At 47.6% G+C, this 227,979-nt stretch overlaps 1 protein-coding gene across 45 annotated transcripts; it reads left to right on the top strand.

Moving 5' to 3' along the window:
* Positions 1-49,339: 49,339 nt before the first annotated feature.
* Positions 49,340-227,301, top strand: LOC105466295 (argininosuccinate lyase-like). 45 transcript variants are annotated; one of them, XR_011622496.1, is made up of 24 exons: positions 49,341-49,866; positions 54,867-55,008; positions 59,079-59,240; positions 70,047-70,222; positions 74,007-74,060; positions 76,799-76,895; positions 90,385-104,304; positions 106,187-106,372; positions 108,532-108,782; positions 108,908-108,992; positions 109,576-109,695; positions 109,829-109,922; positions 110,292-110,468; positions 111,855-111,935; positions 140,046-141,803; positions 142,365-142,474; positions 142,797-142,916; positions 143,102-143,282; positions 194,208-194,348; positions 207,272-207,328; positions 215,865-215,933; positions 216,680-216,784; positions 219,675-221,223; positions 226,105-227,301. XR_011622496.1 is itself a non-coding variant. In XM_071095261.1 (13 exons), the coding sequence occupies exons 10-13, from the start codon at positions 109,893-109,895 to the stop codon at positions 207,631-207,633; spliced, it is 279 nt and encodes a 92-aa protein (XP_070951362.1). In that variant the 5' UTR covers positions 49,353-49,866; positions 54,867-55,008; positions 59,079-59,240; positions 76,799-76,895; positions 90,385-104,304; positions 106,187-106,372; positions 108,532-108,782; positions 108,908-108,992; positions 109,576-109,695; positions 109,823-109,892; the 3' UTR covers positions 207,634-208,851. The 45 variants fall into 45 exon arrangements, 3 of the variants coding, with proteins under 3 accessions (XP_070951362.1, XP_070951361.1, XP_070951363.1); XR_011622498.1 differs by lacking the exons at positions 70,047-70,222; positions 74,007-74,060 and having other exon boundaries at positions 90,385-90,485; positions 92,141-104,304; XR_011622499.1 differs by lacking the exons at positions 70,047-70,222; positions 74,007-74,060 and adding an exon at positions 74,270-74,316.
* The last annotated feature ends 678 nt before the right edge of the window (positions 227,302-227,979 follow it).

Here is a 227,979-nt window from a genome sequence, read left to right as displayed (position 1 = left end):
CTGCGGCCTCCCCAGGCCAGAGCTCCTCCTGCCTTTTGGCTGCTCTGTTGGGTCCCGCTCCTGCCTCCCAGTGGACTCACTAGCCCCGCGCATTCGACACGCTGAACGGCCTTTCAAGGCCCAGCCTTTGCCTTTTGGCGGCCTCTCCAGGCCCCGAACTTCCTCAGGGCGGCCTCTCCAGGCCCCGTTGCAGCCTCCCGGATTCCGTCCAGGCCCAGCTCCTCCTGGTACCGGCTGCGGCCGTGGGCCCAGCCCTGGCCTCACAACAACCTCTTTGGACTCGGCTGCGACCGAGCTCCCGCTCCGCGGCCTTTGTAGGCCCCAAACGGCCTGAAGCCCGGCCCCACTGTGGCCTCTCTGGGCCCGGCTCCTGCCCTCCGATGGCCTCTCCTCGCCCCCGAACTTACTCCCGCCAGCTTCTGCAGGCCCATCTCCTCCTGCCGGCGGCCTCTGCAGGCCTACGCTGGCCTCGCATCAGCCTCTCCAGGGCTCGCTCCTGATCCCGGCGGCCCCTGCGGGCCCAACTCGTCGCACAGTCGACCTCCGCCTGCCCAGCTCCTGCCTCTCCGCGGCCTCTCCAGCTGCCAGACTTCCTCAGGTCAGCCTCTCCAGGCCCAGCTCCTCCTGCCTGCCACTGGCCTCAGGAGGCCTACCCGCTCACGCCTCTGGGCAGCCTCCTCAGGCCCAGGACTTGACCTGCAGTGGACCTCGCCAGGCCCAGCCTCCTGCCTCCCAAAGGCCTGCACAGGCCCAGCCTCTGCCTCCCAGCGGACTCTCCACGCCCAGCTCTCGCCTGCCTTCTGCCTCCCCAGACCAGAGCTCCTCCTGCCTTTCGGCAGCTCCGCCGGGCCCCCCTCCTGCCTCCCAGTGGCCTCCTTAGGCCCGGCTCATTTGTCACGGGGAACGGCCTTTCCCGGCCCAGACTTAGCCTTTTGCCGGCCTCCCCAGGGCCCGACCTTCCTCAGGCCGCCCTCTGCAGACACAGTTGCGGCCTCCCGGCCTCCCGTCCAGGCCCAGTTCCTCCTGCTCCCGGCTGCGGCCGTCGGCCCAGCCCCGGCCTCACAACCTCTTTGCACTCAGCTCCGGACCAGCTCCCGCTCTGCGGCCTTTGTAGGCCCCAAACGGCCTGAAGCCCGGCCCCACGGTGGCCTCTCCGGGCCCGGCTCCTGCCTTCCGACGGCGTCTCCCCGCCCCCGAACTTGCTCCAGCCAGCCTCTGCAGGCCCACCTCCTCCTGCCTGCGGCCTCTGCAGGTCTACGCTGGCCTCGATTCGGCCTCTCCAGGGCTCGCTCCTGCTCCCGGCGTCCCCTGCGGGCCCAACTCGTCGCCCAGTCGGCCTCCGCCGTCCCAGCTCCTGCCTCTCCATGGCCTCTCCAGGCCCCGAACTTCCTCAGGCCGGCCTCTCCAGGCCCCATTGCGGCCTCCCGACCTCCCGTCCAGACCCAGCTCCTCCTGCTCCCGGCTGCGGCCGCGGGCTCAGCTCCGGCCTCATGACAACCTCTTTGGACTCGGCTCCGGACCAGTTGCCGCTCCGCGGCCTTTGTAGGCCCCAAACGTCCTGAAGCCGGGCCCTACGGTGGCCTCTACGAGCCCGGCTCCTGCCTTCCGCCGGCGTCTCCACGCCCCAGACTTCCTCCAGCCAGTCTCTCCAGGCCCAGCGCCTCCTCCCGGCGGCATCTGCAGGCCCACGCTGGTCATGAGTCGGCCTCTCCAGGCTGGCTTCTGCTCCCGGCGGCAACTACGGTCCCAACTCGTCGCCCAGTCGGCCTCCGCCGCCCCGGCTCCTACCTCTCTGTGGACTCTCCAGCTGCCAGACTTCCTCAGGTCAGCCTCTGCAGGCCCAGTTCCTCCTGCCTGCCACTGCCTTCTTGAGTCCCAGCCCCGCACTTGCCTCTGGGTGGCCTCCTCAGGCCCAGCACTTGATCTCCAGTGGGCCACGCCAGGCCCAGACTCCTGCCTCCCGAAGGCCTGCACAGGCCCAGCCTCTCCCTCCCAGCGGACCCTCCACGCCCGGCTCTCACCTGACTGTGGCCTCCCCAGGCCAGAGCTCCTCCTGCCTTTCGGCAGCTCCGCCGGGCCCCGCTCCTGCCTCCCAGTGGCCTCACTAGGCCCCGCGCATTCGACACGGTGAACGGCTTTTCCAGGCCCAGCCTTTGCCTTTTGGCAGCCTCTCCAGGCCCCGAACTTACTCAGGGCGGCCTTTCCAGGCCCCGTTGCGGCCTCCCGGCCTCCCGTCCAGGCCCATCTCCTCCTGCTCCCGGCTGCAGCCGCGGGCCCGGCCCCGGCCTCACGAAAACCACTTTGGACTCGGCTCCGGCCCAGCCTCCGCTCCGCGGTCTTTGTAGGCCCCAAACGTCCTGAAGCCGGGCCCCACAGTGGCCTCTCCGGGTCCGGCTCCTGCCCTCCGACGGCGTTTCCATGCCCCAGACTTCCTCCAGCCAGCCTCTCCAGGCCCAGCTCCTCCTCCCGGCGGCCTCTGCAGGCCCACGCTGGCCTCGATTAGGCCTCTCCGGGGCTCGCTCCTGCTCCCGGCGGCCCCTGCGAACCCAACTCGTCGCCCAGTCGGCCTCCGCCGCCCCAGCTCCTGCCTCTCCGCGGCCTCTCCAGCGGCCAGACTTCCTCAGGTCAGCCTCTCCAAGCCCAGCTCCTCCAGCTTGCCACTGGCCTCTTGAGGCCCAGCCTCGCTCACGCCTTGGGCGGTCTCCTCAGGCCCAACACTTGATCTCCAGTGGGCCTCACCAGGCCCAGCCTCCAGCCTCCCAAAGGCCTGCACGGGCCCAGTCTCTGCCTCCCAGCGGACTCTCCACGCCCAGCTCTCGCCTGACTGCGGCCTCCCCAGGCCAGAGCTCCTCCTGCCTTTCGGCAGCTCTGCCGGATCCCGCTCCTACCTCCCAGTGGACTCAGTAGCCCCGCGCATTCGTCACGCTGAACGGCCTTTCCAGGCCCAGGCTTTGCCTTTTGGCGGCCTCTCCAGGCCCCGAACTTCCTCAGGCCGGCCTCTCCAGGCCCCGTTGCGGCCTCCCGGCCTGCCGTCCAGGCCCAGCTCCTCCTGCTCCCGGCTGCGGCCGCGGGCCCGGCCCCGGCCTCACGAAAACCACTTTGGACTCGGCTCCGGCCCAGCTCCCGCTCCGCGGCCTTTGTAGGCCCCAAACGTCCTGAAGCCGGGCCCCACGGTTGCCTCTCCGGGCCCGGCTCCTGCCCTCCTTCGTCGTCTCCACGCACCAGACTTCCTGCAGCCAGCCTCTCCAGTCCCAGCTCCTCCTCCCGGCGACCTCTGCCGGCCCACGCTGGCCTCGAGTCAGCCTCTCCAGGGCTCGCTCCTGCTCCCGGCGGCCCCTACTGGACCAACTCGTCGACCAGTCAGACTCCGCCAGCCCAGTTCCTGCCTCCCCGCGGCCTCTCCAGCTGCCAGACTTCCTCAGGTCAGCCTCTCCAGGCCCAGCTCCTCCAGCTTGCCACTGGCCTCTTGAGGCCCAGCCTCGCTCACGCCTCTGGGCGGTCTCCTCAGGCCCAACACTTGATCTCCAGTGGGCCTCGCCAGGCCCAGCCTCCTGCCCCCGAAGAACTGCTGGGGCCCAGCCTCTGCCTCCCAGCGGACTCTCCACGCCCACCTCTCGCCTGATTTCGGCCTCCCCAGGCCAGAGCTCCTCCTGCCTTTCGGTAGCTCCGCCGGGCCCCGCTCCTGCCTCCCAGTGGCCTCACTAGGCCCCGCGCATTCGTTCTGGGAACGGCCTTTCCAGGCCCAGTCTTTGCCTTTTGGCGGCCTCTCCAGGTCCCGAACTTCCTCAGGCCGGCCTGTCCAGGCCCCGTTGCGGCCTCCCGGCCTCCCGTCCAGGCCAAGCTCCTCCTGCTCCCGGCTGCGGCCGCGGGCCCGGCCCCGGCCTCACGAAAACCTCTTTGGAGTCGGCTCCGGCCCAGCCTCCACTCCGCGGCCTTTGTAGGCCCTAAACGTCCTGAAGCCAGGACCCACGGTTGCCTCTCCGGGCCCGGCTCCTGCCCACCGACGGCGTCACCACGTCCCAGACTTCCTCCAGCCAGCCCCTCCAGGCCCAGCTCCTCCTCCCGGCGGCCTCTGCAGGCCCACGCTGGCATCGAGTCGGCCTCTCCAGGGCTCGCTCCTGCTGCCGGCGGCCTCTGCGGGCCCGACTCGTCGCCCAGTCGGCCTCCGCCGGCCCAGCTCCTGCCTCTCCGCGGCCTCTCCAGCTGCCAGGCCTCCTCAGGTCAGCCTCTCCAGGCCCAGCTCCTCCTGCCTGCCACTGGCCTCTTGAGGCCCAGCCCCGCTCACGCGTCTGGGCGGTCTCCTGAGGCCCAGCAGTTGATCTCCAGTGGGCCTCGCCAGGCCCAGCCTCCTGCCTCCCGAAGGCCTACTCAGGCCCAGCCTCTGCCTCCCAGCGGACTCTTCACGCCCAGCTCTCGCCTGACTTCGGCCTCCCCAGGCCAGAGCTCCTCCTGCCCTTCGGTAGCTCCGCCGGGCCCCGCTCCAGCCTCCCAGTGGCGTCACTAGGCCCCGCGCACTCGTCACGGGTAACGGCCTTTCTAGGCCCAGCCTTTGCCTTTTGGCGGCCTCTCCAGGCCCCGAACTTCCTCAGGCCGACCTCTCCAGGCCCCGTTGCGGCCTCCCGCCCTCCCGACCAGACCCAGCTCCTCCTGATCCCGGCTGCGGCCGTGGGCCCAGCCCCGGCCTCACGACAACCTCTTTGGACTCAGCTCCGGCCCAGCTCCCGCTCCACGGCCTTTGTAGGCCAGAAACGTCCTTAACCCGGGCACCACGGTGGCCTCTCCGGGCCCGGCTCCTGCCCTCCGACGGCGTCTCCACGTCCCAGAGTTCCTCCAGGCAGCCTCTCCAGGCCCAGCTCCTCCTCCCTGCGGTCTCTGCATGACCACGCTGGCCTCCATTCGGCCTCTCCAGGGCTCACTCCTGCTCCCGGCAGCCCCTGCGGGCCCAACTCGTCGCCCAGTCGGCCTCCGCCGTCCCAGCTTCTGCCTCTCCGCGACCTCTCCAGCTGCCAGACTTTCTCAGGTCAGCCTCTCCAGGCCCAGCTCCTCCTGCCTGCCACTGGCCTCTTGAGGCCCATCCCCGCTCACGCCTCTGTAAAGCCTCCTCAGGCCCAGGACTTGACCTCCAGTGGGCCTCGCCAGGCCTAGCCTCCTGCCTCCCGAAGGCCTGCACGGGTCCAGCCTCTGCCTCCCAGCGGACTCTCCAGGCCCAGCTCTCGCCTGACTGCGGCCTCCCCAGGCCAGAGCTCCTCCTGCGTTTCGGCAGCTCCGCCGGGCCCCGCTCCTGCCTCCCAGTGGCCTCACTAGGCCCCGCGCATTCGTCACGGTGAACGGCCTTTCCAGGCCCAGCCTTTGCCTTTTGGCGGCCTATCAGGGCCCCGAACTTCCTCAGACCGGCCTCTCCAGGCCCCGTTGTGGCATCCCGGTCTCCCGTCCAGGCCCAGCTTCACCTGTACCCAGTTGCGGCCGCTGGCCCGACCCCGGCCTCGGCCTCACGACAACCTCTTTGGACTGGGCTGCCGCCCAGCTCCCGCTCCGCGGCCTTTGTAGGCCCCAAACGTCCTGAAGCCGGGTCCCACGGTGGCCTCTCCGGGCCCGGCTCCTGCCCTCCGACGGCGTCTCCACGCCCCAGACTTCCTCCAGCCAGCCTCTCCAGGCCAGGCTCCTCCTCCCTGCGGCCTCTGCAGGCCCACGCTGGCCTCGAGTCGGAATCTCCAGGGCTCGCTCCTGCTCCCGGCGGCCCCTGCGGGCCCAACTCGTCGCCCAGTCGGCCTCCGCCGCCCCAGCTCCTGCCTCTCCGCGGCCTCTCCAGCGGCCAGACTTCCTCTGGTCAGCCTCTCCAGGCCCAGCTCCTCCTGCCTACCACTGGACTCTTCAAGCCCATCCCCGCTCACGCCTCTGGGCGCCCTCCTGAGGCCCGGGACTAGACCTCCAGTGGGCCTCGCCAGGCCCAGCCTCCTGCCTCCTGAAGGCCGGCACAGGCCCGGCCTCTGCCTCCCAGCAGACTCTCCACGACCAGCTCTCGCCTGACTGCGGCCTCCCCAGCCAGAGCTCCTCCTGCTTTTCGGGAGCTCCGCCGGGCCCCGCTCCTGCCTCCCAGTGGCCTCACTAGGCCCTGCACATTCGCCACGGGGAACGGCATTTCCAGGCCCAGCCTTTGCCTTTTGGCGGCCTCCCCCGGCCCCGACCTTTCTCAGGCCGCCCTCTCCAGACCCAGTTGCGGCCTCCCGGCCTCCCGTCCAGGCCCAGTTCCTCCTGTTCCCGGCTGCGGCCGCGGGCCCTACACCGGTCTCACGACAACCTCTTTGGACTCGGCTCCAGCCCAGCTCCCACTCCGCGGCCTTTTTAGGCCCCAAACGGCCTGAAGCCGGGCCCCAGGGTGGCCTCTCCGGGCCAGGCTCCTGCCCTCCGACGGTGTCTCCTCGCCCCCGAACGTGCTCCAGCCAGTCTCTCCAGGCCCAGCTCCTCCTCCCGGCGGCCTCTGCAGGCCCACGCTGGCCTCCAGTCGGCCTCTCCAGGGCTCGCTCCTGCTCCCGGCGGCCCATTGGGACCCAACTCGTCGCCCAATCGGCCTCCGTCAGCCCAGCTCCTGCCTCTCCACGGCCTCTCCAGCTGCCAGACTTCCTCAGGTCAGCCTCTCCAGGCCCAGCTCCTCCTGCCTGCCACTGGACTCTTGAGGCCCATCCCCGCTGACCCCTCTGGGCGGCCTCCTCAGGCCCAGGACTTGACCTCCAGTGGGCCTCGCAAGGCCCAGCCTGCTGCCTCCCGAAGGCCTGCACAGGCCCAGCCTCTGCCTCCCAGCGGATTCTCCACGCCCAGCTCTCGCCTGACTGCGGCCTCCCCAGGCCAGAGCTCCTCCTGCCTTTCAGCAGCTCCGCCGGGCCCAGCTCCTGTCTGCCAGTGGCCTCACAAGGCTCCGCGCATTCGTCACGGGGAACGGCCTTTCCAGGCCCATCCTTTACCTTGTGGCGGCCTCTCCAGGCCCCGAACTTCCTCAGGCCGGCCTCTCCAGGCCCCGTTGCGGCCTCCCGGCTTCCCGTCCAGGCCCAGATCCTCCTGCTCCCAGCTGCGGCCACGGGCCCGGCCCTGGCCTCACGAAAACCTCTTTGGACTCGGCTCCGGCCCAGCTCCCGCTCCGCGGCCTTTGTAGGCCCCAAACGTCCTGAAGCCGGGCCCCACGGTGGCCTCTCCGGGTCCGGCTCCTGCCCTCCGACGGCGTTTCCCTGCCCCAGACTTCCTGCAGCCAGCCTCTCCAGGCCCAGCTCCTCCTCCCGGCGGCCTCTGCAGGCCCACGCTGGCCTCGATTAGGCCTCTCCGGGGCTCGCTCCTGCTCCCGGCGGCCCCTGCGAACCCAACTCGTCGCCCAGTCGGCCTCCGCCGGCCCAGCTCCTGCCTCTCCGCGGCCTCTCCAACTGCCAGACTTCCTCAGGTCAGCCTCTCCAGGCCCAGCTCCTCCTGCCTACCACTGGACTCTTCAAGCCCATCCCCGCTCACGCCTCTGGGCGCCCTCCTGAGGCCCGGGACTAGACCTCCAGTGGGCCTCGCCAGGCCCAGCCTCCTGCCTCCTGAAGGCCGGCACAGGCCCGGCCTCTGCCTCCCAGCAGACTCTCCACGACCAGCTCTCGCCTGACTGCGGCCTCCCCAGCCAGAGCTCCTCCTGCCTTTCGGCATCTCCGCCGGGCCCCGCTCCTGCCTCCCAGTGGCCTCACTAGGCCCTGCACATTCGCCACGGGGAACGGCATTTCCAGGCCCAGCCTTTGTCTTTTGGCGGTCTCCCCCGGCCCCGACCTTTCTCAGGCCGCCCTCTCCAGACCCAGTTGAGGCCTCCCGGCCTCCCGTCCAGGCCCAGTTCCTCCTGTTCCCGGCTGCGGCCACGGGCCCTACACCGGTCTCACGACAACCTCTTTGGACTCAGCTCCAGCCCAGCTCCCACTCCGCGGCCTTTTTAGGCCCCAAACGGCCTGAAGCCGGGCCCCAGGGTTGCCTCTCCGTGCCCGGGTCCTGCCCACCGACGGCGTCACCACGTCCCAGACTTCCTCCAGCCAGCCCCTCCAGGCCCAGCTCCTCCTCCCGGCGGCCTCTGCAGGCCCACGCTGGCATCGAGTCGGCCTCTCCAGGGCTCGCTCCTGCTGCCGGCGGCCTCTGTGGGCCCGACTTGTCGCCCAGTCGGCCTCCGCCGGCCCAGCTCCTGCCTCTCCGCGGCCTCTCCAGCTGCCAGGCCTCCTCAGGTCAGCCTCTCCAGGCCCAGCTCCTCCTGCCTGCCACTGGCCTCTTGAGGCCCTGCCCCGCTCACGCGTCTGGGCGGTCTCCTGAGGCCCAGCAGTTGATCTCCAGTGGGCCTCGCCAGGCCCAGCCTCCTGCCTCGCGAAGGCCTGCACAGGCGCAACCTCTCCCTCCCAGCGGAGTCTCCATGCCCAGCTCTCGCCTGACTGCGGCCTCCACAGGCCAGAGCTCCTCCTGCCTTTCGGCAGTTCCACCGGGCCCCACTCCTGCCTCCCAGTGGCCTCACTAGGCCCCGCGCATTCTTCACGGGGATCGGCCTTTCCAGGCCTAGCCTTTGCCTTTTGGCGGCCTCTCCAGGCCCCGAACTTACTCAGGGCGGCCTTTCCAGGCCCCGTTGCGGCCTCCCGGCCTCCCGTCCAGGCCCAGCTCCTCCTGCTCCCGGCCGCGGCCGCTGGACCGGCCCCGGCCTCACGAAAACCACTTTGGACTCGGCTCCGGCCCAGCCTCCGCTCCGCGGCCTTTGTAGGCCCCAAACGTCCTGAAGCCGGGCCCCACGGTGGCCTCTCCGGGTCCGGCTCCTGCCCTCCGACGGAGTTTCCATACCCCAGACTTCCTGCAGCCAGCCTCTCCAGGCCCAGCTCCTCCTCCCAGCGGCCTCTGCAGGCCCACGCTGGCCTCGATTAGGCCTCTCCGGGGCTCGCTCCTGCTCCCGGCGGCCCCTGCGAACCCAACTCGTCACCCAGTCGGCCTCCGCCGGCCCAGCTCCTGCCTCTCCACGGCCTCTCCAGCTGCCAGACTTCCTCAGGTCAGCCTCTCCAGGCCCAGCTCCTCCTGCCTGCCACTGGCCTCTTGAGGCCCAGCCCCGCTCACGCCTCTGTACGGCCTCCTCAGGCCGAGGACTTGACCTCCAGTGGGCCTCGCCAGGCCCAGCCTCCTGCCTCCTGAAGGCCGGCACAGGCCCGGCCTCTGCCTCCCAGCGGACTCTCCACGCCCAGCTCTCGCCTGACTGCGGCCTCCCCAGCCAGCGCTCCTCCTGCCTTTCGGCATCTCCGCTGGGCCGCACTCCTGCCTTCCAGTGGCTTCATTAGGCCCCGTGCATTTGTCACAGGGAACGGCCTTTCCAGGCCCAGCCTCTTCCTTTTGGCGGCCTCTCCAGGCCCCGAACTTCCTCAGGTACGCCTCTCCAGGCCCCGTGGCGGCCTCCCGGCCTCGCGTTCAGATCCAGCTCCTCCTGCTCCCGGCTGCGGCCGCGGGCCCAGCCCTGGCCTCACGACAACCTCTTTGGACTCGGCTCCGGCACAGCTCCCGCTGCGCAGCCTATATAGGCCCAAATGTCCTGAAGCCGAGCCCCACGGTGGCCTGTCTGGGCCCGGCTCCTGCCCTCCGACGGCGTCTCCACGCCCCAGACTTCCTCCAGCCAGCCTCTCCAGGCCCAGCTCCTCCTCCCGGCGGCCTCTGCAGGCCTATGCTGGCCTCCAGTCGGCCTCTCCAGGGCTCGCTCCTGCTCCCGGCGTCCCCTGCGGGCCCTACTTGTCGCCCAGTTGGCCTCCGCCAGCCCAGCTCCTGCCTCTCCGCGGCCTCTCCAACTGCCAGACTTCCTCAGGTCAGCCTCTCCAGGCCCAGCTCCTCCTGCCTGCCACTGGCCTCTTGAGACCTAGCCCGCTTACGCCTCTGTGCGACCTCCTCAGGCCCAGGACTTGACCTCCAGTCGGCCTCGCCAGGCCCAGCCTCCAGGCTCCCAAAGGCCTGCACGGGCCCAGTCTCTGCCTCCCAGCGGACTCTCCACGCCCAGCTCTCGCCTGACTGCGGCCTCCCCAGGCCAGAGCTCCTCCTGCCTTTCGGCAGCTCTGCCGGAATCCGCTCCTACCTCCCAGTGGACTCAGTAGCCCCGCGCATTCGTCACGCTGAACGGCCTTTCCAGGCCCAGCCTTTGCCTTTTGGCGGCTTCTCCAGGCCCTGAACTTCCTCAGGCCGGACTCTGCAGGCCCCGTTGCGGCCTCCCGGCCTCCCGTCCAGGCCCAGCTTCTCCTGCTCTCGGCTTAGGACGCGAGCTCGGCCCCGGCCTCACGACAACCTCTTTGGACTCGACTCTGGCCCAGCTCCCGCTGTGCAGCCTTTGTAGGCCTCAAATGTCCTGAAGCCGGGCCCCACGGTGGCCTGTCCGGGTCCGGCTCCTGCCCTCGGACAGCGTCTCCATGCCCCAGACTTCCTCCAGCCAGCCTCCCCAGGCCCAGCTCCTCCTCCCGGCGGCCTCTGCAGGCCCACGCTGGCCTCCAGTCGGCCTCTCCAGGGCTCACTCCTGCTCCCGGCGGGCCCTGCGGGCCCAACTCTTCGCCCAGTCGACCTCCGCCGGCCCAGCTCCTGCCTCTCCGTGGCCTCTCCAGCTGTCAGACTTCCTCAGGTCAGCCTCTCCAGGCCCAGCTCCTCCTGCCTGCCACTGGCCTCTTGAGGCCCAGCCCCGCTCACGCCTCTGGGCAATCTCCTCAAGCCCAGCACTTGATCTAGAGTGGGCCTCGTGAGGCCCAGCCTCCTGCCTCCCGAAGGCCTGCACTGGCCCAGCCTCTGCCTCCCAGCGGACTCTCCACGCCCAGCTCTCGCCTGACTGCGGCCTCCCCAGGCCAGAGCTCCTCTTGCGTTTTGGCAGCTCCGCCGTGCCCCGCTCCTGCCTTCCAGTGGCCTCACTAGGCCCTGCGCATTCGTCACAGTGAATGGCCTTTCCAGGCCCAGCCTTTCCTTTTGGCGGACTCTGCACGTCCCGAACTTCCTCAGACCGGCCTCTCCAGGCCCTATTGTGACATCCCGGTCTCCCGTCCAGGCCCAGCTTCTCCTGTACCCGGCTGCGGCTGCGGGCCCAGCCCCGGCCTCGACCTCACGACAACCTCTTTTGACTCGGCTCCAGCCCAGCTCCCGCTCCGCGGCCTTTGTAGGCCCCAAATTTCCTGAAGCCGGGCCCCACGGTGGCCTCTCCGGGCCCGGTTCCTGCCTTCAAACGGCATCTCCATGCCCCAGACTTCCTCCAGCCAGCCTCTCCAAGCCCAGCTCCTCCTCCCGGTGGCCTCTGCAGGCCCGCGCTAGCCTCGAGTCAGCCTCTCCAGGGCTCGCTCCTGCTCCCGGCGGCCCCTGCGGGACCAACTCGTCGCCCAGTCGGCCTTTGCCGACCCAGCTCCTGCCTCTCCGCGGCCTCTCCAGCTGCCAGACTTCCTCCGGTCAGCCTCTCCAGGCACAGCTCCTGCTGCCTGCCACTGGCCTCTTGAGGCCCAGTCACGTTCACGCCTCTGGGCAGCCTCCTCAGGCCCAGGACTTGACCTCCAGTTGGCCTCGCCAGGCCCAGCCTCCTGCCTCCCGAAAGCCTGCACGGGCCCAGCCTCTGCCTCCCAGCAGACTCTCCACGCCCAGCTCTCGCCTGACTGCGGCCTCCCCATGGCAGAACTCCTCCTGCCTTTCGGCAGCTCCGCCAGGCCCCGCTCCTGCCGCCCAGTGACCTCCTTAGGCCCGGCTAATTCGTCTCGGGGAACGGCCTTCCCAGGCCCAGCCTTTCCCTTTTAGGTGCCTCCCCAGGCCCCGACCTTCCTCAGGCCGGACTCTGCAGGCCCCGTTGCGGCCTCCCGGGCTCCCGTCCAGGCCCAGCTCCTCCTGCTCCCGGCTGCGACCGCCGGCCCAGCCCCGGCGTCACGACTACCTCTTTGGACTCGACTCCGGCCCAGCTCCCGCTCCGCGGCCTTTGTAGGCCCCAAATGTCCTTAAGCCGGGCCCCACGGTGGCCTCTCCGGGCCCGTCTCCTGCCCTCCGACGGCGTCTCCACGCCCCAGCCTTCCTCCAGCCAGCCTCTCCAGGCCCAGCTCCTCCTCATGGCGGCCTCTGCAGGCCCATGCTGGCCTCGAGTCGGCCTCTCCAGGGCTCGCTCCTGCACCCGGCGGCCCCAGCGGGCCCAACCCGTCACCCAGTCAGCCTCCGCCGTCCCTGCTCCTGCCTCTCCCCGGCCTCTCCAGCTGCCAGATATCCTCAGGTCAGCCTCTCCAGGCCCAGCTCCTCCTACCTGCCTCTGGCCTCTGGAGGCCCAGTCCCGCTCACGCCTCTGGGCAGTCTCCTCAGGCCCAGCACTTGATCTCCAGTGGGCCTCGCCAGGCCCAGCCTCCTGTCTCCCGAAGGCCTGCACAGGCCCAGCCTCTGCCTCCCAGCGGACTCTCCACGCCCAGCTCTCGCCTGACTGCGCCCTCCCCAGGCCAGAGCTCCTCCTGCCTTTCGGCAGCTCCGCCAGGCCCCGCTCCTGCCTCCCAGTGGCCTCACTAGGACCCGCGCATTCGTCACGGTGAACGGCCTTTCCAGGCCCAGCCTATGCCTTTTGGCGCCTCTCCAGGCCCCGAACTTCCTCAAGCCGGCCTCTCCAGGCCCCGTTGTGGCCTCCCGGCCTTCCGTCCAGGCCCAGCTTCTCCTGCTCCTGGCTGCAGCCGCGGGCCCTACCCGGCCTCACGACAACCTCCTTAGACTCGGCTCCAGCCCAGCTCGCGCTCCGCGGCCTTACTAGGCCCCAAACGTCCTGAATCGGGGCCCCACGGTGGCCTCTCCGGGCCCGGCTCCTGCTCGCCGACGGCGTCTCCACGGCCCAGACTTCTTCTAGCCAGCCTATCCAGGCCCAGCTCCTCCTCCCGGCAGCCTCTGCAGGCCCACGCTCGCCTCGAGTCGGCCTCTCCAGGGCTCGCTCATGCTCCCGGCAGCACCTGTGGGCCCAACTCGTCGCCTAGTCGGAACCCGCCGGCCCAGCTCCTGTCTCTCCGCGGCCTCTCCAGCTGCCAGACTTCTTCAGGTCAGCCTCTCCAGGCCCAGCTCCGCCTGCCTGCCACTGGCCTTTTGAAGCCCATCCCCACTCACGCCTCTGTACGGCCTCCTCGGTCTCAGGACTTGACCTCCAGTGGACCTCGCCAAGCCTCGCCTCCTGCCTCCCGAAGGCCTGCACGGGCCCAGCCTCTGCCTCCCAGCGGACTCTCCATGCCCAGCTCTCGCCAGACTGCGGCTTCCCCAGCCCAGAGCTCCTCCTGCGTTTCGGCAGCTCCGCCAGGCCCCGCTCCTGCCTCCCAGTGGCCTCAATAGGTCCCGCGCATTCGTCATGGTGAACGGCCTTTCCAGGCCAAGCCTTTGCCTTTTGGCGGCCACTGCAGGCCCCGAACTTCCTCAGACCGGCCTCTCCAGGCCCCGTTGTGGCATCCCGGTCTCCCGTCCAGGACCAGGTTCTCCTGTACCCGGCTGCGGCCACGGGCCCGGCCCCGGCCTCGGCCTCATGACAACCTCTTTCGACTCGGCTCCGGCCCAGCTCCCACTCCGCGGCCTTTGTAGGCCCCAAACGTCCTGAAGCCGGGCCCCACGGTGGCCTCTCCGGGCCCGGCTCCTGCCGTCCTTCGTTGTCTCCATGCCCCACACTTCCTCCAGCCAGCCGCTCCAGGCCCAGCTCCTCATCCCGGCGGCCTCTGCAGGCCCACGCTGGCCTCGAGTCGGCCTCTCCAGGGTTCGCTCCTGCTCCCGGCGGCCCCTACTGGCCCAACTCATAGCCCAGTCGGCCTCCGGCAGCCCATCTCCTGCCTCTCCGCGGCCTCTCCAGCTGCCAGACTTCCTCAGATCAGCCTCTCCAGGACCAGCTCCTCCTGCCTGCCACTGGCCTCTTGAAGCCCGGACCCGCTCACGCCTCTGGGCGGTCTCCTCAGGCCAAGCACTTGATCTCCAGTGGGCCTCGCCAGGCCCAGCCTCCTGCCTCCCGAAGGCCTGCACAGGCCCAGTCTCTGCCTCCCAGCGGACTCTCCACGCCCAGCTCTCGCCTGACTGTGGCCTCCAGAGGCCAGAGTTCCTCCTGCCTTTCAGCAGCTCCGCCGGGCCCCGCTCCTGCCTCCCAGTGGCCACACTATGCCCCGCGCATTCGTCATGGTGAACAGCCTTTCCAGGCCCAGCCTTTGCATTTTGACGGCCTCTCCAGGCTCCGAACTTCCTCAGGTCGGACTCTCCAGGCCTCGTTGTGGCCTCCCGGCCTCCCGTCCAGACCCAGCTCCTTCTGCTGCCGGCTGCGGCCGCAGGTCCAGCCGTGGCCTCACGACAACCTCTTTGGATTCGGCTCCGCCCCAGCTCCTGCTCCGTGGCCTTTGTAGGCCCCAACCGTCCTGAAGCCGCACCCGACGGTGGCCTCTCCGGGCCTGGCTCCTGCCCTCCGACGGCGTCTCCACGCCCCAGACTTCGTCCAGCCAGCCTCTCCAGGCCCAGCTCCTCCTCCCGGCGGCATCTGCAGGCCCACGCTGGCCACGAGTCGGCCTCTCCAGGGCTCGCTCCTGCTCCCGGCGGCCCCTACTGGCCCAACTCGTCGCCCAGTCGGCCTCCGCCAGCCGAGCTCCTGCCTCTCCGCGGGCTCTACATTTGCCAGACTTCCTCAGATCAGCCTCTCCAGGCCCAACTCTTCCTGCCTGCCACTGGCCTCTTGAGGCCCAGCCCGGCTCACGCCTCTGGGCGACCTCCTCAGGCCCAGGACTTGACCTCCAGTCGGCCTCGCCAGGCCCAGCCTCCTGCCTTCCGAAGGCCTGCACAGGCCCAGTCTCTGCCTCCCAGCGGACTCTCCACGCCCAGCTCTCGCCTGACTTCGGCCTCCCCAGGCCAGAGTTCCTCCTGCATTTCATCAGCTTTGCCGGATCCCGCTCCTGCCTCCCAGTGGACTCACTAGCCCCGCGCATTCGTCACGCTGAACGGCCTTTCCAGGCCCAGCCTTTGCCTTTTGGCGGCCTCTCCAGGCCCCGAACTTACTCAGGGCGGCCTCTCCAGGCCCCATTGCAGCCTCCCGGATTCCCGTAAAGGCCCAGCTCCTCCTGCTACCGGCTGCAGCCGCGGGCCCGGCCCCGGCCTCACAACAACCTCTTTGGAGTCGGCTCCGGCCCAGCTCCCGCTCCGCGGCCTTTGTAGGCCCCAAACGGCCTGAAGCCCGGCCCCAGAGTGGCCTCTCCGGGCCCGGCTCCTGCCTTCCGACGGCGTCTCCTCGCCCCCGAACTTGCTCCAGCCAGCCTCTGCAGGCCCAGCTCCTCCTGCCTGCGGCCTCTGCAGGTCTACGCTGGCCTCGATTCGGCCTCTCCAGGGCTCGCTCCTGCTCCCGGCGGCGCCTGCGGGCCCAACTCGTCGCCCAGTTGGCCTCCGCCGTTCCAGCTCATGCCTCTCCGCGGCCTCTCCAGCTGCCAGACTTCCTCAGGTCAGCCTCTCCAGGCCCAGCTCCTCCTGCCTGCCACTGGCCTCTTGAGGCCTACCCGCTCACGCCTCAGGGCAACCTCCTTAGTCCCAGGACTTGACCTCCAGTGGGCCTCGCCAGGCCCAGCCTCCTGCCTTCCGAATGCCTGCACAGGCCCAGCCTCCTCCTCCCAGCGGACCCTCTGCACGCAGCTCTCGCCTGACTGCGACCTCCCCAGACCAGAGCTTCTCCTGCCTTTCGGCAGCTCCGCCGGGCCACCCTCCTGCCTCCTAGTGGCCTCACTAGGCCCCGCGCATTCGTCACGGGGAACGGCCTTTCCAGGCCCAGCCTCTGCCTTTTGGCGGCCTCTCCAGGCCCCGAACTTCCTCAGGCCGGCCTCTCCAGGCCCCATTGTGGCCTCCCGGCCTCCCGTCCAGACCCAGCTCCTACTGCTCCCGGTTGAGGCCGCGGGCCCAGCTCCGGCCTCATGACAACCTCTTTGGACTCGGCTCCGAGCCAGTTGCCGCTCCGCAGCCTTTGTAGGCCCCAAACGTCCTGAAGCCGGGCCCCACGTTGGCCCGGCTCCTGCCCTCCGACGGCGTCTCCACGCCCCAGACTTCCTCCAGCCAGCCTTTCCAGGCCCAGCTCCTCCTTCCGGCAGCCTCTGCAGGCCCACGCTGGCCTCGAGTCGGCCACTCCAGGGCTCGCTCCTGCCCCCCGCGCGCCCTGCCGGCCCAACTCTTCGCCCAGTCGGCCTCCGCCGGCCCAGCTCCTGCCTCTCCGCGGCCTCTCCAGCTGCCAGACTTCCTCAAGTCAGCCTCACCAGGCCCAGTTCCTCCTGCCTGCCACTTGCCTCTTGAGGCCCAGCCCCGCTCACGCCTCTGGGCGATCTCCTCAAGCCCAGCACTTGATCTAGAGTGGGCCTCGCCAGGCCCAGCCTCCTGCCTCCCGAAGGCCTGCACAGGCCCAGCCTCTGCCTCCCAGCGGACTCTCCACGCCCAGCTCTCGCCAGACTGCGGCCTCCCCAGGCCTGAGCTCCTCCTGCGTTTCGGCAGCTCCACCGGGCCCCGCTCCTGCCTCCCAGTGGCCTCACTAGGCCCCGCGCATTCGTCACGGTGAACGGCCTTTCCAGGCCCAGCCTTTCCTTTTGGCGGACTCTGCAGGCCCCGAACTTCCTCAGACCGGATTCTCCAGGCCCCGTTGTGGCATCCCGGTCTCCCGTCCAGGCCCAGCTTCTCCTGTACCCGGCTGCGGCCGAGGTCCCGGCCCCGGCCTCGGCCTCACGACAATCTATTTGGACTCGGCTCCGGCCCAGCTCCCGCTCTGCGGCCTTTGTAGGCCCAAAACGTCCTGAAGCCGGGCCCCACGGTGGCCTCTCCGGGCCCGGCTCCTATCCTCCAACGGCATCTCCACGCCACAGACTTCCTCCTGCCAGCCTCTCCAGGCCCAGCTCCTCCTCTGGGCGGCCTCCTCAGGCCCAGGACTTGACCTCCAGTGAGCCTCGCCACGCCAAGCCTCCTGCCTCCCGAAGGCCTGCACAGGCACGGCTTCTGCCTCCCAGCGGACTCTCTACGCCCAGCTATCGCCTGACTTCGGCCTCCCCAGGCCAGAGCTCCTACTGCCTTTTGGTAGCTCCGCCGGGCACCGCTACTGCCTCCCAGTGGCCTCACTAGGCCCCGCGCATTCGTCACCGGTAACGCCCTTTCTAGGCCCAGCCTTTGCCTTTTGGCGGCCTCTACAGGCCCCGAACTTCCTCAGGCCGGCCTCTCCAGGCTCCGTTGCGGCCTCCCAGCCTCCCGTTCTCCCGTCCAGGCAAAGCTTCTCCTGCTCTTGGCTGCGGCCGCGAGCCCAGCCCCGGCCTCACGACAACCCCTTTGGACTCGACTCCGGCCCAGCTCCGCTGCGCGGCCTTTGTAGGCCCCAAATGTCCTGAAGCTGGGTCCCACGGTGGCCTGTCCGAGCCCGGCTCCTGCCCTCCGACGGCGTCTCCACGCCCCAGACTTCCTCCAGCCAGCCTCTCCAGGCCCAGCTCCTCCTCCCGGCAGCCTCTGAAGGCCCACGCTGGCCTCGAATCGGCCTCTCCAGGGCTCGATCCTGCTCGCGGTAGCCCCTCGGGCCCAACTCGACGCCCAGTCGGCCTCCGTCAGCCCAGCTCCTGCCTCTCCGTGGCCTCTAAAGCTGCCAGACTTCCTCAGTTCAGTCTCTCCAGGCCCAGCTCCTCCTGCCTGCCACTGGCCTCTTGAGGCCCAGACCCGCTCACGCCTCTGGGCGGCCTCCAGAGGCCGAGGACTAGACCTCCAGTGGGCCTCGCCAGGCACAGCCTCCTGCCTCCCGATGGCCTTTACGGGCCCGGCCTCTGCCTCCCAGCGGACTCTCCACGCCCAGCTCTCGCCTGACTGCGGCCTCCCCAGCCAGAGCTCCTCCTGCCTTTCGAGAGCTCCGCCGGGCCCCGCTCCTGCCTCCCAGTGGCCTCACTAGGCCCCGCGCATTCGCCATGGGGAACGGCCTTTCCAGGCCCAGCCTTTGCCTTTTGGCGGCCACTCCAGGCCCCGAACTTCCTCAGGTCGGGCTCTCCAGGTCCTGTTGTGGCCTCCCGGCCTCCCGTCCGGGCCCAGCTCCTCCTGCTCTCGGCTGTGGACGTGGGCTCTACACCGGCCTCATGACAACCTCTTTGGACTCTGCTCCGGCCCAGCTCCCGCTCCGCGGCTTTTGTAGGCCCCAAACGTCCTGAAGCCGGGCCCCACGGTGGCCTCTCCGGGCCCGGCTCCTGCCTTCCGCCGGCGTCTCCAGGCCCCAGACTTTCTCCAGCCAGTCTCTCCAGGCCCAGCGCCTCCTCCCTGCGGCCTCTGCAGGCCCACGCTGGTCATGAGTCGGCCTCTCCAGGATGGCTCCTGCTCCCGGCGGCAACTACGGTCCCAACTCGTCGCCCAGTCGGCCTCCGCCGCCCCAGCTCCTACCTCTCTGCGGCCTCTCCAGCTGCCAGACTTCCTCAGGTCAGCCTCTCCAGGCCAAGCTCCTCCTGCCTGCCACTGGCCTCTTGAGGCCCAGCCCCGCACTCGCCTCTGGGTGGCCTCCTCAGGCCCAGCACTTGATCTCCAGTGGGCCTCGCCAGGCCCAGACTCCTGCCTCCCGAAGGCCTGCACAGGCCCAGCCTCTCCCTCCCAGTGGACTCTCCACGCCCAGTTCTCGCCTGACTGCGGCCTCCCCAGGCCAGAGCTCCTCCTGCCTTTCGGCAGCTCTGCCGGGCCCCACTCCTGCCTCCCAGTGGCCTCACTAGGTCCCGCGCATTCATCACGGTGAATGGCCTTTCCAGGCCCAGCCTTTGCATTTTGGCGGCCTTTCCAGGCCCCGAACTTCCTCAGGCCGGCCTCTCCAGGCGCCGTTGCTGCCTCCGGGCATCCCGTCCAATCCCTGTTCCTCCTGCGGCCGGCTGCAGCCGCAGGCTCAGCCGTGGCCTCACGACAACCTCTTTGGACTAGGCTCCGTCCCAGCTCCCGCTCCGCGGCCTTTGTAGGCCCCAAACGTCCTGAAGCCGGGCCCCACCATGGCCTCTCCAGGCCCGGCTCCTCCCCTCCGACGGCGTCTCCACGCCGTAGACTTCCTGCAGCCAGCCTCTCCAGGTCCAACTCCTCCTCCCAGCGGCCTCTGCAGGCCCACGCTGACCTCCAGTCGGCCTCTCCAGGGCTCGCTCCTGCTCCCGGCGACCCCTGCGGACCCAACTCGTCGCCCACTTGGCCTCCGCCGGCCCAGCTCCTGTCTCTCCGCGGCCTCTCTAGCTGCCAGACTTCCTCAGGTCAGCCTCCTCAGGCCCAGCTCCTCCTGCCTGCCACTGGCCTCTTGAGGCCTAGCCCCGCTTACGCCTCTGAGAGGCCTCCTCACGCCCAGGACTTGACCTCCAGTGGGCCTCGCCAGACCCAGCCTCCTGCCTCCCGAAGGCCTGCAGAGGCCCGGTCTCTGCCTCCCAGCGGACTCTCCATGCCCAGCTCTTAACTGACTGCGGCCTACCGAGGCCAGAGCTCCTCTTGACTTTCGGCAGCTCCTCCGGACCCACCTCCTGTCTCCCAGGGGCCTCACTAGGCCCCGCAAATTCGTCACGGGGAACGGCCTTTCCAGGTCCAGCCTTTGCCTTTTGGCGGCCTCTCCAGGCCCCGAACTTCCTCAGGCCGGCCTCTCCAGGCCCTGTTGCGGCCTCCCGGCCTCCCGTCCCGGCCCAGCTCCTCCTGCTCCCAGCTGCGGCCGCGGGCCCGGCCCCGGCCTCACGAAAATCTCTTTGGACTCGGCTCCGGCCCAGCCTCCGCTCCGCGGCCTTTGTAGGCCCCAAACGTCCTGAAGCCGGGCCCCACGGTGGCCTCTCCGGGTCCGGCTCCTGCCCTCCGACGGCGTCTCCACGCCCCAGACTTCCTCCAGCCAGCCTCTCCAGGCCCAGCTCCTCCTCCCGGCGGCCTCTGCAGGCCCACGCTGGCCTCGATTCGGCCTCTCCAGGGCTCGCTCCTGCTCCCGGCGGCCCCTGCGGGCCCAACTCGTCGCCCAGTTGGCCTCTGCCGGCCCAGCTCCTTCCTCTCCGTGGCTTCTCCACTTGCCAGACTTCCTCAGGTCAGCCTCTCCAGGCCCAGCTCCTCCTGCCTGCCACTGGCCTCTTGAGGCCCAGCCCCGCTCACGACTCTGGGCGGTTTCCTGAGGCCCAGCACTTGATCTCCAGTGGGCCTCGCCAGGCCCAGCCTCCTGCCTCCCGAAGGCCTGCACAGGCCCAGCCTCTGCCTCCCAGCGGACTCTCCACGCCCAGCTCTCGCCTGACTGCGGCCTCCCCAGGCCAGAGCTCCTCCTGCCTTTCGGCAGCTGCGCCGAGCCCTGCTACTGCCTCCCAGTGGCCTCCTTAGGCCAGGCTCATTCGTCACGGGGAACGGCCTTTCCAGGCCCAGCCTTTGCCTTTTGGCGGCCTCCCCAAGCCCCAACCTTCCGCAGGCCGGTCCCCACTCCTCCTTCCCTGTGACCTCCTAAGGCCCAGCTTATTCGTCATGGGGAACGGTCTTTCAGGGCCAGCCTTTGCCTTTTGGCAGCCTCCCAAGGCCCCGACCTTCCTCAGGCCGGCCTCTCCAGGCCCAGATGTGGCCTCCTGGCCTCCTGTCCGGGCCCAGCTCCTCCTGCTCCCGGCTGCGGCCGCCGGCCCAGCCCCGGTCTCACGACAACCTCTTTGGACGGCTCCGGCACAGCTCCCACTCCGCGGCCTTTGTAGGCCTCAAACGTCCCGAAGCCGGGTCCCACGGTGGCCTCTCCGGGACCGGCTCCTGCCGTCCGACGGCGTCTCCATGCCCCAAACTTCCTATAGCAAGCCTCTCCAGGCCAGGTTCTTCCTCCCTGCGGACTCTGCAGGCCCACGCTGTCCTCAAGTCGGCCTCTCCAGGGCTTGCTCCTGCTCCAGACGGTCCCTGCGGGCCCACCTCGACGCCCAGTCGGCCTCCGCCAGCCCAGCTCCTGCCTCTCCACAGCCTCTCCAACTGCCAGACTTCCTCAGGTCAGCCTCTCCAGGCCCAGCTCCTCCTGCCTGGCACTGGCCTCTTGAGACCCAGCCCCGCTCACGCCTCTGGGCGGCCTCCTCAGGCCCAGGACTTGACCTCCAGTCGGCCTCGCCAGGCCCAGCCTCCTGCCTCCCGAAAGCCTGCACAGGCGCAGCCTCTGCCTCCCAGTGGACTCTCCACGCCCAGCTCTCGCCTGACTGCAGCCTCCCCAGGCCAGAGCTCCTCCTGTCTTTCGGTAGCTCCGCTGGTTCCCGCTCCTGCCTCCCAGTGGGCTCACTAGGACCCGCGCATTCGTCACGGGTAACGGCCTTTCCAGGCCCCGCCTTTGCCTTTTGGGGGCCTCTCCAGGCCCCGAACTTCCTCAGGCCGTCCTCTGCAGGCCCCGTTGCGGCCTCCCGACCTCCCGTCCAGGCCCAGCTCCTCCTGCTGCCGGCTGTGGCCGCAGGCCCAGCCGTGGCCTCACGACAACCTCTTTGGACTCGGCTCCGGCCCAGGTGCCGCTCCGCGACCTTGTAGGCCCCAAACGTCCTGATGTCGGGCACCACGGAGGCCCGGCTCCTGCCCTCCGATGGCGTCTCCACACCCCAGAGTTCCTCCACCCAGCCTCTGCAGGCCCACCTTCTCCTCCCGGCGGCCTCTACAGGCCCACGCTGACCTCCAGTCGGACTCTCCAGGGCTCGCTGCTGCTCCCGGCGGCCCCTTCAGGCCCAACTCGTCGCCCAGTCGGCCTCCGCCGGCCTAGCTTCTGCCTCTCCGCGGCCTCTCCAGCTGTCACACATCCTCAGGTCACCCTCTCCAGGCCCAGCTCCTCCTGCCTGCCACTGGCCTCTTGAAGCCCGGACCCGCTCACGTCTCTGGGCGGTCTCCTCAGGCCGAGGACTTGACCTCCAGTGGGCCTCGCCAGGCCCAGCCTCCTGCCTCCCGAAGGCCGGCACAGGCCCAGTCTCTGCCTCCCAGCGGACTCTCCACGCCCAGCTCTCGCCTGACTGTGGCCTCCCCAGGCCAGAGCTCCTCCTGCCTTTCAGCAGCTCCGCGGGGCCCCGGTCCTGCCTCCCAGTGGCCTCACTAGGCCCCGCGCATTCGTCACGGTGAACGGCCTTTCCAGGCCAAGCCTCTGCCTTTTGGCGGCCTCTCCAGACCCCGAACTTCCTCAGGTCGGGCTCTCCAGGTCCCGTTGCGGCCTCCCGGTATCCCGTCCAGGCCCAGCTCCTCCTGGTTCTGTCTGCGACCGCAGACCCAGCCGTGGCCTCACGACAACCTCTTTGGACTCGGCTCCGGCCCAGCTCCCGCTCCGCGGCCTTTGTAGGCCCCAAACGTCCTGAAGCCGGGCCCCACCGTGGCCTCTCCGGGCCCGGCTCCTGCCCTCCGACGGCGTCTCCACGCCGTAGACTTCCTCCAGCCAGCCTCTCCAGGTCCAACTCCTCCTCCCAACGGCCTCTGCAGGCCCACGCTGGCCTCCAGTCGGCCTCTCCAGGGCTCGCTCCTGCTCCCGGTGACCCCTGCGAACCCCACTGGTCGCCCAGTCGGCCTCCGCCGGCCCATATCCTGCCTCTCCGCGGCCTCTCATGCTGCCAGACGTCCTCAGGTCAGCCTCTCCAGGCCCAGCTCCTCCTGTCTTCCACTGGCCTCTTGAGGCCCAGCCCCGCTTACGCCTCTGGGCGGCCTCCTCAGGCCCAGGACTTGACCTCCAGTAGGCCTCGCCAGGCCCAGTCTCCTGCCTCCCGAAGGCCTGCAAAGGCCCGGCCTCTGCCTCCCAGCGGACTCTCCAAGCCCAGCTCTTGACTGACTGCGGCCTCCCGAGGGCAGAGCTCCTGCAGCCTTTCGGCAGCTCCGCCGGGTCCAGCTCCTGTCTCCCAGTGGCCTCACTAGGCCCCGCGCATTCGTCACGAGGAACAGCCTTTCCAGTCCCAACCTTTGCCTTTTGGCGGCCTCTCCAGGCCCCGAACTTCCTCAGGCCGGCCTCTCAAGGTCCCGTTGCGGCCTCCCGGCCTCCCGTCCAGGCCCAGCTCCTCCTGCTCACGGCTGCGGCCGCGGGCCCTGCCCCGGCCTCACGAAAATCTCTTTGGACTCGGCTCCAGGCCAGCTACCGCTCCGCGTCCTTTGTAGGCCCCAAACGTTCTGAAGCCGGGCCCCACGGTGGCCTCTCCGGGTCCAGCTCCTGCCCTCCGACGGCGTCTTCACGCCCCAGACTTCCTCCAGCCAGCCACTCCAGGCCCAGCTTCTCCTCCCGGCGGCCTCTGCAGGCCCACGCTGGCCTCGAGTCGGCCTCTCCAGGGCTCGCTCCTGCTCCCGGCGGCCCCTGCGGGCCCAACTCGTCGCCCAGTCGGCCTCCGCCGGCCCAGCTCCTGCCTCTCCGCGGCCTCTCCAGCTGCCAGACTTCCTCAGGTCAGCCTCTCCAGGCCCAGCTCCTAATGCCTGCCACTGGCCTCTTGAGGCCTAGCCCGCTCACGCCTCTGGGCGGCCTCCTCAGGCCCAGGACTTGACCTCCAGTCGGCCTCGCCAGGCCCAGCCTCCTGCCTCCCGAAGTCCTGCACAAGCGCAGCCTCTGCCCCCCAGCAGACTCTCCACGCCCAGCTCTCGCCTGACTGTGGCCTCCCCAGGCCAGATCTCCTCCTGCCTTTCTGTAGCTCTGCCGGTTCCCGCTCCTGCCTCCCTGTGGCCTCACTAGGACCCGCGCATTCGTCACGGGGAACGGCCTTTCCAGGCCCCGCCTTTGCCTTATGGCGGCCTCTCCAGGCCCCGAACTTCCTCAGGCCGGCCTCTCCAGCCCCCATTGCGGCCTCCCGGCCTCCTGTCCAGGCCCAGCTCCTCCTGCTCCCGGCTGCAGCCGCGAGGCCAGCACCGGTCTCACGACAACCTCTTTGGACTCGGCTCCGGCCCAGGTTCTGTTCCGCCTCCTTTGTAGGCCGCAAAAGTCCTGAAGCGGGCCCACGGTGGGCTCTCCAGGCCCGGCTCCTGCCCTCAGACGGCGTCTCCACGCCCCTGACTTTTTCCAACCAGCCTCTCCAGGCCCAGCTCCTCCTCGCGGCGGACTCCGCAGGCCCACACTGGCCTCGAGTCAGCCTCTCCAGGGCTCGCTCCTGCACCCGGCGGCCCCAGAGGTCCCAACCCGTCGCCCAGTCTGCCTCCGCTGTCCCTGCTCCTGCCTCTCCATGGTCTCTCCAGCTGCCAGATTTCCTCATGTCAGCCTCTCCAGGCCCAGCTCCTCCTACCTGCCACTGGCCTCTTGAGGCCCAGGCCCGCTCACGCCTCTGGGCGGCCTCCTCAAGCCCAGGACTTGACCTCCACTGGGCCTCGCCAGGCCCAGCCTCCTGCCTCCCAAAGGCCTGCACAGGCCCAGCCTGTGCCTCCCAACGTACTCTCCATGCCCAGCTCTCGCCTGACTGCGCCCTCCCCAGGCCAGAGATCCTTCTGCCTTTCGGCAGCTCCGCCGAGCCGCGCTCCTGCCTCCCAGTGGACTCCTTAGGCCCGGCTCATTCGTCTCGGGGAACGGCCTTCCCAGGCCCAGTCTTTGCCTTTTGGCGGCCTCCCCAGGCCCCGACCTTCCTCAGGCCGGCCTCTCCAGGCCCAGTTGCGGCCTTCCGGCCTCCCGTCCTGGCCCAGCTCCTCCTGCTCCCGGCTGTGGCCGTGGGCCCTACCCCGGCCTCACGACAACCTCTTTGGACTCGGCTCCGGGCCAGCTCCCACTCCGCGGCCTTTGTAGGCCCCAAACGTCCTGAAGCCGGGCCCCACGGTGGCCTCTCCGGGCCCGGCTCCTGCCCTCTGACGGCGTCTCCACGCCCCAGACTTCCTCCAGCCAGCCTCTCCAGGCCCAGCTCCTCCTCCCGACGGCCTCTGCAGGCCCACGCTGACCTCGAGTCGGCCTCTCCAGGGCTCGCTCCTGCTCCCGGCGGCCCCTACTGGCCCACCTCGTCGCCCAGTCGGACTCCGCCAGCCCAGCTCCTGCCTCTCCGTGGCCTCTCCAGCTGCCAGACTTCCTCAGGTCAGCCTCTCCAGGCCCAGCTCCTCCTATCTGCCACTGGCGTCTTGAGGCCCAGCCCCGCTCACGCCTCTGGGCGGTCTCCTCAGGCCCAGCACTTCATCTCCAGTGGGCCTCGCCAGGCCCAGCCTCCTGCCCCCGAAGACCTGCTCAGGCCCAGCCTCTCCCTCCCAGCGGACTTTCCACGCCCAGCTCTCGCCTGAGTGCGGCCTCCCCAGGCCAGAGCTCTTGTTGCCTTTCAGTAGCTCCACCGAGCCCCTCTCCTGCCTCCCAGTGGCCTCACTAGGCCCCACGCATTAGTCACGGGTAACAGCCTTTCTAGGCCCAGCCTTTGCCTTTTGGCGGCCTCTCCAGGCCCCAAACTTCCTCAGGCCGGCCTCTCCAGGCCCCGTTGTGGCATCCCGGCCTCCCGTCCAGGCCCAGCTTCTCCTGCTCACCCCTGCGGCCGCGAGCCCAGCGCCAGCCTCACGACTACCTCTTTGGACTCGGCTCCGGCCCAGCTCCCGCTCCGCGGCCTTTGTAGGCCCCAAATGTCCTGAAGCCGGGTCCCACGGTGGACTCTCCGGGCTCGGCTCCTGCCCTCCGACGGCACTCCCAGCCTCTCCAGGCCCAGCTCCTCCTCCCGGCGGCCTCTGCAGGCCCACGCTCACCATGAGTCTGCCTCTCCAGGCAGGCTCCTGCTCCTGGTGGCCACTACGGGCCCAACTCGTCGCCCAGTCGGCCTCCGCCGGCCCAGCTCCTGCCTCTCTGTGGCCTCTCCAGCTACCAGACTTCCTCAGGTCAGCCTCTCCAGGCCCTGCTCCTCCTGTCTGCCACTGCCCTCTTGAGACCCAGCCCCGCTCACGCTTCTGGGTGGCCTCCTCAGGCCCAGCACTTGATCTCCAGTAGGCCTCGCCAGGCGCAGCCTCCTTCCTCCCGAAGGCCTCCACAGGCCCAGCCTCTCCCTCCAAGCGGACTCCACGCCCAGCTCTCGCCTGACTGCGGCCTCCCCAGGCCAGAGCTCCTCCTGCCTTACGGCAGCTCCGCCGGTCCCCACTCCTGCCTCCCAGTGGCCTCACTAGGCGCCGCGCATTCGTCACGGGGAACGGCCTTTCCAGGCCTAGCCTTTGCCTTTTGGCGGTCTCTCCAGGCCCCGAACTTCCTCAGGCTGGCCTCTCCAGGTCCCGTTGCGGCCTTCCGGACTCCCGTCCACGCTCAGCTCCTCCTGCTCCCGGCTGCAGCCGCGGGCCCTACCCCGGACTCACGACAACCTCTTTGAACTCGGCTCCGGCCCAGCTCCCGCTCCGCGGCCTTTGTAGGCCCCAAACGTCCTGAAGCCGCGCCCCACGGTGGCCTTTCCGGGACCGACTCCTGCCCTCCGACTGCGTCTCCACGCCCCAGACTTCCTCCAGCCAGCCTCTCCAGGCCCAGCTCCTCCTCCCGGAGGCCTCTGCAGTCCCACGCTGGCCTCGAGTCGGCCTCTCCAGGGCTCGCTCCTGCTCCCAGCGGCCCCTGGGGGCCCAACTCGTCGCCCAGACGGACTCCGCCGGCCCAGCTCCTGCCTCTTTGCGGCCTCTCCAGCGGCCAGAATTCTTCCGGTCAGCCTCTCCAGGCCCATCTACTTCTGCCTGCCACTGGCCTCTTGAGACCCAGCCCCGCTCACACCTCTGGGCGGCCTCCTCAGGCCCAGGACTTGACCTTCAGTCGGCCTCGCCACGCCCAGCCTCCTGCCTCCCGAGGCCTGCACGGGCCCAGCCTCTTCCTCACAGCGAACTCTTCACGCCCAGCTCTCACCTGACTGCGGCCTCCCCAGGCCAGAGCTCCTCCTGCCTTTAGGCAGCTCCGCCGGGCCCCGCTCCTGCCTCCCAGTGGCCTCACTAGGCCCGGCTCATTCGTCACGGGGAACGGCCTTTCCAGGCGCAGCCATTGCCTTTTGGCGGCCTCTCCAGGCCCCGAACTTCCTCAGGCCGGCCTCTCCAGGCCTCGTTGCGGCCTCCCAGCCTCCCGCCCAGGCATAGCTTCTCCTGCTCTCGGCTTCGGCCGCGAGCCCAGCCCCGGCCTCACAACAATCTCTTTGGACTCGGCTCTGGCCCAGCTCCTGCTGCACGGCCTTTGTAGACCCCAAATGTCCTGACGCCGGGCCCCACGGTGGCCTGTCCGGGCCCGGCTCCTGCCCTCCGACGGCGTCTCCACGCCCCAGACATCCTCCAGCCAGCCTCTCCAGGCCCAGCTCCTCCTCCCGGCAGCCTCTGCAGGCCCACGCTGTCCTCCAGTCGGCCTCTCCAGGGCTCGCTCCTGCTCCCGGCGGCCCCTGCGTCCCAACTCGTCGCCCAGTCGGCCTCCGCCGGCTCAGCTCCTGCCTCTCCGCGGCCTGTCCAGCTGCCAGACTTCCTCAGGTCAGCCTCTCCAGGCCCAGCTCCTCCTGCCTGCCACTGGCCTCTTGAGGCCCAGCCCCGCTCACGCCTCTGGGCGATCTCCTCAGGACCAGCACTTGATCTCCAGTGGGCCTCGCCAGGCCCAGCCTCTTGCCTCCCGAAGACCTGCTCAGGCCCAGCCTCTGCCTCCCAGCGGACTCTCCACGCCCAGCTCTCGCCTGACTGCGGCCTCCCAAGGCCAGAGCTCCTCCTGCCTTTCGGCAGCTCCGCTAGGCCCAGCTCTTGTCTCCCAGTGGCCTCACTAGGCCCCGCGCATTCGTCACGGGGAACGGCCTTTCCAGGCACCCCCTTTGCCTTTTGGCGGCCTCTCCAGGCCCCAAAGTTCCTCAGGCCAGCCTCTCCAGGCCCCGTTGTGGCCTCCCGGCCTCCCGTCCAGGCACAGCTCCTCCTGCTATCGGCTGCGGCCGCTGGCCCAGCCTCGGCCTCACGACAACCTCTTTGGACTCGGCTCCGGCACAGCTCCCACTCGCGGCATTTGTAGGCCCCAAACGTCCTGAAGCCGGGCCCCACGGTGGCCTCTCCGGGCTCGGCTCCTGCCCTCCGACGGCGTCTTCACGCCCCAGACTTCCTCCAGCAAGCCTCTCCAGGCCAGGCTCATCCTCCCTGCTGCCTCTGCAGGCCCACGCTGGCCTCGAGTCGGCCTCTCCAGGGCTCGCTCCTGCTCCCGGCGGCCCCTGCGGGCCCAACTCGTCGCCCAGTCGGCCTCCGCCGCCCCAGCTCCTGCCTCTCCGCGGCCTCTCCAGTGGCCAGACTTCCTCCGGTCAGCCTCTCCAGGCCCAGCCCCTCCTGCCTGCCACTGGCCTCTTCAGGCAAATCCCCGCTCACGCCTCTGGGCGCCCTCCTCAGGCCCAGGACTTGACCTCCAGTCGGCCTCGCCAGGCCCAGCCTCCTGCCTCCCGAAGGCCTGCACGGGCCCAGCCTCTGCCCCCCAGCGGACTCTCCACGCCCAGCTCTCGCCTGACTGCGGCCTCCCGAGGCCAGAGCTCCTCCTGACCTTCGGCAGCTCTGCCGGGTCCCGCTCCTGCCTCCCAGTGGCCTCACTAGGCGCCGCGCATTCGTCACGGGGAACGGCCTTTCCAGGCCCAGCCTTTGCCTTTTGGCGGCCTCCCCAGGACCCGACCTTCCGCAGGCCGGGCCCCGCTCCTGCCTACCAGTGGCCTCCTTAGGCCCGGCTTATTCGTCACAGGGAACGGCCTTCCAGGGCCAGCCTTTGTCTTTTGGCGGCCTCCCCAGGCCCCGACCTTCCTCAGTCCGGCCTCTCCAGGCCCAGTTGCGGCCTCCCGGCCTCCTGTCCAGGCCCAGCTCCTCCTGCTCCCGGCTGCGGCCGCAGGCCCAGTCCCAGCCTCACGACAACCTCTTTGGACTCGGCTCCGGCACAGCTCCCACTCGCGGCATTTGTAGGCCCCAAACGTCCTGAAGCCGGGCCCCACGGTGGCCTCTCCGGGCTCGGCTCCTGCCCTCCGACGGCGTCTTCACGCCCCAGACTTCCTCCAGCAAGCCTCTCCAGGCCAGGCTCCTCCTCCCTGCTGCCTCTGCAGGCCCACGCTGGCCTCGAGTCGGCCTCTCCAGGGCTCGCTCCTGCTCCCGGCGGCCCCTGCGGGCCCAACTCGTCGCCCAGTCGGCCTCCGCCGCCCCAGGTCCTGCCTCTCCGCGGCCTCTCCAGTGGCCAGACTTCCTCCGGTCAGCCTCTCCAGGCCCAGCCCCTCCTGCCTGCCACTGGCCTCTTCAGGCAAATCCCCGCTCACGCCTCTGGGCGCCCTCCTCAGGCCCAGGACTTGACCTCCAGTCGGCCTCGCCAGGCCCAGCCTCCTGCCTCCCGAAGGCCTGCACGGGACCAGCCTCTGCCTCCCAACGGACTCTCCACGCCCAGCTCTCGCCTGACTGCGGTCTCCCCAGGCCAGATCTCCTCCTGCATTTCGGCAGCTCTGCCGGGTCCCGCTCCTGCCTCCCAGTGGCCTCCTTAGGCCCGGCTCACTCGTCAGGGGGCACGGACTTCCCAGGCGAAGCCTTTCCATTTGGCAGCCTCAGCAGGCCCCGACCTTCCTCAGGCTGTCCTCTCCAGTCCCAGTTGCGGCTCCCGGACTCCCGTCCAGGCCCAGCTCCTCCTGCTCCCGGCTGCGGCCGTCGGCCCTACCCCAGCCTCACGACAACCTCTTTGGACTCGGCTCCGGCCCAGCTCCCGCTCCGCGGCCTTTGTAGGCCCCCAACGTCCTGAAGCCGGGCCCCATGGTGGCCTCTCCGGGCCCGGCTCCTGCCCTCCGACGGCGTCTCCACGGCCCAGACTTCCTCCAGCCAGCCTCTCCAGGCCCAGCTCCTCCTCCCGGCGGCCTCTGCAGGCCCACGCTGACCCTGAGTCGGCCTCTCCAGGGCTCGCTCTTGCCCCCGGCGGCCCCTGCGGGCCCAACTCTTCGCCCAGTCGGCCCCCGCCAGCCCAGCTCCTGCCTCTCCGTGGCGTCTCCAGCTGCCGGACTTCCTCAGGTCAGCCACTCCAGGCCCAGCTCCTCCTGCCTGCCACTGGCCTCTTGAGGCCCAGCCTCGCTCACGCCTCTGAGCGGTCTCCTCAGGCCCAGCACTTGATCTCCAGTGCGCTTCGCCAGGCCCAGCCTCCTGCCTCCCGAAGGCCTGCACAGGCGCAGCTTCTGCCTCCCATGGACTCTCCACGCCCAGCTCTCGCCTGACTGCGTCCTCCCCAGGCCACAGCTCCTCCTGCCTTTCGGCAGCTCCGCCGGGCCCTGCTCCTGCCTCCCAGTGGCCTCCTTAGGTCCGGCTCATTTGTCATGGGGATCGGACTTCCCAGGACCAGCCTTTGCCTTTTGGCGGCCTCCCCCGGCCCCGACCTCCCTCAGGCCGGCCTCTCCAGGCCCAGTTGCGGCCTCCAGGCCTCCCGTCCAGGCCCATCTCTTCCTGGTCCCAGTTGCGGCCGCCGGCCAGGCCCCGGCCTCACGACAACCTCTTTGGACTCGGCTCCGGGCCATCTCCCGCTGCGCGGCCTTTTTAGGCCCCAATCGTCCTGAAGCCGGGCCCCACGGTGGCCTCTCCGAGTCCGGCTCCTGCCCTCCGACGGTGTCTCCACGCCCCAGACTTCCTCCAGGAGCATCTCCAGGCCCAGCTCCTGCTCCCCGCGGCCTCTGGAGGCCCACGCTGGCCTCGAGTAGGCCTCTCCAGGGCTCGCTCCTGCTCCCGGCGGCCCTTGCGGGCCCAACTCGTCGCCCAGATGGCCTCCGCCAGCCCAGCTCCTGCCTCTTCGCGGCATCTCCAGCGGCCAGACTTCCTCCGGTCACCCTCTCCAGGCCCATCTCCTCCTGCCTGCCACTGGCCTCTTGAGGCCCAGCCCCGCTCACGCCTCTGGGCCGCCTCCTCAGGCCCAGGACTTGACCTCCAGTCGGCCTCGCCAGGCCCAGCCTCCTGCCTCCAGAAGGCCTTCACGGGACCAGCCACTTCCTCCCAGCGGATTCTCCATGCCCAGCTCTCACCTGACTGCGGCCTCCCCAGGCCAGAGCTCCTCCTGCCTTTCGGCAGCTCGGCCGAGCCCCGCTCCTGCCTCCCAGTGGCCTCCTTAGGTCCGGCTCATTCGTCACGGGGAACGGCCTTTCCAGGCCCAGCCTTTGCCTTTTGGCGGTCTCCCCAGGCCCCGATCTTCCGCAGGACGGGTCCCGCTCCTGCCTCCCAGGGGCCTCCTTAGGCCTGGCTTATTCGTGACGGGGAACGGCCTTCCAGGGCCAGCCTTTGCCTTTTGGCGGCCTCCCCAGACCCTGACCTTCCTTAGACCGGCCTCTCCAGGCCCAGATGCGGCCTCCCGGCCTCCCGTCCAGGCCCAGCTTCTCCTGTACCAGGCTGGGGCCACGGGCCCGGCCCCGGCCTCGGCCTCACGACAACCTGTTTGGGCTCGGCTCAGGTCCAGTTCCCGCTCCGCGGCCTTTGTAGGCCCCAAATGTCCTGAAGCCGGGTCCCACGGTGGCCTCTCCGGGCCCGGCTCCTGCCCTCCTTCGTCGTCTCCACTCACCAGACTTCCTCCAGCCAGCCTCTCCAGGCCCAGCTCCTCCTTCCAGCGGCCTCTGCAGGCCCACGCTGGCCTCCAGTCGGCCTCTCCAGGGCTCGCTCCTGCTCCCGGCGGCCCCTACTGGCCCAACTCGTCGCCCAGTCGGCCTCCGCCAGCCCAGCTCCAGCCTCTCCGCGGCCTCTCCAGCTGCCAGACTTCCTCAGTTCAGCCTCTCCAGGCCCAGCTCCTCCTGCCTGCCACTGGCCTCTTGAGGCCCAGCCCCGCTCACGCCTCTGGGCGGCCTCCTCAGGCCCAGGACTTGACCTCCAGTCGGCCTCGCCAGGCCCAGCCTCCTGTATCCCGAAAGCCTGCACAGGCCCAGCCTCTGCGTCCCTGCGGACTCTCCACGCCCAGCTCTCGCCTAAGTTCGGCCTCCCCAGGCCAGAGCTCCTCCTGCCTTTCGGCAGCTCCGCCGGGCCCCACTCGTGCCTCCCAGTGGCCTCACTAGGCCCCGCGCATTCGTCACGGTGAACGGCCTTTCCAGGCCCAGCCTTTGCCTTTTGGCGGCCTCTCCAGGCCCCGAATTTCCTCAGGCCGGCCTGTCCAGGCCCCGTTGCGGCATCCCGCCTTCCCGTCGAGGCCCAGCTTCTCCTGCTCACGGCTGCGGCCGCGGGCCCAGCCCCGGCCTCACGACAACCTCTTTGGACTCGGCTCCGGCCCAGCTCCCGCTCCACGGCCTTTGTAGGCCCCAAATGTCCTGAAGCCGGGCCCCACGGTGGCCTCTCCCGGCCCGGCTCCTGCCCTCTGACGGCGTGTCCATGCCCCAGACTTCCTCCACCCAGCCTCCCCAGGCCCAGCTCCTCCTCCCGGCGGCCTCTGGAGGCCCACGCTGGCCATGAGTCGGCCTCTCCAGGCTGGCTCCTGCTCCTGGCGTCCCCTGCGGGCCCAACACGTCGCCCAGTCGGCCCCCGCCAGCCCAGCTCCTGCCTCTCCGCGGCCTCTCCAACTGCCAGACTTCCTCAGGTCAGCCTCTCCAGGCCCACCTCCTAATGCCTGCCACTGGCCTCTTGAGACCCAGCCCCGCTCACGACTCTGGGTGGCCTCCTCAGACCCAGGACTTGACCTCCAGTCGGCCTCGCCAGACCCAACCTCCTGCCTCCCGAAGGCCTGCACAGGCGCAGCCTCTGCCTCTCAGCAGACTCTCCACGCCCAGCTCACTACAGACTGTGGCCTCCCCAGGCCAGAGCTCCTCCTGCCTTTCGGTTGCTCCGCCGGTTCCCGCTCCTGCCTCCCAGTGGCCTCACTAGGACTCGTGCATTCGTCACGTGGAACGGACTTTCCAGGCCCCGCCTTTGCCTTTTGGCGGCCTTTCCAGGCCCCGAACTTCCTCAGGCCGGCCTCTCCAGCCCCCGTTGCGGCCTCCCGGCCTCCTGTCCAGGCCCAGCTCCTCCTGCTCCCGGCTGCGGCCGCGAGCCCAGCACCGGCCTCACGACAACCTCTTTGGACTTGGCTCCAGCCCAGGTCCCGTTTCGCCTCCTTTGTAGGCCGCAAAAGTCCTGAAACGGGCCCCACGGTGGCCTCTCCCGGCCCGGTTCCTTCCCACCGACGGGGTCTCCACGCCCCAGAGTTCCTCCAACCAGCCTCCCCAGGCCCAGCTCCTCCTCGCGGCGGACTCCGCAGGCCCACACTGGCCTCGAGTCGGCCTCTCCAGGGCTTGCTCCTGCACCCGGAGGCCCCAGCGGGCCCAAGCCTTCGCCCAGTCGGCCTCCGCCGGCCCTGCTCCTGCCTCTCCACGGCCTCTGCGGCTGCCAGGCTTCCTCAGGTGAGGCTATCCAGGCCCAGCTCCTCCTGCCTGCCACTGGCCTCTTGAGGCCCAGCCCCGCTCACGCCTCTGCGCGGCCTCCTCAGGCCCAGGACTGGACCTCCAGTGGGCCTCGCCAGGTCCAGCCTCCTGCTTCCCGAAGGCCTGCACGGGACCAGCCTCTGCCTCCCAGCGGACTCTCGACGCCCAGCTCTCGCCTGACTTCGACCTCCCCAGGCCAGAGCTCCTCCTGCCTTTCGGCAGCTACGCCGGGCCCCGCTCCTTCCTCACAGTGGCCTCCTTACGCCCGGCTCATTCGTCATGGGGAATGGCCTTCCCAGGCCCAGCCTTTCCTTTTGGCGGCCTCCCCAGGCCACGACCTTCCTCAGGCCGGCCTCTCCAGGCCCCGTTGCGGCTTCCTGGCCTCCCGCCCAGGCCCAGCTCCTCCTGCTCCCGGCTGCGGCCGCCGGCCCAGCCCCGGCCTCAGGACAACCTCTTTGGACTCGGCTCCGGCCCAGCTCCCGCTCCGTGGCCTTTGTAGGCCCCAAACGTCCTGAAGCCAGGCCCCACGGTGGCCTCTCAGGGCCCGGCACCTGCCCTCCGACGGCGTATCCACGCCCCAGACTTCCTCTAGCCAGCCTCTCTGGGCCCAGCTCCTCCTCCCGGCGGCCTCTGCAGGCCCACGCTGTCCTCGAGTCGGCCTCTCTAGGGCTCGCTCCTGCTCCCGGCGGCCCCTACTGTCCCAACGACTCGCGCAGTCAGACTCCGCCAGCCCAGCTCCTGCCTCTCCACGGCCTCTCCAGCTGCCAGACTTCCTCAGGTCAGCCTCTCCAGGCCCAGCTCCTCCTGCCTGCCACTGGCCTCTTGAGGCCTAGCCCCGCTCACGCCTCTGGGCGGCCTCCTGAGGCCGAGGACTTGACCTCCAGTGGGCCTCGCCAGGCCCAGCCTCCTGCCTCCCAAAGGCCTGCACAGGCCCGGCCTCTGCCTCCCAGCGGACTCTCCACGCCCAGCTCTCGCCTGACTGCGGCCTCCCCAGCCAGAGCTCCTCCTGCCTTTGGCATCTCCACTGGGCCCCACTCCTGCCTCCTAGTGGCTTCACGAGGCCCCGCGCATTTGTCACGGGGAAGGGCCTTTCCAGGCCCAGCCTCTTCCTTTTGGCGGCCTCTCCAGGCCCCGAACTTCCTCAGGTAGGCCGCTCCAGGCCCGTTGCGGCCTCCCGGCCTCCCGTCCAGACCCAGCTCCTCCTGCTCCCGGCTGAGGCCGCGGGCCCAGCCCCGGCCTCACGATAACCTCTTTGGACTCGGCTCCGGCACAGCTCCCGCTGCGCGGCCTTTATAGGCCCCAAATGTCCTGAAGCCCGACCCCACGGTGGCCTGTCTGGGCCCGGCTCCTGCCCTCCGACGGCGTCTCCATGCCCCAGACTTCCTCCAGCCAGCCTCTCCAGGCCCAGCTCCTCCTCCCGGCGGCCTCTGTAGGCCCACGGTGGCCTCCAGTCGGCCTCTCTAGGGCTCGCTCCTGCTCCCGGAGTCCCCTGCGGGCCCAACTTGTTGCCCAGTCGGCCTCCGCCAGCTGAACTCCTGCCTCTCCGCGGCCTCTCCAGCTGCCAGACTTCCTCAGTTCAGCCTCTCCAGGCCCAGCTCCTCCTGCCTGCCACTGGCCTCTTGAGGCCCAGCCCGGCTCACGCTTCTGGGCAGCCTCCTCAGGCCCAGGACATGACCTCCAGTGGGCCTCTCCAGGCCCAGCCTCCTGCCTCCCAAAGGCCTGCACTGGCCCAGCCTCTGCCTCCCAGCGGACTCTCCACGCCCAGCTCTCGCCTGACTGCGGCCTCCCCAGGCCAGAGCTCCTCCTGCGTTTTGGCTGCTCTGCCGGGTCCCGCTCCTGCCTCCCAGTGGACTCACTAGCCCCGCGCATTTGTCACGCTGAACGGCCTTTCCAGGCCCAGCCTTTGCCTTTTGGCGGCCTCTCCAGGCCCCGAACTTCCCCAAGCCGGCCTCTCCAGTCCCCGTTGCGGCCTCCCGGCCTCCCGTCCAGGCCCAGTTCCTCCTTCTCTCGGCTGTGGCCACGGGCCCAGCCCCGGCCTCACGACAACCTCTTAGGACTCGGCTCCAGACCAGCTCCTACTCCACGGCCTTCGTAGGCCCAAACGTCCTTAAGCCGGGCCCCATGGTGGCCTCTCCGGGCCAGGCTCCTGCCCTCTGACGGCGTCTGCATGCCTCAGACTTCTTCCAGCCAGCCCCTCCAGGCCAATCTCCTCCTCGCGGCAGCGTCTGCAGAGACACGCTGGCCTCGAGTCGGCCTCTCCAGGGCTTGCTCCTGCTCCCGGCGTCCCCTGCGGGCCCAACTCGTCGCCCAGTCGGCCCCCGCCAGCCCAGCTCCTGCCTCTCCACGGCCTCTCCAGCTGCCAGACTTCCTCAGTTCAGCCTCTCCAGGCCCAGCTCCTCCTGCCTGCCACTGGCCTCTTGAGGCCCAGTCCGTCTCACGCCTCTGGGCGGCCTCCTCAAGCCCAGGACATGACCTCCAGTGGGCCTCTCCAGGCCCAGCCTCCTGCCTCCCGAAGGCCTGCACGGGCCCAGCCTCTGCCTCCCAGCGGACTCTCCACGCCCAGCTCTCGCCTGACTGCGGCCTCCCCAGGCCAGAGCTCCTCCTGCGTTTTGGCTGCTCTGCCGGGTCCCGCTCCTGCCTCCCAGTGGACTCACTAGCCCCGCGCATTTGTCACGCTGAACGGCCTTTCCAGGCCCAGTCTTTGCCTTTTGGCGGCCTCTCCAGGCCCCGAGCGTCCTCATGGCGGCCCCTCCAGGCCCCGTTGCAGGCTCCCGGATTCCGTCCAGACCCAGCTCCTCCTGCTAACGGCTGCGGACGCGGGCCCAGCCCTGGCCTCACAACAACCTCTTTGGACTAGGCTCCGGCCCAGCTCCCGCTGCGCGGCCTTTGTAGGCCCCAAACGTCCTGAAGCCGGGCCCCACAGTGGCCTCTCCGGGCCCGGCTCCTGCCCTCCGACAGCGTCTCCACGTCCCAGAGTTCCTCCAGGCAGCCTCTCCAGGCCCAGCTCCTCTACCCGGCGGCCTCTGCATGACCACGCTGGCCTCCAGTCGGCCTCTCCAGGGCTCGCTACTGCTCCCGCGGCCCCTGCGGGCCGAACTCGTTGCCCAGTCGGCCTCTGCCGGCCCAGCTCCTGCCTCTCCGCAGCCTCTCCAGCTGCCAGACTTCCTCAGGTCAGCCTCTCCAGGTCCAGCTCCTCCTGCCTGCCACTGGCCTCTTGAGACCTACCCGCTCACGCCTCTGGGCAGCCTCCTCAGGCCCAGGACTTGACCTCCAGTGGGCCTCGGCAGGCCCAGCCTCCTGCCTCCCGAAGGCCTGCGCAGGCCCAGCCTCCTGCCTCCCGAAGGCCTGCGCAGGCCCAGCCTCTGCCTCCCAGCGGACTCTCCACGCCCAGCTGTCGCCTGACTTCGGCCTCCCCAGACCAGTCCTCCTCCTGCCTTTCGGCAGCTCCGCCAGGCCCCGCTCCTGCCTCCCAGTGGCCTCACTAGGCCCCGCACATTCGTCACGGGGAACACCTTTCCAGGCCCAGCCTCTACCTCTTGGCGGCCTCTCCAGGCCCCGAACTTCCTCAGGCCAGCCTCTCCAGGACCCGTTGCGGCCTCCCGGCCTCCCGGCCTCCCGTCCAGACCCAGCTCCTCCTGCTCCCGGCTGCGGCTGCGGGCCCAGCCCCGGCCTCACGACAACATCTGTGGACTCGGCTCCGGCCCAGCTGCCGCTCCACGGCCTTTGTATGCCCAAACGTCCTGAAGTCGGGCCCCACGGTGGCCCGGCTCCTGCCCTCCGACGGCGTCTCCACGCCCCAGACTTCCTCCAGCCAGCGTCTCCAGGCCCAGCTCCTCCTCCCGGCGGCCTCTGCAGGCCCACGCTAGCCTCGATTTGGCCTCTCCAGGGCTCGCTCCTGCTCCTGGCGGCCCCTGCGGGCCCAACTGGTCGCCCACTCGGCCTCCGTCGGCCCAGCTGCTGCCTGTCCTCCACCTCTCCAGCTGCCAGACTTCCTCAGGTCAGCCTCTCCAGGCCCAGCTCCTCCTGCCTGCCACTGGCCTCTTGAGGCCCAGCCCCGCTCACGCCTCTGGGCGGACACCTCAGGCCCAGGACTTGACTTCCAGTGGGCCTCGCCAGGCCCAGCCTCCTGTCTCCAGAAGGCCTGCACAGACCCGGCCTCTACCTCCCAGTGGACTTTCCACGCCCAGCTCTCGCCTGACTGCGGCCTCCCCAGGCCAGAGCTCCTCCTGCATTTCGGCAGTTCCGCCGGGCCCCGCTCCTGCCTCTCAGTGGCCTCACTATGCCCCGCGTATTCGTCACGGGGAACATCCTTTCCAGGCCCAGCCTTTGCCTTTTCGGCATCTCCAGGCCCCGAACTTCCTCAGGGAGGCCTCTCCAGGCCCCATTGCGGCCTCCCGTCCTACCGTCCAGGCCCAGCTCCTCCTGCTCCTGGCTGCGGCCGCAGGCACAGCCCCGGCAACACGACAACCTCTTTGGACTCGGCTTCCGTCCAGCTCCCGCTCCGCGGCCTTTGTAGGCCCCAAACGTCCTGAAGCTGGGCCCCACCGTGGCCTCTCCGGGCCCGGCTCCTGCCCTCCGACGTCGTCTCCACGCCCCAGAGTTCTTCCAGCAAGTCTCTCCAGACCCAGCTCCTCCTCCTGGCGGCCTCTGCAGGCCCACGCTGGCCTCAAGTCGGCCTCTCCAGGGCTCGCTCCTGTTCCCGGCGGCCCCTGCGGATGCAACTCATCGCCCAGTCGGCCTCCGCCGGCCCAGCTCGTGCCTCTCCGCGACCTCTCCAGCTGCCAGACTTCCTCAGGTCAGCCTCTCCAGGCCCAGCTCCTCCTGCCTGCCACTGGCCTCTTGAGGCCCAGCCCCGCTCACGCCTCTGTAAAGCCTCCTCAGGCCCAGGACTTGACCTCCAGTGGGCCTCGCCAGGCCCAGCCTCCTGCCTCCCGAAGGCCTGCACAGGGAGAGCCTCTGCCTCCCAGCAGACTCTCCACGCCCAGCTCTCGCCTGACTGCGGCCTCCCCAGGCCAGAGCTCCTCCTGCCTTTTGGCAGCTCCGCCCGTCCCTGCTCCTGCCTCCCAGTGGCCTCACTAGGCCCCGCGCATTCGTCACGGTGAACGGCCTTTCCAGGCCCAGCCTTTGCCTTTTGGCGGCCTCTCCAGGCCCCGAACTTCCTCAGGTCGGCCTCTCCAGGTCCCGTTGTGGCCTCCCGGCCTCCCGTCCAGGCCCAGCTCCTCCTCGTCCCGGCTTCGGCCGCAGGCCTAGCCCCAGCCTCACTACAACCTCTTTGGCCTCGGCTCCGGCCCAGATCCCACTCCGCGGCGTTTGTAGGACCCAAATGTCCTGAAGCCGGGCCCCATGGTGGCCTTTCCGGGCCCGGCTCCTGCTCTCTGACGGCATCTCCACGTCCCAGAGTTCCTCCAGCCAACCCCTCCAGGCCCAGCTCCTCCTCCCGGCGGCCTCTGTAGGCCTACGCTGGCCTCGAGTCGGCCTCTCCAGGGCTCGCTCCTGCTCCCGGCGGCCCCTGCGCGCCCAACTCGTCGCCCAGCTCCTGCCTGTCCGTGGCCTCTCCAGCTGCCAGACTTCCTCAGGTCAGCCTCTCTAGGACCAGCTCTTCCTGCCTGTCACTGGCCTCTTGAGGCCCAGCCCCGCTCATGCCTCTGGGTGGCCTCCTCAGGCCCAGGACTTCACTTCCAGTCCGCCTCACCAGGCCCAGCCTCCTGCCTCCCGAAGGCCTGCACAGACCCGGCCTCTGCCTCCCAGCAGGCTCTCCATGCCCAGCTCCCGCCTGACTGCGGCCTGCCCAGGCCAGAGCTCCTCCAGCCTTTTGGCATCTCCGCTAGGCCCCGCTCCTGCCTCCCAGTGGCCTCATTAGGCCCAGCTCATTCTTCACGGGGAACCGCCTTTCCAGGCCCAGCCTTTGCCTTTTGTGGCCTCTCCAGGCCCAGAACTTTCTCAGGCCGGCCTCTCCAGGCCCAGTTACGGCCTCCCAGCCTCCTGTCCAGGCCCAGCTCCTCATGCTCCCGGCTGCGGCCGCAGGCCCTGCTCCGGACTCCCAACAACTTCTTTGGACTCGGCTGCAGCCCAGCTCATGCTCAGCGGCCTTTTAGGCCCCAAACATCCTGAAGCCGGGCCCCATGGTGGCCTCTCCGGGCCCGGCTCCTGCCCTCCGATGACGTTTCCATGCCCCAGACTTCCTCCAGCCAGCCTCTCCAGGCCCATCTCTTCCTCCTGTCGGCCTGTGCTGGCCCGTACTGTCCTCGAGTGGGCCTCTCCGGGGCTCGCTCCTACCCCTGGCGGCCCCTGCAGGCCCAACTCGTCCTCCAGTCGGCCTCCGACGGCCCAGCTCCTGCCTCTCCATGGCCTCTCCAGCTGCCAGACTTCCTCAAGTCAGCCTCTCCAGGCCCAGCTCCTCCTGCCTGCCACTGGCCTCTTGAGGCCCAGCCCCGCTCATGCCTCTCGGCGGCCTCCTCCGTCCCTGGACTTGACCTCCAGTCGGCCTCTCCAAGACCAGCCTCCTGCCTCCCGAAGGGCTGCACAGGCCCAGCCTCTGTCTCCCAGCGGACTCTCCACCCCTAGCTCTCTCCTCACTGCGGCCACCACAGGCCAGAGCGCCTCCTGCTTCTCCGCTGCTCCGACCGGCCCTGCTCCTGCCTCCCAGTGGCCTCTTTTTACCGAGCTCATTTTTCACGGGGAATAGCCTCTCCAGCCCCCGTCTTTGCCTTTTGGTGGCCTCTCCAGGGCCAGACGTTTTTTAAGCCGGCCTCTCCAGACCCAGTTGCTGCGTCTCATCATCCCCTTCTTGCCCAGGTCTTCCTCCCAGTTTTGGCTGGTGCTTAAATTTTTCCTCACCACAATCTGTTTGGACTCAACTCCTGTCCAGCTCCTCATGGCCATTTAGACCAAGAAGTTTCTCAAGTCCAGCCCTCCAATTTCACTACCTTACTTGTGGCAGCATGAGCTGTCACAGCTTTTGCCTGACTATTTCTTCTCCAAGCTACCTTAGCATTCTCACATTGGTGTTTCTAGGCCCGGATGCTGCATTTTGCTTTTTTCACGTTGCCCGTCTCTTTCCTTGTGCCTGCCTCCCAAGTCCCAGCTTCTGTCTTATTGTGTTGTGTGTTATACTAGCTCCTGTCTCACGATGGCCTCTTCTGGCCCACCTTCGGCGTTATAGTGGATAGTCAAGCCCATCCTCTGCCTCTTCGTGGCCTTTTCTCCCTTTCCTCTTGCCCCACAGTCACCTCTTCTGGATCCATCTTTTTAATCTTTGGTGGTCCAGAGTATCAAGGAACCTAAAGCTTCTCTGGACTCTTATTTATTGGTAACTTTAAAGCAGAGTGCTTTAGCAAAACACCTGCCTCTTCTTTTAACCTTGAAAATGGATTTGTGACAAATTTATAATAAATTCTACCTGCGTGGTTTCATACTGAGTTTTGTTTTATTTAGTGTCTCATCATTTTTCTTTTCTTTTTTTGGTGGGAATGGGAATGAGCCTCTGCTCGGGCCCTTTTTCTTCACTCTGGACATGGTAGCTTCTCACTTCATGTCTTCTGTATTTATGTTGTTTACAGTTACGTTTTTTTTAGGGTCTTGCTCTGTCACCCAGGCTGGAGTGGAGTCGTGTGATCATGGCTCACTGCAGCCTTGGCCTTTTGGCCTGAAGTAATTCTCCCAACTCAGCATCTTGAGTAGCTGATACTACAGGCACATGCCACCATGCCTGGCTAATTTCTGATTTTTTCTGAGAGATTGGTTCTCACTATGTTGCTCAGGCTGTTCCCAGACTTTTGGACACAAGCAATCCTTTTGCCTGAGCCTCCCAAAGTGCTGAGATTACAAGCATAAACTACCATACCTGGCTTGCTATTTGCTTGTCATGAACTATTAAGAGTTTGCTTTTTGATTAATATACTATTTCTGTATAGATTTATGTAGATATAGACAGTTTAAATTTTTCATGGATACCAATTTTTTCCCTTTCTTTGAGGCAAAGTACCACTTTTCCTTTAGGATTTAGTGCAGTGGTATAATTCCGGCTTACCACAACCTCTTCTTTCTTGGCTTAAGTGATCCTCCCCCCTCAGCCTGCTGAGTAGCTGGGATCCCAGGTTCGAGCTGCCATAGCCAGGTAATTTGTATATTTCTTGTAGAGAGGGGGTCTCACCATGTTTCCCAGGCTGGTTTCAAACTCCTGGACTCAAGCGATCCTCCCCCCTCAGCCTCTTACAGTGCTGGGATCACAGGTGGGAGCCACCACTCCTGGCCTACCATTTTCTTTTCATGGATCATTAAGAATTTACTTTATGCCAGCACAGTGACTCACGCCTATAATCCCAGCACCTTAGGAGGATGAGGTGTGTGGATTACGAGGTCAGGAGTTCAAGACCAGCCTGTCCAAGGTGGTGAAACCCCATCTCTACCAAAAGTTAGCCAGGTGTGGTGGCAGGTGCCTATAATCCCAGCTACTCCAGAGGGTGAGGCAGGAGAATTGCTTGAATCTGGGATGCGGAGGTGGCAGTGAGCTGAGATTATGCCACTGCACTCCAGCCTGGGTGACAGAGTGAGACTCTATCTCAAAAAAAAAAAAATTACTTTTTTCTAGTATAATGTAAATATATAAATATGTGTGTGTATGTATTCGTATGTGAATATATGTGTGTATATAATTTCATAGCATACACACACGCACATATACAGTGTGAAATAGATATTTGAATACCTAGAAATTGATAAGCTTCTTCCTGGTTTTGAAACCACCTTTAGCACAAACACGAAAGAAGTACAAACTATCATTATTAATGACAATGGACCAAGATGACCGTGAGTCAATAGTACTTTGCACCTCAACCACCTTCCAGCAGAGCATCTCAAAGGGCTGGGTATATCTGAAAATCACACCCTTTCACATAGACTAATCACATAGATGGTTTGTAATTCTAACTTATTTTAAGACCTCATTGTGATCCTTGTCAGAATGAAATCAAACCATTTCTCAAATCACAGAGATACTGAATAACAGGTTTGGTCAGGAAATAGGTATTGCATTTGGTTTGTCATGACAAGCTCCTGGCCTAGGCAGATGGAATATAGCAGAAATGTGTGTGTGTGAACATTCTTGCTCACAGATGTGGCTGAGGAAGTGGGGGGTAGAATTTGATAAAACCAGCAGGGAGCAGGCTTCTGGGAAGAGGGCACTTGTTTTGGCAGCAGCTGTGTAACTCTAGAATGAACAAAGGCTTGTAATCCACAGTTTTGCCTCCTGGAAAATAAAGATTATAATTCTTGCCTTGATATGTGGACTATGTGATTTGCTATATGCAAAATATCTAGTATATAATAGGTGCTGAATTAATATTACTTTCTGTGGCTCATTCTTAATCACTGCTTAATTTTAAAAAGTTTAGAATGACTATTGCTTTTGTAAAAATTGTTTGTAGTTATTATATAAAATCTAAGTCCTATAGAAAAGTACAAAGCAGGCCGGGTGCTATACCTTACACCTGTCATCCCAACACTTTTGAAAGGCAGGGTAGAAGGATTGCTCAAGGCCAGGAGTATGAGACCAGCATGAGGAACATAGCAAGATCTCATCTCTATAAAAAATTAAAACCCAGTTATAATATGCACCTGTAGTCTCAGGTACTCGGGAGGCTGAGGCATGTGGATCACTAGAACCCAGGAGTTTGAGACTGCAGCCTACGTAACAGAGTGAGACCCTGTCAGAGAGAGGGAGGGGGAGAGAGAGAGAAGAGAGAGAGAGAGAAAAAAAAAGTACAAAGAAGCCAGTAAAAAATCATGAAATTTTCAGCCACCAAGAAATAACTCAACATTAAGTGATATTGCCAGGCCTGGTAGCCCATGCCTGGCTGAGGCACAAGAATCACTTGAGCCTCGGAGGCAGAGGTTGCAGTGAGTCAAGATTACATCATTCCACTCCAGCCTGGGCAACAGAGACAGACTCTGTCTCGGAAAAAAAAAAAAAAAAAAAAAAAGTTGATAATTTATACCCCTTTTTTTGCAAATAGGTAGTTAGGTAAGTTGATATATTAATGCATTAAAAATAACTTTGCCTGGTGTGGTGGCTCAGGCCTGTAATCTCAGCACTTTGGGAGGCCAAGGTGGGCAGATCATGAGGTCAGGAGTTAGAGATAATCCTGGCCAACATAGTGAAACACTGACTCTACTAAAAATACAAAAATTAGCTGGACATGGTGATGGGTGCCTGTAATCCCATCTTCTTGGGAGGGTGAGGCAGGAGAATCGCTTGAACCTGGGAGGCGTAGGTTAGATTGAGCTGAGATCACACCACTACACTCCAGCCTGGCAACAGAGTGACACTCTAAAAAAAACCAAATAACTTTACGTATTTTGTATGTGTTTTAGTTCAAATATATATAACTTTCATTTTGCTTGATACAACAGAAGCTGAAGAAACTAAAGTAAGAAGCTGAAGAAACTAAAGTAAGGTGGGAGAAATTCTGAACTTCAGATAAATGCCTATGTGAAAGTGATATCTTTTTATTCAACATTCATTAAAATTATGAAAAAAGATAATAAAAGTATCATGATTCTTTTTAATCTGCAGTTTCTATTTTTACCTATAGCTGCTGTATTTTTTGAATTGGTGCATGTTTGAGAGTTTCTGTTTAATGCGTTTGTACTTGGATAGCTATTTCTTTTTATTTTCATTATTTATTTATTTATTTATTTATTTATTTATTTATTTATTTATTTATTTTTTGAGACAGAATCTTGCTCTGTCGCCCAGGCTGGAGTGCACTGGGGCGATCTCGTCTCAGTGTAACCTCCGCCTCCCGGGTTCAAGCGATTCTCCTGCCTCAGCCTCCTGAGTAGCTGGGATTACAGGTGCACGCTACCACGCTTGGAAATTTTTGTTTTTTAGTAGAGATGGTGCTTCACCATCTTGACCAGGCTGGTCTCGATCTCCTGACCTCAGGTAATCTGCCCGCCTCGGCCTCTCAAAGTGCTGGGATTGCAGGCGTTCGGCCATCGCGCCTGGCCTGGGAGAATATTCTTGATTCATTTTCCTTTTCTTCAGTTTTTCCTTTAACTTCTGACTTTATTGTCATCTAGCTTTGGCTGGGGTTATGGGAAGCTCTGAGGCTGGCTGGAGGTTCTTCCCACATGTCCTTATGTTTTCCTGCCCAAAGGCCACTGGAATACTTTCTTTATCATTGAAATTCAATAGTTTAGCCAGGGTTGGCTCCAGGCCAGTCATTCTGTACTAGTTTTTCCAGGTATACGGTTTGCCCTTTGATTACTATGTACTTCTCTATCTCTGCACACAATCTTCTCTTTCTTTCTATCTTTCTTTCTTTCTTTCTTTCTTTTCTTTCTTTCTTTCTTTCTTTCTTTCTTTCTTTCTTTCTTTCTCTTTCTTTCTTTTTCTCTTTTCCTTCCTTCCTTCCTTCCTTCCTTCCTTCCTTCCTTCCTTTCTTTCTTTCTCTTTCTTTTCTTTCTTTCTCCTTCTTTCCTTTTCCTTCCTTCCTTCTTTTCTTTCTTTCATTGTTTTTTTCTCTCTCAACAGGAAAAAAAAAATCTAATAATCTGATTTTAAAATGGACAAAAGATCAGAATAGACATTTCTCAAAAGAAGACATACAAATGACAAATGGGTATTTGAAAATGTGCTCAACATCATTGATCATCGGAGAAACAGAAATCAAAACTACAATGAGCTATCATCCCACCCCAGTTAAAAATGCTTTATATCCAAAAGACAGGCAATAACAAATTCTATTGAGTATGTGGAGAAAAGGGAACCCTGGTACACTGTTGGTGGGAATGTACATTAGTACAACCACTACAGAGAATGGTTTGGAGGGTCCTCAAAAGGCTAAAAGTAGAGCTACTTTATAATCCAGTAATCCTACTGCTAAGTATATATCCCAAAGAAAGAAAATCAGTATATTGAAGAAATATCTGCATTTCTGTATTTATTGCAACACTATTCACAATAGCTAAGACTGGAAGCAATCTAAGTGTATATCAACAGGTAAATGGATAGAGAAGATGTGTTACATACACACAATGGAGTATTATTCAGCCATGAGAAAGAATAGAATCCTGTTATTTGCGGCAACGTGGGTAGAACTGAAGATCATTATGTTAATTAAAATAAGCCAGACACAGAAATGCAAATTTTGCATGTTCCCAGTCATTTGTGGGTGCTACAAATTAAAACAATTGAACTCAAAAATAGAGGGTAGAATGATGATTACCAGAATCTGGGAAGGGTAGTGGGCTGGAGGGGGTGCACAGGAATCATTAATGGGTACAAAAATACAGTTAGAATGAATAAGATGTAGTATTTGGTAGTACAACAGGGTGACTATAGTAAACAATAATTTATTGCATATTTAAAAATAGCTAAAAGAGGTCAGATGTGGTGGCTTATGTTTGTAATCCCAGCACTTTGGGACGCCAAGGCAGGGGGATCACCTGAGGTCAGGAGTTTGAGACCAGCGTGACCAACATGGCAAAACCCAGTCTCCACTAAAAATACAAAAATTGGCCAAGTGTGATGGCACACACCTGTAGTCCCAGCTACGCAGGAGGCTGAGGCAGGAGAATCGCTTAAACCTGGATGAGGGGGGTGGAGGTTGCAGTGAGCCAAGATCGCACCACTGCACTCCAACGCAGGTGACAGAGATAGACTCCATCTCAAAACAAAACAAACAAAACAAAGCAAAAAAGCGATAAGAGCATAATTGGATTGTTTGTAAAGCAAAGAAAGGACAAACGCTTAAGGTGATGGGTATCCCAGTAACCCTCCTGTGATTATTACACATTACATGCCTGTATCAAAACATCTCATGCACCCCATAAATATATATACCTACTAAGTACCCACAAAAATTAAAAGTAAAGCATTTAAAACTCCCTATCTTGGCCAGATGTGGGACATCCACCTGTAATGTCAGTGTTTTTTGGGGCCAGGATGGGATGATCACTTGAGTCTGGGAGTTTGAGACCGAGACCCACCTAGGCAACATAACAAGACTCCTGTCTCTAATAATAGAAAACTTAGCCAGGCATGGTGGGGCTCATGCCAGTAGTCCCAGCTCCTTGGGAGGCTGAGACAACAGGATCCCTTGAACCCGGGAGGTTGAGGCTGCAGTGAGCTATGATTGCCCCACTGCACTCCAGCCTGGGTGATAGAGCGAGACCATGTCTCTTAAAAAAACAAACCAATCCTAGCATGATCTGACCCTGCCTGCCACCCTCTATTCTTTTCCTCTTGCTCATTGTGCAGCAGGCATCTGGGCTGCTTTTCTGCTCCTGTAAATGCCAAGTGGTTTCCCTCTTCAGGACCTTTGCACATGCTCTCCCCTGCCCGAAATGGACTTCCCATACCTCCTGCTGAAGCTGGATTTTTCTCATGTTTCATACCTCAGCTCCCATATCACCTTGGCAGAGAAATCCTCCCTCATCCTGTGGAGGGGGAATCATCCTGCTTTTCATTGCCTCCTCCTGCCGGGTTTTCCCAAAGCAGATATCACACTCAAAATTCAGCTTGCTATTTATTGAATTGCTTGTCTGTATGTCCTCCTCCCAAACTCACACCAAATCAGAACAGAGGCTCCCTGCGGCAGGAGTCCCATCTTATTCACTCTCAGAACCTAATACAGTACTTGGCACATAGTAGGCACACAATAAATGTCATTAGAATGAATAAGTATCAAGGGGCCGGCTGTAGTGGTTCATGCCTGTAACCCCAGCATTTTGAGAGGCCGAGGCAGGTGGATCACCTCGGGTTAGGAGTTCGAGACCAGCCTGGCCAACATGGTGAAACCTCGTCTCTGCTAAAAATACAAAAATTAGCTGGGCATGGTGGTGCACACCTGTAATCCCAACTACTGGGGAGGCGGAGGCAGGAGAACCACTTGAATCTGGGAGGTGGATATTGCAGTGAGCTAAGATTGTGCAACTACACTCCAGCCTGAGTGACAGAGTGAGACTCCATCTCAAAAAATAAATAAATAAAAAGAACAAAAAAAGAATGAATAAGTATCAAGGAAGGAAGATTTTGTGATTTGCCATCTTTACATGGAAATCCTGCTTAACATTGACATTTTCTATTTGATGGTATTTCTATAATAAGAAATTGAAACTGAGCTAATTGAAAGAGAATGAGTTTGGGCACGGTGACTCATGCCTCGAATTCTAGCACTTTGGGAGGCTGAAGGGGTAGGATCATGTGAGGGTAACATTTCGAGACCAGCCTGGGCAACGTACAGAGAACCCTGTCTCTGCAAAAATAACATTTAAAAACTGAACCAGGTGTGCCAGGTGCAGTGGCTCATGCCTGTAATCCCAGCACTTTGGGAGGTTGAGGCTGGTGGATCACCTGAGGTCAGGAGTTCAAGACCAGTCAGGCCAACATAGTGAAACCCCATCCCTACTTAAAATACAAAAATTAGCCAGTGTGATGGCAAATGCCTGTATTTCCAGCTACTTGGGAGGCTGAGACAGGAGAATTGCTTGAACCTGGGAGGCAGAATTTGTAGTGAGCTGAGATCAGGCCATTGCACTCCAGCCTGGATAGCAAGAGAAAAACTTCATCAGATGTGGTGGCACGAGCCTGTAGTGCCAGTTCTCAGGAGGCTGAGAGGGGAGAATCACTTGAGCCCAGGAGATAGAGGCTGCAGTGAGCCATGGTTGCTCCACTGCACTCCAGCCTGAGGGACAGAACTAGACCTTATAGCAAAAAACAAAAAACAAAATAATCAAATGAAAAAAACCAGGCACGGTGGCTCATGCCTGTAATTCCAGGACTTTGGGAGGCCAAGGCGGGTGAATCACCTGAGGTAAGGAGTTCAAGTCCAGCCTGGCCAACATGGTGAAACACTGGATGTCTCCAGCCCACAGCCAGAGAGAACCTGAGGCCTGCCAGCAGCCGCGGAAGGGGGTTTGAAAGAGGATTCTGAAGCCTTGAGAGAGCTGCAGCCCTGGCTGACAGCTCGATTGTATCCTGGTGAGAGCCTGAGCCAGAGGACACAGCTAACCTCACCCAGATTCCTAGCCCATGGAAACTGTGAGAAAAAAAAAGTTTATTGTTTATTAAGCTGCTGAATTGGGAGCAATTTTTACCCAACAAGAGATAACGATTACAAGGATATTGCTTATTACTCAAAATCACTATATAAAGCCCCTGAAAAATTGAAAGCTGCAACCAGGGAAACACTGAAAATCTCCAAGAACACTGTGTTTCTTCTTGAAGACAGTGAGAAAGCATATACATTTGTTTCCCTTTTAGTTTTGGCCACCAGGAAGCTCAGAGCCAAATTTACGACGCAATTTTAATAATTTTGTAAGCCCCTATAGCCTGCTTATCTGTGTTCTGATTCCTGGCCTTTCATTTTATTCTGACTTTTGGTTTTCTTTGTCCTGATTGTATTAGCTCATCTTTATATTTTTCTATATTATTTGAATTATGGCAAACCACCTCAAATTCAGCTTATAGAGAAGCAAGGCATTCGTAAGTTGTTGTTGTTGTTGTTGAGTCTTTCACTCTATCACCCAGACTGGAGTGTAGTGGCACGATCTCTGCCTCCTGGGTTGCAGCAATTCTCATGCCTCAGCCTCCCGAGTAGCTGGGATTACAGGCACCCACCACTACACTCGGCTTTTTTTTTTTTTTTTTTTTTTTTTTTATTAGAGATGGGGGTTTCACTATGTAGACCAGGCTGGTCTCGAACTCCTGACCTCAAGTGATCCACCTGCCTCGGCCTCCCAAAGCGTTGGGATTACAGGCTGTGAGCCACCCCGCCAGCCCATAAATCATTTTGTAAAAACAGTTTTTTAATTCAAAACATACTTTTGCACATTGAAAAAAAAAAGTTTTGCACAGGTTGAACACAGAGTGCCCAGAGTTGGTAGTGGGAAGATGAGGTCATAGGAGTGTGGCTCTAAATTTCCGAGCATTGCCAGGGTTGATTTGGATTGGGTCAGAAATATCAACTGATAACGACGAAAAAGGGAAAAAGGATGGCAATCCAGAGGGAGGGGCCGAGGCCTCCCCCAGTCACCCACAGTAGCATCCTTGCAATGTGTTCCTTGCACCGGTCCCCTAAGTCCCTCCCGCGCTAGCCGCCCGGTCCCGCCCGGCCCCGCCCCTCCTGGGCCCTGCCCCTCCAGACCCCGCCCTTCTCCGCCCCGCCCCTCTCTCGCCCGGGCCCCACCCCTTCCCGGGCCCCACTCCTGGAGCGCACCTTTCCCGCGCCCGCCTCAGTCTGCCGGCCATCCGGCCTCCCGGCGGTTGCGTGCTCCGCCCCCTCCCTCCGCGACAGCGCTCGCCTTCCCCGCCCCGCAGGCCTCACTCGGTTCAGGGCGGTTGGCCGCAGGCCTGTTGGGGCGGGGCTGGAGCGGGCGACCGAGCTAATGGGGCGCGGCGGCGGCGGCGGTGGCTGTTGCGGTGGCTGTTGCGGTGGCTGTTGCGGTGGCGGCTGTGTGGGACCCAGACGGGCTGAGATGGAGGCAGAGGGAGGCGGAGGAAGGCGGCGTCGGCGGCAGCGGCGGAGGGAGGAAGGTGGCGGCGCCCGTCCTGCTGAGAGTGTCGGTGCGGCGGTGTGAGAGAGTAACCGACATGCAGTGTGCCTCGCCGCCGGGATCCTGCTCTCCATCTGCGCCTACCATGTGGAGCTGGAGAAGAAGCGGGACCACGGGCCCTCTGCGACCTGGGACCGTGGATGAAGTGCTCCGCTGCGCTTGCCTCCAGGTAGCCGGCGTTGGGGAGTGGGGCCGGGAGCGGCCGAGCGGGGCGAGCGCGGAGGCCGAGGCCGGGGAGCGCGCGACTGGAGCTCGGGACTGGAGGCCGCGGGGACCGGGCCGCGCGGGGGACTGACGTGGTCGGGCCGGGCGGGGGGCCACCCGAGCCCAGGTCGCGGGGAGGAGGTGGCGGTGCCGCGAGGCAGCCGGGGAGGAATGAGGTGGCAGAGTGCAGCCGGGAGGCCGGGGCAGAAGGGGAGCTGTCGGGCGGGCTGGGGCCGGGCTGGGCAGGAGCGCGAGGGGGCTGCGGAGGGTGGGTCTCGGCCGGCTTGACAGGTTTCCTGGTTCTCGGGAGGCGGCCGGGGGTGTGGGACCCTGTCCGCCGCACCCGCGAGACCAGCGGCCACCTCTTGTCCCCACCATCGCTGCAGCCGATGCTCTGGGGCGGGCTCCGACCCAAGGAGGGTTGCATTTCCCACTGTCTTCGTGATGCTGGGTCAGGTGTTTCCGTGGTCAGGCCTCTTTGTACTCCAGCGCTGGTGAGAATTTGCAGACTTACTGGGACGGTGACATTTGCGGATAAACACGAATTTGACCCTATTCTGGAAGAAGTTTCCGGCACTTAACATATCTGATTTCTTGGATTCCCCATCGTATATTTCAGTGTGCCAGGAAGGGGGAAATGGTCTGAGTTCGAGTCTAGTTTAAGCTTCATTGGAGTAAAGGACAAGTATGTTATGTTTATGGCGGTGTTTTAGGCATTGGGATGACTTTTAAACATTGTTGCTTATTAATATAATAGGATACCCATAACGGATTAAAAACACACGCTTTGCTATACTGGAGCTATTGGTTTGGTTACTGATCATTTTAGTTTTTTTTTTTTTTTTAATGTTGTAATTGGTTTGTCTGTTAGGTTTTATTTTAATGCATTAAATTTCCCTAGGCAACTTACTTTGAAAAAGGGGGGAATTTACATTTTAAAAGAGGCTGCTTTTTTTTGTTTTATGGGGTGATTAAAAACATAACAAAAGTCGAAGGAATGATTTCAAAATTGGTAGGTTAGGATTTTAATAGAGACTATGTCTGATATTTAGATGTTTGTTAACAGTAGTCACATTTGAGCGATTTCTTCCCCTCCTGTTGATTGGTAAATTGGTATGTATCAGAAATGTATAGCTCACTAGTTTATTTCGACTCACATATTGTTGATTACATAACAAGGTAGCATTGGTGTCTTGTTATTGGTTACAAACTTTAGGGAGCTGATCTTTCTACTTAGCTTTTTTCATAGACCAGATACTCTCTCGTTTGCTCTTAAACAAAAATCGTGTCGCTTTTTACAGGGGAAATAATTATCATAGGGCCAAATGAAACATTTTAAAAATGCATTTAAAATGTAGGTATCAGGTTACAGGGGAAAATACACGGATGTGACAAAAAGCTCACATTTGTTGTTGGTTATTTAGACCAAGGTTAATAGGCTGATTAGACTCTCAGATACTCTTTGAGAACCATTGAGTGTATTTTATGCAAATATTTTTATGTTATTTCCACTGTCAGGACTTTTAAACTTGTAAGTACCTTACACCCAAAGTTAGTTGAATGAATAAATACATAAGAAAGAAATGTAGCAGCACATTTCAAGTATTTAAGAAAGAAGAGCTAAAAATAACTTTTGATCCTAGTTTAATATGGAATTTAAGCAGAATTTTTACCAATTTTTGATTTTTTTTTTTGAAACAAGTAGTCTATAATGAATGGACCTTTTAACATTGGGGCATGGAAAGAGTACTTTACTGTATGCTTAAGTTGTTTTATTTTTTGAGACGGAGTCTTGCTGTTGTTGCCCAGGCTGGAGTGCAATGGCGCGATCTTGGCTCGCTGCAACCTCCGGCTCCGGATTCAAGCGATTCTCCTACCTCAGCCTCCCCAATAGCTGGGATTACAGACTCCCGCCATCATGCCAGGCTAATTTTTGTATTTTTAGTATAGAGGGGGTTTCTCCATGTCGGCCAGGGTGTCTCAAACTCCTGACCTCGGTTGATCCGCCTGCCTCGGCCTCCCAAAGTGTGGAATTACCACCGTGAGCCACTGCGTGAGCCTTAAGAATTTAAAGTTCTTAAAATTGCCGTTTCTTGGCTGGGCACGGTGGCTCACGCCACAATCCCTGCCCTCTGGGAGGCTGAGGCAGGCGGATCAACTGAGGTCAGGAGTTTGAGACAGTCCTGGCCAACATAGTGAAACCCCATCTCTACTAAAAAATACAAAAATTAGCCGGGCGTGGTGGCGCATGTCTGTAGTCCCAGCTTCTCGGTAGGCTAAGGCAGGAGAATATCTTGAACCCAGGAGGCAGAGGTTGCAGTGAGCCGGGATCGCGCCATTGCACTGCAGCCTGGGCGACAAGAGTGACTCCATCTCAAAAAATAAAAAATAAATAAAAAAAATAAGAATGAACTTTTCTTTAAAAAAGAGAGTTTCGAACCATTTAATCAGCATACACTCTAAGTATTCTCATAGTTATATATCCTGCAAGAGCTCTGTGTTTGTGCACCATAAAACATCAAGTAGTATATTAAAAGTATATATAAGTACATGTAAGACTAAAGGTAACTGGATCTCTTCATAGTTTTCAATGTGAATTTAATATGTTGTGACTGAAAGTGATGTTTCGTTGTATAGCTGTGGACATAAAATAGTTTAACTTAGATGCTTGCTAAAGGAGGACGGGTAAAAATAAGATACGCTAATAAGAAGAGTAAATAACTTATTTGCCAGCTATACAGTGAAATTATTTTAAGAAATTTGTTCAATTTGATGAGCCTGTTTATAAACTACTTGCAAAAATGAAGTAGTTTATAAACTAATGATTTCATAAATGAATTTACAAATCAACTTGTTTTTCAAGTAGTTTATAAACAGGCTGATCAAAATCACATGTGTGTATATACATATATAATCACATATATTTGTACATGTATAGACTCATTTTCTTTTGGAAGTTGGTAGACAAAATATTGAAAGTTTTTATTTTGTCAACCTGAAAGAGACTTTAGATGAAAGCTGATTATTGGAGACCTCAAGTTAGTTTATTATGATAGTGATTGCCATGTAGCAGTACTATTCCAAATGTGACTGTTTTAGGAAAAGACAGTTTGAGCCCAGAGGAAAGTTAACAGATGAAAAAGATTCCGAAGAAAGTAATCTTCGAGGATCCAGAGTCAGCACGTGGTTTTGGATTGCTTAAACTCACTTTATTCTCACTTCACAATCCCTAAATGTCTTTTTTTTTTTTTTTTTTTTTTTTTTTTTTTTGAGACGGAGTCTCGCTCTGTCCCCCAGGCTGGAGTGCAGTGGCCAGATCTCAGCTCACTGCAAGCTCCGCCTCCCGGGTTCACGCCATTCTCCTGCCTCAGCCTCCCGAGTAGTTGGGACTACAGGCGCCCGCCACCGCGTCCGGCTAGTTTTCTGTATTTTTTAGTAGAGACGGGGTTTCACCGTGTTAACCAGGATGGTCTCGATCTCCTGACCTCGTGATCCGCCCGTCTCGGCCTCCCAAAGTGCTGGGATTACAGGCTTGAGCCACCGCGCCCGGCCGACAATCCCTAAATGTCTTAACCCAAACAGAATAAGGTAGAGATTAATGAGAGAATCTTGAGGGGCATCTGTGTTTTAAGTAAAGTCCTCTATTATTCTGGGGAGGCATAATGATGGGAAGTTCCAGACTTTTAGATTTCTAAAGAAATATTTTCCCCAAATTAGGAGGCTACAATAGAAATGCTGATTTTTTAATTCTACCAGGTACAGCCAATAAAAAGAGTAACACACCACTATCTCCTATCACCATCATTTCATTTAACAAGAGGATATTTCCATTCAAACAATTTGAAAGAACAGAATCTCTCAGAATAAAAGATCTTTAAATGGGGAATCATTTAGCTCTATGGAAAAGTTTACTTTCAGACCAGCCTGGCCAACATGCTGAAAGCCCGTCTCTAGTAAAAATACAAAATTATCTGAGCGTGGTGGCATACACCTGTAATCCCAGCTACTCCAGAGGCTGAGGCAGGAGAATCACTGAAACCCTGGAGGCCGAAGTTGCGGTAAGCTGAGATCGCACCATTGCACGCCACCCTGCGTGACACAGCGAGACTCGGTCTCAAAAAAAAAAAAAAAATTTACTTTCATGTTCTTACTATTTCCCATAAATCATTGAAAACTCTGCTGCAAACCTGCACCAGCCTGCCAGCTAACATTAAGTTAGCACTCCCTGCCCCCTTGGTTTGGTACACTGCGCTCAAATCTAAGGAATCTGTGTGGGCTTCCAGCCCTCCCAGTTCTTAGACTTGTAGCCTTATCTTCATGATGCCTCAGTTTCTTATCTTAATTAGGGATTTTAACATCTACTTAGGGCCTGGTGCAGTGGTTCACACCCATAATCCCAGCACTTTGGGAGGCTGACACCTGGCAGACCTCTTGAGCTTAGGTTTCAGACCAGCCTGGGCAACAGGGCAAAACCCTGCCTGTGCAAAAAATACAAAAGTTAACCAGACATGGTGGCGCATGCCTGTATTTCCAGCTTCTTGGGAGGCTGAGGTGTGAGGATCACTTGAGCGTGGGAGGCCGAGGTCCATAGTGAGCGGTGATGGTGCCACTGCACTCCTGCCTGGTTGGTAGAGAGAGACCCTGTCTCAAAAAAGAAACAAATAAACCAAAAAAACCTACTTTGCTAGATGAGTGTTAGGATGAAAAGTGATACATGTATGTTCCTGAAATAAAGTTTGTCCTCAGTTGTAGCTGTCACCATTGATTGGAGATGTTCCTTTTTTTTTCAGTGTTTGATAATAAGTGCCTTTAAGTATAATAAGTTTCTTGTATATACTTGTTTATATATTTGGATGTTAATTGTTTTAATGTAGCATATTGCTGACATAAAGACGTGTTCATTTAAAACAATTTTGAAGTTGTTTTTGAAGAGAAAGTAATATGCGGAATTTTTTTTTTTTTTAGATGGAATCTTGCTCTGTCACCCAGGCTGGAGTGCAGTGGTGCGATCTCAGTTCACCTCAACCTCTGCCTCGTGCATTCAAGTGATTCTCCCATCTCAGCCTCCCGAGTAGCTGGGATTTCAGGCACCTGCCACTATGCTTGGGTAAGTTTTGTATTTTCAGTGGAGACAGGGTCTCGCCATGTTGGCCAGGCTGGTCTTGAACTCCCGACCTCAGGTGATCCACCTGCCTCAGCCTCCCAAAGTGCTGAGATTACAAGCGGCATCCACTGTGCCCGGTTTTAATATGCAAAATATTCTATGTAAGTATTTCCTGTATATTAGACTCCCTCTACGAAGGGTTTCTATGTAAGCATAGTACAAATGATCTGGAAAGGCTCATAGACTTGGCAAATCTATGTTTCTTAAAACTATAAAAATAGTCTGGTTGTCCTATGGTATATGTATAGGACATGTACTATGGGGGATTGGTTCCAGGACCCCTGTTTTTACCAAAATCCTGGCATAGTCAAGCCCCCACTGTGGGCCCTGCAGAACCTGGGTATATGAATAGTTGGGCCTCCATATATGCAGGTTTCATTCTGCATTTGGTTGAAAAAGATCCACATGTAAGTGGGCCCACACGGCTTAAACCCGTGTTGTTCAAGGGTGTACTGCATTTGAAAATCAAGTCCACAAAAAACTTGCCATGTTTTACAAAATGTTGAATTTTACTACCTCCCCCATATCAAAATGTTGGATTATTACCTCTCCTGTATCTTAAAGTGCAATCTATTTACTACCCCATTGAGATAATGAGACTTTTAGAATTAGAATAGAACCTTGAGCCGGACATGTTGGTTCACACCTGTAATCCCAGCTGATGTGGGTGGGTCACTTGAGTTTAGGAGTTTGAGACCAGCCTGGCCAACACAGTGAAACCCTCTCTCTACTAAAATTGCAAAAAAATTAGCTGGGTATGGTGGTGGGTGCCTGTAATCCCAGCTACTCAGGAGGCTGAGGCAGGAGAATCACTTGAACCTAGGAGACAGAGGTTGCAGCGAGCTGAGATCACACCACTACACTCTAGCCTGGGCAACAAGAGCCTTAAAATAAAAAAGCCGGGTATGGTGGCAGGCACCTGTAATGCCAGACAGGAAAATCACTTGAACCTGGGAGGAAGAGGCTGCAGTTAGCCGAGATCGCGCCATTGGACTCTAGCCTGGGCAACAAGAGAAAACTCCATCTCCAGAAAAAAGAACGTAGAAGTATTTACTGCTCCTTGCTTTGTCTGAGATTCACAGGTTAAGTGACTTGCCCAACACAGGTTGTTGTTATCTTGGGCAGGATATCTTGGACAAATTGGGACTTGACACCTGGCTTCCAGAGTCCCCTTTGCACCCTACTGCCTGAGCCTGGAAGTTCTAGATGAGTTTGAACAACATAGTGAGGCCCTGTCTCTACAAAAAATAGCCAGGCATGGTAGCATGTACTTGTAGTTCTAGCTACTCAGGAGGCTGAGGTGGGAGGATCGCTTCAGCCTGGGAGGTTGAGGCTGCAGTGAGTTGTGATCATGCTACCGCACTGCAGAGAGGGCCACAGAGCAAGACCCTCTCTCTCTCAAAAAAAAGAAAGGGTTAAAAGTATGTCTTCTTTTTAAAAAATAGAAGGCCAATATAGATATAACAGAAATTGTCATATTGTCAGATTCTTTTCTTTACTCAGCCCTAACAAAACATGCTGTCTTCAACTTTACTTAGTTGAAGACAACTTTAGTTGAAGACAGAAAAGGTTCTAATTTGGGTTCCCTTTATCCAAGGAGTCTCCACTTTTGCTGTGTATTGTTCAAACTGAAAAGAGACTTTGTATTTAATCTCAGATGTCATTAAGTACTTGAAATAAATTAGATTTCTAGTTAAATTAAGAGCTGCTTCAGGTTCTTAATTAGTAGTACATTCAATAGTCAGGAATACACACCGTTGTTGTTGAGACGAAGTTTCGCTCTTGTTGCCCAGGCTGGAGTGCAGTGGCATGAACAAGGCTCACAGCAGCCTCGACCTTTCAGGCTCAAGGGATCCTCCCACCTCAGCCTGAAGTTTCTGGGACCACAGGTGTGTGGCCACATGCCTGGCTCATTTTTAGTTGTTTTTTTTTTTTTTTTTTTTTTTTTTTTTGAGACGGAGTCTCGCTCTGTCGCCCAGGCTGGAGTGCAGTGGCCGGATCTCAGCTCACTGCAAGCTCCGCCTCCCGGGTTCACGCCATTCTCCTGCCTCAGCCTCCCGAGTAGCTGGGACTGTAGGCGCCCGCCACCTCGCCCGGCTAGTTTTTTGTAGTTTTTAGTAGAGATGGGGTTTCACCGTGTTAGCCAGGATGGTCTCGATCTCCTGACCTCGTGATCCACCCGTCTCGGCCTCCCAAAGTGCTGGGATTACAGGCTTGAGCCACCGCGCCCGGCCATCATTTTTAGTTTTTTGTAGAGACGGGGGTCTTGCCATATTATCTGGATGGGTCCGGAACTCCTGGGCTCAAGTAATCTGCTGGCCTCAGCCTTCTAAAGTGCTGGGATTAAAGGCATAAGCCACCGTGCCCTGCTTGTCTTCTTTTTCAAGTTGGTCAGTTCTCCTTGCAATGAATGCCTTTCCCCTTAAATTTGAAAACCTGAGGAATTACTGACATAGAAAATTTCCATTTCTTTCTCTCTCTCTTTTTTTTTTTTCCTGAGATGGAGTCTCACTCTGTCACCCAGGCTGAAGTGCAGTGGCTCGATCTCAGCTCACTGCCACCTCGGCCTCCTGGGTTCAAGCGATTCTCCTTCCTCAGTCTTCCGAGTAGCTGGGACTACAGGTGCCCACCACCATGCCCAGCTAATTTTTGTATTTTTTAGTAGAAACAGGGTTTTCACCATATTGGCCAGGCTGATCTCGAACTCCTGACCTCAGGTGATCCACCCGCCTCGGCCTCCCAAAGTGCTGGGATTATAGACTATGAGCCACCGCGCCCGGCCTGTCCATGGATTTTTAAAAAAATGTGCTTTGAGCAATCTAAAACGAAAGCAGTCTGCCTAAAATTTATATTCATATATTTCTACTATATTACAGATATTGATTTTGTGGAGCTATGATTTCATAAGATATTTTAACAGTAATGAAACATTTTATAATTTTGTATATTGTTATTTTCTAAAAAGTTTAGTTATTTAAGTGCAAATGCAAAGGACAGGAGTGATCATATTGAAGCACTAGGAGAAGACTGTGGGTAAAAATTCAACCTCAAATATGCAAATATTTAACTTCCTATGTGGAAATAATGTCGTTTTACAAAAGAAAAATGAACATATTTGTTTGCAAGGTGTTCTTATATACACACACACACATATACACACACACACGTGCGCGCCTTTAGAAATGGTAACCAGGCCAGGTGCAGCGGCTCACGCCCGTAATCCTAGCACTTTGGGAGGCCAAGGTGGGTGGATCACCTGAGGTTAGGAGTTTGAGACCAGCCTGGCCAACATTGTGAAACCCTGTCTCTACTAAAAATACAGAAATCAGCTGGGTGTGGTGGCATGCGCCTGTAATCCCAGCTACTCGGGAGGCTGAGACAGGAAATTGCTTGAACCTGGGAGGCAGAGGTTGCAGTGAACCTAGATTGCACCATTCTACTCCAGCCTGGGCCACAGAGCAAGATTCTATCTCAAAAAAAAAAAAAAAAAAAGAATATGGTAACCAATCTATATTCTTTTTAGGTGATCTTTGAAAAACAAAAGCAAAGCAAATCTATCTGCAAACACATCTAGGTGGGGCAAGAGTGTGTGAAAATGGGACATTAATTAAGACTGATTGATGGAATAAGTGATGTAGAAAGCAGACAAAGTCCCTTCCACAATTTTGATGAAAGTTCTTTCAATTTGTCTCATCACTCAGCTTAATAAGAAATCAAATCGAAAATAATTTACATTGTCCTACTATTTACATTTTACTAACTCCGTATCTGTAGAGGTATAAGGGATTTTAAAAGAGAAACAAGGTTGAGACTTTTAAATGTGAATTTGGATAAAAGATGAATCTTCAAAAGTATTGATAATTTTGGAAAATAATTTTTAAGAAAGGCATGACAGCCAGTGATTATCTAGTTAGGCAATTTGTTGCCAGGGATTGTGAAGCTTTACTATAAAAACTGTAGGATGAACAATGAATCCTTGATGCTGAGATTTTATTTGTCTTCTTTTTTAATAGGTGGACATTATACCACTGATTACCAAAGCAGACACAATTTCTAAACATGATTTACAGATGTTTAAGAGTAAGATAATGAGTGAATTGATTAGCAGTGGCATCCAGATATATCAGCTCCCAACAGATGAAGAAACTGCTGCTCAAGCAAACTCCTCAATTAATGTAAGTTTCAGTAACAATATCTGACAAAGAGGCTATAAATGAGTGTTTATTTTATCCAGAATCTAGTGTGAGAATTTTTACATTTTCTTCATTTTGAAAAGTGTCTGCTGAGAATTGATTCTTTGTAAGCAGATTTATTTAGATTTAATTCAAACACCGTGTTCCTCAAGGATACTGGCCTATAATTTTCTTCTTGGAAGTATATTTTCTTGCTTTGATATCAAGGGGATGCTGCCTCGTAAAATGACTCTGAAGGTGTTACCTCTTTTTTCTATTTTTTCAAAGAATTTGAGGATGTTTTATACTAAAATTTCTTTGAGTGTTTGGTAGAATTTACCCATGAAGTAATCTGGTCCTATGCTATATTTTGGAGTTTTGAAAAATTACTTCTTTAGGTTCTCTATTTGTTATTGGTCTCTTTAAGCTCTCTATTTATTCTCCATTCAGTCTTGGTAGGTTATATGTTTCTAGTCATTTCACCATTTCTTCCAAGTTGTCAAATTGGTTGATTTATAATTGTTCATGATAGTCCCTTATAATTCTGTTTATTTCTGTAAGAAATAAATTTCTGTAATAAGTTGTAATATCTTCTCTTTCATTTCTTATTTTATTAACATGTTCTCTATTTTTGCCCTTAGTCAAAGTAAGGGCTTTGATTTTGATTTTTTTTCCCCAAAATCAACTCTTAGCTTAATTGATTAATGTTTTTGTTTTATTTTTTGAGACAGAGTCTCACTCTGTTGCCCAGGCTGTAGTGCAGTGGCACAATCTTGGCTCACTGTAACCTCCATCTCCCGGATTCAAGCGATTCTCCTGCTTCAGCCTCCTGAGTAGCTGGGATTACAGGAGCGTACCACCACGCCTGGCTAATTTTTGTATTTTTAGTTCAGACAGGGTTTCACCATGTTGGCTGGGCTGGTCTCGAACTCCTGGCCTCAAGAGATCTCCTAGGATTACAGGCGTGAGCCACCGTGCCTGGCCGATTAAAACTTTTAAAATTCTCTATTTCATTTATTTATGCTCTAATCTTTATTATTTCTTTCCTTCTGCTAATTTTTTTTTTTTTTTTTTTTTTTTTTTTTTTTTTTTTTTTTTGGTGTAAGGTTAGGTTGTTTATTTGAGATCTTTTTGGTTTTTTTTGAGACAGAGGCTCCCTCTGTCGCCCAGGCTGGAGTGCAGTGATGCAATCTTGGCTCACTGCAATCTCCACCTGCCAGGTTCAAGCAATTCTCCTCCCTCAGCCTCCCGAGTAGCTGGGACTACAGGCATGTACCACCATACCCAGCTAATTTTTTTTGTATTTTTGGTAGAGACGGTGTTTCACCATGTTAGCCAGGCTGGTCTTGAACTCCTGACCTCAGGCAATCCACCTGCCTCGGCCTCCCAAAGTGCTGGAATTACAGGCATGAGCCACCATGCACAGGCGAGATCTTTTTTTAAGAGATGTAGGTGTTTACTACTATAAACTTCTTTTGTTTTTTATTTTAGATTCAGAGGGTGTAAGTGCGTATTTGTCAAATAGATATATTGCATAATGGTGAGGTTTGGCTTCTAGTGTAACTATCCTGAGATAGTAAACTTTGTACCCAACAGATCTTTTTTTTTTTTTTTTTTGAGACATGGTCTCACTCTGTTGTCCCAGCTGGTGTGTAGTGCCTTGATCACATCTCATTACCAGTAGATAATTTTTTGACCATCAACCTCCTTCCAATCTCTGCCTTTTGGAGTCTTGTTATCTGTTGTTTCCATCTTTATGTCCTTGTGTACTCATTGTTTAACTCCTGCTTATGAGAACATGTGGTACTTGATTTTCTGTTTCTGAGTGATTTCACTTAGGATTATGGCCCCCAACTCCATCCATGTTACTGCACAGAGCATGATTTCTTTTTTTTATGGCTGCATAGTATTTCATGGTGTAGATGCACTACATTTAAAAATTCCAGTCAACTGTTAATGGACATTTAGGTTAATTCCATGACTTTACTATTATAAGTAGGAATGTAATACACATATGAGTGAAAGTGACTTTTGTATATAAGGTTTACTTTCAGGTAGATGCCTAGTATAATCACTGGGTCGAATGGTAGCTCTATTTTTAGTGCTTTGAGAAATCTCTATATTGTTTTTCATAGAGTTTGTGCTAATTTATGGTCCCACCAACAGTGAATAAGCATTCATTATTCTCTGCATCCACACCAACATCTGTTGTGTTTGCAGTAATAGCCATTCTGACTATGTAAGATGATATTGTGTGTGCGTGTGTGTGTGTGTTTGAGTGTTTGAGAGAGTCTCGCTCTGTCACTCAGGCTGGAGTGCAGTGAAATGATTTCAGCTCATTGCAACCTCCGCCTCCTGGGTTCAAGCAATTCTCCTGCCTCAGCTTCCGGGGTAGCTGGGATTACAGGTGCTCACAACCAAGCCCAGCTAATTTTTGTGTTTTTAGTAGAGTTGGAGTTTAACCTTATTGGTCAGGCTGTTCTGAAACTCCTGACCTCAGGTGATCCACTCGCCTTGGCCTCCCAAAGTGCTGGGATTACAGGTGTGAACCACTGTGCCCAGCCTTTATTGTGGATTTAATTTGCATTTCTCTGATGATTGGTGAAGTTGAGCAAGTTTTCATATGTTTGGTGGCCACTTGTATGTCTTCTTTTGAGAAATGTCTGTTCATATCCTTTGTGGTCTTTTTAATGGGGTTGTTTATTCTTGGCTGTTGTTGAGTTGTTTGTGTTCTTTGTAGATTCTGTGTATTAGTCCTTTTTCAGATGCAAAGTTTGCAAATATTTTGTTTCTATTGTGTAGATTGTCTGTTTACTCTGTTGATCATTTCTTTTGCTGCGCTCTTTAGTTTCAGTCCCATTTGTGTATATTTGGTTTTGTTGCATATGCTTTTCAGGACTAATTTATGAATTATTTGCCTAGGCCAATATCTAGAAGAGTTTTTCCTACATTTTCTTCTAGGATTTTTATAGCATCTGGTGTTTCATTTAAGTCATTAATGCATCTTGGGTTAAAGTTTGCATATGGTAAGAGATGGGGATTCAGTTTCATTCTTTTGCCTATGGGTAGCCAATTTTCCCAGCACGATTTATTAAATAGAATGCCCTTTCCCCATTGTTTATTTTTGCCAACTTTGTCAAAGATCACTTGTATGTAGGCATGTGGCTTTATTACTGGTTGTTTATTCTCTTTTCTTTCACAATTTTTTTCTCCCTTTTTTAGCTGTATCCTTCCTAGCAACGGACTGTTTATTCTGTTCTATTAATCAGTCCGTTTTTGTACCAATGCCATACTGGTTTATTTAGTATTGCATTATAGTATAATTTGAAGTCAGACACATGATGCCTCTGGCTTAGTTCTTTTTCTTAGGATTACTTTGGCTATTTAGATGCATTTTTGGTTCCATATGATATTTAGGATCATTTTTTTCTAATCCTGTAAAAAATGTTATTGGTAATTTGATAGGCATTGTGGTGAATCTTTAGGTTGCTTTAGTTAATATGGTCTCGGTAATGTTATTGATTCTTCCAATCGAAAAATTCCATAAATTTTTGGAATAGTTTCAGTAAGATTGATACCAGCTCTTCATTGTACTTCTGGCAAAATTTGGCTGTAAACCCATTTGTTCTTGTTTTTTTCGTTTGTTTGTTTGTTTGAAATTATTTTATTACTGAATCTATTTCATTACTTGTTATTGGGCTATTTAGGATATCTATTTTTTTCCTGGTTCAGTCTTAAGAGGTTGTATGTTTCCAGGAATTTATCCATTTTCTTTCTTTCTTTTTTTTTTTTTAAGGAATATAAAACCATTATTGACAGCTGTTCACCAGTATTTACAATAAGGTAAACAACATACAGTTGGATAACATTCTCGTTACCACAAAGTTGTTTTTCCTGGCTTTTACTAAACCAGTAAAGCAAATGCTGAAAAGATTGAGTCTACATGTAAGGAATGAGTTGGGGTAAAGAAAAACATGTATGTCTTTTAGTTTACTTTTGTAATTTAAGCCATGAAGAGGCTTTTTTTTTTTTTTTTTTTAGACAGAGTCTCGCTCTGTTGTCCAGACTGGAGAGCAGTGGTGCCATCTCAGCTCACTGAAATATCTGCCTCCCGGGTTCAAACAATTCTCTAGAAGAGGCCATTTTTTATTGCAGACTTGAAGAGCTATTATTCACTGGCTCCAAGCTGCTCTGGGTTGAAGGTCTGTGGCATCTCGCCCTGTGTGCCTCCAGCTCGAGCCACATCTGAGCAGGGAGGGATAAATTTAACGATTTTATCTAGGTTTTCTAGTTTGTATGCATAGAGATATTTTATTAGTTTCTGATGATCTTTTGTTTTCTGTGGTATCAGTTGTAATGTCAATTTTATCACTTCTGATTGTGCTTGTGCTTACTTGAATCTTCTCTCTTTTTTCCTGGTTAATCTAGCACCACATCAATTTTCTTTCTTTTCTTTTCTTTTTTTTCTCTGAGACAGAGTTTCACTTTGTTGTCCAGGCTGGGTGCACTGGCATGATCTTGACTCACTACAACCTCTGCCTCCCAGGTTTGAGCAATTCTCATGCCTCAGCCTCCTGAAGCTGGGATTACAGACACCTGCCCCCATGTCCAGCTGATTTTTTGTATTTTAGTAGAGACAGGGTTTCCCCATCTTGCCCAGGCTGGTCTTGAACTTCCTGAGCTCAGGCGATTCACCTGTCTCATCCTCCCGAAGTGGTAAGATTACAGGCATGAGCCACTGTGCCTGGCCTAACACCATATCAATTTTCTTATCTTTTTCAAAAAACAAAACAGGTCTTTTGAACTAACACAGGTAAAAAATAAAGAAAATTTAAATAAATAAGAGGTCAAGAAATAGGAAATTATGTAAAGCAACCCAACTTATGAGTTGTAGGCATTCCTGAGAGAGAAGAGGAGAAGGTAAAAAGATTTGAAACATATTTGAGGGAATAATCAGAAAAACTCTCTTGGCCTTGCTAGAAAGGTACACATTCAGATGCAAGAAGCTCAGAGAATACCTGGAAATACTTTGCAAAATGAACTTCACCAGACTATCTAAAGTCAACTAGAAGGAAAATACTCTGAAAGAAGCAGGAGAGAAATTTCAAATCACCTATAAAGGAAATCACATTAGACTAACTACAGACTTCACAGAAGAAATTTTACAAGCCAGAAGTCAGTGGGATTCTATTTTCTGTCTGTCTTCTGCTTAGTCTAGCCTATTGTTAAAGCTTTCAACTGTAAATCGGTCCTTCAGTGTGTTTTTCGTTTCTAGAAATTCCATTCTTTTAATTTATAGATATCTGTATTTAATTCACATTCTGCATTGCTCTGATATCTTTGTGATGATTTTCTTTTTTTTTTTTTTTTTTTTTTTTTGAGACGGAGTCTCGCTCTGTCGCCCAGGCTGGAGTGCAGTGGCGCGATCTTGGCTCACTGCAAGCTCCGCCTCCCGGGTTCACGCCATTCTCCTGCCTCAGCCTCCCAGACTACAGGCGCCCACAACCGCGCCCGGCTAATTTTTTGTATTTTTAGTAGAGACGGGGTTTCACCGTGGTCTCGATCTCCTGACCTTGTGATCCGCCCGCCTCGGCCTCCCAAAGTGCTGGGATTACAGGTGTGAGCCACCGCGCCCGGCCTTTGTGATGATTTTCAATGTTCTCTTGGATCTCATTGAGCTTCCTTATAATCCATATTTTGAATTCATTATCTTTCATTTCAGAATTGTCATTTTGGTCAGTTAGGATCCATTGCCAGAGAGCTAGTGCGTCCTTTGGTAGCGTCAAAACATTCTGCTTTCTTTTTTTTTTTTTTTAAATTCATGATGCCAAAGTTCTTATGATGGTTTCTTCTCATCTGGGAAAGTTGTCACTTCTTGTTTTTGAATTTACTTTAATTTAGATGGGGCTTTCCCCCCTTGTGGGTGTAACTATAGCATCTATTGGGTAGGGGGCTTTGGCTTTGTTTCTTTAGCCCTGTGCCCTTCTGTCAGTAGACTTTTTATTGGTTTGTGCCCTTTAACCTTCATGCCAGTAAGTGGCACTCATGAGTAAGAGCCAGCTATGGCAGAAGCAGATGGTGTGTGTTTGATCTTTGTTTACTGTGATTTCGTCTCTGTTGTTTCAGGTGATAGGCTGGTCTATGTAATGCCTAGACTCTGAGTTGCCTGTTCAGCCCAGAGGGGAAGACAAAGCTGGGCAGAGCTGGACCACAAAGCTTACCCACCAACATCTCAAGATGAACGTGAACAGTAGCCTTTACAGGGGTGGCTGGGGCAGCTCCTGGTGAAATACTCACAGGTCTCTGTAGGGAGGGAGGAGCTGTACCAGCTCTGCCTCCTATGTAGGTAGGAACATGATCTCTTTCCCTATCCTACCCCTGTCCCACAGAGCTCATGACTGTTAGTTCAGACAGACACTGTAATCTACCTCCAGGTCATAATGTAGCCAAGAGCGATTGAAAATGCCTGTCTGATGACTCTTCATAGGAGCAGCCTCAGGGTAGGACCTCTTCCCTCAGCCCAATAGACAGCCCTGTGGCTTGCCTGTTCTCTCATGCAGGAACGCTGCTACTTTGTGTACACAGGGGAAGCAGCTTCACCTTTCAGCACAGGAGGGTGGGTTTCAGCTGCTGTAGTGTCGGCCGCCTGGGTCAGCACAGCCTTAGTCTCCAGAGGGAGTGATCAGGTGCCAGTGGTGGACTGGGCTAGCCATTTTCTTGATTCTCAGATCCCAAATGGTGTTCTGGATGGCATGCATAAGTACTGGAGGGACTGGATCAGAAACAGGCTGGCATATGTGTCCTCAGGTACCCAGGGTTCAGATGCTGGCTGTGAAAGAGAGGGGCAGGCCCCCACACAACTGGCAGAAAACTTAGGCAGGGGCAGGAAGAATGCTCAGGCAACTGCAGAATGCTAAAGCGACAGCAGTGCCAGGGCTGATTGCAAGTACCTGGGGCTGGGCTCTCAGAAGAGTGCCAGGCCACAGCTGAAATGATCAGATGGGAACATTGTTCTTAATTCTTTTTCTTTGAGACAGAGTTTTACTCTTGGTGCCCAGGCTGGAGTGCAATGATGGGGCCTCAGCTCACTGCAGCCTCTGCCTCCAGGGTTCAAACAATTCTCCTCCCTCAGCCTCCTGAGCAGCTGGCATTACAGGCACCTGCCATCACACCAGCTCATTTTTGTATTTTTAGTAGAGATGGGGTTTTGCCATGTTTGCCAGGCTGGTCTTGAACTCCTGACCTCAGGTGATTTGCCTTCCTCAGCCTCCCAGAGTGCTGGGATTACAGGCGTGAGCCACTGCACCCAGCCTGTCCTTTATTCTTAAAGGACAGTTTTTGGGGGGTAAAGTATTCATTTTGGTCTTTCTCTTTCTTCCAGTACATTGAATCATCCCACTGTTTCTTGACCTGCAAGATTTCTGTGGAGATACCCATTGATAGTCTTATGCAGGCTCCCTTATATGGGACAAGATGTTTTTCTCTTGCTGCTTTCAGAATTCTCTTTGTGATATAGGTCAGAGTATACAAAGATTCAGTTTGCAAAATGAGTAATTTCTTTTTCTTTCTTTTCTTTTTTTTTTTTTTTGAGATGTATTCTCACTATGTTGTCCAGGGTGGGGTGCAGTGGCAGTGATCTTGGCTCACTGCAAGCTCTGCCTCGTTCTGAGATTTCTATAATGCGTACATTGGTTTTCTTGATGATTTTCTGTAAGTTCCATATGCTCTCTTCACTTTTTCCATCCTTTTTGTTTTTGTTTATCTAATGATAATTTCAAATACTTTGTTTTAGAGTTCACTCGTTCTTTCTTCTGCTTGATTGAGTCTTGCATTGAAGCTGTCCACTAAAATTCTCAGTGCAATTATTTTACTTTGTAGAGCCAGAATTTTTGTGTGTTTTTTCTTTCTTTATTGAACTTCTAATTTTGTTCATGTATTGTTTTCCTGATTTCATTTTGTCATTTATCTGTATTTGCTTGAAGCTTATTTAGCTTTTTTTTTTTAGACAATGATTTTGAATTTTGCTGGGTGTGGTGGCTCACACCTGTAATTCCAGCACTTTGGGAAGCCGAGATGGGTGGATCACCTGAGGTCAGGAGTTTGAGGCTAGCCTGGCCAACATGGTGACACCCCGTCTCTACTAAAAGTACAAAAACTAGCTGAGCATGGTGGTGCGTGCCTGTAGTTCCAGCTACTCGGGAGGCTGAGGCAGAATCGCTTGAACTTGGGAAGTGGAGGTTGCAGTGAGTTGAGATCACACCACTGTACTCCAGCCTGGGTGACAGAACGAGACAAACAAACAAACAAACAAACAAATGTAATTATTTTGAATTCTTTTCAAGTAGCTTCATGGATCTTCATTATTTTAGGGCCTGTTAATGGCTCCGTATTGGGGATTTTTTTTTCTCTTTTTTTTTTTTGTGGGGTCATGTTTGACTTATTCCTCATGATCTTCATAGTCTTGCATTGGTCTTTGCTTATTTAAAGGAGCAATCTTGTCTTCTTGTCTTTAAAGACTCATTTTATTAGGTAAAGACACTCTCATCTTAGGCTCCCAACTGGTGTAACTACCTTAGGGACCATAGTTATGTAGGATTGATTGGGTCCTGGTCTTCTGTGGGTTCTGTAGTCAGTCTGTATGTGGGTGAAGCTCATGGAAGGACTTTGGACAAGGAGCTTCAGTGCTTTGGGCATGTGGGGTTGGAGCCAAGTCCACAGAGAAATGCAGATGCTTATAGGTCTGCTGAGTCTGCACTTAGTGTGTTTGCTACTAAGGTGTGAGCCTGTCTTCTTAAAGCGGCTTTCCTTGGTCTTCAAATGTACTAGAATATCATAATCTGCTATCTGGATCCCAAAGCTCCCACAATGGCACTTTTGTCCATAGATATTGCCAAATTAGCATTTTCTCGGGAGATAAGAACTGGGATCTCCTAGTCTCTTATCTTGCAGATGTCACTCTCCTTTAATTCTTTAATCTTGGCTTCTCTTATATCTGTGGACCTAATTATAATGACTATTAGAAATAAAATATTTTTTGGATAAATCCAACATCTGAACAGTCTCACAGCCAGTTTCTGTTGACCACTTTGTTTCTTTTTTTTTTTTTGAGATGGAGTCTCGCTCTGTCGCCCAGGCTGGAGTGCAGTGGCCAGATCTCAGCTCACTGCAAGCTCTGCCTCTCGGTTTTATGCCATTCTCCTGCCTCAGCCTCCTGAGTAGCTGGGACTACAGGCACCTGCCACCTTGCCCAGCTAGTCCTTTGTATTTTTTCGTAGAGATGGGGTTTCACCGTGTTAGGATGGTCTCGATTTCTTGACCTCATGATCCACCCGTCTCGGCCTCCCAAAGTGCTGGGATTACAGGCTTGAGCCACCGTGCCCGGCCTGTTTCTTTTTTTAAGGGTATATTTTGTTTTATACATTGCATGTAATATTTTGTTACAAATGGGGTATTTTAGATACTGCATTGTGACAACTTGGGATGTGAGTTCTATCTCTTCCCCTAGAGCTTGTTATGTATTTGTTCAGTAACTGGCAGAATTGTTTGAGTAAAGTCTGTTTCTCCTACAATGTTAAGCCTGTGATGTTGCTCCTCGTTAAGGTGCAGTTTTAGGCAGGCCCATAGACACACTGAATGAAGTGGTTTTGGTTGCCCTCTCTCTTTTCCCATGATTGTACCCAGCTGATAAGCTCCACTAATTGCCAGCTGATTGCTCAATTGTTTGCAGCACTGCCTTGTTAACGATATTGTTCTCTAAATGAATTCTATCAAATTGTCTCCTTTTAAGGAATGATTTCTGAAGTCAGTGTTTGACGTTTATTGCAACCCAAGGATGCCTCCTCCCAGCTTTCTTATTGTTTGTTTTTGTCTTGCAAACTAGTTGGACTACAATTTAGCCTTTATTGGAATCTCCTTATAATTTTATTTCACCCCAACCTCCATCCTTCTTTTTTTTTTTTTTTTTTTTTTGTGTGTGTGTGTGTGATGGAGTCTCATTCTGTTGCCCAGGCTGTAGTGCAGTGGCATGATCTCGGCTCACTGCAACCTCTGCCTCTGAGGTTCAAGCAATTCTCCTTCCTCCGCTTCCTGAGTAGCTGGGATTACAGGCGCCCACCACCACGCCTGGCTAATTTTTGTATTTTTAGTAGAGACAGGGTCTCACCACATTGGCCAAACTGGTCTCAAACTCCTGAGCTCAAATGATCCACCCACCTCGGCCTCCCAAAGTGCTGGGATTACAGGTGTGAGCCACAAGCCCGGCCCCATCCTTCTTTTTAAATGTAAAATATTTTTTTTTTTGAGTAGTTTTACATTTGTAGAAAAATTGAGCAGATAGAACAGAGAGATCTTAAGGCCCTCCCTTGATTTTCTTCTATTATTAACATCCTGCCTGAAGTGTGGTACATTTGTTACACTTAATGAGGCAATACTGGTAAGTTGTAAACTAAAGTTCGTATCTGACAAGTCTTCAGTGTTCGTGTTGAACATTGTATGGGTTTGAACAGATGTCTAGTGACCTCTATCCCATACTACAGTAACATTCACCGTAGTTTCACTGCCCTAAATATCACCTGTACTTGACCTATTCATTTCTGTCTCCTTCTCTTCCCTTTACCCTTGGCAACTATTGATCTTTTTACTCCATAATTTTCCATTTTGGGAATATCATATAGGTGGAATCATAGTTCGTGTAGAACTTTCAGATTGGCTTCACTCTACTTAGAAATAAGTATTTAAGGTTTCTCTGTGTCTTTTTTTGTGGCTTGATAGCTGATTTCTTGTTGTCATTGAATAATATTTCATGTTTAGGTACGCCACAGATTGTTTATCCACTCACCGATTGAAGGACATCTTGGATGCTTTCAAGTTTAGCAATTATGAACAAAGTTGCTATAAACATTTGTGTGCGGGCTTTTGTACAGACGCAAGTTTTCAACTTATTTGGATAAATACTGATGAGTGCACTTCTGGATCATATGGTAAAAGTACGTTTAATTTTGAAAGAAACTGCCCAAGAATCTTACAATGTGGCTATGCCATTTTGCATTCCCACAGGCAATGAGTGATAGTTCCTGCTGCTCTCTATCTTTCCCAGGATTCTGTGTTGTCAGTGTTTTGGATTTTGGAAATTAAAAAAAAAATTTTTTTCTTCTTGAGATGGAGTCTCATTCTTGTCACCCAGGCTGGAGTACAGTGGTGTGATCTTGACTCACTGCAACCTCCACCTCCCGGGTTGAAATGATTCTCCTGCCTCAGCCTCCCAAGTATCTGGGATTACAGGTGTGCACCACCACAGCTGGCTACTTTTTTGTGTGTGTTTTTAGTAGAGATGGGGTTTCGCCACGTTGGCCAGACTGATCTCGAACACCTCACCTCAGGTGATCCAACCACCTCAGCCTTTCAAAGTGCTGGGATTAACAATGGGGAGCCACTGTGCCTGACCTAAAAATTTTTTTTAACTTTTATTTTAGATTCAGTGGTTGGAAATTTAATAATTGTGTAGTATCATGTATTTTTCTTTTAATTTGCAGTTCCTTGAGGATGTATGATGTTGATCATCTTTTTTACATGCTGATTTGTTATCTGAATATCTTTTCTGTTGACATGGCTATTTGGATCTTGTGCCCATTCTTAATTGGGTTGTTCATTTTCTTGTTGAGTTTTAAGAGTTCTTTGTATATTTTGGACATCAGTCCTTTATCAAGTGTGTGTTGTGTAAAGATTTTCTCTCAGTCTGTGGCTTATCTTGTTATCTTTAACAGTGTCTTTTGCTAGCAGAAGTTCTAGTTTTAATGAAGTCCAACTCATCAATTCTTTCCATTCATTGATGATGTCTTCAGTATTATATCGATGAAGTCATTGCTAAACCCAAAGTCACCTACATTTCCTTTTATGTTATCTGTTGCGAGGGAGTGATGACTATCTGGACTGGTGTAGGCATAAAAGAATTTACTGGCCGGGCTTGGTGGCTCATGCCTGTAATCCCAGCACTTTGGGAGGCCGAGGTGGGTGGATCACCTGAGGTCGGGAGTTTGAGACTAGCCTGACCAACATCGTGAAACCCTGCCTCTACTAAAAATGCAAAATTAGCTGGGCGTGGTGCTGCATGCCTGTAATCCCAGCTACTTGGGAGGCTGAGGCAGGATAATCACTTGAACCTGGGAGGCGGAGATTGCTGTGAGCCGAGATCACTCCATTGCAGTCCAGCCTGGTTAACAGGAGCGAAACTCCATCTCTAAAAAAAAAAAAAAATGAATTTACCTCATTGAGGCAAAGGTTGCAGTGAGCCAAGATTGCACCACTGCCCTCCAGCCTGGGTAACAGAGTGAGAGTCTCTCAAAGAAAAGGAAAAAAAAAAAAGGAAAATTTTAGCTTGTTATAGGTAGGGAAGGTAGACTTATTAAAGAAAGTAGGAAAATACATTGCTAGGGAGGCAATGGGCGGCTTGCAACAAAGAAGCTGACTGCAAACAAAGGATTGCCTGAGATTTTATAAGCTAGTTCTTAGGCTGTATGCTGAAGAGGGCTTTGTGTAGCGCTGATAATGCCAAGGTTGTGATGCAAGATTCTTAGTCATTTTGCCAGCCAAGGACCTCTGGCCAGTGACACCCCCACCTGGGCCTTGCTTGGGCACGCTACCTGCCACACAGGAGGCTCCCCATCCACTTGGCCCAGTCTGGCTTGCACAGCAACTCAGCCTGCGGCTGGACCAGCATGCTCCAGCCTGCCTGTGTTATAGCTTCTACCTGAGATGGGGGGTTCACCAGCTCTTTTCTCACATCCAAGAAGAATGAGGATGCCCTGACAATTGAAGGATTAGGAAGGTAGAGAGAATTTTATTGAGTGATGGAACAGCTTTCAGTGGAGAGAGGACCTGGGGGCAGTTTCTCTCCTTGTGTGGCTAAGCCCAGGGCTTTTATGGGCTCAGAACAGGGGAGTGCATGCTGATTGGTTTGTGCATGTGCAAAAAGGTTAAAACAAAGGCACCACCCAAAGGTGGGCACAGCAATGTGAAAAAACAATTAGGAAGTGTAGGTGTATGTAAACCAGGTGAAGGGCGGGGATCAGTCAGAGGAAAGAGCACCAGGCAGGGAGTCAGCTTCTCAGTTCAGTCCGTGGATTTGACTCGTAGCTTGGCTTTTAGGCTTTAAATTGTCCTTGGCTTGGAGGTGGGATTTCCCTGGGGACTTGGCCCTATCTTTCTAGGCATTTGTCTGCCTCCTGCCACTATCAGTGCAGTGAGCTAACTTGCAATTTTTTTTTTTTTTTTTTTTTTTTTTGAGGCGGAGTCTCGCTCTGTCGCCCAGGCTGGAGTGCAGTGGTGCGATCTCGGCTCACTGCAAGCTCCGCCTCCCGGGTTCCCGCCATTCTCCTGCCTCAGCCTCCCAAGTAGCTGGGACTACAGGCGCCGCCACCACGCCCAGCTAATTATTTTGTATTTTTAGTGGAGACGGGGTTTCATTGTGTTAGCCAGGATGGTCTCGATCTCCTGACCTCGTGATCCGCCCGTCTCGGCCTCCCAAAGTGCTGGGATTACAGGCTTGAGCCACCGCGCCCGGCAAACTTGCAATTTTTTATGTCAACCGAGGGTCTGCTGGTAGCCAGGCACAGGAAGATTATGAGTTGTTTGTGCAGTAGGGCTGTGTGTTCCAGATTATGAAGAAAGGCAGACTTGTAGCTTATCTGCTTCCCTTTTTTTTCGGTTTCCCCTGCTCCCACGAGTCTGACTCCCCTTCCCTAATTAGGACTCTACATTATCTTCTAGGAATGATCTGGTTTGAGTTAATTTTGTGAAATATGTAAGGTCTATTTATAGATTCTTATTTTTGCATGTAAATACCCAGTTCCAGCACCATTTATTGAAAAGAATATCTTTTCTCCATTGAGTTCCCATCGCTTCTTTGTCAAATATCAATTGACTATATTTGTGTAGGCATATTTCTGGGCTCTCTATTCTGTTGTATTGATCTGTTTGTCTATCATTTTGCCTATGCCATGCTGTTTTGATTACTATGGATTTGTAGTAAATCCTGAGGTTGAATAGTATGTCTTCCAACTTGGTTCTTCCTCAATATTGTGTTGGCTATTCTAGTTCTTTTGCCTTTTCATATAAATTTTGGAGTTAGTTTATTATTCACAAAATAATTTGGTGAAATTTTGATTGGGATTGTGGTGAATCCATAGGTTAAGTTATAGAAAATTGACGTGTTGACAATAGTGAGTCTTTCTATCCAGGTACGTGGAATGGCTCCCCATTTATTTAGATAGTCCCTGAGTTTTTCTTTTCTTTTCTTTCTTTCTTTTTCTTCCTTTTTAAAAATATTTTTTGATTTTTGTATTTTTGGTAGAGATGGGGTTGGCCATGTCAGCTCGCCATGTTGGCCAGGCTGGTTTTGAACTCCTGACCTCAGGTGATCCACCCCTTTTGGCCTCCCAAAGGACTGGGATTACAGGCGTGAGCCACCACGCCCAGCCTGTCTCTGATTTTTTCAATAGAGTTTTATAGTTTTTCTCATGTAGAACCGCTACGAATAACAATATGGTGGTGGAATGGTTTGGCTGTGTCTCCACCCAAATCTGAACTTGAATTGTATCACCCAGAATTCCCCCATGTTTTGGGAGGAACCCAGGGGAAGGTAATTGAATTATGGGGACTGGTCTTTCCTGTGCTATTCTCGTGATAGTGAATAAGTCTCACAAGTTCTGATGCATTAATCAAGGGTTTCTGCTTTTGCTTCTTCCTAATTTTCTCTTGCTACTGCCATATAAGAAGTGCCTTTCACCTCCCACCATGCTTCTAAGGCCTCCCCAGCCATGTGGAAGTGTAAGTCCAGTTAAACCTCTTTTTCTTCTCAGTCTCGGATATATCTTTATCAGCAGTGTGAAAACAGACTAATACAGGTGGTTTCTCCAAAATTGAAAATAAAATTACTATATGATCTCACAATCCTGTTTCTGGGTATATATCTGAAAGAATTGAAAGCAGGGTCTTAGATATTTGCAAAGCCATATAAATTGTGTTATTATTCACAGTAGCTGAGAGCTGGAAGCAACCCAAATGTCTATCAACAGAAGAATAGGTAAGGGAGGATTAACTCTGGGCTCTGTATTTGATTCCATTGGTCTAAATGTCTGTCTTTATGCTACTTCCAAACTATTTTGATTACTGTAGCTTTGTAATATGTTTTGAATTCTAGAAGTGTGAGACCTCTAACTTTGGTCTTTCTTTTCAATATTTTTTTGGCTATTCAGGTCCCTTGGGATGACATTTAAATTTTTGGATGGGTTTTCTCGTTTCATGGCCTGTTTCCCCTCCAAGGCAAAATCTCTGAGGCAGTGTTCTGTAATTGTGGGTGGAAACAATGACAGGTTACCCAGCCCCCCACCCCACCTTGAAACTTCAGGCACCCACTGGTAACTAACTGAGAGCTCATTGTGGAGGAGCAGCAGTCTGAGGTTCTTTGGATTGCTTCCCCACATAATGAGCCACTGCCTCATGAACTCGGCAAGGATGGTCAGGGCCCCCATCTTCTCCGTTTGCTGCATCTAAGGCAGGGCCCCTATTTCACAAGTAGGTCTTGAGTGTTAAAAGGGAGCCTCCAACTCTCAAATGCACTTGCCTCAAAACAAATAGATGGGGGTTGGATGCGGAATGCTGTGTTCTCTCTGGTTTTAGAATCAGGGCAGTAGTAAAGATGACTAAACTCTTTATTTGTATAAACCTTTTGTGGTAGTAAATACCTAAAATATTAGCTTAAACTTTGAAAGGTGATAATTTTTTATTTTTTTTTATTTTTTTATTTTTTGAGATGGAGTCTTGCTCTTGTTGTTCAGGCCAGAGTGCAATGGCACAATCTCAGCTCACTGCAACCTCTGCCTCCTGGATTCAAGCAATTCTCCTGCCTCAGCCTTCTGAGTAGCTGGGATTATACATGCCCATCACCACACCCAACTCATTTCTGTGTTTTTAATAGAGATGGGGTTTCACCATGTTGACAGGGCTGGTCTTGAACTCCTGGCCTCAGGTGATCTGCCCACCACGGCCTGTCAAAGCGCTGGGATTATAGGCATGAGCCACCATGCCCGGCTGAAAGATGATAAATTTTGAAAGTATGTAGATTTAGATTTCCATCCTATCTTCTCTACTTAAAAGTCAAGAGATCCTGCACAATTCACTCATCTTCCCTGAGACTGTTAACTTATCTATGCTATGGGACCAATGACACTTCTTTTTTTTTTTTTTTTTTTTTTTTTTTTGAGACGGAGTCTCGCTCTGTCGCCCAGGCTGGAGTGCAGTGGCCGGATCTCAGCTCACTGCAAGCTCCGCCTCCCGGGTCGACGCCATTCTCCTGCCTCAGCCTCCCGAGTCGCTGGGACTACAGGCGCCCGCCACCTCGCCCGGCTAGTTTTTTGTATTTTTTAGTAGAGACGGGGTTTCACTGTGTTAGCCAGGATGGTCTCGATCTCCTGACCTCGTGATCCGCCCGTCTCGGCCTCCCAAAGTGCTGGGATTACAAGCTTGAGCCACCGCGCCCGGCCGACACTTCTTTTAAGGCTTTTTTTTTTTTTTTTTTTTGAGGTGTAAGTGCCAAAATCTTTGTGAAGGATCTGAAACACAGAATCTAAACTGATAACTGTTAATTCCATTTCTTCCATTTCTCTTTTCTTATTATTTATACCTCTTTTATTTATTTTTTTTGTGAAATACCTCCTTTATTTTAAGATACTGCAAACAGTAAATAGATTTCTGAATTGAAATGCTAAGTACTGTAAAATGTAAAAAATTATTTTTGCTGGGCATGGTGGCTCATGCCTGTAATCCCAGCACTTTGGGAGGCTGACGTGGGTGGATCACCTGAGGTCAGGAGTTCAAGACCAGCCTGGCTAACATGGTGAAACCCAGTGTCTACTAAACAATACAAAAATTAGCCAGGTATGGTGGCGGGTGCCTGTAATCCCAGCTACTAGGGAGACTGAGGTAGGAGAATTGCTCAAAACTGGAAGGTGGAGGTTGCAGTGAGCCAAGCACATACCACTGCACTCCAGCCTGGGTGACAGAGTCAGACTCTGTCTGAAAAAAACAAACGTAATTTATTGAGATATATACAGTATTGCTTATTAATACATTTTATATTGTATCCGTTAATTATTCTAATAGTTGTAGTTATTTTTAATATTTTTGTCTTTTGACTTTATACTAGAGTTAAAAGTTATTTGTATGTTATTTCTTCAACATTCAGGGTAAAGATGGTTCAGGGTAAAGATAGTGGGAGAAAAATTATGTCTACTAAAAATCTTTTTACTTTGTGTTTCCCACAGCAGGATACCTTGCTTTAGGCTCTGCTCAGTAGACAGTTTCCAACTGTGTGCACAGCCTGAGGCTGAAGCTGACAGAAACCAATTAGTGCATATTGTTAAGTCTTAAAATGAGATGCAGGGTAGATCCCTAATTAAATATACTACAATATCATCATCACTGTCATTTTTATAACAGGATTGAGAGTAATAGAGTAAGCTCTATTGGTGCTAGAGAATTCAATTGATATCATTCTTGTTCTCTAGATGCTGTTACCCTTTGCTGTGGTGGGGAGTATGGATGAAGTGAAAGTTGCAGAAAGGATGGTCAGAGACCATCACTACCCTTGGGGAGTTTTGCAAGGTAAAAATGAAAGAGGGCAGGCTTTGGAATGATTAAGTTAAATATATGTGTATCATTCATAGTCTCAAAGTAACATTTTAACTTGGGCTAATATTGGTAACTCTGGTAATCTGTAAGTTAACAGTTACTAATGAGGAACATAAACTCTGTTTTATTTAAACTAATGCTTACTCTAACCGTGATTCATTCTCATAGAAGTTTGCTGAACGCTGCTTTAAGCCAAAATCTACAGAGTCTGGGAAGAACCTCTTTGTTTTTCCCAGTGTTCCCAATGCGCCATGTACATATTATCTGTCTCTGTATCAGTCATGATATTGAGAATGCTGGAAAGCTCTTTAAACAAAATGGAAGCAAAAATACTAGTGTGTAGACATGTTCCATAAACTCATTACTACCTAATGTAGAAACCATTTTAAACTGGTCACTAGAAAAAAGAGTGATAAACTTTTTAAAACAAGAAAGTACATTTTACCTTTGGCTAAAGATTATACCTTTGACATTTATATAATTATTTAGTGTCATACTAAGTTAGAATAGTGTAGTAAGCAGTAATTTATTGTCTGATTCATATACTTGTGGTACTAATTATTGGAGAATGGAAAATTTCTACTTGTACTGGTTTCCAAATGATACGGTTTTTTTTGTTTGTTTGTTTTTTGAGACAGAGTTTTGCTCTTGTCACCCAGGCTGGAGTGCAGTGGCACGATTTTGGCCCACTGCAACCTCCACTTCCTGGGTTCAAGTGATTCTCCTGCCTCAGCCTTCCTAGTAGCTGGGATTACATGCGCCTGCCACCACACCTGGCTAATTTTTGTATTTTTAGTAGAGACAGGGTTTCACCATATTAGGCTGATCTTGAACTCCTGATCTCAGGTGATCCACCTGCCTCAGTCTCCCAAAGTGCTGGGATAAGGCATGAGCCACCGTGCCCAGCCCCAAATGATGTTTTTAGTAAATTGACATATTAGAGATTTAAAAATTTGTTAAACATACTTAATGTTTTAATATTTGTTGTATTATGTTGTATTACATATTAGTATATGTTATAAAATATATAACTACACTATGTGGATGTATAAAATTTGGTCACAGTATTAATCACAATAAACCATACATTGTAGTCAGTTTTCTGGACATGATAAATACAGGAGAGAGCCATATAAATTATTTTTCTTTAATCTTCATTGACAAAACTGTATGTACTTTTCATGTACAACATATTGTTTTGAAATACATGTACATTGTGGAATGGTTACACTGATTTAATTAACATATGTGTTATCTCAATTATTTTGTGATGAAAACTTAACATCTATCTTAGCAATCTTCAAGAATATAAAATATTTTTATTAATATGGTCACTATGTTGTACAATAGATCTCTTTAACTTTTTCTTATCTAACTAAAATTTTGTAGCTTTTGACTAACATCTCTCCTACCATACCCTCTACCTAACTCACATAACCACCATTCTACTCTGTTTGTACAAGTTTAACTTTTAAAAATTTGATCTATTAGTGAGATCATTTACTATTTGTCTTTCTGTGCTTGGCGTATTCACGTAGTGTAAAGTCCTCCAGTTCCATCCATGTTGCTGCAAATGATAGGATTTCCTGACTTTTAAGGCTGAATAGTATTCCATTGCATATGTATGCCACAGTTTTTTCTTCATGCATCTATTCATGGACACTTAGATTGCTTCCATATCTTGGCTCTTGTGAATAATGGTAGTGTAGGTATCTCTCTGACATACTGACTTCATTTTTGGGAGGTAATATATCCAGTAGTGAGATGGCTGGATCATATGGTCATTGATTTATTTTTAATTTTTTGAAGAAACTCCATACTGTTTTTCTATCCTAATTTACTGCTATCCTAATTGACATTGCCACGAACAGTGTACAAGGGTTCTCTTTTTTCCACGTCCTCACCAGCACTTGTTTGTCTTATTGATAATAGCCATTTTAGCATGGGGGAAGTAACAGCTTATTGTGTTGTTAATGTTTTTTTTGTTTTTTTTTTTTTTTTTGAGATGGAGTTTAGCTCTTGTTGCCCAGGCTGGAGTGAAATGGTGTGATCTTGGCTCACTGCAACCTCCGCCTCCTGGGTTCAAGCAATTCTCCTTCCTCAGTCTCCCAAGTAGCTGAGATTTTTTTTTTTTTTTTTTGTATTTTTAATAGCGACAGGGTTTTGGCATGTTGGTCACACTAATCTTGAACTCCTGACCTCAGGTGATCCACCTGCCTCAGCCTCCCAAAATGCTAGGATTATACGCATGAGCCACCACACTGGGCCTGTGTTTTTTAATTTTTAATTTTTATGGATACATAGTAGGTGTATATATTTATAGGGTGCATGAGACATTTGATACTGGCATTCAATGTGCAGTAATCACATCAGGGTAAATAGAGTACCCGTCAACTTAAGCATTTATCCTTTCTTTGTGTTACAAACAATCCAATTATACTCTTAGTTATTCTAAAATGTACAGTAAATTATTGTTGACTGTAGTCACCCTTTTGTGCTATCAAATACTAGATCTTATTCATTCTATTTATGTATTTGTACCCATCAACCATCCCCACTTCTCTCCCTCCCAATCGTTTCCTAGTTACTGGTGATTAACATTCCATTCTTTATCCCCATGGGTTCAATTGTTTTAATTTTTAGCTCCACAAATGAGTGAGGACATGTCTTCCTGTGTCTTGCTTATTTCACTTAACATCATGTCCTCGGTTCCATCCATGTTGTTGCAAATGACAGGATCTCATTATTTTTTATGACTGAATAGTACTCCATCATGTATATGTACCGCATTTACTTTACTCATTCATCTGATGATGGATACTTAGGTTGCTTTCAAATCTTGGCTATTGTGAATAGTACTGTAACAAACACGGGAGTGGAGCTATCTCTTTGATATACTGCTTTCCTTTCTTCTGGGTATACTCCTACTAGTGGGATTGCTGGATCATATGGTAGTTCTATTTTTTTTTTTTTTTTTAGGAAACTCCATACTGTTTTCCATAGAGACTGTACTGATTGACATTCCAACCAACAGTGTACAGGGATTCCTTTTTCTCCACATCCTCACCAGCATTTGTTATTGCCTGTCTTTTGGATAAAAGCTTTTTTAACTGGGGTGAGATGATATCTCATTGTAGTTTTTATTTGCCTTTCTCTGGTAATGAGTGATGTTGAAAACCTGTTCATTTGCTTGTTTGGCATTTTAAAAAACCCACAATGAGCAGTTACTTCACACATGTTAAAATGGCTGTTGTCAATAAGACAAAAGAAGACATTTGTATGTCTTCTTTGGAGAAATGTCTATTCAGATCTTTTGCCCATTTTAAATTGGATTATTAGATTTTTTCCTATTGAGTTGTTTGAGCTTCTTAAATATATTCTGGTTATTAATCTCTTGTCAGATAAATTGTTTGGAAATATTTTCTCATTGTGTAGGTTATCTCTTCACTTTGTTGATTGTTTCCTTTGTTTTGCAGAAGGTTTTTAACTTGAGATGGTCCCATTTGTCTATGTTTGCTTTGATTGCCTGTGCTCATAGGGTATTACTCAATAAATGTTCTAAAGAGTTTCCTTATTGTTTTTTGTAGTTGTTTCATAGTTTGGGGTCTTAAATTTAAGTCTTTAATCCTTTTGATTTGATTTTTATATGTGGTGAGAGATAAAAGTCTAGTTTCTTTCTTCTGCATATGGATATCCAGTTTTCCCAACACCATTTATTGAAGAGCTTATCCTTTCCCCAATGTATGTGCTTGGCACCTTTGTTGAAAATGAGTTCTCTGTGGCTGTATGGATTTATTTCTGTGTTCTCTATTCTGTTCAATGGGTCTATGTGTCTGTTTTTATACTGATACCATGCTGTTTCACTTATAGCTTTGTAGTATAATTTGAAGTCAGGTAATGCGATTCCCTCCAGTATTGTTATTTTTGCTCAGAATTGCTTTAAGTATTTTTTTTTTTTGGTTCCATATACATCTTAGGATTGTTTTTTCTTTTTCTATGAAGAATGTCATTGGTATTTTGATAGGGATTGCATTTAATCTATAGATTGCTTTGGGTAGTATGGACATTTAACAATATTATTGACTCTTCCAATCCGTGAACATGTTTTATGTCCTCTTGCATCAGTGTTTTATAGTTTTCATTGTAGAGATTTTTCATTTTTTTGGTCATGTTTATTTCTAGGTATTTTATTTTATTTATAGCTACTGTAAATTGGATCAGTTTTTATTTCTTTTTCAGATTGTTCACTTTTGGGTATAAAAATGCTACTGATTTTTGTAGGTTGATTTTTGTGTGTTGTAACTTATTAATTTTGTTTATCAGTTCTAATAGTTTTTTTTTTTTGGTGGAGTCTTTAGGTTTTTCTGAATAGGAGATCAAATCATCTGCAAACAAGGATAATTTGACTTCTTCCTTTCCAGTTTGGATACTCTTTATATCTTCTCTTGTCTTATTGCTCTAGCTAGGACTTCCAGTTTAATAACAGCAATGAAAGTGGACATCCTTGTCATTTTCCAGACCTTAGAGGAAAAGCTTTTAGGTTTCTTTCCATTCAGTATGATACTAGCTGTGGGTCTGCGATACATGGCTTTTATTATGTGGAAGTATGTTCCTTCTATCCCCAGGTTTTTGAAATTTTTTATGATGAAGGGATATTGAATTTTATCAAATGCCCTTTCAGCATCAATTAAAATGATCATATGTTTTTTGTCTTTCATTCTGTTGATATGATGTACGATATTGATTGATTTTTGTGTGTTGAAGCATCATTGCATCCCTGGGATAAAGCCACTTGGTCATGATGAATGGTTTTTAATGTGTTGTTGAGTTCAGTTTGCTAGTATTTTTTTGAGGGGTTTTTCATCAATGTTCCTCGGAGATATTGGCCTGGAGTTTTCTTGTTTTAATGTATCTTTATATGGTTTTGGTATCAGGGTAATACTGGCCTTGTTGAATGAGTTCTGATGCATTCCCTCCTCCTGTATGTTTTAGAATAGTTTGAGTAGAATTAATATTAGTTCTTTAAATGTTTGGTGAAATTCAGCAGTGAAGCCATCATATCCTGGACTTGTCTTTGCTGCTAGACTTCTTCTTATATCGGTTTTGATCTCATTACTTGTTATTGGTCCATTCAGGTTTAGAATTTCTTCATGGTTCAATCTTGATAGGTTGTATGCATCTAGGAATTCATCCATTTCTTCTACGTTTTTTAATTTATTGGCATATAATAGCTCATAGTAGCCTCTAATGAGCCTTTGGATTTCTGCGGCATCAGTTGTAATGCTTCCTTTTTCTTTTTTTTTTTTTTTAATTTTTTATTTTCAGAGATGGGGGTATCACAATGTTTCCCAGGTTGGTCTCAAACTCCTGGCTCAAGCAATCCTCCTGTCTCAGCCTCCCAAAGTTCTGAGATTACAGGCGTGAGCCACTGCACCTGGCCATAATGTCTCCTTTTTCATCTCTGAGTTTATTTATTTGGGTCTACTCTTTTTTTTTCCCCTAGTCTGGCTAAAGGTTTGTAGATTTTGTTTATGTTTTCAAAAAATAAACTTTTCATTTCATTGATCTTTGGTATTTTTTCATTTTAATTTCATTTATTTCTGCTCTGATTTTTATTCTTTCTTTTCTTATACTAATTTTTGGGTTGGTTTCCTCTTGCTTTTCTAGTTCTTTAAGATGCATTGTTAGGTTGTTTATTTGATGTTTTTCTGCTTTTTTTGATGTAGGAACTTGTTACTATCAACTTTGTTCTTAGTACGGCTTTTGCTGTATCCCATAGGTTTTGGTATGTTATATTTCCATTTTCATTTGTTTCAATAAATTTTAAAATTACCTTCTTTATTTCCTCATTGACCCACTGGTCATCCAGGAACACATTACTTAATTTTCATGTGTTTGTGTAGTTTCCAAAGTTCCTCTTGTTATTGATCTATACCTTTATTCCTTTGTAGTCAGGGATAATACTTGATTTCATATTTTGAATTGTTTGAGACTTGTTTTGTGGCCTAACATATTCTGTATCCTTGAGAATATGCTACATGCTGAGGAGATGAATGTGCATTCTGTAGCCATTGTATGAAATGTCCTGTAACTGTCTTTTAGGTCCATTTGGTCCATACTGCAGATTAAGTCTAATGTTTTTGCTGTTTTTCTGTCTGGATGATCTGTCCAATGCCAAAAGTAGAGTGTTGAAGTCTCCAGCTATTATTGTATTATAATCTTTCTCTTTCTTTAGCTCTAATAATATTTCCTTCATATATCTAAGTGCTCCAATGTTGGGTACATACATATTTATATTGTTTATGGTCTCTTGCTGAATAGATTCTTTTATCAATAAGTAATGAATTTCCTTGTCTGTTTTTACAGTTTTTGTCTTGAAATGTATTTTATCTGATATAAGTATACATTTTCGTGTTTTTTTTGGGTTTCCATTGGCATGGAATTATCTTCCCGTCCCTTTATTTTTAGTCTATGTGTGTCTTTTTAGGTGAAGTGTGTTCTAGTAGGTAACAGATCGTTGTTGTTGTTTTTTTCTTTTTGGAAATCCAATCAGCTAGTCTGTCTTTTCTTTTCTCTTTTTTTTTTTTTTTTTTGAGACAGAGTCTTGCTCTGTCACCCAGGCTGGAGTGCAATGGCACAATCTCGGCTCACAGCAACCTCCAACCTCCACTTCCTGGGTTCAAGCGATTCTCCTGCCTCAGCCAGCTGAGTAACTGGGATTACAGGCGCCCACCACCATGCCTGGCTAATCACTCTATATCTCTTGATTGGAGAGTTTAATCCATTTACATTCATTGTTGTTATTGATAAGTAAGGACTTACTCTTGTCATTTTGTTATTTGTTTTCTGGTGGGTTTGTGGTCTTCTCTTCCTTTTTACCTACTTTCTTGTCTTCTTTTTAGTCAAGGTGATTTTCTCTGATGGTATGCTTTAATTTCTATTTTTGTGTATCTTTGTACGTTTTTTGATTTGAGGTTACCATGGGGCTTGTATATAACATCTTATAATCCATTATTTTAAACTGATTACAACTTACCCCGATTGCATAAATGAACAAAGAAACTAACAAACAAGCAAAAACTAATAAAAACTTTACACTTCAATTTCATCCCTCCACTTTATTGACATTTTTAAAATTTCTATTTATATCTTATACTGTCTATGTCTTGAAAAGTTGTCATACTTATTATTTTTGATACATTTACTTTTTAGTATTTCTACTCCAGATATGAGTGCTTTACCCATCACAATAATCTTATTTTAACATTCCATGTGTATCTGTATACTTACTATTAGGTTGGTGCAAAAGTAGTTGCAGTTTTTGCTATTAAAAGTTATGGCATTAAAAGTAATGGCAAAAAACACAGTTCCTCTTTTTTTCTTTGAGACGGAGTCTAGCTCTGTCGGCCAGGCTGGAGTGCAATGGCGTGATCTCAGCTCACTGCAACCTCCGCCTCCCGGGTTCAAGCAATTCTCCTGCCTCAGCCTTCTAAGTAGCTGGGATTACTTAGGTACTTAGGTGGGTGCCCACCACCATGCCCAGCTAATTTTTGTATTTTTAGTAGAGATGGGGTTTTACTATGTTGACCAGGCTGGTCTCGAACTCCTGACCTCGTGAGCCTCAGCCTCTCAAAGTGCTGGGATTACAAGCATGAGCCACCGTGCCTGGCCTGCAGTTCCTCTTGAATCAACCTAATATTACCAGTGAGTCTTGTACCTTCAAATGGTTTCATATATATATATATATGAATTCTCTTTAGTATTTATTTTAGGACAGTTTTGGTGTTAATGAAATCCTTCGACTTCTATTTGTCTAGGAAAGTCTTCATTTATCCTTCATGTTTGTAGGATATTTTTGCTGGTTATACCATTCTTGGCTAAAAGGTTTTCTTCTTCAGCATTTTACATATGTCATGCCACTCTCTCTTGGCCTGTAAGGTTTTCACTGAAAAGTGTGCTGCCAGACACGTTGAAGCTCCATCGTATGTTGTTTGTTTGTTTTCTCTTGCTGCTTTTAGGATCCTTGCTTTATCCTTGACCTTCGGGAGTTTGATTATCACATGCATTGAGGTAGTCTTCTATGGGTTAAATCTGCTTGGTGTTCTATAACCTTCTTGTACTTGAACATTGATATTTTTCTCTAGGTTTAAGATGTTCCCTGATATTATCCCTTTGTCTCTCTGCCTCCTTTTTAAGGCCAGTAACTCTTAGATTTGCCATTTTGAGGCTATTTTTAGATCTCGTAGGCACACCTTATTTTTAGTTTCATTTTTCTTTTCTTTTTTTTCTTTTTTTTTGAGATGGAGACTCGCTCTGTCGCCCAGGCTGGAGTGCAGTGGCACAATCTCAGCTTACTGCAAGCTCCGACTTCTGGGGTTGCGCCATTCTCCTGCCTCAGCCTCCCGAGTAGCTGGGACTACAGGCGCCCGTCACCATGCACAGCTAATTTTTTGTATGTTTTTTAGTATAGATGGGGTTTCACTGTGTTAGCCAGGATGCTCTCGATCTCCTGACCTCGTGATCTGCCCATCTTGGCCTCCCAAAGTGCTGAGATTACAGGCGTGAGCCACCACATACGACCTCATTTGTCTTTTGTCTGCTCTAACTGTATTTTCAAATAGCTTTCTTCAAGTTCACTAATATTTTCTTCTGCCTGACCAGTTCTGCTGTTGAGAGACTCTGATGCATTCTTCAGTATGTCAATTAAATTTTTCAGTTTCATTATTTCTGCTTGATTTTTAAAATTATTTTAATCTCTTTGGTAAATTTGTCTAATGTAATTCTGGATTTCTTCTCTCTGTTATCTTGAATTTCATTGAGCTCTTCTAAAACAGCTATTTTGAGTTCTCTGAAAGGTTACATATCTCTGTCCTGAGATGTGTGATTGGGATTGGTCATTAGTGCCTTACATGGTTCATTTGGTGAGGTCATGTTTTCTGGGATGGTCTTGATGCTTGTCATTGTTCATCTATGTCTGGGCATTGAAGAGTTAGATATTTATTGTAGTCTTTGCCATCTGGGCTCAGTTGTGCCTGTTCTTCTTGAGAAGGTTTTCTAAGTATTCAAAGGGAATTTACTAGGGAGTACCCTAAGCCAAGTAGCACTGTGATTCTAGCAGACTCATACTGCCTCAGTGGTCTTGGATAATATCTGGGAGAATTCCTTGGATTATTAGGCAGAATCTCTCAAACTGTTTTCTCGCTTTCTCCCAAACTGAAGGAGTCTCTCTGTCTGTACTAGGTTACTTGGAGTGAGGGAGGGGTGACATAGTTGCTCCTGTGAACACCACAGCTGCCACTGTGCTGGGTCACATGTGAAGCCAGCAAATTACTAGGTCCTGACCAAGGCCCATGGCGACTACTGCCTTGCTACTACTGATGTTTAAGGCCCAAGGGCTCTTTAGTCGGCAGGTGGTGAGTCCTGCCGGGCTGGGTCCGTCTCTTCAGTGCAGCAAGTTCCCTTCTGTCCCAGAGTGAGTCTAGAAATGTCCAGGAAGTAGGGCCTTGAATTGGGGGCTTCAGGAATCAGTTTAGTGGTGTGTTTTCCTGTGGCTGAGCTGCTACTCAAGTGGTAAGACACAGTTCTCTTCTAATCTTCCTTCTCTTTCCTACAAGTGGAAGGAGTCTCTCTTTGAGCTGCACTGCCTGGAGTTGGGGGAGATGTGATACAAGCACTTCTTGGCCACCAAAACTGATATCTCATTGGGTCATGCGCATTCCCATTCCACTGGCTCTGAGCAAGTTCAGCACCTGAATTTGCCCAAGGACTGCAGACCTGCAGACCTTGTGGTCTTGACTGCCTTTCAAATTTATTCAGGACCTCAGGGCACTTTAATTAACTAGTGGTGGAGGCAGCTGGAACTGAAGTTCCTATCTGTCTCTGGCATGGGAGATTCCTCTTTAGTGGGAGCTAGGTTAAATGCTCCCTTTGGCCAGGAGTGGTGGCTCACACCTGTAGTCCCAGCACTTTGGGAGGCCAAGGCGGGCAGATCACCTGAGGTCAGGAGTTCGAGACCAGCCTGACCAATGTGGTGAAACCCTGTCTCAACTAAAAAGACAAAAATTAGCTGAGCATGGTGTTGTGCAGCTGTAGTCCCAGCTACTCGAGAGGCTGAGACAGGAGAATCACTTGAATCTGGGAAGTGGAGGGTGCAGTAAGCCGAGATCATGCCACTGCACTCCAGCCTGGTTGAAAGAGCAAGACTCCATCTAAAAAAAAAAAAAAAAAAATGCTCCCTTTGTGGGCACTAGCAGAATTCTGTCCTGTGTTGTGTTCCACTGTGACAGGGCAGTCACTGAGTTCCAATGCAAAGTCCCATAATCACTTCACTCTCCCTCCCCAAAGCACCCAGATTCTCTCTCTGTTCAGTATGGTGCTGCTGGGGGATGAATGTCAGATGGTATAGGCTATGCAAGACTCTCTTTACTGCAATCTTCAGTGCCTCTTTTCTTGATATAATATTAAAACCAGGTACTGAGATTGCTCACCTGAGTTTTCGTTCTTACAAAGGTGCTTTTTTGCATGGATAATTGTTTAATTTGGTGTTTATGTAGGGGAATGATTGATGAGAGATTCTATTGAGCCATCTTGCTCCACCCCACTCCCCGTTTTAGCAATTTTGAAATATATAGTGGCTTATTATTAACTATGGACACCATGCAATGCAATAGATCACTGAAGCTTATTCCTCCAGTCTAACTACAACTTTGTACCGTTTGATCAATATTTTCTTTTTTTTTTTTTTTTTGAGACGGAGTCTTGCTCTGTCGCCGAGACTGGAGTGCAGTGGCCGGATCTCGGCTCACTGCAAGCTCCGCCTCCCGGGTTTACGCCATTCTCCTGCCTCAGCCTCCCGAGTAGCTGGGACTACAGGCACCCGCCACCTCGCCCGGCTATTTTTTTGTATTTTTTACTAGAGACGGGGTTTCACCGCGTTAGCCAGGATGGTCTCGATCTCCTGACCTCGTGATCCGCCTGTCTTGGCCTCCCAAAGTGCTGGGATTACAGGCTTGAGCCACCGCACCCGGCCTGATCAATATTTTCTGTTTCCCCATCCCTCTGTCTCCCTACTTTCCTCCACTCACCACCTGTCTACTCTCTATTTCTGTGAGACTTTTAGTTACCACATGTAAGTGAGATTATACAGTATTTGTCCTTCTGTGCCTGGTCTATTTCTCTTAGCATAATGTCCTACGGTTTCATTCATGTTTTACACATGACAGGATTTCATTCTTTTTAAAAGCTTTATAGTATTTTATTGTGTACCTTGTTGATGGGCACTTAGATTGTTTCCATATCTTGGCTATTGTGAATAATGCTGAAAAATAAAATGCTTAAGAATAAATCTAACCAAGGAAGTAAAATATCTGCACACTAAGAACAGTAAAACTTGGCCAGGTGCAGTGGCTCATACCTGCAATCCCAGCATTTCGGGAGGCTGAGGTGGGTGGATCACTTGAGGCCAGGAGCCTGAGACCAGCCTGGCCCACATGGCAAAACCCCTTCTCTACTAAAAATACAAAAACTTAGCCATATGTGGTGGCGGGCACCTGTAATCCCAGCTACTCAGGAAGCTGAGGCAGGAGAATCACTTGAACCTGGGAGGTGGACGTTGCAGTGAGCCGAGATTGCACTACTGCACTCCAGCCTGGACAACAGAATGAGTCTCTGTCTAAAAAAAAAAAAAAAAAAAATGCTGGGTGCAGTGGTTCACACCTGTAATCCCAGCACTTTAGGTGACTTCCTACTGAGCAGCCTTCAGCCCTGAGGATGGACAGCAATAGGAGACCTTGGCATCCCACTGCTCCCTTGTGCAGCTTCCTCCACCAGCAAAGCTTTTCCCATGTCCCTGCTCCTTACTGGAATCAAGGGACACCTGGTCAGCCAAGACCACGACCACAGCATCTCAATTCCAAGGAGCCTGGGATGTGTGGGAAATGGTGCCTTCAGGAGCAAGGGCTAGAAGACAGCCCAGGAGTGCCTCATGCACACTGCAGAGGGTTCTCCAAGGGGGGCAGCTGGAGCAAGAGCCTCAACAGGGCCTGCTCTACCCACCAGCATCGGGGGGCTCTGTGTGCTGAAAAGCCCAGCTGGTTCCTGTTTGGCACCTACAAGAAACCATGAATCCAGCTCTTGGGATGAAGGTAGGGCCTGGAAAACCATCTGGATGGGCCCCTGGATAGACAGTGGGCACAGGCAGGCAGGGGAAGATGGGTGACCTGCATCACCACACACTCTCAGCATCCAGTTTATCAGCATGTCATCTACTGTCATCTCAAAAAACACCCCTGCCAGCCAATGACAGCAAGTGTCCACTTCCTAATGCACAGTATATAAACTGCAGAGACACACATCAAATCCAGGGGGTCTGACTGGATATTCAAAGACTGCCCAGGGTGACGTCATACTGGTAAGCCCCCAGGAACTACTCTATAGGGAACTTGACAGTGGCTTCCCTGAACCCGTTAGGTTAAAATGCAAAGTTGGCTTTAAAAACAAATGGAAGGCGTGGATGACAAGATTCTAGATAATGGTCCTGCCTAGGACCCGAGGCCCCCTTTGCAACACAAGTGGTCAGCTCAACTTGGTGCTGTTTTTCTCTTATGAGCTTGGATTTCCAGAAGTAGAACTCCTGCTGGCTTCCTTTAAAAATGCACACCCTCCTTTAAAAATGCACACTGTCTTGCGACACGTGTCAGGCGTAGCTCCCACTACCGGAAGAAGTGACCTACTCTTTGGCTGAGAGAGCTTAGGCCATGGTCCTCACACTCCACTATGGGCCAGAAAGAAATTATTGCTCATTTTTAGGTGGGATAATAATATTATGGTTTTGTCTTTAAAAAGGCTCCCTTATGTTTTAGATTGGGGGACCTGTCTATGGATGAAATAATTTAATGTCTGGGATTTGATTCAAAATAATACTGGGGACAGTGAGTAGGAGTAGAGATGCAACAAGATTGGCCATCTATGGGTAACTGTTGAAGCCGGGCTGTGGGTGTATAGGGTTCATTTTACTATCCTGTCTACTTTTGTATATGTTTAAAGTTTTCTATAATAAAAGCAGAATGAGGAGGAGGAAGAAACACACAGCAAGGTGAAAACACAGCTCTTCAGGTTCTGGCACAGGAGTGCGAATGAAGGCTGAGGGCCCGTGAATCTGCTTTTCTCAGGCTCACTGCAGGCCAGTGAGAAACCTCAGCTTCAGGGTCCCAAAGCCTGCAGAGGCCAAGAGTCTGAGGCCAGAGGTCTGCTGGAGCAGCCCCTGAAAGGGTCCCTGTCTATAGTCAGCCATCATTTAGGCTGCAGTGGGCTCATCAGTGCCAGGAATATGAATGGCCTCACAGTCTATTTATTCTTGCCCAGCATCACTGTCAAGATCACAGTAAGCAGTGTGTCAGGATCTACGCACGGAGCTGGCTGAATCTTTATTAAAATCTTTTTTTTTTTTTTTTTTTGCCCACAGTGTTCCCAATTTGTTTCTTTGTTCCTGGTATCTGGAGTCATGCAGTTTCTGATATTTGTCTTGGAGATGGAGGAAGTTTGACAAGTCATGGTGGTGGAAAGGTAGTATTTATATCCTGAAAAACCTTTTCCATCCAGCGAGAAATACCACCCCATAGTCCAGGCTGCTGTGTCCGAGCCGCCTCCAAGGCTCGTCATTTTGGAGGCCCTGGTGAGGTTCTCAGCATGGCTGGCAGGTGCTGTGGCCCAGAACGAAGTGAAAGTCCAATCTGACTCACGTTTATCACCTAGAGCGGGTGTTCTACATGTATGTGTTCTTAGGACCCCAGGGCCGGAAGAGGTGACCCAGGGCCTCAGGCGCCACACACCTCCTACAACCCTTTGGCCAAAGCATCTGTCTCCTTACACGCTTTACTCACTAGGGGTCTAGGGATGGCCTTTTTTTTTTTTTTTTTTTTAAGGTTTCTGCTTCTTAAAAAACAAAACAAAAGATATTGGGAGGCCAAGACAGACAAATCTCTTGAGGCCAGGAGTTTGAAATCAACCTGGGAAACATGACAAAACCCCATCGCTACTAAAAATACAAAAATTAGCCAGGGATGGTGGTGTGCACACCTGTAGTCCCAGCTACTCCAGAGACTGAGGTGGGAGAACCCTTGAGCCTGGAAGGTGGAGGCTTCAGTGAGCTGAGATCATGACACTGCATTCCAGCCTGGATGATAGATCAAGACCCTGTCTCAAAAACAAACCCAAATTTTTTAAAGTTTGAAAAGCACTAATTTTGATATATGGGGAAGAAATGAAAATGTGGCAAGAGAGTATGTAGAACTAGAGCCAGTGGGAATGTAAAATGGTACCACCACATAAAAGAGCTTAAAAATTCAATAGATGCCTACCCTTTGATCCAGCCATTCCACTCCTAGATATTTGTCAGGATAAATGAAGGCATGTGTTCATATAATGAGTTATACACAAATGTTCATAGCAACTTTATTTGTAAAATCCCCAAACTGGACCCAAACAACCCAAATGTCCACAGATGAACTGATAGATAGTGGCATATTCATGACAGGGAGCACGATTCAGCAGTGAAACAGAACAAACTATTGATATACACAACAACAGATGAATCTCAAAGTCATTCTCTTGAGTGAAAGAAGGCAGACAAAAAAATACAAACCATACAACTCCATCAACATATGATTTTAGAAAATACACATTCAACTGTCGTGACAGGAAGCTGATCTGTTTTGGAGTTTGTCGGGGAAAGGGAGGTAGAGATGACAAAGGGGCGTGGGCACCACTCAGCGGTGAAGAACATGTTCACTCTCTCGATTGTGGGGCGGCTTTACAGGTGTATACATATCTCACAATTCATCCAATTGCACACCTTAAATCAATTATACCTCAACACATTTGTGGGAAAAAATTTAGTAGGAAAAATAGCTTTAATAAAATGTGGTCAGGAAAAGAAAAACCCTCTCCAGGGCTGAGACAGAAATTCATTCCAAACCAGGTTTTTCCAGCGATCTATGTCTCCTGAGCCCCACAATGTGAATGGCACCCTGCTAGGTGCTGGAAGAGGCACAAAGCTAATGGTTTAATTGGGAAGATGAGATCTTGACACATCAACCGCCACAGGGCGACGTGACAGGTGTCTCATGTAGATCAGCGAGAGCTGCAGGTGTTATGACTTGAGATGATCAAAGAAGGCTCCTTGGGAGAAGCAACATTTGAATTATGTCTTGAATATATAGAGTTTTGAAAGATGAAGATGGAGAAAGCCGTGTTCCAGGCGGAGAGACCAGCATGAAGAGATGTACAGATGGAGAAGGGCCACTGTTTTAAAAAAAAAAAAAAAAAAAAAAAAAAGGTAAATTCAGCAGCAGTGTTTTTCATCGAGAGGAATAATGGGAGGACATTATGGAGGCTGGATGATGGAAGTCCTTGAGTGCCAGATGACAGAGCCTGGATTTATAAGGCAGCCATGGAGGGCAGAGGAGAAACATGGCTCATTCATTAATGAAGCCTTTACTGCGAACCTGCCATGTGTCACGTCCAATGTGGGGGGCCTTGGGATACAAAGATGACCCCTGCCAGCAGAGCATGCATCTGGTGAGAGATCTTGATACGTAAACACATAAACAAAACCAGATGGTGTTGGTACCTCAAGCAGAGCCTCCAAGGGCACGTATTATCCAAGATTCTTTTACTTGAAGGATAGACATTGAACTCCAATTGGCTTAAGTAAAAAGGAAAATTTACTGGCTCACATACATGAAAGTTCCTGGGGGCATCAGGTACAGTTGGATCCAGGAATTCCATCCATGTCATCAGCACTGCTCCTTGTCTCTCAGCCTTGCTTTCCTCTAGGTTGGAACCATCTCAGGTCAGCTTTCTTTAAGGGGTAGCCTGAGGATCTCAGCAGTTTATGCTATGCTTAAATCCAAACAAAAGATCTCTTTCCCAATAGTCTCAACTGAAGTCCTGGAATTGAGTCTCATCATCTCTTAATTTCCCTAGCTTAGTCACATGCCCTTTCATGAAACAATCCCTGTGGCAAGAGCGATATCATGCTCTGATTGGTCATCAGTGACATGCCTGGAGTGGGGGTCAAGTCTGCCGCATGTGCTGAGACTGGGGAGAAGTTTTCTATACTAGACAGCATTGGCTGCATAAGCCCACACCCTCGAGCTCCTTTTCTCTTTATCTCCATTTTGGAGGCTAGAAAAATGAAATGCTAGCCTTCCTCATCTCCTTTGCAGCTAGAGAGAATCTTAACACAGCTCTAGCTAATGAGATATAAATGGAAGTATGCTGGGGGCAACTGGAAAAACTTTGGCTTTTCTCATTAAAAAAAAAAAAAAGAACAAATGCAAATTGTGCTTCCTTCCTCCATTCCTTCATCCTGCTTTGAGTGCTGATGTGATGCCTGGAGCTGCGAGCATGAGGATAGAAAGGCTGAATCAAAGCAGGCAACCACCTATCTTCAGACTTAGTGCTATGTGAATGAAATAAATCCTTATGTTGCAGCCACTCTGCGTCAGCTTTCTTATTTGCAGCTGAATGCATTCCTAACTTATCCATCCCCATATGAAAGTCTGGGTGCTGTCATCTGAGGAATGAGGAACTGGGGCTGGAGAGACAAAAACAATTTCAGGGAGGGTGCAGAAGAGGGCAAAGCCAGAGGAGGCTGCAGGCAGGTAGGAAGACGCAACTGTCTCTAGAAAAGAGGGACACATTCAAGAGAACCTGAGAAAGAAGAATTGTTAGGTAGAGGGAAAAAGCTAGGAAGGAGGTAATGACAAGGAAGGTTTGAGTCTGGACACCTAAACCATCCTCAGAATCCCTGGTCATGCAATAGAAGCATGAGCCATGAGCCATTCCTAGGGCTGTAGATACACACAGAGACAGGATGACTTAGACCCAGCTCTTGTGCAACCAGGTGGGCATCACCTTCTCCCAATCTTCACATGGGCAACCGCCCAGGCCAGAGGTGGGGGAATCCCGATGAGTGCTGTTGACATCTTTCATGATGAGGAAGAGAACTATCACAGGACAAGTCCTGCCATGAAATAACTTGCTTCCTCAGTTGTAAATCATAACCTGTAAGGTAGCTCGTAATAAGAGCATTTATAGGCTGGGTGTGGCGGCTCATGCCTGTAATCCCAACACTTTGGGAGGCCGAGGCAGATGGATCATCTGAGATCAGGAGTTTGAGACCAGTCTGGCCAACATGGTGAAACCCTATCTCTACTAAAAATACAAAAATTAGCCATGCTTGGTGGCAGGCACCTGTAATCCCAGTTACTTGGGAGGCTGAGGCAGGAGAATCACTTGAACCCAGGAAGAGGAGGTTGCAGTGAGCCAAGACTGCACCATCACACTTCAGCCTGGGGGACAAGAGCAAGACTTCGTCTCAAAAAAAAAAAAAAAAGCATTTATAATAAACATAATAATGAGCATAATGATTGGCTTTTACTGAGCCTTCACCTGGTTCCAAAAACTTGTTAGGCATTCTACAGATACCACCTGATTAATAACCACAACAACCCTATAAAATAGTATCATTCCCATTGACAGATGAGGAAACTAAGGCTCAGAGAGATTAAGTAACTGGCCCTTTTTATACAGCTGGTAAGTGGCAGTTGGAGGACAGCACACACTCTTTTAGTTATTGGCATCACACGAGAGAAGTTGCTTCACTGCTGCCTTTGATGTAGTTGAAGAGATTAATCAAATTCTCGAGGTCAAGTTCCCAGTTTGGCTTGCTATTTCATAAAAGCACAGGCCTGGTTATCCTTCCATCAGCACCTTCCTGAAGAAGCATCACTCCTCCCCTTTATACTTGTCACCACGTCCCTGGCAAGGCCACCTAGGTGGAGAATGGGAATTTGATAGATTTGTTAAAACGTTGCTGGGAAACAGGGAAGCTGTCCATCGAGCCTGGGCTTCCTCCATCTATGAAGTCCAATATGCATGGTCATTGCCACTCTTATCATAATAGTTAATACCCCTTGAGTGTTTTCTCTTTTTAAAAATGTATTAATTAACCTTCACACAATTCCTTGAGATTGATGCTATTATTATCTCATCTTACAAATGAGAACTAAGGCCTGGAGAGCTTAAATAACCTGCCAAAGATCACACAGCAAAGACAAAAGTTCTCAGGTAGAAGGGTCTCCTGCTCTAGTTACACACAGATCCTGTGTAGGCCTGGGCTAGTGTGTGTGTTTATGTCTTTGTTTTTTACAAAAAATTTAAAGCCAGACATGGATTACACCTGTAATCCAAGGCTTTGGGAAGCCAAGGCAGGAGGACTACTTATGCCCAGGAGTTGGAGACCAGCCTGGGTAACATAGTGAGAGACCTTATCTCTACAAAAAATTTAAAAAATTAGCCAGGTGTGGTTGCGCACGACTGTGGTCCCAGCTACTTGGGAGGTTGAGACAGGAAGATTGCTAGAAAAAAAAATTTATTTTAAAGAACCAACCAAGGAAAAGTACATATGCAACGAAGCAAATGATGGCCCTCCAAAGAAATGAAAGGGACACTCTCTAAATCTGGCCAGCGTTTCCTTCCTTGAATGGAAATAGTGGTAGAGGGGATAGAAATCATGCAGCTTTTGATTGAATTTAGGAGAGAAAACACTTGGTAAAAATAATGGTATGAAAAGTAACCACTAGGACCCAAGCACCCCAGTACACCTACATGAAATAAATCATAGCTCACAGCTGCACGAGATTTGCAAGGTACCACAGAATGGGATGTGTTGGTAGCTTTGACCTGTGCTTGGTCAAGTGTTTCATGGCATGTCATGTGTCATCTTCCCTATGAGGATGGTGTGTGGGGATGTAGGAAATACAGTCAGAGCAGCGGCCAGCCTGTGAGTCCCCAGATGTCCATCCAGTTCCAGCAGAGCGCAGCTCTTCCTTAGGGAGAGAGGTCCAAGCCTGCAGCAAGCTCACAAAATGCAAAGAAGGCACTTGATTAGAGTTTGACTTAGAAATGTCCCCAATCTAAAAGTCCTTGTCCCCTTTGGGGACAGCCATGTCTCCCATCACACAATGAATGCCAGAAAGCAGCTCTGGAATTCTCCTCCACATTCTTCTTTTCATGAAGACTGGAACTAGCTAGGCCAGATTATCAAGAGCTCCCAGCAGATGAAGCTCAGGGCTTGCTCAGACCTGGATGGGGCAAACACACCCACTGTACTGCAGTCACTGTCCTCCAGGCTGCCAGGAAGCCCCATACTCGGATCACCATGCAGAAGTTATGTGAGGCCCAACCCACTTGAATGAGTCTTGAAAAATAACCGTCAGCATTGTGGAGAAGATGTGATGAAAGATACTAATTAAAGGCGGGCGGGGGGGAGGTAATACTCTCCCAATCCGTCTCAGGAGCCCAGAGCAGAGAAGGTAGAGAATATCCTTTCAGAGAGGGGAGCTGGGGCAGACCCATGGGCTCCAGTCCCCCAACCCCTGACCACACAGCCCCAGTGTGTTGACTTACTAAACAGCTAACTGCAAGCACAGCTGTGGAGCTTCAGAAGAGCCACACGGGGCTGGTGACACGCATGCTCAGTCCCTACCTGAGTGAACTCAGGGGGCCACATACAGCCACTGCCTTACTTGCTGGGGTTGTGCCCAGGCTCTAATCTTTCCAGGTCCATGAGGAACCAAACTCTGAAATGGACATGGTTGGTCTGACTGGAAAGAAACGGGAAAATGAAGTCCACTTCCAGGTCTAGCTTAGCTGCCCAAGCATCCCAGGGTCCAGGAGCCCCATTAATGGTTCTAGGACTTTGTTGTAGAAACGGAAAAGCCCCCTAAAGAAAACACTGTCCTGAGGAAGAAAATGCCAAAACTATCGTCATCCCCTTCTGCCCCATATTCCTAAGAAGCCTCCCAAATTGAAGCCAATAGGCATTTGGCTAACACTGCCTGATGCCATTGGCCAGGCCCCTCCCGGCTCAGGGTCAAGGAGTCCAGGAAGGGAGGATGGCTGTCTCTGATCTCCCTCACCCCCACCACTTAGCCATGAGACCATAGAGCTCCAATATATACCCATAAACACACAAACCCCTAGCATCTAGGAAGGGAAATTCTGTCTCTTGCTTCTAACCGAGTTACTCCACTTTCTGACCTTAAAAAAGAACAGCAGGTTTCCTTCAAAGGATTGGGACCTCATTAGCCACAGTGGGAAATGATGCTTTAATGGGCCTGTGATGGTCTCAGCTTCAGGTGTCTGTGTTGCAACCATATTACTTAGCAACACCGTAGCCATTTAGGTTTAATTTCCTAGCTTGCCTGATAAGGAGGCTGCAAGTGTAATTTGTGACGCTGCAAGCTGGGCGAACTCACAGGGCTATTAGATGAGTCACTGGGTGATCCAGGCCGCTGGTCCCAGCTCTGCAGAAGAGAAATTAACTCTGACTCGTGGGGCTGATCACAATTTTCTAAGTGTCTGTGAGCTGTGCTTCCATCTCTCCTGCTTTCTGGTTTGGTGCCATTATTGATTAAGGGAAGCTTCACTTACCTCTCAACCCCTGTTAGTATCATCTTCCAGCTTTCTGAAATTCTCACGCAAACTCAAAGCCTGGCAAGGTAATAATAATAACAATATGAATAATAACAGCAATAACAATAATAGCTCACATTTCTGAATGCTATTTGAGTGCTACTCATAAGTTATCTCTGTTAATTTTCCTTACAGCCCCAGGAGGTAGGAACTACTCTTACTCCTATTTTCAAATGAGGAAATCAGGGCACAGACAGGATAGCAGTTGGCTGTAAGACAATGAGAGAGTAGGGGACTGAGCACGGCACACTTTACCAAAGAGCCGCACTGTTATTCATCACCACCCAGCATTGCCATATCTTTCACTTTTCCAAAAGATGCTGTAAATCCAGATTTTGATATAAACTCCCTAGAGTTTTAAACATCAACAACTAATTTCATTGTTTAACAAATATTGTGAGAACCAAACCAAACAGATTGGCCAGCCAGATTTGGCTCCTGAGCCACCAGTTTGCAAGCTCCACTTCATTCAAACAAGTAAGCATGTTCATCAATAAATACTCTCCAATTGTATAGCTTGGCTTCTGTGAGTTGCTGGTGGCCCAGCCCTTTGTTCCTCCCTCCCTCCAGCTGCATTCCCCCCAGAGCCTCCGTGAGAGCTCTATTCTTCCAGTTGCTCAGGCTAAAAATCTTAGGGTCATCTATGGCTCCTTTCCATCTCTCACACTTCAAATAATCTGTCAACAGATCCTGTCTGCTCTACTTTTAAAATTTATTCACAAGCCCTCCACTTTTCATACCCCTACCACGACCACTCTGGTTCAAGCCACCAGCATCTCTTGCCTGGATATCATGAGCCGCCAGCTGACGTCACTTTCTCCCTTACCGTGTTCTCACCAGAGGAACTGGGGTATCTGTGTAAAACCTAAGTCAGATCCTGCGCTTCTCTGCTCAGCCCCTCCAACGGCTCCCATCTCACTCAGTGAAAGTCAGCATCCTAAATGACCCACAAAACCCTTCATGACCTGGCCCCTTCCCACCTCTCTCTGCTTCCCTCCCTGCACTACAGGCACGTGGCTTCCTCCTTGCTGTTGCTCAAATACACCAAATGTGCTCCAACCTCAGGCCTTAGGTACTCACAGCTCCCTCGGAAACTTTCCCCTCCACTGTCTTCTTGACTTCTGCTCTCTTTTGCTCTGTTCAGTCTCTACCAAAGTAGAAACATCTTCCTGGACAACTTATCCAAACTGGTAATCTCCCAGTCACACCCCCTCCCCTTTCCCTTACCAAGCATCTCTGCTGCACAGCATACATTTATCTATTTCTGGTCCTCTCTCCTCCAACTGGAATGTATGCTCCGTAAAAGTAGGGAATGTGTTGAAAAAAAAAAAAAAAAGCTGGGAATTTGTTTGCTTCTCTGCTCTATCCCTGGTATCTAGAACTGTGCCTGGTACATAGCCAAAATTCATTATAAATGTTTGTTAAAGAAAGAATGGTCCACATAATAGTGCCTTATGATAGACAGCTCCATTCTCCAAATGTTGCACACACTTTGCCCTCACTATTTCCTCTGCATTCCATCTGCACCTGAGAGAGAGGAGCACTCCCCACTAGCTATTATCACCTGCACCATGGCCATGGCCTAACAATGTGAGTGCAGTATCATGCCATGTTGATCACTGGCTGAAAAATGACAAGGAGGCAATCATTTCTCTCACCCACCTGCTATGTCAAATAGTAGCTTATGATTTGTGGGTGTGTTGCCCTTGATGGATACACAACAGCTCAATCATGAGGCTGATGAATTTTATAATTAGTCTTGCTGGCAGAGGTGGCAGATTTTATGTGAGGGTGAACCATTTTAATCCTTAATTATAAGGCTGGATGTAGCTGGGTGTGGTGGCATACGCCTGTAATCCCAGCTACTCGGGAGGTTGAGGCAGAAGAACTGCTTGAACTTGGGAGGCAGAGGTTGCAGTGAGCTGATATCACACCACTGCCCTCCAGCCTGGGCAACAGAGTGAGACTCTTTCTCTAAATAAATAAATAAACAAATAAATAAGACTGAATAAAAGTGCTTTACTCATTTATCTGCAGATTTTGTGTATTTACTCTTTGACCTTATTTATTTATTTATTTTTGAGACCGGGTCTCGCTCTGTGACCCAGGCTGGAATGCAGTAGCACAATCACAGCTCACTGCAGCCTCAACCTCCTGGGCACACACCATGCCCCTGTTTCAGCTTCCCAAGAAGCTGGGACTACAGGCTCACACCATCACGTGTGCCTAATTTTTGAATTTTTTGTAGAGACGATCCCACTGTGTTGCCCAGGCTGGTCTCGAACTCATGGGCTCAAGCAATGCCCCCAATTCAGCTTCCCAAAGTGCTGGGATTAAAGGTGTGGGCCACTATACCAGGCAATTTTTATTTCTGTATTTATTTGAAAGCACATATATCCTAGGAAGGTAGATATGGTTCAGTCCTTCCTATTTTTTTCACATAGAGAAATATTGGCTAGATCTCAACTCCATCCAGGTCCTGCATAAAATCTGGACAAAGCTGCAATAATTTAGTGCAAGATCCCTCCATGGATACCATGGGTCTCTCGCATCCAGCACAGTATGATCAGCTCTTAGTGAGATCCAGACACACCTCGCTCTAGGGCAGGTCCTGCCTGATTAGCCACAGGTGATTCCCTGGATGCTTGTCCTTTCTTAGCCACCAAATGCTGTAGCTCAAAAAAGAGGGTAAACTAGGATGCCAGGATGCCCCTTTCTAAAGCTGAATACTCAGGAAGGGAGGACGGCCACATCCAAGGGAGGGAAAAGCATCCAACTATCACTAAATTTTGATAGAAGAGGCTCTAGGAAGATATTCAGAGGTATGGTCCACTTCTATGCAAGGGGCAGGGAATGCAGCTGGGCCACTTTTTTTTTTTCTTTTTTTTTTTTTTTTTTTTGAGACAGAGTCTCATTCTGTGACCCAGGCAGAAGTGTAGTGATGTGATCTTGGCTCACTGCAACCTCTGCCTCCTGGGTTCAAGCAATTCTCATGCCTCAGCCTCCCGAGTAGGTGGGGTTACAGGTGTGCACCACCACACCTGGCTAAGTTATTTTTAATTTTTAGCAGAGACAGGGTTCCACCATGTTGGCCAGGCTGGTCTCGAACTCTTGGTCTCATATGATCTGCCTACCTCAGCCTCCCAAAGTGGTGGGATTACAGGCGTGAACCATCGTGCCCAGCCAGCATTCAATCTTAATTATTAAATTGATTAATTAAGCTCTGCACTGTCAGTTGTATCTGCAGCTTCTATAGTGATCTGACAGCAGAATGGTTACACATATTTAAAAGGTTATAGGAGGATCTGTGAATATTCATGAAGGCGGTCCTGACACAGGTGTATTGAATCAATGAATATCCATGTAATACAGGATCCATGTTCATTTTGGGATGCAAACTTAACATTTAAATGTACAGTTAGATTTTATCTGTCAAAAGGTCTTTTCAGTACACAAAGGCATGCAGATGTGTAATTTCTGTCATTCAGCCAGAACTAGTGCATGGTCAGTGGGTGTTTATCAGGAGAAAGTTACTAGAGTCTCTTGTCTCATTAAAATTGTCATTATGGCTGGTGGGATAGGAAATGGGGATCAGTTGGTCAGCCTCTAGTGAAGCCATAAATTGTTTTTTTGTTCATTTGTGTTTTTGTTTTGTTTTGTTTTGTTTTGTTTGAGATGGACTCCGGCTCTGTTGCCCAGGCTGGAGTGCAGTGGTGCAATCTCAGCTCACTGCAACATCCACTGCCCAGGTTCAGGCAATTCTTCTGCCTCAGCCAGGATTACAGGTGGTTGCCACCACGCCTGGCTAATTTTTGTATTTTTAGTCGAGATGGGGTTTCACCACCTTGGCCAGGCTGGTCTCGAACTCCTGACCTCACGTGATCCACCTGCCTTGGCCTCCCAAAGTGCTGGAATTATAGGCACAAGTCACTGCACCCGGACTTTGATCAGGCTTTCACCAAATACACAATGTACATCTGGGGGAATGGTCACTTATGTCTTTTTTGTTTTGTTTTGTTTTGTTTTGTTTTGTTTTGAGACAGAGTTTCACTCTTGTTGCCCAGGCTGGAGTGCAATGGTGCAACATCAGCTCATCGCAAACCTCTGCCTTCCACGTTCAAGTAGTACTCCTGCCTCAGACTCCTAAGTAGCTGGGATTGCAGGCACATTCCACCAAACCTGGCTAATTTTTACAGGAGTGGTGGCTTACGCCTGTAATCCTAGCACTTTGGAAAGCTGAGGCAGGTGGATCACCTGAGGTCAGGACTTTGAGACCAGACTGGCCAAGATGCTTCAAGATATCCCGCCTTTTGGGGCCAAACCATTTTATGGATTGATTGATGACTTTGCCTGTAACCTCAGCCTCCCTGCCTTTAAAAATCTTTCCATATGGGCCGGTGGGTCCCATAATCCCAGCACTTTGGAGAGGCCTATAATCCCAGTACTTTTCAAAGGCCGAGGCAGGCAGATCACTTGAGGTCAGGAGTTCAAGACCAGCCTGGCCAACATGGTGAAGCCCCAACTCTTAAAAAAAAAAAAAAAAAACCTACAAAATTAGCCAGGTGTGGTGGTGCACATTTGTAGTCCCAGCTACTTGGGAGGCTGAGAAATTGCTTGAACCCAGGAGGCAGAGGCTGCAGTGTGCCACTGTACTACAGCCTAGGCAACAGAGCAAGACTCCATTTCCAGTATTAAGGTCCATTTTCAGAAGGTTGATTTGGTGAGCATTAAAAAAGGGAGTGGGGGAGTAATCGTACAAACAATTGTGTCCAGGCCAGGTTCCTAGGACCTGAGCGCCCCCTCTTTATGGCAGAGGCACCTGACATCCGTAACTAATGTGGACCCTGAGAATGACTTTATGGTCTAAGAAAAATGTGTGTTCAGAGCCCCAAGCTAAGGAATCAGGAGTGGCAAGATCCAGGAAGAATGCCAACCTATGAAACCCTGAGTCAAGAGGTTAAGCTGGGCACTTGGTTTCTCTGGTCGCCCACTTGGCCCTCTTCCAAGTTTTACTTTCTCTCTTTCCTATCCTTCCTGTTCTAAAGTTTTTTAATAAACTTTTTTTTTCTTTTTGTTTTTTTGAGATGTTGTCTCACTCTTTAGCCCAGGCTCGAGTACAGTGGTGCGATCTCAGCTCATGCTACCTCTGCCTTCCAAGGTCAAGTGATTCTCCTGCCTCAGCCTCCCAAGTAGCTGGGATTACAGGCGCTGACCACCACGTCCAGCTCATTTTTGTATTTTTAGTAGAGATAGGGTTTTACCATGTTGGCCAGGCTGTTCTCAAACTCCTGACCTCAGGTAATCCACCTGGCTCAGCCTCCTGAAGTGCTGGGATTACAGGCTTGAACCACTGTGCCCGGCCTACGTTTTAACAAACTTTTACTCCTGCTCTGCAACTTGCCTCCATTTGGGTTTCTGCCTTATGACCCTCAGTCTGATTCTTTCTTCTGAGGAGGCAAGAATTGAGGTAGTTGCAGATGTGTACGGATTCATCACCAGGAACTTGGACACCTACCACCAGTAATGGGTAGAGGATGCTAGGTGAAAATGTTATGTAAGTTGCATGCTTTTTACAAATGGTAGTGCTTCTCATGTCCAGCCATGGCCACGGCACCTTCCCTGTATGAAAGTCCCTTCCATAAACCTACGTCTCCTTTGCCGTCTCCAGATCTCCTCCTCTACCCTCTTCCACACGGTGCCTTCCCTACTGGAGTAGGGTGGGGTCTCGCAGGAAACCCTCTCCCTGCAATGTTTTTTTTTTTTTTTTTTTTTTTTTTGTGACAGAGTCTCGTTTTTTCGCCCAGAGCTGGAGTGCAGTGGTGTGATCTCGGTTCACTGAAACCTTCGCCTCCCGTATTCAAGCGATTCTCCAGCCTCAGCCTCCCTAGTAGCTGGAATTACAGGCACCCACCACCACGGCCCTTTCTTTTCTTTTCTTTTCTTTTCTGTTTTTGTAGTAGAAACGGGGTTTCCACATTTTGTTCAGGCTGCTCTTGAACTCCTGGCCTCAAGTGATCTGCTTCGCTCGGGTTCCCAAAGTGCTGGTTACAGGCGTGAGCCACTGCGCCAGGCCCTCTCCCTGCATCCTTACGTGCCTGCAATGCCAAGAGGGAGCTCTTGGCCCCCGGGTTAGGATCAGGGCCCCAGAGGCCCAGGGTCAAGGCTACGGGCCGCATCCCAAGGACGTGCATCCCTCCAAGAGGCTGCCTCCAACAGGCATAGAAGAGGCTCTGCTGGAGCCTGCTCAGAGTCCGGCTGGGGAAAGCCAGTGGAAGTGCTTCCTGAAGAAAGAGGGGAATCCCGCCTATCTCAGGGGTTCTTGTCCTGGCTTGCAGCCCTGGATCGTCAGGACTGGGCTGAGGTGGGGAGCAGACTTCACCCTTCTTGGCTGGGGCTGAGGGTGAGGGTCCTGCTTGAAGGGCCTAGCCCTGGGTTCCCAGCCACCGACTCCACTCTGTAGCGCCTGGCCCCGCCCAGCCCCTCAAGGCCTGGCAGTCGCCCTCAACAAAGATGGCGAGGATGGCCTCAGGCGCGCCGGGCGTCGCGCCGGGCGTCGCGTCGCGCGAGATGCAGGGCTCCTCCCGCGCTGCTCTTAGACCCGTAGACGGCGGCCCAGGGAGGAGCGGAAAGTGTGGTCTGTGGGGCTGCGTGATACCTGGTAGGCGCTGGGGCCGCTCTTGTGGGGCTGCCCCCTGGCGCTGCAGGGCTGAATGTTATACCCCCGAGAGAGGCCATTGCGGGAGCGCAACGAGCTGGAGGCCTCTGGAGCTTCGGCGCCGACTTCTTCGACATCAGGTGCGGTGGTTTCTAGGAGCGGTGTTATCGGTGTCCCTTGCGAGAGGTGCGTGCTTGGGGCAGGGCCGGGAGGTCCCCGGAAGCCCGGGGGTGGGAGTGGAGGAGCCCGGGCCCCCCGGCAGGCTCCTTCACCTGGGCGTCCGGAGCTGGGAGCCCGGAGGAGGTTAAAGGTCAACGGGCTTGGGTGCGCCGGGTTGGGGGACAGGTGGACGGGGGGGACCCAGGATGGCCGAAGAGGAGGAGGAAGCGCTTCTGCGAAATCTCCTCCGTGGGCGAAGGCTGAGACCGGGCAGTATCTATCTTTTTAGTGTTTATTTTTAATTTAAAAAAAATTTTTGAGACTGGGTTTGGTCCTGTCACCCATGTTGGAGCGCAGTGGTGCAATCCTAACTTCTGAGCTCAAGCGATCCTCCCACCCCAGCCTTGCAAGTTAGCTGGAGCCACCATCCCTGGCTAATTAAAAAAAAAGCCGAGGCCGGTCGCAGTGGCTCACACCTGTAATCCCAGCACTTTGGGAGGCCGAGACGGGCAGATCACGAGGTCAGGAGATTGAGACCATCCTGGCTAACACGGTGAAACCCTGTCTCTGCTTAAAAAAAAAGAAAAAAGAAAGAAAAAAAGAAAATTAGCCGGGTGTGGTGGCGGGGCCTGTAGTTTCAGCTACTCGGGAGGCTGAGGTAGGAGAATGGCATGAACCCGGGAGGCGGAGCTTCCACTGAGCAGAGATCGCGCCACTGCACTCCAGCCTGGGCTACAGAGTGAGACTCTTGTCTCAAAAAAAAAAAAAAAAAAGAAAGAAAAGAAAAAATGTACCCGTGCTTGATGGCGCACGCCTGTAATGCCAGCACTTTGGGAGGCTGAGACGGGTAAATCACCTGAGGCCAGGAGTTCAAGACCAGCCTGGCCAACATGGTGAAACCCCATCTCCACTGAAAATAGAAAAACTAGCTGGGTGTGGTGGTGCATACCTGTAATTCCAGCTACTTGGGAAGCTAAGCCAGGAGAATCACTTGAACCCAGGAGGCAGAGGTTGCAGTGAGCTGAGATCACCCCACTGCACTCCAGCCTTGGTGACAGAGTGAGACTCTTGTCTTAAAAATAATAATAAAAACTTTTTTTTTTTTAAGATATAGAGTCTCACTACGTTGCCCAGGCTGGTCTCGAACTCCTGGCCTCAAGCCATCCTCCCACGTTAACCTTCCAAAGCGCTGATTACAGGCATGAGCCACCCAGACACTGGGGGTCCAGAGCGGCAGGCGCTGCACAGAGCTGGGCCCAGGGATCGGGAGGAGGGGACAGTTTAGATGTCCTGAGGTCAGCTCTGCCAAGGCAGTAAGGTCCTTTGGTTTTCAAGGTTCAGATACAGGACAGGATGTGACAGGCCAAGGACGCCACCCCTGTTCCCCTCCTGACTTGGATGTGGCCAGGAGAGAAGTGGGACCGGGTAAGGTCTGGGCCACTTTTGCCTGGTCTGCATCCTCTTTTTCTGACTTTGTGGCATTCAGTACAGGAGGAAGAGAGGAGAGAACTGGGTGCTAGTGTGCGCCCCACTCAGTGTCCTAAGGAAAGCCCCCTCAAACCCCCCAACCACAGGGAGGAAGCTCCCTGTGACAGGCAGTGGGTCATCTACCTCTTAGTCACCAGTCTAAACTTTCTTGCCTCGAGCTGGGATGCGGCCCTGGGCTCACTCGTGTCTTGAGAGATATTGGGCCCCATCCACTCCGAGGATGGACTCCTGGCCCCGCTGGCCCAGGTGCACAAACCGCCCTGACAGTTGACCTGTCCTCAGCAAGTTATCTGTCTGTCTTGCTAAGATTCCCTGCTATGTGTCAGGGCTTGCGCTAGGCCTGGGGGCACAGCTGGTGCAGCACACTGGTCCTGGATCCCTTTGGGGGCCTAGGAGCTGAGACTGGCCCTTCTTTCCACAGTCGGGCCCCACCCTGGACATGCCGGTTCCTTCCAGCTTCAACGACATTGGCCAGGACTGGCGGCTGCGGCATTTTGTCAGCCAGGTGTAGTATGAACAGGAGGTGACTCTGCCGGAGCAATGAACCCAGGACCTGCGCACAAGAGTGGTGCTGAGGCTTGGCGGTGCCCACTCCTATGCCATCGTGGTCAGTGCAGCCAGGAGCAGGCAGGGCGGGTGGGTGGGCATGGCTGCTGAACAGCCTTTCTCCTGGGGTGGGACTGTGGGGGGCCCTGCCCTGCCCTGGGGTCTGTGCCCTGTGTAGGGGGATAGGTGGCCTGATCTACCCCATTGGGATGCCATTCTTCCCGTCTGACTGGCAGGCCCCTGAGCTCCATGCTGTAGTTTATGTGAGGGAGTGCCCAATAGCAGGGCCCCTCCTCATGCCCTGACCTGCCCCCCACCCTCCCCATATCCCCTGTGTCTACAGTGGGTAAATGGGGTCAATGCACTAGAGCATGAGGGGTCTACCTCCCCTTCAAGGCCGACATCAGCAGCCTTTTCAGGAGATGCCTGTTGCCTGTTTTCCCCGGGGCAGGAATTGAAGGGAGCCGTCCAGGCTGGAGTGGTTCATCCGGGCTGTCACAAGCCTTTGAAGCTTCCCATCTTCAAGCCTGGCTGTTGGAGAGTGTGGGTTTGGAACTTGAGGATAGGGGGTTCTGTTCTGTCCTGTGCCAGCCACAGCCAGCTTTGAATGGGCAGAGCAATGATGGGGGGAGGGTGTAAAAGAAGAAATGAACTTAGGATAGAGAAGAGGAAAAGAGGCTTCAACAACAGTCTAGGCCGAACATGATGGCTCATGTCTGTAATCCCAGCACTTTGGGAGGCCCAGGTGGGTGGATCACTTGAGGTCAGGAGTTCAAGACCAGCCTGACCAACAGATAGTGAAACCCCATCTCTGCTAAAAATACAAAGATAAGCCGGGCATGGTGGTGTGCGCCTGTAATCCCAGCTACTCGGGAGGCTGAAGCGGGAGAATCACTTAAAACCAGGAAGGGGAGGTTGTACTCCAGCCTGGGCTACAGAATGAGACCCTGTCTCTAAAAAAAAAATAACTGTGGAGGCCTGGGGCGGGTGCTGGAAGCTCTGACCACAGGCTCGTCCCTCTGTTGGGTTTTTCTTCCCTTTATCCCTCCTGGTTAACTTGACCTGGCATAAAGGCTGTTTCTTCTAAGAGGCGGTCCCTGACTCTCCAGTCCAAGTTATGTTTATTGTCTTGCAGAGCCCAATTCCTGCCACCACTTGTCATTTCCATTTGCAACATTTCTTTCATTGTTTCTTTTTCAGAGTCAGAGTCTTGCTCTGTTGCCCAGGATGGAGTGCAGTGGTGCAGTCATGGCTTGTTGCCACCTCAACCTCCTGGGCTTAAGCTATCCTCCCCCTCAACCTCCCAAAGAGCTGGGAACACAGATGTGTGCCACCATGCCAGGCTAAGTTTAAATTTATTTTTTTCCCACTGAGAAAAAGTTTCTTGCTCTGTTGCCCAGACTGGAGAGCAGTGGTGCAATCTCGACTCACTGCAACCTCTACCTCCTGGGTTCAAGCAATTCTCTTGCCTCAGCCTCCCGAGTAGCTAGGATTACGGGCAGGTGCTACCAGGCCCAGCCAGTTGTTTTTTTCTTGTATTTTTTTGTAGAGATGGGGTTTCACCATGTTGGCCAGTCTGGTCTTGAACTCTTGACCTCGTGATCTACCTGCCTTGGCCTCCCAAAGTGCTGGGATTATAGGTGTGAGCCACCATGCCCCACCCTAATTTATACATTTGTTGTAGAAACGGTCTTGCTATCTTGCCCAGGCTGGTCTCGAACTCCTGGTCTCTAGTAAGCCTCCTGAAGTGCTGGGATTCTAGGCGTGAGCCACCTTGCCCGGCACGTGCACCATTTCTCTGTGCATGTTTCTCCATTCCCACTGCCCAGGACCTGTGGCCTTCGATTTGAGCCACTACTGAGCACCTCGCACCAAGCCCCATGCCTACCTCCCAGCCTGCACTCCCTGTTTGCTTGATGCATTAATAAATATCCCTCCTGAATCTGCACCCATCCGTTCCTGTGTTCAAGAGCTGTTTCAGGGAGTCAACCTCATTTTTGGCAGTGTCCAGCCCACTGACCTCAGCTCTGTGTGCCTGGAAGGGTGACTGCTCCTCTGGGGGGATAGGATTCGGAGGCAGGGGGAGAAAGAGTGATGTTAGAGAGCTCGGTCTAGGACTAGAGGATCATGTGCCCTTATGTAAAATACATCTCAATTTAGGGAAGAAAGCAGTGGCTGCATGTTTTTTTTCTTTTTGTTTGTTTGTTTGTTTTGAGACAGGGTCTTCTTCTGTGGAGCAGGCTAGAGTGCAGTGGCGTGATCTTGGCTCACTGCAGCCTCCATGTCCCGGGTTCAAGCGAGTCTCGTGCCTCAGCTTCCGAGTATCTGGTGATACAGACGTGCCACCATGACCGGCTAATTTTTGTATTTGTAATAGAGACGGGGTTTTGCCATGTTGGCCACGCTGATCTTCAACCCCTGACCTCAAGTGATCTACCCTCTTTCGGCCTCCCAAAGTGCTGAGATTAAAGGTATGAGCCATCGTGCCTGGCCCCGTGTTGTGTTCTGATGGGGGAAGATGGGACAGAAAGGATGGGAGGGTGTCTGAGCCCTTCCTGGACTGACGGAACCTGTGCCTTCTGCCTTTTGTGGACAGGATGGTGATCGCTCACACTAAAGCCTTGGACCCTTCCCGGCCTGTGACCTTTGTGACCAACTCCAACTATGTAGCAGACAAGAGGGTGAGCCTGGGGGTCCCCACCCCATTTTTCCCCACCTTTGCCTGGCCTTGTCCTGAAGTCTGCTCATGGGGACAGCTGGAAAGAACCATGAGCTGCCAGTGTGGGATTTTTTATTTTGTTTTTTTACTTGAAAAAATAGAGACAGGGTCTTGCCATGTTTCCCAGGCTGATCTCGAACTCCTGGGCTCAAGCGATCCTCCTGCCTCAGCCTCCCAAAGGGCTGGGGTTACAGGTGTGGGCCACCGCACTCAGCTGCAGCCAGTCTGTTTTCAAAGATGGTCTTTGGGTTAATGAGAATTCTCTCCCTGCTTACTCGCCAGGCAGTGTGGCTTTCTGAATCCAGGGAGGCTGCACATAGGGAGATGGGATTTGTTTGCTCAGTTTGGACTCAGCGTTTTTTGCACTTTGATTTAATAGAGTCATAGAATGTCAAAGGTTTAAGGGGGCTTAGAGTTCATCTGGCCCACACCTGGCTGATCAGAATCTCTAGGGGAAGTTTTTTTGAAATGGCAGATCTCTGCATTCTGAGATCCTGATTCAGTAAGTCCTGGGTTGGAACCTGAGTTTTCTTTTTCTTCTGTAGAGGCAAGGTCTTACTCTGTTGCCCTAGCTGGAGTGCAGTGGTGCGATCACAGCTCATTGAAGCCTTGAGGACTGTGGGCTCAGGAGAGAGAAGGAAGTCCTGTTTATTGTTGCTTCCAAGGTACTCTGCAATATCTGACACAGCATGCGGTAAATAATACCTGTTGAGGGCATGGGTGAGATCTTAGAGCCACGTTTAATCACTCACTTTGTCCTGTTTTTTTTTTTTTTTTTTTTTTTTTTTTGAGATGCAGTCTTGCTCTGTCACCCAGGCTGTAGTCCAGTGGTGTGCTCTCAGGGCTTCTCACCAAGGCCGAGATGGACCGGATACTACATGGCCTAGACAAGGTACTTGCCGTGGCCCAAGCCCCACCTGAGACCCCCTCCCTGTGGCCACAGGCTCCCACCAAATCCCTGAGCAAATAGTGCAGTGTTGCCAGTCTGTGGTTTCACTTTGAACTAAGTATATTCTCATGTGCTGTTTAACTGGGTGCCTTGATGACCACCTCTCTCCATCCTTTAATGACCCCTGTGGCCCATATGGCTCATGGGTAAAGGTGTGCAGGGCCCCAGATGCACCTTCTCAGGGTGCGCTTTCAGGACTCAGCTCCTGGACAGGAACAGTCAGTCATCACAGAGGGTGGGACCAGGGCAGGGGCCCTCTTGGCTGCTGATGCCTGCTCACCTGACCCCTGGCATTGCTGCTACCCGCTATAGGTGGCTGAGGAGTGGGCCCAGGGCACCTTCAAACTCAACTCCAATGATGAGGACATCCACACAGCCAATGAGCGCCGCCTGAAGGTACGACCCATGGAGCCCCACCGCTTTCCTGGCCTCCCCTCTCCACCTTGCCCGGGGCATCATTCTGTTTACTTCGTCATTGGCAGACAGCAGGTGAGACCTCAGGACATGGGCCAGGCGCGGTGGCTCATGTCTGTAATCCTAGCCACTTTGGGAGGCTGAGGTGGGAGGATCGCTTGAACTGGGGAGATGGAGGTTACAGTGAGCGGAGATCACGCCATTGCACTCCAACCTGTGTGACAGAGCAATACTTTATCTAAAAACAAAGGGAAAAAAAACTGTTTCTTGAAACTAGTCAACTAGCAGCACCAGCATCACCTCAGAACTCCTGAGAAATGTGATGTGAGGCCCCACTCTAGATGGTTGAATCAGAGACTCTGGGGGTGGTCCCCAGGGATGTATATTTATTTTATTTATTTATTTTTTTGAGATGGAGTTTCACTCTTGTTGCCCAGGCTGGAGTGCAATGGCGTGATCTTGACTCACCGCAACCTCCGCCTCCCAGGTTCAAGCGATTGCCTCAGCCTCCCGAGTAGCTGTGATTACAGGCATGCACTACCATGCCTGGCTAATTTTGTATTATTAGTAGGGACGGGGTTTCACCATGTTGGCCACGCTGCTCTCAAACTCCCGACCTTAGGTGATCCGCCTGCCTCAGCCTCCCGAAATGCTGGGATTACAGGTGTGGGCCACCATAGCTGTCCAGTAATTTGTATTTTTCATAAATTCTCCAGTCACTATGCCTGGTGGCTCACGCGTGTAATCCCACCACTTTGAGAGGTTGAGGCAGGAGCATCGCTTGAGCCCAGGAGTTCAAAACCAGCCTGAGCAACATAGCGAGACCCTGTCTCTAAAATCAAAAAAATTAAATTAGCCAGTCATGATGGCGTGTACCTGTGGTCCTAGCCACTCTGGAGACTGATGTGGGAGGATCTCTTGAGCCCAGGAGGTCAAGGATGCAGAGAGCCATGATTGTGCCATTGCACTCCAACCTGGGTGACAGAGCAAGACCCTGTCTCAAAAAAGCCCAAATCAGCAACAACAACAAATTAGCTGGGTATGGTGCCGTGTGCACTTGTAGTCCCAGCTATTCAGGAGGCCAAGGCTGGAAGATCCCTTGAGTCCAGGCTGCAATGAGCTGTGATGGCCACTGCACTCCAGCCTGGGCAACAGAGCAAGACCCTGTCTCCTACAACAGAAAACAAATCCTCCAGGAACATCTGGTGCATGCTAAAGATAAGGACTCTTTGAAAACATAAAGGCCAGTAAAACCTACAGGCCAGTAAGCGTTAATAGTGTATGTAAATATTATCAGTAATTATGGAGAAGATTGTTCAAGCTGAGAGTGAGACAGAGCCGAGTGGGTAAGAGATGATCTGCCCAAGGCAGGGACATCCTGGCAGAGGGACAGGTCCTGGGTTTGACAGCTTCAGACCCCAGGGTGCCCAGGGCTCACCACTTGCCCACCTGTGCCCCCAGGTTCACTGAGAGAACATAGGACAGGCCCTCAACCCTGACATACTGGCCACTGACCTCACCTACTACCTGGTCTGCAAAGAGGTGAGTGTGTATCAGCCAGGGGGAGGTTGAGGAGATGGGGTGCCCCTCAGAGGGTAGGGGAGCTCAGGGTGCAGGTTCCCTGGCCTGGTGGCTCACACCTGTAATCCCAGCACTTTGGGAGGCCTAGGTGGGTGGGTAAGTTGAGGTCAGGAGTTCGAGACCAGCCTGGTCAACATGGTGAAACCCCGTCTCTACTAAAAATACAACAGTTAACTGGGCGTGGTGGCACAGTCATATAATCCCAGCTTCTCAGGAGGCTAAGGCAGGAGAATCGCTTGAACCTGGGAGGTGGAGGTTGAAGTGAGGTGAGGTCAGGACACCACTCCAGCCTGGGCGACAGAGTGAGACTTTGTATCAAAAAAAAAAAAAAAAGGAAGAGGCGCAGGCAATGGAGGCAGATCAGGGCGTGGAGGAAGCTGCCTCAGTGCCACCTTCCTCCCCAGCACCCAGATGCCATTCTGCCAGGCCCACAAGGCCTCTGGGAAAGCCGTGTTCATGGCTGAGTCCAAGGGGGTTGCCCTCAACCAGCTGTCATTACAGGAGCTGCACATCATCAGGTGCGGCACACCCTTTTCCCAACACTGCCTTCTAAGAGGTGAGCTTGGGTGCCTGGAGGCCAGGGTGGCCCGGTGGCCTGGCCCACCTCTTCCTCTCTCCCCAGCCCCCTGTTCTCAGGTGACATGAGCCACGTGTGGGACTATGGGCACAGTGTGGGGCAGTATCGTGCCCTAGGTGGCACTGCGTGCTCTGGCATCAACAGGCAGATCTGCCAGGTGCGGGCACTATTGCAGGCACAGCAGGCTTAGGTCCTCCCATGCCTGGCCCCATATAAAGTGAGCACAAGAGGACGCTGCTGCGTGTTTCTTGCCCCAGCCTGGCTCCCTCATTGCTGCGCTTTCCAGGGCTGGCCAGTGGGGACAGTCAGAGACTGGAGAGGCAGGGCGGGGTGGCCTGTAATCCTAGCACTTTGGAAGGGCAAGGTGCAAGGATGCTTGAGGACAGGAATTTGAGACCAGCCTGGACAACACAGGGAGACTCCTGTGTTATTACCTGTACCTAATAATAAAACAAATAATTAGTCCAGCATGTGGGGCATGCCTGTAAGTCCCAGCTACTTGTAAGACTGCGGTGAGAGGATCATTTACGTTCAGGAGTGGAGCTGCAGTGAGCTATGATCACGCCGCTGCATTCCAGCCTGGACAACACAGTGAGACCCTGTCTCTAAAAGAAAAACTTAAAAAAATAAAATGGAAGCAGAGAAAACTGGGCAAAGGCAATGAGAATCATAGATAGGAAGGGAAGAAGGGGCTCCTGTCATAGCCTCCATCTGGTCCAGGCCCCATCCGCTTCAAACAGGGTATCACAGTGACCTCAGGCCAGGATCAGTGGCTCATGCCTGTAATTCTAGCACTTTGGGAGGCCTGGGCAACATAGCAAGACTTCAGCTAACACATTAAAAAAAAAAAATACCCAAGCGGGCGTGGTGGCTCACACCTATAATCCCAGCACTGTAGGAGGCTGAGGCTGGTGGATCATTTGAGGTCAGGAGTTCGAGACCAGCCTGGCCAACATGGTGAAACCCCGTTTGTACTAAAAATACAACAATTAGCTGGGTGTGCTGGTAGGATCCTGTAATCCCAGCTACTGGGGAGGCTGAGGCAGAATTGCTTGAACCCAGGAGGTGAAGGTTGCAGTGAGCCAAGATCGCGCCATTGCACTCTAGCCTGGGTGAAAAAAGCAAGCCTCTGTCTTAAAAAAATGAAGAAGACGAAGAAGAAACAGCCAGACGTGGTGGCTCACTCCTGTAAAGGAGGAGGAGACGGGAGGAGGAGGATGAAACAGCTAGGCATGGTGGCTTACGCCTGTAAAGGAGGAAGAGGAGGAAGAAACAGCCAGGAGCAGTGGCTCACACCTTTAAATGAGAAAGAGAAGGAGGAGGAAAAGAAAGAACTTTGTGAGGTGACTCACGCCTGTGGAGGAGGAAACACCCAGCTGCGATGACTCATACCTATAAAGGAAAAAGAGGAAACAGCCAGGCGTGGTGGCTCACACGCCTGTAAAAGAGGAGGAGGAGGAGGAAACAGCCAGGCGGGTGACTCACACACCTGTAAAAGAGGAGGAGGAGGAAACACCCAGGCGACCTGGCTCATGCTTGTAGAGGCAGAGGAGGAGGAGGAAACACCCATGTGCAATGGCTCACACCTGTTGAGGAGGAAGGAACAGCCAGGCGAGGTGACTCACACACCTGTAAAAGAGGAGGAGGAGGAAACAGCCAGGCGAGGTGACTCACACACCTGTAAAAGAGGAGGAGGAGGAAACAGCCAGGCGAGGTGGCTCACACACCTGTAAAAGAGGAGGAGGAGGAGGAAACAGCCAGGCGGGTGACTCACACACCTGTAAAAGAAGAGGAGGAGGAGGAAACAGCCAGGCGGGTGGCTCATGCCTGTAAAAGAGGAGGAGGAGGAGGAAACAGCCAGGCGGGTGGCTCACGCCTGTAAAAGAGGAGGAGGAGGAGGAAACAGCCAGGCGTGGTGGCTCACGGCTGTAAAAGAGGAGGAGGAGGAGGAGGAAACAGCCAGGCGGGTGGCTCACGCCTGTAAAAGAGGAGGAGGAGGAGGAAAGAGCCAGGCGGGTGGCTCACGCTTATAAAAGAGGAGGAGGAGGAGGAGGAGGAAACAGCCAGGTGACCTGGCTCATGCTTGTAGAGGCAGAGGAGGAGGAGGAAACACCCATGTGCAATGGCTCACACCTGTTGAGGAGGAGGAAACAGCCAGGCGAGGTGGCTCACACGCTTGTAAAAGAGGAGGAGGAGGAGGAAACAGCCAGGCGGGTGACTCACACACCTGTAAATGAGGAAGAGGAGGAGGAAACAGCCAGGCCTGGTGGCTCATGGCTGTAAGAGAGGAGGAGGAGGAGGAAACAGCCAGGCGGGTGGCTCACGCCTGTAAAAGAGGAGGAGGAGGAGGAAAGAGCCAGGCGTGGTGGCTCATGGCTGTAAAAGAGGAGGAGGAGGAGGAGGAAACAGCCAGGTGGGTGGCTCACGCCTGTAGAGGAGGAGGAGGAGGAAACAGCCAGGCGTGGTGGCTCACACGCCTGTAAAAGAGGAGGAGGAGGAGGAAACAGCCAGGCGGGTGGCTCACGCCTGTAAAAGAGGAGGAGGAGGAGGAAACAGGCGGGTGGCTCACGCCTGTAAAAGAGGAGGAGGAGGAGGAAAGAGCCAGGCGGGTGGCTCACGCTTGTAAAAGAGGAGGAGGAGGAGGAAACAGCCAGGCGACCTGGCTCATGCTTGTAGAGGCAGAGGAGGAGGAGGAAACACCCATGTGCAATGGCTCACACCTGTTGAGGAGGAAACAGCCAGGCGAGGTGGCTCACACGCTTGTAAAAGAGGAGGAGGAGGAGGAAACAGCCAGGCGGGTGACTCACACACCTGTAAATGAGGAGGAGGAGGAGGAAACAGCCAGGCGTGGTGGCTCATGGCTGTAAGAGAGGAGGAGGAGGAGGAAACAGCCAGGCGGGTGACTAACGCCTGTAAAAGAGGAGGAGGAGGAGGAAAGAGCCAGGCGTGGTGGCTCATGGCTGTAAAAGAGGAGGAGGAGGAGGAGGAAACAGCCAGGTGGGTGGCTCACGCCTGTAGAGGAGGAGGAGGAGGAAACAGCCAGGCGTGGTGGCTCACACGCCTGTAAAAGAGGAGGAGGAGGAGGAAACAGCCAGGCGTGGTGGCTCATGGCTGTAAAAGAGGAGGAGGAGGAAACAGCCAGGCGGGTGGCTCACACCTGTAAAAGAGGAGGAGGAGGAGGACAGCCAGGCGACCTGGCTCATGCTTGTAGAGGCAGAGGAGGAGGAGGAAACACCCATGTGCAATGGCTCACACCTGTTGAGGAGGAAGGACCAGCCAGGCGGGTGACTCACACACCTGTAAAAGAGGAGGAGGAGGAAACAGCCAGGCGAGGTGGCTCACACGCCTGTAAAAGAGGAGGAGGAAACAGCCAGGCAAGGTGGCTCACACGCCTGTAAAGGAGGAGGAGGAGGAAACAACCAGGTGAGGTGGCTCATGCTTGTAGAGGAGGAGGAGGAAACACCCATGTGCAATGGCTCACCCCTGTTGAGGAGGAAGAAACAGCCAGGCGAGGTGACTCACGTGCCTGTAAAAGAGGAGGAAACAGCCAGGCGAGGTGACTCACACGCCTGTAAAAGAGGAGGAGGAAACAGCCAGGCGAGGTGGCTCACACCTGTAAAGGAGGAAGAGGAGAAAGAAATAGCCAGGCAGTGGCTCCTGCATTTAAATGCCGAGGAGGAAGAAAAGAATGAACCAGTCAAGGTGGTTCAATCAAATGCGCATTTGTCTCAGATGAGCAGAGGAATGACTTAGAGTTCAGTAAAGTTTTCGGGGCTCACAAGGAATTTCCTAGCAGGCAAATTTGGTAGGAGGTATGTAGTGTTTTGTTTTGTTTTTTTCTTTTTTTGAGACAACCTAACTCTGTGGACCAGGCTGGAGTGCAGTGGCATGATCTCAGCTCACTGCAACCTCCTCCTCCCGGCTTCAGGCGATTCTCCTGCCTCAGCCTCCCGAGTAACTAGGATTACAGGCAAGCACCACCATGCCCAGTTAATTTTTTATATTTTCAGTAGAGACAGGTGTATCACCAGGTTGGCTAACCTGGTCTCCAACTCCTGACTTCAGGTTATCCGCCCACCTCAGCCTCCCAAAGTGGGATGAGCCACTGCATTTGGCCCCTCTCCCTGTATCTTCATATGCCTGCAACCCCAAGAGAGGGCTCCTGGCTCCTTGGTTAGGGTCCGGGCCCCAGAGGCCCAGGGTCAAGGCTATGGCACCATCCCAAGAACATTCTTCTCTTCAAGTGGCTGCATCTGACAGGCATGGATGCTACAGGCTGGGGCCTGCTCGAATTCCTGCTGTGGAAGGCAAGAGAAGGTGCTCCTTGATGAACGAGAGATCCCACTGATCTCAGGAGTTCTGTCCTGGCCTGCAGCCCATCTTCGTCCAGTGGGTTCTGGGGTGGGGAGCCGACCTTGCCCTTCTTGGCTGGGGTTGAGGGTTCCGCTTACCCAAAGGTATAGCCTGGGGTTACAGCTGCAGTTCCCACTGGGCAGCACCGGGCCCCGCCCTGCCCCTGCAGGCCTGGCACTTGTCCTCAGCAAAGATGGCTTGGACGGCCCTAGGCGCCTAACGCAACCCTTCCGCTGGGCTCCTCCCGTGCTGCTCTTAGCCCCATAGACGGCGGCCTAGCCGTGGAGCGGAAAGTGTGACCCGGTGGACAGGGTGGCCTGGACGGCGCTCTGGCCACTGTTGTATGGCTGCGCTTTGGCGCTGCAAGGTGGGATGCTGTACCCCTGGGAGAGCATGTTGCGGGAGCGCAAGGAGCTGGGTGGCCTCTGGAGCTTCTGCTCCGACTTGGACAACCGAAGCGGGGCATTAAGGAGCAGTGGTACCCCTGGCAGCTGCAGGAGGTGAGGACTCCGGGCAGGGCCGGGAGGCACTTCGTTGACTACCTACCCTGCCTTAAGATGTAGTTTGCTGTAGCCCCAAACTCCTGGCTCAAGCAATCCTTCCACTTCAGCCTCCCAAGTAGCTGGGGCTGCTGGGGCTGCAGGCAAGCACCACCAGACTTGGCTCATTTTTTGTATTTTTAGGGAAGAAGTGGTTTCCCTATGTTACCCAGGCTGGTCTTGAACTCCTGGGCTCAAGCGATCCTTCCACCTCAGCCTCCCCAAGTGTTAGGATTACAGGTGTGACCACTGTGCCTGGCCAAAAAAATCTTTTTTTCAATTAAAAAAAAAGTACTGGACACGGCGGCTAACGCCTGTAATCCCAGCACTTTGGGAGGCCGAGTCGAGTGGATTACCTGAGGGAGTAGGTGCGACTTCTACAATTGGTTTGGTGGAAATCAAATCCAAGTACAAGTACAGCCGATAGCAAGGGGACCAGACCTTCTGCGATGGTGAGTGATAGCATCCCCAAAAGTTAAAAATGCCAGTTGCATGACAGTTCTCCCGTGACTGGTTAATAGGGTGATAGTCACTAGTCCATCGAGGTGTCTTATTTAAGGGGAACATGTGGACGATCTTAGTTTTATGACCCTGAGGTAAGAACCAGATGCCAGGTATAGTTTCAGTACAGTCACCCGCAAGTATTCCGAGCCCAGAGCGAGGAGGGTAACACGCCCGAGTGGGATGATGATTTCTCAGAGGTTGGTAGATTAAGAGACCAAAATTTGGTAGGAGATATCCATGTTGGCGAGGGTGGTTTTGACTGAAATATGCTATGTCAAATATGCTATAACAAATGAATGTACTATGTAATATTAAGAATTTTGAGTGCTGGTCGATATCCATGTAGAACTAGTTCTGTGTGTAAGTGTAGTATTATGTATGATAGTTAAGAAATTGTGAACACTTGCTTATATGCATGTGGAGCAAGCTTGTAATGTCATCTAATCTGTGAATGTACTGTGCACAATCAAGCATTAGCAGTACTATATATTCATGGGGACTAGCAGTAATGCACAAAGTACATAAAAGTATTAATGTATTAGTGCTGATGGTCAGTACTTACATAGAAATTAAAATGGGTGCTGAAAAGAATACAGAGAATAGTTTAATTAGAATCTCAGCTTTGGGTGTTGATGGTGAAGTGGGAATGCTTTTTCTCTGAGTTGCCCTGGGGAGGGACTCTCCATTTCTGGTTTACAAGACTGGCGTATTGGATTATACTACAAGGGCAGTTTCATTCAAGTAGTTTATTCTTGATTAGGGCAGTGAGTGGTATGAGAACAAGAATAATAGAGAAATATCTCATAGATGCTGTCTGTCCGATGGTAATGAAAGGATGTTCTTGGCTGTCCTCCGATCCATGTGAGTGTGAGTAGGTCGGTGACTGAGATTCAGAACAGATATTGCCTTAATGGGCAGAATATTATGCTTTGTTGTTTGGATGTGTAGAGTGCAGGAATAACTGCTAGAAGGAGAGTGGATAATAGAAGGGCCAGTACACCTCCTAGTTTATTGGGGATGGACCGTAAGATTGTGTATGCAAATAAAAAGTATCACTCTGGTTTAATGTGGGGCAGGGTATTTAGGGGGTTGACTAAGGTGTAATTATCTGTGTCACTCAGGAGGTCAGGTGAGAAACGATACTAGAATTATTAAAAGGAGGAGGAGAAAAATTAAACCTAGAATAGCTTTGGTTGTATAGTAAGGGTGGAAGGTGATTTTGTTGGAATGTGATGGAATTTCTGAAGGGTTATTAGACCCTGTTTCGTGTAGGAATAAAAGGTGGAGAATTGTTAGGGCTATGATGATGAAAGGTAAGATGAAATGGAAGGTGAAGAATTGTGTAAGAGGGGCTTTGTCAACTGAAAATCCACCTCCGATTCATTGGACAAGGTCAGTTCCAGTATATAGGATGGCTGATAGGTTTGTGATTACTGTAGCGCCTCAGAATGATATTTGGCCTCATGGAAGCACATAGCCTATAAATGCTGTTGCTGTGGTTGTGAGTAGGAGGATAATGCCAATATTTCTGGTTTCTAAATATATGAATAACCTATAATATAAGCCTCCACCAACGTGTAGGAAGAGGCAGACGAAGAATGTTGAAGAGCTGTTAGTGTGAAAATAGCGGACTCTTCAGCTGTAGTCCACATCTTGGTTAATATGGGCAACAGAAGAGAAAGCAATTGAGGTATCGGGTGTGTAGTGTATGGCCAGAAATAACGCGTGATGATCTGGAGGATTAAGCAGGTACCAAGAAGTGAGCCGAAGTTTCATCATATAGAGATATTAGATGGTGTGGGGAGATCAATGAATGAGTAATTAATGATTTTTATTAGTGGGCTTGTTTTACATATAATGGTCATTAGTGTTCTTATAGTTGAAGTACAATGATGGCTTTTCAGATCAGTCATGGCTATAATCCATGTGGGATAGTGACATAGGCTTTTTTCTTACTAAGTGTTCTTTTGTTATGGGATTTGTGGTTTTTTTCTAAACCTTCTCCTATTTATGGGGACTTAGGGTTCATTCTTAGTGCTGCTGTAGGTTGTGTTATTGTGTTGAACCATGGTGGGGCTTTTATGGGATTAATAGTCTTTTTGATTTATTTGGGGGGGATGATGGTTGTTTTTGGTTATACTGTGGCAATGGCTATTGAGGAATACCCTGAGTAATGAGGATCAAGTATTGAAGTTTTAGAAACTTTATTATTGGGGCTACTAATAGAGTTGGTGTTACTTTGATGAATAGTGAGTATGATGGGGTGGTGATCATAGTTAATTTTGTGAGTGTGGGAAGTTGAATAATCTTTGAGGGTGAGGGCCCAGGGCTGATTCATGAGGATTCTGCAGGTGCGGGTGCTTTATATAATTATGGATGTTGATTGGTGGTAGTTGCTGGTTGAACATTGTTTGTTAGTATTTATGTTGCAGTTGAAATTACTCAGGGTAATAGATAATTAAGAGCAAAGTTAGAAAGGATGGAATAAAAAAAGAGAGGAAATAAAATGTAATTAGGCCTCTTTGAGTAGTTATGGTAATGGAGGCTGTGATTTGGGTCTGTGGAATTGTCTTTGGTAAGGACTTTTCTAGTCCAATTAGGTCTAGCAGAAGTGCTGGCAGGTTTTGGCTTGTAGATAGGTTTGAGTGAGGGGTTGTGTGGTGAACTGTGATTGAGTAGAATCATAATATATTGGAGAAGCTGAATGTTTGTAATGGATATTTTATCTTAAGATTATTAGTTATAAAACTAAGTTCCATTGCCAGTAAGAGTCCTAGGATGGTTACCCCTTGGGCTGTGAGTTTTAGGGGAGGTGGTATTGTTGTTTGCAGGGGATGAAGTAGGGATTATGCTCTTGGTAATGAGAAAATCAGTGAAGATACTGCTGACTGTAAGGCATTTAATTGGGTTTATTAGGGAAGAGTTATTTACATCAATGCTGATTAGGGTTGGGAAATGGGGTTGTCCTATTAGAGCAAGGAAAATAATTTGGATACTATAGACACTTGTTAGGGAGGCGGCAATAAGAGTAGTAGAGAGGGCTCAGGCATTGGTATATGATGTGTTTGTGGTTTTGATAATGAGATCTTTAGAGTAAAATCCTGTGAGGAAAGGCATACCTGTAAATGCCAGGCTGCCAATAATAAGGGAGGAGGAAGTAAGGGGTAAAGTCTTAAATAGTCCTCCTATTTTTCGGATATCTTGTTCATCATTGAGGTTATGGATGATGGATCCTGAACATATAAATAATATAGGTTTAAAAAAGGCGTGGGTGTAGATGTGTAGGAATGCCAGGTGTGGTTGATTCATGCCAGTTATAACTATTATAAGGCCTAGTTGACTTGAGATGGGGAATGCTACGATTTTGTTGATACCATTTTGTGTTAGAGCACAGATTGCTGTAAATAAGGTGGTAATAGCCCCTAAACAGAGGGTAAGGGTTTGGATTAATATACTATTTTCTATTAAGGAGTAGAAGCGGATAAGCAGGAAAACTCCTGCTACAGCTATAGTGCTACAGTGGAGTAGGGCTGAGACTGGGGTTGGGCCTTCCATGGTCAAAGGAAGTCAGGGATGGAGGCCAAATTGAGCTGATTTTCCTGCTGCTGCTAAGAGAAGGCCAATTAATGGAAGAAGATCGGGGGTAGGATTTAGGATAAATGCTTGTTGAGGTTCTCATATATTGGAGGAGAGAAATCATGCTATAGCTAAAATGAAGCCAATATCGCCAATGCGGTTATGCAGAATCGCTTGGAGGGCTGCTGTATTAGCATCTGCTCAGCTCTGTCATCAGCCAATTAGTAAAAAAGACTAATTCCTATGCCTTTGCATCCAATAAAAAGTTGAAAAAGATTGTTGGCGATAACTAGAATTAATATTTTGGTGAGGAAAATAAGTAAATATTTGAAAAATTGATGTTAGGATCTGATTTTATGTATCATATTGAGAATTCTCTAATAGATCAGGTGACAAATAGTGCTACTGAGATAAATATTATGGAGAAGTAGCCTAGTTTGAAGCTTAATGAGAGTTTGAGGGTTTGGATTGTTACTGGATGTCAGTTTGAGATGATGGCTTCTGGGTCTATATACACAAACATTGTGGGAATGAGGCTAATGGTGAAGGTGCATGAGATAGATATTTTCACGTAATATGGGTACAAGTTCTTGTGAGGGTTGATTAAGATAGTAATAATTGGTAAGGTTAAGGAGATTAAGGTTATAGTAATGGAAAAATACATGATTATTACTTTTATTTGGAGTTGCACCAGTATTTTTGGTTCCTAAGACCTGTGGATAGCTCTTATCCTCTAAAACTTGAGAACGCCATGTTGTTAGGCATGGGGCCAGGAGTTAGCAGTTCTTGCATAATTTCTCAGTAAATAAGAAGTTGCAGACTTCTATCAGTAGAGCCACAATCTAATGTTTTGATTAAAGTATCTTTACAGGGTATAAAACCTGTAATAATCTTAAGGTTTAGGGATAATAGAATAGGTGCAAGGTGTGTAAGTATTAGTATATTTTCTCATGTAAAGGAAGTTTAATACTGTTAATGTAATATGTAAGTGTTCCTCGTTGTGTTGTGATAAGCATGTGTAGGGAATAAAGGGCTGTGATTAATATATTAAGTCCTATAAACATAATGGTGGTTTGATCAGGAGAATGAAGCCACTATTACAAAGAGTTCTCCTATTAGATTAATGTTAGGGCCTAAGGCAAAGTCAGTAAGATTTGCTACAAAAATCATCAAATTGTAGCAATTTGTGGGAGTTATGTGGGAGCGATTAGTGGGAGTAGTGTTTGAAGCCCTCGAGAGAGTAATATGATTCGGCTATGGATTCACTTGTAGTTTGAATTTGCTAGGCAGAATAGTAAGGACAAAGGAAGTCCATTGGCAATTATGAGGGTAATTGCACCGGTAAAGCTTCAGGGAGTTTGAATGAGAATAGCCATAATAACAAGTGCTACATGGCTTATGGAGGAATATGCAATAAGTGATTTTAGATCAGTTTGTCATAGAGAAATAGAGCTTATCATAACTATACCTCATAAGGATAACATGAGGAAGGGGTAGGCTGTATATTCTGTTGGGTGCTGAGGATAAGGGTAAGCGTATTATGCCATAGCTGCCTAGTTTTAGGAGAACCGCTACAAGTACTATTGTGCTGGCAATAGGAACTTCTGCGTGGGCTTTAGGAAGTCATAGGTGAAGTCCATATAGGGATAATTTTACTATACAACCCATAATACATGCTAATCATGTAAGGTTATTGGATCAGGAAATTAATAGTTCTTGGGTATTAAATATTATTATGTTCAGTAAACTGAGGGCATTTTGAGTATAAATAAGTATAATAAGTAGGGGGAGAGATCCCACTAGTGTATAAAATAAGACATATGAACTTGCATTGAGGCATTCTGGTTGGTTATCCCAGAGGATGATGATAATTAAGGTAGGGATAAGTGTAGCTTCAAAGAGAATATAAAATATAATTAGTTGTCTGGCTGTGAATGCTATAATTTTAAAAAATTGTAGGGAAATCAATAAAGAAATATAGAGCTTTTTCCATGGGGGTGACTCGTTGGAGAGGTGGTACTGGCTTGCTATAATTGTAAGAGGTAGTAGTCAGGCTGTTAAGATTAGAAGGGATGTGATGTCAGCGATCAGAAGAGAAGGTTAATGAGAAGTTGAATAGATTGTCATTGAATTGATTAAAAAATAATAGGGCAATGAAGCTGATGATTAGGCTGTGAATAGTCTTATAGATTCAGATTGTAGAGTTTTTAGAGAGTCATGTTATTGGTAGCAGTATAATTGTTGGAATAATAATTTTTAGCATTGAAGTAAATTTAGGTTATATACATAGTCTAGGCCATACGTGTTGGAGATTGAAACTGGTAAGGCAAAGCCCACTGCGGCTTCACAGGCAGCAAATACTAGGAGGGTAATAGGTATTATGAATGCTAGGGTGAAATAGATATTTAAGGTTATAAGGGTATTTATGATGAATAATCATAATAATATTCCTTCTAAGTGTAATCTCATAATCTAATGAGTCGAAATCATTTATTTTGGCTTAAACTATCTACCAATTCAGTTCAATCTAATCCTTTTTGAACTCATTCATAAGTTAACCCTAGGACTAAAATGATGACTAGTATAAGGGCTGTGCTGATTATTAGTGTCAGGTTGCTTGTTTGAAGGGCTCATGGCAAGAGTAGTAGTAGGGCAATTTCTAAGTCAAATAGGAATGTGATGGCTACTAGAACAAATTTTACGGAGAAAGGAATGCGGGTGGGTCAAATCTACATTCGTAGGGGCTGGATTTTTCTATATAAATATGAAATTGTGGGAGCCAAAATGTAATAACTGTTAGTGATAGGGCTGATAGGGTGTTGATTACTAGGGCTAGTATTAGGTTAATTACTCTTTTTCAGATGTCAAAACTAATTGATTGGAAGTCAATGGTACTGTTTATATTAAAAGAGTAAGATCCTCATCAGTAAATAGAAATATACAAGAATAGTCATACTACATCTACAGAGTGTCAGTATCAGGCAGCGGCTTCAAAGCCAACTTGATGGCTAGATGTAAAGTGGTATTTTAATTGGCAGAGGAGACAGATAGTGAGGAATGTTGATCCAATAATGACATGAAGTCCGTGAAAGCTTGTAGCTATAAAGAATGTTGAGCCATAAATTCCATCAGAAATAGCAAAGGGAGCCTCAAAGTATTCTGAGACTTGTAGGAGGGCGAAGTAAATCTAAGGTAATTGTGGTAAGTAATGCTTGAATTATTTGTTTTCGATTATTTTCTGTTAGGCTGTGATGGGCTCAAGTAATCGAAACCCCTGATTCAAGTAATACAGATGTATTCAGGAGAGGTACTTCCAGAGGGTCGACGGGAGAAATGCCTGTTGGGGGTCAGTGTCCTTCTAATTCTGGAGTAGGGGCTAGACTAGAATGGTAGAATGCCAGAAGAACCCAGCAAAGAACAATGCTTCTGAGATAACAAATAGGACTATTCCATATCGGAGGCCTTTTTGAACAATTGTATGGTGACCTTGAAATGTACTTTCTCAGATAGTGTCACATCACCATTGATATATAGTCAGTGTATTGGTTAGTAGGCCTAAGGTTAAAAGAGTAATAGAGTTAAAGTGAAATCGTATAGCTAGGCTGGATGTTATTAGGAGAGCTGAGAGAGGCCCTGTTAAGGCCAAGGACTGGGTTTGATTAAATGATAGGTGTGTGTTTGGTGGGTCATTATGTGTTGTCATATAAATAAAGGCTTACTAATAGCATAAAGACATAAGCTTGGATAAGGGCCACAGCGAAGATAGAATTAGAATAATAAGGGTGACTGAAGCTGTGGGAAGGTTAATAGTTGATACTAGTGCAGCTCCTCCAATTAAGTGTATGTGTGACTGGCTGTAATGTTGACTGTTAAACGTACAGCTAGTGCCATTGGTTAAATAAGTAGACTAATGGTTCCGATGATTACTAGTATAGGGACAAGTGGTCTGGGTGTGCCTGATGGTAGGAAGTGAGCTAAGGAGTTTTTAGTTTTAAAGTAGAAGCCTGTGATTACTGCGCCTGCTCATAAGGGGATTGCTATACCTAGGTTTATTGATAGTTGGGTAGTTGGTGTAAATGAGTGGGGTAGAAGCCCAAGGAGATTGATTAAGGTAATAAAGAGAATTAGGGATATTAGTATAAGGGATCAGGTTCGTCCTTTAATATTATGTGTAATTATTACTTGTTTTAGAACAAGTTGAACTAGTCATTGTTGAATAGAAATCAATTGGTTATTGATTAGATAGTTGGAGGTTGGAAGGAGTGTGGTGAGAAACAAGATGATGAGTGCTGCTGTGTGTAAACCTAGGATTATCAGGGCAGTAAATGAGGTGAACAGATTTTCATTCATTTTAGTTCTCAAGCATTGTTACATTTTTGTGTTTTAATTATTTTTGGTGTGGGGGTGTATGGCAAATGAACTTTGATAGTTTTAATTGAATAATGGAGAATAAAGTTATGATTGTTGATATAATAATAATAGATCATGTGGAAAGTACCTAGTTGAGGCATTCACTGTAGAGAAGTGTGATTTCTCTCGGCCTTTAACTGAAAAGGTTAACGCTGGGGTAGCTTTACAGTGAGATTATAGTGTGGATATAGACCGAGTTTTGAACGTTTTTAATGGGACTAATTCTAGAACAACAGGTATAAAAACTGTGGTTAGATCCACAAATTTCTGAGCATTGTCCATAGTAGAGGCCTGGTCGTATAGCGGTTAAGGCAGATTGGTTTAAGTGTCCAGGTATTGCATCTGCTTTGAACCCTAATGAGGGAATAGTTCATGAGTGCAGGACATCTTCGGAGATTAACATGCGGATGGGAGTTTCTATTGAGAGGATTGTTTGGTTATTGAATTCGAGGAGTTGAAGTTCATCTGGTTTTAAGTTGGCTGTTGGAAGTATATAAGAATTGAAGCTTAATTCTTCATAATCTGTATACTCGTAGCTTCACTACCATTGATGTCCAATTGTTTTAACAGTGAGAGAAGGGTTATTGATTTCATCTGTTATATACAGGCTGTGTAGGGATGGGAGGGCAATTAAGATTAAGATGATAGCAGGCAAGATAGTTCAGACAGTCTCTATTTCTTAGGCATCTATGGTGCTAGTATGAATCAATTTTGTTGTGAGTATTAGAGAAATAATGTATAGAACCAGGGAGCTAATTAGGAAAATAATTATAAGAGTGTGATCATGGAAGGTAAGTAGTTCTTCTGTAATAGGGAATGAAGCGTCTTGAAGACCTAATTGAATTGGATGGGCCATTAAGATATATAGGGCTTAACCTACAACTTAACTTTGACAAAGTTATGAAATAACTTTACTAATAGGTTATTGAGAAAGTCATAGAGGTTGTGGGATTGGCTTGAAACAGTCTGTGGAGGTTCAATTCCTTCCTTTTTCGCTCAGGTCTTCATGTAGGTTGGTTGTTCAAATGCTTTATATTTTTGGAAAACCTGATAGGAGATAAAAGTAGGTCCCCAGTGAATTACCCATTTTATTATGATATAATATCCTTTTTTGTCTCGTGTGTTTTGACTTAAACTATATATTATAAAATATGACAGCTTTTGACTTAATATAATTCTCCACCTCTCATTTGGTTAACATTTGCATGGAATGTCTTTTTCCATCCTGCCACTTTCAGTCTATTTTCATCATTAGATCTGAGGTGAGTCTCTTGGAGACATGACATAGGTGGATTTTGTTTTCTAAATTTTTTTAAAAAAAAATCCCTTTATGTAATATTTGCCTTTTGATTGGGAAGTTTAGTCCATGCGTATTTTAATACTTTTCTGAAAGGAAATGACTTACAATTACCATTTTATTGTTTTATTTGACTGTTGTACCTATTTTGTCCCTATTCACTTTGTATTCCTTTGTGTCTTGTTGATATTTGTAGTGACATGCTTTGTTCTTTTATTTTCTGTTGTGTAGCTGCATTTTCTTTATGGTTCCCATGTAAATTACATAAAAATCTCTTAAAGTTACAACTGTATATTTTAAACTGGTAACAACTTGCCCTCAGTTGCATACAAAAATGCTTGCTCATTACATCTGCCCTTAACTTATAATGTCACTAAGTATATTATATATTAATGGGTGTTTTAATTTTCATGATGTCTTTCAGATTTTAAAGCACAATTGTTTTCTGCCTAATTATCATAATACTACAAAGTTTTACTTTTGTGTACGTGCATATCTTTCCCAGAGGGTCGTGTATTTTTATATGATTTGGTTTGTTTTCTATTATTTTAAATTTTGAATGGGAAAGACTTCTTTTTGCATTTCTTGTAGGACAGTTATATTGCTGATGTACTTTCTCAGCATTATCTTGGAAAATCTTTATTTTAAAAAATTTTGTAGGACAGTTTTGCTAAAAGTTTTTTTTTTTTTTTTTTTACTTCAGCACTTGGAATATGTAACTCAACTCTCTTCTGCAGGGTTTTTGTTCAAAAAATTCACTGATAATCTTGCAGGAGCATGCATATAGGTGATTCATCTCTTTTGTCTTTCTGCATTCAAGATTCTTTTCTGTGACTTTCAAAACTTTGCTCATATTATAGTGTCTTGTTATGTGTCTCTTTATCCGAGTTGGAGTTTGTTGAGTTTCAGTTTTTAATATTTTTTTCTTACATTAGATAATTTCTCAGTCATTTTTTGTATGTCTTCTCTAAAACTTGTTTCTTTTTGTCATTTTGTTGATATTCTTATTTCTCTAGTTACACTTAGTTGTCTGTGTTCCCATGTTAAACACTGAGCATAATTGAGATGGTTGTGTTGATTTTTTCAGATAATTTATACAGCTTAATTTCTTTACGGTTGATTTCTGCATACTTGTTTCTTTGATTGGGCCATCTTAGTCTGATACTTTGTATACATTCTAACATTTGGTTGAGAAATGAGGCAGACTCCATCTCAAAAATAAATAAATAAATAAATAAATAAATAAATAAATAACCACCTATCACAGTCTGTATAAAGTGGCTTTCTTTCCTGCAGTGTCTGACACCAATTTACCAGGATAGATATTGAGAATTTCTCAAACCTGTTCTTAAGATGTCTCTTCCCTAGATTTGTGTTCCCTTTATTGGGTTATGTGGATTTGCCCATGTTTCTGCTTAAGAGCCTGTAATTAGTTGGTACACCGGCTGTTTCTCTGTGGTCCTACAGTCTCTCTGCTGCTTTAAAATCATTTCCCTTTTCTCTCACAGACACTACCCTGTCATTCAAAGTATAGCACCATTTCTTTCAGCACTCTGTGTCCCTGTAAACAGAAACCAGTCTTTGGAAAGACCCCACAAAGCCGGAAGTATGGACCCATGTGCCACTATTTTTTTTTTTTTTTTTTTGCTTTTTAGAGAGAAGCCAGGAGTTGAGAGTTTACACTTAAAGGCATTATTCTGTATTGGGGAGGAGGTGGGTAAATGTAACAAATGTTCCATTGTCTTTTATGTGGCTCTTAGCATCATTCTCATCTATGGCACTGCAATCTCTTAACTGGTTTTTAGAACTCTTACAAAGGCATTTTGGTTAATATATTTTTGTTATGTTTCCATGTCTATTAAGGAATTTGGGCATGTGGTATTATGCCATCTTATTGTGCTTGGTATAATTTTATATTTTGTATTTGTAAAGTGTATTCTCCTGAGTCTAATCAGTGGTACAATTCATTTTTATTTCTTTTAGCTGTATCCTCTCATTTTACTCCAGACCTTTTGCCTGAGCAAAGCATAAAACATTTATTCCCAAAAGTGATACTGAGAAGATACGAAAGCTATGGCACTGAAAATTTAAACTTAAGAAAAGACTGGACAAGTGTGGGTGAGTGTAAGGGACAGAAAAAAAGTTATAATGGACTTAACCAATATTTATCAACTAGTCTTAGCAAAATCTTCCAATGCAATGAATGTAGCAAAGCTTTTAACTGGTGCTCAATCCTTAAGAGAATTTTCATACAGGAGAGAAACCATACAAATGTGAGGAATGTGGCAAAGCCGTTAACTGGTTCTCAAACCTTACTCAAAATAAGATAATTCATACTGTAGGGAAACCCTACAAATGTGAAGAATGTGGCAAAGCCTTTAATCAGTGCTCACACCTTATTGGACATAAAAGAATTCATACTGGAGAGAAACCTTACACATGTGAAGAATGTGGCAAAGCCTTCACCCAGGGCTTACATCTCACTGGACACAAGGCAACTCATACTGAAGGAAACCCTACGCATGTGAAGAATACGGCAGAACTTTTAGCTGGTTCTCATACTTTTCTCAATGTAAGGGAATTCATACTGAAGAGAAACACTACAATTGTGAAGAATGTGGAAAAGCTTTTATGCATGGCTCAATCCTGACTAAAAACAAGAGGATTCATACTGTAGAGAAATGCTACAATGGTGAAGAATGTGGCAAAACCTTGAACCAGAGCTCACATCTTATTGGACATAAGAGAATTCATACTGGAAGAAAACCCTACAATGGTGAAGAATGTGGAAAAGCTTTTATGCATGGCTCAATCCTTATTAAACATAAAAGAATTCATACTGGAGAGAAATGCTACAGATATGAAGAATGTGGCAAAGCCTTTAACCAGAGCTCACATCTTATTGGACACAAGATAATTCATACTGGAGAGCAACGCTATAAATGTGAAAAATGTGGCAAAGCCTTTAACTGGTTCTCAAACCTTACTAAACGTAAGAGAATTCATACTGGAGAGAACCCCTAGAATTGTAAAGAATGGGGTAAGTCTTTGACCAATGCTCAGTCCTTACTGAATGTAAGATAATTCACATGATAGAGAACCCCTACAATTGTAGGGAATGTAGCAATAGTTTTAATTTGTGCTCAACTTTTACTGTAAGTGAATTCATTCTGGAGAGAAACCCTACCAAGGTAAAAAATGTGGCAAAACCATTAATGAATGCTGACATCACAATCTACAGCAATGATTTCATCCTAAATAAAAGTGGTATTAATGTAATGACTGTTGAAGGATCTTTCACAAAATAGAACCCTTAATGTGCATGAGATTATTTTGGTGAAGGAAAGCACTGCAAATATAAAGAAAGGCACAATACCTTACTTATACCACAGATTGTATTGTACACTGGAAAATTTATACTGAAGGGAAACTCTCCGGGAGTTCCTCAGACTTTCTGTTGGGGAGAAACCCTATGGATGTAATAAATGTGGAAAAACTTCTGTTCCATACATGTACCTTAGAAAACACTGGAGAGTTTCTACTAGAATATATTATACAGATTTAGAAACTGTGAAAAATACATTAGAAACCAAGCCTAAGTAAACGTTATAGATTGACAGTAGAAAGCACCAAGGCAGTAAGAATTTGAGACATTGCTCTAATCAGTGTTGATTATAGATAATAATTTAAAATAGGTTGCTTACTTGTATGTAAGTTTAAATGGAGAAGGAGATTGATTTTCTCTTTGGACAGTTATAAATTACATTCAAATTATACTTTTGGGGATTGGAATAATTACAATTACTTTGAAAAGCAAATATTTATGTCAAGTAAACTCACAAATTTCTTGATGTTATATCATCGTTTCTAGTGCTCATGTGAAAGCACGTGGTTAATGGTTTCTGCATCAGAGCTCGGAGACATCTGCACCATTAATACACTTTTCCGTGGAACACTGAGGACACTTGAATGTAAGACGCATGAAGAAAATCTAGGCGGAGAGGCCCTTTATAACAGTGTAGTAAGTGATTTGTGAGGTAGTTGTTCAGGATAATACGATTATGCATTGTAGGAGAAGAGAAACATTTTGAATCTTAGAAGTGAATTGTTTTACTAGTTACACATAAAAATAATGAAATACTGTGGAGTTTAAAATGCTTTTTGACATATTATTTGAACTTAATTTATTTTAATGGAACAAAGTTGTTTTTAATGTCTTAAGACTATTTTCCATGGAATGAAATGCATCTTACCACCAGCATTAACCTATCCCACCTTATCCCATGTTGTAGGTAACTGATGGTCACAATATACTATTGGATAGCATAGTGGAGGGTAGCATAGTACAATGACATCTTTTGTAATCCCTCCTCTCAGTGGAATATTGTTACCAGAGGTAATATTTTTATTTTTTTCTTGTTTTTGTAACTATAGGATCATTATGATGGTTACAATAAAGATTACATAAGACTATAATAAAATATATTCACATATTTCTGAATTCTGATTATTTTAAAATTTTATTCTTTATTTTTTCTGAGTGTGCCCACTCTAGTCTGCAAAACACAGATTTTTAGTTTTGATTTACATGGGTTTACATATACAAATATATCACTTTATAGATAAACTTCAGGTGTAAGAGATTTGTGGTGAATGTAGTATGTTTGTGTGTAAGTGTGTACCTATTTTGAGAAGAAAAACATCAGATCAATACAGATTAATTTTTTTTTTTTTTTTTTTTTTTTTTTTTTTTGAGATGGAGTCTCGCTGTGTCGCCCAGGCTGGAGTGCAGTGGCCGGATCTCAGCTCACTGCAAGCTCTGCCTCCCGGGTTTTTACGCCATTCTCCTGCCTCAGCCTCCCGAGTAGCCGGGACTACAGGCGCCCGCCACCTCGCCCGGCTAGTTTTTTGTATTTTTTTAGTAGAGACGGGGTTTCACCGTGTTAGCCAGGATGGTCTCGAACTCCTGACCTCGTGATCCGCCCGTCTCGGCCTCCCAAAGTGCTGGGATTACAGGCTTGAGCCACCGCGCCCGGCCCAATACAGATAAATTTTAAAAGTGTTGATAATTTACTAGGCAGGTCAAAACCTCAAAGATTCTGAAAACAAATCTGTTTTCTCTGCTTTGTATTGAATTCATTTATCTAAAATCTTATGGCCCCTTGGCTCAGAATCTCTTTGGAAATCCTTTGTGTTTTTCTTGCCTGTTTCTTATGCTGGACCTAGTATATAATTTTCTCATTCCAAGGTTCATGTAGTATTCTTTATATGATGTCCTCTGTGATTGTAAGAATGACTTTTATGAAATTTAATAGTGCTCAGAAAATAACTTTTAGACGTTAGTGTTTCTACAGCGAGTGTTTTTAAGTTACATTCATTCTTTTTCTTTTCATTGGAGAACTCCATTTAAGCCACTTTTTCTTTTGTGATTGTTCTTTTTGTAATTGACATAATCAAGTTTATTGAGCTAATTTGTTTATGTAAACAATAGGAGGCTTCCTACACCATGAGGTTGTTTTGGCACAAAAATGAACATACACAGGGCAGTGCTCGCTGTGTAATAGAAGCTCCATAATTAGCAGTAAACATGCAGAGGCCCAGGGACTGTCATTTGTTCACTGAATTATGCCAGGCATCTAGAAAACTGACTTTACACATTGTGCTGAAAGTATATGTCTTTAATAAACAAACCTCAACAAGAACCTCCTCAGATAGCTGAGTTGGGTAGGGACTCCTCTTTCAGCATCCTAGAAAGTTTGTCTTTCTGTGTCAAGGACAAAATCCAGCTAGAAAGAATCTCAAATGTGGTTTACCAATGCAAAAACAGCTTTGCTTTTTATGTGCATTTTCCAAATGTTGAGGGACACAGACCAATGAGGCAGAGGACTTCTTGGGCAAAAAGACAGGAAAAAAAAAAAAAAAAAATATATATATATATATATAAAAGCAACCAGAGCATCCTAAGTAGTCTTTGTACGGAGCCAGGCACCAGGCATCTGCTTACTGTGTCTTATGCCGTTTAGTCCCTATAATAACTCTGAGGTTCATCTTTCCGCTTTTCAGAGGCGTAGACAGGCTCAGAGAGCTGCAGTTATATCCTTAATACCCACCTGGTAGCTTGCAGAGTCACCACTGTTTCTTGGAGGAGACAGACACCTACTAAATAGCTGGCCTGGGAACTGTGCATTGGTGGTGAGGTCCTGGTAGGAGCCCAGGAAGGTGGTAAAGGAGAATATGGCTCAACCTGGAAGTCTAGTACCAGAGGCTCATTTAGCTTCTCCCTTGTACCTGGCTGGGAGTATCTGGATTATTCTCAAGGTTTCGGGTAGACTTATTTTTATATGGAGGGGAACAAGAAGAGGCATATGGTCAATGACAGCACTGTGAACCACTGGCCGTTTGGGGGCTGCGGCTTATACCAAGAAGGTCCTATTTTTCAGAGACTTGTGCATGTGGAGGACACAGGTGTCCGTGGTGAAGAAGGTTCTAGGCTTCCAAAGTTTTATGTGGGCCAGGTGCAGTGGCTCATGCTTGTAATACCAGCACTTTGGGAGTCCAATGTGTGTGGATCACCTGAGGTCAAGAGATCAAGACCAGCCTGATCAACACGGTGAAACCCTGCCTCTACTAATAATACAAAAAATTAGCCAGGTGTGGTGGCAGGCACCTGTAATCCCAGCTACTCAGGAGGCTGAGGCAGGAGAATCACTTGAACCCAGGAGGTAGAGGTTGCAGTGAGCCAAGATCGCACCATTGCCCTCCAGCCTGGGTGACAAGAGTGAAACTCCATCTGAAAATCAAAGAAACAAAGACAAGAAAGTTTTATGTGGCGGTGTTAAGCCATTAACACTGTCAAGGCATCTTCATGATACTTTGTCCTCTGTGGAGCACCAGCACCCACCTATATTAACAGCCTGTACAAAGAGAATTATCCCAGAGAGTCCTCAAAAAACGTCGTTCTTATAGAGTTGGGAAAACACAGGTTCAACAGCACATGGGTCAGAACTGAGAACTGTAAACAGTGAGGCCTGCAAGAAATTTCCCTCAAGCTTCTGGAGACTCTGTCTGCTCCTCACGTGGATGGAAATGGCCTCAAGAAGCCTCATTTTTTATTTTAGAAACAGTGCACAGGGCAAGACAGCCTAGGAATACTTTTTTGACTTTAGCAATACAGTTTTTTAACATTAAAAGGAACTTTGCCAAACAACTGCAATTCCAGACATGACAAGGGGGCATATGCTGGGAGAGTCCAGGATGGGAGAAAGCCCATTTAAAGGGCCAAGAATCGAAGCAGATGACTCAGGGAAAGCACATATGTATGAAGCAATTCAAAGATGACTCAAAAATTTCGGTCGGAAAACTGGAAATCACCATGATTTTATTTGCCACATGGATACCAGATTGGCAACAAATTAAAAGAAAGTGAACATCCGGGAGAATCTAGATTCAGGGAAGCAGCTACATTCAGACATTGCTGGTGGCAGTGTACCTTCCAAAGCCCTTTTGGAAAGTGATCGGTCTATAGCTATTACAATTTTACATGTGCATATCCTTCCACCGAGTAATCTCCTGGGAGTTTGTCATCTACAAGGGAATAATATGTCCAGTGGGCTGAGTGGTGTCCCCTCCCCGAAGTTCACGTTCTCACACTCAGTGCCTCAGAATGTCACTAGTTTTGAGTTTATTGGAGTGGACCCAAATCCAATATGACTGGAGTCCTTATTAGAAGAGGCAGTAAGGACGCAGAGATAGAAGTCAGCTATCTACAAGCCAAGAAGAGAGTTCGCAGAGAAACCATCCCAGCTAACAGCTTGTTGGATTTCTATTCTCCAGAATTGTGGAAAACTAAGTTTCTGCTGTTAAAGTCCTTCAGTCTGCAGTGGTGTGTATGGACGCTCTAGCAGATGGTTACAGACTACTGGGGCACATATAGGATGTTTCCTGAAGAGTGGCCGAAATTGAAACAGAAGATCATCATGTCCAGGCTCCACCTGCATTGCAAGGCTGAACTGCTGAGGGAAATGGCCTCCTTCATGGAATATTATGAAGCCATGTGAGGTTGCAGCTCCAGCCCTGATGGGGCTACAGGAATGAGTTCTGTGGGATAACCAATACATAGAGCAGCTTAACCATCCTTCCTCCCCCTTTTGGCTCCCTTTTTGTGTAAAAAGCATACTAGAGTGTGGACTTTTAAATCTTAAAGTTCTGGCAGGGCAGGGGGGTTGCCTGCTGAAGGAAACACATGGGGTGGGTGTTTAAAACAATATAAATAGGCTGGGCATTGTGTTTCATGCTTGTAATCCTAGCACTTTGGAAGGCTGAGGCAGGCAGATCACCTGAAGTCAAGAGTCAGGACCAGCCTGGCTAACATGGTGAAACCCTGTCTCTCCTAAAAATACAAAAATTAGTTGGGTGTGGTGGCACCTGCCTGCAATCTCAGCTGCCTGGGAGGCTGAGGCAGTAGAATTGCTGGAACCTGGGAGGCAGAGGTTGCAGTGAGCAGAGATCGGGCCACTGCACTCCAACCTGGGTGACAGAGTGAGACCTCTGTCTCAAAAAAAAAACAAAACAAAACAAACAAACAAAAAACTATGTAGGTAGCAACACAAAAAGGCACTCATGGCCTAGTGTAAACAAGACAAAACTATTTCTCTCCTCTTACTACAACTATGTGAGCAAGAACTTAGCATCAAACCAAATTTCTGTTGGAGACGAATGAAGGTCCAGTTGTTTTGGGCGGGAACTGTGGGTCACTTAGGTGTGAAAGCACTGAGGCAGAGGCAATGGAGTTTCCATATTTGAGTCTGGGTCCTGGGCCTGCCCTGATTTTCTTGGATTCCTGTCTGAGATGACCCCTCTGTTCCTACTGTCGCCCCACAGCAGTGCTGGCCATGGGTGGTGGCATGGTGCTCCTGCCCTTTGTCCAAGGAGATGGAGTGGTTGAACCTATTACTTATTTTTACTGATCTGCGTGAAGCTGTGCAAGGAGAGTGCCCAGCAGCTGGGCCAAAAGGTGTCAGTAACCTGCCTGGCTATTTCTGCAGGGAGAAAGCCCAATTAAAAATTCTGCTCCCTAGATCAGACACATAAGAGCATCTGCATAGACTTCCAGCCAGAGAGAAAACCAGATTACAGTGTGAAGTCTTGGGGTTAGCATCTGAGTGGACAAACTTGTTCCCCAACACTCACTTCTTATCCTGCCAGCCATGACCTGGAATGTGATCTTGGTAGACCCATCAGATTCCCAACACCTGACAGCCTGCTCCTGTCCAGGGAGGGAAGCCTCATCTCTGGCTCCCCTAACACATGGTGATGGGCAGGAATGTGGGGTTGCCCAGGTGGGATCTTAGGCGAGGTCTGGCCTGGATGAGTCTGCCCTGAGCTGCCCTGTGTTACTTATGGGTGCCCCCTGTCAAGTGACGCCCTCACTTCAAGCCTTCCACAGATGAGAGCCTCAGGAAGTCAGGATATAGCAGGAGAACATCTTGCTCTTGAGCGTCTCCATGAAATTAGCTTGATACAGGGCTGTGTCTAGAATAAGGGCTTCTGGTTACCAGAGTTTGAAGTTCTGGTGGGTCTGTCACCAAGGACATGAGGTTACTTGAAAGTTCCCTCACCTGGGCCCCTTCCTTCAGTATGACCTGCTCACAGGCTCTGCTGGGGTCCTGACTACTCAGCCTCCTTAACCATATCAACTTCTAGAACTGTCTTAATTGCAAATGACATAATCTGTTATATAAAAACGTGTAAGAGTTTCACTAAAATACCACTAGAATTAATAAGTTAATCAGTGTCAGAAGATACAAGATACACATAAAAAATTATACTTAAAGCAACCAACAATGAAAATAAAATATATACATTTGATTTATAATAGCTTCAAAAATAATTAGAAAAAGTAATGTAAGTGCAACAATTTTACAGTTTTTTTTTGTTGTTTTGTTTTTGTTTTTGTTTTTGTTTTTGTTTTTGTTTTGTGGACAAGATCTTGCTCTGTTGCCCAGGATGGAGTGCAGTGGTGTGATCACAGCTCACTGCAGTCTCCACCTCCTGGACTCAATTGATCCACCTGCCTCAGCCTCAGCAGTAGTTGGGACTACAGGTGTGTGCCACCATGCCTGACTAATGTTTGTATTTCTTGTAGAGACAGGTTTCTCCATGTTCCCCACTCTGGTCTCCAACTAGGCTCAAGCAATCTGCCTGCTTCTGCCTACTATAGTGTTGGGATTATAGTCGGGAGCCACCATGCCTGGCCTACACTTAATTTTTATTAATACTGAAAGAAATCAAGATCTGAAATAATTGAAAGGTGTCTAATTTTTAAGGATGAAAATACTTAATATTTCCAAGATAACAATATCCCACAAATGGACCGAGAAATTCGATATAATCCCTTCAAATTCCCCACTATGTTTTTATGTAGAAATTGACAACTCTCTCCCCAGCAAAACCGATATAGATATGCACAGGAAACCAAATACAGGAAATGATCTTGAAGAACAAATGACTTCCACTTCCCAATACAAATTCTTATTGCAGGCCAGGCGTGGTAGGTCACACCTGTAATCCCAGGACTTTGGGAGGCCGAGGGGGGCGGATCACTTGAGGTCAGGAGCTCCAAATCAGTCTGGTCAACATGGTGAAACTCTATCTCTACTAAAAATATAAAAATTAGGTGGGCGTGGTCGTGGGTGCCTGTAATCCCAGCTACTTGGCAGGCTGAGGCAGAAGAATTGCTTGAACCCAGGAGGAGGAGGTTGCTGTGAGCTGAGATCACAGCAATACACTGCATCATGGGTGACAGAGTGGGACTCCATCTCAGAAAAAAAAAGAGGAAATCTTACTGCAAAGAATAATGGCTGTTACCTCACTTCCTCCCCACTTTTCTTCCTCTGTGAAGACAGTATTACAGAGTAACTTGAACACTCTTGTGATACGACCAGCTTCAGCTTCAGGTTTTTCCCTGCAGGCTTCAACCCAAGCCAGGGTCTCGACCATTCCCAGGTGCTGATAAAAATGTTTAGGATGTTGCCCACAGCATCGAAAGAAACTAGCCCTGGCCCGAGGCCAAATTCCTTAAACCTTCATGTGAACTCCATAACCAGACCCACTCATTGCAGACATACTTGGGTAGAATATCTCTGATTCGTGCCTTGCAAGGATACGCTGCAACCCCTCTGTGTTGGTTCCTCTAATGCATGCTTTGGACAGACCACTCTGGGCTTCAGGGCTTCTTTCTTTGGAATTCCAACTGCCCCATTTCAGGATGGTTTGGGGTAGTGTCTTGTGGGAATTCCGCTTCTGTCACTTTTGGGGCAACTCCAGCCACTGGTTCAGCCTGAGGGAAGAGCTGGTGTAGTGGGCATTACTCTAAAGAATGGGCTGGGAGGCCGGGCATGGTGACTCACGCCTGTAATCTGAGCACTTTGGGAGGCTGAGGTGGGCAGATCAGGAGGTCAGGAGTTCGAGACCAGCCTGGCCAACATGGTGAAATCCTATCTCTACTAAAAATACAAAAATTACCCAGGTGTGGTGATGGGTGCCTGTAATCCTAGCTACTGGGGAGGCTGTGGCAGCAAAATTGCTTGAACCTGGGAGGTGGAGTTTGCAGTGAGCCAAGGCCACTGTACTCCAGCCTGGGTCAGAGACTGTGTCTCTAAAAAAAAAAAGAAAAGAAAAAAAGAAAAGGGCTAGGGAAAACAGGACCCTTCTGGGGAGATCCCAGGATGCCTGCAAGTGCCTATGTGAGGCTCTGTCAGCCGCTGCCTGATGCCTGCAGGCTGCCCTGCCCTGTGAGTGCCAAGATGCTGTGAAAGCTCCAGCAGGCTAGAGGAGGCTGATGGGTTAAAAATTGCCAAGGAGCCCAGACCTCAGCGGGTGGAAAGGGGTTAGGCTGGCCTCTCCCATGGGCAGGCCACCTAAGAACAAAGGCTCTGCTGGGGGCCGAGAGCAAAGTCCCTGAGTTAGAGGAGGAGGAATTGCGCCTGGAGAAAGACCTGCCCACTGTCGCCCACTGTTAGTTGCCCCTGTGGAGGTTAAATGGAAGAAAGACTCTATGGAGAGGTGCTGGGGAGCCTGCAGCCTCAGGCCTACTTCTGAGGGTGGCTTTTGATGGTAGTGGCAGCAGGGGCTCTGAGTCCCATTTTCTGTGGCAGGCAGAGAAAAAAAAAAGAGAAGCTGCACCACCTGCCCCACACTCACCTCAGGCTCACTGTGGCTCTAGGTGGTCTGAGGCGGTAGCTGGGCCAGGCCTTGAGGGGCAGGGCTGAGGGCCACAGCAGTGGCTGTTTTGGTGTAGACAGCAGGCATGGCTGATACTGGGACCCGTGCGGGCCAGGAGTAGAATTTTTGTGGCTGGGGATGGAGTGTGGGTGCCAGTGTGAGGAGCAGGCTGGTCTCGCCGCCTCTTCCCTCTCCCAGGAGGGGAGCAAACTCTGCAGCCCCCAACATGACAGGAAGGCCAATGTTCTCAATGTTGGGCCATTGAAGGGGACCAGAGGCCCCATGTGGCTAGAATGAGTCACTGGCCCCTTCAGAGCAAGCAATGAGATTTGTCTCTGAAGGGTCTACATCTTCCCAATACCCGAGCACATGCTGGAGACAAACATTCTCCTGAGAACTGTCCTTGAGGCAACCTTAGACAAGTTCTGTCTTTAGGTGAGGGTCGCAAAAGCCATGCTCTGAGGGGAAGCCAAAAGGAAACCAGTGACATTATCCTGCACAAGAGGAGTGGTGTGCATCAAACAATGTCACCTCCCAGGAGGGCACAGGAGATCATGGCTTTTTCTTTTTCTTTTTTTTTTTTTTTTTGACAGAGTCCCTCTGTCACCCAGGCTGGAGTGTATGGCATGATTTTGGCTCATTGCAGCCTTCACTTCTCAGGTTCAAGTGATTCTCTTGCCTCAGATCCCCAGTAGCTGGGATTACAGGCAAGCACCATGATGCCGGTAAGTTTTGTATTTTTAGTAGAGATAGAGTTTCACCATTTTGACCAGGCTGGTCTCAACCTCCTGACCTCAAGTGATCTGCCCACCTCAGCTTCCCAAAGTGCTGGGATTGCAGGCGTGAGCCACTGTGCTTGGCTTGAGATCATGGCTTCTGTTCAGGACTTCGTAAGGATGGGGATTGCATGTCTGCACAGAGCCCATAAAACAGGTTTGTGTGGTTGGTGCCAAAGCCTGATGGCACTTGGAGTATGATAGTTGATTCTTGGGATATTATGACAGTTGATCATTGATTATTTGGAACTGAATAAGGTGACTCTGGCCATGCATGCTGCTGTCCCCCAAATGGCTCCAATCCTGGAAAAACTAAACACTTGCTCAGGTCCATGGCATACTGTCCTGAATTTGGCAAATGCTTTCTGCAGCATACCCTTAGACCCAAAGTCCCAGGACCATTTTGCCTTCAGCTGAGAGGACCAACAGTGTACCTTTTGATTGCTCCCAGAGAAACTTACACAGCGCAACTCTCTGACATGGTTTAGAGTGACGCGAGACATTTTGGAGTGATTTGCCCGACATTCTCTGGGAAAACCATATGGATAATATTATTCTGACCTCTACAGATTGAAGTCTTTTGTAGAAACCTACCCAGAAACTCCTAGAGCATTTACAATCCAGAGGATGGGCCAGTCGTGCCCAGAAAGTCCAGGGACCATGGGACACCATAACATTCCCGGGCACGGTCGGGTTAAGTAAGAGCCAAGTTGTGCCAACAGTTGTGATCATCAAAATCCAGCCATACCCACAGGCCTGTGTATAGTTTGGATCTGTGTCCCCACCTGAATCTCTAATTGTAATCTGCAGTGTTGGAGGTGAGGCCTGGTGGGAGGTGATTGGATCAGGGAGGTGGTTCCTCATGAATTGTTTAGCACCATACCTTCCGTGCTGTTCTTGTGATAGTGAGAGCTCTCACAAGATCTAGTTGTTTAAAGTGTGTAGGCCAGGTATGGTGGCTCATGCATGTAATCCCAGCACTTTGGGAGGCCGAGGCAGGTGGATCACAAGGTCAGGAGATCGAGACCATCTTGGCTAACATGGTGAAACCCCATCTTTACTAAAAATACAAAAATTAACCAGGCATGGTGGCACGTGCCTGTAGTCCCAACTACTCAGGAGGCTGAGGCAGGAGAATTGCTTGAACCCGGGAGGTGAAAGTTGCAGTGAGCTGAAATCACACCATTGCATTCCAGCCTGGACGACAGAACAACACTCCCTCTCAAAATAAAATAAAATAAAATAAAATAAAATAAGTGTGTGGCACCTCTCCCCGCTCTCTCTTGTTCTTGCTCCAGTCATGTAACATATGCCTGCCTGCTTCCTCTTCCCCTTCCACCATGATTTTAAGCTCCCTGAGGCCTCTCCAGAAGCTGAGCAGAAGCCACTTAGCTTCCTCTATAGCCTGTGGAACTGTGAGCCAATTAAACCCAGTTCCACGTATTTCTTTATAGCAGTGTGAGCATGGACTAATATACCTTGTTTTATGAAAGGGATGTATCTGCAGAGAGATCCCCAACACAGGAGTCCAGAAATCAAAGAATGAGACAGACAAATCCAGTTTGTCAGTAAAAGGTAATTTATTGGGGGGAATTTGTGGACAGAAGCATGGTCTTGAGTGGTAGCATGACAGTAGTTCTCCAGGCTGTTACCCCCAAGATTTAGGGCTTACTTAGTGTAGGAAAAGAGTAAATATGCTCTATAAGGAATTTGCAGAGCAATTAAGACCAGCCTTCCAGAAAGAGAATGAGGTGCACATCGTAGCCTATAGTTTGTGTGATGACATCTAGGTAGCTTTGACCTAAGGAGAGGGCTTTCAGTAAGTATGTGCTCTTACACAAGAAAAAGCAGATCAAGTAGAAATCTTAAAGGAATTCCCAGAACTGGGGTTAACCCAAAGTCAACATGGTGAATTCGCATCCAAGATGGAGCTGCTGTAGCCTCCACAGAGCTCCCTCCCCAGACCCATGGAGCCCTTAGGGTTTACAGGACCAGCGTAGAAATTCTCATCCAGGCAGTTTGATCCTTTTGGTTCTCAAAAGGGAATGGAATGTACGTATCTGCTTATTATTCTCAAATAATTTCTTCTTTCACTTTATTATTTCTCAAATCTTTCCTCCTTTTCCCTTTCCACAGAAAAAGCTCCAGAAGATTTACAAGTCTTTTCAGAAAAGACAGTACACTGAGCAGGATTTGCACATCACGAAAAAGTAGAGATGGGAGATGGGAGTCAAGAGCTTTGTGGGGTAGAGAGAAAGATTAGGCTGGAAGGGGTACTGGACCAGGTGTGTGTGTGTGTGTGGTGTGTGTGTGTGTGTGTAGTGGTGTGTGTAACTTTCTCACTGAATGTTTACTTGAAAAACTCCAGCACTGTCTAGCCTGGATTAACAGAAAGATGTGTGTTTGCCCATGGGCAGGTAGGGGATTTGGGGGGCAAGTGACCCTGGTAATGAGATGGTGATGGCAGCTGGACTGTTGAGCAGGGCCCCAGTTTCCCCCCTCCCCGAGGGCCCTTCAGCATCTTCCATCCAGGCCCTGTCAGCCTCCTGTCCTTCCCTCTGGCTCCAGGAGATCAGAGTCCTCCAAGAAATGCAGCTGTTTCATGACAAGAGGGAATTATCATCTTCAGACTCAGGAGGACTCTGGGGTTTGTTTCAAGTCCATGGAGCAGCACAGTCCAATTGAGAGGTGAGAGCTTAGCGGACTGGCAGAAGGTGGGTGGAGATTCTGTCTTGTGGTCAGTTTCAGACAGCCTGTGGCCACGGCTCCCTGGTCAGCAGCAGGCCCTGTTGAATGGGAGCCCTGGGCAGGGACTGGGAGGGAGGCCTGAGGTGTGGCTCCTGGAGCCTCACAGCTGCTACTCTGTCCTACAGCTACAGCCTATCCTGCCACTGAGCCCTCATCCCAGTATGCCAGCCATGCCCTCATGGCCAAGAAAACGAGGCCCTGAAGAATCTCAGGTCCACTGAGTGCCAGGGTGGCAGGGGCAGAGTGCCTCAGGGCTCAGTGAAGTTTGGACTGATATATCACAAATATCACAAATGTTCCATAAAAGTAAGTAGACATAAAAGTATACATACTGTGTAATTTGATTTATGCAAAATCCAATAAGCAGACAAAACTGAGGTCCTGGCTTTCAGTAATACTGGAGTAGCTTGTTGAATTAACACAGATTATAATGATAACACCAGAATAATATATTCTATATTGTTATAGAAACACATCTGTATAATACAAGTATGACCTATGTGTGAGTAAGAACTGAATGGGGATTTCAGCTGTGCCCACTATAGGGGAGATAGATATTGAGGTTTGAATCCAGCCCAATTAACACCTTTTGTAAAACATACTGCTCTTCAAAGTTACACAACAGAATTGAGCATCTCTATAATGATTCTTTACAGTTTTAGAACACAATTTTAAAATTCATGAGACATGTAGAAACATGAAAATGTAATCCATTCACAATTTAAAAAGCAGGCAGTAGAAGTGATCCTAAGATATTCAAGGTTTTCTAATTCAGGATGTTTAAAGGCAGCTATTATAAATCTGTTTATGGGGGTAAAGGAAAATATTCTAACAGTGAAGAGATGTGGAACCTCAGCAAAGACATGGAAATTATGAAACAATAGAAAGATAAGGAAATTTAAAAAATACTTTTGAGCTTATTCAAAGATTAGAAACAGGAGACAGAGCAATAGAAATTGCCCATTCCGAATAAAAGAGTGAAAAAGCTTAAAGAAAATGAAGAGTCTTAGAGACCTATGGAGTGATTGAGTCCAAGTTGGAGGGGGGACAGAAAAATGAGGTACAAAAATACATCATCAACTAATAGCTGAAAACTTCCAAATATCAGTCAAAACCCCCCAATATTTATATCCAACACGTCAACAAACCCCTTCAAAACATACAAATAAAACCATACCAAGGCCATATTGTGATTTCGGAGAATGGCAGGGCAGAGCTTTCTATTGATTTGCTGTGATTTCTAATTTTAGCTACTTAGAAGAATGAAAAATAGGTCCTCCTTAGAGTTTCTTTTTTTTTTTTTTTTTCTTGGAGAAAGTCTGACTTAGGCACAGATGACTGGCAGTTATTAAAGTCAGATGTCTTTCCAGCCTTCTCTTAAATTTGCAGTGTCTTACCTTGGAAATTATTTAAAGTTGTTACTTCCAAATCCCGCAGTAATACTGATGCTCCCAAAAGATGTCCCACAGAGATTTTTGCTCTTGTGCATCCATCCTGCCTAGTTGCATTAGCGTGTAGTCATGGGGTACTTTGAGTTAATCTGGAAAACTAAATGTTAAAATGGATTCAGGGCGCGGTAGCTCACGCCTGTAATCCTAGCACTTTGGGAGGCCTAGGCGGGCATATCACTGCAGGTCAGGAGTTCAAGACTAGACTGGCCAACATGTCAAAACCCCATCTGTACTGAAAATACAAAAATTAGCCGGGTGTGGTGGCGGGTGACTGTAATTTCAGCTACTGGGAAGGCTGAGGCAGGAGAATCGCTTGAACCCAGAAGGCGGAAGCTACAGTGAGCCCAGATCAAGTCATTGCACTACAACCTGGGCTGCAGGGCAAGACTCCGTCTCTAAAAAAGAAAAAAGAAAAATGGATTCAAAGAATAATCACTGCTAAGTTCCAGCAGCAAATTATTAAACGTGGTTCCAAAGGGATATTTAAAAAGGGAAATTAAAAGTGTTTCTAAGAAAGCCCTATTCACAGCAGCAGCGCAGACACGGTTCGTGACCTCACCACACAAACTTCCCTCATGTGTTGGGAGGGACCAAGGGGCTCTCTGGTCCTGCACCTGTGTTAATTGTGGCCAGGAGGTCCACACTAGGACCCCAAGGCCTGGGAACCAGCCTGGGTCGGGGGGCAGAGAAGTGGTGGATGTGGCTCCCATCCCTGTGGCTGTTTCCTGACTGGATGCAGCAGGGTCAGGTCTTTTGCTGTGACGTTTTCTACTCTATTAGAGTGACAGGAGTATTCCTGGGTGAGGCCTGACCCAGGTGTGGGCCAGGCAGCCAGCCCCGGGTCCAAGGAGCACTCCTGGCATGCAGAGGAGGATTTGTGACAGCCCAGAGGATAGAGGAAATGGTGGCTTTGAAAACGCAAGTGCCAGGTTGTCAGGGACCATGTATCTCCATTTCTGGCAGTAAATTGATGGTTTCAGACACTCATGAGAAAGCGGAGTCTAGCTCTTGTTACCCAGGCTTGAGTTAATGGTGCCATCTCAGCTCACTGCAACCTCCACCTCCTGGGTGTAAGCAATTCTCTTGTCTCAGCCTCCTGAGTAGCTGGGATTATAGGCATGCACCACCATGCCTGGCTAATTTTGTAATTTTAGTAGAGACGGGGTTTCACCATGTTGGTCAGGCTGGTCTTGAACTCCCGACCTCAGGTGGTCCGCCCATCTCTGCCTCCCAAAGTGCTGGGATTACAGGCGTAAGCTGCTACACCCAGTCTAGTATGAGTATGTCTTAAGGCTCCTCTAGTAATTCTATTATGCACCCGGGGTTGATAGATACTGGATTCAACAAGTAAGAGGTGATGATCTCGCCTAGAGGTTTTCAGGGAACAATGAAACAATGAGTTTTGGGTATTTCAGGTGGACTGATGGGAGTAGGGCACATAGATGGCTATGTCAAGTCATGGGCTGAGAGGTCACGTGCCATTTCTCATTGTGGGTGTTGTCAGCACTCGGAGCAGTTGTTCACTCTCTGCTCTGAGCACCCCCATATCTCCTCTACTGCACTCAACATTTTGTTTCCGTTTTGCTATCTCTAGAGATATGTGTCTATCTACTGACCATCTAGCTATCTATCCATCTGTCTATCATATCTGTGTCTCTCCTATTGATTTTGTTTCACTGGACTACCTTGATAATACACAGTCAATCCGTAATTTGAGACAGACAAACTCAGTCTGGATGTGGTACCTTGAGCCTGTAATCCCAACATTTTGGGAGGCTGAGGTGAGAGGATCACTTGAGGCCAGAAGTTTCAGACCAGCCTAGACAGCATAGCAAGAAACTATATCTCCAAGAAAGTAAAAATAAAAGTTAGCCAAGCCCAGTGATGCATGCCTGTAGTCCCAGCTACTCAGAAGGCGGAGGTGGGAAAATTGCTGGAGTCCAGGAGTTTGAGGTTACAGTGAGCTGTGATTGCACTACGGCACTCCAGCCTGGGGCCAGAGAAAGGCCCAATCTCTAAACTATAAAATTATGAGAAAGGTTTGTCCAGACCCCTAAAATAATCTTGTAAAGATGTATTTGCTCTTTGTTCTCCTCACTTAATAAAGTGTGGGTTTCCCTTCTACTTTCTCAATTCAAACTTAACAAAACCCATTTGCTTCCTAGAATGTGTATGATCTTAGTCTTGACATAGTCATGCAGATTGAAAGGAAAGAGGGAGGATAAAAATAAAATAAGCAAAAGTTTCCATTCTTAAAGAGTTAGTGGGAAAAAATGGTTATGTTTTCAAATACCTATATGGCAGATTATATTTTTCAAAAATAGCAGCAACAGTATTTCCTTTCCCATATATTCTCCTGCAATGTAACTTTGCCATTTTCTCAACAAGAAGTGGAGTTTAATTTTCCTTCCTATAAATTTGGTTGACCTTAGTTACTTGCTTGACCAATATAATTCAGTAAATGTGATAGTCTGTGATTGTCCTGCCTCAGCCTCCCCCTTGACCAATACAAGTCAGTGAATATGATCGTCTGTGATTTTCCTGCCTCAGCCTCCCAAGTAGCTGGGACTACAGGCCCCTGCCACCATGCCTGGCTAATTTTTGTCTTTTAAGTAGAGATGGGGTTTTACCATGTTGGCCAGTCTGGTCTCGGTCTCCTGACTGCAGGCGATCCACTTGCTTCGGCCTTCCAAAGTGCTGGGATTACAGGAGTGGACCAGTGCACATGGCCAGGGCTTTATTTCTAATTTAAAAATGATTATGTGTTTTATTTGTGAAATGTGTGTTCATCCTAATGACATAGAAGAAACATGTTTTGAAGACCTGAAAAAAATAGATCTGTATCATCAATGTTCTTTCATCAGTGTTCAAAATTATTACTACTATCATTATTTTTATATTACTCTCATTTTCTTGATTAACCCCATCTTATATAAAGTCTTGATAATGTATCTCCTGTACTATTTTCTAAACCAAATAAATGTATGTATATAGAATTATGAATCTCTCTATATAATAAATACATTTTCAATTTTGCCTGTCTAAGGTGCATACTATCTATGTTCCTCATGTACCTTGGCCTTCATCTCAGTAATCATATCCTTATTCTGTGTTCTCTCATTTTATATTTAGCACTTCAGTTGAGCATATAAAATGAATAGTATTTGTACAGTTGAATAGAATTAAATGTATGTTAATATGAAAAGACTCACTAAAACAATTAAAAATATATTCAGTTGAGTCTTTCTCGTGGTCTATCATTTTGATACAATTTGTTCATCATCACTCTTCCATGATTTTTGACCCTTGTGATTTTACTGGACTCACCATGATAAATTCATGATATTTCATCAGCATAATAGCAATATTCATCCTATCTGCACCCTTATCTTCTCTGTCATGAATTGTAATGTGATATCTTGGAATTCAAATGTCAATATCCTTATAGGGGCTGGGGGACGTTATTCTGCTTAATGAAACCCTAATTTACTGTATATAATATAGAAATGGTCCTGGCTATCTCTCAGTTTAGTTCATATCCCATAGATTTATTATGCAATCTCTCTTTATCTCAGAACACGTTTTAAAATATTTTCCTCTCAGTTAACAACAAAATAAACTCTATTTTTTTTTTTTTTTAGACAGAGTCTTACTCTGTCACCCAGGTTGGGGTGCAGTGTTGTGATCTCTGCTCACTGCAAACTCTGCCTCCTGGGTTCAAGCAATTCTCCTACCTTAGCCTCCCAAGTGGCACTCACCCTACTACACCAGCTAAATTTTGTATTTTAGTAGAGAAGATTTCACCATGTTGGCCAGGCTGGTCTCAAACTTCTGACCTCCCAAAGTGCTGGGATTACAGGCCTGGGCCACCGAGCCCGGCCACTACTTTTAATTATTTTGTTTCACCATAAAGTTGCATCAAAATAGTCACATGTTGGTCTTCTTCCTGAGACTTCACTTAAAACAGAGATACTCTACCAGCCTAGAAAAATACTTAAGTCTTAGTCTTAGTATTCAATAAGAATTCTAAGTCTTCAATAAGACTTGGTATTCAGTAAGATTTTAAAAAATACTTCAACTAGATCTTCAATAAGATAAAAACTACTTAGTCTTCAATAAGAAAGATAATTCCTCTCAAGTTTTCTTGGGATAACTTCAGATAAATTGTAAAATTTTGCAGAACAATTTTGCAGTTACCATTTCATGTTATTTGGCCAAGATTCAGAAGTCATTTATTATTTTACTTTAATCCAGGTCTAAGAACAGTTTAGCTTCATGACATTAAAAAAGTGAAACACCATTAAATTCACTCAGATTTTTTTTTTAAATGAAAGTGTGTCTGATTCGAGGTCACGTATTATACAATTCCATAAATAAAAATATATGAGATGATGCAAAAATGTTGACATTGAGTATCCTTGGATAATAATAAAAAATTAGTGACTGAGAAAAAGTTGCTCTAAAACCACCAGATATGTTTGATTTTATAAAGGAGACATTTAGTTGATTAAATGGTTATTATTCTTTCTACAAAACTTTAATAAGTAATTGCATTTATCCTGGAAACAATGAAAGATTTCCACCAGCATACATCTACACTATCAGCACAGTTCAGTTCTGCTATTGAGTTGAAATCAGAAAAAAAAAAAAAGTAATTTTAAATTAAAGGCTTAATGGTATCCAAATTTAAAGGATCACATTTCAGTACTAGAAAAATATATTTGAACATGAGATAATAATATATGTATAATGAGTTTTTTCCTATATATCTATAGTTTTATTAATATAACCCTTATGAACCAAACACCAAAAGAAGATACAGGACAAAGAATTAGATTAAATAACATAGATAAGAATTTTAATATTTTATTTTTTCACCCTAAAAAAATCCAGTTTATGCTAAATCATTCTCTGTAAATAACCTAAACATACTGAAACGGAATAATCTTCTGCATGATCAGATGGTGTGTTTTTCCACTGAGGCTCTTGAGAGCATTGATGCTGATCCCAGACGAGATCAGCAATCTTGGCCGTCACGATCTTGGTTGTCATAAATTGGAGAACACAGAGTATGATTGAATTGATTGTATCTTCAAAAATTTTTCTCGGCCGGGCGCGGTGGCTCAAGCCTGTAATCCCAGCACTTTGCGAGGCCGAGTTGGGCGGATCACGAGGTCAGGAGATCGAGACCATCCTGGCTAACACGGTGAAACCCTGTCTCTACTAAAAAAATACAGAAAACTAGCCGGGCATGGTGGCGGGGGCCTGTAGTCCCAGCTACTCGGGAGGCTGAGGCGGGAGAATGGGGTAAACCCGGGAGGCGGAGCTTGCAGTGAGCTGAGATCCGGCTACCGCACTCCAGCCTGGGCGACAGAGCCAGACTCCGTCTCAAAAAAAAAATTTTTTTTTTCTCACCTGCCAGAGCTAAACAATTGATAATTGGTTTTAATATATTGCAGAAGTCATTTTTAATCGAAATATTAAACTTAGCTGTGTTCTATATTGTTATTTGATAAGTCTGGCAACTACACCATAGAAGAATTATGGAATTTGCATTGATATGATGCCAAACTGGGTGAAACAAAATAGGGGAAAAATCCATAGATGCTACTTTTAGGTTGTTCAGAGTGCAAAAAAAAATTTGGTTCTATGTGACCCGTTAAAAATTTCAAAATCTAACTGCAGAGCTTAGCTCTTGCTATTAGAAGTGACAACCTAAGGCTGCTGGGGCTGAGGGTGAAGCTCCTGAGCACTGTCAATAAACACATAATGCAGCTCAAGTTTACTCTCATTATACTGCCTTTCACTTTAGTATATTCTCAATATTTGTAAGTCCCAAAATGTATAATCATGTATAATAGGGGAATAACACCATTATACAGACCAGGAATGAAAATCTGATCACAAAAAACATAAGCGACCTGGCATGGTGGCTCATGTCTGTAATCCCAGCACTTTGGGAGGCCGAGGCAGGCGGATCACGAGGTCAGGAGATCGAGACCATCCTGACTGACACGGTGAAACCCCCTCTCTACTAAAAATACAAAAAATTAGCTGGGCGTGGTGGCGGGCGCCTGTAGTCCCAGCTCCTCGGGAGGCTGAGGCAGGAGAATGGCGTGAACCCGGGAGGCGGAGCTTGCAGTGAGCCGAGATCGCGCCACTACACTCCAGCCTGGGCGACAGAGCAAGACTCTGTCTCAAAAAACAAAACAAAAACAAAAACATAAGCTTAGATCAGACATCTGAAGCAAAGATAAAGGGTGTATTAAAGGAAAAAGTCACAGAAATCCAAAAGCTGTTTTGTATATGATGGATATGTTATTTGTATTCATAAATAGAAGTTTGTTTTTTTGGTTTTTTTTGAGACGGAGTTTTGCTGTCTTTGCCCAGGTTGGAGTGCAATGGCGCGATCTTGAGTAAGCGCACTCTCCGCCTCCCAGGTTCAAGCAATTCTGTCTCAGCCTCCCGAATAGCTGGGATTACAAACATGCACCACCACGCCCGGCTAATTTTGTATTTTTGGTAGAGACGGGTTTCTCCATGTTGGTCAGGCTGGTCTGGAACTTCTGACCTCAGGTGATCCGCCTGCCTCGGCCTCCCAAAGTGCTGGGATTACAGGTGTGAGCCACTGCGCCCGGCTAAAATACAGTTTTTTAGTATTGTTATTTTATTAATAATATTCGAATAGTGATGTTTGCACTGTCCCTTGTGTAGATTTAAAATATATATAAATGTAAAATGTTTTTAATTAATAACATTTAATTCTCAGCTTCCTCGAAGGAAAATATAAGCAGGAAAATTATTACTTTAAATGTAGGCAGTAGAAAAATACTAGAGGGTCTTGATCACAAATTCTATGCTACTAATTTTGAAAAAGCATAAAATCCTTTTGGAAGAGTGTTTCTTTCTGATTATTTCAACTGAGAAGACACCAGCTAAGTGTAACACTCATTTTCCTCTAAAAATTTGAAAGGTCTTGTACAATCATGCCCCTGTGCATCACAGTATAGACAAGAGTCTCACCAAATATGTCAAGTATTGAATTTGGAGGAGTATTTCCAAGTTGAAAATTCCAATTTGGAAAACCACATCTTCTATTCTTCACGTACACTTACTATGAGCAGTTCAGCTCCTTCCTCCCTAAATACATAAAATGCAGATATGTGAACCACTTAGAAATGCTTTTTTCCCCTAATGTTCAGAGACACAGTGATTTTGTACTATTATATTTCGTTGAGGGCTTGATGCCCTTATGAGCCACAATTAGACAACCATTGCCAGGTGTGGTGGCTCACGCCTGTAATCCCAGCGCTTTGGGAGACAAAGGTGGTTGGATCACAAAGTTAGGAGATCTACACCATCCTGGCTAACATGGTGAAACCCTGTCTGTACTAAAAATACAAAAAATTAGCCAGGCGTGGTGGCGGGCGCCTGTAGTCCCAGCTATTCAGGAGGCTGAAGCAGGAGAATGGCGTGAACCCAGTAGGCAGAGCTTACAGTGAGCCGAGATCATGCCACTGCACTCCAGCCTGGGTGACAGAGCAAGACTCTGTCTCAAAAAAAAAAAAAAAAAAAAAAAAATTACACAACCATTATTGTTATCTTTTTCTTTTCTGTTTTGACTTCTCCGTACTCCTTCCTCTCTTTTATATGTTAAAAATCTCAGCACTAGAGAACATTATTTCCTAATAAAGTTAGACAAAATTATCTTATATATTTTAACAGCAAAATTAAAATATACTGGCCACATTCATGAATATTTTTTAATATGTAAATTGCAAATTTGAAACTTACAGAAAAAACTGTAAGAATGCAAAAGTTGGAGAATTTTTTATAAAGTTGTAGCTTAATAAAATAACTTATTTTAGCTGCTTATATTAATAAAATATAATACACTAAAGCTGAATTTGTTTTACAAATTTGTAATCATGCTTAGTATTACAAGCTTTTATATGTGTAATGTAGTGATTAACTCTACAAAATGTGATAAAAGAGGGATATTTGTTTTTCATGGTAACCAGAACCAAATCCTGTATGTGCCATAACCACACCACAATAAAACAAAATAATTTTATGGTCATTCACTGAAAGCTAATTAATGTAAAATATGAAATGGTAATCATGCTTTGAGATGACTCTAAACATTATAATATACTTAAGTGTTTTCAAATTCAAAAGAACAAAGAAGTATGACTAAATTCTTATGAATTAGTTCTGATTTCTTGTTTCAAAATATAACATTTTAGCTATGTATATACAGTAAGTTAAACTGAGAAAAAGCTAGTATAATAATATTAATGTAAAACATTAAATAGTAACCATGCTTTGAGATGACTCTAAACATAATATACTTAAGTGTTTTCAAATTTAAAAGAACAAAGAAGTATGACTAAATTCCTATGAATTAGTTCTGATGTCTTGTGTCTCAAAATACAAAATTTTAGCTATGTATATACAATAAGTTAAACTGAGAAAAAGCTAGTATAATAACAAAATGCAATTACAATTCAAATACAATATTATAAAATTAACAAAGTATAAGATCGATATATTATGGCCTCAGTATTCATAAAGTTGCTTTTTTCATTTGGAATCATATTAGATACTTAGATATGATTGACTAAGATATGACTGAAATTATGAAAAGACAATGATCCTAGTTCTTCATTGAAAAAATTCTGCCTCATCCCACCACTCGCCTGAGTCTTGAGCTTTTACTGTTAATAATGCTGACCAACAGTCACCCAGCTGAGTCTTCAGAGTGAGTCCATGTTTGAGGGATGAGGCTCACAATATGTGGTTATAAGGAAGCAATGCCATCAGCCCATCCCCTCCAGGCCTGTAATTTTCATGTCAACTATAAAGATAGTACAAGCTCTGTTTTTGTGATTTTAAGAAAGGAACCACCAAGGGAAATGAAACTTTTTGATTCCTACAAAATACATTAGAAATAGCTGTGCTCCAACTTTTCCACTTGTAAGCTTATTTCCCCAGGTATATTCAGCCCAGTGGGTTGTATGGTGCCTGTTCTTGTAAACAAAACAGTAATTCCCAATTACCCTACCTTCAAAATCAGTAAAACACAATGTCAGATTTTCCACTGCATTACTACTGGTTCAAGTAATTCATGGTTGCCCTCACTAATGTTCCTCAGTAATCTCTGATTTTCATTAAGAAGTAGACCAAAAGCACCTTTGTGAGAATCAGAAAAAGTGCCACCTCTGTCAGACCTAAATGGGCAAAGTGCTCCATTTTCCAGAGGACGCAGTTCTGAGTCAGGGCACTAGACATGGGAGCAAAATGTAGGCTGCTTTATACCTCTCACTACTTTGTCCAGGTACATTTACAGAGTAAAGAAGTGCACATCCATTTCAAGCAATGAGTGTTTGGATTCAAACTGTCCATGCCAAGAGATTTTTTTTTTTTTTTTTTTTTTAGATATGGACTATCAAAGAGTTGTTCTACCATCCTGACCTTCAGGTTTCTTTGTGGCTTCCACTCACAGGAGTGCTTTACACACTCAGTAGTAGAGCACACATTATAACAAAGGCCTTTTTTTTTTTTTTTTTTGGCTTCCGTGACACAGATCAAACATGATTCTATTAAAACTAAAGTTAACATTACTCATAATTATCACTGCCTATTTGTTTTCTTAGTCTAATAGTGTATGTTAAATTGTTATATGTTAAAATGGTGACTTCTATTTCAATGAACCTATGGATCTCAGCACAGTGCAGGTGCTCAGCCTCTTTAGTTTCAGCATGGCTGTGCTCTCATGCATCATCTTTCATTCTCTAAAAAGCATGCCCTCCGTTTGGCTTAAGTCAGGACCAAACAACTCACAGACCTATTGTCCACAAGTTTAATTCTTCCTGGTCTCTGCAACCCAGTCCAACATATCATCAGCTGTCATCAATATAATTTTATTTTCAATTTAAAAAGTTTCATTTCCATTTTTTTAGATCATAATTTAGTTGCCTTTTCTAAGCCTTTCAACTCCATTTAAATCTTTGTCTACTCATCGAAGAAAAACCGTCAAGAAGTAATTCTCTGAATGGGAAAACTATCAATAAAAAATAAAGGCAACATAAGGCCTTTCCAGGTAAACAAAAACTGAGTTGATTTCAACTAGGTAAAAATACAAAAATTAACTGAGTGTGGTGGTGGGCGCCTGTAGTCCCAGCTACTCAGGAGGCTGAGGCAGAAGAATCTCTTGAATCCAGGAGGCGGAGATTGCAGTGAGCTGAGATCGTGCCACTGAATTTCAGCCTGGGCGACAGAGGGAGGCTCCGTTTAAAAAAAAAAAAGAAGAAGGAGGAAGGAAGGAAAGGAAGGAAAAAGAAAAAGAAAAAGAGAGGGAGAGAGACAGAGAAAGAAAGAAAGGAAAAAAGAGGCCTGGCGTGGTGGCTCACGCCTGTAATCTCAGCACTTTGGGAGGAAGAGGCGGGCGGATCACGAGGTCAGGAGATGGAGACCATCCTGCCTAACACAGTGAAACCCCGTCTCTACTAAAAATACAAAAAAATTAGCTGGGCGTGGTGGTGGGCGCCTGTAGTCCCAGCTACTCGGGAGGCTGAGGCAGGAGAATAGCATGAACCCAGGGGGCGGAGCTTGCAGTGAGTGGAGGTCGCGTCACTGCACTGCAGCCTGGGCGACAGAGTAAGACTCCGTCTCAAAAAAAAAAAAAAAAAAGTCTGGGCGCGGTGGCACAAGCCTGTAATCCCAGCTACTTGGGAAGCTGAGGCAGGAGAACCGCTTGAATCTGGGAGGCAAAGGTTGAGGTGAGCCAAGATTGTACCATTGCACTCCAGCCTCAGCAACAAGAACGAAACGCCGTCTCAAAAAAAAAAAAAAAAAAAAAAAAGAAATTTAAAACAAAAATAAAAACACATGCTTAGGCGTAAAGTGAGACATTCATTATTGACCAAAAAAGAGTCAATTCCTTAGGAAGATGTAACAATCATCAACCAATATGCAAATAAGGAATGAGAAAGAAAATACATGAGGCAAAGACTGACAAAAATAAAGCAAGCAAGAAATAATCGAAAAATAACAGAGATTTAAATACTTCACTCTCAATAACGAATTAAAAAGCAATCAACAGGTCAAAGAGTAAACAGACTTCAAGAAAACAAAACCACTGAGATCTAAAAGACACGTGTAGTCGGATCCACCTGACAGGAATAGGCTAGGCATTTTTAGTGCACATGGAATGTTCTTCGGAATAAACTATACTCTAGGTGATTAAATACACAAGAAAATTAAAAGAATTGTGAAATGCAAAGTATTTTCTCTGACTGCAATGGAATAAAATTAAAAATTAATGACATCAGGAAATTTTGGTAAGTCAGTTACGTGAAAATTAAGCAGTGAAATTCTAAATAGCCAATATGTCAAAGAAAAATTTAAGAATTAGAAAATATTTCACATAAATAAAAATGTTTACTCAACACAACAAAGCATGCCAGATACAGCAAATTTATAGCAGTCAATTTCTTTGTGGAAAAAAAAAAGGATTTCAGATCAATAACCTTGGGCAAAGGAATTTCTTTGGGGCAAAAAGTAATCACACTGAAATGCGTAACAGGAAAGAATGGAGAGTCAGTGCTTTGGGAATAAGATATTTGAGAATTGTCCACATAGTTAAGACAATCTAGCAGGCAGTATACAGGATAAGGGCCAGGTGCTGGCTCAGAAAAGACCTAGAAAGACCCTGATTTCTGATGTCTGTTTGATCTTCAATCTCTGGACAAGCAGAAAATACAGGGAAAGGCCAATTTGAAAACATTCTGGTAAACTGGAAAAGGTCTTCTACAAGAAACACACAGAACACAGCTTCAAGAACTTGGAATTTTTTGCCTTGGTAAATTTATTTATTTAAGTTAGTAAGTTATTCTATAACTGTCACATAATTTCTTTTTTTTTTTTTTTTCTTTCTTTCTTTTTTTTTTTTTTTGAGATGGAGGCTCGCTCTGTCTCCAGGCTGGAGTGCAGTGACGCCATCTCGACTCACTGCAACCTCTGCCTCGCGGGTTCAAGCGATTCTCCTGCCTCAGCCTCCGGAATAGCTGGGACTACAGGCCCATGCCAGTACACCCGGCTAATTTTTGTATTTTTAGTAGAGACAGGGTTTGCACCATGTTGGCCAGGATGGTCTCAATCTCCTGACTTCATGATCCACCCACCTCGGCCTCCCAAAGTGTTGGGATTACAGGCATGAGCCACCGTGCCGGGCCCTGATTTCAAATATTTATAGGGTATAGTGTAATGTTTTAAAACATATGTACATTGTGTCATAATAAAATTAGGGTAATTAGCATGTTCATGATCTCAAGCCATTATCCCTTCTCTATAGTGATAACTTTCAAGTTACTGTTTTCTAGCTATTACAAAATATATGTTGTTATTATACCATAGTTGTTAGAGTTACCCAACTGTGTAATAGAACACCAGAACTTATTTATTCTATCTAACTGTAACTTTGCACCAATGAATGACCTCTCTTAGTCTTTTTCTTCCCAGACCCTTCCCCAGACTCTGGTAACCACCAGTCTATGCTTAACTTCTGCAAGATCAGCTTTCCTATATTCTACTTATTAGTGAGCTCATGCAATATTTGTCTTTCAGTCTATGGTTTATTTCATTGAACATTATATTCTCTAGGTTCACACATATTGCCACAAATGACAGTGTTTTGTTCCTTTCTGTAGTCAAATAGTATTCCGTTGTGTATACATATACCACATTCTCTTTATCTATTTATTTACTGATGAACACGTTTTGATTTTATCTCTTGGCTACCATGAATAGTGCTAGAATAAATCTCTTAGTGCAAATATCTTTTTGACTTACTGATTTTAATTACTTTGGCTGTATACCAGTAGTCAGTAATGAACCATATGTTAGTTCTATTTTGAACTTTTGGAGAACTCACCATACTGTCTTTTATAGTGATTGTACTAAGCTACATCCCCACCAACAGCGTCAAAGAGTTTTCCTCTCACTACATCCTCACGTGGATTTGTTATATTTTGTCTTCTTGATACTAGCCATTGTTACTAGGGTGGGATGGTATCTCATTGTAGCTTCGATTTTCATTTCCCTTATAGTAAGTAATGTTGAGCATTTTGTTATAAACCTGCCAGTCATTTGCACACTTTTTTTTTGGAAGACTGTCTATTAAGGTATTTTGTCATTTTTAAATTGGATTACTTGTTTTGTTGTGTTGTTTGCTTGCTGGTTAGTCGTTTGAATCCTTTATATACTCAGGATATTTGTATAGTTTGCAAATGTTTGTCCCCATTCTTTAGCTTGTGTCTTCACTGTATTGATTTTTTTGTTTTCTTTGCACCTTTTTAGTTTGCTATAATCTATTTGCCTGTATTTTCTTGTGTTGCCTGTGCTCTTGAGGTCCTACGCAAAAACTCCATTTAAAGATCAGTGTCATAGAGAATTCCCCATTTGTTTTCTTCAAGTAGTATTATAGTTTTGGGTTGTATACATAAGTTCTTAATGCATTTAAGTGGATTTTTGAATATGGTGAGAAATAAGGATCTGGTTTTATTAGCCTGCATGTAGATATACAGGTTTTTTCAGCATCATTTATTGAAGAGACTATTTTTCTCCAATGTGTATTCTTGTACCTTTGTCAAAAACTCAGTTGTCTTTTTAGTGTGGATTTATTTCTGGGTTCTCTAATTTGTTCCACTGGTCTAAGTGTCTGTTATTATTGTCAATACCATGTAATTTTTGTTACCATAGATTTGTAGTATGACTTGAAGTCAGGTGATGCAATGTGTCCAGCTTTGTGTGTGTTCTTTCTCTCAAGAGTGCTTTGGCTATTTTTGGTATTTTTTTTGTTTCATTTGAATTTTGTTATTTTTTTCTATTTCTATGAAGAATTTCATTGACATTTTGATGAAAATAGTCATAAACATGTAGATCATTTTTGGAAGTGCAAACATATTAATTACATTAATCTTCAAATAGGAATGCAGAATATCATTTTTTGGTATCTTTAATTTTTTATCAGTGTTTTATATTACTGTTTACATTACTTTTAATGGCAAAAGCTGCAATTACTGTTGCAAAAGCCTAATGATTACTGTAGATATCTTACACTTCCTTGGTTAAATTTATTTGTAGGTATTTTATTCTGCAGCAATTATATATAAGATTGCTTTCTTAATTTCTTTTTCAGATACTTTGTTATTGACATATAGAAATGCTACTTATTTTGTATGTTGATTCTGTATCCTGCCAGTTTACTAAGTTAATGTATTAGTTCTAATAGTTTCTTAATGGAATCAAGATTTTCTATATACATAATCATGTCATCAGTGAAAACAACTTTACTTCCTTTTTACCAATTTAGGTGTCCTTTTTTTCTTTCTCTTGCATAGTTGCTCTGGCTGGGACTTCAAGTACTATGTTGAAAAAAAATGGTAGAAGTAGGCTTACTTGGTTTGTTACATATCTTGGGGAAGGGCTTTTAATTTTCCCCCATTTAGTATAATGTTAGCTATTGGTTTTTCATATGTGGCTTTTTATTTTGTGGAAGTATGTTCCGCCAATATCTAAATTGTAGAGAGTTTTTATCTACAAAACTCTTTATGAATGGTGCTAAATTTTACTGAATACATGTTTTTGGATGCGTTGAAATGACTATATAGTTTTTGACTTTGATTATGTTGTGATGAATCTTGTTTATTGATATGACTATGTTGAACCATTTTTGCATCTTTGGGATAAACTCCACTGGTTCATGGTAAATAATCTTTTTAAAGTGTTGTTGAGTTCAAATTCCTGATGTTTTTTCAAGTATTTTTGCATCTGTGTTCATGAGAGATACTGGTCTGTACTTTTACTTTTTGTTGTGATTTTGGTATCATGGTAATACTGGCCTCATAGAGTGAGTTTGGAGTAATTTCCTCCTCTTTCATATTTGGTAAAGATTTGAGAAGTATTGGTGTTAATTCTTCTTTAAATGTTTTCAGATGTTAACAGTAAAGCCATTAGTCCCTGGGCTTTTTTTTTGAGAGGAGAGTCTTTATTTCCAGTTTGATCTTGATACTAATTATTTGTCTTTTTATGTTTGCTGTTTTTTCATGATTTAATCTTACTAGGTTGTGTGTTACCACACATTTATCTATTTTTTTCCCCAGTTTTTCATTTTGTTGACATACAGTTGATCTTAATAGTCTCTTGTGATCCTTTGTATGTCTTTTATTTATTTGAGTCTTCTCTGTTACTTTCTTAGTCTAGTAGGAAGTGTTGATTTTATTATTTCAATAAACCAACTCCATCATTCATATTTTCTATTTTTAATTCTCTATTTTATTTATTTTTACTTTGATTTTTGTTATTTCTTTTCTTCTATTTTTTGACATTTGTTTCTTGTTTTGCTGTTTTTCTGAGATGTAATATTAGGTTGTTGATTTGAAATATCTCTTCTTTTTCATGTAGGTGTCTATTGTTATAAACTTTTCTCATCATTGCTTTTGCTGTATCTCACTTTTTTGATACGTGGTATTTTCATTTTCATTTCTCAAGAAACTTATCACTTTTCAATTTTTTCACTTACCTACTCATTGTTCTAGAGCATGTCATTTAATTTCTATAAATTTGTATAGATTTCACCACCCCTTCTGTTATTCATTTTTAGTTTTCTTACATTTTAGTCAGGTAATACAGTTAACATAATTTCAATCTTTATAAATTTATTAAGACCTTTATTGTGACTTAACATATGGTCTATGCTAAAGAATATCCCGTGTTCTGTCCAGAAAATTTTATATTTTTGCTGATGCTGGAGGAAATGCTCGGTAAATGTCCTGTAGGTACATTTGGCATAAAGTGCAGTTTAACTCTATTTTTGTGTTGACATTTCCTATTATTATTGTATTATAGTTAATTTCTCCCTCTAAGCCTATTAATGTTTACTTTAGATATTTTGATGCCTCAGTGTTTAGTACATATTTCTTTACAATTGTTATAAACTCTTGTAGTATTGACCTCTTTATTATTTTATAATGGCACTTTACCATTCTGATTTAAAGTCAATTTTATCTAATATAACTATATCTACTCTTGCTCTTTCTGGGTTTTCACTTCATGGTATACCTTTTTCCATCACTTTAAGTCTATGTGTTTTTGCAGATTAAGTGACATTTTTGTAGACAGCATATATTTGGTCTTTTTTTAATCCATTCAACCATGCTTCATTTTTTAATTGAATAATATAATCCATTTACATTCAAGGTTATTATTTATAGGTAAGGGTTTTCCACTACCATTGTGTTACTTCTTTTCTGTTTTTTTTTTGTAAATCTTTTTTTCTTTCTTCCTCTCTTACTGTCTTCCTTTGTGGTTAAGTGATTTTCTCTAGTAGCATGCTATGATTTTATGCTATGTCTTATAATGTATCTATTATAGATTTTTGTTTTATAGATAACATAATGAATGCTTAACAAAACTTCTTATGGTTATAACATGTTCTTTTAAACTAATAACAACTTAACTTTAATTACAAATACAAGTAATATAAAACACTCTACACTTTAACACCATCCCTGTGACGTTCTTACTTTTTGATATTTTAAATTAACATCTTCTTATAAAACCTATCTCTTAACCACTTGTCATAATTATTCTTGAGGCTAGTACTTTTGTATTATGTCCATACTTATAATATAAGCAGTTTACCTGCCACAATTATAGCATTATTCAGATTTTTTCTGTATTCCTATTAATACTTCTACCCGTGAGTTTTATAACTTTAGATGTTTCTTTGTTACATGTCAGTGTTCATTCCTTTTAAAAAATTGTCCTTGGCATTTTCTGTAAGACTCATCTGGTGTCAAGAAATTCCCTCAGCTTTCAGTTGCCTGGGAAAGTCTTTATTTATTTTTTGTGTTTGAAGGCTAGCTTTGGTGGGCACAGTATTCTCGTTTTTATTTTTGAGACAGAATGTCTCTGTCATCTCGGATAAAGTGCCGCAGCAAGATCATAGGTCGCTGCAGCACTGAATTCTTGGTCCCAAGTGATCCTTCCACCCCAGCCTTCCAAATACTTGGGACGACACAGTTGTTTTAAATTATTCATAAAGCAAGACATAAATCTGTTTGTCTTTAGGCTTGTTTTCTGAAGGTTTATTTTATTTCTATTGAGCCACATTTTCCTGTTTTATATGCTTCATAATCTTTTTATGAGAGTTAACAATTTGCAGGAAAAAAAACAAGCACTTTATTCACCGTTATACACAGGCTTATGCAGGAATAAACTGTCACTAGTCAGTGTGGTGTAGAGATGCTAGGAACTCACAAAACCTTCCTGAGCTTTTAGTGTATGTTTTTATTCCAGTTTCTGATAAATATGCTTCTCATGTCTCCTTTCAAGAGAGGGTCTAGGTTTGGGGCTGGCATCAGGCCAGAAGGAGTCTTCTTGGAGGGGTCTGTGCCTTCACCCTGTTTGTCCTGGGCACCTTGCACTGGGCAGTGCTGGTTCCTTTCTGGACACCCCTAGGATCCAGCTCTGCACAGGAGGCCACAGATCAGGGAGGCTCAGGCAGGGAAGCACTTGCCACACTCCTGCGTTTCATCTGAGTTGTGTCAGGGGTAGGTTCAGTTTCCAAGAGGACTCATGTTGCCCTGTCCAGCCCACCAGGCCTAGCTTGGCTTGGCCCTCCCTCTGGGCTAAAGCAGAGGGTCCTGTGGGAAGTGTGAGCACTGCCCTTGGACCAGGTTTGTTGTGCTTGTGTGCTCCCCCTGGCACCTTCTGTACATGGGGACAAGGTTCTATGCGCTTTCAATGCCGCATGTGCCCTGGCTATGAGCGTGAGCTCACCCTGCAGAAGGCAGATGTTCCAGAGCCTCAGGATAAGTTTGTGATGAGCTTGAAGTGGGTTTGTGGGGACAGCAGGCATGGGAGGACCTGGCCCTTTAAGGCAGAGGGCTGGTGGCCTGAGCAGGGCCTACTGGGGCCTCAGTCTGTGGTGTCGGGGTCCCCCTCTGCATGGGATGAGGCCCCCCCAAGGAGGCTGGATCAGATAAGGTCCTGCAGCTGCTTATGGGGGTGTTCTCATCTCCATCAAAGGTGGCCCCTGAAAAAAGGGGCTTCCCAAGTGCTCTCCCAAGATGAGTCCTGGCCCAGTCTGCCCAGGATGCTGGCCCTGAGTCCCAGCCTCAGCTGTGTGATGTCCCTTCTATGGCAGGGCATGGTTTACATGCCCTTCAAGGACCTGCCTCTACTTCCTGTGCAGAAAAGGGGAGGTGGATCCTTCTGCAGGAGCCAGACCCTTGGGCTGGGGAAACCAGGCCCTGTGGGGCAGCAAGGTCCCTGACCTGAGGTTTCCTGTGCACACTTGTCCCATCAATCAAGCACTGTGGGAGCCACTTTAAAGTAGCAGTCTGGGTGTACAACATTTGCTTGTCTTCATGGAAGGAGCAGAGGTGGACTGCTGGACTGCCCTGGAAACCTCACTTTTCAGGCCCTTCTGCAGACCCTTCCCAAGGCCAGATCTCCAGGCAGTAGGCTGGGCTATCACCCTCTTCTCTGAGACCCCTACCCTGTCCTGAGACCTCCCCACTGTCCCTCAGATGCCCCATCCCTCCGGATTCCCCACCTCCCCTGGGACCCTCCAGGCCCCACCTGCCTTACTTGACGCTGCAGCGCTCTCTGAACATGGCGTGGCTTGTGAAGGTTTGGCTCACATCTAGGTCATTCTGGTGCATGTTCACTGAGGACATCTTGGCCTGCTCCATTTTCTATACAGCAGGGCCAAGCCTCAGAACAGACACAAGACTCACTGTCAAAACTGCTGTCATAAAACAACCATTATGCAAGGAAAGGAGGCTTTTTCTGCAGATACTTCATTTCCATAGCCAAGGAAAGTCAGCAGCGCGCAGCTCACCTTTTTTTTCCACGCCACTGTCTGCCCAGGATGTGTGACTGATCCCTTCCGCCCCCTTGGGGTTGACTTTCCCTCCATCTGGGTAACTGGGCTTCTGACACGGTCTGGCCTATGCATTCTGCTCTGGCTGGGACTGGAAGGACCAGAGCTGCTGTTTCCCTGGTTCTTGGCCTTCACCTTCTTGACATTCGGTAGGGGTGACCATACTGGACCCCAGACCTCTGTGAGGATTCCTTCGTAGACCCAATGAGACATCTGTGGACAGAAGAATGCTCTGGTGAGACAGGCCTCAGGGTGACCTCAAGGAGGATCTGAGCCTAAGGATTCTGGAAGCTTCCAACCTTTGGCTCCACGGTTCCTCAGGAGAGGTTCAGTCTGCCAAGAACTGGGCCTCCCTTCCAGTGAAAAAAGAGTGGGCAAGAGCTCAGGTTGTGAACTCTGGTCTGGATTTATTCCTTCCTTTGGAGTGACTAGAAGGTTCCTGTTCCTGGCTTAGAAGTGGCCCAGGCCCAGACATCAGGTTACTCCCAGCAAGGTGATCCTTGCAGAGATGGGCAGGAAGGCTGGGGACCAGGCCTGTGGTCCTTTGAGTGAGGAGAATGTGCCCTGCTCTGTCTGAGAGACAGGCAGCACCAGGCAGCAAAAGTGGGCACCTGTCCTAAACCCTGAAGAGCAGTCACAGGGACCCTCACTCACTGCTGCGCCTTTTCGCTCTTCCTAGATTTATTCCACCTGTTAAGCATTCATGGCCATTTATCTGTGCAGCTGATGCCGTGATGTTTTTGCTGTCGGTAAGAAGTGATGGAGTGAGCTGAGCTGCCAGGCTTCCTGGAGTGATTCTTGGATGCTGGGTCATGTGCTTAGAGGCCCCGATGGGACTGAACTGGAAGGAGCCACAATAGGACAGAACCCAGTCCCTGATGAGTGGGCACTGGTGGCCTGGCCTCATGACCACAGAACACACTGTTCCCAGGGCACAGACACCCTGGGCTTTGGTTGGGTCTTGGCCTCTTAACTTAGCTCAATGATGCTGTCTAACAGCTCTGCTTCATCTAGACTTTTGACTAGTTTTCTTAGTATCATCTGTGAACCATATATAAGAAGCTAATAACAATGTCCCAGAAAATACTGCATATTTGCAATACAAATCAAATAGGTGGTATGAAAAAAATCATGAGTGAGAGATCCTTCAACAAGGGTTAGATTGAGTTAAATGGAGTGTTTGGCACCTTTTTTTTGCAGTTATGTTGTAGAGGGGGAAAGACTGCAGTTATACAGTTAACACACCAGCCTGATATAGCATTTCCAATATGGTATGATTCATTATGGATTCATGCCTTTGGACTGTTGAGAAAATAAAGGTACAATTTAAACAAAAATATGACTTACATTTGATATAACTACTGTTATCATTACCATTCAAATACTCTCCACATGGTTATTGGTAAAATTAACCCATTTTAAACTGTGATAGTGATTTCTGGAGTATGAAATTATAAACACACATGAACAGCAATTTCTTAGCCACTTAGGAAGGACTTCAATATATTGAAATATATAGATAGGACAATGACAATAGAACTTTGTGTCAACTTTTTTCTTAATGCTCTATACTAAAGTAGGAATCAGACATGTAAGAAAATAGCTAACAATCCTAATTTTATTTAATTAATTATAAATGTTTCCAATAGATACCCCATTATTATTATTGTCAATCTGGACATTTACTTGATTTTAATTAGTCTTAGACTATTTCCAGAACACAAATGATCTTATGTAATAAAATACATCAGAATTAAAATGGCCAGAATTTTTCTCTCTCCGTTGTTTGTAATAAATGACTACTTCCTCCTCTTGGTTGTTTAAAAAGAATAATTCATGGAGAAATTTGTGTCAGTTAAAACTTCTAGACAAATTTTCATAAGATACTTGGCTTACTGTGTACCAGACACTATGGTAAGTGCTTTATATAGATTATCTCATTTAATACTATTAATATCCTATAAAATGTACTATTATTACCTTCCATTAGAAAAGAGAAACAGAGGCTTCAAGAATTCAAGTAATGTAGTCAAGGCAAAACACATGACAAGTCATGGAGATGAAACATGGACAAAGATTTATCATCATAATAATAGCTGTTTAAGACACTTAAAGCTAACAATAATTGAGCATATCCAATGTGCCAGCTCTCTGCAGGATACTTAACACGTATCAGTTAATGTAATCCTCAAAATTCTATATTATGTGTGTAATAAAGTGACATTATATCAGGCTCTGGGCATATAGACATGAAATCTCTGATGAATCTCTGAGTACAGTTAATATTTGGGTTACAATAGATATAGCCAGGAGAATTCAGAACTCTGGATATGGGAAGGTGTGAAGCAAAGTGTTCAGAAAGAAAAGTTGTGTGATCATTGTAAAACATGTTCTAAAATTCTGACACCTAAGTAAAGAGGGAAGATCTATGTCACCTCCCTTTGAGTAACTGAACTTAATGACTTATCTGAAACCAATGGAAAGGAATGTAAATGATGCTGTGTGACTTCCAAGACACAGTGTGATAAGGCAATGCAACTTTGGTCTTATTTGCTACAACACTTGCACTTGGGGCCCTGAGCCCCAACATGGAAAGTTCAACCTCAGATGCCAAGCAGTGAGGAGGTCAAACTACATGGAGAGGCCCCATGTGGCTATAGTTGGCCATCCTTGTCTTTAAGTTAACCCAGATTAGGCAACAGATACGTGAATGAACAAGATTCCAGAAGATTCTAGATCCCAGACATTGAGCCATTCCCAGTCAACAAGACTTACCTTCAAGGCTCTAGAACCTGTGGAGCAGAAACATGTCACCTCTGCTCTGCCTTTTCATATCCTGACCACAGAATCTATGAGCATAATAAAATGGTGATTTTACACTAATACGATTTGGGGTGACTTATTATGCAGCAATAGTAATTGGAGCAATGCTTTTAGAAATTTAAACAATAGTCATAATGATAAGATATCTCACTAATATTGGACATTTTTAGCCTGAAAGGAGAATATTACTGAAAATAACTTGAAAATATCTATAATTTGAATATTTATCCCTTTCAAATTTCACATTGAAATTTGATTCTCAGTGTTGGAGGTGGGACCTAATGGACAGTGTTTGGGTCATGGTGATGGATCCTTCACCAGGTGAGTGACTTCTTAATGTATTAGTAACCGTAAGAGCTGGTTGTTTAAAATACCTTGGCACCGCCCCCTCCCCCATTCCTTTCTCTGCATATGCTGGTCCACTTTGTCTTCCATTTTGAGTGGAAGCTGCCTAAGGTGCTCATCAGAAACTGAGCAGATGTCAGCACCCTCCTTCTTGTACAGCCTGCTGAACTGTAAGCCAAATAAACCTCTTTTATTTATAAGTTTTATTTATAAGTTACTTTGCCTCAGGTATTCCTTTATAGTAACTCAAAATGGATTAAGACATAGATAATACAAATATATTTGCCATTAATTAATATTTCATTTGTTGACTTAATGAATAAATGAATGGAATGAAGATATTCCATTCATTGGGACAGAATGGAATGTCCCAATTTCTGCTGTCTTATATGATAACACAAGCCACAAGTGGCTATCAATCGAATAGAGATGTGCTGTAAGTATAAAATACAAGTGTTTGAAGACAGTTTTTAAACTTATCTCAATAATTTTACATTAACCATTGAAGTGATATTTTGGATATCTGAATAATTTTTATATTGATTACATGATAAAATAATATTTTGGATAGTGGGTTTGATAAAATACACTATGAAAATTAATTTCATCAGTTTGTTTTTTAAATTTTTATTAATTTGGTTCCTAGAAAATGTTAAATTTAACAGCAACTCATATCTGTGATTCATATTGTTTATCTATGTGACAGCACTAGACTGACCATTATTTTATCTTAGAAAATACTAAAACTAGTGAAAGAAAATAGAATCTGATTAATAATTCTTATTTTGCATAATTTTCTCAAATTCCAAAAAGCGAGAAGATAGATATTAGTTTATCCAATCATTTATATAACCCAAGTAACTAAAATAATGACTTTGAGATGCTTGTCATTACAAAATAATAAAGCAAAAAAGACTTGGTGTCAAAAACACATGCACAGTAAAGTTGATGGTACTGCTGATGCCAGCCCTGTCTGGAACTGCCATTACTAAGATGTGGGCTGCACAGAGGAGGCACGACCAGGGTTACGCACTCCACAGAGTCAGCAGGTGACATGAACAGGCAGGATCCCTGCCCGCTACCAAGTCATCAGGGCTGGAGCCCCATGCTCCTTCCTGGGCACAGCTGCAACTGACTAGCCATGGCTTTGGACCCAGGCATCCCTGTGCTCTTGGGAACCCAGGAAGCCCCTTGCGCCTTCAGGTTTGAAAGGGCTTGCTCCCACTGCCTGTCCTCTGCCTGCTCCTGGCACCTGGGAGTGGGCAGAGGAAAGTTGTGGCCGAGCCTGGGTGCTGTTGCAACCCGGCCACATGTGTGCATGCTTGGCCCCCTCCAGACTTTGGGCACCGTTGATCATGGGAGGGAGGCCTAGGGGGGCTGAGGACTGCTTGGCATGGGCCTGCAGGTGCCCTTCCATATGAACAGCCTGGGCGCCATGGATGACATGTTGATGGTGGGAGGAGGCAGACAGGCTCCTGGGCAGAAAGGGGCGGTCTCCAGTGAAGCCTCACCTTCAAGCTGGAGAGAGCCTGAAGCCTGTGGGCTGAGCTGTCAGTTGCAGGTGTAGTCTGTGGCCCAGAGTGAGAACTTATGGTGCTTTTTCTGGTCCTGCCCATGTCTGCCTATGGACGAATCAGCATGCCCTTCCTCCCTTCTGAGCTCATAAAACCTCCAGACCCAGCCAGACTCACATAGACTTTAAGACCAACAGCTGCCCAAAGGAGCTAACCACTTTGGGTCTCCTTGACTTGTTGGGACAGCCTGCCTGTGAAAGGAGCTACCCACTGCAGGTCATCTCTCCACTGAGAGCTGGAGACTTGTTGGGACAACCTGCTTGTGGATAGGAGCTACCCACTTTGGGTCTCCTTTCTGCTGAGATCTGGACACTCATTGGGATGATCTGCTTGTGGAAAATTGGCTACCCACTTCAGGTCTCCTGAGAGCTGTTCTGTCATGCAATAAACCTCCTCTCCACCTTGCTAACCTACCAGTTGTCTATGTACCTCATTCTTCCTGGAAGTGGGACAACTGAAAGAGCTATAACACAAACAGGGCTGAAACACCACCCCTGACTTGCCACATTGCAGGCAACTAGAAGGAAAGAAGAGCTGCAGCCCAATAGGAGCCCAGACCTAGGTGAGATTGACTGTTTCCTTCCCTCAACGAAGTGTATAACCCCTGAGCCAGGGCTGTGACACCCTCTTTGGGGCTCTGTGGTTGCAGCTCCAAGCTTCCGGGCACCACTGCCTTCCCCTTGACAAGATGTAGATGCCCACAGCAGAAGCTGCTTGTGGTGCATCTAATCCAGCCACAGGCTTGCACTTGGTGCTTGTGCTAGCACCCAGAGCTGCCCATCCCACTACAGCAGCCGGTGTGCCTGGCTGTGTGCAGTGGCCAGACCTTGTGCTCACTTGCTCATGCATCCCTTGCCACTCTGTGCCTGGCTCACCCTTGGAAGGCATGAGATCTGGACAAGTAGCATGAGATGAGTGCACTTGCCAGGCTGAGTGGGCGGAAAAAGCCCAGCGGGCCCAAGCAAAAATTCAGGCAAAGGCATCACCGGCTACAGAGGTTTCTGGCTGGAAAAGCAGTTCCCTAAGGTGCCCATGACAGTGTCACATTAGATGCTTTATTTTATTAAATTAAGGTTGCTCCATTTACTGTGTTTTATTAGACTATTCAAAATCTTGATTGGCTTAGAATCTCTTTTTCATTTTCACACAAAAATATAATGAATCAAAACTTTTCACAAATTTTCTGAAGTTTCTCATTACCTTTAAATTTATTTACTGTAATCTCTGCCCCTTTAACATGTAATTTATTTATACTTTCTCACATTTCCCTAGCTCTTAAAGCAGAGACTAGAGTGACAAAATGCAGTAAGTTACAATAATCTTTAGATAGAATCTCAACATCTTGAAAACTATTTTAAAAAAAGGAGGGGGGATTTATATTAACATTTCAAAAGTAAAGGGATTAAAAGTTATCATTTTAATAAAATTCTGACAGTTTTTCTTCGGACTGTTAAGATAATTTTGAACTCTTAAATCTATATATATTTTAGCCTTTCTATCCCTAATCAAACCCCATGCATGCGCTGAGCACAGCCTAACTTCCTTTTCTGCCAGCAAACACAGTCTTCTCTTTACCACTCGCCATTCATCTGTCACTCTTAATTCCAGACTTCAGTCTACCTGCCATGCTGCTACAGAGCTGCCACCAGTTTCATCTTAAAAGCCTGACATTTAGTCTTTCCTGCTCAGCTTCAGTCAGTCAACTACTTGAACTTTGTGAATGTATCTTGCAAAATATGTGGATAGTGTCAGCCTGACTAAAAACTGTGAGATTGACTGTTTCTTTCCCTCAAGGAAGTGTAAAATTATGCCAAATGCAACTGTTGGCCTGCTTATCTGATGGCGTTTCTGTCATACACTCTCCTCAGAAAGACCTAAAAACTGTCAGATAAAAGCTGTGTGAAGAGGTTGGTGTCACCTCTGGGAAAACACCTGTCAGCTTCTATGTGCAAGTCAAAAACTCAGAACAAGAAGACACTCAAGGTGGTGGAATTACAATGAGAGAGATAGGTACTGTAAACTAACATGCAGCTTGATCAGGAGTTCTGTCAATAACCTCCAGTCATTTTGCTGTGGACCAGTGCCAAGGTCTGATTAAGGTTTAGAGTTGCAGTCACAAATTCAAACGTCTTCAGAAGCCAAGGAGGTAAGATGTATTTGTGGCGAGACCAGATATTACTCTTACTCTTACTACAACTATTACAATTACTGAGAACTTACTATATGCCAGGTTTTGTCTCAAGCAATAGATAGATGGATCCAGATCTAGATCTGGATCTTTATTTAACCTTTAAAAAATGCTACGAGTTAGGTACTGTGATTTTCATTACTTTATGGATAAGTATAGTGAGGTGTAGACCACATAAGCAAGAAGTGTGGCATTCAATTTAAACTACTTCTGGAGACTGTGTGCTAGAAGGAGTGGTGGCACCTGTGTCAATCTGAAGAGCAAATGTATTACCTTAAGGCATTCAATTTTGGCCACATAAAAAAAAATGCATCTGCCATCCCAATTCAGCTAGTGATTTGTCTACAAAATCAAAGTGGGCACAATTTTTTTCTAAATTCCGGCCATGTGTGCTCATGCAACCTGAAATTAAATATAAATATTTAACTGTAAAACACAATTTTTTTGGTAGTGACCAAAACACGTGTTTTACTTACAACTTATTTACAGTATTCCTTAATGCTTAAGTTCAGTGCTTTTTTCATTTATATTTATAGGATAAAGAAGAAACATAAAAATTTCACAGTATATGAAAATGAATGTTGCTTACTTTCACAGTCTAAAATAGTTTTAATGTTTTGTTTTTAAACTAGCAAGTAAATGCTTGAAGAAAAAAATCACTGATTATTCCTTATTTTGTGGTCAAATATGTGACACTCTCCTTTTTAATATTAACCACTGGATATGCCATTGTGAAATATTCTTTTTACTTTATAATTAGGAAGGATGTGATAGAATAACGACTTGTTTCATATCCAATATTGTCATTCCTTTAAATCTGGCTGTGTTGCCCAGGCTGGTCTCTAACTCCTGGGCTCAAGCGTTCCTCCCACTGCGGCTTCCCAATTACCTGAGATTACAGGTGCACACCGCTGTGCCCAGCCTATATTCCCTTTTCTAAAACTGCAGGGTAATCAAAGCTAGAACTGCCTTCAATCACTTTCTGTCCCTGCAGAAGTCATCAGATTTAGGTTGCTGAAATCACTTATCTTAATTTTCAAGTAGAGATTCTTGGATATGCCAATGAGATAAAATCCCCTCCCATTAGTTTGACATGCTTAATCAAAAAGCAGAGGATATCCATGTCTGAACCTGTCATGGCACAGAGTTCCCACTGATGCCCCTGTGCAGTAAGAATGAGCCTTTGCTGTGTCAGCAAGATAAGTGCCAAAAGAATGATCTTTTATTGACTAAACTGTCTACCTCAATCTTGTGAGGAAGAACACTTTCCATGCTGCACTAGACAATTATTGACCAGCAGTAATGCATAAAAATGTAAATTGTTTCATTAAAAATTTTATCCACAAGCTAAAGCAAACCAATTATACTGCTTCTATAATTCTATAGAAGAAAATGAGTCTTTCAAATTATCTTAGGTTGTATTTAAAATTGTTTGAATAATCTTCACTATTTCATATAAAACATACATATCTCAAATACAAGATTTTATGTTTATTTTTTATTAGAAACAAGTAATAGGCACACATGTTTAGGTCTGGCTTATAAACAAGTGACAGGCACATGTGGGGTTTTAATGGGAGATTCAGTAGCACTGAAATAAATAGAAAAGACATATTTTTAATTTCTACTGCAGAATAAAAATGTAATGCTATAATTATAAACTGTAATCTTTTTTACAATTCAAAAATCTGAGGTTGAAGGTCTCTGTATCATCAAGGGGGAAGAAATGAAAGTAAAATCTTAGATTATTCTGGCACTGAGTGAAAACAGCCAGAACTTTGTGGATTCCAGAAATTTTTAGCTTACATGTCATGTAAACAACTATTTTTTTAATTATAAATAAAAATACATGATGATTCTTACTAAATTTTAGTCTGATGTCATAAGAATGGAGATATAACCAAATATTTAATTTTATTAATGGTTAGAAATATTACAAATAAAACATTACTTAATTCTACTTTCAGCCATAACAGAGTAAAATCACCTTGAGCCTACTGCCATAAATAACTACATTCAGTGACTATATATATAGGAAACAAACTGAGAACACAGGACAAGAAACATGTGAAGTATGTCCTGTGATATCACCCAAGCTTTCTGCCAGGAGGATTTTTCAGATCGTGGTGAAAAAAAGGTGTGAAGGGTAAAGAGAGGGATAATTAGTGACAATAGGCTTTCTGGGTCGAGGAGACAGAGAAAAGTGTTTGGGAAAATTGAGACACCTGGAATATCTTGGGCAAAGTGCTGGAGAAAAGGGAGCACTGTGGAAAAAGAATCCAAAAATCTGCATAGGAGTCTCCCTGAGAGTGTTACTGAATATTAAGCCATGCATATATATGGAAAAACTTCAGAAGGCCAGCCGAAGAACAACTATGGGAGCTATAAATGTGAGTTCAACAATTATCAGAATGCACAAAGGACTGGAGACATATTGGTTCTGATAAGTCTTTTTTAAACAACCAAAGAATTAAGGAGAGGCATTAGAAGAGTAATATTTTAGTAGTAGGGTAAAAGTAGGTCATTTTGGAAAAGTTTTAAAATATACCTCAAAAAGAAATAAGCTAATCTACAAGTAACTTTAGTTGCTTGTCAGATTAAAGCCTAACGCTCTTTAAAGACAACTAAACTCAACAATGACATCAACATAAATTTATAAGGCCCAGTATCCAATTAAAGCTTAACAGACATGGAAGAATCTAAATTTGTCATGAGTAGAAAGGTTAGTAGAAAAAGATACTTAGAAATGACAGAGCAGGTGGAGATACTATAAGCAAGCCTAAAATTAAAAGAAAAGCATGAAAATAATGAAGAGAGAAATGCAAAGTATATAAAAGAACAAATTGAACTTGTGTGGATGAAAAATACAATTATCAGAAGTGAAGAATTCTGTGGATGGGATTAATAGCTGATTTAACACAATTCAAAAAAGATCAGTGAAAATACAGCAATAGCAAATATCCAAAGTGAAGAACAGAGAAAGATAAATGGTGGGAACTGACAAGAACTTCAGTAAACAGCTTAAAAATATCAAGATGTTAAACATACATGAATTGGAGTTCAAAAAGAGAGAAAAATAAATACTTGAAAAATATTCCACATTCTATGAAACAAACTTACTGATTCAAAACCTGTTAAAAAAACCTTACTGGGTAAATCTAAAGACAATCATACCAAAGTATTTCCTAATGAAATTGTTGAAAACCAGTGAATGAAAGAAAATTTTGAAAGTAGCCAGAGGAGAAAAGACCTATTTTGTACATAGGAGCAAAGATTACCACAGTTTTTGCATCAAAAATTAAGTCAGAAATCAATTAAATTCTATTTTGAAAGACCTGATAGAAAAAAAAAAAAACTATAATACTAAAGTTCTATCCAGCAGAACTGTTCTTAAAAATGAGGACAAAGTAGCTGAGAGAATTTGCTGCTAGATCTGCAAGGTGTTTTTCACATGGAAAGAAAAGAACCCTAGAAGGAAATTTCCATTTACATAAAGGAATAAAAAATACCATAAATAATAAATATATGAATAAAAAATTTTTAAATTTATTTAAAAGACAAGTGATCATTTAAAGTAAAAAATAATATATATTGTGTTAATAATATACATAAAGTATAATGTGAAAATAGTAGGAAAAAACAATAAAAAGTTATGGAAGTACATTGTTGTAAGATTCTTACATTATATATGAAGTGAAATAATAGGATTTGAAGATACACTGGGATTATATAAAGTTGTAAGTTTTTTTTTTTTTTTTTTTTTTTTTTTTGAGACGGAGTCTCACGCTGTTGCCCAGGCTGAAGTGCAGTGGCGCGATCTCGGCTCACTGCAAGCTCCGCCTCCCGGGTTCACGCCATTCTCCTGCCTCAGCCTCCTGAGTAGCTGGGACTACAGGCGCCCGCCACCGCGCCCGGCTAATTTTTTGTATTTTTAGTAGAGACGGGGTTTCACTGTGGTCTCGATCTCCTGACCTTGTGATCCGCCCGCCTCGGCCTCCCAAAGTGCTGGGATTACAGGCTTGAGCCACCGCGCCCGGCCAAGTTGTAAGTTTTAAACTGTAACCTGACCACTAAAAAAAGAAGCAAAAAAATCAAATAGCAGAGATAAAGTGATATTCTAAAAAATAATTATTGAGAAGATCGGAAAAAAAGGAAATAGAACAGTGAATAGAAAAATGAAGGCAGATAAGATAGTAAATTTAAATGCAACCATAATAATTTCATTATTATTTAAAGTGCAGATATCTTAAGATGGGATCATTTTCTTATATGTCATTGCAAAATTTTTCACTTCTTTTGCTCTTTCACTTATTCTAAAGTGCATCAAAATCAGAATTCTCTTCAAAATCTATATATGAATCAATCAGAACAGAGGATTCTATTTGTTATTGTAAATAGAAGAGGAGAGTGGTTAGAAGGGAAATGAGTTAAAATGATAAGAAAGATGATTTTCCAAATTTTGTGAATATCACTGTATAAGACAGGGTTCTACAGTGAAACAGAACCAATAGGTTGTGTACTTGTGCATATGTGTGTGTTTGATTTTAAGGAATTGATTGACACAATTGTGGGAGTTGGCTTATCTGAAATCTGTAGGGCAGGCCATCAGGCTGGAAATGTAGGCAAAAGTTGATGTTGTAGCCTTGAGACCACAATTCAAAGGCAGGCTGGAAAACTGAAAACTCAGACAGAATTTATATGTTACAGTCTTGAGGCAAAATTTCTTATTTCTCCAGGAAACCTCAGTGTTTGCTCTTTATGCCTTCAGTTTAATGGATGGTTCCCACCAATGTTATTGAAGGTAATATCTTCTACTTATCAGTCAATTGATTGCAGATGTGATTAACATCTGCAAATATGTTAATGGCAACATATAGACTAGTGTTTGACAAAAAACAAAAACAAAAACAAACAAACAAAAAAACACTGGGCACCACTGCCTAATCACATTGACACTGTCACGCTCAAGAGTGAACCCTATTTTATTCTCAAAGGAGGTCCAGTTTAGAGGACATATTAGTCAAAATGGGAGGTTCTCCTGACAGTTTGGCTGTAAATTATGACAATGGGTAAATCTTGACACATTAGAATCTTCTAGAGGGCTTGTTAAAAAATATAGCTATTTGAAACCAAAATCAAAGACACAACAAGAAAAGAAAGCTACATACAGACTGATCTGTTTTATGAAAATTGATGTAAATATCCTCCAGAAAATACTAGCAAATTGAATTCAGCAGTGTATTAAAAGAATTATAGAACATGACCAAGTTAGATTTATTTCTAGAATGTAGGGATGGTTCATTAAACAAAATTTGATCAATGTGATACTTTACATTCACAGAATGAATTTAAAAACATAAGATCATCTCGATTGATGCAGAAAAAGCATCTGACAAAATTCAATGGCCTTTCATGATTAAAAAAAAGGAATACAAGAAAACAATCGCAACATAAAAGCCATACATGTAAAACTCATAGTCAACGTTATACTTAATGGTGAAAGATTAAAAGATTTTTTTTTTTTTAAACAACAGGAACAAGGCACAAATGCATGCTTTTACTACTTCTATTCAACATGGCACTAGAAGTTCTAGCCAGAGCAGTTAGGAAAAAACAAAAAACAAAGCAAAACAAAGAAAGAGGCATCCACATTGGAAATAAATACATAAAATTATCTCTTTTTTTCAATAATATGATCTTATATACAGAAAATACTGAAAATGGCACAAACAACTGTTAGAGTTAATAAATGAAATAAACGTAGTATCAGGTAGCAGGATAAAAACTTGACCTACAAAAATCAATTGCAGACAATAAAAAAATCTAAAAAATTTGAAAAAACAATTCAATTCAACTTACAATAGTATCAAAAGAAATGAAAAACATAGAATTTAATTAAACCAAGGAGGTTAAAGACTCACCCAATGAAAATTACAGAATAAATTAAGACAAAGAAATGGAAAAATATCCCATGTTCATAGATCGAGAGTCTTAATATTGTTAAGAGGTCCATGTTACCCAAATCAATCTGCAGACTCAATGCAATCCCTGTCAAAATCCCAATGACATGCTTTTGCAGAAATAGAACCCATACTAAAATTCATGTGGAATGTGAAGCAACCCTGAATATACAAAACTATCTTGAAAACGAACAATAAAGCTGGAGGACTCATATTTCCTGATGTTAAAAGTTACTACAAGGCTATAGTGATCTATACTATGTGGTACCGGCATAAAGACAGACATATCAACTAATGGAGTAGAATAGAGAACCCAGAAATAAATTCTTGCATATATGGTCAAGTGATATTTGACAAGGCTGCCAAGATCACTCAATGGGAAAAGAACAGTCTTTCTGACCAACAGTTCTGGGAAAACTGATACTCAAATGAAGAAGAATAGAACTCAACCCTTACCTAACATCACATACAAAAATTAACTCAAAATGGATTAAAGACCTAAATATAAGACCTCAAACTATAAAATTCTTAGATGAAAACATAAACAAAAACTTAAGAACACTGGATTTGGCAATAATTTCTTGGATATGACCCAAAGGCAAAAGCAGCAAAAGAAAAAACAGACAAATTGAGCATCATTAGATCAAAAACATTTTGTGCAACAAAAGGTAATATTGGGTTCTGGTGTTCAAGATGGCTGACTAGAAGCAGTTAGTGGGTGCCTCTCATGGAAGAGAATCAAAATAGTCAATAAATACTAACGCTTCAAGTGGATCAAGCATATTTGAATTCATTAGAGAAGTGATAGGATTTATGGAAAGCAGAGGAGAGTGAAGCCAGGCAGCCTATAGAGCTGGCACCACAGCGGAACTGGGAGAGGCTCCTTAACGTGGGCAAGGGGTGAATGAGTGAGAGACTCCCAGGGTTCCACACTTTCACCATGGACCTTTACAATCCTAGTTATAAGGGAGCCTCTTTGACCCCCTTGGGCTTCCAGGTGAACACAGAGAGCTGCCTGAAGATTGTGTAGAGGCACTGCTCAAGACCAAGTGGAATATCACAGACTTTTAATTCCCAAGTATCCTGGTGTCAGCTGTTGCCACCTGATAAGGGCAGAGTGGGGAGGACAGGCACTTTCACACATCCCAAAGACATATTGCAGACATGGTAGGAAGGAGTGGACAGACTACACTGCACAACTCCCTGCTTCCACTGTTGCCTGCTAAACAGGGCCCACCCACCTCAGCATTAGGCTCCCAGCACAGCTGCCTTGTTCCCACATGAGCACTATGGCTGCAGCTTCTTACAGTCTGATGTCCAGGCTGTAAGGACACCAGTAAGCCCTTCAGCTCCCCAAAAAGTCACTGCCACTACTACTACTGCCTCTGCTGTCCTTGGGCCAGGGAGTGAGCAGAGAGTCAGGGCACATTCATGCACTCCCAGCAATGAAATGCACTGCTGCTTCTGTGGGAGGGAAATGCCAGTCTCTATTGGTCCAATCGAGTGGGGCATGACTTCCCCAGTGAAAAGCCCACAGCATAACCACCATGCTACAACCTGACCATTTCAGCTGCAGCCTGAGCACTTCTGACAGTCCTCCTACCACAGGTTTGTGATCTGCCCTCAGGCTCCTACCACCTAAGCATTCTGCCTGCTCCCACCTTATAGTTCTTCGAGTGACCCTAGAGAACAGTGTTCCCTGCTCTAACACAGCCAGCACATGAATTCTTGGCCCCAGAGAGCAAGTCTGGTGGTGTGGTCCTGGTCCAGCCCTTTCAGGACATGTCTGGGCCATGCTATAGACCATCTAGGAGTCTGGGAATTGGAGAATTGCCTCGTCCAGTCCAACACTACTGGCATCTGACCACTGCCCCCAGGGGCTGAGGTTGGGCTGACCCAAGTAACAAGTACCACCACAACTGACATGACTTGTATGGAAGCTCAAGATGTGGACTATATGAAAGCTCAATGAAATGTAAGAGAAAGTTGAAAACCAGCACAAAGTAACCACAAAAGCAATCCAGGAAATGAAAAAAAGATATATATTTAAAACAAACAAACAGAACTAGTAGAAATAAAAAATTCACTAAAGAAATTTCAAAATACAGTTGAAGTTTTAACAATCTACTAGACAAATCAGAAGAATTTCAGAACTTGAAGGTCAACCTTTCAAATTAACCCAGTCAGACAAAAATATAGAAAAAATAATTTTTAGAAAGGACTTTGATAAATATGGCATTCTGTAAAACAACAAAAGCTACTACTTGCAGGCATTCCTGAGAGAGAAAAAAAAGTAGTAAATCTAAAAAACATATTTGAGAAAATAATGCAGGAAAATTTCCCTGATCTTGTTAGAGATGTAGACATTCAGATCCAAGAAATGCAGAGAATGCCTGAAAGATACTGTACAAGACAAATATTACCAAGTTATATAGTCATCAGACTATCCAAGGTCAACATGAAAGAACAAATCTTAAAAGCAGTTAGAGAGTAATGTCACATCACCTATAAAAAGAATCCCACGAGACTAACAGCAAACTTCTCAGCAGAACCATTATAAGGCAGAAAAGAGTACAGGCCTATTTTCGGCCTCCATAAAGAAAATAATGGCAGCCAAGAATTTAATTTGCTCCCAAATCAATCTTCATAAATGAAGGAAAGAAAGTTAAGTCTTTCCCAGACAAGCAAACACTAAGGGAATTTATCACTATTAGATCAACCCTATAAGAAACACTCAAAGGAGTTCTAAACATGGAAATGGATGGATGATACTCACCATCATAAAAGAGCATGTAAGCACAAATATCACAGATCCCAAAAAGTAATTACACAAATGAAACTTCAAGGCAACTAGCTAACAACATTATGACTGGAAAAATTCTCACATATCAATATTAACCTTGAATGTAAATGGCGTAAATGCACTATTTAGAAGATAGAGTGGCTAAAGGATAAAAACCAACCAACCAACAACAACAACAACAACAACAAAAACCAAGACCCAAACGTCTGCTGCATACAACAGACCCACCTAATTGCTAAAGACATATACTGACTCAATTTAGGACTTAAACCGGACTACAGACCAAGTGGACACAATGGACATTTACAGAATATTCTACCCAACAAAGGCAGAATATACATTCTTTTCATATATGCATGGAACTTTCTCCAGAAATTGCCATATGCTTGGCCATAAAACAAGTCTCAAAAACATCAAATTCATATGAAATATATTCTCAGACTACAGTTGAATAAAATTGGAAATCAATTCCAAGAGGAGCTCTCAAAACTACAAAAATGCATGAGAACTAAACAATTTGCTCCTGAATGGCTTTTGAGTAAATAAAGAAATTAAAGCAGATATCAGAAAAATTTTTCAAAACAAATGAAAATAGACAAACTATAAACAAAAACCTCTGGAATAAAACAAAAGTGCTGCTAAGGGAAAAGTTTACTGCATTAACTGCCTACATAAAAAAGAAAGATCTAAAATTAACAACTAATATCACACCTTAAGAAACTTAAGAAAAACAAGAACAAATTAAACACAAAGCTAGCATAAGAAAATAAATAACAAAGATTAGAGGAGAACTAAATGAGATTGAGACAAAAAAAATTATACAAAGTACCAATGAAAGAAAAAGTTGGTTCTTTGAAATGATAAACAAAGTTGAAAGACCACTGCCTAGTTTAACCAAGAAAAAAGAAGATTCGAACAAGTACAATTAGAAATTTTAAAGGTGATGTTAACAACTTATATCACAGAAATTCAAAAGATCATCAGAGACTGCTATGAACACCCCTATTTGCACAAACTAGAAAACCTAAAGGAAATGGATAAATTTCTAAAAACACAGCTAGCCAAGATTGAACCAAGAAGAAAAAGAAACCCTTAACAGACCAAAAATGAGTAATAAAATTGAATTGGTAATAAAAAAAATCTTCCAACAAAAGGAATCCCAACACTAGAAGGATTCATAACTGAATGTTATCAAACATAAAAGGAAGAACTATTTCAAAATATCAAGGGGGAAAGATTCCTCCCTAGCTCATTCTAAGAAATCAATATCACCCTGATTCCAAAATCAGACAACAAAAAAGAGAACTACAGGCCAACATCCATGATGAACCTAGATGCAAAACTCCTCAACAAAATACTAGCAAACAGAATCCAACAGCACATAAGAATTAATTTGTCATGGTCAAGTGGGTTTTATTCCATGCATGCAAGATTGGTTAAACATACGCAAATCAATAAATGTGATTCATGACATGAACAGAATTAAAAATATATATATGATCATCTCAATAGATGCAGAAGAAGCATCCAATAAAATCCAACATCCCTTCATGATTTAAAAAACCCACAAAAAAACAGGCATCAAAGGAAAATACCTCAAAATAATACGAGCCATCCATGGCAGATACACAGCCAACATCATAGTAAATGGAGAAAAGTTGAAAGCACTCCCTCTAAGAACTGGCACAAGACAAACATGTCCACTCTCCTCACTCCTATTCAACATAGTATTGGAAGTTCTAGCCAGAGCGATCAGGCAAGAGAAGGAAATAAAATGCATTCAAATTGGAAAAGAGGGAGTCAAATTATCTCTGGTCCTCATGACATGATTGTATACCTAGACAACCTTTGGTAGGAAATCTTAGAAATTCACTCTGTATTTTAAGCTTCCAGCACATCTCACTTAAGACCAGCCACATTCCAGGTGCCCTACGTGGTCAGCGGCTGCCACATTGAAGTGGAGTTCTGAGAGCGTTGGCTCCCCTGACTTCAGGGAAAGTGAAGGCCTGAACTCTCTCCTTTTCTGCCAGAGGCAAAGGAACACCCCCTTCCTACCAGCATCTCCCATCAGACTGATAGGTGAGAGAGGTGGTGCCCTGAGAGAGAGCAGGGGGCTCGCAAGCAGAAAGTGTCCACAGGTAGACAACTGCTACCCACCTGCTGCTTGAGAGTGGAGTGGGGCATCCTCCTTCTAGAAACCAGACAGTAAAAAAATAATAGTGAGGCTTCAGGAAGATGAAACCCCATGTCTTCAGATGTGTCCACAGCCCTGATCTTCAGAGTTTAGATGTGGAGGGAATAGATTAAAGACAAATTTCTTTCCTTTCTTTCCTTCCTCTCTTCCTCCCTCCCCCCTCCCTCCTTCCCTCCCTCCCTCCCTTCCTTCCTTTCTTCCTTCTTTCCTTCCTTCCTTTTCTTTCTTTCTTTTTTGAGGCAGGGCTCACTCTGTCACTCAGGCTGGAGTGCCCTGGCACAATCATGGCTCACTGCAGCCTCAACCTTCCAAGTTCAAATGATCCTCCCACCTCAGCCTCTTAAGTAGCTGGGACCACAGGCACACACCACCGCATAAATAAGTGATATAGAAAATCAGTACATGTAATGTGCTGTTTGTCAGGGAACTTGTAATCAACCTGTTCTTGAATCCTGGCATCCTATCTGTAATGAAGGTATGTATTAGTTAACTATCCCTACATTTAAAAGAAAAACAAAGAAACAAAAAACACCCCAAGGCTGGGTGTGGTGGCTCACCCCTGTAATCCCAGCACTTTGAGGGGGCTGAGGCTGGCGGATCACCAAGACATGGTAAAACCCTGTCTCTACTAAAAATACAAAAAACAAAATTAGCTAGGCGTGGTGGCGGGTGCCTGTAATCCCAGCTACTTGGGAGGCTGAGGCAGGAGAATCTCTTGAACCCAGGAGGTGGAGGTTTCAGTGAGCCGAGACCACGCCATTGCACTCAAACCTGGGCAACAAGAACGAAACTGCATCTCAAAAAAAAAAAAAAAAAAAACACCTAATTAAAAAAAACAAAAAACCCAAGCCTGAGCATGGTGGCTCACGCCTGTAATCCCAGCACTTTGGGAGGCCAAGGCAGATCACAAGATCAGGAGATCGAGACCATCCTGGCTAATACGGTGAAAACCCATCTCTGCTAAAAATACAAAAAATTAGCCAGATGTGGTGGCATGCACCTGTAGCCCCAGATACTCAGGAGGCTAAGGCAGGAGAATTGCTTGAACCTGGGAGGTGGAGATTGCAGTGAGCCGAGATTATGTCACTGCATTCCAGCCTGGGCGACACAGCAAGACTCCATCTCAAAAAAAAAAAAGAAAAAAACAAAAACAAACAAAAAAACCCAAAATTTGTTTTAGCTTGCATTTGAACTGCTAAGCCATTTAGGCTGACCTCAGCTGGGCCATTCTTCTGGTCTCATCTGGGATCCTTCAGGCATATGAGGTCAGCTGTTGGTTGAGGAGGCAGCTTTGTTTCTGTGAGTGAGCTGGCTGTCAACAGGGTCACCTTGATTCTCCTCCTCCCCATGGTATCGCATCCTCCCCTGTGGGCCTCTTCTCGTGGTAATGGCAGGATTCCAAAAGAAAAGGCAGAAGCATTTAAGATCTTTTCAGCCTAGGCCCAAAGGTGGTACATTGTCATATTCACAGCTTTCTATTGGCCAGAAGAAATAAAGATGGACGGATTTAAGTTTTGAGAAACACACTCTACCTATTGATGGGAGTAGCTGAAAAAGCACATTCCAAAAGGCGTAGATATAGGGAAGGATGAAGAATAGCTGTCATTTGTGCAATCAGTATCACTTTACCTTTTCTTGCGGACAAGGTTTATATACATGTTCCAAGTCAAGAGACTTGTCCCAAACTGCACAACTACTAAACTGCTGGGCTGGGACTTAGGATCACCCTCACCTAATTTCAAAGTTCATGCACCTCCATAGGCCATGGTACTTACGCAGCATCCCTGGGCTTTCAAGGTTCTAGATAGTGAGTCTTCTGCAGAAGAAGCAGAATTCCATTGAGATTCTCATCCATCTAGTACCCTTCACTGCTGGGAATAATTCCTTCCAGAAAATGCTTCTGAAGATGATTGAAAGGACTTGAAATAATTTGGGGGAAATGGCTGAGTTTAGGAAATCAAGGCTGAATATTATATTTTTCATTTCTCACCGTAAGATAAATTTATTTATTTATTTGTTTATTATTATACTTTAAGTTCTAGGGTACATGTTCACAATGTGCAGCTTTGTTACCTAGGTATACATGTGCCATGTTGGTTTGCTGTACCCATCAACTTGTCATTTACATTAGATATTTCTCCTAATGCCATTCCTTCCCCATCAACCTCCCCGCTGGCAGATCCTGGTGTGTGATGTTCCCTGCCCTGTGTCCAAGTGTTCTCATTGTTCCCACCTATGAGTAAGAACATGTGGTGTTTGGTTTTCTGTCCTTGTGATAGTTTACTGAGACTGATGGTTTCCAGCTTCATCCATGTCCCTGCAGAGGACATGAACTCGTCCTTTTTATGGCTGCATAGTATTCCATGGTATATATGTGCCACATTTTTTTAATCTAGTCTATCATTGATGGACATTTGGGTTGGATCCAAGTCTTTGCTACTGTAAATAGTACCATAATAATCATATGTGTTCATGTGTCTTTATAGTAGCATGATTTATAATCCTTTGGGTATATACCCAGTAATGGGAAAACTGGGTCAAATGGTATTTCTAGTTGTAGATCTTGAGAAATCGCTACACTGTCTTCCACAATGGTTGAACTTGTTTACAGTCCCACCAACAGTGTAAAAGTGTTCCTATTTCTCCACATCCTCTCCAGCACCTGTTGTTTTCTGACTTTTTAATGATCACCATTCTAAGTGGTGTGAGATGGTATCTGATTGCGGTTTTGATTTGCATTTCTCTGATGGCCAGCGATGATGAGGTGTCTGTTGGCTGCATAAATGTCTTTTTTTGCTTTTTTTGAGAAGTGTCTGTTCATATCATTTGCCCACTTTTTGATGGGGTTGTTTGATTTTTTCTTGTAAATTTGTTTAAGTTCTTTGTAGATTCTGGATATTAGCCCTTTGTCAGATGGGTAGATTGTAAAAATATTCTCCCATTCTGTAGGTTGCCTGTTCACTCTGATGGTAATTTCTGTTGCTGTGCAGAAGCTCTTTAGTTTAATTGTATCCCATTTGTCAATTTTGGTTTTTTTTTTGCCATTGCTTTTGGTGTTTGAGTCATGAAGTCCTTGCCCATGTCTATGTCCTGAATGGTATTGCCTAGGTTTTCTTCTAGGGTTTTTATGGTTTTAGGTCTAGCATTTAAGTCTTTAATCTGTCTTGAATTAATTTTTGTATAAGGTGTAAGGACAGGATCCAGTTTCAGCTTTCTACATATGGCTAGCCAGTTTTCCCAGCACAAGTTATTAAATAGGGAATCCTTTCTCCATTTCTTGTTTTTGTCCAGTTTGTCAAAGATCAGTTGGTCGTAGATGTGTGCTGTTATTTCTGAGGGCTCTGTTCTGTTCCATTGGTCTATATCTCTGTTTTGGCACCAGTACCATGCTATTTTGGTTACTGTAGCCTTTTAATATGATTTGAAGTCAGGTAGCGTGATGCCTCCAGCTTTGTTCTTTTGGCTTAGGATTGTCCTGGCAATGTGAGCTCTTTTTTGATTCCATATGAACTTTAAAGTGGTTTTTTCCAATTCTGTGAAGAAAGTCATTGGTAACTTGATGGGGATGGCATTGAATCTATAAATTACCTTGGGCAGTATGGCCATTTTCACAATATTGATTCTTCCTATCCATGAGCATGGAATGTTCTTCCATTTGTTTGTGTCCTATTTTATTTTGTTGAGCAGTGGTTTGTAGCTCTCCTTGAAGAGGTCCTTCGCATCCCTTGTAAGTTGGATTCCTGGGTATTTTATTCTCTTTGAAGTAATTGTGAATGGGAGTTCACTCATAATTTTGCTCTCTGTCTGTTACTGGTGTGTAAGAATGCTTGTGATTTCGCTCTCTGTTTGTCTGTTATTGGTGTATAGGAATGCTTGTGATTTTTGCACATTGATTTTGTATCCTGAGACTGTGCTGAAGTTGCTTATCAGCTTAAGGAAATTTTGGGCTGAGATGGTGGGGTTTTCTAAATATACAATCATGTCATCTGCAAACAGGGACAATTTGACTTCCTTTTTCACTGTAGGAAAAATTTAAAAGCATGTATAATGCACTCTATGTGCCTGCAAATTCTTGTCATCCCTTTGTAGTATTTGTAGGCTATTTACGACTTTCAACACAGACTAAATCAAAATACTGTGCCTGAAACAAACTGTTACTCTGAAAACAAGTGACATAAAAATAGAGCTGCCAAGAGAACATTTTCCCTTGCTACAATTTAGCCCAGACAACTGCTGAGTACATCTTCAAGTCATCTTTTTTTTGTTTTTTTTGAGATGGAGTCTTACTGTGTTACCCAAGTTGGAGCACAATGGTACAGTTTTGGCTCACTGCAACCTCCACCTCCCAGGTTCAAGTGATTCTCCTGCCTCAGCCTCCAGAGTACCTGGGATTACAGGTGCACACCACCACACTCAACTAATTTTTGTAGTTTTAGTAGAGTCAGGGTTTCTCCATATTGGTCAGGCTGGTCTCGAACTCCTGACCACAGGTGATAAACCTGCCTTGGCCTCCCAAAGTGCAGGGATTACAGGTGTGAGCCACGGTGCCTGACCCATCTTTTGATTTTAACAGGGCAGAACTGTTTTCCAGAAGCCAAAACTCAGGAGCATCCATGGGGGCAAATACCAGCAGTCCACATGGAAAACACGTACATTTAATGCATTCTTCACACTTAACCAAGGAATATTACCCTTGGTTTAACATCAGAATCACCGGAGGGTGTTAGGTGGGCCAAAAATCTCCCAAGGCCACGTTGCAAAAGACCAGTAAATCAGAATCCCTGAGTGAGTCCCAGGCAACAGTGTTTTTTCTTTTTTCTTTCTTTTTTTTGGGGGGGGGTAGCATTCTGTGTCCCCCAGGCTGAAGTGCAATGGCGTGATCAAGGCTCATTGCAACCTCTGCATCCAGGGTTCAAGCCATTCTCTTGCCTCAGCCTCCAGAGTAGGTGGGATTACAGGTGCCTGCTACCACCAGGCAACAGTGTTTTTAAAGTTCTCCAGATGATTATGGTGTGCAGCCAAGTCCCTGAAACACTGCCTTACAGTAACTTCTTCTGGTGAACTAGTTGTAAATGTTTTCTCAAATTAATGCAAAAACGTTGACTGTTGGATTTTGGTCTTCCAGCTGTACCTACATTACCTACTTAGTATTCTTGGTAGGCATTGACTTCTACTACTCATTTTGTTTCTGATTCAACCCAGTTCCACAAGTGCCCTACTGCATGCACAAGGCACTGTCCTAGATTCCCTAACCTTAGTGAGCATCATTATTGGGAGAGGACTTTGCTGGGGAGAAATGCATCCCCTAAAATCAACACCATACTACTTACCAAATGCAGGCAAAAATGGAAAGACCCAGGTCACTTGAATGTAAGAACATTAATAGATACTTCAAAATATTAAAATCCATCTCATGGTGACCTGAGCAAATGTGTTCCACTTTAAAACAAAACAAACGAATAAACAAAATGCTGCCATTATTCTGAGGTACTGAGTTAGGGTTTTTGTGTGAAAACATAATATTTTAAAATTTTATTGGTGGGGCAGATATGGTGGCTGATGCCTGTAATCTCAGCCATTGGGAGGCTGAAGTGGGTGGATTTCGTGAGCCCAGGAGTTCAAAACAAGCCTGAGCAACATGGCGAAACCCTGTCTCTACAAAAAATACAAAAAAGCGGTATGTGGTGGCACGTGCCTGTAGTCCCAGCCACTCAGGAAGCTGAGGTGGGAGGATCCAGTGAGCCCAGGAGGTGGAGGCTGCGGAGAGCTGAAATCATGCCACTGCACTCCAGCCTGGGCAACAGAGTGAGATTCTGTCTCAAAAAAATATTTATTGATGTATAACATGCATACAGAAATGCACGCGCAAAGCACTCGTAAAGCTGAATGAATTATTACAAAGTGAATATATTTTTATAACCAAAAAATAGAATCACCCTCATGTATGCCCCCAACAATCATTTTCTTTCTCCTTCCCTTCCACAACAAAGGTCACCAAGATCTTAAATATTAGTATTGTAGATGGATTTTGTCTTTTTATACAATTGTTTTACTACAGAACATTTTATTTATTTATTTATTTATTTATTTATTTATTTATTTATTTATTTTTGAGAATGAGTCTCATTCTGCCACCCAGGCTGGAGTGCAGTGGGGCAATCTCAGCTAACTGCAACCTCCGCCCCCTGGGTTCCAGCGATTCCCCTGCCTCAGCCTCCTGAGTAGTTGGGACTATAGGTACCCGCCACCGTGCTCAGCTAATGTTTGTATTTTTAGTAGAGATGGGGTTTCACCATGTTGGCCAGACTGGTCTCGAACTCCTGACTTCAAGCAATCTGCCCACCTCAGCCTCCCAATGTGCTGGGATTACAGGCGTGAGCCACCATGCCCAGCCCAACTTTACAGTTTTGAGAAATAAATACACCCCCCATATAATCTTCACTTATTTTAAGAATAGAATGTTTTCGGCCCAGTGCGGTGGCTCATGCCTATAATTCCTGCACTTTGGGAGGCTGAGGTGGGTAGATCACCTGAAGTCAGGAGTTACAGACCAGCCTGGCCAACATGGTGAAATGCCATCTCTGCTAAAAATACAAAAATTAGCCAGGTGTGGTGGCAAGTGCCTGAAATCCCAGCTGCTTGGGAGGCTGAGCCAGGAGAATTGCTTGAACCTGGAAGGCAGAGGTTGCAGTGAACTGAGATCACACCATTACACTTCCATCTGGGTAACAGAGCGAGACTCTGTCTCCAAAATAAATAAATAAATAAATACAATAAAAAGAATAGAATGTTAATGTTTTCATCATCCTCAGAAGTTCCCTTTTGTTTTTTCCTTGGCAATTTTTTTTCTCCCAAGAGGCTATCTCTGCTATGATTTTTTTTTTCAACATAGGTTACTTTTCCTGGAATCATACAGTCTGCATTATTTTATGTCCAGCCTGTCTCATTTAGCAAGTTTAGGAGAGTCATCCCAGGTCCATGCTTCAGTAGTTTGTTCCTTTGTACTGCTGAATAGTATCCTGTGGTATAAATGCCCTGCAATTTGTTCATCCACGTGGTTTTCTACTTGGGGCTATTATGACTAAAAGGTCTATGAACAACCTTACATAATTTCTAATATTTGATTTCTTTATTAGCATTTAAGTGACACCTCTTTGCATTTTTTAGCGGTTGCTCCAGGGATTGCAATATGCACTTTTTTTTTTTTTTTTTTTTGAGATGGAGTCTCGCTTGGTCACCCAGGCTGGAGTGTAGTGGCACAATCTTGGCTCACTGCAAGTTCATGCCATTTTCCCGCCTCACTCTCCTAAGTAGGTGGGACTACGGGCGCCCACCACCGTACCTGACTAATTTTTTGTATTTTTAGTAGAGACAGTGTTTTGCTGTGTTAGCCAGGATGGCCTCCACCTCCTGACCTCGTGATCCGCCCACTTTGGCCTCCCAAAGTGCTGGGATTACAGGTGTGAGCCACTGCGCCCAGCTGCAATATGCACTTTTAACATACCACAATCTATGTAGAGTTAATACCGTGCAATTTTAATCAATGTACATTATAAAAACCTTGATATGAAACAATTTTATTGAACTCTTTCTACTTATCGTGCTACCGTTGTAAATTTAACATTTTCATGATTTAAATTCTACATTACAATGTTACAGTTTTTGCTTTAAATAGTCACAAGTTGGCTGGGCAAGGTGGCTCATGCCTGTAATCCCAGCACTTTGGGAGGCCAAGGCAGGTGGATCACCTGAGGTTGGGAGTTTGAGACCAGCCTGGCCAACATGGTGAAACCCTGTCTCTACTAAAAATACAAAAAATAGCCGAGCATCATGGCACATGTCTGTAATCCCAGGTACTCGGGAAGTTGAAGTGGGAGAATCGCTTGAACCCAGGAGGCAGAGGTTGCAGTGAGCTGAGATCATGCCACTGCACTTTAGCCTGGGTGACTGAGTGAGACTCTGTGTCCAGAAAAACAGCAACAAAAAAAGTCATAAGTCTTTTTGTAAAATTTAAAGAAAAATTAAATATCTGCCAGATATTTGGAGGCAGATGCTTTGGAACTATACAAATGTGCACCTTTCCTATAAATTTTAGTCACCATTTTCAAATTGTTCAGTGAATCTTGCTTACAATAATTATTACTGTGGTGTTCTAGCAGTAATTTTATTTCAGAATTATCTGCCTATACTGATTAGTATTTTGGAATTCTGCAAGGAAAATTTTAAACTTTCTTCCTTCCTTCCATCCTTCATTCTTTCCTTCTTTATTTACCTAATTTTTTTATATCAATATGGACTCATGGATATTTATTTTATTCTGTGAGTTGGAGTTCCATGTTATCATGATTTCGTTGTTCATATTATTCCAGCTTCGGCCATTGGGAGGTCTGCCAGGTTATCTCGTTTTGACATCTCTCTTTTTTGAAAAGCACTTTTCAGCTTTCTGGCTCTACAAGAAACTCTGCTCAACTTTTATTTTCCACTTTCAGTCTTTTTGACTGGATCTACAGTGGAGGCAGTTGGTGGGACCGAACCCTGAACTTGTGAGATCTGTGCTAAATCTGGGTGGTGACAGAATTGAATTGGTGGAGAACTTGTTTGTGTTGGATAATTGGTTTGTATGCAGCAAACTACACACATTTGCTGTCAGAAGTGTTGTCAGAAAAAAGACATCACAGGCTGGGTGTGGTGCCTCACACTTGTAATGCCAGCACTTTGTGAGTCAAAGACAAGTGGATGGCTTGAGCTCAGGAGTCTTAGACCAGCCTGGGTAACACGGGAAACCCCATTTCTATTAAAAATAGAGTAGCTGTGGTCCCAGCTACTCTGGAGGCTGAGGTGGGAGAATTGCTTAAGTCAGGGAAGCAGAGGTTGCAGTGAGTCCAGTTTGCACCACTGCACTCCAGCCTGGGTGACAGAGGGAGACCCCATCTCAAAAAAAAAAAAAAAAGAAAAAGAAAAGAAAAAAAAATGGAAAGAAAGAAAAGAAAAGAATAGAATAGAATAGAAAAGAAAAGAAAAGGAAAGAAAAGAAAAAAGACATCATAGGTGAGAACCTTAAACTGATTCCAGGTGAGTTTGACCACTGGTGAGAATCAGGTTTCTCTCACTCACCACCTAGAAATGAGCCACCCTGGGCTCCATCTTCACGGTCAGAGTGGTTACTAAGCTCGGGCTTAGTAATGTGTTTAATCTACATTATGGGGTTCCTTATGAACTGTGGATGAAACAGGCTGTTTCCCTTTTTGTTTTGTCTTCTTTTTCATTCTTTTTTTTTTTTTTTTTTTTTTGAGACAGAGTCTCGAATTCTTGCCCAGGCTGGAGTGCAGTGGAGCGATCTCAGCTCACTGCTACCTCGGCCTCCCAGGTTCAGGCAATTCTCCTGCCTCAGCTTCCCGAGTAGCTGGGATTACAGGCACCTGCCACCACACCCGGCTGATTTTTGTATTTTCAGTAGAGATAGGGTTTCACCATGTTGGCCAGGCTAGTTTTGAACTCCTGACTGCAGGTGATCCACCTGCCTTGGCCTGCCACAAGTGTTGGAATTACAGGCATGAGTAACATGCCTGGCTTTGTTTTCTTTATAAAAATCTTGCTGCAATATAATTCCAGTTTGCCCAAGTATTTAAGAGTTTTATTTATTAATTTAAGTGTAAGATTTTTATTTTCTTGGTTGAAAATCTAGCCAGGTTGAAGCAAGTGGATTGCTTGAGCCCAGGAATTCGAGGCAAACCTGGACAATGTATTGAAACCCTGTCTGTTCTAAAAATACAAAAATTCACTGTATGTGGTAGTGCATGCCTGTAGTCCTGGCGACTCAGGAGGCTGAGGCAGGAGGATTGCTTGAACCTGGGAGGTCAAGGCTGCAGTAAGCTGTGATGGTGCCACATAAAGATGGGAAGAGCAGACACTAGAGACCACTGGGTTGGGGGAGGGAGTGGGCCAAGGACTGAAAACCTATCTGTTGGGTATTATGCTCACTGCTTGGCTGATGGGATCAATCCTACCCTAAACCTCAACATCATGCAATCACCCATGTAACAAACCTGCACATGTAGCCCTTGAACCTATGAGCTGAAGTTTTAATAAAATCAAATATTTCCTCTTTATGGATGCCTAGTCATAGTTGAAAACTATAGGTATCTAGAAGGATTCCATAGTGAACTATGTTTATCCGAGACTTTTTAGGTTAATGTGTTTTTAAATTTTTGTTTTGCAATTTTATATGTCGATATCTCATGGTTTAGGATAGGCTACCTCATTTTAGTTAATTGTATTTTTGTTTTAATTTATATATTATAATTCCATATGACAATATTCAACTTCATACATTTTAACCCAGTGTATAGCAAAAGTCAAATATGAATCAGCCATACGTCTATTGCCACTATAATTATCTTTTTTTATCTTCATGTTTGTTTGCCTGTATAAATATTACCCACATTTTAAAAATAATTTGTATATAATTGTTATTTTGGTTGGTGATAGATGGTTATTTTCTCTCGCATCAATGAGTAGTTGTGGAAATTGTCTTAATTTCCACACCTGTTTATTGTTGAATATGTATTATCTTGGTGTGAGAGAAACATTTTGTGATTTGGAGCTATGTTTTGAAAAGCTTCCTAACTCTATCTTTTGTACGTTTATTTATTTTTATTTGTGAAAAATACACACCAAAATGTACAATCTTAAATACTTCAAATTATGTAGTTCAGTTTATATTACATGTAATGACACTGTTAGCAACATATATGTAGAATGTTTTCTATTTTTATGTTATTTCATTGAGACAGTCTCACTCTGTCACCCAGGCTGGAGTGCAGTGGTGGAATCGTGGCTCACTGCAATCTCCCAGGTTCAAGCTATTCTCCTGGCTAGCCTCCTGAGTAGCTGGGATTAAGGTGTGTGCCACCATGCCTGGCTAATTTTTGTAGTTTTAGTAGAGATGAGATTTTACCATGTTGGTTAGGCTGGTCTTGAACTCCCAACCTCATGTGATCTGCCTGTCTTGGCCTCCAAAGTGCTGGGATTACAGGCGTGAGCCACCATGCCCAGCTTAGAATGTTAGTATCTTGTGAAACTAATACACAGTCCACATGAATCCTGTTTCCCATTGCCTGGCCCTTTCCAAACATTATTCTATTTTCTCTTTTTAATGGTGTTACTACTTTAGATACCCCATATAAGTGGATTCATATAGTATTTGTCTTTGTCTGGCTGGCTTATTAAATTTAACATAATGTCATCAAGATTTATGTTTATGGTAGATATTAGAAGATTTCTTGTTTGCTTTTAAAGCTGAATTATATTCCATTATTTTTACATACCAAATTATATTTATCCATTCATTTGGTGAGGGAAGTTTGGGTTGCTTTTACCTATTGGCTTTTGTGAATAATGCCACAATAAATGGTGTTAATAACTCATTTGGCCATACATATGAGAGTTTGTATCTGTGCTGTATTCTGTTTTGTTCGTGTGGGGTTTTCTTTTATGCCAGTATCAAAGTGCTTTGATTACCCTACATTTGTTTTGTATTTTGAAATCATTAAGCACGATGCCTCCAATATTGTTTTCCTTTTTTAAATAGTCAGACTTTTTGTGGGTTCTTGATATTCCATATGATTTCGGAGTTGTTTTCCTATGTTTGGGAAAGTGAAGTTTGGAATTTGAAAGGGATTGTATTGAATGTGTAGGCAGATCACTTTGGTCTGTATGGCCATCTTCACAGTATTCAGTCTTACAACCTTTGAACACGAGCATTCTTAAGAGTGTATTGTTTAATTTTCATATTTTGTGATTTTTTTTTTGCCTTTCCTTCTGTTAATTATTTTTAGTTTCATTCAATTTGGCCAAAAATAATAACATGTAATATTCAAGTTTAAAAATGAATTAAGACTTGTTTTGTGAGATAACAGGTGTTGTATCCAGGAGAATTTTCTTATAAGCTATTGAAAAGATTGTGGATTCTGCTATTGTGTGGTGTGTTCTGTATGTGTCTTTTAGGTGTAATTGTTTTACTTTGCTTTCAAGTCCTTTGTTCCCTTATTAATGTTCTGTCATGCTTTATTATTCATTACTGAAAGTATTGAAGTACTCTCCCACTGTTATATTACTTCATTTCTGTTAATGCTTACTTTATATATTTGGGAACCCTGATAGGAGATATAAATAGGTTCCCAGTGAACGAATCATTTTATTTTAATATAATGTCCTTGTTTGTCTCTTGTGAGTTTTGACTTAAACTATATTTTATAAAATATGACAGCTTTTGACTTAATATAATTAGTTCTCCACCTCTCATTTGGTTAATATTTGCATGGAATGTCTTTTCCATCCTGCCACTTTCAGTCTATTTTCATCATTAGATCTGAGGTGAGTCTCTTGGAGACATGACATAGGTGGATTTTGTTTTCTAAATTAAAAACAATCCCTTTTTAAAATGTATTTCTTTTGATTGGGAAATTTAGTCCATGAATATTTTAATACTTTTCTGAAAGAAGATGACTTGCAATTACCATTTTATTGTTTTATTTGACTCTTGTAGCTATTTTGTCCCTATTTACTTTGTATTCCTTTGTATCTTATTGATATTTGTAGTGACATGCTTTGCTTTTTTATTTTCTATTGCGTATCTGCATTTTCTTTATGGTTACCATTTAAATTACATAAAATCTCTTAAAGTTACAACTGTATATTTTAAACTGGTAACAACTTGCACTCAGTTGCACACAAAAATCTTTGCTTTTTACATCTGTGCTCAAATTACAGTATCACTGGGTATGTCATATATTAAAGGATGTTTTAATTTTCATGATGTCTTTCAAATTTTAAAGCACAATTGTTATATAATTATTATAATACTACAAAGTTTTATTTTTGTGTATGTGCATATTTTCCCAGAGAGTTGTGTATTTTTTTTTTTTTTTTTTTTTTTTGAGATGGAGTCTCGCTGTCTCACCCAGGCTGGAGTGCAGTGGTGTGATCTTGACTCTCTGCAAGCTCTGCCTCCCGGATTCACGCCATTCTCCTGCTTCAGCCCCCGAGTAGCTGGGACCACAGGGGCCCGCCACCATTCAAAGGTAATTTTTTGTATTTTTAGTAGAGACAGGGTTTCACCATGTTAGCCAGGATGGTCTCAATCTCCTGACCTCGTGATCCAGCCACCTCAGCCTCCAAAAGTGCTGGGATTACAGGCGTGAGCCACCATGCCTGGCCAAGTTGCGTATTTTTGTATGATTTGGTTTGTTTTCTTCATTTTAAATTTTCAATGGGAAAGGCTTCTTTTTGCATTTCTTGTAGGACAGTTATACTGGTGATGTACTTTCTCAGCATTTAGTTATCTTGGAAAATGTTTATTGTTTCAAATTTTTTAGCACAGTTTTGTTAGAAGTTTTTTTTCCTTCAGCACTTGGACTGTGTAACCAAAGCCCCCTCTTGTCAGCGGGGTTTTTGTTCAAAAATTCACTGGTAAAATTGCAGGAGCATGCATATAGATGATACATCTCTTTTGTCTTTCTACATTCAAGATCATCTTCTTTTCTGTGACTTTCAAAACTTTGCTTATATTGTGTCTTGTTATGGGTCTTTTTAGCTGAGTTGAAGTTTGTCGAGCTTCAGATTTTAGTATTTTTTTTCTTGCACTGGATAATTTCTCAGTCATTTTACGTATGCTTTTGCTCTACAATTTGTTTCTTTTTGCCATTGTGTTGATATTCTTATTTTCCTGATTACACTTAATTTTCTGTGTTCCCATGTTACACATTGAGAATAATTGAGATGATGATTTTTATTTTTAAAGGTAATTTATACGTCATCATTTCTTTAGTGTTGATTTCTGCATACTTGTTTCTTTGACTGGGCCATGTTAGTCTGATATTTGTATATTTTGTAACATTTGGTTGAGATATGGGCATTAAAAAGAAATAACCTATCACAGTCTGTATAAAGTGTCTTTCTTCCCTGCAGTGTCTGACACCAATTTATCAGGCTAGATATTGAGAATTTCTCAAACCTGTTAAGATGTCTCTTCCCTAGATTTGTGTTCTCTTTATTGAGTTATGTGGATTTGCCCATGTTTCTGCTTAACAACTTGTAATAAGTTGGTACACCTGCTGTTTCTCTGTGGTCCTGCAATCTCTCTGCTGCTATAACAATCATTTACCTTTTGTCTCACAGACACTAACCTGTCATTCAAAGTGTAGCACTATTTCTTTCAGCACTCTGTGTCACAGTAGACAGAAACCAGTCTTTGGAAAGATCCCTCAAAGCCAGAATTATGAACACATGTGCCACTATTTTTTTTCTCTTGTGAGAGAAAAGCCGGGAGTTGACAGTTTACACTGAAAGGAATTATTTTGTATTGGGGAGGAGGTATGGCTATGGTGGGTAAATGTAACTGTGGGTAAATGATCCTTTTTCTTCTGTGTGGCTGTTGACATTGTTTTCATTGTGGCACTGAAATCTCTTAACTGCTTTTTAGAGCTCCTACAAAAGCATTGTGGTCAGCATATTTTGTTAAGTTTACATGTCTATTAAGGAATTTGGGCTTGTGGTATTATGTCATCTTATTGTGCTTGGTATAATTTTATACTTTGTATTCATAAAGTATACTCACCTGAGCCTAATAAGGGGTATAATTTATTTTTTTTTTAGCTATGTCCTCTCATTTTACTCCAGATCTTTTGCCTGAGCAAAGCATAAACCATTTATTCCAAAAAGTGATACTGAGAAGATATGAAGGCTATGGCACTGAAAATTTAAACTTAAGACTAGAAAAGTGTGGGTGAGTGTAAGGGACACACACAAAAAAGTTATAATGGACTTAGCCAATGTTTATCAACTATGCTTACCAAAATATTTCAATGTGATGAATGTGGCAAAGCTTTTAACTGGTGCTTAATCCTTACTCAACATAAAAGAATACATACAGGAAAGAAACCATACAAAAGGATTGTGGCAAAGCCAGTAATGGGTTCTCAAACCTTACTCAAAATAAGAGAATTCAAATTGTAGAGAAACCCTACAAATGTCAAGAATTTGGCAAAGCCTTGAACCAGTGCTCACACCTTATTGGACATAAGAGAATTCATACTGGAGAGAAATCTTACAAATGTGAAGAATGTGGCAAAGCCTTCAACCAGGGCTCACATCTCACTGGACATAAGATAACTCATACTGGAAGGAAATCCTACACATGTAAAGAATGTGGCAAAACTGGTAACTGGTTCTCATACTTTTCTCAACATAAGAGAACTCATACTGGAGAGAAATGCTACAATTGTAAAAAATGTGGAAAAGCTTTTATGCATGGCTCAATCCTGACTAAAAATAAGATAATTCATACTGGAGAGAAATGCTACAAATGTGAAAAATATGGCAAAACCTTTAACCAGAGCTCACATCTTATTGGACACAAGAGAATTCATACTGGAAGGAAACCCTACAATTGTGAAAAATGTGGAAAAGCTTTTATGCATAGCTGAATCCCTACTAAAAATAAGAGAATTCATAATGGAGAGAAATGCTACAAATGTGAAGAATGTGGAAAAACCTTTAACCAGAGCTCACATCTTATTGGACATCAGAGAATTCATACTGAAATGAAACCCTACACATGTGAAGAATGTGGCAAAACTTTTAACTGGTTCTCATACTTTTCTCAACATGAGAGAATTCATACTAGAGAAAAACCCTACAATGGTGAAGAATGTAGAAAAGCTTTTATGCATGGCTCAATCCTGACTAAAAATAAGATAATTCATACTGCAGAGAAATGCTACAAATGTGAAGAATGTGGCAAAACCTTTAACCAGAGCTCACATCTTATTGGACGCAAGAGAATTCATACTGGAGAGCAACATTACAAATGTGAAAAATGTGGCTAAGCCTTTAACTGGTTCTCAAACCTTGCTAAACAGAAGAGAATTCATACTGGAGAGAAACTCAAGAAATGTGAAGAATGTGTTAAGTCTTTGATCAATGCTCAATCCTTTCTGAATATAAGATAATTCACATCATAGAGAACCCCTATAATTGTAAGGGAATGTAGCAAAGGTTTTATCTTGCGCTCAACTTTTACTATAAGTGAATTCATTCTGGAGAGAAATTTTACCAAAGTAAAGAATGTGGTAAAACCATTAACAAATGTTGATATCACAATTTACATCAGTGATTTCATACTAAATAAAATTGATATAAATGTAATGACTGTTGAAGGGTCTTTCACAAAATACAACCCTTAAAATTCACAAGATTATTTTACTGAACAAAAACATTACAAATATAAAGAAAGGCACAATACCTTACTTATACCACAGATTGTATTGTACACTGGAAAATTTATACTGAAGGGAAACTCTCCAGGAATTCCTCAAACGTTATACTGGGGAGAAACCCTATGAATGTAATTAATGTGGAAAAACATTTTTCCATACATATACCTTAGAAAATACTGGAGAGTTTCTACCAGAATATATTATACAGATTTAGATAATGTGAAATTGTAAATTAGAAATCAGGCCAAAGAAACATCATAAATTGACAGTAAAAAGCACTAAGGCAGTAACAGTTTGAGACATTACTCTAAATCCATGTTGACTATACAGAATAATTTAAAATAGGTTGCTTACTTGTACGTAAGTTTAAATGGAGAAGGAGATTAATTTTCTCTTTTTTGGATAGTTATAATTACATTACAATTATACTTTTTGGAATTGAAATAATTTTAGTTATTTTGAAAAGCAAATATTTATGTAAATTAAACACAAATTTCTTGCTATTATATCTTCATTTCTAGTGCTTACATGAAAGCATGTGGTTTCTGTATCTGAGCTCTGAGACATGTTTCTCCATTAGGTGGGCACCACTAATACACTTTTCCATGGAACACTAAGGACATTTAAATGTAAGACACATGAAGAAAATCTAAGTGGAGAGGCTCTTTATAACAGTGTTATAAGTGATTCATGAGGCAGGTGTTCAGGGTAATATTATTTTGCACTGTAGTAGAAAAGAAGCATTTTGAATCTTAGAAGTAATTTGTTTTACCAGTTCCACATTAAAACAATGAAATGCAGTGGAGTTTAAAATACTTTTTGAGATAATGTTTCAACTTTATTTTAATGGAATAAAATTGTTTTTCATGTGTTAAAACTGTTTTCAGAGGCATAGACAGGCTCAGAAAGCTGCAGTGATATCCTTAGTACCCACCTAGTAGCTTGTAGAGTCACCACTGTGTCTTGGAGGAGACAGACACCTACTAAATAGCTGGCCCAGGAGCAGTGGATTGGTGGTGAAGTCCTGGTAGGAGTCCAGGAAGGTGGTAAGGAGAAGATGGCTCAACTTAGAAGTCTGGTACAAAAGCCTCATTCAGTTTCTCCCTTGTACATAGCTGGGAGTATCTGCATAATTCCCATCTCAAGGTTTCACGTAGACTATTTATTTATTTATTTATTTATTTATTTAGAGATGGAGTCTAGCTCTGTCACCTAGACTGGAGTGCAGTAGCATACTCTCAGCTCACTGCAAGCTCTGCCTCCCGGGTTCACACCATTCTCCTGCCTCAGCCTCCTGAATAGCTGGGACTACAGGTGCCCACCACTATACGTGGCTAATTTTTTTTTTAGTAGAGATGGTGTTTCACTGTGTTAGTCAGGATGGTCTCAAGCTCCTGACCTCATGATCTGCCCACCTCGGCCTCCCAAAGTGCTGGGATTACAGGTGTGAGCCACTCGCGCCCAGCCAGAGTAGACTTATTTTTTATGGAAGGGAACAAGAAGAGACATATGGTCAATGACAGCACTGTGAACCACTAGCAGGTTGGGGGCTGGGCCTTATACCAGGAAGTTCCTATTCTTCAGAGACTTGTGCATGTGGAGGATACAGGTGTCCATGGTGAAGGTTCAAGGCTTCCAAAGCTTTATGTGGGCTAGCTTCAGTGGCTCATGCCTGTAATCCCAGCACTTTGGGAGACCGAGGTGGGTGGATCACCTGAGGTCAGGAGATCAAGATCAGCCTGGCCAACATGGTGAAACCTTGTCTCTACTATTAATACAAAAAATTAGCCAGGTGTGGTGGAGGGTACCTGTAATCCCAGCTACTCAGGAGGCTGAGGCAGGATAATTGCTTGAACCCAGGAGGTAGAGGTTGCAGTGAACCAAGATTGCACCATTGCACTCCAGCCTGGGTGACAAGAGGGAAATTCCATCTGAAAATCAAAGAAACAACGACAAGAAAGTTTTATGTGGAGGTGGACAATAATTAAGCCATTAACACCTTCAAGGCATCTTCATGATACTTTGTCATCTATGGAGCAACAGCACCCGTCTATATTAGTAGCCTGTATGAAGACAATTATCCCAGTAAGTCCTCAAAAAACGTCCTTCTTGTAAAGTTGGGAAAACACAGGTTTTGTAATGTCAAATGTCTGCTCAACAGCACATGGGTCAGAAGTGAGAACCGTAAACAGCAAGGGCTGCAAGAAATTTCCTTCAAACTGCTGGAGGCTCTATCTGCTCCTCACATATGGAAAGGGCCTCAAGAAGCCTCATTTTCTGTTTTAGAGACAGTGCACAGGGCAAGACAGCCTAGGAATACTTTTTTGACTTTGAGCAACACAATTTTTTAACATTAAAAAGAATCTTGCCAAACAGCTACAGTTACAGACATGACAAGGGGGCAAATGCTAGCAGAGTCCAGGATGGGAGAAAGCCCACTTAAAGGGCCAAGAATCTGAGCAGATGACTCAGGGAAAACATATTTGTATTAAGCAATTGAAAGATGACTCAAAAATTTCAGTCAGAAAACTGGAAATCAACACGAATCAACATGATTTTATTTGCCACATAGATACCAGATTGCCAGAACATTAGAAGAAAGTTAACATCCAGGACAAGGTGGATTCAGGGAAGCAGCTACATTCAGACATTGCTGGTGGCAGTGTACCTTCCAAAGCCCTTTTGGAAAGTGATCGGTCTATATCTATTACAATTTTACACATGCATATCCTTCCACTGAGTAATCTCCCAGGAGTTTGTCATCTACACGGGAATAATATATCCAATGGGTTGAGTGGTGTCCCCTCCTCAAAGTTCACGTTCTAACACTCAGTGCCTCAGAATGCGACTGTATTTGGACATATGGTCTCCAAGAGGTTATAGGTTTTGAGTTTATTGGAGTGGACCCAAATCCAATATGACTGGAGTCCTTATTAGAAGAGGCAGTAAGGATGCAGAGATAGAAGTCAGCCATCTACAAGCCGAGGAGAGAGTTCTCAGAGAAACCATCCAACAGCTTGTTGTTGGATTTCTAGACTCTCGAATTGCGGGAAACTAAATTTCTGCTGTTAAAGTCCTTCAGTGTGCAGTGGTGTGTATGGACGCTCTAGCAATGGTTACAGACTATTAGGGCACACATAGGATGTTTCCTGAGAAGTGGCCGAAATGGAAAATAGAAGATGATCATGTTCAGGCTCCACCTGCATTGCAAGGCTGAACTGCTGAGGGAAATGGCCTCCTTTATGGAATATTATTATGGAATTATTATGGAATATATTCTTCAACACTCAAGTTCTTATCCTGCCAGCCACGACTTGGGATATGATCCTGGCAGACCCATCAGTCTCCAAACACCTTACCACCTGCTCCTGTCCAGGGAGGGAACCCTCAACTCTTGTTCCCTCAACACATGATGATGGGCAGGGATGTGGGGTTGCTCGGATGGGATCACAGGTGAGGTCTGGCCTGGATGGGTCTGCCCTGAGCTGCTCTGTGTTACCTATGGGTGTCTCCTGCCATGTGACCTGAGGATTTGTGGATGAGAGCTGGACCAATGTCTGCATCATTGGAAGATGCCCTCACTTCAAGCCTTCCACAGATGAGAGCCTCAGGAAGTCAAGATATAGTAGGAGAACATCTAGCTCTTGAGCATCTCCACAAAATTAGCTCGATACAGGGCTGTGTCTAGAATAAGGGTTTCTGGTTACCAGAGTTTTAAGTTCTGGAGGGTCTGTCACCAAGGAAGTGAGGTTACTTGAAGGTTCCATCATCTGGGCCCCTTCCTTCAGTGCGACCTGCCCACAGGCCCTGCTGGGGTCCTGACTGCTCACCCTCCTTCCCCGTGTCAACTTTTGGAACTGTCTTAATTGCACATGACATAATTCTTATATTAAAATGTTTAAGAGTTTCACTAAAATACCACTAGAATTAATAACTTGACCAGTGTCACAAGATACACATAAAAAATTATACTTAAAGCAACCAACAATAAGAATAAAATGTAAATATTTGATTTATAATGCTTCAAAAATATTTAGAAAAAGTAATAGAAGTGCAAAAATTTTACACTTCTTTTTTTTTTTTTTTTTTTTTTTTTTGAGACAAGGTCTTGCTCTGTCACCCAGGCTGGAGTGCAGTGGTGTGATCACAGCTCACTGCAGCCTCGACCTCCTGGGCTCAATTGATCCACCAGCCTCAGCCTCCTCAGTAGCTGGGACTACAGGTGTGTGTCACCATGCCTGACTAATTTTTGTATTTCTTGTAGAGACCGGGTTTCTCCATGTTGCCTAGGCCAGTCTCCAACTGGGCTCAAGCAATCTGCCTGCTTCTGCCTGCTAAAGTGTTGGGATTACAGGTGGGAGCCACCATGCCTGGCCTACACTTAATTATTTTTTAATGCTGAAAGAAATCAAGATATGAAATAATTTAAAGGTGTCTAATTTTCAAGAATAAAAATACTTAATATTTCCAAGATAACAATATCCCACAAATGGACTGAGAAATTCAAAACAATCCCTCCAAATTCACAGCTATTTTTTTTGTAGAAATTGACAACTCTCCCCACACCAAAACCGATATAAATATGCACAGGAAGCCAAATACATGAAACAATCTTGAAAAACAACTGACTTCCACTTCCCAGTATAAATTCTTACTGCAGGCTAGGTGCAGTGGCTCACACCTGTAATTCCAGCACTTTGGGAGGCCGAGGGGGGCGGATCACTTGAAGTCAGGTTCGAGACCAGCCTAGCCAACAAGGTGAAACCCTGTCTCTACTGAAAAAAAAAAAAAAAGCAAAATTAGCCAGGCATGGTGGCAGGCGCCTGTAATCCCTGCTACTTGGGAGGCTGAGGCAGGAGAATTGCTTGAACCTGGGAAGTGGAGGTTGCAGTGAGCTGAGATTGCACCAATGCCTTCTAGCCTGGGTGACAGAGTGGGACTCCATCTAAAAAAAAAATTCTTACAGCGAAGAATAATGTCTATTACCCCACTTCCTCCTCATTATTTTCTCTGTCCAGACTTAGAACTACAGGGTAACTTGACCACTCTGTAAAACAGCCAGCCGCAGGTTTTTCCCTGCAGGCTTAAACCCAAGCCAGGGTCTCAAACATTCACAGGCACTGATAAAAATGTTGAGGATGTTGCCCACAGCATTGATAGAAACTAGCCCTGGCCCTAAGCCAAATTTCTTAACCTTTATATAAGCTCCATAACCAGACCCACTCATTGCAGACATACCAGGGTAGAACATCTGTGTTTTGTCCCTTGCAAGGATACACTGCAGCCCCCTCTGTGTGTCTGCTCCTTTGATGTATGCTTTGTACAGACCACTCTGGGCTTTGGGGCTTCTTTCTTTGGAATTCCAACTGCCCCATTTCAGGACGGTTTGGGGCAATCTCTTGTGGGAACTCTCCTGCTGTCACATTTGGGGCAACTCCAGCCACTGATTCAGCCTGAGGAAAGAACTGGTGTAGTCGGCATTACTCTAAAGAATGGGCTGGGAGGCCAGGCGCAGGGGCTCACGCCTGTAATCCCAGCCCTTTGGGAGGCCGAGGTGGGTGGATCATGAGGTCAGGAGTTCAAGACCAGCCTGGCCAATGTGGTGAAACCCCGACTCTACTAAAAATACAAAAATTAGCTGGGCATGGTGGCAGGCACCTGTAATCTTAGCTACTTGGGAGGCTATGGCAGGAGAATCACTTGAACCTTGGAGGTAGAGGTTGCAGTGAGCCCAGATCATGCCACTGTACTCCAGCCTGGGCGACAGAGCAAGACTCTGTCGCAAGACTCTGTCTCAAAAAACAACAACAACAACAAAACAAAAAAGAGAATGGCCTAGGGAAAACAGTATCCTACTGGGGAGATCCTGGGATGACTGCAAGCACCTATGTGAGGCTCTGTCACCCACCGCCTGATGCCTGCAGGCTGCCCTGTGAGTGCCAAGATGCTGTGAAAGCTCCAGAAGGCTAGAGGAGGCTGATGGGGGGTTTGAAATTTCCAAAGAGCCCGGAGCTCGTCAGGCAGAGAGGTGTTAGGCTGGCCTCTGCCACTGCAGTCCACCAGGGAACAAAGGCTCTGCTGGGGGCCAAGAGCAAGATCCCCGAGTTAGAGGAGGAGGAATGCACCTAGAGGAAGGCCTGCTGCTGCTGCTCACTCTGTTAGTTGCCTCTGTGGAGGTTAAATGGAAGAAAGGCTCTGTGGAGAGGTGCCGGGGAGCCTGCAGCCTCAGGCCTGCTTCTGAGGGTGGCTTTGGATGGTAGTGGCAGCAGATGCTCTGGGTCCCAATTTTCTGTGGCAGGCAGAGAAAAAAAGAGGAAAGAGAAACTGCCCCACCTGCCCCACACTCACCTCAAGCTCACCGGGGCTCTAGGTGGTCGGTGGCGGTAGCTGGGCCAGGCCAGGCCTTGAGGGGCAGGGCTGAGGACCAGAGCAGTGGCTGTTTTGGTGTAGACAGCAGACATGGCTGATGCTGGGACCTGTACAGGCTAGGAGTGGGATTTTTGGGGCTGGGGATGGAGTGTGGGTGCCAGTGTGAGGAGCAGGCTGGTCCCGCCGCCTCTTCCCTCTCCCAGGAGTGGAGCTAGCTCCACAGCCCCTACCATGACAGGAGGCTGATATTTCTTTCAATGTTTGGCTATTGAAGGGCACCAGAGGCCCATGTGGCCAGAATGAGTCACTGATCCCTTCAGAGCAAGCAACAAGTTTTGACTCTGAGGGGTCTACATCTTCCCAATCCCCCAGCACATGCTGGGACAAACACTCTCCTGGGAACGGTCCTTGAGGCAACCTTAGACAAGTTCTGTCTTTAGGTGAGGGTCACAAAAGCCATGCTCTGAGGGGAAGCCAATAGAAGCCGGTGACATTATCCCACACAAGAGGAGTGGTGTGCATCAAACAATGTTGCCTCCCAGGAGGGCACAGAACATCCAGGACATCATAGCTTTTTTTTTTTTTTTTTTTTTTTTTAAACAGAGTCTCGCTCTATCACCCAGACTGTTGTGTGGTGGCATGATCTTAGCTCACTGCAACCTTCACTTCTCAGGTTCAAGAGATTCTCTTGCCTCAGACTCCTGAGTAGCTGGGATTACAGTCATGTGCCATGACCTGGGCTAATTTTTGTATTTTTAGTAGAGATTGGGTTTTACCATACTGATCAGGCTGATCTTGACCTCCTTACCTCCAGTGATCCACCCACCTGAGCTTCCCAAAGCGCTGGGATTACAGGCGTGAGCAACCGTGCCTGACCTGAGATCATGTCTTCTTTTCAGGACTTGGAGAGGACGGGGATTGCATGTCTGCACAAAGCCCATAAAACAGCTTTGTGTGGTTGGTGCCAAAGCCTGATGGCACCTGGAGTATGACAGTTGATTCTTGGGATATTATGACAGTTGATCATTGATTATTTGGAACTGAATAAGGTGACTCTGGCCATGCGTGCTACTGTCCCCCAAAGGCATCAAATCCTGGAAAACCTAAACACTTGCTCAGGTCCATGGCATATTGTCCTGAATTTGGCAAATGCTTTCTGCAGCATACCCTTAGACCCAAAGTCCCAGGACCATTTTGCCTTCAGCTGAGAGGACCAACAGTGTACCTTTTGGTTGCTCCCAGAGAAACTTACACAGCGCAACTCTCTGACATGGTTTAGAGTGACGCGAGACATTTTGGAGTGATGTGCCCGACATTCTCTGGGAAAACCATATGGATACTATTATTCTAATCTCTACAGATTTAAGTCTTTTGCAGAAACCTACCCAGAAACTCCTAGAGCATTTACAATCCAGAGGATGGGCCAGTCGTGCCCAGAAAGTCCAGGGACCATGGGACACCATAACATTCCCGGGCACGGTCGGGTTAAGTAAGAGCCAAGTTGTGCCAACAGTTGTGATCATCAAAATCCAGCCATACCCACAGGCCTGTGTATAGTTTGGATCTGTGTCCCCACCTGAATCTCTAATTGTAATCTGCAGTGTTGGAGGTGAGGCCTGGGGGGAGGTGATTGGATCAGGGAGGTGGTTCCTCATGAATTGTTTAGCACCATACCTTCCGTGCTGTTCTTGTGACAGTGAGAGCTCTCACAAGATCTAGTTGTTTAAAGTGTGTATGCTGGGTGCGGTGGCTCACGTATGTAATCTCAGCACTTTGGGAGGCCGAGACGGGCAGATAATAAGGTCAGGAGATTGAGACCATCCTGGCTAACATGGTGAAACCCCATCTCTACTAAAAATACAAAAATTAGCCGGGCATCGTGGCATGCGCCTGTATTCCCAACTACTTGGGAGACTAAGTCAGGAGAATCTCTTGAACCCAGGAGGTGAAGGCTGCAGTGAGCTGAGATCGCACCATTGCCTGGGCGACAGAGTGAGACTCCGTCTCAAAAAAAAAAAAAAAAAAAAAAGTGTGTAGCACCTCTCCCCTCTCTCTTTTGTTCCTGTTCTAGTCAAGTAAGATGTGCCTGCCTGCTTCCTCTTCCCCTTCCACCATGATTTTAAGCTCCCTAAGGCCAGCAATGTGAGCACAGACCAATGTACCTTGTTTTAAGAAAGGGCTGTTTCTGCAAAGGGATCCCCAACACAAAAGGAGTCAGGAAACCAAAGAATGAGACAGACAAATACAGTTTGTCAGTAAAAGGTAATTTATTGGGGGGAATTTGTGGACAGAAACATGGTCTTGAGTGGTGGCAAGACAGGTAGTTCTCCAGGCTGTTACCCCCAAGATTTCGGGCTTACTTAGTACAGGAAAAGGGTAAATATGCACTATAGGAATGTGCAGGACATTTAAGGTCAGCCTTCCAGAAAGAGAATGAGGTGCACATCGTAGCCTATAGTTTGTGTGATGACATATAGGTTGCCTTGACTTAAGGAGAAGATTTACAGTAAGTATGTACTCTTACACAAGAAATAGTAGATCAAGTAGAAATCTTACAGGCATTCCCAGAACTGGGGTTAATTCAAAGTCAACATGGTGGATTCACATCCAAGATGGAGCTGCTTTAGCTTCCACTGAGCTCCCTCCCCAGACCCATGGAGCCCTTAGGGTTTACAGGACCAGCGTAGAAATTCTCATCCAGGCAGTTTGATCCTTTTGGTTCTCAAAAGGCAATTGAATGTACACATCTGCTTATTACTCTCAAATAATTTCTTCTTTCACCTTATTATTTCTCAAATCTTTCCTTCTTTTCCCTCTCCATAGAAAAAGTTCCAGAAAATTTAAAAATCTTTTCAGAGAAGACAGTACACTGAGCAGGATTTGCACATCAAGAAAAAGTAGAGACAGGAGATGGGAGTCAAGTGTTTGGAGGGGGGGTAGAGAAAACATTAGGCTGGAAGGGGTACTGGGCCAGGTGTGGGAGTGTACAGATCTGTGTGTGTGTGTGTGTTTGTGTGTGTGTGTGTTTGGTGTGTAACATTCTCACTGAAGATTTACTTGAAAAACTCCAGCTCTGTCTAGCCTGGATTAACAGAATGATGTTTGGGGCAGGTTGGGGGCTTGGGGGCAGGAGACCCCGGAATGGGATGTGGTGTTGGCAGCTGGGCTGTTGGGCAGGTGAGATGAGCTGCAGAAGGAGCAGGGCTCTGGTTCCCATGCTCGTCCGTCCTGCTGGCATGGAAAGTCCTCCAGGCTGTGGGGTGGGTGTGGTAGGTGGGGCTTCCTTCCTTCCCCAGACTAGCCCAGCAATTCCCCAGGAAGCCAGGCCTCTGCCACTGCTTCTTTCTGCACCTCTACAGGGAGAGTCACCCTGTCTGCACCAAGGATGGGGACAGCAGAGGAATCTCACAGGCCAGGTGGGTCTCAATTGGTAAACGGGGGGGTGAACATACGTGTGTTTGCCGTAGCTCCCCACTCTGTCCTTTGCAGACATTGCTAATCAGTCACAGTCACAAGATCCTCACCCCAGTGCCCAATGAGCACTACCAAAAGCTCCACATGGTTTATAAGTATCTGGAGACTCTTGCATTCCCTGTGGATCCTTCCTGACCAGATCTCAGAACCTTCCCTGGAAATGAGGAAGTGGCATGTCACCGCCCAGTACCTTAGGAAGACCCTGCCCTGTCAGTCAGAGATGGCATCTTGGGTGGCCACTCCCTGAGTGGAGGAAGAGAGGGTTCTGTGCAGGGAGCTTCCTTGGTGGATCATGGGGTAAGTGATGCCTTTGGTCTGACACAAAGCCTGGCGTGTGGAGTAGAAATTCCAGTGGGGCTGGGACAAACAGGTGCTGCTCAACCAGGCCTCCAAATACACCTTGTCCCCCTCCCACCATAGCTGAGCCTGGATGGGAATGTGGATACCCATAGACTCCAGGGGATGGGACCCTGCTCAGTGGTGGTGTTGGGGTGTGGGGTGAAGGCAGATGGGACAGGGCCTCTGGGTGTGGGAGGAGCCAGCCTCTCCTGTGAGGGCCTGGGCACATCGCTGCCCTCTTTGGGCCTCTGTTTCCTCCTCTGGCAAATGTGCAAATGATGAGCCAGTTGTGCAGGCCCCACAGGGTCATGATGGGGTTCGGGGAGGATGGGAATTTGAGGGCACTTGTGCCTGGTTCTTCCCACAAAGGATGATGGTGACAGCCATGCTGAAACCCACATGAAACTGAGTCCTCAGGAGGCCCTGTGAGGATGGTGTGGTTCCCATCACACTTCTCTGACAAGAGGGAATTATGATGTTCAGACTCAGGAGAAATATGGGGTTTGTTTCAACTCCATGGAGCATCACAGTCCTTTTGAGAGGTGAGAGCCTAGCAGATTGACCTAGCGAATTGACAGAGAGTGGGCAGAGGCTCTGTCTTGTGGTCAGTTTCAGACAGCCTGTGGCCACGGCTCCCTGGTCAGCAGCAGGCCCTGTTGAATGGGAGCCCTGGGCAGGCACTGGGAGGGAGGCCTGCGGTGTGGCTCTTACAACCTCACAGCTGCTGCTCTATCCTATAGCTACAATCTGACCTGCTTCTGAGCCCCATCCCTGTAGGCCAGCCATGACCTCAAGGACAAGAAGACCAGGCCATGAAGAATCTCGGGCCCACTGAGTGCCCAGGTGGCAGGGACAGAGTGCCTCAGGGCTCAGTGAAGTTTGGGCTGAGCGTGTGCTCTGGGAGTCAGACAGCTGCACAGGGCTCCCAGCTCCACCGTGACATGACCAGTCCTGTGACTGGAGGAGGGGACTCACTGCTGTGGTACTTGAGCATCATTGTCATAAACTTAATGTGTCTGTCCAATCCTTTTGTCTTTTTATCTCTCTTCCTCTATAATCACCATATACTACTGATCTCTGTTAGTGATTGTGTTCAAATGAATAAACATATGTTACATAGGGTGTATTATACTTCCTCATTATTTCTTCACTATACTGTATGACTCCACTCATACGAGGTACTTGGAGTAGTTAAATTTATAGAAACACAAAGTAGAAGAGTGGTTCCTGGGGCTACAGGAAGGTAGGTGAGGTGTTTAATGGGTACAGAGTTTTAGTTTTGCAAGATGAAAAACACCCACTATAAATGTGGAGGATGCTTATAAAACCATGTGAATGTGCTTAATTCCTTTGACCTGCACTCTTAAAAATTGTTAAAATGAAAAAAAAATATTCTTGGCCAGGCACAGTAGCTCAAGCCTGTAATCCCAACACTTAGGGAGGCGGAGGTGGACGGATTACCTGAGGTCAGGAGTTCAAGACCAGCCTGGCCAACGTGGTGAAGCCCCGTCTCTAGTAAAGATACAAAAATTAGCCAGATGTGGCGGTGCATGCCTCTAATCCCAGCTACTTGGGAGGCTGAGGCAGAAGAATTGCTTGAACCCAGGAGGCGGAGGTTGCAGTGAACCAACATTGTACCACCGCACTCCAGCCTGAGAAACAGAGCAAGACGCTGTCTCAAAAAAAGAAACAAAAATCCCAGCAACAACAAATATACCAGACTATAGCTATCTGCAACAGCATGAATGAATATCACAAATATAATGTATAAAAGTAAGTAGATGTAAAAGTATACATACTATATAATTTTATTTATACAAAATTCAATAAGCAGACAAAACTGAGGTCCTGGTTTTCAGTAATACTGGAGTAGCTTGTTCAATTAACACAGATTATAATGATGACACCTGAATAATATATTTTACATATATATATATATTTTTAATGGAGTCTCACTCTGTCACACAGGCAGGAGTGCAGTGGTGCAATCTCAGCTCACTGCAATCTCCACCTCCTGGGTTCAAGCAAGTCTCCTGCCTCAGCCTCCCAAGTAGCTGGGACTACAGGCGCATGCCATCATGCCCAGCTAATTTTTGTAATTTTAGTAGAGATGGGATTTCACCATGTAGGCCAGTCTGGTCTTGAACTCCTGACCTCATGATCTGCCCACCTCGGCCCCCCAAAGCACTGGGATTACAGGCATAAGCCACTGCACTCAGCCTATATTATATATTATCATAGAAACCCATCTGTATAATACAAATACACCTATGTGTGAATAAGAACTCAATGAGGATTTCAGCTGTGCCCACTGTAAGGGAGATAGGTATTGAAGTTTGAATCCAGCCCAATTAAAACCATTTGTAAACAGTAACATCGCTCTTCAAAGCTAATACAACAGAATTGAGAGTCTCTATAATGATTCTTTACAGTATACAACTTTAAAATTCACTGAGACGTGTGAGGAAGCACGAAAATGTAATCCATATACAATTTAAAAAGCAGGCAGTAGATGTGATCCTAAGATATTCAAGGTGTTATAATTCAGCACATTTAAAGGCAGTTATTATAAATCTGTTAATGGGAGTAAAGGAAAATGTTTTAAGAGATGTGGAACCTAAGCAAAGAAATGGAAATTATGAAACAATAAGGAGATAGGAAATTTAAAAAATACCTTTGAGCTTATTCAAAGTTTAAAAACAGAAGACAGAGCAATAGAAATTGCCGGTTCTGAATAAAAAAGTGAAAAAACTTAAAGAAAATGAAGAGTCTTAGAGACCTGTTGAGAGATTGAGTCCAAGTTGGAGGGGACAGAAAAATGAGGTACAAAAATAAATCACCAACTAATAGCTAAAAACTTCCAAAGATTGGCCAAATCCCGCAGTTTTTATACCCAACATGTCAACAAATCCCTCCAAAAAATGTAAATAAAACCATACCAAGGCCATATTGTGATTTAGGAGACTGGCAGGGCAGAGCTTTCTATTGACTTGCTGTAATTTCTAATTTTAACTACTTAGAAGAACGAAAAATAGGTTCTCCTTAGAGTTTCTTTTCTTTCTTGGGGAAAAAAAAAAGCACAGATGACTGACAGGTATTAAAGGCAGATGACGGCCTGGAGCGGTGGCCCATGCCTGTAATCCCAGCACTTCGGGAGGCCGAGGCGGGTGGATCACGAGGTCAAGAGATCAAGACCTTCTTAGCTAACACGGTGAAACCCATGTCTGCCGAAAATACAAAAAATTAGCTGGGTGTGGTGGTGGGCACCTGTAGTCCCAGCTACTTGGGAGGCTGAGGCAGGAGAATGGTGTGAACTCGGGAGGCGGAGCTTGCAGTGAGCCAAGAGCACCCCACTGCATTCCAGCCTGGGTGACAGAGCGAGACTCCGTGTCAAGAAAAAAAAAAAAAAAGCAGATGGCTTTCCAGCCTTCTCTTAAATTTCCAGTGTCTTATGTTGGAAATTATTTGGATTTGTTTCTTCCAAATCATGCAGTAATATTGATGCTCCAGAAAGGCGTCCCACGGAGATTTTTGCTCTTGTGCATCCGTCCTGCATGGAGCTGAGGTTGTGCCTCCTCTAGTTTCATTAGCGTGTAGTTGTGGGGAACTTTGAGTTAATCTGGAAAACGAAATGTTAAAATTGATTCAGTGCGTGGTGGCTCATGCCTGTAATCCTAGCACCTCGGGAGGCCGAGGTGGACGGATCACTTGAGATCAGGAGTTCCAGAACAGACTGGCAAACATGGCAAAACCCCATCTGTACTAAAAACACAAAAATTAGACAGGTGTGGTGGCGGGTGCCTGTAATTTCAGCTACTGGGAAGGCTGAGGCAGGAGAATCACTCGAACACGGAAGGCAGAGGTTGCAGTGAACCCGTATCCAGTCACTGCACTACAAGCTGGGCTACAGAGCGAGACTCCATCTCAAAGAAAGAAAAAGAAAAATGGATTCAAAGAATTATCGCTGTTAAGTTTCACCATCAAATTACTAAACGTGGTTCCAAAGGAATATTTAAAAAGGGAAATTAAGTGTTTCCAAGAAAGCCCTATTTACAGCAGAAACACGACACTGTTCATGACCTCACCACACAAACTTCCCTCATGTGTTGGGAAGGACCAAGGGGCTCCCTGGTCCTGCCCCTGCGTTAATTACCTCCAGGAGGTCCACACTAGGACCCCAAGGCCTGGGAACCAGCCCGGATCAGGGACAGAGAAGTGGTGAATGTGGCTTCAAGGGGCACTCCTGGGGTGCATAGGAAGATTTGTGACAGCCCAGAGGATAGAGGAAGTAGTGACTTTGAAAAGGCAAGTGTCGGCCGGGCGCGGTGGCTCAAGCCTGTAATCCCAGCACTTTGGGAGGCCGAGACGGGCGGATCACGAGGTCAGGAGATCGAGACCATCCTGGCTAACACGGTGAAACCCCGTCTCTACTAAAAAAATACAAAAAACTAGCCGGGCGAGGTGGCGGGCGCCTGTAGTCCCAGCTACTCGGGAGGCTGAGGCAGGAGAATGGCGCAAACCCGGGAGGCGGAGCTTGCAGTGAGCTGAGATCCGGCCACTGCACTCCAGCCTGGGCGACAGAGCGAGACTCCATCTCAAAAAAAAAAAAAAAAAAAAAAAAAGAAAAGGCAAGTGTCAGGTTATCAGGGACCATGTATCTCCATTTCTGGCAGTGAACTGACGGTTTCAGACACTCATGAGAAAGCGTCCCACGTGGAAGGCCAAGAAGTCGGAGAACTGTCAGACGTCTGGACATTAGCCACATTCCTAAGCAAGGACTACACTGCGCATGTTCGAAGGGGCGTGTCAAGGGCGAGGCCAGGAGGAGGGGCAGTGCCGAAGGAGAGACGGTGCCGAGGGAAGGGGCGGGGCGAGGAGAAGGGGCGGAGCCGAGGGAAGAGGCAGGCGAGTTCGGCTCCAGTAGGAGGAGTGTTACTATGGGAACCCTGACGGGTTTGTGAGCAGCTCTCGGTCCCCTGCTGCTCTGTGAGAAATCAAACTTCTGGCACTGACGAAGCATGAAGCCAGCATCTTAAGGGGAGGTAGTGACATAATTACAAGATACCATCAGCCGCGCTGGTCCCGCTGTCGCCTGGCAGGCAGGAGAGGTTTGGGAACAACCAGGCTCCCCTTGGCATGGCAGAACTGCTCCAGACACAGGGAGGTGTGGATTGGTAGGGGGGAGCTACGCCTGGCATACTTTGATTAAGCTTCCAGTTTTTTCATCCCAGGGCGACCGGATTACAATCCCAGTCAGCATGAGCAGGAGGCGGTGCACAGTCCTGAAGGCGAAGTCCGGCTGTGCAGGCCTTGCCGTGCATGCTGAGAGCTGTATGTAGTCTCTTCACCGCTCCCGCCCTTTGTTTCAAGAGCTTCGGGACTACAATCCTAGCATGCCCCAGGCTCGGGAGCGGGGCGAAACTCTCGGGGGGAGGAGCGAAGCGGCGCGCGCCTGGCCAGGCAGGCTGGAAACGGTAGCTCTTAACGGTTCTCTGCCCGTTGGTGGAAAGGCGGCTGGACTAGAATCCCAGCAGGGGCATGGCGAGGAGGCGGGCGGCCCAGGAGGGTTGGGCAGGGCAGTGTGGACCTCGCCTATTCCACAGCGATGCTGGCTACCGATCGCGGGCACCTCCTTGCCATGGGAAGTGAGTCCAGTAGGGGACAGGAGGGGCAGGTCCAGGGTGGGCAGTGAGGAGGGCGTGACGCCGCGAAGTGCGCCTCGCCTTTGTCAAACTCGGACGGGTGTGGTCCTCATCCCACTTCCTGTTGCTCGGCTGAGTTCCTTCTCCCACCTGCACCCAGGGTCTTTCCTGGGCATCGCGCCTCCTCCAGCCCAGGGAGCCTCCTGCTTTCCTAAGTTGCTGTGGGAACTGGCCTGAGGTTCAGGCGCTGTCCATTGTGCCGCTGCCCTCTTTTCTCTCCAGCCAGAGCGCAGTGCAGCCACTATGGGGAGAAATCCGCCGCCTGACCCGCAGTGCAAAAGTTAAAAGCTTTGCAGGGGGTGATATGGACTGTGGCTTCGTGAAAATGTCACCCTCACTAGCGCCTTTTTTGCGAATGTTGAGGCGGCAGAAAGGGTCATTGGTTTACCTAGGAGGTGCTAAAATCCGAGGAGAAAATTTCACTTCCCAGGCGTGTGTCTCTGGTGCGCCATTTGTCACCAACCGATTTGGTGCAAAGTCCCCCAAATGGCTACCTAAAGATGGAGATGGTTTAGGTGTTTTCATTGGCACATCATCGGCCTCATCTCAACTGAGGCCTGACTGCGGCAGTGTCTCAAAGACACAGATGGCAACCTGATCTTCAAGAACAGGTAGTGTTCCAGCTTTGTGAGAGTGACTTTCAAGGTGTGGACCACCTGGGGAGTCTTTGAAATTCCTCAGGCTTCACATCTTTGCTTTGAATGGAAAGCTGATCACCCCCAGAACTCACAGAGGTAACTTTACTCTCTCGGGCTGATCTGTTGAATTTTTCTGTCTAACGGAAACTTCTGGAAGCACTTCTAGTTTTGTGTAGCTTCCTAATAGTTGATGTCCCTAAATTCCATATGTCCTCAGGGACAGTTGCTTTGATTCTGTAAGGGCGACAGCTTTTATGCCTTTATGTCTAATCCGTAAAAACTAAGGTGTTAGTCTACATGAAAATAAGGCATTGTTCATATTACACATTCCAACAGGCTTCATTTGTGATTCCTGAATGAGGGTTACTATAAATAAAAACCCCTAAAAACCCTGGTCATGGATATTAGACACTGTTATTGTACTTTGTGAAGAATTTACTCCTTCAGGATCAGTTACACATGGGCTCATCAGTGCCTTTGTAAATAAAGGAACAAGAACAATGTGGCATCTATGGTCAGGGCAAGATGAAGTATAGGGAGATGACAGCACAGCAGCTCCCTTGTTTTCAGTAGAGTCTGTGGGGTCAAGGACCTGCGTTCCTCCCCCATCCCCCAATATTCTCATTCTACTCCTTACTGTTCCCTCTTTAGGTGGGAGTTTCTAAATACACTTGCCTGCAAGTGTTGGTGGGGATGTTGTAACATCAGGACATCCATCATCCATCACCTTAAAGGTGAAGGGAGAGGGTTTTGTGGTCTGTGTGCAAGAGGCACTGCTGCTGTTTGTGTGACTGCAAAAACACGTGATCTCAGCTGTCCCCAATAGCTGCCTCACAAGATTGGTCCTGATGCAGCCACAGTTCCTGTTCACAGAGCCAGGAGATCCTTGCAGTTTGGTGTATTCTGCTGAGATTTGTGGCTCTGACCCTTCTCTACTCACCCCATTCCTGGTAGTATCTGCTCAACTGCCTGATTTGTTCCAGTGTTTCCTGGGAACCTGTTGTGTAACTGCATTTCAGGGGGTCTTGGGATTCCATCCTCACTTCACCAGTCACTCTACACTGGCCATGCACTTAGCTTCTTGGGGCCCCATGTGTGTCCTCTTCAGTGGAGCTGTGAAGAGTTCTAGTTAGGGATAGACCTCATTCTCACATGCTCAGGCTGCTTAGAAAACTGATCATCTCCTCTTGGCCACATGAACATTATTTCTTTTGTGTATTTGAAGTCCGATGCTGTTTTTTTGTTTGTTTTTTGTTTGTTTGTTTTTAAATAAAGAGGATTCTTGCATTAACAGTCACCTTTAAATATCTTTGTGAATTTAACTCTGGCAACAACTTGATGTTGGCATGCGATCCCCATTTTATAAGTGAGGAAACTGACACTCGGAGAGGTAGAGTAGCTTTATTTACTTCACACAAGCTTTTCATGTATTTCAAGTCTCAACCTAGAAGTCTTCCTCTAAGGTATGATTATGGCATATTCTAGTTTGTGTTTCTCTGCCAGCATCCCGAAGGGGTCCACATCCCATTAGGACTCCATTTTCTTCTTAATAACAGGAAACTTGCAGAAACACGCCTTTGGTTGGGGAGAGCACTTACTGGCACTTGACCTTCCTATCCTCCGCCTTCCCCTTGTCAGGGCGTAGATTTGATTTGAGGTGATTTGAGGGAGCTGGAGCAGCAGTAGATCCCGACCAACACTCACCTGGAACGCTTGTTGATATGTAAAGATAACACCCTCTCACTTTTTGAGGTGTGATTTTTTTTGTTCTAATTATTCCTCCGGGCCTTCTCTTTCAGGTTTGTGCTGTGTACTAACATGCAATACAAATACTGATGAAAACAAAACTATTGCCCTCTTACCAAATGGTAACAATGATTATATTTTTCCTCTTTTTCTACTTATAAAAGAAATGCATGCTGTTTTAAGAATGTCGATCATAGAAATATTTATGTAGTGAAAGTCTCCCATGTCTTCCTCTTCTTTCCAAACTCACTCGCTTCTTAGGAGTAATTATTATAGCTTGATGTTTATTCTTCTGGATGCTTTCTATAAATTTATAAATACACATAAAGTTGGCCAGGTGCGGTGGCTCACGCCTGTAATCCCAACCCTTTGGGAGGCTGACGGGGGAGGATCCCTTGAGCTCAAGAGTTTGAGGCTGCAGTGAGCTGTGATCACATCACTGCACTCCCATCTGGGTGAGAGAGTGAGACCCTGACTCCAAAAAAAAAAAAAAAAAAAAAGACAGATAAATAGATAAATACACGTACAGTTTTTGAACACAAATTATATCATACTATATTGTTTTTATTTTGCTATTTCATAAGCAATATATCACTTACATTATTCCAAATCAGTGCATGAGATTCTAATTCTCTATTTTTAATGTCTTAAATGTATTCCAAAGAATGGGTATACAAGATTGGTTTCACTGTTTATTTTTTGATAGAAATTTAGATTGGTTCTAGTTTCATTGTTGTTAAAAAATGCAGCAATAAGATTCTTGTACATAATTTATTACACTGATAATTAACTGCTCAGTTTATCTTGCCTTCTTTTAGGCAGAGAATATGTCATGAGTATAATATTTATTTTGTGATTTATTTCTTAGGGAAATTAATGTTATGACTGGATAAATTCAAGGTTGTCTATCTCTGTATTCTGATGGAAAAGCGTGGCGTTTAGAAGCATTGCTTGCTCCTTCAGTTTCTAACAGGTCAGTATTCTCATAGCAATTTAAATGTTTGAATTACTTCTCCTTCTCTGGTTCAGAATAAGTATGTTGTTTTTTTGTTTGTGAAACTTCTGACTCCGGATTTTTTCAGTTGGGCTTTAGAGAGGGTAACTCCCATATTGCTGTTGTATCTATTTCTCTTCAGCATCTGGCTGCGTGTGATAAAGATCACATAGAATTAGACCTGGTCCTGTATGTATTTTGGGACCAAAAATTCAAAGTAATCAACTCAAGATAGGAGTCTCCAACTTTGATTCTTAATAAAAGATTTCCTTTGATATCCCCAAATCTTTATGATTCCTAGAAGAAATTCATCCATTGGTGAAGCATGTGGCTGAAGAAATTCACCCATGGGTGAAGCATGTGGTTCTGTTGAATAGTGTTTTTTGGGGGATTTCCACATCGAGTTTCATGAGGCATACTATTTTACAGGGTTTCTTTTTTGGTATTGCCTTTCTCTGATTCTATTGGACAGTAATACTAGCTTCCTAAAATATATTGGGAAATATTCACTCCTCTGCTACTTTTGGACAATATTATACTCATAATGACAAGTTTTCTTGTGAAAATGCTCTGAAAAAAATGTAGGGTGGGCCAGACACGGCGGCTCACACCTGTAATTCCAGCACTTTGGGAGGCTGAGGCAGGTGGATCAGGAGGTCAGAAGTTCGTGACCAGCCTGATTGACATAGTGAAACCCTGTCTCTACTAAAAATACAAAAATTAGCTGCGGTTGGTGGTGCGTGCCTGTAATCCTGCTACTAAGGAGGCTGAGGCAGGAGAATCACTTGAACCCAGGAGGCAGAGGTTGTAGTGAGCTGAAATCGCACCACTGCACTACAGCCTGGGTGACTGTCTCAAAAAAAAAAGTGTAGGGTGCCCTTTTCCCTTTTGTACCGGGTAATATTATTTATTTTGATTGGTATTTACCCATATACGTGCCATTGGTTCAATGAGCCCCCATGTTCTACTCGCCAATCTTACCCCTACTTCAGCCACTCCTCCCTACTTTCTGGTACTCAGTCATATGTTTTTCTCTCCTCACATTCTCAACCCTGTCTCCTTAACATGTGGACTTCCATGCTCTTCCTATGTCCTCCCACCCTGCACTGCCAGGAGGCTCTGCAGACTCTAAGCTGGGGCAGCAACGCAGCCCCTTCTCTTGATTTCAGCCTCCAGACCTCAGTCCTGTGCTCCTTGCAGAGGCTTCTAGTGTCTGGAAACATCTGGTTCATGTGGTTGGTCTGGCTTCCTGTGTGTTTGGTGCCAGAGGGAGTCTGTTTCTTGCTCTTCCACCATACAGAGAAGGCAAAGCTCTGAATTGATTTTGAAATCAATTCTTGGTTATCTCTTTTGGACTGAAATAAATTGTCTATTACTTTGTGATGACATAAATATTGTAGCTTAGTTTGTGGTAGTTATAATTTCATGTTTATTTATTGTTTTACAGGCCATGCCACCATGCCCAGCTAATGTTTTATTGTTTGGCAGAGGCATGGTCTCACTCTGTGGCCCAGGCTAGTTCCAATTCCTAGGTTCATGCAATTCTCCCACCTTGGCCTCCCAAAGCTCTGGGATTACAGGCATGAGCCACTGCACTTGGCCAATAGTTAAAATTTTAGGTTATTATGTACAGTACTGTGATTAACCATATTTAACTTATTCACAGACAAAGCTTTAATAAAAATTACTTCATGCTAGTATATTTTGGTTTAATTTTTTTCAAATTAATTTTCATTTTTTCCCTAATCCTTTTGTTCTAGCCTCAGTCACCTTTACCCTGAGTTTCCATCCTGGGCGGCAGAGGCAGCTCCATGGTTGATGGGCCTGTGGCTCTGTGTACTTGGAGCTCTTACCAATTAAGACTTTGTGACCAGGAAGGGGCCACAGGCCTCTTTTCAGGACAGATCACCTGCCTGCACGTAAAACAAAGGAAGAGCCCTTCCAGGCCAGGAGAACTTAGCCAAAAGCTTTTTGCTTTTGAGGTTTCTTTTTGTTGGTTGTTTTTTTCTTTTCTTTTTTTTTTTTTTTTAAGGTGGAGTCTCACTCTGTTGCCCAGGCTGGAGTGCAGTGGCGCGATCTTGGCTCACTGCAAGCTCCACCTCTCAGGTTGAAGCCATTTTCCTGCCTTAGCCTCTGGAGTAGCTGGGATTACAGGCAACCACCACCACGCCCAGCTAATTTTTTGTATTTTTAGTAGAGACAGGGTTTCACCGTGTTAGCCACGATAGTCTCGATCTCCTGACCTCATGATCTGCCCTCCTTAGCCTCCCAAAGTGCTGGGATTACAGGCATGAGCCACCATGCCCAGCTGTTTTTTTTTTTTTTTTTTTGAGACAGCCCAGGCTGTTGACCAGGCTGGAGTGCGGTGGGGTTATCTTGGCTCACTGCAACCTCTGACTCCCGGGTTCAAATGACTCTCTTGCCTCAGCCTCTCAAGTAGCTAGGTTTGCAGTTCACACCACCATGCCCCGATAATTTTTATATTTTTAATAGAGATGAAGTTTTGCCATGATGGCCAGGCTGGTCTTGAACTCCTGACCTCAGGTGATCCACCTGCCTTGGCCTCCCACAGTGCTGAGATTAAGGGCATTAGCCACCGTGCCCCGTGAGTTTTTGAGTCTTTATCCACGATTGGACACAATAAATATCCAGACACACAGATGTTTCCCAACATAACTATGCGTTTAGAGATTGAACATTTCTTTTTCTAGTGATTCTGGTTCTTGACCTTCTCACTTAAGATTTTGTCATCTCCCAGCAGCAGACGCAAGGTCTCCTTAAGCCCTGTAGGTGTAGAGGGAGGGTCTTTGAAAAGCACCAAGTATACACTGTATTTCAAAGTGCATTCACATTTCTCTGTCTCTTCCAGGCCAGTTCTTGGAGAGACCAGGAAGCCAAGAGTTTCCTCCAAGAACGGAGATTCCTTGGGAGCGAGGTTTGCCTTGAGTAAAGACAGATGAATCACATGTAGTCAAAGGCAGTTGTCTCAAGAACACAGCCAGAAAGAACTGGGGCTGCCAGCATTGTGGGGGTCCTCTCTCCCACCTGAAAAGCTACTGCTGCCTGCCGACCGACCCTCTCAAGAGGAGACCTCTCTGGGCTCCAGCACCTAAAACAGACAAAACTGGGAGGACGCTTCTGTCTTCTGTGTCACACACGTCCTGGAGAAAATCCGTGTATCTGAATGACCAAAGGAAAACTATGAGAAAAAAATGCAAAATCTGTGCCTGGCCATTCAGTGTCTGGCTGGGGCTGTGTGGTGCACATGCATTCCAAGAAGACTGAAGGGTGCTGAGCCTGCAGAAAATGTCCCTCAGCCCCGCCTCTCACACCTGGAGTATGACTGCCCATCCAGGTTCATGATGCAGAATTGTCTTTAAAAGGCCACTGCAGAGATGGAGAGAGGATTTTCTAACCCTAATGGAACATGACCAGCTCTCCCGCTGGGGAAAGCCACATGCACCAGTGACATGCTGCCCAAACTGGCCCAGACCACACTCTGCTATCTAAGGAATAAGCCCTACATTTGCCCTTTATGGGTAAAGGGAGAGGGTGAGAGAGGAGAGGAGTGTCCGCACAGACATGAGAAGCCTGCAGATCCACATGACCCCCTTGCTGATCAGAATATTAAAGAACAACATGTGGAAACAATGACCCCGTAGCAGATAAGCTTCTAGAGCAGGCTTCAACCACGCTTCATCTGGACCCACCAGCAAGGAAGTCTGCCCGCCCTCTGTGTTGATGGTCTGGGGGATACCATTACTGAGACAGATTTAAGAAATGATCTCTACCTGTGGGCGAGATCCGGATGGTCACTGTTGTGCAGAGACAGCAGTATGCTCTCATCAGCTTTCCACAGGGCAGGCTGCGGAAATGGCCACTGAGAAGTCCTTCTGTAAACTGATTGTCCATGGCTGCAGAATCACCATCTAATGGGGGGAGATTCCAAGTCCTCAAGGAAAAGGAGAAAGAGAAGGACAGAACAGCAGACTCTGGGATCCTGTCAGAGCCTATTTCAGGGCCACCAGGAGCCCCTCCTCCTGCTACAGCTCTGGTCTCCACTTTGGAGCCTCCTTCCAAGGAATGAGACTACCTTTCTGACTTTTTCTGACCATAGACAACTTTTCTGACTATTTCTGTCCTTGACACCTGGCAAGGACCTGGGCTCCTGGGCCCATTCTTGCACAGCTTCGTCTTGATCGTGCGATTTGAAGTCGTTCTTGTGCGGTGGAAGCAGGGCCCTAGGACCACCCGATAGATCAATGGTCTCTGGCCTCTGCCCCACCGATGGTCAGATGGTGGCCACTCAGGGTGCAGGAGTCCAGCCATCGCTGCTTCCTTGAGTTGAAGAGGTTGGATGCTGGTCCAGTTGCTCCTATCCCACCCTTGGCGATGTGGATGGTTGCTCTTTGAGCCTGGTAACATCACTGACTTGGCCCTGCCAGGCATGCCCTGCCTTGTGGGGGCCCTGTGTACTCACACACTGCTTTAAGGGGCTTGCCCTTCCCTGGGCCAAATTCTAGTTTTGGCCAGTGCCCCAGGAAGCTCAGTCCCCTGTTTTGTTATCTTGGCTATTTCTGTGACACCCGTGGCTCCCCTGGGCCCCTTTTCTCCCAGGGCTTGGGCTGGGCTGGGCATCTGTAGGTCTGGGATGTTTGCCCTGTAAGGGAGGCTCTGTCACACCAGTGGGCAGGCATGGGGACACATGACAGGTTGCTGGCTGGCTAGGGCTCTGCAGATGCCACAATCCCCCTCCCCTCCAGCAGCCTCTGAGTCCAGCTTCCCCAGTGACACTGATTTCTCCGGGCTGAGGAGCTGTCTGGGGTTATCTGGGTGCAGTCTTGGCTCCTTTAAGGCTGTACTGGTCAGTGGCCCCTGAGAAAGGTCAAATCCAGGTGCCACCATGCAAGGGGAGTGTCTATGGCCCTACCGCTGGGTTTTCAGTGGGCTGGGCAAGGCCTGGTTGTTGGGGTCCTGATGGGGTTCAGTGCCAGGGCCTGTCCTATGGGGTGTCCAGGGAAGATGTAGAAAGAACAGGGGTTTGGAATCCCTTCTCAAAGTTACACTGTGGATACCATGAGATCCGGATGTCCAGGTCCATGGGGTGTTTGGGAGAGAATTCCAACACAGAAATCGCCAAAAAAATCCCATGGTCTATCCTGAGATAGGAACAGGCTTGCCACATCTTGAGCCACTGGGCCCCCAGAGAGTGGCCTGCTGCCCTGGGCTCTGTGGAATTCTTCTTGTGCTGCTGGGCCTTGGCCTAAGGTCAGCTTCTGGGCTTCTGGAGCTGGGCTGGTGGGCCAGGGAGGGCCAGCCTGTCCTTGGGGAGGGTCTCCATGCTAAGGGATGCCCTCAGAGGACTGGGTGCCAGAGACACTCACTCCAGGACCAGGGCCATCCTAGCTGAATGGAAAGCAAACTTGGTCCACTTCTCCCCGAAGCCCATCTGACTCTTGTACGGCTAGGCCCCAGATATCTGGGTCCTTGGAGTTTTGGGGTCTCTAGTAACCCACCTGGTCTGACACTGAAGAAACCCCTACAGGCTGCTGATCCCACAGTGAGGGGTGTGTACCGCCTGGGGTATGTATGGGCGCTCGTGAGTGAGTGTCCCTGCTGATCCCACAGTGGGGGTGTTTACTGCGTATAGTATAGGAACTCGTGAGTGGGGACCCCTACTGCACTCTGGCCCTGTTGGTGCTGGCAGCTATGGGTGTGAGCTAGCACAGACAGGACCGAGCCCTCCAGGGGCCTCCAGGGTTCTTCTAGGGCAGGAGGGCAAGTGTGTGGTGGGGGCTTGGAGGGGTCTTGCCCTCATCCCCTGCCCTGTTACTGAGGTGAGTCCAGCGCCTGCCCTGGGGCCCAGCTGGCCTGTTTTTAGAAGCTTCTTAGAGAAGGAAGAGGAGAAGGAAAAGGAAGGCTTGGGGAGCAGGGATGGAGGGTCCTGGGCACTCCCCACTATTTACTGTCTTAGATGGTGACTCAGGAGGGGACCTGGTGCTGGAGACCACGTTGGGGGCAGTGGTCACAGTGCATCTTTCTGAGCTCAGCCATGGAGGCCTGAAAGTGCTTCACAACCACATCATCATCCAGAGCCCAGGCCTGGGACAGTGCATCTTAGGAAAGCTCCCACAGGACAAACAGGGAGAACTTCAGGAGAGGGGTCTAGGTTTGGGGCTGGGCATCAGGCCAGGAGGGGTCTCCTGGGAGGGGTCTGTGCCTTCACCCTGTTTCTGCCATGGGCACCTCACACTAGGCAGTGCTGGGTCCTTTCTGGACACCCCTGGGGTCCAGCTCTGCACAGGAGGCCACAAATGGGGGGAGGCCCCGGCAGGGAAGTGGTCTCCACACTCATGGCTTTCATCCGAGTTGTGTCGGGGTGGGTTCAGTTTCCAGGAGGACTCATGGTGCCCTGTCCAGGCCACCAGGCCTGACTTGATTTGGCCCTCCCTCTGGGTTAAAGCAGAGGGTCCTGTGGACAGCGTGAGCACTGCCCTCGGGCCAGGTTTTGTGTGCTTGTGTGCTCCCTCGGCACTCTCGGGCACATGGGGACAGGGTTCTGTGCACTTTCAATGCTGTATGTGCCCTGGCTATGAGCATGCACTTGCCCTACAGAAGGCAGATGTACCAGATCCTCAGGATGAGCTTGTGATGAGCTTGAAGTAGGGGTTTGTGGGAGCAGCAGGCATGGGAGGACCTGGCCCTTCATGGTGGAGGGCTGGTGACCTGAGCAGGGCCTACTGGGGCCTCAGTCTGTGGTGTCGGGGTCCCCCTCTGCATGGGATGAGACCTCCCCCAGGAGGCTGGATCAGATAAGGTCCTGCAGCTCCTTATAGGGGTGTTCTTATGTCCATCAAATGTGACCCCTGAAAGAGGGGGCTCCCTAAGTGCTCTCCCAAGATGAGTCCTGGCCCAGTCTGCCCAGGATGCTGGCCCTGAGTCCCAGCCCCAGCCGTGCGATGCCCTCTCTCAGGCAGGGCATGGTTTGTGTGCCCTGCAGGGATCTTCCTCTGCCTCCTGTGCAGAGGAGGGGAGCTGGGTCCTTCTGGAGGAGCCAGACCCCTGGGCAGGGTCCCTGGACTGGGTTTCCTGTGCACACTTGTCCCATCAATCAAGCACTGTAGGGGCCACTTTAAGGTGGCAGTCTGGGTGCACAACATTTTCTTGTCTTCGAGGAAGGAGCAGAGGTGTTCAGAGCCCCCTGGACTGCCCTGAAAACCTCACTCTTCCGGGCCCCTCTGCAGACCCTTCTGAAGGCCAGATCTCCAGGCAGTAGGCTGGGCTGTCACCCTCTTCTCTGAGACCCTACCCTTGTCCTGCGACCTCCCCACTGTCCCTCAGATGCCCCATCCCTCCGGATTCCCCACCTCCCCTGGGACCCTCCAGGCCCCACCTGCCTTACTTGATGCTGCAGCATTCTCTGAACATGGCGTGGCTTGTGAAGGTTTGGCTCACATCTAGGTCATTCTGGTGCATGTTCACTGAGGACATCTTGGCCTGCTCCATTTTCTATAGAGCAGTGCCAAGCCTCAGAACAGACACAAGACTCACTGTCAAAACTGCTGTCATAAAACAGCCGTTCTGCAAGGAAAGGGGGCTTTTTCTGCAGATACTTCATTTCCATAGCCAGGGAAAGTCAGCAGCGTGCAGCTCACCTGTGTTCCCCACACCACTGTCTGCCCAGGATGTGTGACTGATCCCTTCCGCCCCCTTGGGGTTGACTTTCCCTCCATCTGGGTAACTGGGCTTCTGACACAGTCTGGCCTATGCATCCTACTCTGGTTGGGTGTGGAAGGGCCAGACCTGGTATTTCCTTGGGTTCTTGGCCTTTGTCTTCTCGACATTCAGTAGGAGTGACTATGCTGGGCCCCAGACCTCTGTAAGTATTCATTTGTAGACCCAATAAGACATCTATGGACAGAAGATGCTCTGGTGCGACAGACTTCAGGGTGACCTCAAGGGGGATCCAAGTCTAAGGATTCTGGAAGTTTCCAGTCTTTGGCTACACAGTTCCTCAGGAGAGGTTCAGTCTGCCTAGGACTGGGCCTCTTCATGAAGAGTGGGCAAGAGCTCAGGTTGTGAACTCTGATCTGGATTTATTCCTTCCTATGGGGTGTCCAGAAGGTGTTCCTGTTCCTGCCTTAGAAGCGGCCCATCCCCAGGCATCGGATTCCTCCCAGCAAGGTGATCCTTGCAGGGATGGGCAGGAGAGCTAGGGACAAGGCCTGTTGTCCTTTTGGTGAGGAAAGTGTGCCCTGCCCTGTCTGAGAGGCAGGCAGCACCAGGAAGCAACAATGGGCGCCTGTCCTAAACCCTGAAGAGCAGTCATGGGGGACCCTCACTCACAGCTGCGCCTTCTTGTTGTACCTAGATTTATTCCAGTTAAGCATTTATAGGCATTTATCTGTATGTCTGATGCCCTGATGTTTTTGCTGTCGGTAAGAAGTGATGGAGTGAGCTGAGCTGCCAGGTTTCCTGGAGTGATTCTTGGATGCTGGGTCATGTGGTTAGGGGTCCCGATGGGACTGAACTGGAAGGAGCCAGAATAGGACAGAACCAAGCCCCTGATGAGTGGCCACTGGTGGCCTGGCCTCATGACCACAGGACACACTGTTCCCAGGGCACAGACACGCTGGGCTTTGGTTGGGTCTTGGCCTCCAGGTAGGGCCTGGTGGGCAGCGGGCAGCGACTCCTGAGACACTACTGTGATTCTCGGTGGTGGCTGTGGTACAAAGCCTGCAGGGCTAGAGTTTGGAGTGAGATTCAGCAGGAACTGTGGCCTCTCCCAGTGACGGTGTGTCACTCCCATTCCCAGCACGCATGCCCACAGGCCACAGCCTCCGCATCACACACCCCCTGCCAAGTCGCCCATCTATGGAGCAGCCCCCATACAGCAGGGTCAGGCTCTTACCTCCACCTCCAGGGCACAGACAGGGGCAGTTCTGTCTCACTGTAAGGCAATGGAAGGAGAGCTGAGGACCTGGACCAGGCTGGGGGCCAGGTCTCAGCCCAGGAGCCTGCATAGGGAAGAAAGGACAGACAAGGCCTCCGTGCTGGCTGACACTCAGGAGGGGCTGGGGCAAAGGAGCAGAAGGAGTACAAGATCAGGCAGGGACTGCTCAGGATCCATGGGGGCTCGGGCTGCACAGTGGGGCTGCCCCTCCTGGGCTGCAGGCAGCGTCCCCTGTGGGAGCTGAGCAAGTCCAGTCCTGAGATGGGACAGTGTTGCCCAGGGGTGTGTGGCTGGGCCCTGACAACAGTCTCCCCAGAAGTGACCACATCACCCGGCTCAATTCCAGGAAGGCTGAGAAGTGCCCAGTACACCTAGGATGCACCTGGAGCCCATCCTGTCTAATAGACTCTGACCATCGCACGTCCACCAGCCTCTCCTGCATATTGGCCACCACCCCTTCCCTTTTCCTCATTTCTCCATCGTGTCTGACCCAGAGACTGTGACCCTCTCTCCAGCCACAGTGGCCCTTCTTTTACCTTCATCCTGTAAAAGCCCTTGAGCAAGACTACTCTGATCCATGAACATGCCTGCCTTGTCCACTTACTAATTGGGCTGCTGTGCACTGCTGCTGTGGCACCAGAGGTAATGAGGGTGACTGAGGGCCCCACAGGTGGCCAGCTTGGCCCTCTACCCAATTCCTAGCCTCAGGAGGTTCTCAGGGGCCCTGGCTTGGGGCACCTGGCTGTCCTCCTCCCACCATTCTTTTCTGACAACCTCACCCACCTGTCCTCTGTCCAAGGTGCTACTGAGCTTTGGGGACTGACCGAGGCTCCTCTGCTGAGGGGTCCCAAGTGAGTCGCTGCCCCTGGATCTACGTCATCCGCTGTCCTCTTCAGCACCATCCACTCCACCCCAGGCCGGCTCCATGCAGATGCATCCCCGAGTCACCAGTCTCAGGGTCCTCTGTTGTAGGATGCAGATTACTGTACCTGCTGTACACATATTTATTATGTGAAATAAATTATATATATAATATATAAAGTAAATGAGGACTTTGATCTGCATTTTCCCGATGAATACTGATGTTGAGCACTTGTTAGCCATATTTATATCTTTTTTTTTAAAGATAAATGTCTATTCAGGTTCTTTGCTTGTTTTTAAATCAGTTTATTAGATTTTGGTGAATATTCTCTTTTCTATTCAGTTGTGTGGGTTTCTTATGTATTTTGATATTAACCCCTTATGAGATATATTGTTACAAATATTTTCTCCGAGTTCATAAGCTGCTTTTTACTTTCATTGATTGGTTTCTCCTGTGCAGAAGCTTTAGGGTTAGATGTACTCCTACTTGTATTTTTGTTTTTTGTTTCTTGTGCTTTTAGTGTCATATTTAATAAGTTATTATCTGAACCAATGTCAAGGAGCTTTTGCCCTATGTTTTCTTGTAGGATTTTTACAGTTTCTGGTTAAATAACAATGAGATATCACCTCCCATCTGTTAGGATGGCTGTTATAAAAAGGACAATAAATAACAAGCATTGGTGATGGTGTGGAGAGAAGGGAACATTTGTACACTGCTGGTTAGAATTTAAGTACAGCCATTAAGGAAAACAGTATGAAGGTTCTGGAAATCTAAAAATAGAACTACTCTATGGGTCAGCAATCCCTCTCATAAATTATATATCAATAGGAAATGAAATCAGCATCTTGTAGAGATATCTGCATTCTCTTCCCCCTGCCCAACCGCAGCATTGTTCCCAACAGCCAAGCCATGGGATCAAGTTACTGTTCATTGATGGATGAGTGGAGAAAGAAATTGTGGGGGAGGTGTTTGTGTGTGTGTGTGTAATATATAATAATGTAAATATTTCAGCTTTTTTATATATATATATATATATATATTTTTTTTTTTTTTTTTGAGATGGAGTCTCACTCAGGCTGGAGTGCAGTGGCCGGATCTCAGCTCACTGCAAGCTCCACCTCCCGGGTTCACGCCATTCTCCTGCCTCAGCCTCCCGAGTAGCTGGGACTACAGGCACCCGCCACCTCGCCCAGCTAATTTTTTATATTTTTAGTAGAGGTGGGGTTTCACCATGTCAACCAGGATGGTCTTGATCTCCTGACCTCGTGATCACCTGCCTCGGCCTTCCAAAGTGCTGGGATTACAGGCGTGAGCCACCGCGCCCGGCTATTTCAGCTTTTAAAAATGAGAAGATACTGC

Source organism: Macaca nemestrina, chromosome 4 (assembly GCF_043159975.1).
Source record: "Macaca nemestrina isolate mMacNem1 chromosome 4, mMacNem.hap1, whole genome shotgun sequence".
Taxonomy (NCBI): domain Eukaryota; kingdom Metazoa; phylum Chordata; class Mammalia; order Primates; family Cercopithecidae; genus Macaca; species Macaca nemestrina.
The sequence above is the reverse complement of the archived record's forward strand: the minus strand, read 5'-3'. Positions and strand labels throughout refer to the sequence as shown.

Bases quoted from the DNA above. Each gene is read 5' to 3' on its own strand.
- LOC105466295 (XM_071095261.1), top strand. From the start codon at position 109,893: ATGGACCGGATACTACATGGCCTAGACAAG. The intron at 109,923-110,291 runs GTACTTGCCGTG...TACCCGCTATAG, and splicing joins TACTACATGGCCTAGACAAG to GTGGCTGAGGAGTGGGCCCA. The intron at 110,376-207,271 runs GTACGACCCATG...GCACCTCTACAG, and splicing joins CCAATGAGCGCCGCCTGAAG to GGAGAGTCACCCTGTCTGCA.